The sequence below is a fragment of the Dryobates pubescens genome, chromosome 4 (assembly GCF_014839835.1).
Source record: "Dryobates pubescens isolate bDryPub1 chromosome 4, bDryPub1.pri, whole genome shotgun sequence".
In the NCBI taxonomy this organism is placed as follows: domain Eukaryota; kingdom Metazoa; phylum Chordata; class Aves; order Piciformes; family Picidae; genus Dryobates; species Dryobates pubescens.
In genome coordinates this window covers 24,673,444-24,961,801 of record NC_071615.1, presented here as the reverse complement: position 1 = coordinate 24,961,801, position 288,358 = coordinate 24,673,444, and the positions used below count along the sequence as shown (strand labels likewise).

The 288,358-nt window shown below is 43.5% G+C and overlaps 2 protein-coding genes across 2 annotated transcripts; both read right to left on the bottom strand.

Annotated features, from left to right (window-relative positions):
• Positions 1–52,358: 52,358 nt before the first annotated feature.
• TNS3 (tensin 3) lies at positions 52,359–164,329 on the bottom strand. Its single transcript, XM_054160963.1, has 28 exons — positions 164,294–164,329; positions 155,820–155,872; positions 154,883–155,054; positions 152,157–152,207; positions 151,026–151,148; positions 149,211–149,275; positions 147,033–147,116; positions 143,472–143,584; positions 142,329–142,389; positions 142,094–142,169; positions 139,998–140,127; positions 138,964–139,029; positions 136,226–136,330; positions 111,522–112,778; positions 99,481–99,659; positions 99,012–99,129; positions 98,835–98,918; positions 77,255–77,426; positions 73,266–73,909; positions 72,551–72,637; positions 67,749–67,880; positions 64,967–65,062; positions 62,948–63,025; positions 61,171–61,248; positions 56,470–56,638; positions 55,481–55,549; positions 55,305–55,331; positions 52,359–54,397 (listed from the first exon to the last, which is right to left on the bottom strand). The coding sequence occupies exons 3-28, from the start codon at positions 155,030–155,032 to the stop codon at positions 54,253–54,255; spliced, it is 4,359 nt and encodes a 1,452-aa protein (XP_054016938.1). The 5' UTR covers positions 155,033–155,054; positions 155,820–155,872; positions 164,294–164,329; the 3' UTR covers positions 52,359–54,252.
• Positions 155,225–277,070, bottom strand: LOC128897196 (tensin-1-like). The gene is made up of 6 exons (XM_054161274.1): positions 276,637–277,070; positions 207,000–207,111; positions 191,204–191,241; positions 172,789–172,827; positions 155,820–155,872; positions 155,225–155,363 (listed from the first exon to the last, which is right to left on the bottom strand). The coding sequence occupies exons 1-6, from the start codon at positions 276,730–276,732 to the stop codon at positions 155,225–155,227; spliced, it is 477 nt and encodes a 158-aa protein (XP_054017249.1). The 5' UTR covers positions 276,733–277,070.
• Positions 277,071–288,358: the final 11,288 nt, after the last annotated feature.

Genomic DNA, 288,358 nt, shown 5'->3' with positions numbered 1-288,358 from the left:
GGTCAGTCACTCCCTCTATGAAGAATTTCTTCCTAACATCCAGCCTAAACCTCCCCTGGTGCAGCTTGAGACTGTGTCCTCTTTTTCTGGTGCTGGTTGCCTGGGAGAAGAGACCAACCCCCACCTGGCTACAACCTCCCTTCAGGTAGTTGTAGAGAGCAATCAGGTCTCCCCTGAGCCTCCTCTTCTCCAGGGTAAGCAACCCCAACTCTCTCAGCCTCTCCTCACAGGGCTTGTGTCTGTTTTGCCTCACTGTGACCTCCAGACAAGCTACCTCAATTATTTCTGCTCGTGAGACTGAAATTAGAATGAAGTATGCAACACATTGCATGTAGAATTGCTGAACAACCCCAACTCTCAGCCTGTCCTCACTCCAGAGGGTTTCCAGCCCTTGGATCATTTCCATGGCCCCCCTCTCTGGACCTGCTCCAACAGGTCAATGAAGCACAAGCCAGAAAGTCTACTGTTTAGACCCCAAGGCTTGATGTGCAGGAAAGGTCATTAGGGAAAAAAAAAGAACCTTTCTTTTTACAGAAAAGAAAAAATAATAATAAATTCCACAGCAGCATTCTTTAGGGAGTCACCTTTCAGAATTCAGCTCCTGTGCGAGCACACCTGAAAAACACCAGAATCTACCATAATGCAAACATTGGCATCTAATATTTGGGGAAGAATTTTAGATGGTAAAATGCCTACAGGCTTGGTTGGAGTGAAAAAATAAACAAAATATTCTGAAGCAGAAGGGGAGTGTTTGAGCACTGACTTGTCCAGTTGAAGGGCTTTACTGTGGTTAGTCCTGCCTGGACACACATGGAGGGAGGTGCGCTAGAAGGACCAAATTTTCCCTGCTAAGGGGCTTTTGGTTAGTAATCTTTAATATTGTTTAGCAATATTCATTACATGGTGCAATATGTTTAATCTTAACAATTAAAATAGCACAGACATCAGAGCAGTCACAACATGGCTTCAGGTGGTCTCTGTCCTGTTTTATGATATAGGTCACCATGGTCTACCGGGCAAACCTCAGGCATGCCTCCTGCTACAAAAGGTAGTACTTGAAATGCTCTAAATATTTTAGGCTCAACATGAGGAGAAAGTTCTTCACAAAGAGAGTTGTTGGCCATTGGAATGTGCTGCCCAGGAAGGTGGTGGAGTCACCATCCCTGGAGGTGTTCAAAAAGGGATTGGATGTGGCACTTGAAGCCATGGTTTAGTAGTCATGAGGAGTTGGGTGACAGGTTGGACTTGATGATCTCTGAGATCTTTTCCAACCTTATTGATTCTATGATTCATGGTACCAGTGCAAAAGAAGCAGTCAGTCCTGCTCTTTCCGCTAACTTTTAATCTTGATCCAGACTACTACCTCTAGGACCATGACCCTGGAAGCTCTGGTTATTGCTCTAAGTGTCGTATTTACTCACAGCTTGTGTAGCAAATTTGGCTGGCTGTGCCATAGCAATATGGGAAGCACAGGGGACTCCTGACACCTAAGCAGGCTTCTAAATGTCAGATGTTTGAAGATTTGCTGGCAGTTTGTCAAACATAAATGTGTGTTGATAGAATTCAGCTGTTTGTGGGGAGTGTTAACAGTTATTTGCTTTATTTGTAAAGATTTTGAAGGGATGGTTGCTTCTGAAAGTGTAGGGGTTTTTTTCACATAGCTTAGTGAAAAATCTAAATATACCTTAGTATATGATTCTAAATCACCCAGAGGAGCACTGGATTAGCACAACACCTGGGATGTTAGAAAGTTCATTTCTTTACTCATCATGGTAAAGGAGAGGATGCTAGCATAATAGCCTGGCTCTTCTTATGGCTGATAAGTCATTAAAAACAGAATAAAATGCAATGAAGTTCTTTAAGAGAAATGAAGGAAGGGTATTTGGGGGGATTTAAGTTTAAATAAACTTCAGAAACTGCAGGCTACATCCAACTTCTTTTTTTGCCTTCTGAAGCTGGGAAGGGAAAATAGGAAAAACCATAGAAACAACATTCAACTTGAATCCACCAAGCACCCCACAAACCTCTGAAAACATTTGTGCAAAAATCTCCTATAAAATGTTGTACAGATCACATTTTTATGCATTTTCATCAGTTTGGCTGATTAGATGTCAAAACACAATGTAAAGCTATATTTTCAATCAAAGCAGGTAAGGGTGACCCAACAAAGCAGAAAAAGGCCAAAGAGACAAGGGATAGGTTTTCTCCACTTGAATTGAACAATTCAAGTCCAGGCTGATAAGCCTGCAGCTTTGTTTGCTCCAAAACTTCACAGTTGGGTGTATCTGTTGAGTCTGTAAATTGAAATGCTAAAGAAAACCACATACATGTTTGATTTCACAGTGAATACCAGATAGGAAAATTCTCAATGTCTAGAGAAATCACACATACAAAAGAAACAGAGAAAAATTATGAAGGGAATAAATATCAGTCTTTAATAAATGCAATTTCCTTAAGGATAGAGAACTGGTCACAGGATCACAGGATGTTAGGGGTTGGAAGGGGCCTTTAGAGATCAAGTCCCCCTGCCAGAACAGGACCACAGAATCTAGCACAGGTCACACAGGAACGCATCCAGATGGGTCTTGAAAATCTCCAGAGAAGGAGACTCCACAATCTCTCAGGGCAGCCTGCTCCAGTGCTCTACGACCCTCACAGTGAAGAAATTGCTCTTCATGTTGAGGTGGAACCTCCTGTGCTGGAGTTTATATCCATTACCCCTTGTCCTATCACAGGATGCAATGGAGAAGAGCCTGTCCCCTCCCTCTCAATATCCAGCCCTCAGATATTTATGAACATTTATTAAATGCCCTCTCAGTCATCTCTTCTCCAGACTGAAAAACCCCAAGGCTCTCAGCCTCTCCTCATAATGCAGTGCTCCAGTCCCTTCATCATTCTGGTAGCTCTCTGTTGGACTCTCTCAAGTAGATCCCTGTCCCTCTTGAACTGGGCAACCCAGAACTGGACACAATATTCCAGGTGAGGTCTCACCAGGGCAGAGTAGAAGGGGAGGAGAACCTCCCTCTGTCTGCTGGACACACTCCTCTTAATGCACCCCAGGTAAGTATTACTATGACAGAAATTCGATGTTGTTAGCACTGGTGTACTCTAAAGCCCAGCGATGTGGGAAATGAGGTATTGCTGCAGTTCATTGTATTTTATTTCTTCCTCTTTTTTTTTTTTAAATATATTAATATATTAAATATATGTATTTTTATATGAAGGGAAATAGAAGAATATACTGTGGTTTCTCTCATTACCTCTTGTGGCCCATTAAACAAAATGCTCTGAATTACATGGCCATGACAATTTCATACTTAAGAAAAGAGAGTGTGTTTTGGCTTTGGTAGATACAAGAATGTTTTCATGTCCAGAATAGAATGAACAGCAGCTCTTATTTGTCACTAAAATTTCCATAAGCTTATCTAGAAGGTTTTGAACGTGACACTCTCAACATTTCTGACACAAGGAAGGTACAGCATCAGTATTCAAGAGCTCAGCTTTATATTTCCTGGAATTCTTACAGTCCAGAACAGAACAGTTATGCAATGACTCTGTGTACTAGGAACTAGAGAGGAGATAAATATGGCACATTATTGTACACCTGGGACTATATTTCACAAAGCTGAAGGGCTGAGAAAACAGGCACTTCCAGATACTAACATGCTAAGCAAGTGATGTAGACAACATGCACACAGAAAGTAAATTGTGACAGGAACAACAATGATACTTCCAGAACACTTGGCAGGAGCCTGAATAAAACTCCTTCCTAATAACTCTGAATACTAGAGTCATCTTTCCATCACAGGGAACCTCTAAACCAGTGAATCAGACATGTAAAAGAAGCAACCTCTGAATTTTAACACTGTAAAAAAAAAGAATCTTTGGCCATGAATGTGGTGTTGATAAGAAATTGCAGCTGCAGTCATTTGTTTGTCCGTTTCAGTTTTAGAATAGATCAGAATAGAATACAAGAATAGATCCGAGAATTGATCCAATGCAAGAATAGATCAGAATACAGAATAGATCCAAACACTTCCAGAACTCTCAGGATATTCAGATGATAATGTGATTCTTTTTTTTTTTTTTCTTTTTCATTTAGGAGTGTAAAAAACAAATAATAAAAGCTGTACACTGGAGTTCAATAAAGTTACGTTCTGTTCCACACTACCTAAACCAAAGCTTTTGGTATTAAGCTCAGGGCTAAACTTTAGTAAACCATAGAGCTCCTTGCTTAGCTAAATCAGGATTTCAGTGAAGTAAGGGCAGATTTGTCAAAAATGCCTAAGGACACACAAATCCTATTAATTTTGGCACTTCAAAGTTGTGTGCTGAAATCCCTCGGGTGCTTGTGAAATCAGGGAATCACAGAATCACCAAGGTTGGAAGAGACCTCAAAGATCAAGTCCAACCCATCACCACAGACACCTCATGACTAAACCATGGCACCAAGTGCTACGTCCAATCCCCTCTTAAACACCTCCAGGGATGGTGACTCCACCACCTCCCTGGGCAGCACATCCCAGTGCCTAACAACTCTCTCTGTGAAGAACTTTCTCCTCACCTCGAGCCTAAACTATCCCTGGCACAGCTTGGGACTGTGTCCTCTTGTTCTGGTGCTGGTTGCCTGGGAGAAGAGATCAACCGCCTCCTGGCTACAACCGCCCTTCAGGTAGTTGTAGACAGCAATAAGGTCAAGCCACCAGACTCCTATTTCTTCTGTCCTCCCTTGCCATCAAAGCTAAAATTGATTTCTCCATCAAGGCTAAAATTATTTCCCATGCACTACAGATGGTGGGAAACCTTCTAACATATTTAACAAGATTTTTACCTCATGCCATCATTTTATTGAGGTTTCTTTAACATATTTGTAGATAAATCCATTTTAAAATATGACTTTTCCATTTTTGGTAGGCATTTGAATCACACAAAGGTAATTGTTCTGCAAGAAACAGTGCTGTGGGATGAGATATCTACTACCTATGAGAGCTGCCACCATAACTATAAGGACACTTGATGCAGAGTATCAGCAAGTTAAAAATCAAGTTAAAACCAGCCTCATTGCCCTTCTCTGGACACGTTCAAGTGTCTCAATGTCCTTCTTAATTTGAGGGGCCAAGAACTGGACACAGTACTCAAGGTGTTGCCTAACCAGTGCTGAGTTCAGGGGCAGAATCACAGTTCTTTATCTGAAGAGGCAATAGAGGGGCATAAGATATTAAAAAAAATAGTCACAGACTTCGTATGAAGCAGTGGGGAGTTCACATGATCTCTCTTAAATCTTTCTTTGAGATCAAATTATATGGGTCATCAGATCCATGAACCCCACACTTTCTCCCATACCACTAAAAAAACCCACAACAGCCAGAGCCTGGGGACAATTAAATTGGAGCTACCTTAAAGCTTTTGCTTGTCCTTTAACAGTAGTACAAATCTTGTTGAGTTCAGAGGTTCAGCACTTCCACCTCCACCTCCCTCCTTAATTTTAAAAAGTAGATTTTAAATTTTCCGTTTCAGCCAGAAAGGAATGTCTGAATACCACAAGAAAGGCTACACTTGTGGAAGTTTTCCAGTCAATTAAAGCTAGGAAGTACTGAAAAGCTCATGACAAATCTTGTCCTCGATAAATTACCCACCCAATTTCCATATAAAACAAGAAAGTCCTAATGAATCTGCTTTCATTTAGAATTAATAACTCTACCTGTCTAAAGGAATCTCCAGGCAACTTAAAGACAGAGCTTGAGGAGTTCAACTTGTATTCTCATTACCAGATAGTTAACAACTTTCCTTGTATTCCTGTTAGAAGATACTCTCACAAATAGATCCTTAGCTGCTTTTTTTTTTTTCATAGAAATATTTCAGAAGTTAGCATTCTGCCCTGTTCTCTACTACCACTTTTTCAAGGTCTTCAAAGTAACCTGCTATTTCATGGAATCATGAAGGTTGGGAAAGATCTTTAGGATCACTGAGCCCAGCTGTTAACCTAACACTGCCAAGTCCACTGCTGAACCCTCAGCACCACATCTGCCTCCTTTCTGAACACTTCCAGGAACAGAGTTTCCACCACTTCCCAGGGTTGCATCTCATAATGCTTAATCACCCTTTCAGAGAAGACATTTCCACTAATGTTAGAGACTGGATGGGGCGCTTGGTGCCATGGTTTAGTTGATTAGATAGTGTTGGATGATGTGTTGGACTCAAAGGTCTTTTCCAACCTGGTTAATTCTATTCTATTCTAATCTATTCTATTCTAAATATCCACTCTAAACCTGGTGCAACTTGAGGCCATTTCCTCTCATCCTATCACATATTCCATGGGAGAAGAGACCAACCCCATCTAGCTCAAACCTCCATTAAGGGAACTGTAGGGAGTGAGATGGTTTCCCTCAGCCTCCTCTTCTCCAGACTAAATAAACCCAGATCCCTCAGCTGCTTCTCAGAAGGCTTGTGCTCTAGACCCTTCACCAGCTTCATTGCCCTTCTCTGCACATGTCCAGCATTTCAATGTTCTTCTCAAAACTGAACACAGTATGCAAAGTGCAGCCACCAGAGTATAGAGGGACAATCACTTCCCTAGACCTGCTGGCCATGCTGTTTCTGATCCATCTGACTGTCACTTATTTTTTCCTTGGAATAAAGACATAAAAAAGCATAAGCACAGGATCAAAAAGGAACTCTATCCAAGGCCATGCAGCAGGAGGACAATGCAAACAAGCAGGAAACGGTCATTCACTACAGAGAAATAAAAGCAATGTGGTCAATGTACAGATAGCTTTTGTGGGAATTGTACTTTTATATCCTCATGGATTTTATATCTTTGGGTCCATCTACTGGCCTTGTGGCTTATTACAGCTTGAAACTGGAGGGGCTAATGGTGGATGATATGATGGTAATTAATGGACAGAATGGTTAATACTTTTTAGTCAGCTAGCATATGTTAGTGATTACAGATCAAGGTCCAACTATCATTTATGGACACCATTTGGGGATTTCCTGATGCAAACTCCAGTTCACACAGGTACTACATATATAAGAATTTTGGAAACCATTAGCTGCATGGAATGCACTGAATTAATTTTGTTGTAAACATCCTTGCAGTTATTGCTTAATGTCACTGGGATCTGCCAGTGGTACTGTGGCCCACAGGCTTTATATCCATAATTTACAAGCCCTATGAGGAGAGGCTGAGGGAGCTGGGGTTGCTTAGCCTGGAGAAGAGGAGGCTCAGAGGAGACCTTATTGCTGTCTACAACTACCTGAAGGGTTTATGTTTCTTATTATTTTAACTTGATTACAGTTATTCTACATATATAATAATGTGATTGAGAGTAGAAGTTGGTGAGCACCAGAGCAGGAGGGCACAGTCTCAAGCTGTGCCAGGGGAGGTTTAGGCTGGATGTTAGGAAGAAGTTCTTCACAGAAAGAGTGATTGACCATTGGAATGGGCTGCTCAGGGAGGTGGTGGAGTCACCATCACTGGAGGTGTTTAGGAAGAGACTGGATGGGGTGCTTGGTGCCATGGTTTAGTTGATTAGATGATGTTGGCTGACAGGTTGAACTTGATGATCTCAAAGGTCTTTTCCAACCTGGTTAGTTCTATTCTATTCTATTCTATTCTATTCTATTCTATTCTATTCTATTCTATTCTGTTCTATTCTGTTCTGTTCTGTTCTATTCTATTTTAAAATATATCTTAAACACATGAAGCATGATGCTTTTCAAGCCCATCACAATTTCTGAATGCTCCATAATTTTCTAACTAATCCCTCATAATAAACATAATGTGGCTGAAAAGCAACTCTGCTTCTCTATTGGCTGTCATACAATCCTCACCAGCACTCAGAAGTTGTACAGAGATACATCCAACATCAACTGAAAATCAGAACTTCTGTCCTACATGGAGATAAAGCAACACAGCTGTGGCCGTTTGACGCTGTGCCTTTAAGAAAGGGGCACACTGGCTAAATGTTTGTAAAATGTTTTGGTATTCTAAACGAATTTCATTGGCCAAGGATTGTGGGAGGTCAGATTGGACCCGGGGGAGCTGGGAACTTTCTCTCAGTCTTCCTTTCTTCGCTGTCCCTTTCGGCTGGATCTGCTTCTGGGCTTCTTGCCAAAAGATAAGAACTAACTCCCTGTGCATAGGCCTCCGCTTGCTGTACTAACTCCCCTTTCTTCTCGTCTTCTACCTCTTTGGGGGGGAAGGGAGGTAGGGGGGTGAAGAGGCCATAGGGGGAAGCCCCCTCTGTGGGGGGTCTGGTTTCTGGTTGAGTTTATTTGCTGTATATACTGTAAAATCCCTGTATTTGTTGTGTTACATATAATCTGTTTCCTTGTAAAATATACTCTCATTTCTCCGACCAGGTTTAGCCGTGGTCTCTTTCTCAGTGGGGGAGGGAAAGCAGAGCCTTTCCTTTCAAACCACCACACTCCTTTTTTTTATTGGCGCCCAACGTGGGGCTCGATAATTAAGTAATTAAGTTGATTTATTGCTTGTCTCAGCCGGAGAAACGAAATTAAGATGTTGTGGGTTTTTAAGCAGTTGCTGTTTTCCGTGTGTTCTATATTGGTCTACCAGTACTGCATTGGGTTGATGTTAGACCAGATAGGTAAATATTTAATGCGTAAAATCTATTTGTGGTTTATGCATAGGATCCAGCTGTTGTATAAACACTGTTTGGGTTTTTTTCGGCTCACTAATTACGGCAATAGAACGTCTTCCACTTTGCCAATCGAGATAAGGGAGTTTAACGCTTCAGGAGGTCAAAGAGTAACTTTAAGTGCTGGCTGGGATCTTAAGCTGATTTATTTGATGGGTGTAATCCTGCTGTTGCTGATAATTAATGTCTATCTGCTGTGGGCTCTGCATAGAGAGAAAAAGGTTTCTCGACCATGTTTTGTGATTAAGCAAAAATCTAGGAAGCGTAGGCGTTCCTCTAAATCTGCCCCAGAGTCCTTGAGTGACGAGGAAGGGGCTGCGTCAGTTAGAAAAATAGCAAAACCTATTGGCAAAGCTGCGTTAAATGCTCCACTCTATGACTTCGGCAAGCAGCCAGGGGCGGCTCCCATTCCCAAGATGGCGACCGGTAGTGAGGCAAGGTCATTTCCATCCGCCATGACAGGACCGGAAGGGGCCCCCACGGCGGCTGATTTAGATCAAGACCTGTCAGCTTCTATCAGGATGGCTGTAAATTCAAACACAGCTCCAGTTAAACAAATAGCAGTCTTAAAGACCAGAGGTGGAAAGGCCAAAGCTGATCCAGGAGCTAGTGGAGCTAATGGAGGAGAAGAGCAGGAGACTGATCCCGGTGAGGGAACCTCTACTAGACAGACTGATCCTGGTGAGGGAACCTCTGCTGGGAAAGGGCCTGCTGGAGATGAGGAGAAGATTTGTCTTAGAGATATAGCTGAGCTATTGAGATCATCACAGGATGGAGATGCAGCTAAGACAGCAGCTGGCAGTGGTGCTTTTCAGCTTAAAGAGGTCCTTAGGAGAGTGACAGCAGGATTATGGGGACAAAAGGTTCAGGAAGATGTGATAGATGGAGAGCAAGATGACATCACCGAATGCTCATCACCGAGGGAGGAGATTCGCAATGTCCGCAAAGATTACCTCAGAGCAGATAAGGAACCCATCCTATCTTGGCTTGCTAGGTGTTATGATACAGGTGCTCCAGCTCTAATAGTGGGAGACAAGTCAGCAGCTCAGCTAGGAACTCTCTCAAAGGATAATGGAATAGATAGACATCTAGCCAGGATTCTCGGTAAGGTTAATCTGTGGATACGCCTTTTAATGGCGGTTTCCCTGAGATACCCTTCCCAAGATGATCTTCCATGGAATCCTAAGCCCTGGACTACCATAGATGAGGGAATTAAGCATCTGAGAGAGTTTGCCATTAGAGAGATACTCTATGGTGACCATGATACTCTGAACCCTGATGACATTCCTGTGGCAACATCTGCTACAGAGCAAACCTGCTCTTGGCTACAACAAAAACCCCAAATGTTAGGTAAGCCACATTAGGTAAGCCTGAATTGACCCTGTTATTGCCTAAACTGTTCGAGAGTCAGCTTTTCTGAAATGGAAATGCCTACCTAAATGCACACACATGTATTTTAAATGAGCAAATATATGTAACAGTTACTGTGGTGGTGTTTCACAGTCATTTGGGAGTTGGACAAGATGACCATCAAGTGTCACTTCCAATCCAATGCATCCTATCATTTATTTTATGTGGCAAAGTTTTGGTAGAGGAAGGGGCTTCAGGGGTGAACTCTGCAAGAAGATGCCAGAAAGCTGCTCCCATGCTGGAAAGTGACAGGTCAGCCTGCTCCATGGGCCCAATGCTGGCCAAAGCTGAGTCAAGCAGAGGTGTTGGCAGGCCTTCTGTGACAACATACTTAAGAAAGAGTAGAAAAGCTGTGCAACAGTAGCTGGTGGAGAGAATGTATGAGATAACTCTGCAGACACCAAGGGGAGTGAAGAGGGAAAAGAAGGAGGTGCTCCAGGAGCCAGAGCAGAGATTCTCCTGAAGCCTGTGGTGTAGACCAGAGTGATGCAGTTTTTCTCCTGCAGCTAAAGAGGTCCATGGCAGAACAGATATCCACGCTACAGCCCATGGAGGATACCATGGCAGGGCAGGTGGAAAGGCCCTGAAAGAAGCTGATACCCATAGAGAGCCTAGGTTGGAGCAGAATCCTGGGAGGAAGGGAGAGAATTCTGTAGGAATAGGACTAGCCACATGTAAAGGACCATGCTAGAGAAACTCTTGAAGAACTGTGGAGCATGAGAAGGACCCACACTGGAGATGACCGTTAAGGACCCACACTGGAGATGACCATTAAGAACCCACACTAAAACAGAGGAAGTGGGAGCACCGAAGATAGCATGAACTGACCACAATACCCATTCCCCATCCAACTTCACTGCTTCCAGGGAGGAGGTAGTAGAGAAGTCAGGAGTGAAGCTGAGCTTAGGAAAAAGACATTTTAAATTTGTTCTTATTTCTCATTATTGGCAATAAATTAGTTTCCCCAAGTTGAGTTTGGTTTGCCTGTGATGGCAACTGTTAGGTGACCTTCCTGTCCTTTCCTCAAGCCATGAGCTCTTCATTGTACTTTCTCCCCTGTCCTATTGAGGAAGCAGAACGATAGAGCAGCTTGCTGAGCACCTGGCAGCTAGCCAAGGTCCACCCATCACACACAGCTTCCATCTTGGCCCAATAGACAGATTAAAAACCAAACATGAACCCAAATTATATGCTTTTTGCTGAATTTCTTCATGCTGGATCTCTCTGTGACCTGATTTTATGTCCAATGTCTATGTCTTCCACATCTCAGCCATAGCAGTGAATTAGTTAGACAAACTATTAGACAAATAGGAGCAAATCAGCATGTACTGAAAACCACGTGGCAGTGAAGCAGAAACAGCAAAGCATCAACTGAGAATGCCCACCTGGTGGGGAGGCAGGCCAAGAGCTCTTGCCACAGTGAGTTTGGCAGCAATGCCTGCAGAAGGGTTGCTAAGCTTCTGCATCAGGTATGTGACATTATGAAACTGCAATTTCTCATTGATGGACAGTACTTAATATATTGTGACACCAGTTCTGAAGTATAAAATTTGCCCCATAGAGAAGTGCATCATCACTCCAGAACTCAGGAATCAAAGAGGCATGAGTGTCACTGCACTAGCATTATCTTGTGCCAGGAGTAACTTGTGTCATAAAGTGAGTGGCAAAAGCTGCGTGCTGCCATTCCAAGTGCAGATGTGCAGTTACCAGAACTCACCCTTCAAAAGGAAATCAAAATACCTTCCCAGTTACCAGTTAGCACATTTAATGAAAAACATTTAAAATGAACTATTTATACATCATTTGAGACATTCCTAGCAGTCAAAACCATGTTATATAAAGCATAATGAAAGTTCTCTCTAAATATTTCAGGGCACACAAATTGAAAGCAACATTTTTGTCCTCCCCCATTTTCACCAATTAAAGTATATTATTATAAGAAGCCAGCCAAGTTCTTCAATCTTTTCCTTTTTTTAAGCTTAAAAACCTGAATATTTTATCCATATTTTTCTCCTCTAAGTTTTAGTCACCAAAAGAAAAAAAAGTATCCTAATGACTAATGAAAAAGTCATTCCCTACAGGAACACAAAGAGATGCTCTGTTTAAATGTAATACTACCTGTAGTAGAAAAGAGTATAATTTAGAAACCCTTTCTTACACCACTACTTGGTGATGCAGGAAATTGCTAGGAGGTGAGAAAAAGGTCTAGACAATTGTTTCAAACCTAGACTGATGATTTCTGTGCTTTTAAAAGGATCTTTCCAGTCTGTTTTCTATATTCCTAAGGCTGTGCTGTGGCAACAACTTTGTAAACATTTTCTGATATTGGAAAGTCAGATAAGACAACTTGAGCACAAGAAAGACATTGAGGTGCTGGAGAGGGTGCAAAGAAGAGCAACTGTGCTGGTGAAGGGTCTAGAGAATAAGTCTAAAAATAAGAGAATAAGAGTGGTTGAGGGAACTGGAACTGTTTAGTTTGAGGAAAAGGAGGCTGGAGGTGTTCAAGAGGGGACTGGACATGGCACTTGGTGCCATGGTTTAGTAGTCATGAGGCCTTGGGTGACAGGTTGGACTTGATCTTTGAGGTCTCTTCCAACCTTATTGATTCTATGATTCCATCACCATCTACTAAAACCTGACAGGACAATATAGAGAGAGAGGTGCTAGTCTCTTCTCACAGGTAATTAGTGGTAGAACAAAAGGTAATGGTCTCAAGCTGCACCAGGGTAGGTTTAGACTAGACATTAGGAAAAAAATTCTCAGTGAAAGTGTAGTCAAGCATTGGAACAGTCTGCCCAGGGAGGTGGTTGAGTCACCATCCCTGGATGTGTTTAAGAGTCATTTAGATATGGCACTTAACAATCTGGTTTAGTGCTGAACTTGGTGGAGTCGGGTTAACATTTGGACCTGATGATCTCAAGGGACTTTTCCTACCTGAATGATTCTGTGAAGTTCTAAATATTACAGCAGCTCCAGTTCAGAACATCTGCACAGGTCAATGAAGGAAACTCAAGCATTAAAGCTGGTGTAGTGGTTTAGTTGTGTCAGAGTTCATTTTCTTTCTAGCAGGTCCTATGGTGCTATGGTCTGGATTTATGACCAAAAGAGTGTCGATAACACCCATATTTTAGTTATTGCTGAGCAGTGCTTACGCAGTGTCAAGGACTGCTCCCTTTCTCACACAAGAGTTTGGGAGGGGACACAGCTTGGACAGCTGACCCCAACTGACCAAAGGAATATCCCAGCCCATACAGTGTCATGCTCAGCAATAAAAGCTGGAGGAAAGGAAGGGGGGATATTTGGAGCTGTGGAATCTGTCTTCCCAAGTAGCTGGTATGCTTGATGAAGCCCTGCTTTTCTAGCAGTATATAAATGCCTGCCTGTCAGTGGGAAGTACTAAGTCAGCTCATTTTCTTCTTCTCACACGTGCAACCTTTGTTTTACCTGTTGAGATGTCTTCATCTCAAGCCACTAGTCTCCCCACATTTACATTTCTGATTCTCTCCCCTACTCCACTGCAGGAGAGTAAATGAGCAGTTGTACAGGGCTTAAACTGCCTACCAGGGTTAAACCAGGACAGCTGGGCTACAAATTTGGTGCTCCTTAGCTAATATATGTTGTATTTCAGGCATGTATTGTAATAAGTATGTTATACACAGTCCTGAAACAATTTACAGGGTCTCTATTTTGGATGTTGTAGGACCATACTACTTTGCCTAAGTCTGAGTGTGCTTAATTAGATGAAATGATAACACAAAGATGCAGATTTGCTAGTGTTCCTAATACATTTTGATGTTTTTCTTATGCTTAACTCCCAGTGGGAGCTGTGAAGCTTTTGTAGATCTAGGCCTGAAGGATGATGAGTTGCCAATAATGGCAAAACAGGTTCAGCTGAGGTATGCTGAAGACGTATAAAAATCAGAGTATTTCTTTTACTGTATAATAGCAGAGACACATCTCCAGTCTTTAAGGCTATAAATGAGCTTTCACGGTCACTGTGTTCTTTAAAACAAAACTACACTGTCAATAGACCATTTCTCTTTGATACACAAACATCAGTAACTAACTACCAAGGAGAATAACTGTAAACTAAAAGACCATGGATAAACTCTTTCTCCCTTTCTGATATTCTGCAGGAATGCAAGTCCTATTTCCTAACAGATACCACAGATTTAGATATTCTCACAATAAATTATTCCCCTCCCAAACACACAGTACCCATGGTCTGAATAAATGAATCCCTTCTCAAATACATAGTACACATGGGCTGAGGGAAAGGTCCCTTGGCAGTGATGACATTCTGTGAGATTCCAACACAGCTTGCTCCTCTCTTTCTAACAAGTTTCTTATACTCCAAGGTTCTTCCAGCAACATGCCATTAATGCAACTTCAGTACTCACCTAGCCTTAGTACGTGTGAAATGTCCGAAGGCAGGCAAAATACAAACAGAGGTGAGTAAAGATAGAGCAGAAATTTTATTCTATGTATATCTTCTATAATTGCTGAGGAAACCTGTATACAATAACCTCTCCTTTTGCTCCCTTTCTGTTAGCAGATAGGTACCATGCTCCTACTCTGTAGGTCAGAATAAATGAGTCAGTCAAGATTTATCCTTTTCACCCCACCAGACACACTACTTTGAAATCCCACTATAGGCTTTCAACTGTACAGAAGTGTATCTGGTGTAGGTAGCATGATGTTGGCAGCAAGAGGGCTACAGGGGTGGCTTCTCTAGGAAGAGGCTAGGGGCTGCCCTAGGCTAGTCACTGCCAGTTCTGGGCAGACTCATCATAGACCAATGAAGTCTTCTGTGCTTCTTTAGCACATTTGTAAGTATGTGTATACGAAAAGAAACCCCCACAGAGAGAAAGAAAGAATAATAAACACACACACACAATGGACTGAGAAGCAGAGCAAACACTTCAAAGAAAGAGGAGAGGGAGAAGGAAGAGATGCTCCAGGCGCCAGACCATGGATTCCCTGCAGTTCATGGAGGACCTGCACCAGTTTGGATAGTCATTGCAATCCATGAACAACCCGATGCTGGAGCAGATGGGTACTCCTGAAGGTACTGCAGCCTGTGTAGTGTCCACACCAGCGCAGAGTCTCTTGAGAGGAGCTTCAGCCTGTAAGAGGACCCATGCTGGAGCAGAGGAAGCATGTGAGAGAAAGGGGCAGCAGAGAGGAGCTGTCATGTACTGACTGCAGCCACTCATTCCTCATGACCCCTGAATCATTTGTGGCTGGGGGGTCATGGGAGCTTAGAGAGAAGGAGTGAAGATGAGTCTAGGAAAAGGGAAAGGAAAGGTGCTGTTTTAATTTGTCTTTGTTTCCCACTACTAAAATAGGTGATTACCCTTCTAATTGCCAATCAATTAAATTAATTTTCCCCAGGACGAGCCTGTTTTGCCCACAACAGTGTCTGATAAGCAATCTCCCCATCTTTATCTCAAGCCATAATCTTTCTCATTCCTGCTTTTCTTCTTCTATTTCCCCCATTTGGGAGAGAGAGAGGATGAACAAGAAGCTGGGTGGGAGTTTGGCTATCAGCTGAGGCTGAACCACAGCATGAAGTCATAAACATGCTCAGCGTCATTATGATGTTTGCAAACCATTTTCTTCTGCTACTAGTAAGAAAGAGCAACACTGGGCTAATCTGTACAGCAAGTTTTCCCTCTTAGTCATCATTACAATCACACCTCTGAAAAAAAAATGGTTAACTAATATCACAACAAGAATGGTCTGCCTAGGCTGATCACAAGGCACTGGTGATGCTATGCAGATACAGCAGGCCACAACCTGAAACCTCCAAACCGTTAACTAAAACAGGAGGACGATTCTTTTCCTCCTCTCAGTTCATTAGCTTACAATCTAGTACATTCCCCACTGAGATCTGCAAGAGCTGTAAAATCCTTCTAGCCCAAGTATTTTGCAGTTCTAGTGTATTTTTGTTGTTGTTGTTTTTGTTATTTTGGAGTTTTTTCATGGCATCCCAGTTTTTGTCAGCATTAGCAAGTAATACATCACGGTAAGTGCAAGTGCTGAGAACTCCGTGTCCGCAACATGTATGGGGAGGGGTGTGGGGGGTGTGTCACTTTGGAATAGCTTTAGTCTGGCCATCTAAGATCTACTACCTATCAGTGGTCAGAGTGCACTAGGTGCACTTTTGGGGCACATTTTCTGATATGGATTTACAGGCTTGGGGGAGGAAGGGGGAAAGAGAAGTCGATCATACACTCAACGACTATTTCAGGATATGAACTAAAACATTTCAAGTGGTAGCAATTGGGAGATAAAGTGCATTCTTGATGCAGACTTGAACACTAATACAGATGCTATTTTAAGAAAGTAAAACAAAATTCCAAGGAGAAAAAGTAAACTACCTGCAGCAACATAGGAATGCTGTTCAACTTTAACTATGAAATACTTAACAATAACAAATCCTTTCATTTTTATTCCGTACCACACATGCTGCATCTTACTTGATGCTTAAAGTCACAAAGCCCAGTGTGTTCTGTAGCTTGGGTCCTGGCATGTCTGAGCTCCCCATTAAAATGAGTGACACAGTGCCTGGAAATATTTCTCTACAATAGAAAAATCAAGGAAATTCTTCAAATATCTTATCTAGTATTTAAATAATGGCTACATATTTGAATGGATACATAAGATTTGTCTTTGTGTTTCTTTCTGGATGGCTTACTCCTTCTGGAACCCGGCATTACTGATTTCAACAAATATTTTCCAACCACAGTCATTCCGGCAAAGGGGGGGGGGGAAAAAGAAACCCAAAAAATAGAGACCTGTATTATGCAGCAGGCTGAAATAATGAACATCCTGTACTCAAAGTGAAGGGGACACTTAGGAGCACAGCTGTTTCTTCTTTCATAAAAATGTAATACTTCATTGCTTACAGAAGATTAGCATGCCCATTATGCACCAAAATACGCTGTAGTGTCCACAACGTGCCTGTGTCAACAGATGTGCTGCACAAAAGCCTGCGGAGATAATTAGTCTATTTCCGAACGCATCTTACCTTGAGTTACTTGACAGGCCTGGGAACCATAGCTTTAAGCAAATTGTGAGCTACATTTGTGGAGTCTAAATACCAAATCGATTTATTTTTGGCTTTTGCAGCGTAGCCACTAAGTAAAATTTAGTATCTGTAAATGGCCTCTGTGTCCTAGTGAATGGACTCAAGTTAAGGAGGGGAGCTTTGCGATTGGCTCCTCTCCAGAGCATGAGGCTTCAGGCTACATTCCTGAGATTTGCTGTCCATGGACTCCTTTTTGCTATGATTAGGTAGTTCTCTGTTCAAACTCGTGGCAGCAAATCAATGTCCTTTTCATATTACTTGCTTTGCTTTCTTAACCTCTTAGGGCTCAAAACCCAGAGAGGCCATATTTTATTCCAGCTATATATCATGCTGGTAATTTCCCGTTGATTAACAAATATGCTCCTGATGTTTGCTAGTGGTCCTACCCAAATCCTTATATGCATTCCCCATTTCCTGCCTGGCAGAGATGGCAGTGTGATCTGTCCAAGGAGCAAACCAGACACGTGCTCCTGGGTCAGCTAACTTGGCAACAGTGAGACATAAAGACAAGAAGGTAAAAATAGCATCACATTGGGAAAACGCAAAGAAAAATGTTCTAACCACTCCTTTAGGAACTGGTGGGAGAAGAGAAAAGATGAAAGCTGAAGAACTATGATCTTTTCATTTTTCTCCTCTAGTCTTTAAGCAGAATATGAGGAGTCAGCTAAAAATTCTGTAAGAAGGTGGTGGTACCACATCCACATTTTGTTCTCTAAAACAACTCAGTGTATAACTGGACCATCTGAACAACAAGCTGCACTGCTGCTGGCAATGCAGCTTAGTACTTGGCTAGAGTCATAGAATCAATAACGTTGGAAAAGACCTCGAAGATCATCAAGACCAACCTGTCTCATGAAAATGATACAAGTGGCTCTTGACATAGAACAAATTACAGAGTTTTGCTAAAATATGGGTATGTGTGAAAATATAAAGGCTGGGGTAATCCAAGGAAGTTTAGATTGTTTATCCTTTGAGTTATTGTTTCTACTTTGCACCTAAAGTCCAGGTTTAAATAAGCTCATAGTAACTCAGCCTTCACACACTCTCTTGAGAAGGCTTTGCAACTATTTCTCTCTCATACAACCAAATTATCCAGGAGCAAGAAAAAAATATTGAGATGTGCATCGTGGAGAATGTAGCACAAACTTTTTCCAGTATTTAATAATGTGATTAGAAAATAAAATCAAATTTTAAAAAAAATAATCACAAGATTTCAAACACACAGAAATTGGAAGTAAATCAGAACACTATCAGGAATAGAGTGATCACATGAAGCGTTCACTCAGAACCTGCAAATTAACACTCATCTAGTGCCTTCCTGCAGCAGGCAAATGCTAAATAAGGAAACAAAATTCAAAATACAAAGACTGAAAGGTCTGCATTTGTAGCATCATCATGCACTAAGCCTCACAAAGGCAAAGGAAAGCAGTTTCCATCAGTTAAGTTACGTTACAGGTTGGACTTGATGATCCTTGGGGTCTCTTCCAACCTTAGTTACTGTGATACTGTGATACTGTGATATAGCAGTGGCTGGGAAGTTGCCTAGGATAGGATAGGATAGGATAGGATAGGATAGGATAGGATAGGATAGGATAGGATAGGATAGGATAGGATAGGATAGACCAGACCAGGTTGGAAGAGACCCTCATGATCATAGCGTCCAAACCATCATCTGATACCACCTAATCAACTAAACCAAGCACCCCATCAAGTCTACTCCTAAACACCTCCAATGATGGTGACTCCACCACTGCCCTGGGCAGCACATTCCAATGGGTAATCACTCTGTCTGTGTAGAATTTCTTCCTAACATCCAGTCTGAACCTCCTCTGGCACAGCTTGAGACTGTGTCCTCTTGTTCTGGTGCTGCTTGCCTGGGAAAAGAGACCAACCCCCACCTGTCTACAACCTCTCTTCAAGTAGTCGTAGAGAGCAAGAAGGTCTCCCTTGAGCCTCCTCTTCGCCAGGCTAAACAATGCTAGAATAGAATAGAATAGAATAGAATAGAATAGAATAGAATAGAATAGAATAGAATAGAATAGAATAGAATAGAATAGAATAGAATAGACCAGACCAGACCAGGTTGGAAAAGATCTTTGAGATCACCGAGTCCAACCTATTGTCCAACACCATCTAATCAACTAAACCATGGCACCAAGTGCCACATCCAGTCTCTTCCTAAACACCTCCAGGGATGGTGACTCCACCACCTCCCTGGGCAGCACATTCCAATGGCCAATCACTCTTTCTCTGAAGAACTTCTTCCTAACATCCAGCCTAAACCTCCCCTGGTGCATCTTGAGACTGTGTCCTCTTGTTCTGGTGCTGGCTGCCTGGGAGAAGAGACCAACCCCCAGCTGGCTACAACCTCCCTTCAGGTAGTTGTAGAGAGCAATAAAGTCCCCTCTGAGCCTCCTCTTCTCCAGGCTAAACAACCCCAACTCCCTCAGCCTCTTCTCACAGGGCTTGTGCTTGAGGCCTCTCCCCAGCCTTGTTGCCCTTCTCTGGACATATTCAAGAGTCTCAATGTCCTTCTTAAATTGAGGGCCCCAGAACTGGACACAGGACTCCAGGTGTGGGCTAACCAGTGCTGGGTACATGGGCAGAATGACCTCCCTGCTTCTGCTGGCCACACTATTCCTGATGCAGGCCAGGATGCCATTGGCCTTCTTGGCCACCTGGGCACACTGCTGGCTCATGCTCAGCTGGCTGTCAATCAGTACCCCCAGGTCCCTTTCTGTTTGACTGTTCTCCAGCCACTCCGACCCCAGCCTGTAGCACCACATGCTCCTACACTGTCAAAACTTCACCTCATTTTCTCCAGCACCACCTAAAAACGTTGGAGTTGGCTGAGGTAAAAGAAAGATGAGTTTTTCTACAGGACACCAAGCAGACAGTGGTTTTGTCTAGAAAACAAAGGAAGACTATACACAAAACATTTTAAAAGCTGCCATCAAGTGCAAATTCATCAAAGAAGCCTTGCTTGAACCATCTCAGTATAGCCTAGTGGCTGTGAATTACCTTCATGCCAGCTCCAGAGTAAAAATGTCTCTTCTTCTAGTGAGGTTCTCCTCCTGCCCTGGTGAGACCACATCTAGAATAACGTGTCCAGGTTTGGGCTCCCCAGTTCAAGACAGAGTCCAATGGAAAGCAACAAGGATGACAGGGGGACTTGAATATCTCTCCTATGAAGAAACACTGAGAGAACTGAGGATGTATAGTGTTCAGAAGGGAAGGCTGAGAGGGGATCTTATCAATGTCTATAAATATCTGAGAGGTGGGTATCAGCATGAAGCTGATGGTCTCTTTTTGGTGGTGCCCAGTTGAGGCTCTCCCTCAACAAGAGGGAGAAACTTCTTTACAGTGAGGGTGATGGAACATTAGAATAGGCTGACTTGAGAGGTTGTGGAATCTCCTTCTCTGGAGACTTTCAAAACTCAGCTGGATGCATTCCTGTGTGGCCTGCCCTAGGTGACCCTGCTTTGGCAGGGGGCTTGGACTGGATGATCTCCAGAGGTCCCTCCCAACCCCTGATGTTCTGCAATTCTGTGAGATACTACAGTGCTCTCCATTGTTTTTCTCCAGATTGAACTAGGTTCAAACTGGAAACTGCTTCTTGAGACGTTTCCTTCCTTTCAGAGATCAATAATCTATGGTATGGTAATTTGTACCTTCTTTTACATGGAGGGATTTAAGTGACAAGGCAGGTGATGGCTTCTGAAAGCTTTGTCTTCAACTTGGCTCAGGATGGACGCTTGGAAAATCCTTGTACGATTCTTATGGAGGGGTGACACCTGCTGGACACACACAAAAAACGGGCTGTCAAAAAAAAAAAGCTGAACTCAAAACCAGTGCCCCGGAGCAGAACACAGTACTTCAGGTGTGGTCTCCCCAGAGTAAACTAAAGGATCACACTTCTTGATGCAGCCCTGGATGTAAAAAAGAACAGAAATATTTTCTTTGCATTCATCTCTTTTTTTCAGGACATTGTAAATATCATGTTGCCCAGGCTAGGATTCTCATATTTTCTTTTATCCTGTCCTGATTTAAGCAAAAGACATAGTACAAAGAGCATCATGCATTATCATTTACACCTGCCTAGATTGCTGCTTTGGGTTTACCATTGCATACCACTTCTGTGACTGTAACAGCTCAAATAGAAAAATCTTTAATAGAACTATTCTCCAAATGCAATTGAGCAAGAAGATCTGACCCACAATAACCTCTCTTTCCAATGCATTTATGCTAGTGGCTAATGACAGTAGATTCATGGAGTAAGACACCAAGAAGGCCAATGGCATCCTGGCCTGCATCAGGAATAGTGTGGCCAGCAGGAGCAGGGAGGTCATTCTCCCCCTGTACTCAGCACTGCTTAGGCCACACCTTGTGTACTGTGCCCAGTTCTGGGCCACTCCGTTTAGGAAAGAGGCTGTGTTTCTGGAATGTGTCCAGAGAAGGGCAACAAAGCTGGGGAGGAGTCTGGAGCACAAGCCATGTGAGGAGAGGCTGAGGGAGCTGGGCTTGCTTAGCCTGAAGAAGAGGAGGCTCGGGGCAGACCTTATTGCTGTCTGCAACTACCTGAAGGGAGGTTGCAGCAGGCAGGGGTTGGTCTCTTCTCCCAGGCAAGCAGCACCAGAACAAGAGGACACAGACTCAAGCTGTGCCAGGGGAGGTTTAGGCTGGATGTTAGGAAGAAGTTCTTCACAGAAAGAGTGATTGGCCATTGGAATGGGCTGCCCAGGGAGGTGGTGGAGTCACCCTCACTGGAGGTGTTTAGGAAGAGACTGGATGGGGTGCTTGGTGCCATGGTTAGTTGATTAGATAGTGTTGGGTGATAGGTTGGACTCGATGATTTCAAAGATCTTTTCCGACCTGGTTAATTCTATTCCATTCTATTCTATTCTATTCCATTCCATTCCGGGCCCCTCCAGCAGTATCACCCTGTAAAAGTCCAAGAGACAATATGTTTGGATACTTTCAGCCAAACTAATTCCTTCAGGTATTAAGAATTATTAAGGCTGGAAGGAATCTGTGAACTTTAGCAGGGAACAATCTCTAACACTTAATGAATGTTCTAGATGGAAGAGATTCTGATACCCTGTAAAAAAAGAATAGCTCACCTCTCCATTACTAGACTTGCTACCAAAATAAAGCCTCATCTACCCTGATATGCAGAGGTACTTTGTCGCCTGAAAGTAGATACAAAGAAACAAAAGTAACAAAGCAAAGAATTGCATTTTTTAAATAGGTAAAAATTATTCTGACTGCATGAAGAATAAAGTTTTGATCTGGAGTCCCTGGTCATGAGGAATCTTGTGGGTTTTAACTACCTGAAAGGAAGTTGTAACAAGGTGGGTGTTGATGTTGTCGCCCTAGGTAAAGGACAAGAAGAAATGGCCTCAAGTTTCAGCAGGGGAAATTTAGGTTGGATAATGGAACTTCTTGGCTGAAAGGGCTCTCAAAGACTGGATCAGGCTGCCCAGGCAGGTGGTTGAATCGCTTTTCCTGGACGTGTTTCAAAGAGGTAGATATGTGATGCTGAGGGACATGGTTTATCACTAGACTTGATAGTTTGATATTGATTGGACTCAAGGATCTTACAAGGAGATGTTTAGAATAGAATAGAATAGAATAGAATAGAATAGAATAGAATAGAATAGAATAGAATAGAATAGAATAGAAGTAGAATAGAATTAACCAGGTTGGAAAAGACCTTCAATATCATCAAGTCCAACCTATCACCCAACACTATCTAATAAACTAAACCATGGCACCAAGCACCCCATCCAGTCTCTTCCTAAACGCCTCTGGTGGTGGTGACTCCACCACCACCCTGGGCAGCACATTCCAATGGCCAGTCACTCTTTCTGTGAAGAACTTCTTCCTAACATCCAGCCTAAACTTCCCCTGGTGTATCTTGAGACTGTGTCCTCTCATTCTGGTGCTGGTTTCCTGGAAGAAGAGACCAACCCCCATCTGGCTATCAACCACCCTTCAGGTAGCTGTAGATAGCAATACCCCCCTCCCAAAAAAACCAAACCCTTATCTTCTCACTTTTGTCTCCCATAAACCCTTTCAAATAGAAATATACTTATGAAGAAATGGAGAAAATCTAATCTGTATCAAACCTTTTGGTCTCAAATACTCTAGCATTCTAAACCATGTCACTAGAATGGATCCATGCCTTTAGTTATTCATTCTTGCTCATCTATGTCCTTCCTAACTCTAGTTGCATTGGAATTAAAGCAAGAATATAATACCAAACATTCTCCCCAAAATCTTGTTTCCATACAGTTTACATTATGTGTAGTCAGCTGTAGAGTCAATGTGGCATACAAGGTATTTGAAGGTTCATAGAAAGCACGTCAGACTTTCAGGGGGATCGGGAGTTAATAAGCCCTAAATAGGCATTTAAAAAAACAGTTGTTAATAATCAAGATCTTCTGAAGTTCACTCACTACAAGGAATTTGATTCAGAATATCCTAAGATCTATTTTTAAGACTAAGTCCTATTTGTTTCTCCCAGCTGTACACTTTCAGACCTTTAATTAGCCTTGTTAAATTAGTGATTGTTTATTTTGCTTGCAGCTATTTACTAAAATTAAACTTTATGCATGTATTTGAAACAAAGCCCTTCATAACATTAGTTCTAAGCCAAACAGATAAACAAAACAGTTGTCTGGTGGTTTTTTTTCCTGGGGAAAATGTAACTAAACTGCTGAATTTACTGCCTTTGGATCTTGTGAGTCATAGGCATTTAGAGATGTGTCCTGGTTTGAGTTAGAACAGAAACATAATACTTTTCCTGCACTGAGATCCTGCTGTGAGAGATGGAGATCTGCAGCCATGAATGCAACGAAATTAACAGCAGATTTGCACACACAGTGGCTGCTGCTAGCAGTGGCAACACTGATGGGGAGAGTCAGCACCAAGGGTTGGGTGCAGACCAAGGGCACTGCTATATCTTGTGTGCTACCTTAGGCTGAAGGAAAGGAAAGGCTGCGGCTGAAGGAAGGAGGGGACAGGACGGGTGACCCTAAACTGATCAACAAGGGATTCCATCCCATGGACACCGCATTTTGTATCCGTTTTGCAGTGGAATTAATTCATGGTAAGAAACCCCATGGTAAAGATTCTGCCACAATAACATTACCTATAGAAGAAAATCTCATTATTGGGAAAACAAACTGGTGGGTTGAAATTCCCCCCAGCATAAAATTGCCAGACCAGCTCAATTGAAAGCACATTTACAAAGCTATATTTACAAGCACATTACAATCTAGAAATATGGAATGCAATGAATATGTACAAAAGACACAATATTTACATATATTTACATTTTATAAACAACACAAGAACCCTCCTGGACAAACCCAGGGGTTACCAAAACCTTCCCCCTCTTCCTTCCCTCCTTTCCCCCCCGTAGACAGGACAAGGGAAAGAGAAGAGCAGAGCTTGTTAGTATAGCCACAACACATAACACAGTCAAGGTCAGTGTAATGGGTTGGGGCAGACCCCCTCCCCACCACGTGCAGAAATAACGACTCAGACAAACTGATTGCAAAAGTAGTGGACAGTTTAAATAGAGAACAGTGAGTGTGCACAAAAGGAAACATGGTGACAAGAAAGAAACCAAAGTAAACCCAGAAAGACTCCAAACCCCACCTGAGGGTGCATCCAAAACCCCCAGGGCTCCTTCTTCCCCCTCCCTCTGCTGGGCTAGTCTCAGCTGGCCAGGCCTGAGACTGCCCATCCCCCTGTGGCCTTGGGCCCAATCAGGCCCATGGCCGGGAGATCTCTCCCCCAGTTACCAAGTCTCGGAGAGGGAAGGAAAGAGGAAGTGCCAGACCCCACCGCAAAATTTATAGTGGTGCAAGGGATTATGGTAGAAATACCTAATTTCCTGAGTCCACCCACTGGGATGGACTTCTGGACACAGGAAACACCCCTGTAGCAGAGGGCACCCAGCCCAAACTACGACAGTCAGCAAGCTAGCAGAAGCAACAGTTAGTAGCTGCCAGAGTGAAGAAAGCAAGAAGAGAGAGAGTTAGTGTACACAACTAACTTTATGTTATTAGTCAGACCAATGGGATTAGTTAGACACTATCATTATTTTCCTTTTGCATCCAATGGTAACTTATTTGCATTCTACTACTTTCCTACTCAATCTGTGGAAAATTTTCCTAGGCACAGCCTAAAATTACCACAATGACAATCAAACAAACTAAAAAACCCTAACCAACAAGCAAACCACTTGGAGGTAATACATTAATTTCCTGCCTGATTATTAATCGTAAGAATTACCTGCAACTAAACATTAGCAAAAGACAGCTCAGTGCCTCCCCTGCTCTTAGCTGCTAAGGCACAATGCACACTTCTCAAAATCTACACAAGAGTAAACAGGTAATAGGGCTGTTCATTCTGCCTACTAGCTAGGAAGAAGAGGCCAGACAGCTAAGCAGCAAAAAATGTAATTCCTGGGCAGCTGACTGGTCTCCAGTCAAAGGTTCAGACCAACGCCCCTGTGCTGCAGGCAATACTAAACTGAGTGACTATGACTCCAACACCTCCCTGTGCAGCCTGTTCTAATGCCACACTTGCAGGGAAGGCATTTTTCCTAATATTCAACCTAAACCTCCCTTCATGCAACTTAAGCTGAGTTCCTCTTGTTCTATCACTCAATACTAGGAAAATCAGACCAACACCCTCCTGGCTCCAACCTCCTTCCAGCCTTTCAGGGAGTTGTAGAGAGCAATGAGGTCTCCCTTCAGCCTCCTCTTCGCCAAATGAAACAACTCCAGTTCCCTTGGCTGCTCTTTACCAGACCTGTTCTCCAGACCCTGCAACAGCTTTGTTGCCCTTCTCTGGACACACTCCAGCACCTCACTGTCCTTCCTGAAGTGATCTTGAGATAAGAGCATGTGCCAATGTCATAAAGAAAATGTGAAAATCCATTTTTTTTGATGAAAGTCTGCTAGTGGCTCTGTTTAAGTAAACTTGTTGAGGAGAGCAGGAGAAATCCATAGAGGCACAGAGACTTCATGGCCTTTTCATTGGCCCAGACAGTGGCCCATGGCCTGTGTAGGAATGATGGGTGAATTTCCATCTTTTTTCTGTATGAGTAAAGCTGTACTGTCTATCTGCCTCATCATTTGCAGTTCTACTGATTGACATTGTTTCCTTGAAGGAAGCCCAAAGCAAAATGCACGGAACAGAGCCAGTCTAATAACCAGGAAGAAGAGTTAATTATTATATTCTGAGATTAATCACAGAATGTTAGGGGTTGTGAAGGATCTTGAAAGATCATCTAGTCCAACCCCCTTGCCAGAGCAGGATCACTCAGAGTAGGTCACACAGGAACATGTTCAGGCAGGTTTTGAATGTCTCCAGAGAAGGAGATTCCACAACCTCTCTGGGCAGCCTATTCCAGTGTTTTGCCACCCCCACAGTGAAAAAGTTTTCCTTATGTTCATGTGGAACCTCCCATGCTCCAGCTTGCACTCATTGCCCCTTGTCCTGTCACCGGACATCACTGAGAAGAGCCTGGCTCTGTCGTCCTGACACTTGCCCTTCACATATTTAAAAACATTAATGAGGTCACCTCTCAGCCTCCTCTTCTCCAGGCCAAAGAGACACAGCTGCCTCAGCCTTCATCATAAGGCAGATGTTCCACTCCCTTCATCAGCTTTGTGGCTCTGCACCTGACTGTTCCAAGCAAAGGTGTTGCGCAGATGGGAGAACACAGAACCAGAATGAAGAAAATACCTGTGGTATAAATGGACACAAAATAATCCAATTGGACACAAAATAATCCAATTACATGGAAATGTAAATTACTTCTGGACAGGGAGAATTAAACAGTTGGAACTGGGAAGAAGAAACCTGGAAAGGGTAGTGACAGAAGGGGGGGAAAAAGCTAGAACTGAATTATGTGAAGAGCATTTCCTGAGCCTGTAGTCAAAAGTAACAAATGGAATGTCCTAGGCGCCACGCAGAGTACAGACACACCAGTCCCAGCCTCAGGAGGTTTGCAGTTGCCTTGTCAGGCAGGCAGATGGGCTTAAACAAAGAAACATGAGCTAGCTGGGAAAACAAGGCAACAATAAAACAAGAGTCTAGCTTAGAAGCAGCTATGCCTGTATGGGATGTGTTGGTAGTAGAGATGTGACTCACCAGCAATAAAACAAACTGTCTGCTTTTGTGATACCTATTCCACTTCAGGTCACAGGCAAGGCAGCAGAGAGTTGCACTGTACAGCTCAGCTGCAGAAATAATCTGCTGAACAATTGGAAAGGAAGAAATAAAACTCAACAGCTAAAATGCTTTAATTTCCTAGCATTTGGTAAGGAAACAATAAGCATCCCCTCAGTTGAGACTTTTATATCAATCATAGAATCAATAAGGTTGGAAAAGACCTCAAAGATCATCAAGTCCAACCTATCACCCTACTAAACCATGGCTTCACAAGGCACTTCATACACTTAAATGTGATTCATTTTTCACTGGCCCTCAATTTAAGAAGGACATTGAGACTCTTGAACATGACCAGAGAAGGGCAACAAGGCTGGAGAGAGGCCTCAAGCACAAGCCCTGTGAGAAGAGGCTGAGGGAGTTGGGGTTGTTTAGCCTGGAGAAGAGGAGGCTCAGAGGGGACTTTATTGCTCTCTACAACTACCTGAAGGGAGGTTGTAGCCAGCTGGGGGTTGGTCTCTTCTCCCAGGCAGCCAGCACCAGAACAAGAGGACACAGTCTCAAGCTGCTCCAGGGGAGGTTTAGGCTCGAGGTGAGGAGAAAGTTCTTCACAGAGAGAGTCATTAGCCACTGGAATGTGCTGCCCAGGGAGGTGGTGGAGTCACCATCCCTGGAGGTCTTCAAGAGGGGATTGGACGTGGCACTTGGTGCCATGGTTTAGTCATGAGGTCTGTGGTCACAGGTTGGACTTGATGATCTTTGAGGTCTCTTCCAACCTTGGTGATTCTGTGAAAATACATTGTTCACTGTATCATCTAATAAGTTTTCTTTGTGCTTTCCAAAACAGTACAAACTTATTCACAGTTACTTCTTATCACTCAGAATGATTTGGTCATGACTTCACCAGTGCTTCTTGGCACTTGCTGTTTTAATCACTCTAAACAAAGTCATCAGGGTTCTAGCCCAGAGAACATTAGCCTTTATGTGTGCAGCTACTGACCCTTCAGTGTGAGGTCATCTCAGGCTCATGTATCAAATAAAAGCCACTGTTGGCCTAGTCTCACCCTTACTTTTGCAACAAGAGATCACTGACTTCTGACTCATTTATCAGCTGCTGAAGATTTGTTTGTTTGTTTTTCCTTTTATTGTACCAAATGTTTCTTAGATGTCTGCAAGCTTTGTTTTCATTTTGTTTCTTTTTTTCCCCTGTAAAAGTGTTTTCCTGCAGAGCTTTCTGAAGCACTCATCATCTCTTCTTTCTCAGATCTTTGTGTTTTGGGACACAAAATTCAAGTAGTGACCTATCTACTGACAGATGCAAGATATCACATTATTTGTAGCAGAGGGGAAAAATGTGCCCAGAACCACAGATTTCTAAGAAATTCAGTGGCTTATTCCAGGAATAATATTCCTGATGTACACCGTTCTGAAGCCATGACCGCTGGGTGCTCTATTTGTTCACATATGCTCACAGCATGGGCAGCAGTTCCACAAGTTATACATTACTAGATTCAGCCAGTTTGCATACTTACTAAGTTGTATTTTATGGCTTGCATTGAGCATAACTACATCTTGAAGAGCCACTGTTCCACGTTTCTTTCATACCTGAAGTCAGGTGGGGGGACAGTTCTCTCACTGTGACATCCCGTTGTGCCAATCAGTACTCACTAACAAAAGCTGAAGGTATTTCACCAAGCTTCTACAAGAGAAAAAGAATGGTAGTTCAGTGATAACAGCAGCAACAACAAAAAAGGCAGAAGTAGATTAAAACAATCAGATACTTACATGTTTAGTGTTACAAAAACAGTGGGTGAAAGCCAGTTCATTAACTCATGAGTCCACAGTATCACCATGCAAGATACACTTGCCTGATAGATTAATTCAGACTGAGCCCAGTCCTAGAGATGAGGAAAGCTGACTTCTATTCATGACTTCAGTGACTTCTATTCCTCCCAACTGCACCCTATAGACTGGGAACACCTGTACAATGTACCTGTGCTTTCTGAAGTGCTAAATAATATACTACCAACTCTCTCTATCTTAGGATGATCCCCAGAATGAATCATTTTAAACCAGCGGTGTTTGCCTACTGTATCTGGTAACAAAGTCACTGTAATAATGCACTGATCTTATTTTCTTGATGTTCTTTTAAAATAAACAAAATTGGATTATTTCTTACATCCACAGTCAGGGAAAAGAAACCCAAAGAAAGCACTGTTTTGCACAGGAAGTTTACAGCAGAGTTTAAAGCTTAAGCATGGCTTTCTGCCAAGCCACTGTTCTGAGTCTGAAACTCATAGGCATCCTTTCAACTTCCCATTTATAGTGAAAATTATAGCCTATTTACATACTTAACATTTATAACAAATGAACTTGATCCTAGCCACAATTCTCTCTCCTATTCTGCTGTGACCACACAAACAGGGACAAAATGTTTCTGTTTGATTAAACCACATCGAGGAACACTCGAGCATAAGTGACTGTGCTTCCTGACTTGCTCCAGTGGACTCTGTCTGTGCATAAAGGTGAAACCACATCTGGTCTAATTTGCTTTGCCATTTAAACCCCTCGTCTCACCTCCTCTGAAGGAGCAACTCTAAAAAGGCTGATCTGATTCTTCTCCTGTCCCACCCATTTATTTGCACATAGATGATTCGTGCAGTAAACTGTTCTTTAAACACTAATTTAAAACAGCAGCAGCCAGTTCCATTCACCTACCTGAAGTGTAAGTAGGGAAAAAAAGTGTGGCTTAGTATTTACTGAAGAAAATACAACCAAAAAAAGACAAGTGATCCAAGGCTGGAATTTACCCAGCTAGAGCAAGGCACTTCAGCAGTCACACTATGTCTGTACCAGTCTGCCACCAAGAACAGAGAACAGTAAGACCACATGGGAGTTAAAACTATGCATCACCATATGGTCGATTGGGAGTATCTGACTCTGACAAATACCTGAAGATTTCTATTTGTTTGCACATTCAGAACATCCCCACAAATTAAATCAAACATAACCCACATCTTGAGGAAATAGAATCATAGAATGGTAGGGGTTGGAAGAGACCTCCGTATGTTATCGAGTCCAAGCCCCCTGCCAAAGCAGGGTCACTTAGGGCAGTTCATACAAGGAACATGTACAGGTGAGTTTCTAGAGAAGGGGACTCCACAACCTTTCTGGGCAGCCTGCTCCAGGGCTCCATCACCCTCACAGTAAAGAAGTTTTTCCTTATGTTGAAGTGGAACTTTCTGTGTTCCCATTTGTGTCTGTTGTCCCTCATCATATGACACCACTGAAAAAAAGACTGGTCCCTTCGTCTTGACACCCACCCTTGGGATATTAATAAACAATAATATCTCCTCTTCTCCGCTGTCACTTTCCTCTTTGAAACTGGGAGCTTACCCTCTGCACCGTAGGAATGCATTTGAAAGGAAAAGGTGGACCATGAGAAAGCTTTCTGATAACAGGGATAAAAAATCCCTCATTTGCAAATTGCCTTTCCCCTGTAATCAAATTCCACATGAAGGCTGTCATTGGAATAACATGACAGCCAATATCTCACACGAGAGAACTCTTTGTAGGAGTTTTGCCTGGACTCAAAACTCCAGTGTCTCTCATCTACTGCCATCGCTTTGATTAGCTGTTTCTTTTCATCTCAGCTTCTGATGCTATCAAAGTCATGACAGCAGGTAGTAAGAAAGGTAGGGGGGCTTATGAGGAGGGGGTTGTCTGCTTGGTTTCATTTAAAATATTCTTTGTTGTCGTCAAAATATTTTTATCAGGGTAACTTGTGAGGGAATTGTCTGCAGAAAAACCACTGCTGCTCTCCGAAGTGTCTCAAACTGCTGAATGCCAGAAAGTGGGGGTGGAATGGGAGGAGTTCAGCTGGCAAAAATATGTGCCACGGAAAAAAATACTTTCAGTAAAACTCTAAGCTTTTTTAATTTCCCTTCTTCTTTCTTTTCTTTTCTTTTCTTTTCCTTTTCTTTTCTTTTCCTTTTCTTTTTTTCCAGTTTAGTTCACTTTTTCTTTCATGGAAACATAGCCAGTGCTGGTTTTCATCCCCTGGCCCCTTTGTAATGTCCTGAAGAACTCTCTTCTATGTGCTGAACTACACTTTCTGGCAAAGTGAAGAAGTTGGTCTCTCGAATGTATATCCCCAGTTGAGATTATTTGTATTATAATAAAAGACTTGGGATGTTTTCAGCCCACATTGGCTCACGTCCAATGCATGTAACAGGAGGAGAAGTGTGGAGGACAGAGTTCTGCACACACATTCAAAGGGCAAGAAGTTTGCTTACACTGAAACACTACAAAGTAACATTGAGAACTAATTCGGGGGTCATTAGCTGCTTGGCTGTAGTGCTGTATGTGGATACTCACAGGCCTTTTGCAGACTTCAGGCAGTGCATTAAAAAGAACTGGCTAGATCTGTTGCTGATGGCCGCTACCTGTCAGGCCCCTGCCTGTTTTCAAACCCTGAGAACAGAAAAAAAACACGTCAGGAAATTCAACCAGCAGCTGAGAGCTTAACTTGATATGCTGGCCTCCCCCAGTTCAGGACCTAGGCTGTGACAGGGTTGGGTGTCTGTGACTTTGGAGCAGCAAAATGTGGCAGAAGAAAGGAAGTGAGGGAGGTCATGAACAATAGCAACTTCAAGGGAATTGCTAACATGCTCTTAATTCATACTCTGTCTTTCTGAAGTAACTTCCCAGAAATTAAAGTCCAGATTCCACCTATGAAAGAACTGAGTTTGCTTTGTGCTTCAGCTACTCAGCCAATAAAGAGGGATAATATTATAGTAATTTACTGGGAAACTCAGGATAATTCCAGCAATGTTTGGGAAAACCATACTAAGTGATGAAGAATCAGTGAATAAACCTGGAAGAGACCTCAAGAGATCATGGAGCTCAACTTAAGTGGCGAGACAGATAATCTTAGTGTAAAGTTAATCAATTACCTCATTTCAAAAGCATACATCTGTGATCCTGAGCAGACAATGTGGCAGATAGCTTTCTTCTAAATGCTTCTAAAAGCTTCTCAAAACTCAGCTGTGTGTATTGGCTTCTAGTTTCAAACTTACTTTCCTCAGCTGACAAAAAGTGTAGTGCAACACCAGCTACTCTGACAAGTGGGAAACTCTTCTAGTAACATCATAGACAGCATTAGGAAAATCATAGAATCAACAAGGTTGAAAAAGACCTCAAAGATCATCAAGTCCAACCTGTCACCCAACACTTCATGACTACTAAACCATGGCACCAAGTGCCACATCCAATCCCCTCTTGAACACCTCCAGGGATGGTGACTCCATCACCTCCCTGGGCAGCACATTCCAATGGCCAACAACTCTCTCTGTGAAGAACTTTCTCCTCACCTCAAGCCTAAATTTCCCCTGGTGCAGCTTGAGACTGTGTCCTCTTGTTCTGGTGCTGCTTGCCTGGGAGAAGAGACCAAGCCCCTCCTGGCTACAACCACCCTTCAGGTAGTTGTAGACAGCAATAAGGTCTCCCCTGAGCCTCCTCATCTCCAGGCTAAACAATCCCAGCTCCCTCAGCCTCTCCTCACAGGACTTGTGTTCAAGGCTGTCGTAGTTTGGGCTGGGTGCCCTCTGCTACAGGGGTGTTTCCTGTGTCCAGAAGTCCATCCCAGTGGGTGGACTCAGGAAATTAGGTATTTCTACCATAATCCCTTGCACCACTATAAATTTTGCGGTGGGGTCTGGCACTTCCTCTTTCCTTCCCTCTCCGAGACTTGGTAACTGGGGGAGAGATCTCCCGGCCATGGGCCTGATTGGGCCCAAGGCCACAGGGGGATGGGCAGTCTCAGGCCTGGCCAGCTGAGACTAGCCCAGCAGAGGGAGGGGGAAGAAGGAGCCCTGGGGGTTTTGGATGCACCCTCAGGTGGGGTTTGGAGTCTTTCTGGGTTTACTTTGGTTTCTTTCTTGTCACCATGTTTCCTTTTGTGCACACTCACTGTTCTCTATTTAAACTGTCCACTACTTTTGCAATCAGTTTGTCTGAGTCGTTATTTCTGCCTGTGGTGGGGAGGGGGTCTGCCCCAACCCATTACAAAGGCCTTTCTCCAGCCTCATTGCCCTTCTCTGGACACGTTCAAGAGTCTCAATGTCCTTCTTAAATTGAGGGGCGCAGAACTGGACACAGGACTCAAGGTGTGGCCTAACCAGTGCTGAGTACAGGGGCACAATGACTTCCCTGCTCCTGCTGGCCACACTATTCTTGATGCAGGTCAGGATGCCATTGGCCTTCTTGGCCACCTGGGCACACTTCTGGCTTGTGTTCAGCCAGCTGTCAATCAGCACCCCTAGGTCCCTTTCTGCCTGGCTGCTCTCCAGCCACTCCAACCCCAGCCTGTAGCACTTTGTGTGGTTGCTGTGGGCAAAGTGCAGCACCTGGCACTTGAATTTGCTGCATGTCATCATGTTGGGCTCCAGGAGATTAAAAAAAGAAAGAAAGAAAAGAACACTTTCCTCTCAGATGCTGCATGTATGGACTTCTGAAAAGTAAAATGTGGTTTTCTTAATGAAAAGGTGGGGAGGAAAGGAAAGAACAATGAAATGAAAGAAAATTGCATTAGAGGGAGTTAATTCCTTGCTTGGAGAGACCAATGAATCCTTCCTTGAAACATAACTTCAATGCAGCTTACTCTGCACCATTGTGGGTTTTTTTTCCTAGGCAAAGAAGCTGCATATAAAAAAAAAAAAAAAATAGGCTGTTCTTTTTTGGTAGAAAGTGATAATTTTTTAGATACATATATTTTATATACCTTTATATAAAATCACATACAACTTTCTAAAAAAGCCCAATCATTCCCTTTTCCATTATACCACAAAAAAAAATAACAAATAACCTACAGCAAACCTTCAACATAAATTATGAGCCAGCCCAGTTGTCTAGGTCTCACAGCCTATTATGCTGTCCACAGTTTTGCTCATTTGTTTACTGCTTTGCACTGCCCAGCTCCTTTAAATCCACTCTCACATACTGTTGGACAATGCTTTTGCTGAGTGCAAAGCCTGGATAACAGGTTCCAAATCCACACCTAAAATTTGTTGGCACCACAAGGCAGACCCACGGGGATATTTGTAACTGTAATTTTTTCAGTGGCATCAGAGTGGGGAAAAGAAGGACAATTGAGTTTTTGATGGTCAGAGCTCACTGAAATAACATTTAAAGATGCATTTTGAAATCTGTGCACCACCGAAGCAGTTTCAGGCCTGTCTAATTCAAATTCAGTTTCCCAGAACTGTTTAGGTTAGAAAAGACCTTTGAGATCATCGAGTCCCAGGCTGAAGGAGGACTCAAGGAGTTTGCATACCAAAGGACTGCTTTGTTTGTATTGTTTGTCGGTATGCACAAGATACACAAAGCTTCACATAAAATTTGCAGGTTTGACTATCAACCAGCTGATGAACCTTAACTGGGAACATCCACACTATCCAAACTCTGTGTTCTGCCAAATATACATTTGAATTATACAAAGCATCAATATGCAAACCAGCTGAAACCTCTGAAGAGAGTTCAAAGTACTCCCAAGGACCCCTATTGCCTCCCATCAGTCTCAGAACCCTGCTGGTTAGAAACATTAAATGCTTGGATTCTTTCTAATGTTTTGTTTTAAAGATTTTTATCTGTTTGACTCACTGACAGTACCTAGTTGGTGGTGTCATCCTCAGCCACAAGGGCCTTAGGCTGAAGAAGAAATGCATGTCTTTTAACAGCTGTCTTGGGGTTTTTACAGATTTTTGTGTCTAGGCCTGAAGTTTCAAGTCAGCTCTTTGCACAACTTGAAAACTTCGTCTAGTCAGTCGCTTTTGTTAAACTTCCTTGCTGTTTTCTGTCCTTCACATAACACAGAAGTGTCCCTTTTCACCTCTGCTATGTTTTGCTGAATGCCAGAGGTCATGAATTCAAATACTTGCATTGTTTGGTTCTTGGAAGAAGACAAAAAATGTCGTCTTCTAAGCCACTCATTCAAATTCAGAATCTTAGAATCACAGAATCTTTGCTGTTGGAAAAGGTCTCCAAGATCATGGAGTCCAACCACTATCTAATTCCACCTAAAGCACATCCCTCAAGCACCACATCTCTGTGTCCTTGAAACAGCTCCAGGGATGGGGATTCCACCACCTCCCTGAGAAGCCTATTAGAGTCTTTGAGAACCCTTCCAGTGAAGAAGATTCTTCTCATCTCCAACCTAAGCCTCCCCCGGTGCAACCTGAGGCCATTTCCTCTCCTCCTATCACTTGCTCCTAGGGAGAAGAGACCAGTCCCCACCTCCCTTTCAGGGAGTTATAGAGAGGCAGAAGGCCTCCCCTCAGCCTCCTTTTCTCCAGGCTAAACACCCCCACATCCCTCAGCTGCTCCTCACAAGGCCTGCTCTCCAGACATTTGCTTTATTTCCTGTCTACTCCCCCTTTTAAAGGTTATTTAATTGTTTATTATTAACTCTAGGTCTACAATTTCCTCTTGAATGCATGTATTTGGACAGCATGCCAGAGGAAAAGTATGGATAGTATTTCCTTAGTACAGATAGTAACAGTATGGACAGTAACTCGTAAGCTGTCTTAGCTGACATCAGAAGTTGACATGCCTTACCAAGAGCACTTTGCACTTCATAATCAATCAATTGTAAGCTGGTTTTCTTCTGTTAGTAAGTATTATCCCTAGTATATTGCTATAGTTCATACTTCATCACTAAGTAGCCACACATGCAACTAATTTTTCACAACAGTTTTCTTCCTTGGAAGAACCTCACTTTTGAAAGACCTTATTTTCAGTACCTCAAGTCTAGCCAGAAACATGAATTTGTGAATGGAATGGAATGGAATTAACCAGGTTGGAAAAGACCTTTGAGATCATCAAGTCCAACCTATCACCCAACACTATCTAATCAACTAAACCATGGCACCAAGTGCCCCATCCAGTCTCTTCCTAAACACCTCCAGTGATGGTGACTCCACCGCCTCCCTGGGCAGCACATTCCAATGGCCGGTTACTCTTTCTGTGAAGAGCTGAGCCTTGAAATCCCTCAACAAATACCATGCCCTGACTATCAATCCAAGCTGCCTGAGAAGGTGAGGTAGAGAGAAGCTGGGGGGTGTTCAGTGTCAGTTTCAGCTGACAGCCCTGTATATCCAGACAATCACAAACTAGCAAAAGACAAGTAAAAGAAAGAGCACATCAAACCAAACCCCATTCATGAATAGCATAAAGAAGGATAAGGGAAAACTCCACTGCCAGAGATCAGCATCTGAGAGGGTATAATCCACCCAGGCATGGCCTTGCCTACAGTCATAAAAATCAGGGGATGAAAGCCCTAAAATTTGGATTTTGGGAGTCACCTCTCCAATGCTACACCTTGACAGTTTGAAAGTCCTTCCCCTTTGATCAGGACATGGGACAGGGACACTTTCTTAGGATTAAGAGCCCTTCCCTGGAGGGGCAAGAGAATATTTAGCATGCTGGGAGTTTGTAACCCCAGGTGATTAACTAGCACAACATAGAATGTTTAGCACACTTTTTAGGTTGCCATACTATAGTCTTGATTTTAAGTTGCTGTCAAGCATTCTGCCATTGGATCTGTGAAAACCTCAGATAGAGGCATGTCAGATTGGTGAGTGAAGTTCAGATTCATCATTTGCTTGAGCCTTGCAGTTAAATCTGTGAGTGAAGCTCAAATCAACCGATTCCTTGAACCCTGCAGTCTAGTTCTGACATAAACAGCAAGAGGAAACAGAGGCAAAGCCTTGGAAAAACTTCACCTTGTACTTGGCCTGCTTGGGGCTGAGCTGGTACTGGCAGAGTATTTCCTTGAGGCTGTGCACAAACTTATTTCCTGCTCTGGGACATCAGAAGGAGGAGTCTAATTCCCATAATTTTTCATATGTCTTTTTAATGAATTACAGCTGGCTATGCTCAAAATACATGCATCTTTAAATATTTGCATGTCACCTCAGCAGCTGTAAGTCAATCTGTAATTCACAAAATGCCTTCTATTGACATTTTTCATTGTTGTGTCCAAAACACAGGACCAGTTGATGGTTTTTTTTTCACAACATGCACGCTTATTTCTCTACAAGCTAACTTAAAATATTAACAGTGTCTGGGAGTAATAAGCCTGAATCTAAGGTTTGTTTGTAAACAATCAGATGGAAAACAGCTCATTTCCCTTTCCAGTATATTCTCTACTGCCACTACAATGTGCTAAACCTTTTGGAGTGTTTATTTACAACACAACCAGAAACTATTTGTATTCAAATACTTAACAAGGAATGTGGCAAAACTTATACTAATGTTACCTCAGGGGGGAAAGAATTACTTGTGGTCTTGACCTTGAGAAGTATCAGGAAGTTTGTTAAAATCTGCTGAGCTCTCAGGAGAGCTAGAGCCTGTCTCAGCTCTCTCCTGTGGGGTTCTGCCAGCACCAGTCACAAGGTTCCACTCTGTACACACAGGGCAAGGGTTATCAGTGAAGTACACTACAATTATTTTTGTCAAGTTCTCCTTCCTAGAAGCAGGAGTATGAAATAAGGTTCAAGATAGAATCAGAGAATCATTTTGGCTGGAGAAGACCTTTAAGGTCATAGAATCATCTGGGCTGGAAGGGATCTGTAAAGATCATCTAGTCCAAACCCCCTGCAGTGAGTACGGACATCCTCAACTAGATGAGGTTGCCCATCAGAGCCCCATCAACCCTCACCTTGAATATCTCCAGGGATAGGGCCTCAACCACCTCTCTGGGCAACCTGTTCCAGTGCTTAACCATCCTAATTGTAAATAACTTTTCCCTAAAATCCAGCCTTAATCTACTCTTCTGTAATTTGAAACCATTGCCCCTCGTTCTATCACTGCAGACCTTCATACACAGTCCCTCTCCAGCCTTCCTGCAGGCCCCCTCCAAATCTCCCCAGAGCCTTCTCTTCTCCAGGCTGATCACTAGTTACATGCTATGAAAAGGCAACATCAGTTAGCAACACTACTCTACCAATTATTTTAAGAGCAATACAGAACAAAACTTAATCTTCAAGCTCAAATCTTAAAGATCCTGGGGAAGGGCACCATTGGAAGAATGCATTCAGCATCACCAAATGTTCTGGAGCAAATCTGCATATCAGCACCTCTTCAGTGGACCTCAGCCAGTTTAGATTCAGATGAGTATTTGACCCAGTTAAGAGTTTGATTAATACCACAGGCAGTGCTCTTGCCAAAGCACACTTGCACAGGACTATCACCTTTCTAGCACAACAGCATTTCTGTGGAAAAGGGAGCACACAACTAAGCTAATTTTAAGAAGTTAGAAGGCGTTATACCTTCTGTTTACAAGTAACTAGCAAGATCAACTCTGTTACTTAAAACCAAGAAACATTTGTCAACAATTATAATTGCCACAGACAACACTGACCCAGTTCAAACTGAAAGATGAAAACTCACAACTGCATTCTACTCACTCTTGCATAACTGAAAAAACTTCTCACAGAAACATTAGAAGTTTGTCCAAGTCCTCTAGATGCTTCACTTGATCACAGAGTTCTTTCCCCTCTGTACAAAGTCATGTTCAAGTAAGAAGGGAAAAAGAGGAAGAGGGGAAGGGAGGAAGTGGGGTATCTTTTCTGCAATGTTTTATAAAAGAAAATAATTCCTTTTCAAAACATCTTCTTGAATGACAACAAAATCTCCCTATTCAATCACAGAATTGTTTCAGTTGGAAAAGACCTTTAAGATCATTGAGTCCAAACATCAATCTAAGACCACAGGATCACAGGATGTTAGGGGTTGGAAGGGGCCTCTGGAGATCATCAAGTCCAACTCCCCCTGCTAGAGCAGGACCATAGAATCTAGTGCAAGTCATACAGGAACACATCCAGATGGGTCTTGAAAGTCTCCTGAGAAGGGGACTCCACAGCCTCTCTGGGGAGTGGTAAAGCAACATCAGCCAGTTTTGTCAACACTCTTGGGTGTATCTCGTCAGTCCCCATGGACTTGTGTATATTCAATTTGTGTAACTGATCCCTAGTCCAGTCTTCACTGACCAGTGGAGAGTTTTCCCTCCTCCAGGCTTTTGCTCCTCCATCCAGGGTCTGGAAGTCATAAGGGAAACTTAGGAGCAAAGACTTAAGCAAAGACGGCATTCAGCAACTCTGCCTTCTCTGCACCCTCAGTTCTCCAGGCTGCCACCTCACTCAGTAGTGAGGCCACACCTTCCCTTTTCCTACTGATATATTTGAAGAAGCCCTTCCTGTGCTCTTTTATGTCCTTTGCCAGTTTTAGTTCCAAGAGAGCTTTGGCCTTCCTTGTTACCTTCCCACATTCCCTGGCAACTACTCTGTAGTTCTCCCAAGTGCCAAGTCCCTTCGTCCATGAACTGTAAGTTTCTTTCCTCCATGAGATTTCCTTCAGAAGCTCCTTGCTCTTCTATGCAGGTCTCCTGGCATGTCTACCTGATTTTTTGCTCAAGGGAACACACCTATCTTGAGCTTGGAGGAAAGGGCTTTTAAAAACTGGCCAACTTGCTTGGGCTCCTTTATCCTTCACAGTCTTAGCCCATGGGTTTCCTGCAAGTAGATCTTTGAAAAGTACAAAGTTAGCCCTTCTTGGTTTGGTGGTCTGTAGCAGACACTCACAACACTTTCACACACACCCCTTGTTATGCCTCTTAATTCTTACCCACAAGCTTTCCACTTGTTCTACCTCCCCTTCTGGATAGAACTCCTGGCCTGTATCAGGAAGAGTGTGGCCAGCAGGAGCAGGGAGGTCATTCTGCCCCTATACTCAGCACTGGTTAGGCCACACCTTGAGTACTGTGTCCAGTTCTGGGCCCCTCAGTTTAGGAAAGATGTTGAGTTGCTAGAACATGTCCAGAGAAGGGCAACAAAGCTGGGGAGGGGTTTGGAGCACAAGCCCTATGACGAGAGGCTGAGGGAGCTGGGGCTGCTTAGCCTGGAGAAGAGGAGGCTCAGGGGAGACCTTATTGCTGTCTACAACTACCTGAAGGGAGGTTGCAGCCAGGTGGGGGTTGGTCTCTTCTCCCAGGCAAGCAGCACCAGAACAAGAGGACACAGTCTGAAGCTGCACCAGGGGAGGTTTAGGCTGGATGTTAGGAAGAAGTTCTTCACAGAAAGAGTGATTGGCCATTGGAATGTGCTGCCCAGGGAGCTGGTGGAGTCACCACCACTGGAGGTGTTTAGGAAGAGACTGGATGGGGTGCTTGGTGCCATGGTTTAGTTGAGTAGATAGTGTTGGGTGATAGGTTGGACTTGATCTTGAAGGTCTTTTCCAACCTGGTTAATTCTATTCTATTCAACACATTTCAGTTGCTCTCACACACGGAGAGCAACACCACCACGACTGCCATTAAACCGCGTCCCACACTGCCACGTCTGCACATTTCACAGAAACACAGAATGTTAGGGGCTGGGAGGGACCCAGGTGAGGAAGAAAAGTGTCTATGCTAGCCATAAGCAAATTTTCACATTTGTGAACTCCATACTTACTAGAATGCAGTTCATGATATCAAAATATTTGCTGTGACCCATGTTGATGACAACTACAAACATTAACAGAGAGTAATCCAACCTAAAAAGCCTTTGAGCCTTCTCAATGCTATCAGTATCTAGAGGATGGGGGTCAAGAGGATAGGACTGGGCTCTTTTTAGTGCTACCCAGGGACAGGACAAGGGGCAATGGACACAAACTGGAATGCTGGAGGCTCCATCTGAACAGTAGGAAAAAAATACATGCTGTGAGAGTGGAAGAGCCCTGGAACAGTCTGCCCAGAGAGGTTATGGAGTCTCCTTGTCTGGAAAGATTCCAAACTCACATGATCATTGTGATCCTGAGTAACTTGCTGTGGGTGCCGCTGCTTTAGCATGGGGTCTGGACTGGATGACCTCCATAGGCCCCTTTCAACACCTAGCAGTCTGTAATTCTGTGAGCAAACGCCAGCTTTGGGAACACAAATCTCTGCAATATTCAGATTTTGCTGCCAACATTGTAAACTCACAGGAATGGTAACTGAAAACAGAAAGAACTTGTATCCAAGCACATTCAGAGCTCCCAGATGGAAGTGTAAGAAGAGACAGCTCTAATACATCAGAGTTCAAAGAGGGGGTTACAAAAACCTGCTTGCACAACTGGGAGGAGGCATTTCAGTTTCACCATTTCAGCATCAGTGTAAGACCTAAGGAGGCCTTCTATTTCTTCCCCCTCATAATCACATCTTATCATTTCTGGATGTTCTCACAGCAAAGAGATAAAGGGGAAAAAAATAACCAAACAAAGACGACCCTAAACAAATCACGCCACAAATCCCATACAGGGACAAATAACAAATGTTTGGCTAGGGAACAGTACTTAACAGCAGATTTCACTTCATTTCATCTAAGACTTAGGATTCTTTAGCTTCAATCTTCCAACCAGTGTTGGGAAAAAAATTGTGTTGTTACAGTTTTAACTACACAGGGAACATGCCACTTCATAATTGGCCTCTGAGTGCATAACAGAATACAATTTTTTTCCAGACAGGAAATTTCAGAATGACACTGTGCTCAAATGTTTCTAGGAATTAACTGACAAGGGGTTATTTATTGAACAACTGTAAAACTCATTCTGAAATGAACTACAGCCATGTCTTCAAGGAAACAAACCTCTGTATGGCAAGGGTGTGCTGGCAAAGAATCAGATGCAGTCCAGGGCGGAGGTTAGTGATACGGCAGGTGTGGGTTGGAAGGGACCTCTGGAGATCATCCAGTCCAACCCCTTGCAGGAACAGGGTCACCCACAGCAGGTTGTCCAGGCTCAAAATGTCCAGGTGGATTTTGAATCTCTCCAGAGAAGGAGACTCCACTTCTCTGGAAAGCTTTCTCCAGGGCTCCAGCACCTTTTCAAGAAAGTTTTTCCTTGTGTTTAGATGGAATTTAACGGGTTTTGGTTTGTGCCTGTTGCCCTTGACCTACCACTTGGCATCACTGAAGAGTCTGGCCCCGTCCTCTTGACCTCCATCCTTAAGACACTGATAAGATCTCCTCTCAGTCTGGTCTTCTCCAGGCCAAACAGCCTCAGGTCTTTCAGACTCATCTCTTCACCTTCATTCTCTCTGTAGCCCAATTCTCTGAGTCTTTCCTTCAATCCCCTAATCATCTTTCTAGCCCTTTGCTGTACCCTCTGAAACAGTTCCCTGTCCCTCTTGAACTGGGGAGCCCAAAACTGTAACCAGGACTCCAGATGTGGCTCCACTAGTGCAGAGTAGAAGGGCAGGAGAACCTCCCTCCACCTGCTGGTCACACTCTTCTTGATGTACCCCAGACATGCACTGACTTTCTTGCCCACAAAAGCACACTGCTGGCTCATGTGGAACTTGTCCACCATCACTTCCAGGTCCCTCTCCTAAGAGCAGCTTTCCAGTTGGTAGCGTCTTACCTGTACTGCTGCAGGGAGTTATTCCTCCCCAGGCGCAGGACCCCACACTTGAGCCTTTCTCTAATTCCTCATATTCCCCTCTGGGAACTTATGGGTTGGACTTTGAGCAGCTAAAAGGATGTGCAGTGAGCCAGCAGAAAGGCCACAGCAAGGGCACAGAGGTACAACTCCCCTGAGCTCTTTGTGCCCCACTCCAATAGGTTTCTAGGCCACATTCAGAGCACGACTCTTCATTGCTCACATCCACCAAAACCACCTCCATCATTTCATGCATAGTAGAAACTGAGTGGTACCATAAATTAAAACACCACAGCTACAACTTCAGAATGCAATAAAGCTGAATGAATTACACTGGTCAAAAGGGCCATCTCCACCAAGGACACTGGCAGACACAACAAGCCTCATTTTCTGTGGAACAACACGTGTGCACATCTCTGTGTAATACTCTGTGCAACCTTAACTAGCTGAACTGCATCCAGAAAACTCCAGTTGTCAAGGGTCAGGGCTGGGCCAGCCATTAAGGAAGTGCCAGATGTTCTCTGTGACCCCCTCTGCTTCCCAAAAGGAAGAGGAGGGGAATAAGGGAGAGACGCTGATGGGCTGGGAAAGAAACTAAACCAGCTATAGTGAAAATGATAATAATAAAATGAAATAGCTACAAATAGAAACAAACCAATATTGACCCCAACCCCTGATGACAATTAGTCACTGTCCCCTACTGGTGCTGTGGGCAGGCACTGGGGAAGTCCCAGACTGGACTCAGCAGCAGATGAAAACCAAGTTCAGCATCTGGAATCTCAAACTGAATTCAGGAACTCATGGATTGAGATTGAAGGCAGAGGGGACAGAGTCCTCCTTGGACACCAGCCACTGAAGAAGAGAACTTGACCCTGGTGATCACTCAGCTTGATCTTGAAGATGATGTTCATGGGATGGAATCCCTTGGTGGTCAGTTTAAGGCCACTTGTCTACTCCTGTCCTCCCAGCAGCTTCAGCCTTTCCCTTCCTGCAGCCCAAGGTGCCACACAAGGCGTAGTAGTGCCCTGGGTCTGCAGCCAACCCTGGTTGCCAATTCTCCTCACCAGCACGGTCACTGCTAGCAGCAGACACTGTGTCTGCAAACCTACCCTGAGCTGCAGAAAGTGCTGGCCCTGGGCAGAGACTGAGCTGGGACCTCAGAGCGCTGAGCAGAGTCAGCGCTGCTCTAGCTCACAGCAGGACACCAATTTAAGAGAGTAAGTTTCACATTCCCAAGCAGGTCTCAGGCGCTGTCCAATCATGCCATCTGCTGGGCAGAAAATTTCAGCTGTCATCCTGACAAAAACGAAATAAAACGAACAAAAACAACATAGGGAAAAAAAAATGTCAGCATTCATTTCGCAGCACGGCAGTATGCCTTGCAAAAATTGTCGCAAAAATAGTCCAACCTTGTGGTTATTATCGCGAATTCTCTCCCCATGTCAGCAAAGCCTCCTGAACCAGAAGCATAGCCAGCACACCCATATACCTTAAGAGGTTGTAGAAGAGCTGTATTTTGCTTTAAAGTCCAGCTGCTGGCGCCATGTCTTCACAAAAGCCTTCTCTGGTTTTATTTTTGCCAACAGACTTCATACTTAAAGAAATATTTAGCAGATGATTGTTTTCAAGTGTGAATGTGTGATCTTAAGGGGGGGAAAAATCACCAATAATTGTTCTAAGAAAATATTCCTTTTCTTTTGAAACATTTATAGACATAGTTATGCATAACACATCTTCTCATGGTATATATTCCTGTTTAGATCCAGTCTTTAACTCTACCAAGTCTGGTATGAAACCACGTCCCTCAGCACCCCCTCTCAGACTCTTTACAACACCTCCAGAGGTGGGGATTCAACTACTTCCCTGGGGAGTTTGTTCCAGTTTGAGAGCCCTTTCAGACTGGGTTTGGGAGGGGTGACGGGGTTGGGTCCTTTTTTTGTTGGTGAATTATGTTCTTGTCGTGAAACCATGCAGCTTGCCATGGGACAAGCTGATTGAGTAGCTTCGGGTCCAAGGTCACTCACAATCAGTAGGTGTTTGTGTTAAATGAGGATCCACCAAGCTGCTGCCAAAGAGCTGAAGGAAGGAGATTATGAAGATCAGATGGCCCTGTTTTGGCTGGAACTGAGGAAGCAGAGCTCAAGTAACAGAAACATCCAACTTAAAAGCAGCTTTTGAGGGCCAGGATGCCTCAATAAACTAATGAGGGAAATTAAGTACATACTAAACAGACACGACTGTGCTCCTCAACACTCCTCCCAAATCATGCTAAACATCACCTAGAAGGCAAAGACAGCCTGAGCTGGGGTATAAAACCCATTAAAGAGACACCTCAAGGTGCTGCCTCTGGTATCATGGAGTGTGTGTGCTGTTAGCCCTGGTACCAGGGTCAGCAGTAGGGGTGCAGAGTGGGCCAGGACCACCATCAGCTGCAGCAGCAGCTGAGATGAGGGGAGACAACAGAGACAAGGCCCCTCACTGGGCTGTGCTGCTTTTCCTCCACCCAAGACAGGGACAACTTTCTGGGTGAGAACTGCACCTTCAACACATGGCTGAACTTTTGCTACACTCCTGTTCTCTCCGAGCTACAGCAAAGGTTGTGTCTCTGACTGTGTCAGGTGTGACCCAGGATTTATCACCCTGGGAGCACCTTGCAGCCAGTGCTTTTATCACCAGCAAACCCCAACCTGTTGTGTCTGTCCTGTCGCTGTGAATAGTTAAGCCATTTGTTTGCTTTAACTTTCTGAGCTGTGTCACACCAAGTCCTTATTGATGCACTGAAAAGTGGAGACAAAAGTGAATTTTGCCAAATAGTTCCGGCAAGAGTCCTGGGCTCTGTGGCAGGCAGACACCAGGGCCTCACCCTCAGTGTGACAGCTAGGAAAAAGAAACCAGATGACTGGATAGTGACTCAGTAGCTGTGCCATTCCAACCACAGGAACTCCTGAAGTGTGCCACAACTCAATAACCAGCTGCATGCTCTGTTATAGGCTCTCCAGCAGATGGAAGTGAAGTTCATCTTTTGGATCATTGAAAAGAAATGGAAAGGTCCTCTGTGCCGTTCTGACACAAGTGGAGGGGAACAAAAGAGAGATGCTTCCCATCCTCGTGAGAAATGCTGTGAATGAAAAAATTTCACTTCAGTGAAAATGTGTATAAATATGAACTGTGAGGTCACCAAAACACTTCAAGTTCTAGTGGCAATCGTTAGAGGGACCAATAAGGAACTATTTAATCCTGAGAATGCAAAATGTAGTCATGGTCTGGTTCCTTATTTGCATGTTTCATGCACATATAGGAATACAATAGAATACCTCCTTTGTGAGAAAAGGCTGAGGGGGCTGGGTCTCCTCAGCTTGGAGAAGCCTGAGGGGTGACCTCATTGATGTTTCTAAATACATGAATGGTGAGTGTCAGGAGGATGGATGTAGGTTCATCTCAGTGATGTCCAATGATAGGACAAGGGGCAATTGGGTGCAAGCTGGGCCGTGGGAGGTTCCATGTAAACATAAGGAGATAGAAAGGCCCCGTGAAGAGACAGTGCTGTCTCCAAATGGGCATTTTTCTTCTGTACAGGAGGAAGTTGTCACTACCCATAACTCACCTTTGTTTCTTCTCCACACTGGACTGAATACAGGTTTTGTTGTGAGGTGTTCATCTGCTGACCTTGGCAAGACAACTTGTGCAGGTTTCTGTCTGTTCACATGAGGCACTTCATCCACCTTTCCCAAGCCCTCACACGTGTTCTGTAAGAGAATCCTAGAGGATAAAGAGGGGTTTCTTTCCCCACTTTGTGCTGTGACCTTCTTCCCCCACCTTCTGACGCCTTCTGTTGCTGCCTTCCTCTGGCATAAAGCAGGTCCAGAACTTGCTTCAATAAAGCTGGCACCAAGCTGACCTGCAGATAGCACAGGGAACAGAATGCAGCTCCACTGACTATCTCCTGCTCAGACTCAAATACTCCTCAGTCTGCCCACCCCCTCCTGCAGCTCAGCCACCAAGCAGAGCGGTTCAACTCAGTCACATCTCCCATTGCAAAGATTGCAATAATTTTCCTCCTTCGGGAATAGTCCTTCACACATCCCACCCAGAAACCCAGCTGGCCACATGCTTGGAAACAGGAGTGCTGTCCATGTGGTGGCATTGGTTCTGCCAGGTGCTAGAAGCTCAGGTGAAGCACCTGCTTCTGCTGGGGGGTCACCATGCTGCCTCCTGCCTGCTCATTCCCTGGGAAACAGCTTGTCTGGTGCTCGACAGCTGGGCTGAGTAGGCTCTGTCTAGCCTAGTCAACGGGCCAGGGGTTATTTGCTTGGGGAATACCCCCTGTTCAGGAAACCCCTGACATACCCACCTGTGTCCTGCCCCTGCTCACTGTTGTGAGGAGTCACCAATGGAGAGGCAGAAACACAGCAAAACAGCTCCCTCGGGCTGCTCAGCCATCCTCTGCTGCGGGCTGTGCCACTGGGAGCTGCACCACTGCACTACAGAACAAGAGGACACAGTCTGAAGCTGCACCAGGGGAGGTTTAGGCTGGATGTTAGGAAGAAATTCTTCACAGAAAAGAGTGATTTGCCATTGGAATGTGCTGCCCAGGGAGGTGGTGGAGTCACCACCACTGGAGGTGTTCAAAAAGAGCCTGGATGAGGCAGTTAGTGCCATGGCAGGAGCAGACAATAAAGCAAAAGAATCAGCACCTCCTCTACTGAGCTTTTTTGGTTGCAAGTGTTTGACAGCAGAGCATGCAGCCAGGGCATGCCCTGTGCAGGTGACCAGAAATCCCAGGGACTAATGGACACCCAGAGCCACCCCTCTGCAGGCTCCTCTGAAACATCTAACTCCGGGGCAGAGCTGACAGCAACATCATGCGGAAATTGAAGCCAAGTCCTCACTGCACAGTGCGGGCATCCTGTAAACAGCCCCATAAACAATGCTACTGACAGTCTTATCACAGGCCCCGTGGCGCTTTGCTTTGTGTTCCCAAAAGCATCTGGAGTTGGCTAACAACTGGAACCCCAGTTATCAGTTTGAAAAATAAGCACATTTCCAACCCCGAGCAACTCCTGAAGATCTACAGCCAAAAAACCAAACAACATAAAGCAGTTCTTGGGACATCCTCCTGATTTTTTGAGGCTTTGTAATTTTCCAGTTCAAGGTCAGCATTTTTTTTTGGTCAGTAATGCAATTCTTCTGTGTTTTCCTTGATGGCCTATTTAGACTTTCCACTGTATTTTTGAAAGTATTTTCCATTTCTTTTCCTATATTACTGCTATTGTGTCAACCTAAATGTAAGGCAAATTAAGTCTTAAGTTACCAAGATTTTTACTAGAGTAGAAATAGGAAGCAACAGTGATGGTACTGGAGAAAAAACCCCAACAACCACAAAGCAAGCAAACAAACAAACAGGTTACCTCCCCATATTCTCCCACAGCTCCCCACTTCCCATGTCTGTTTCTCTGTATATGGATAGCAGCCAAGTTTCTGTAGTGGTTTGAGGGCACAAAGCCTCATAAGCTCTCACACTTCACAAAATCACAGAATGGAGAAGTTTGGAAGTGACCTCTGGAGGTCATCCACTCCAACCTACCTGCTAAAACAGGGTTACCTGAAGCAGGTTGCCTAGGCAACCCAGGCAGGTTTTGAAAATCTCCAGAGACTTCACAACCTCTCTGGGCAGCCTCACAGGAAAGAATTTGTTCATCTTGGGTGGAAACTCCTGGGTTCCACTTTGTGCCCGCTGCCCCCTGTCCGGTTCCATCCTCTTGCTACTGCCCCTTTAGCTATTGATGAGCATTGAGATGATCTCTTCTGTCTTCTCTAGGCTAAACAGACCAAGACCTCTCAGCCTCTTCTCCTCTGAGAGATGATGCCCTCAGCTGGACTCTGTCTTCAAAGGAAGACTGAAGTCCTGGTTTGACATCCCTTCCAGGGACATGCAATGCAAATCCCTTTGCAGTTACTCATCAAGATCTTTGCATTCCCCAGCAGCTCCCATTTGCCCTCTTGGCAGCCTGGCAGACTTGTTAAGTCTCCTGCACACCTCCTGTTTCTGGCCTCATGATCCTGAGAACTTCTTTAGCTGTTTGCCCAGTTTTCTCTGTGCACACTGCCTGACGCAGTTCATACCTACTGTAACCCCCGTGCTAGGTACCAGCAGCAGAAGAGGAGGGGGTTATTCTGCCTATGTGGTGGGCCACGGTTTCCTGTTCCAAGTGTTTTCTGATACAAATAGTTTTTAAAAATCACAAGGCAGCAGCTGGTGCCTCTTCAAATGAGTCTGGTTGTTCACTTCAGGGTCCCCCCAAAGAAATGACTTAACTGACAGAGTAAAAAAGAACAAGCCTCTGTACTCTCTCAAAGATAAAAACATACAGGCTGAGTACTGACTTGTTCAGGTCTGCCAAAGGAAGACTGAGGGACACAAGAGGGGTCAGATCTCTTGCTATAAATACCTCTGGAAGAAAACAGTTATTCATGCTAAGGGACAATGCTGGCATAAGCACAACTGCATATAAACCAGCTGTGAATACACTTAGGATGAAGACTGAAGGCAGGTTTTCATCTACAGGAGCAAAGAACTCCCTGAGCAGCCTCCAAATAAGAGCAAATAGTAGCACATGTGCAAGAATGGCATCCAAATTTCAGACCAAGAGTCTAAGAGGGCACTGGACTCTGACACTGAAGATCTATTTGACTGCTACACCCTTGTCATCTATTCCACACTATTGCTCATTCCAATAAAAGATTAATACTTCTAGTGAGTAACTCTTGCATGTCACACCCATGCTTAAGCCTCAGGATGGCCTGTGGTGCTGAATTCCAGCCAAGCACACTGAATGCAAGCTTCCTGCCTCTAGAAAAGGCATGATCATGCCATGCCAGAGTTTATCAGTCCCAGACATCATCTCAATTAAGCATGCACAAGTCAACTTTCTCTGGGTGGCTGACACACAGATTTTTGTACTCAGAGAGCTATTTCAACCAGGGGTTAGGTTTCTCACCCCCAGCATTCTCCTCTTGAATTTTTTCTAATGTAGTCCCTGCGGAGGCACAGTTCAGCGGGTACAGACATCTCAGGAAGTGGCATCTATGTATTCTTTCTTTTTACACTGAAATAGCCAGTGCAGGCTGTGACAGTTTCAGGGTATACCTCTAAGTTAGCTGTAGAGTTCAAGCAGAAGAGTGGGGAAGTATAAACAATTCACAAGTGGGTGTAAAAAGGAAAACGAAAGATTCTTCTAAACGAATTTCACTGGCCAGATGTGTGAAGGGGACACTTAGCAGTCTCATTTCCCACATTCATTCCTTTCCTTTCTCTTGGGCTGCTGAGTCTCCTTCACTGGAGAAGGATCCTGTCTGCTAACCTTGAGATAAGAACACTAACAATGCTTTGAGCTAACAGCACTCCTAACTTCTCTTTCCTTCTAATTAAACATAGAAAGGGCGGGGGGCAGGGGGAAAGCAGGGGAGAGCTGGAGCAGTTTCCCCACTCCTTTTGGGATCCCATTGGGGGTTCAGGGTGGTTTCTGTGCTGTTTTCTGATTGTAAGTACCTGCATAATATTGTAAATACTGTATATCTCTACATATTCATTGCACACCACTGTAGAGTGCAGTTATTGCTTGTAAATATAGCTTCCATTTACTTTCCAACCCAGCAAGCTGAGCTTTTGTTAATGTGGCGGTAAATTCCCAAACCATTACATTACACAGGCAAAAGGCAACCACAAATGAACCAGGAAACTCCTGTGATTTAACTGGGCCTGACCCTTTAACACTGACCCCTGTGAAGTCAACCCCTTGAATCATAGAATCAATAAGGTTGGAAAAGACCTCAAAGATCATCAAGTCCAACCTGTCACCCAGCACCTCATGACTACTAAACCATGGCACCAAGTGCCACGTCCAATCCCCTCTTGAACACCACCAGGGACGGCGAGTCCACCACTTCCCTGGGCAGCACATTCCAATGGCCAATTCCTCTTTCTGTGAAGAACTGTCTCCTCACCTCAAGCCTAAACTTCCCCTGGCACAGCTGGTTGCTTACCAACATACCTGCACAGAGCTGGTTTGGATGCCATAATCATTTCCTTTTCCTCTTACATGCCAAGGAAAAGAGATGAAAGTGAGCCCCTGCTTCAGCCCCTGAGCTATTCTTACCTCACCAAGGTGGTTTTGCTCGCTGCATGGTGGTCTTCTCTCTGAACAGACTGCCCTGCAACACCGCACTGTGACATTTGACATTCATAATTTTATTATAATCTGAATTAGAGGCCGTGTCTGAAGAGCAGAGGCAATGACTATACAAGGGATTTATAGAACATTCATTTACATAACGGAGATCTTTTGAAGCTTCTTTACACAGTTTCAAGAAAAAGGGGGGGGGGGAAAAAAGAACAACCCAAAATAAATCTTCACTAGTAGGTAAATCCAAGAAGGAAACATTGAATTTTTAATTATACTGCTGGATACAGGGAAACCATTTAATTAACAACATGGCTTTTAGCATTTTTGTGGGTTAACACTGTACGATTATAGTAGTACATTTACTAAGCAGGTTAATAGGAGTCTGGCTAAATACATGTGTCATCTTGCTGCCCTCAGTTACAAAACTGCATATACACATCTACCAAAAACCTTGAAGGAAAGTGCTGTATTAACTATTTAGCCTCGTGTTTGCCATGGACATCAGTCTGGTGGGTGTCTTTCTACACGCTACAAAATGGTACATACTGAACTATTTTGCTTTGTGTGTTTCTTTTAATTCGTTAAAAAGCAAAAGCATGTGGCAATATAACATCCAAAAGGAATGCAGAATACAAAACCTCCCTTAGAAACAGGACAACCTCTTCCCACCCACCCCCCCCGGCTTACCAAGCAGACCTGAACTCCCAAGAAACGCTGGGAATGTCAGCATCCGATTCCTTATGCCCTGGACCTCAGCAGGCCTTGAGAAAGCACAAGGGATAAATGTAAGGCCCTGAATGGAAACGATAATACACGGGAAAAGACAAGACTATCTTCAGCCCAAAGGCCAACACTTGGTGTCTAACAAAGAGACACTAAAAATTTAAGTATCGTCTACACAAGTGAAAAAATATAGTAAAAAACCCTTCCTCATTTCAATGCTCACAACACATCAGATTTAAACCATCTAACTGAGATTTAAATCTAATTGAAATGCCAGCTGAAGCAATTCAATGGGCTCCAACTGGCTGACCAGATTAGGCAACTTCTAGATTAGGGAACTTCTCCTCTCATGTTTCCAAAGGATCAAAGCTCCTAGCAGGAAGAACTGCACTCTTTTTTTCAGATGGTATTTGAACACCCTTTAAGCAGTATACCTCTGTGTCAGAAGAACAGAATTATTTGGTACAAATCAGAGGCACTTGCCTTCATTGCTTCAACGGTAGCTAGCACACCTTGGATTGCTTCACCCTTCCACACACATTCAACGCCCACTGCCACTAACACACCACTTCCTCATCCAAATACATTAAACTTCAAATCTTTCTTCTCTCTCCTCTTCTCCCTGTCCCCATGTCCCCCCCCCACCCCCTTTTAAAAAGTATAAGGTTATTTATATAAAATTCAGTTACACAAATAATTCAGTAACACCTTGGCTATGGTCACTGAATAAGCTTTCTATGGTCCCAGTATGTTAGGAAATAGGAAAAGATCTGCTAACAAGTAATAGTTCATAATAGACAAATGTAGCTCAAGTTGATGAAACCTTAACATACAGCCCAGCTACAGTTTCCCATTCCATTTAACCATTATTTAGTAGAAGTGGATAAAAAGGATTGAATCCTCTAAGTGCGTACAGTTCGTAGTCAGTCCAGTGCCTCACTCAATGGCATGCTGAATTCAGCATGTCATTTTATTCCTCAGATTATTAACATCATATTGACAGACACAAATCAGAAAGAGCGAGGCAAAGAAAACTGTTCAGCCCTATGAAACTGAAACTGCTTTGTTACCATCAACTCCAGTATGGGGGTCTAGTACCGATTGGTTTGGAGCGAGTAGGAATTACACAGCAGACCTCAGCAGTTTGCTCTGCTTGGGAAGGTTTCCACTGTCACTTCTTCCTGCATCAGTGTCCTGTAATGCTAACTAGTACTTCGTTAGGTGTTAAAAACAACCATGTGTTCAGGAAGGTACAGAGATATGCACAACTGGGAGGGATGGAGAAATCATCCCATAAATGCCTGCAAGAACTGGGACAGAGTTAACAAAATCAATTCCATTCCCTTTTGGATTTCCTGACTCAAGGCATAATTAAAAAGACATTATGAATCAAAAATACAGATAAAAAAATCAATCAAAAAAAGAAATGCCTACAACTCCACTAAAAAAGGAGGTCAAAAGAATGCATAAATGTAATGGTGTTCTAGGTGGGGGGAACAAATGTTACTAGCAAGACAGTATGAGAGGCAGGAAATGGGAAACATCTTGTCACTGTAAGACAAAAGCCAAAATATGAGACTGCTGTGTGTAACAAGGCACAGGCTAGTCACACTTTTACTTATGCAAAATAGTGCTCAACCATGGTCTAGTTTGAGAATATCTGCAAGACATACCAAGATCTGAGAACTACTATAAATAATCTGACACAGGTAAAAATATATAAATTATAAAATTTTCTTCTTTGCTTTTCCCTCATTTTTTATCTTTCCATTATTAAAATACAGAATCTTAGTTCTCTGTATAAAACAAAAATGATACAAAACCCCCCAACTACAGGCTAGAGTTCCACACAACCTTTTTTTTTTTGTTCCACCACCTCTTCCTTATTTTTCACACTAAACCAGCCCAGCTTTCTAAACACTAAATACAGAGCAATGTCCCTGAAAATTCCACATTGCCACTTCTTTCTCACAAGAAGTCAACTTGCACAAACCTCCTCTTCACATACACCTCCCCCTTTCTCCATTCAGTTCCCAAAGAGAAGAGCAAATAGTCTTCCACAGACCATTATCTTCTTCAGAGCATGCTGGCAAGGCCTATAGCTACCATTGATGCAATTAAGGCAAGTGTCTTTGTGAAGGTTATACAAAACATTTTCTGCATAAAGAAAGTAGCACAGCCTAGTGAGTGCTTCTGCTCCAATAAATGATGAGAAATAGCATGTGAAAAGACATCAGAAACCCTTCAGGAGAAAAGTTTCCAATTTATGCTTCATTCAGGTGTGGGCTACATGGGTCTGGGTGGCACCCAGCTTCTTTTGTTTTGTCCTCTGATATAAAAATCAAAGAAATGCTTTGTTAAGTCAGAGGCATCTTCAAAGGAAAGGCTGAACTCTTGCAAACACAATGCAGATGACTGTCCTCTGCTTTCCTTCTTGGGAATGACAAGGTTCAGATGCTGCAGCTGAAAAGGCTTTCTCCCTCTCAAAGTGCTTCCTTTCAGTTACATCGCTGAAGAACGCTGAGACAAGGGTGGAAAGGTATCAGATCTTCTTCTGAGATCCAATCATGACCTTTGATACAAAGTTCACAATAGCGCTGGCGGGTTGCTCCGGATCATGCTCTGCAAATAGGTGGCACACGTTGTCTGTGGCACTGCCTTGCTTCCTGGCAACGAACCCAAACACTCTGCAAGGACAACAGCAGCACTGTGTCAGAGAACAGCCATTGCCTCATTTCAAACAGCAGAAAATACACAGCTGAAACCAAAAGCACAGACCAGACTTCAGCTGTGGGACTGCTAAACACAGTGGTCCAGATGCCCCAGCCAACTCGGGAGATCCCGAGTGGCTCAGCATGGACAGAACCTTCCTTCCGTTCTGTCTGTATCACATCCTATACTGCTTTCTTTCAGAGACATGCTGCTGACCCTGGGGACATATTCAACCTGACTGAAGAAAGGTTTTGGGGGCTACACATCTTAGTGAACAGAGTACTCAAAAAAGGACTTAAACCATCTATTTCTGTTTCTTTTAGAAAGCAGTGCCTGAGCTCTCTCTGGTTAGGCTTTTTCTTTTGGTGATGTGGGGACAATGACATCTGCCTTCAAAAGAAATCACTTTATAATGCACCAGTAATGACAGATTTGCATCACACACCTGTACCACCAGAGAGTATTTACACCCATGAGCCCTGTGGGAGATTTATAAAGTTATCAGTCTTCTAAGTGACACAAATGACACAAGCTATCAGTCTACATTACACAAGTAAGCTTGTGTCAGGGTTGCTGCATAAGTGGAACACAAAACTGAGTAGCAAATGGCTCAGTTTTCATTTCTGAAATGTCAGCCAAATCACTGATCTGCGGTCCAAATAAACCAGGCTAGCTCTGTCTCTGCATGTCATATAATTAGGCCCTGACTTGAAGAGGTGCAGATGAAGTAATTCAAGTCTAATTACAGTGAGCAGAGAGACTTTTGTCTCTGAACAGCTGCTTTTCCTTCCACACCTCTGACCAAGGTAATTTAGAACACTAGGAATTGGATGATACCCCTAAAACATTCAGTTAAAAGAAATGCAGACAGGTGCCACTTACTTTGCAGAGAGGCCATCTTTCATCCATCTTGTTGTCCATCAAGCAAGCAGTAAAAAAAACAAACAAAACCAAAACAAGGAATGAAGAAATAAAAATGAAATCTACGTTAGTTTTGTGTGTTTGCTTTAGAGCAACAATATAAACAACATATGAGAAACACTGCTCGTCTTCCTTACTTTCTATCCTGTGGATCCAAAGCACAGAAAATAACAGTGTTGACTGGGTAGTGTCGCCGAAAAAAGAGTCTGCAAAGGAAGAAATAAAACTAGTGTTAGGAATAGTTCAGATGCTTGAAGTTTTGAACAACAAACAGCCCTGAAATACAAATCACGTTTGCTCTAAATTTAATGACAACAATATATTTGTTTTGCTACCCCCAAGTGGTTTTTGAAAGCCACCTGAACTGATCCAACCAAGGAAATTCATACTTAGAAGGGTAATGTTGAGTTTTGGAAGTATGAAATGTAAGTTTTCTGAGAGCTGTCCCTTTAGATACACCAATGGGAAGCGCAGCTTTATGGAACTCATAAAGGATGTGATGCAGTTTAAAAATACAAGCACTCCTGAGCATTACAGCTGAAGGTTTTGCCCTTGATCTGCTATAAATGCTTGCAGATCCCATGGCAATTAGTCTGGCACTTCTAATTTTTTTAACCTATACTGAAATTCTGTTTTCCCTTTTTTGCTATTTTTGGTGATAGCCTTAATAGCCATTTGGTGCAAACTAATTAGAAACTAACTTTTTATCATAGTATTTCACAGGCTATTCAAAGCACTATTACAAATACTGGAGATAGTGTCTGCTTAGGCCAACTCCATTCAGTGATCTTGGTGAAAGACACCCTGAAGATTCATTACTGGACTTTCAAATGCTGCCAAAGCCATTTCCTTTCCCTTTTTTGTAAGGAAGGACACCTTTACAAAAGGTGTTGTGACAAAGTGATTTTACAGAGGTAGAAGCTGCATGTGGAAGTCATGCCCACAGCTCAGAACATTCATCCTCCAGTACTGCAGACAGCTGACACTGTCACCATCATTCTTCAGACAACCCTGTCACCCTCTGAGACAGAGGCTGCAGAATGTAACTGGAACAATCAAATCAAGAGTAGCCAACACTTGTTGGAGACAAAGTGGGATATTCCCTTCCCATCCCTCTCATGCTTACTTTCTTTGATTATCAGTCAGTGTGATTCCCTGTGCAGACACCTTGAAATGGACAACAGTTGAGATGGGAGAAGGGTCTTGCATCAGCGTCATGCTCAAAGCTTTCTGCACTGCCTGGTAGCCCGTGAGGGACTCCATCTCCACTGAATTCAGGTACCAAACATTACATGCTGTAATGAGAGAGGGCAAAGACTTTGAGAGGTCATTACCCAACAGCAAGACAAAAGCAATCTTCTCAGCAAAAACACACCAAAGGTACATTTGCCACCTTAGTAAAGCAAAGGGGGAAGAACAGCAGCAAACCACCAAACTTTCTACCTGTGCCTCACTTGGTCCCACTCATGCTTCGTAGTTTAAGACTATAGTTTTGGAGGTGCTAGGCCTTTGTTTTTAATACCTTTACATTGCAGCCAATGACTGTGTTTATCTGTTACCCCCAGATCCTGGCATTTAAATAAATACAAGCCAGCAGCCGAGAAGCCACTTGTAGGTATTACACCAGCAAAGGCATTCCTGAGGGGACAGAGTGGGGACAGCTTGCTTTTAAGTTCAATTACAGCAGCCAGTAAGAAAATACACATTTTGGAACCATGGGTTCATGTATTTTACACTTTCAAATGGTATTTAAAGAAAACCATTCACATGTTAGACAAGACAAGAATGTTTTCACCTGATAAAGAACTACTTACTGCAAAACTCACTTCTCATTAATTCCACAGTGGTTTCTACATTTAGCAGCTTTAGGGCAAACAAAACAACTTCCACACTCAGAAAAACTGCTGACTTACATATTTTTAGGTCTACTCTTTACCTCAGCACACACTTGCTTTTAAAAGTCCTAGTCATTAACAACTCACTGGTTTCTAAGGTAGTTAATTTTTATAACTGGTCTCAAAATCTGCAGTGAGCACTAAAGAAAGCAGTATTATACAGCAGTACTATAGAACTGTACAGCACTACATGGTAGCAGTGCCATATAACATTATGCAGTATAAATTACTATCATTAGATAGTACTACTAGAATTATTTGTAGAACCCTAGAATCATTTTGGTTGGAAAAGACCTTTAAGATCATTGAGTCCAACCAATGTCTTGTTCTACCAAGTCTGCTGACAACCCATGTTCCTCAGTACCACGTCTTTACCCCTCTGAAATACATCCAGAGATGGGGATTCAACCACCTCCCTGGGAAGCCTGTTCCAGTGTTTGAGAACCTTTTCAGTGAAGAAGTTACTTTTACTATCTAACCTAAACCTCCCATGGTGCAACTTGAGGCCATTTCCTCTTGTCCTATCCCTTGTTACCAGGAAGAAGTGGTAGAAGTCATTTTTAACGTACTTCTAAATTTGGTTTTCAAATGGAAAACCCTTCTTAGTTGCAATCTAGAGCACGAGAAACATCTGCAGCTAAACACTGGCACCAACAGACTTTATGTTTTGCTTTTAGGCTGGGAATGTGCTCTGTGAAGAAGGCTTAGTCCCTTGACTGTATTAGCGGGAACAGACAAGAAAACCTGGGCATTATTTGGCATAGAAAATGTTGCCATGAGGAAGGTTAATAAAGCAGAAAAAAGTCACTTCTTTGTGTAGTTTCTAGTCTTCAACTGTTACTCTCAAAGAAGGAGACGATTTCTGGTCAGCTTCTGAATTTAGATAAGGATTGTGAATGCTCATTAGGTTTTTCAGACAGCTATTATTAAGCAATCATTCTAGGAAAATTTTCTTTTTACTTGTGGAGCAGGAGGAGGGTGGAGTAGAGCAATGCAGGGAAGAAGTGCATCTGCTTTGACTAAACTGCAGGTGCTCACACAAGCTCAGACACTTGGAAAAGCAGCAATTTACGTTTTGGGTCTGCACCTCAGCATTGGAACCTCACAACTTGAATGTTGTTGTGACTGGGGAGGGACCTCTGAAACACAGAGAATCAGTGGGAAATGATGTATTAAGGCCAAAATCCCTCTAAGAATCTCTCTCAGCTTATTTATATATATTCAGCTTCCAAATCCTTCTTTAAAAACAACAAAACAGGGATAAAGCCAGTATTAAGTTCCACAAATGACCCACGAGGTGACAGCCTCCATAGGGAGTTACCTGACTCCTGCCCCAACTCAAGTAAACAGTACTGTTTTCTTTGAACAGCATTGCCTGAGTGAGGAGACACCAACACATGCTGCTTTTGCTGCGTTGTCAAGAGGGGAAGTTCTTTAAAAATAAAATCCATTCTGCTTGCTTTGTTCCCCATTGGCCACAACAAACACCACCAGTGCTGGCTGCCAGAGAGGCCAACATGTGCTCACTGCTGGCACAGCCTCGCAAAGGCTTGCAGTTGCCTCAGCCACACATTCCTGCCTGATGACAACACTCCAAGTGGTACTTCAGATTTTTAAGTCAAAGCAGATTGCTGCACAAGCAAGGAGCAACATTCTCTCCAGAGATGCTCAGCTTGGCAGCTGCCCTAAAATGGGTGACTGCAATGAGGCACAGTGCTCACAGAAAGGCACATCTAGCCACAACACTTCTGCTTGCGGCTCCAGTGGTGCCAAAAGAGAGTGGCAGATGTAGCATACTCTCCTGCTCCAACATGACTGATCAGGTAGACAAGTCATGAGAGAATTCACGGCAGCTTGAGGACCAAGAATCGTGGAAGGGCATGGACAAGATGCCCTGGATATGCGCACTGTACAGGGGAATTACACAGTGGCTGAGTTCTTACTAAGGCCAACTTTGAGACTGTGAAGTGTCACTCAGAACACCATGTCCAGGGTGCTAGGACACCACCACACATTTTCAGACTCGTTGGCTCAAGCTGCACACAAAGAAAGCAGATGACCAGCTATTGGAGAGCAATATAGATGGTATCGATGCACAGCATCACACTATTTGGAGGCAACCTTGCCAGGCTTCTTCTGTCACAGAAATACATTCATGCTAATATGTTCTTGGGGACAAAAGCTGCCCAGTAGAAGATGACCTGGGGGTGTTCATTGACAGCCAGATGAAGATGGATGTGTGCCCAGGTGGCCAAGAAGGCAAACAGGATCATGGCCTAGATCAGCAATAGTGTGGTCAGCACGACCAAGGAAGTGATCTTCCTCCTGGATCAGCACTGGTGAGGCCAAACCTTGAGTACTGGGTTCAGTTTCAGATCTATCACTCCAAGAAGGACATTGAGGTGCTGTAGTGTCTCCAGAGAAGGGCAACGAAGCTGTTGAAGGTTCTGGAGAACACACCTGGTGAGAAGCAGCTGAAGGACCTGGAGTTGTTTAGTCTGGAGAAAAGGCTGAGAAGAGATCCTGCTCTCCTGAAAGGAGGTTGGAAGCCAGGTGCATATTGGTCTGCTTTCCCTAGGAACAGTGGTGAGAAGTAGCCTCAAGTTGCACTAGGGAAGGTTTAGGTTGGATATGAGAAGAAATTTCATCCCTGAAAGGGTTCTCAAAGATCAGAACAGGCTCCCCAGGGAGGTGGTTGAATTGCCATGCTTGGAGGTGTTTCAAAGAGGCAGAGATGTGGTCCTAAGGGACACGGATTCACCCCAGACTTGGTAGAGTTAGGTACTGGTTTGACTTAGTCAGCTTAAAAGTCTTTCCAACCAAAATGATACTACAAGCATATGATTTTAAAACAATTTAACTTGCCACAATGAGTGCTACAGTATGCATGAGAATCCATTAAACAACCCAATGCAAAAGGCACTGGACCTTTCCTAACAACACATGCATCAAGTGAAGCACAGGGCAATGTTTTTAACTGTTTTTCAGACTGATGAGACAGAAAGCATTTGGCAGTGGTACTGTTGAACCCTATGCTGAGAATTTACCCCTACTGAACACTTTCCTTAGTTCCTGTTTGCCAACCTCAGGCATGGTTTATCAACCCCTGAAGCCACAGCTTGAAAATACTTTCTGTAAGTTCATCAGTTATGAAAGCAATGTCACAGGCAATGTCCACCTCCTACTCTCGTGGAAGACAATTGTAGAACTTAGGAGCTGGTTGCAGAAAACAGAAAGAACCTGGTACATACCCTCACACTGCAGCCTACGTGCACTTCTACACAGCACTCTGAATTGAAACCGCTGCCTTTCATAGAATCATAGAATCAATAATGTTGGAAAAGACCTCAAAGATCATCAAGTCCAACCTGTCACCCAGCACCTCATGACTACTAAACCATGGCACCAAGTGCCACGTCCAATCCCCTCATGAACACCACCAGGGACGGCGAGTCCACCACTTCCCTGGGCAGCACATTCCAATGGCCAATTCCTCTTTCTGTGAAGAACTTTCTCCTCACCTCAAGCCTGGCACAGTTTGAGACTGTGTCCTCTAGTTCTGGTGCTGGTTGCCTGGGAGAAGAGACCAACCCCCTCCTGGCTACAACCTCCCTTCAGGTGGTTGTAGACAGCAATAAGGTCTCCCCTGAGCCTCCTCTTCTCCAGGCTAAAACAATCCCAGCTCCCTCAGCCTCTCCTCATAGGGCTTGTGCTCGTGGCCTCTCCCCAGCTTCGTTGCCCTTCTCTGGACACATTTAAGTGTCTCAATGTCCTTCTCAAATTGAGGGGCCCAGAACTGGACACAGTACTCAAGGTGTGGCCTAACCAGTGCTGAGTACAGGGGCTTTCAACATCCTTCAGTCCAGCCTCTCCCGTCCTTTCAACATACAAAATCTGGCAAAAGTCAAATGCAAGGAAGAAGTTGAACAGACCTGCACCCTGTTTGAGAAGCTCCGCAGCTGAGTTTGCAGCAGTTTGTGGAGAGGTTTCTGCTATCTCCTCCAAGGGATCTGAAAACACAAAACACTGTCCATGACTGTCCATGTCTCATGTGGACCTGATTTGACAAATCAACACACACAGTCATGCATGAGTTTAGCATTTGTACTGGACAACTCTTTGCCAAAACCATGAAACAATCTTGTACCTGCAACTAGATTAATCAATGTGGGGTTTGTGTTGCATCGCAGTTTTTAGCCTCCAGTGCTGCTGCAGGAATGCTCAGCCTTTATTTCTTGACAGTAAAAGACATAGCTACATAGCTTATGCTGCAGGAACACACTGCATGTCACCTTAAAACAACACATGGAGCTGTGTTCCTTTCGTTACAACCTCAACATCTTTTAAACAGCACAATTCAATTATCTCATTTAATGCGTATCATTCACACTAACTTAGGCGCAAAATCTTTGTGTTTCTATGAAGAAATGAATGAACTGCATTTTGATTCCAAAGATGACAGAATAATCCTTCTTTCTTCATACCTGTGTAGAAAACAAACCTCTCAACTATTCAGACAGCAGTGTACTGATAGCAGCCAGCCTTCATCTCCTCTCTTAAAATTAGTGAGAATACTCTCCATTGTGTTGCTTCAGCTATATAAATGCATGTAAAACAGCTCATCTGCTGCATTTAATGTGATGTTTGCTGTCTTTGAATCATTCAAATGAAAGAGCAGTAATGTGATGAATATCACATGCTCATCTACACAAATGCCACAAACCTGCCATGTGCTGCACCCAGAATCATTAACCACAGAAGATCTTAAAATGCATGATTCATCAGATTCAAAAAGAAACCCAAAATAAAGTTTCATTGTGGTATGTTTATTGGGGTCAATGCAAATGTTTCAGATCTGCACCTCTGCCAGAACAGAAGGAGCTTTCCATTTTAGGTGAGGAGGATAAGGATAACAAGCCCACCAAGCACACTGGTTTGCCATATAAAGAGATCTCTGGTCACAAGCACCAGAACATCTTTTTGTGCTAAAATGGTTTCATTAATGTATTTACATAATTCAAATTGTATGTTTGAACACTGACATATGGCCTGTAACAGAAGTGTAAGGAGTTCAGTAGAAAACCACAGGCATGCTTAAGATTTCAAGAACACATCTGGTGTTAACTTCATTGTGGGAGAGTAAGAGACAACTGAATTGTGGGGCAGGAACAACTACATTTTGTTGTTTCCCTAGAGTGGTTTATGAAATCACCATAACCAAAATGAGAATTGCAGTCCCATCATGCAACACAGGCTATTTGACCTTTTACTTAAACAACACTGGGACCTGGGGAAGTTGCTATTTCCTTCCTGCCAGTGTCACTCTCAAAGCACCTTCTATTCTTTACCTATTTTGCCTTCCCTAAGGCGCTTTTGCCACTCAGACCTAAATGAGTGCTTACATCTAACCATACATGGGCATAATCTCATGTCTGAGAAATACAATTCTCTTTCTCCACATTAGATTACTGCACAGCTTTCCACAAGGCATCACTATTTATGAGTGGAACATCACAGTACTGGTCTGCTCACAACCACAGCTTGGGTAAGAGCCATCAGCAGTAGTGGAGAGCCACCTTGAATGAAAACACATTCCCTGTCAGTTCTTGCTTAGATCTCAACTTGTGACACTTTCACCAGCCTTCAGACACTGGCACTTTGAAGCAGCACTTGGTTGAGTGTATCTCTACTGTACTTTAACAAGCATACCTCTGTCTGGGATGAGAAGCTTGCAGGGCAATGCCAGTGGTGTGATGGAATGCTGGTACACCAGTGCTGTCAAACTACCTGTGGTCAGAAGAGTAAAAAGAGATGCACAGTTAACTTGGCAGACAAGAATAATGCTTATCAGGCATGCTGGCACTCAAGTATTTTAAAGACCAAGTGGCCTCCCCCCTGCCCTTTAAAAAACAAAAAAATCCTATTGGCACCTAAGCCAAGATGTTCTGTCAGCATTAGGGTATTTGTGTTTCCCAGCACTGTCCCAGTTGGAGGTATTCAAACTCACTAATCACAATCGTATGCTCCCTTTCCCTGCTCAAACTCTGAATGGCTTAGCTTTAAATGATGAAAGCACAGAAATGACAAACCCAGTATGGAGGTCAGTGAATTCCTTCAATGCTCTTAAATTCTGCTACAGTAAATGTAGGTAAATCTTACATGAGTACAGTAAGAGCAGAAGTGGTCAATGCCATGTGATAAAGTAGAGAAAGAGCAAGGAGCTCTGCCTCTTAGCTCTGCCTCTACGCAGCAGTGATGTATGTAGCACTTTCTATTCAATCTTCCTTTTCTATTCAGTCACTTTTGTGATTTGGGCTTGGCTTAATTACAGTAATAAAACATCAGTCATCCTGGGTGTCAGCAAGCCTGGCCATACTCTGAAGAGTGAGGACAGTGTAACCATCAGTCTGTACAGAAAAACATCCTTCAGTGCTGTTTACTAACAAATACAGAACACTGCAACCAGGCATTTGGAGAAAAATCAGTTAACAAAACACCACCTCACTGCTGCTCACAACCCACCCCATGAAATGCTCCAGGTGTGGGACTGAGTGGCTAGAAACCTGCCTGGTGGAAAAGGAGCTGGAAGTGCTGATTGACAGCAGCTGAAGATGAGCCACTGTGTGCCCAGGTGGTCAGGAAGGCCAACAGCATCCTGGCTTGGATCAGGAATAGTGTGGCCAGCAGAACTAGAAGAGGGACTGTCCCCTAGTGCTCAGTACCGGTGAGGCTGCATCTCAAATACTGAATTTAGTTTTGGGGCCCTCACTACAAAATGGACATTGAGGGACTGAAGCATGTCCACATAAGGGCAACAAAGCTGGTGAAGGCTCTGGAGAGGAGTGTCTGAGGTAAACAGGGTTCTTTAGTTTGGAGAAAGAGGCTGAGGAAGACCTTCTAGCTCTCTACAACTCCCTGAAAGGAGGTTGTAGTGAGGCAGGTGTTGGTCTCTTTTCCCAAGTAAATAGTTATAGGAGGAGAGAACGTGGCCTCAAGTTGCACCAAGAGAGTTCAGTGTGGATACTAGAAAAAATGTCTTTCCTGCAAGAGTGGTCAACCATTGGAACAGGCTGCCCAGGGTGATGGAGTCACTATTTCTGGAGGTGTTCAAGAAATATGTGGACATGGCACTTTGGGACAGGGTTTAATGGCCATAGTGATGTTAGGTTGACAGTTAGACTTAATGATCTTAGAGGCCTTTTCCAACTGAAACAATTCCATGATTCTAAGGAAGCTGGGGGGGGCAGTGTTTATAAGTGTATGTAGCAATAGGACAAGGGGCAACGCTTTTAAACTAGAGAAGGGCAGACTTAGATTGGACATTAGGAAGTTCTTTACTATGAGAGTGGTGGAACACTGGAACAGGCTGCCCAAGGAGGTGATTGAGGCCCCATTCCTGGAGACATCCATGGTGAGGTTTGGTAACTTCTAGAGGTCCTTTCCAACTCAGTGCACTGTGTGATTCAGTAGCAGTCATCCAGCTCAGCTGTCTGAGCAGCACTGGTAGTGGTAGGCAAGCTTGACCACTTCAAGCCTGGTCATGTGCATCTATGCTAGAATGCCCTGCACATATACTAAAGGTATATAAGCTATCATCTTAGAAAGTGTTACAGAAATCATCAGGACCTGAGCAAAACATTCATTTGCACACCATCCAAGTCTACAAAAGAGCCCTGGCAAAAGCAAACTGTTTCCATTTTCTGCCTCCCTGTGACTCACAGCACTTACCAAAATATGGTTCATTTGGGCATCCTTTCAAGCGTACCCCCTTGTGAGTGCATTCAATCAGAAAATGCCTTACAAGTTCATTTGACAAATCTCCAGCTGTGTTGGAAAAGAAAAAGAAAGCTCATGAAGAAAAGCCTTGAATAAACCAACAGGCTCACAGATTAGCAGGTCTTTATGAAGCAGTTTTCCACATTGTCACCAAATGTTTTAAATACAGCCTGCAAAGGATACATCAGACCTGCCCTGCTGCAAGGTTAAGAGCTGCAGCACCAAGGCCATTTTGCACAAAACCAAACAAGCAAAGAGCTGGCTTCAGACACAGAGAGGGAAGGGGGCTCTAATGCCAAGAGACTGGCATCCAAATATACACCGGGTGTCCAAAACGTCCAAGTGTGGTCCCAACCACAGACATGAAAAGTGATTTGAAAAATGAATTGTTAGAAATTCTGATGAACTTAAGAGAATCATAGAATCATTCAGCTTGGAAGGGACCCTTACGGGTCATCTAGCCCACCCCCCCTTACAGTCAGCAAGATTATCAACTAGTTATAATTTTTCTACAAATTAACAGCATTAAAAAGAAAGTTGTTTCAAATCAAAAATTCTAGCAAAACCTAGGAAAAAAAATATATATTTGGACAACTTGAAATCTGTACTAAAGTGAGAAGTGAAAACCTCACTTCAGTAAACTGCAGAGTTTTGGTCCAAAGGCATTCATGGGAAAATTCCCAGGCAAAACTTGCCTGTTAGAAAAACTTGTATCCAATGTGACAAGGCAGTAAAAGTGTGATAAAACACTTCAATTTCTAGTGACAGTTCTGCTGGCAGAACTCTGCCTCTCAGATTAAAGCAACAGAAGACTTAGCTACACAAAGGTCTCTCAATGCCACGTCTCACAGTGAACTTTAGACTAAAACTGCAAGCATTTTAAAACTTTAAGTCTTTGTTCCTGAAAGCAAACAATTACATGATACACTCAGGTTTTACTAGATTTTTAAAGACAGTTTTTATCTCTCAGGAATCTAGGACAAATTGAAGCTGTTATGTGGGATGTAATAAGGAAGAGGAGATTGCAAAGCCAAGAGGCACATGAAAATTCCCTTGAGACTTAGCATTCTTTTCAATCTATACACACACACATATGCACACATATAATTAAGACAACATCATTACTTCTTGAAAGACTGGTTCACAGTGTTCACAGTAATGCACACTTGCCTACAAACTGGTTCTCTCTCCAAGTAAATAAAGGGTTACTTCATAGCAGAGGGACAAAGCTACCCAACCATTCAAACCTGAACAAAGGAGCCACAAACACAAAGGCTCCCTTTGACTCAGCCACAGTTCAGGAAGCACCACATCCAGGGTTGACTTTCAAGCTAACACAGATGAACACATTAATCTGGATAGCAAAACTGCAAGCAAACACGGCAAAGATCACCTTTTCAAATAGCTTACTCTCTGCCATTTTGCTCTCATAACTATTAAAAATAAATTAGAAGTGTGTGAGGGATGGAGAAGCCTGGAACAAGAAACAGTGCAGGAGACTGAACAGATTGATGCCTTCTGGGATGAAACAGTGGAAACTAAAAAAGCGAAGTATCAGAGTGAGAAGAGGAAGAATGCTAAAGTATCATGGGAAATTGTCTCTTGCTACTACTTGCCTGTGGTACAACTAACAGACTGACTCCTAAAGGCTAGGAGAGTTTGAACTTTCATGTCTTCTGGATTTTGTTGGTCTGATTAAAAAAAAGAAAATGATTAACTAGAAACACTTATAGCCACTCTCCATTCACCCATTTGTTGCTGCTGTCATCACCCCAGTGGAGAACACCACCAACCTTGTTTTCACTGCAGCGGCGCTGTTGACCTTTCTTGGCAATAAGAAAAGGATTACATGGCAAAATTCTATTACAAATTGTGTCAAGGTACCAGATGAAGCAAATACAGAATTTGTACAGAGTTACTCTGATAGAGGTGGATCACTAACCTTGCCCCGGGGTAACAAGGAATCTTAAAATAAAACAAACCAACAGCCAGCCAGTCAACCAACCCTAGACAAAGCCACACTTCCAGAACTACAACATGGAGAATCACTTCTTTCCTGGGATCTCAGCTCCCTATCTCACCAAGCACCATGCACTAATGAGACATAATAAGCTTTGTCAAAGGAAAACAGCAGCAATGAAAGCCACCCAACTACCCTTGCAGCAGCAGCAGTACAAATCAAGCCAAGAACACAACAGGAACTGGCAGCTGAATTTCCATACACTGATTGATGCTTTCCCTATGTTTTTCTCATTTTACCTTTCACAGCTATGAGCCACAAGTTATACATGGAAGCACTGGAGCTGAGAGATTCTCCTTTAAAGAACACTTATTTTAAACAACTCTCATCTTTCCTTAGGGAACCTCCTCAGATTTATATCTAATGTAGAACTGTCTCAAACCCAAACCTCAGGGCCACAACTATTGAACTTTTCAGTTGAGCAAAAGCTGTACACAATGGTATATAGATCCAGTGTAGACTTTTGGTTGCTAGGGAGGACCCATTACTGAGATGACAATGTTTTTTCCTTTGGTTAGTAAGGTACAACACATGCACAGCCACAGTAAACATACATTTCTCTCTCAACAGACATCTTAACCAGTCTCCTTTAACACCTGAAGCCTGCAAACTAAGTTGCACTTACTATAAGAGGGGATATTCCTCCAGATTATTACCCAGTAACAAGGACTTCCCACTGTGTAAGGCTTGTGAATTACAGAAAGCATACAGTACCTTTCTTGTTTGACTGCAGCACAGAAGGAGGTGGTGTAGCAACTTTCATGGCCAGCCCATAGGCTCCCCGGAAGGAATGACTGTCTCTAACAATGAATGAGCCAGGCTCCTTGTCCTTGAGAACAGCAATGGCTGCAAAGGATTCCAAGAAGAGAGAGAAAAACAGCTACAGAACCATGTACACATCCAAGAAGTGCAGAACAGCAAATCTATCATTAACAGGAGACTACAAGAAAGAACAATCCTTTACTGCTTCCATCACTGTAAGACTGAATGCAATCAAGCATATTTGGGGCACCTAGAAACTCTCTCTGCTGTCCTGCCAGCTCTTCTATAAACACCACTGCCTGTCACAACAGGCCAGTAGTATCCTGGCCTGGATCAGGAACAGTGTGGCCAGCAGGAGCAGGGAAGTCATTCTGCCCTGTGCTCAGCACTGGTTAGGCCACACCTTCAGTACTGTGTCCAGTTCTGGGGCCCTCAGTTTAAGAAAGATGTTGAGATGCTGGAACGTGTCCAGAGAAGGGCAGCAAGGATGGGGAGAGGCCTCGAGCACAAGCCCTGTTAGAAGAGGCTGGGAGCTGGGGTTGCTTAGCCTGCAGAAGAGGAGGCTCAGGGCAGACCTTATTGCTGTCTACAACTACCTGAAGGGAGATTGTAGCCAGGTGGGGGTTGGCCTCTTCTCCCAGGCAACCAGCACCAGAACAAGAGGACACAGTCTCAAACTGCACCGGGGGAAGTTTAGGCTTGAGGTGAGGAGAAAGTTCTTCACAGAGAGAGTTGTTAGCCATTGGAATGTGCTGCCCAGGGAGGTGGTGGAGTCACCATCCCTGGAGGTGTTTAAAACCAGACTGGATGAGGCACTTAGTGCCATGGTTTAGTTGATTAGTTAGGGTTGGGTGACAGATTGGACTTGATGGTCTTGGATCTCTCTTCCAATCTGGTTGATTCTATGGATTGTGGGGATGTGAGCAGTAACATCTTGTGCAAATTTCACAGGTACTTATTTCAAGAGAAGCCTGAACATGGAGATCCCTACTGATTTTTAAACTCAGAAGAAAGTGCAGGTCCCACCAAGGTTCATACAACCATGTGATTCCTGCTTACATTTAATCAACTTGTTAGAAGCATGACAGAGAGCACAGCATAGCTCCAATTACCAGGCCAACTAGACAGCACTGGGTTTCTTTTCCTGTGCAGCTTCAATAGGCAGAGCAGATCCATTTCCATCTACCATCATGTTTCTGCCTCTTATTAGTTTTAAAGGAAGGGATGTAAATGAGTATTTGCTCTGGACTGTCGAAGGACTGAAGTATCTTACATCTGAACTCTGTGATACCTGCTGGGAGAGTGACATGAAGTCATAGAATCATAGAATCAATAAGGTTGGAAAAGACCTCAAAGATCATCAAGTCCAACCTGTCACCCAACATCTCATGACTACTAAACCATGGCTTCAAGTGCCACGTCCAATCCCTTTTTGAACACCTCCAGGGACAGTGACTCCACCACCTCCCTGGGCAGCACATTCCAATAGCTAACAACTCTCTCGGTGAAGAACTTTCTCCTCACCTCAAGCCTAAACTTCCCCTGCCACAGCTTGAGATTGTGTCCTCTTGTTCTGTTGGTGATTGCCTAGGAGAAGAGACCAACCCCCTCCTGGCTATAACCTCCCTTCAGGTAGTTGTAGAGAGCAATAAGGTCTCCCCTGAGCCTCCTCTTCTCCAGGCTAAACAACCCCAGCTCCCTCAGCCTCTCTTCACAGGGCTTGTGCTCAAGACCTCTCACCAGCCTCCTTGCCCTGGACACGTTCAAGTCCTCCTCACAAGAAACCATTTGCAGGGAAACTGCTCTTGCATGAAATCTAGTAGCTCAAAATCTTAAACTCACTTTGAAAAAAGACAAGAGGTTCATCTAATGGTTGACCTAACTTTGATCTTAATAAAACCATAGCATTTGGAGGTTTTTCTTCCCCCTAAACTCTTAGGAAATACTTGGGGTTTGTTTCCAGAATTCCTAAGTATCAGAAAGAAACACTGGGAAAAGCCCAAATTTGACCCTGAAGTCCTTCTCTCTTTATAGATAAAACATGGAAATTGTGAATATGGGGCATGATGCCATATTTTACAAGGCCTGGGCAATGACCACATCAGAATCACACACAAACACTTTTTCTTTCCCATGAAAAAAGAGTAGTAACAAAAAAATGAGGAGACTGAGGCATAATTTTCTCTTGAGTAATGCACATGTGTGTAAGTTCTGAAGTACTCATCTGTCAGATGGTGAAGAAAACAACTATTTTCACAATAACCTGTGATGTGTGGAAAGGAGGAGTGTGAATATATAAATCCCTGCAGGATATAAATTCAGCAGTACTAACATTTCTACATCCCCAAGGAAACAGTACTCATTTCTCACAGCAGCTGTCAGGAAGCACAGGAAAAAGGAACAAGCAATCCAGCTTGTAACAGCTGTACAGCTTTTTTAAAAGGAATGTTTTTTAGCAGGGTACTATGCTAAAAGGTTTGGAAGATTTTCTATTCATTAGTTCAAGCAGGTAGGTTTGAACTGCCTTTTATGATCTACCTCCCTTACTGGACTGGAACCAATCAGGAAATGTTCTTTTCACAGTTAAAGACTCAGTTTCCATTACGGGTGGAGAGAAGACAAGGGCAAGAGGACTGGAATGCAAAGAGCAGTAAAACATCATCCAAAGATGAATTAAGGATCTGTTTTCTATGCTCTTTATTCCCCTGGGCTCATATTTACCATTTGAGAAAAACCTCAAGCAGACAGACACAGTAATTTGTCATTTGCCAGTAGCTGAAGGCTATTTTGGCTTAGGAGGAACCAATCTGTCATTTTTCCTTTTTGACAAGCACATTTCAGGGATCCAAATGTGAAATCCTGCCATAACTCACTAATGCAATTCAGCACAGCTGGTAAGGACATGAGCGCCACGAGCTCAGCTGCACCTGCAAAGCACCCAGCATGTTGTATCGTTGCACGGACAAGAGGCAAGCTTGTGTGCAGATACTTCCACACAGGTACTAAAAGCTTTCTTCATCTCAATATGTCTCCATATCACAGTATCACTAAGGTTGGCTATCAATGCACTACACATGTTTGGTAGAGCACAAAGATGTTGCTCCATGGGAGTGTTATTTTCATAGAATCATAGAATCAATAAGGTTGGGCAAGACCTGAGAGATTATTAAGTCCAACCTATTACCTAACATCTCATGACTAACTAAACCATGACTTCAAGTGCCACATCCAATCCTTTTTTGAACACCTTCAGGGATAGTGACTCCACCACCTCCCTGAGCAGCACATTCCAATGGCCAACAACTCTTGCTGTGAAGAACTTTCTCCTCACCTCAAGCCTAAACTTCCCCTGGTGCAGCTTGAGACTTTGTCCTCTTGTTCTGGTGCTGGTTGCCTGGGAGAAGCGACCAACCCCCACCTGTGTACAACCGCCCTTCAGGTAGTTGTAGAGAGCAATAAGGTCTTCCCTGAGCCTCTTCTTCTCCAGGCTAAACAACCCCAGCTCCCTCAGCCTCTCCTCAAGACCTCTCCCCAGCCTCGTTGCCCTTCTCTGGACATGTTCAAGAGTCTCCACATCTTTCTTAAACTGAGGGCCCCAGAACTGGACAGAGGACTCAAGATGTGGCCTAACCAGTGCTGAGTACAGGGGCACAATGACTTCCCTGCTCCTGCTGGCCACACTATTTCCAATGCAGGCCAGGATGCCATCGACCTTCTTGGCCACCTGGGCACACTGCTGGCTAAAGTTCATTTACTGACACTCAAAGAATAATGTATATCACTTGCAGCTGACAATGAAATTTAGGCTACATGAGGATGCTTTTATGATGACTTCTAACTAATGGATCAATCTTTCTTTAGCATCTCCCAACCTATCATCTGTTCAGGGAAATGCACATGGCTGAGATCATGCCAGAGCAGCACAGTATCACAGTATCACCAAGGTTGGAAAAGACCTCAAAGAACGAGTCCAACCTGTCACCACAGACCTCATGACTAGACCATGGCACCAAGTGCCACATCCAATCCCCTCTTGAACACCTCCAGGGATGGTGACTCCACCACCTCCCTGGGCAGCACATTCCAATGACGAATGACTTTCTCCATGAAGAACTTTCTCCTCACCTCAAGCCTAAACCTCCCCTGGTGCAGCTTGAGACTGTGTGCTCTTGTTCTGGTGCTGGTTGCTAGAGAGCAGAGACCAACCCCTTCCTGGCTACAACCACCTTTCAGGCAGCTGTAGAGAGCAATGAGGTCACCCCTGAGCCTCCTCTTCTCCAGGCTAAACAATCCCAGCTCCCTCAGCCTCTCCTCATAGGGCTTGTGCTCAAGGCCTCTCACCAGCCTTGCTGCCCTTCTCTGGACACTTCCACTCAACATGTTTCTGAAAGCAGAGTTGTTGGTATTACATCACACACACACCTGCCATTCCAAAACCTGGAGCTACTCAGTGAGGTACACTGGCAGCAGCTACCACAGGCAGATTTAAACTACTTTGTAGTTAGTTCAGTTAGACTAATCATTTGTTTAATTAACTGAGTGTATTTTGAGGACCATTTGACTGCGCTCCACTGTCAAATTCAACCTCTGGTTAAAACAAATTAAGTAAGTTTGTCTGTGGTCCTTCTAGGTTTTATATTTCTTCTTGCACTCCTTTTAGCCATCAGGCACACATGAAAAAACACTCCTGGCAAATTCACCATCTAGGTTTGGTGCCAAAGGGGAATCCAGAATATACATCTGTGCTGACATACCTTGTTCTCTTGAAATATCTGGCTTATACCAGAACTTGGATGTGTCCTGGACAAATTTAACAGTCACATGTTTATCTGTTGTGTTTTCTGTAAAATAAAAGGGGAACAAGAAAAAAAAAAGCCAATAAATTCTATAAATAAAAAAAAAGTATTTTTTTACTGTTCTTTCCAATTCCTGATCACCTTCATTATTAAAAACCCTCACAATTAGAAAAAGACAATACAGAGAATCTCTGGACTGGTTTAGAACCAGCAAATGTTAACACTGTACACTAAGATTCCGAAAGCATTCTTCAAGTTTCACTTTACAAACCCCGTAAAATATTAAAGCCCCTTACATTCACAAAGCTGTATTAAATACAAAGCTTCTCAATGGGATCCAGGGAGTACAGTGTTCTTGGCATCAGCCTAGAAAGAGGCAGTGGGAAGCCAGCACTTATTAAAAGGAGTTGGACTCCACACCGCTCGCTTGTGGTTTGGCAGTTCAAAAGGTAGGCTGCTGCTGGATGACATCTAGGGAAGCAGAGATAGAATTCTGTTCTCTGAGTAACACATCCAAAGCCAAGGAACTGCTGCCACTTACTGCAAATATGCCAGTACTCTGGGCCATTTTTATTGCCACTGCCTTTCCTCCCCCCGCACTTTTATACCCGCCTAAATGCTTTCTATCAACATCTATGTATCAAAGGTCTTTTTCATTTGGTGCAGAGCCTACCTGGCACTGGGGAAATGCTTAACGTTTTTGAGAAATCTGGGAGGACATTTGGGAAGGGGATGCTGATTGTGCTTCCACTGTGGGGGCTGGAGAAGCCACTTGAAGAAGGTGATACAGAAGCAAAGGAACGGTCTCCTTCAGAGGACCGCTTTTTCTCTGGGAGAGGTGGCTGGGCATGCAGGTTCCCTCCATGATGCTGCTGAACCACACTGTTCTGGCTATTGTGTCCAGAGGCCACTGCAAGAAAGTTTTGTGTCAAAGAGCCATTGTCCTCGGCACTTGCCACTGGCGAGCTCATTGTTTTAGGACAGATGCCAGTACTGGCTATGAAAGTAGGTTGTTTCTCCTCTCGGGGGGAGCTACTGCTCCTGCTGCCCCCACTGTAGCTCAGGTAGGACCGGGCACTGCTGCTGACAGCAGGCTCTTGCTGTGGCTCTGCTGGTGAATTCTCCAGGCTGTTCAGGGTGACAACTTGCAGTTCTGGAGTTTGGAAACGAGTCAAGAGAGAGCCATCTTGCATGGTGTTTGAAAATTCAGAGGGCAGAAGGTAACCTCCTGGCTGCCTGCTGTTTCCCATTGAAAACTGTAGCGATGAGGAAGCTTTAGGGCTGCTTTCAAGCCAAGGAAGTTCTGGTGCAGAAGAGCTGTCAAAAAAAACACAATCCCAAATTGAACAGAAAAATAAAACAACAGTCACATCAGTCCCTTAAAAGGTCACCATACAAGTCATGCTGAATTGACCACTGCAAGCAGCAAACTGCCTCAGTGAGGACAAATCCTGAGAGTGCTCTGGGCTTGGTGATGCAGCTAGATCACCCACGCTGATCACTCACTTCTTTAGTGCAGGTCATTACTTTCTGCCTCATCTTACCTTCCAACTGGCCATGATGCCAGGACAGTTTCTGAGTTAGCACTATAAACCTGGCCATGAAATTAATCACAGCTAAACACTCCTTTACCCTGTTTGAGAGGGTTACTTATAATACAAACCTATTCGGTGAGGCTGTTCACAGCACTGCTTCACCCAGCAGTACTGCGGTGGTGAGCTGAAGTGCTACCTGGAAAGAGCAGGAGGATGAAAGGATTTCTTAAGCTGCAGCTGCCACCAAAGGCAGAGGTTAATGTAAGAAAGCTGCCACTGCCACAGCAGTTCTTACATGCAAAGCCTCTTATGTTCATGAAAAAAAAAAAGCCTGAAGTGGCAGTTATGCACCATCACACAATAAGTGAATGTCTATGATAAGAAGAACACAGTTGACAAGAACCAGCTCTTAGACCAGACCATTTGTATACATATAAAGATGCAGGCCCAGTGGTTAATTAATGTAGTGACAGAGTCTTTTTGTTGGATAGAATGAAGCATTTCAACAATAAACAGATTTTTCTACTGGGCAGTAATTCCATCTACTCGAGTAAAGAACAACAAATACCATTCTAAACAACACAAACTAAGCTTCTGATGGAACCAGCTGATAGAATTTTACCTTGTCACCTTGATTGTAAAAGTGAAATGTCCTTAGAGTGTAGCTGAAAACATTACAAGCAATAAAAATCAGAGAGAAGAAACTCATTTTGAGATGAAAAAAGAGCTGATGTAAGATATATTTTAAAAAAACACAGGGGGGGGGCAAGAGATTTTTACTTAAATGGCAACTGTGGAAACTGCTACCACTAGATTTGAACAGGTCCAAGTGGAAGTGCGATGGAGAAACCGAAGGGAAGCAAACAGAAGGTGGTATCGTTGCAACAGGAAAACAACCCACAGCTGCAGTGATCTTCTGAACATGGAAAACGGCAGGAAAGACATTTAGAAAGAAGGAACAGAGTTTTCTAGATGAAGTTTGAAGTAGGAATGTAAACTTGATAATGATGGCACAGCTGATAAGCTCTCAATTCATACGCACTCCTAATGAAATGTTACATTGCCTCCTCCTCAGGAAATGCTAACATACTTTGTTCAGGCTTATGATTCACATTCATGATCACAAGAAGAAAACATTCTTTCCCAGTCACTGATTGAAAAGGGAATCAATTAGGTGGGAAGATAAATAAAAGATAAATACCAGCATACTTGAAGTGCGCACAGAGAGTCTGACACACCAACAGTATTCCAAATACTTACTGTGAGAAAGGAGGCAATTATCCAAGAACAAGAATAGGATAATTAGCCACGAAGGAACGTTGCTGCATAGAGAAGGAATCCTAATCAGTTGCAGCGTAACACCTCATCTAAGAAGTAAATACAGGGCACAGCTATTGACTAGCACTTCATTGTCCTGCTCTTCTGAACCTTGTAACAGTAGGTTGGGTCTCCTCGTTTGTTTGATGTGTTTCCTGCTATTTCTCACTGAATTGTTTCAGTTGGAAAAGACCCCTTAAGGTCATCAAGTCCAACCATTCCCCACTCTACCAAGTCTGGTGATAAATCTCTGGCATTCTATGGTAGTAGGTCGAAAGAGGTTCTCCTCCCCTTCTACTCTGCCCTGGTGAGGCCACATCTGGAATACTGTGTCCAGTTCTGGGACCCTCAGTTCAAGAAGGACAGGGAATTGCTTGACAAGAGTCCAGCACAGAGCCACAAAGTTGGTAAGGGAGTGGAACATCTCCCTTACGAGGCAAGGCTGAGGGAGCTGGGACTCTTTAGCTTGGAGAGGAGAAGGCTGAGAGATGGCCTCATTAATGTTTATAAATATGTGAAAGGTGAGTTTTGGGAGGACAGAACCAACTCTTCTCCTGACAAGGGGCAATGGATGCAAGCTGGACCACAGAAGGTTCCATGTGAACATAAGGAAAAGCTTTTTCACTGCAGCAGGCTGCCCAGAGAGGTGTAGTCTCCCTCTCTGGAGACGTTCAAAACCAGCCTGGATGTGTTCCTGTGTTACCTAATCAAAGTGATCATATTCTGGCAGTTGGACTAGATGATCTTTCAAGGTTCCTTCCAACCCCTACCATTTTGTGATTCTGTGTGATTCTGCCTTTTTGAAACACCTCCAGGGATGGGGATTCAATCACCTCCTGGGGAGCATACTCCAGTGTTTTGAGAGCCCCGTTAGTCAAGAAGTTTCTTCTGAACTCCAACTTAAACATCCCCTGGGGCAGCCTGAGGTAATTTGTTCTATCACTTGTTACTAGGGTCTCTCCCCAGCCTCCTCTTCTCCAGGTCAAACAACCCCACTTCCTTCAGCTGCTCCTCACCACACCTGTTCTCCAGACCCTTCAACAGCTTCATTGGCCTTCTCTGGACACAGTGCAGCACCTCAGTATCTTTCTTCTAGTGAGAGGCCCAAAACTGAACCCAATGATCAAGGCGTGGCCTCACCAGTGCTGTAAGGTCCTTGGGACAGGGACTATTTTGTAAATTTATACTGTACAAGTTAACTGTTCAGGCTCTGGTGTAGAGCCCTACAAATACGAAATCATAGCATATCTCACTCTCCTGAGAGGTACTGAAGAAGCATGTAGATGTGATGCTTCAGGATATAGTTTAGAGGTCCTGGTAACTGGGTTACGGTTGGACTCAATAATCTTAAAGGTCTCTTCCAACCTTACTGATTCTATGATTAGCTCAAAAGCAGTCAGCTTTACTGACCAGAAATGGAGGTACTGCAGTGAAAAGAGTGCTCCCCACCTCTTGTATCCAACTTACTCCATGGGAAATTTCTTGAAGTGCTTTTCAGTATACCACTGGAGAAGCCAGTAAGGCACACACAGTAAAATATGAATGAGTTTGTGCTAGCAAAAGATAAAGTTACTGAACTATAAATTCCTATTTATTTTTGTATTCCTATTTCTCCACAAAGCTAACTGTGTCCCTGACAGCTGTGTATGTGGTAAATTCCATCTACTGGACAACATCATCGTTAAATGTCACAACCAAACCCAGAAGTCCTTAGATAAAGCTCTGCAATGAAGATTCAAGCAGTACATCTAGGCCATAAACTACAGTTAGAACAAAAACAACTAAATGACAAAGCTGAATCTTTTCCTACCTTTCTGCCCCTGGGACAGGGCTGTTACTTGAAACAGTACAGGAAGATGCAAAACAGCGCTGAAAGGAGGGATCTGTCTGCATGTTGGCCTTCAGCAAAGCAGGGTTAGTGCCCACAGTGCTGTCAGACGTCACCAGAGTGTGGCTAATGGCTTCTGTGTAACTTCGAGATTCTGCAGCAAAGGAAACAAAGTAAAAGGCACATTAGAAAAAAACAATCCCTCACATTTTTATGGACTTTGAACTGAAAGAAATGTTTATAAAACCATCTGGTGTTGTCTCAACAGGACTGTAAAAAAGAACTTTGTTTGTCTTGAGGAATAACATGTTGTTTCATGGTATTACGTTGATGGCTGGAAACATCCAACAGGACAAACAGCAGAGGTAATAAACATCACAGAATTGCACCACTCCTACTTTTGGGTCTGCTCTCCAGGGCACATTCTCTAGCCCAAAAGATGGGAACAGGCCCATCCCTTCCAAGTAATTTTGCATTCCACAGTGTTAGTCAGGTATGTCTACAAGTGTCCTGTGCAACTGCACACACAAGCATTGTGTGCTTCCACAATGAAGTGACAGAAAACTGAAGCACTCATTACGCCCACCCAGTCAGCCTGCTGCTGAATGGGGCAGGGACCTGATGGAAAGTGACAAGAGAAAACGCTGAGGTACTTAAAATCTTCCTTACCTCAGTCTTTACCAGTAAGAGAAGTGTTCAGGAATCTCAGGCCCCTGAGACCACAGTGAAAGAAACGAATCTTGGCAGAAGAGGACCAAGCAAAGAAACACTTAAACTGAATATATGTGAGCCCACTGGGGCCTGACAGATTGAACCCTCAAGAGCTGGGGGAGCTGTCTGGCAACACTGCAAGGCCACTCTTGGTAATTTTTAAAAGGTCATGATGACTGGAGGGTAAGCATCACTCCTATTTTCAAGAAGGGCATGAAGAATGATGCAGTGAACTGCAGGCTTGGGTAGCCTAACCTCAGTCTCTGGGGAGGTGACAGAGTAACTAACCCTGGAAATCATTTCCAATCACATGAAGGAAAAGCCTGTGATTGAGAGTTGTCAGTGTAGATTTACAACAAGGAAATCATATTATCCACTCTGATAACATTCTTCAGTGAACTGAGTAGCTCAGTTGCTACAAGAAATGGATGCTACTTATCTTGACTTCAGTAAGGCTTTTATCATGGCCTCCCACAGCATCCTCATAAATAAGCTGACAAAGCATGGGTTAGACAAGTGGACAGTGAGGTGGACTGAAAATTGACTGAATGACTGGGCCCAGAGGCTTGTACAAGCAAGCTGTAGCAAGTCCACTGGCAGGCAAGTCACTGGCATTATACCCCAGGGGTTGATACTAGGGCCAGCAAAGTCATTCCATCATCAAGAAGTTTGCAGACAACAGGAAAGTCTGAGGAGTGACTGGAAGTCAGCTCTGCAGGGAAAGTTCTGGTGGATGTCAAGCAAGCTGATCATGAGCCAGCAAGGCAACCTCACAGCAAAGGCAATCAGCAGTACTCTGCGCTGCACCAGAAAGAGTACTGCCAGCCGGTGAAAGGAGGTGATCCTTCCTCTCTGTTTAGTACTAGTGAGGTCACGTGTGGAGCTCTGTGCCCATTTTTGGGCTTCCCAGAACAAGAGAGACACAGACTTGCTCGAGCAAGTCCAGCAGAAGGCTACAAAGATGCCTGCAGCACTGCTTGGACTGGAGTATCTACCACAGGAACAGAGGCTGAGACAGCTGGGACTGCTCAGCCTGGTGAAAAGAAGGTTCAGGGGAATATTATCACTGTGTATAAAAACCTGATGACAGAGAATGCAGACGAGTGATCCAGTCTTCTCTCACATGAGGAGAAAAGGCCAGAGCTGGGCAGCACAGAGCAGCATGGGGTTCGGTTACCAATGCAGCTCCAAATTTCAGGTGTGACTTCGGTCACATCACAAAAAAATAACACAACAAAGCAACTGTAAGCTTTTCTTTTCTAACAGCTTGCAAATAGCATCAGACCAATTGGCTTACAAGTTGATTCAAGTCTGAATTAAGTCCAACTTAATTGTGATGGACATAAATACTATGGGATATACTTATGCATTTGGATGAGGAATCATGCAGATGCTCTTACTGGAGAGGTTTATACACTAACAGTTTAATCCCCTTCTTTACAGGTACAATTTAATAACCAGTGAAGCTTCAATGAGGATTGTATTTAATTATTCTAGTATCATCTAAAGCAACCCAACACCAATTTACATCAGCCCAGGTCCTACAGCACTGTTTTCTACTGCAGAAAAAGCCATGCACTATGACACTGCAAATGCCCGTGCACTTGAACAGCTTCATACCATACACCTGAATGGTCCCAGTGACCTCAGCCACTGCAGGACTGGAACCCATTAAGATGATCACAGACAAAACAATCTCTTAATTACTGTCTCTTGAGCAGACACGCTTCAGAAGATTGAGGGAGAAACAGAGAGAGGAAAGTTCTGGATCAGTTCCAGGCCTACAAGTTAAGATCATACTAACGCCTCTTTTCCATAAGGAAATCTTTCTAATGTGAAAAGCAGGAAGGTTCTCACTGTTTCCATGAGTGCTACTGAAACAAATTTATATAAAGCTTCTTTTCCTTTCAATTCATGGCAGTCTGGCTCTGCTATGACATGAATGAGGAGGGTACAAGGTACTTGAAAGAAATGCTTCAGATAAGGAAATCTGCCAATCAGTGTCCTGACTGAAAACTGCTGGAATTCTTCACATAGCATACATACTGTACAGAGCAAGTATTTAACTGGGTGAGGGAAACACTAGAAAACTGTGGCACTGTCTTTTAACCATATCCATTACTTCAGCTATACTCACACCTGCCAGAAAAAGCATCTTTAAGGAAATACTGCAGAAAAGTGTGTGGTGTGGGAGACTATGTACCTGTAATGTATCAGCTGTGTAACAGTCATTCTCACACTGGTGCAAACACAGCCAAGAAGCTGGCTGCATAAACCCACAGTCTGGGTCATACTCCTACTGAAATCAGTGGTGCTTGTTTACCCAAGTATTGACTGATTATTCAAGTATTATCAGGACTGATGACAAGCCTGAAGCAAGCATTTCAATACATAATAAAATATTACTTTGGCTTAACTATCATACAAGAAAAAGCTGATTAGTTGCAGGTGGGTTGCCTGACCTAATGTTGTACACCTAAAGACTACTAGTGCCTCTCCAGAAACACAAGATTCACCAGGCTAAAACCAGATGAATCTACTGTTGGAGGGAGTCCAAAAGAGGGCCACAAGGATGATCCAAGGGCTGGAGCACCTCTGCTATGAGGACAGGTTGAAGGAGCTGTGGTTGTTCATCCTGGAGAAGAGAAGACTCCAGGTGGACCTTAGAGCTGCCTTCCAATACCTGAAGGGATTCTACAGGAATACTGCACAGGGACTTTTCATGAGGGTGTCTAGCAACAGAACTAGGGAGAATGGTTTTAAGCTGTGGGAGATTTGGTTTAGACTGGACCTCAGGAAGAAGTTCTTCAGTATGAGGGTGGTGAGCCTCTGGAATAAGTTGCCCATTGTGGCTGTGGATGTCTCCTCCCTAGAGGTGTTTAAAGCCAGACTGGATGAAGCCTTGGGCAACCAAGTCTAGTTAAGAGGCATCCCTGCCCATGGCAGGGGCATTGGAGTAGATGATCTCTGAGGTCCCCTCCAACCTAAGTCATTCTAGGACTCTATGACACTGAAAGCAGCATCTGTAAAACAAAATAGCCTAAGCACAGCAGACATCTCTCGTCTCTGCACATGAATCTTCAGATGCTTCCCAATTATAATGCAGGTTGAGACTGACCCTGTTACCATACGAGAGAAGTTACTGTCCTCTCTGCAGGCAGAGGAATGATGATGACAACCTTCAGGCTTGTTTTCCTGCCTCTGTTCTCTAGCTGGGAGTCACTGGATGCCAGTTACCAAGAGCCTGGGGGTAGGAAGGGGAGTGGCACTCCTTCTGAAATAGTTTAAAATCTTCTGGCACTCTAATGTGACCTCACCTATGTGTACAAGAGTTCATCTAAAACATTTACACAACAAAGTCCTCTCCTGCTTCCCAACCATAAGGGCACTTGTACAGAGAAATGGACCAAGACTTGATTCTTCCCAGTTTCAGACCTTGGACTGTTGCCATTACCTTTGGAGTACCAAAGGCTGGGTGAGGAAAGGACTGCTGGTAAGCTCAGGGATGCAGCATTTATTTTCACTCCCCTTTTGCACAGGTGTAAAATACTAACCCAGAGCTGGAAAGCCACTGGCAGGAAAGCATGGAACCTGTAGAGAGAACACCAACTCTCTGCAACTGTTCCCTGGCTAGAAACAAGACTATCTGAAAGGCACTTCCCATGAAAGCAGATTTGTTTATATTTCAATCAAAACCAAGCTTGCTGAATATTTCAGCTATGTCCTCTCCATTGTCTGCAGCAGAGTCCACACATTAGGGGTGGCTGTTAACCCTTTAGCTCACAGAATCGTTAACTAAGGACAACCTCAGAGCTTCTACAGGATTTTTGTATATGCTTGCAGGCCACTACAAAAGCTACACCATTAAGAGAACACTGACAATGTGAAAATTTAGCTCTCCAGTTAAAGAAGAGACATGACAAAATCAGGATCATTCCTGTTCATGTCTCTTCATGCACCTGAGTCAGACTTGCATACCTACATTTACCATCCCTGATCAACTTTACAGGCAGAAGTGAGGTGAGGAAATGGACTCTGCATCATACACTGCTGAAAAGTGACACTGAGGGAGAAAACAAATGCTGTGGTGCCCACATGAAAGGCAGAAAAATATCCCACTTCCTCTTCTTCTCTCCCATTTGGCAGCAAAGAGCAATTACCTGCAGAAATTGCAAGCTTCTTTCAGTTGTAAGTGGGAACTCCTGAATGTGCCTGGAACACAGCCATGCAAAGATGGTATACTCAAGTTGTGTATTAATCCACTACATCTGTTAAAACAACAACAGCAAAAGAAGCCTGAAAAAAACCAAACCAATCAAAAAATCCCAGAGTGGCTTAACCCACTCCATAGTCCAGATAAAAGATACATAAAAGATTTTCTTTTCCTTATAGCACCTGAAGGGCAAAATCACCTCATATAGTTGGAGGTGATGGTCCAGCAGTGGCAGGGAAGTGAAAGGATCACAGAATGTTCAGGGTTGAAACTCTGGAGATCATTGAGTCCAACACCCCCTGCCAGAGCAGGGCCATATAACCATATAATCTAGTGCAGGTCACACAGGAACACATCCAGATGGGACAGAAAGTAACAGTCATTCCATCTGTGTTCTAAGAGCTTCTCCTCTGTTTCTGTCTTTGTAGTTCTTTTTGTGAGAATGTGATAGCTAACCTGCATTGCATGAGCTTGAAAACTTCAGTCAAGATCCTCAGTTACATCTTTGGAGAAAAATGAGGTCTAAGTTCCTGTTCCACACCCAAATCCCTCAGGTGACTACATCTTAACTAGCTCAGGCCAGTCTAAAAGCTGAACAGAAAAGCATATCACTCTAAAGCAAGCCAAAGTGACCAAGCCATTGACAACCCCACACAGCCAGCAGAAGGATAAGAAGCTCTGCAACACCTCTGAATTTCACAGTCTGTTTCTTGATCTGATGAAGCCTTGAAGCTTCTGACAGCTTCAGCAATGATGAGAGATCCAGCCTCACAAAAGACTTGCAGATGTGGCCGTGAAACACTCCTTGCACCCACACTCTCATTTGTGCCCAGGTACCAACCTTGGCTTCCCCCTCTCCCTGTTGGCAGCAACAGCTGATGGACCCACTCCTTCAGACAGATTTCCTGACAAACACATCCAGCATGGACAGAACTGAAGGCATTTAGGAATGTAATGGAAGGCTGGTACCTTCTCTATACAGGAAAAGTAATTTGTTTGTTGTTTGTTTTGGATGGTTGCATTCTCCTAGGACTTGTCCTACCAGAAAAGCATTCTCAAGAACTTCTTCCCTTGGAAACACCCCTTAAAAAAAGACCAAATTAAAAATCACTCAGTAGTCCCCAGCATTCACCAAAAACTCCACGGCTCTTTGCAGGTTGGCATTCAGCTGGCTCCAACTGCCATTTCCAGAGTACATCACTGCCAAAGTAAACTCCATCACGGAGCTGAGCTGTTCATCCCTCCCCACATCTAGGTCAGCTGTTTCTATGACAATAGTTTCTGCTGATGTAATTTTACTTTTTCCAGGAGCTCAAGAGCCAAAAGACAGTCATGTCCCTTTTCCAAAGTAAATTGTATTACTTGGTAAGCAAGTTACTCCACCGTTCACCTGACTGTCTTGCAGAAGAAGGTCTTGCTGGACCTTGTCCTCACCAACAAGGGTGGGGCTGGTGAGCAATGTGAAACTTAAGGGCAGCCCTGGCTGCAGTGACCATGAAATGAAAATTTAAGACCCCCAAGGCATCAAAATGAGTGCAAATCAAGCTCACTCCTCTGAACTTCAATAGAGCAGACTTCGTCCTCTTCAGGGATCTGCTTGGCAGAGCATCACAGGATAAACCCCTGGAGGTTAAGTGAGGCCCAAGACAGCTGGTCAATACTCAAAGACCGTCCCCTCCAAGCCCAAGAGCAGTGCATCTCAAGATGGAAGGCGGCAGACAAGAGTGCCAGGAGGCCAAGATGGATGAACAAGGTGCTCCTGGGCACAAAAGGCGAGTCTATAAGCAATGGAAGCAATACATACCTATGCATACATACAATTACATACCCATTGGCACTGTAAGGTACTTACGGTGTAATCATTTTCCTTTTCACTCCCTCTCCTGCTTTTCCAAAGGTTAAGGCTCCAAAATTAGTAAGAGAGACTGAGATAATGTCCAAACTTTCTTGCTTTCAGTCAGTCTGCGGACTGTTGGCTTTAATGCAACTTTGGCTTGTGATATCTCCTATCTTCTTCTTTCAACTTCACAGAAATACAGTGAACAGGCAGAACAAAACCCTGCAACTATACAGGCTGGGATCCAACTGGGAATTAGCTCTGCTGAAAAGGATCAGGAGCTGCACTGAGTATCAGGCTGAAAGAGTCTTTGCTTTGCCCTCCTCCCAAAAGGCATACTGAGCTACAGCAGAGGGAACACAGCCAGAAGATCAAAGAAAGCTGGTTATTACCCCTCCCTATTTAATGTTTGGAAAGATTCACCTGGAATACTAAACTAAGTTTCAGGGCACTCTTTCAGGAACATGAGAAACTGGAAGGAATCCAGTGGAAGGCTACCAAGATGACGCGGGGCCTTGTTCACATGACCCATAACAACAGGATGATGGAATGGAGATTGTTTAGACTGGAGAAGAAAAGCAACTAGATGGATAATCTAGAAACTACTAGAAGAGTGTCTCTTCTCTACCAGAAGAAACAACAGAGCAAAATTCTTCTCAGTAGTGACAGAAAAAAGTAAGTTGGGGAAATTCTCACAGGAATTGGATACCAAGAGGCATGGTTTAGGACAAGACTCAGTTGAGTTAGGTAATGGTTGGACTCAATGACCTTAAAGGGCTTTTCCAGCCAAAATTAAGCAATTCTATGAAAGTAAAAGGAGCTTGCAACAGTGCAATGCAATGCAAGAGTGGAAGAGGTTAACCAGGGTTGGGGTGGAACCTCCATTAGGAAGGGTTTCCCTGACTCAGACAAAGCATGATTCAATACTTGTGATGGTCCTGTTCTGAGTACCAGGTTGAACTATCAATCCCAAACACGATTTCTGTCTTTCTATGGTAACATTAATTTCATGTAGAAGAATGTAACACAATCATTTCCAAACTTTTTCAGTTGCATATTTCATCACTAAGAAATTTCCTAAGACATCCCAAGAAGGATCTTGGTGGTGTATGTGTTACATCTTTGGCTCATACAACAAACACAACCATGTGGTGGCTGACAACCTGGGAAATAAAGCAGCAAATCTGGAGAGGCAGTAAAGCATTTCTCAGAGACATTTATTTGGTGGAAGAAAAGAACACACTCAACAGTTAGAACCCAAACTGCTAGCAATTAAAGGTAAGCAACACTGCAGTACTGAATGCTTCTAACTTCATGCCATTATCTATTGCAAGTGTTTAGAAAGCATTCACCTTGCCTTATAACAGGCTTTAAATCGCCCCTGCTGCCCCTTGAAGAAATTCCCTTGTCACAGCAGCAACTCTCCCCAGCAAGCACTGGCTGAGCAAGGCTGGCACTTTGCCACCTCTGCTGGAGACTCTGGCCTGTTGGCAAGTTGTATGACAAGAGTGGGTGCACACTGTGACGTTCCCGTGTCCCAACGACTTCTAGCTACCATAACGGCCCACAGAGGCTCCTGCCAGTAACAAACACAGCCTCTGAAGCTGTGCCAGGGAGGCAGCTTATCTCCAGGCAGCTCTAGGATCAGGGAATGAATTGCATTTACTCTCTGCCCCTGGCTGCACAGGGTTAAATATCAAAAGGACGACTTAGCAGACCTCACTTCCCCCCATTCACAGGCCCTGCCCCGAAGATCTTACAGGCCTGCTTCTTTTCTACTGAGGAAATAGCCATTCCATTGACAGACCCTTACACCCTTTCACAGACACTTGGGAGCACACATTCATTCAAAAATACCAAAATGCATGGAACTCAAGAATTGGTGAACAACATTTGAAATAGCATGTCTTCAAAGCAGTTAAGATTCTTATCAAGCCTTTCTGAAGGACTTCCTTACCCTAATTTTATTTTTCCCCAAATAGTACTAGAAAAAAAGGAAAACCAAACAAAACCCCCACTTCCCCGGGGGACTAAAGCAATCAGTTGCACATGTCTTCTCATGTATTTTAAAAGACCTAGCAGATGCTCTGCTATTGACTTTAAGCATAGCTTTGCAGCCTTAGGAATGCAAATCAGCTGTGGAGGCATCTCCTCAAACCATCCGGGTCACAGGCAAACATGAAATGTGACATTTAGTAAAACATTCTCGAGGAGAGAGACGCAGTCAGTTCACAATGCATAAACAAGAGCACCACTATTCTGCTTTTAAGGACAGCAGACCATACAATGATGAACAAAACCAAACCAAATGAAACAGTCACAATATAATTATCATGCCTGCACTAAGTTTTCACAGCAAATCGGTCCAGTGACTTTATAGAGGCAGGCGATTCTATTCTTATCGCGGTTTACCTCATAATGGAATTTCAGATATTCACACTGCTGGATAGGACAGTTTTCATCAAACTGGAATAGTTTTAGAGGAGGAAAAAGCCACTGGAAATCAGAAGTGCACAAACTGGTACCTTCAAAACGAACAGCAATGCTTTTTCAGGCAGAATGCCCTGGGAGACCAAGTACTTTCCAAGAAAAGGGTAGTATGTCTGTCCTCTGCTCTTAAGTTCGTTAGCTATTAAAATTGCTTGAAATGTGCAGTGTGCAGGTCCAGGTTGCCTGTGCCCAACTAAAAAACCCAATTTGTGCCTGCAGACAGATCCACTCCAAAGTCAATACAAAGGTGGCAAGGGTGGGGATGGGGTGGGTGGCACAAATTGGAGCAAGCATTGAGAGAAGGAAGGGTATGAGCTCGGGGCTGACTTACTGGTGTTCCTGGAAAGCAAGCACCAAGACTCATCAGTGAAATTTTCCATTTCATGGTATAATCTTATTTACTATTCCTAAAACCAGGAAAGGGAAAAGGAGGAGTTTAAGCTTCCTCTTTTCCTGTCTTAGTCCAGTTCCCTGGAGCCAGCAAGAACCAGAGAGGTCCAGGCATGCAGTTTTTCCTGTCTGAGGAATACTTACCTAACAAGATTGGAATGGATGCAATCAAACTGATGTTCTGACCGCCTACTGAGTCTCACCTTGGTCCCATTCTTCTACCATCCAAAAAATTCCAAAATGTGACCCTCTTTTGACATGTTTACTCTTCCAGAGTCACTGCCCTCCAGAACAAACCAACAAGCCAACTCCCTGCAGCCTTAACACCAAAAGCAAGAGCCACCTCTTAGGCTTGAACAGCATACCTGAACTATTTTCATTTTAAAACCAGAAAAGGAACTGATTTTTCAGAAGCTGCTTTTAACAATCAGGAATTAAAACAGGCAAAACCAGACTCAGCTCAGGTTAATTTTAGTGTTGGTCAGTATCACATAAAGGACTGGCAAGTGGATGAGGTGTTTTCTTGGTCTGCCCCTTAAAAACTGTGATTCAGTAACTCTCTTTCTAGGGCTGCAGTCCTTAACACAAGCATCTGCTGCTACTGACTTAAGAGAAAAGTTGTTTGCATTAAGGCCCTAAGATTTAGGATGTTTAAAGCATTCTACTGCATCCCGTCCATCACATCATGCAGAGCTGGCTGCTCTGAGTCTGTATTTGGATGGAAATTTCAGATCTAGAGTAAGAAAGCAAGAATATTTCACGTGTACTGGCTGAATGAGCAGAATCACTCTGCGTGTGCTACTGCCACAGTACACTGCTTTTCTCATTAAGCAAGAGAATAGGAAAACTAGGAGATACTCCTTTTTCAGGAAAGGCTTCTATTTACAAGGCCTGTTTATTTTTCGTGCTTTTGCAAGGAAACTGAATGCTGCTCTAACTCCTCGGTGTGGGGGGGAGGAAGAGTCAGTGTGGACAAAGCTTTTGCACAAAGTCAGCAATTACAGATGTTCCAGGAACAGAGTTACAGAGAAAGAAAGAGCACCCACCAAAACAAGACACAAAAAAACAGAAAACCCCAACAACAACAACAAAATCAAACAAACAAAATAACCCACCACCATACACAAAAAACTTTAAGTCTTCCTCAGCAGAAAAACCCACCTCACAAAGCTCATGAACGTCTGATCCCTTAGCAATCCAGAAAAAGCTCATACTGACAGAATTCCTGGTCTGCAAAGTTTTTTCAGTGTCCCTGCAGACTCCAGACGTTGCTACACAAAGCCTAATTCTTCCCTTGCTGCTTCTCAAGAGTTTGCGACCGACCCCGGCGCACCCGTATACTCTTCAAGCCCCGCGGGCCGTCCTGCCCGCCCGGCTGCGGCCAGCTCCGACACCTCGTCGCCACGGCGGCTGGGCGTACGCCCGCTGTGTGTGCGGGCTCTGCCCGCCCGGCTGCCGCCTGCGCCGCTCCGGGCAGCCGCGCCACAGGACCCAGCGGATCGCTTCGGGGAAGGCGGCCAGTGAGACACAAATGAGTTCTCAGAAAATGAGTTCTCAGGCCGAGGGGAACACACATGCACACAAAAAGGAGAGTGAGAGCAGGGAGCCAAGCACGTACCTGTGGAAGCCATCACGACAGAGCTCCTTCACGGAGCGCCGCCCGAGCAGAGCCTCCGTCCCGTTCCGCCGAGCCCGTCGCACCGCATGCTGCCCGCAGTCAGGGCAGCCCGGCCGCTGGGCCCGCTGGCACTCCGGGCAGGGGCTTCACAAAAGCCATTTCCCAGCTCTGACACCATCCGCTCTGCTCTGCGCCTCACAGATTCACAGCCAAGAGACTCCCGCTGCCTGCCGATGAAGAAGCCCGGGCTGCCGTTCTCGGTGCAGCCGCAGCCCGCTCCAGCCAGGCAGGAAACCATTCCCCGAGCGCTCCTCACCCAGCCCGCCAGTTCCGCGCACCCCTCTCTGTTGACTCCACCTCAGGCGGAGCGCATTCCCGCCCCAGTCCCGGCCCCACCGCCCCCCGCAGCGCCGCGCACGGCGCATCCTCCGCTCGACTCCGCACAGCACCAGGAAGCACAGCGGTGACCAGCAGCTCATTGCCCTTCTCAGCCTCCCCGCACACCATCCGCAGCGGGCTTTGCTCGCCCCGGGGCTTTGATTTTTTGTTGCCAAGCTGTTTTTATTGGTTTGGGGCTGTTTGGATTTTAAATCAGCTGCCCAGTTCCCCCAGCACCTCAGCAGAGCTCACAGGTTTGTTTCTCTCAGCCGCAGAGAACCAACAGATGGGTGCTTCTTCATGTGGTCCACGGCCCAGCTGCCCTGCAATACCAAACTGGCACAGCACTCTCTGATAAATTTAGCAGCCAGAGTTCTGAACAAAGCCTGACTCATTTCCCAGGGCTCCATCACAAACCACCGTGTCCGACCCTCCGGGGCTGCATCACCATCTCCCCATCATTGTTCAGAACAGGTTCCATTGACGGGGCAGGAAGAGCAGTGGGAATGCTGCAGCACCACAACAGGCAGCACATTTCCTCCTCAGATTGTTCCTCAGTGTCCCAGGGCACCGGATTTTCTGAATGGATGGCTCTAGGAAACTACTTGATATGTACAGTAACAAATGTGACCATTTAAAGCTTTCCTGTGGTGAATTACTCAATTGCTTTCCAATTTCTAACTGCAAATCCTTTTGATAGCTTTAAAATACACAAATCAGCTTAATGATAGAGGTCAGTACTGGTAAACTAATTAGAATTTTGTTTTCTTCCACAGACCAAAAGAAAAGTGAGGGGAAAAAAACCATCTTTATAAGAATATTCACTCTCACACTCTCACGCTGTTAAATAATTACACAACGGCTGCACCCAGGAGACACAAACATAGGAAGGCTAGAGTTGTGTATGCACCATACAGGTAAAAAAATGAGGGACAATCCCTGCCATGGGGGCAGAACAGGTTCTTCATGCATCAGTCCAGAACCACCATCAGTTATTTCAATTCATGTATTATACAGCTACACCTTATCTGTGTTCTCAATGCTTCCCAGCAGAGACAAATGCAGTCAGACTCTTCAAAATTCTATAAACAAGAATTATTACAGAAAATTGCTCCCCCCCCCGAAAGCATTCCTGGATTTGCTTGAAAAGCTCCATAATCACAGGAAACTTTTGGCTATCCCTGATTTCCACATCTTGGAACCTTTGTCTGTTTAGCTATTTACACTTGTTCAATCAGAAGTTAACAAGGATAGCAACATTTAACCCAGAAGGTAACAGTGGTCTGAGATACCACACGAAAGCTGGGTTAAGTAAGAAAACTATTCATTTCCAAAGTAATATGCAAATGTAATGCAGGTAGAAAACTAAGTGATCAAAATCATTACTACAATTGATTTTATCAAACTCACCCCTGATTTAAGAGGTATTTTCACGTGGAGCTTTCTAACAGATTCAGACTTGGTTATACTTAAGGGCTGTTCATCAAGGAAACCTCTTCAGTGTAATCACTCTTTAACAAATAAAAGATGAAGACACAAAAAACTCATCTTTTGTTTGTCTTTCTGTCACAAGCACAAAGTTTCCACCAATAGAGATGAGTTCCAGGGAAGAAAAAATAAATCTGAAACTCTAAACCAGGAGATACAAAGGGCCAGACTGAAATGCTATTGTATACAAAAGCAGAGAAGCAAGAGTTAGGAAGGGAAGGGGGGTGTTGGATGGCTCAATTGAGGAACTGGCTGGGTTTAAATGAGTGCAATGCCATCCCAAAAAGGAGAAAGAAGGTCTTTTAACTGGCCAGGGGAATTGGTTTCATGGCTGTGGCAGGCATACCACAGAGACAAGGATCAGGTCCTCCATCATCTGCCAGGTATTTACTCAACAGAGCAAGGCCTCTGTACAGCTCTCCTAGGTAAAATGCACGAGTTTTCCAGTTTCATCAGAACCACCGCACTGCAAGATCTATCCAAAGTAGTAGGGAGCAGCAAAGTTACTCCAGACTAAGCAGGATTTGCATACCCCCTGGAGACCACAGTCTAGTAGAAAAGGATGAATCAGACTCTTAAAAGACAAATTTCAAAAGTGTGAGAGGAAACTGCTTAAATAGGTAGATGCTTTACCCCTTGCCTTGATGAGAGTTAAAATCACTCCACAAGTCAGAGATGGAGTAAGTCTTTTTAAAATACTGTACAGGAAGACAGACACAGCCAAGAGCCTGGAAACTCAGACTGATCACATGCATATCAAGGGGAAGGGAATATTATTGTCTCTCCTGTGAGCTTTATTATCCTTACACAGGTACCTCAATCAATGAGCTCCTTTGCCCATGGATTCACCAGTACATAACTTTAAACCTGGAGAACTGGTTTACCACTTAACATGGCCATGAAGGTGGAAGAAATCAGCTCTTGGATCCAATAAGCACAAGCCAAACCAGCCCTACTGCCACAAGCTAAAGAAGAGTGGACAGCCATCCTGACAGAGCCGTTAAGGACTATATGGTCACACAGCTGTGTCATAAAACAAAGGTCTGTAGGTTGTTCCTTAATTCCTTAGGTTATAGAGCCAACCATGTTTTTTTCCAACATGGGATTGATCACAAATATACAGGAGAGCTTAGCCATTAGGGTCATAAATACTTTTCTTTTTCTTTTTGCTGTCTATCGGGGGGAATTTTCATAAAGGAAGTCTTCCAACTCTCCAACTCTGGAGCTCCTCCCCAGCTTTTGAAGAACTATGCTGTACTATTATTTCGCTGCTAAGTTGCTGCATGATTCAGTGTTTACCAATATGGTCAGACCTCTGCCAATGAAGAGTAAAAAACAGAAGGTTGTAGACAGCAATAAGGTCTCCTCTGAGCCTCCTCTTCTCCAGGCTAAACAATCCCAGCTCCCTCAGCCTCTCCTCACAGGGCTGTGCTCAAGGCCTTTCACCAGCCTCGTTGCTCTTCTCTGGACATGTTCAAGAGTCTCAGTGTCCTTCTTAAACTGAGGGACCCAGAACTGGACACGGTACTCAAGGTGTGGCCTAACCAGTGCTAAGTACAGGGGCACAATGACTTCCCTGCTCCTGCTGGCCACACTATTCTTGATGCAGGCCAGGATGCCATTTGCCTTCTTGGCCACCTGGGCACACTGCTGGCTCATGTTCAGCCAGCTGTCAATCAGCACCCCCAGGTCCCTTTCTGTTTGGCAGCTCTCCAGCCACTCCAGCCCCAGCCTGTAACTCTGCACGAGGTTGTTGTGGCCAAAGTGCAGCACCCAGCACTTGGATTTGTTGAATGCCATCATGTTGGACTCTGCCCATCTGTCCAGTCGGTCGAGGTCCCTCTGCAGAGCCCTTCTACCCTCTAAAACACATGGCTTTTTCCCCACAGAAAGCAAAACCCAGAAATCAAACCCTTTAAAACTTAGTGCTTCAGCAACCTCTCAAGTAATCCATTTTTCACTGATTCTTACAAAGCAAAAAAACACCAACCCCAAACATAGTCTCTCTCTTCCCCACCCCAGCAAACCCCTCCACCACCCACCAGCATATTATCAGGGTCTATTTCAAATTTAACTGGAGAGGCACAGCTGCTTTGAAACCTTGAATAAAAGTTACAACTCTGAAGGCTTGTGCAAACATTTTTTTTCTTGTGTAATAATTTGATTTGCAATTTACAACTTCAGATTTACTTTCTATTATATTGTCTGAGTTTTAGGAACTAGGAGCTCTCACTGATACCAGTGAAGACAACAAAAAGCTGCATTCAGCACCTTTGGAAACACTATCATCTTTTCAGCCCAGAGTGCATATTCCAAGTACAGAAAGGGAGACAGCACATCAATGGATGCTCACCCTATCATCTTCCTACAATTTGTTAATCAAGTATCTTACCCAAAAATCTCATTTTTACAGAGAAGAGGATACTGCAAAGGCTTAGTGCTGATCACCTAATAAACATAATCACTTTTTACAAAGAATTTCACAGAATCAGAGAACCATTAAGGTTGGAAAAGACTTCCAAGAACATTGAGTCTAAACTAACACTTCACAGTGTTAAACTAACACTGTCAAGTCCACCACTGAACCATGTCCCTAAGCACTTCATCTACATGTTTTTTGACCACTTTCAGGGACTGCCTCCCTGGGAAGCCTGTTCCAATGCCTGACCACTCTTTCAGCGAAGAAACATTTCCTAATATCCAATCTAAACCTCCCCTGGTGCAAACTGAGGCCATTTCCTCTCATTCTCTCACCTATTACCTGTGAGAAGAGACCAAGACCCTCCTTGCTACAACCTCTTTTCAGGGAGCTGTAGAAAGAGGTAAGTTCTCCCCTTGTCTTCATTTTCTCCAAGCTGAACAACTGCTGCTCCTCACCAGACCTGTTTTCCAGACCCTTCACCAGCTCCACTGTCCTTCTCTGGACTTCCTCCAGCACCTCAATGTCCTTCTTGTAGTAAGGGCTCCAAAACTGAACCCAGTATTTAAGGTGTGACCTCACCAGTGTTGATTCCAGGGGGACAATCTCTGATAGAGGCCAGGCTGCTGTTGGCCTTGCTGTAGTGAGGTGGGGGTCAGTCACAGAAGGTGAAGCACACAGCCTAAACCAGAAAGCCTTTCCAAATCAGTTGTGTGTTTCATTCACCAACACAACTTTAACAGGGCAGGGTACAGCAGTCCCTAGTTTTGTATATTCAGGTATGTATATTTGTATTCTCTGAATCAATAACATGTTAATTTTTTTAATGAGCAGCTAAAATATATACAGCATTTGCAAAGTTTTCTGTAGAAACACGTATCATGGCTATAAACAAAACCAGTCCACATTTAGCTAACTAAATGGATTGACCCCTAAATAATTCCATTCTTATCTCTAAGCCAAAGAATAAAGCTTTGGTAAGTTAATCAGTGTGCCCTGGGAGAGTACCTCTCATGAAAATTTTAGCCAAACTGAATTGGGGGCAGGGGGAAAGGTCAGTAGACACTTAAAACTGTAAGTATTTTGGGTAATATCACTCACTAAGAGCAGTCATAGACCACAAACTAGTTTCTGTTTCAGTTTGGTTCTCTTATAATGTAACTTCACCATTCAGACTGACATGAATGAAGTCAAATCATTAATCTAGCCAGCTCACAGGAGGCAACATTACTGCCTTTGTTGCTTATTTGGATTACCAGGCTGAAATCACTGACAGCAAGCACAGCTTCTTTCTCCCCAGGCCAGGAAAGAGACAAGAATTCCATGTCTGTATTTTAAGGATATATTAAGACCTGTATTACCATCAGAGGTGCAAAGGCAAGAAGGTCTGTGACAATAAAGTCTTGAAAATACACCAGGTCATCTCCAAACTGCATGCAATAAGAAGTTTGTATAAAGATTAGTTTTGCCGAGCTGATCATGTCACACAGTAATCCAGGGAGGAAAAAGTGTGACACAGACCAGAGGACACGACAGCAACTTCAGTGTTTACAATGGTGAAGAAGTGGCCTCTGAACATTTATGACTGTGCTTTGCAGCACCCCAGGTGCCTCTTTCTGGAAGACCAAATTAAGTTTGCATTAGCAGAATCCAAAGAGGAGAACCAAGCCCTTTCCTATTTGCTCCTGAAGTCTGGGAAGGCTTTATATGCAGTAGGAAATGGTGCAATTTATCATAACTAAGAAGCATTAACTGTTTCATTTATCAAAATACTGTGGAGAGAACTCTCTCCTGAGAGATTTATGAAACACTCCTCACTCTACTGCGTGACGTACCAGAGTCAGCCCATGTTAGTCAGCGGGGGGAATTTAGGATTACAGTGTCTCTGTCAGATGAAAACAGAACCTGCATGAGAAAAAACCATGGAAATACAGCTGTGTCTGGTCTTGAAGATTTCCATGACAGCATGAGCTGGCGATTTGTAGGAAAGATGTATTCTGTGCATAACAGGAGCTTTGAGTACAGCGCCTAGACAAAATTCCATGGTGGTTCTGAAAAGACAAAGCCTTATGCATGCTTCAGGGTTCTGAGATTCCTTGTACCAGCAGCAGTGCCATCCTTCCACTATATGCACTGCTTGAACTATGCAGCTTTACTTGGGTTGTTCAGAAGAGATGGAAAAACATGACATCATGTCTTCTCTTTTTCAGTACATGGATAAAATATAGCAGACAATCTCCCCTTGTTTTACAGATCCCTGCCTTCTGCTGCACCATAGTGCCTGTTTTCATCTGCAAAGCTCTGCCTGTGCTTTGGCCAGGGCTGAAGAAGGGGTACCTCCTCTTCTCCATTGGAAGGGATGGAGCAGCAGGGGGGGCTAGCCAGAGTTCAGTCCTCTGGCAGAGAGCTTGATATGGTTTTGTTACTTCTATGTACAAAGAGACTTCAATTAGCTGTATGTGGCCTGAGACAAGAAAGCCTTTATAAGCTTCAAAATGGCCTACAAATAGTGCTTCTGTTCCTTCCCTGATGCGTGGGACTCTCCTGCGGGACATAAACTGGCTATTGTGTTACTCAGACAGCTGTATCTGGGCTCTATCTGGAGCCTGCCTTTTCATGGGCCATTTACAAAACTAGCTAATTTACAGACTGCTCAAGTTTGTCTTAAGAAACAAGGTGTCTTTCAAATCAGAATGAATTCCCTGGGTGCAGTATTGCTTGCAAGCTATTCAAAGTGAGAAAAAGTGCAATGAAATCACGGCAGCAAGCAATCACTGGAGCAGCAGCACTGACACAAAAGGACTGCATGCCTGACCACAGGCAGAGGGAGCTGAAACTTGCTCTTGTCTGAGAAAGAGCAGGGCTCTAAAAAGGAACCCTGCTCTTCTCAGCTGGTGCAGGCAGGGCATTTTAAACAAATGTGTGGGGAGAAAGAACAGGTAGAACATCACTAAGGAAAGAGAAAGATACAGAACACCACTGGCCTGACTTTCCCTAACAAAGTGGTTTCACCTAGATAGAAAATAGGGCTAAGGCAGCAAGGTTTTGTCAGGCTTCAGTGAAGACAGTGCCCTTCACTTCAGCGAACAGTTTCAGAATCAGCATTCAATATAAAAAGTGCACAGTTTACAACAAGAACAATGTATCAAAGAAGAGATAACTTTATCATTATGTTTGCATAAAGACTGGATGTCACTGCAACTCTTGACTACAGAATACACAAAACCATATACCATTCTTCTGAAATGCACACTTCTGTACATTTCTAACCTCACAGTAGTTCTCCTTTGATATGAGAACTGCTAACTCCACTCATGCTGACTTTCTGCAAGTGAGGAGGAAATAAGACAGTAATAAATACAGATAATTGGTAGCTAGAAGTTATAGCGTCCTCACTGCTAACTTGGAATGCAGAGAAGCAGCAAAGCTGACATGCAGAAGAAACCAATTCTGAATTCAAGGGTGATCTAAACTGAGAGAAAAGACACAGTATCTTAATAGCAGAAATTAAGATGCAATAGTCCCGAGGCCTCAAGCTCTTGAAAATCCCTGAAGAAGTCAGCATGTTTCCCAAACTCTAACAGAATTTAAAGCATGAAAACATTTAAAAGAGCAAAGCTGCAAAGTAATAAAAACTGGGAGGTGTCAGAATTCTTGCAAAGTGCAATGAATGCTGTTAGAGTCATCTTTGTCACGTGTGCATTAGAGCAGTCGCAAGCACAGGAATGGCTACTTCTGTTCCTTTCAGCTTCTTGGCCTCATTCAACACATAGAACAGTTGCTCTGGCCATGAATTAGGGACTGGTGGCAAAAGTAATGAGAAGACATCTGCGCTTCATGTCAAAAGCAGAAGACATAGAAGCAAGTAAAAAAGGTAATCAGATACTGTCAATACAGACAATACATAAAGTAGAATAATGAAGAGACAAGAGAGAAAAGGAAAAACTAAAGTAGGATTCTAATATTGCCTCTGGCAGTATTAGTTTATTTCCTCTTTTGGAAATGTCACCCAACTAACATTTCTTAGAGGTGCTCACTAATGGTGTAGTGCATGTTCTTTAGCTGAGCCACCTCATACACCTTTAATTTCAGTGCCGAAGTATGTTATGTTTGCAGACAAAAGCAAAATTACCAGGGAACTGAGCAATTAACCTGTAGCATTCAGTATACCTTGCACACCATTTTTAAAGAGGTATTCAAAGGAACAATTACTTCCTCTGCCCTACTGTAGAGTAATTATTTTCAGTGCCCCGTTAACTGAGCTCAAAACCAAACATTTGAGAGATAACAGCATTTGGAATTATGTAGGAGAACAACCAACAAAATAAGAGGAATACACTGAAAGCCTCAAGATTTTCCAGGGCAAGTCCTAACTTAGCAACAGTGATAGAAACCATTTAACACCAAAGTGTTCAGTAGATTAACTCAACAAAGCAACCTGCAATTTATTTGCTGAAGTTGCTCACTGATTGTTTAAGAGCTGAGAGAATACAGGACAAAGACAAAGCAAGTGAACCATAAAGAGATGTCTTGGACTAGGTAGCAGACTGCTTTATTGCTGAAGGTAATTGTGTTTTCTATTGAAGTTATTTGCTTTTTGTAACTATTAAATGAGGCACATTAAACAAGTTTTGTTTTCCAAAGACAACACTGTAACCATTACTGCATCAAAATCCACCACCAAATGTACCGAAAGCTCTACTATCAAGATCCTAAGCAATAAAACTACTGATACATGTGAATTACCCACCTGAGGATATTCTAATGCATAACGTGGTATTTATCCAGGTTTTAAATCGATAACATTGGCTTCCTTCCACATGCAGCACTTCCTGATGTGTTCACAGGAAACAATTCTGGTTTTTTAAATTTACTGCTTTTAAAATAATGACATGGAGAAAGGATGACAGCTGACAATAGCCTTGCTGCTGGTTTTTTGCAGCAAGGAGTCAAGGTCTCCAAGAGAAATCCTTTACCAATGAAATTCTTCTCTGAATCACACTAAATCGTTCACCATGTAATCATCTATTACCAACTACTTTTCCACGCAGAGGAGACCTTATTGCTGTCTACAACTACCTGAAGGGAAGTTGTAGGCAGGTGGGGGCTGGTCTCTTCTTCCAGACAACCACCACCAGAACACACAATCTCAAGCTGCGCCAGGGGAGGTTTAGGCTGGTTGTTGGGAAGAAGTTCTTCACAGAAAGAGTGGTTGGGCATTGGAATGTGCTGCCCAGGGAGGTGGTGGAGTCTCCATCACTGGAGGCGTTTAAGAAGAGGATGAGGCACTTGGTTTAGTTGAGTAGATAGTGTTGGGTGATAGGTTGGACTCAATGATCTCAAAGGTCTTTTCCAACCTGGTTAATTCTATTCTACTCTGAAACTGCATCATGGCAAAAACAAAACAAAACAAAACAAAAAAACCCCAACAACACCACAACAAACAAACAAACAAAAAAACCCACTCCAGAACGTTCATGGTTTTGATTAAGGATCTCCTTGACTTGACCAGAGCTACTGCCAAGCTTTACTGTCAGCTTCACTTTCCCAGAAAGATGGCAACATGGGTATCACCCCTCTTCCCTCAGATGGAGACTAGAAGTCACAAGGAACTCAGGTCTCCCTACAGCACTATTTTGGTGTTATCAAGTATCAGCAGAGAGACTGTGGAACATCGAAGTCAGACAAACAAGAGTGAGACAGCCTCAAACACTGAACTGCATTTCCTTTTATTGCCATAACACAACTGCCTAGTTGCTCCACACTGATTTTGGACAGTGACCATGAACACAGCACTCCGTCAGCAATTAACAGGATTAAATACTTCTCAGATAATTTGTCATTGTTTACTACTATTTGGAATGACTAAACCAGTACCACTACATTCTACTCCTCCAACTTATACACGTATAAATTAACCAGACACCTGTCCTGTCTACAAAAGAGTAGGTACCGTTGTGTTAGTTGCCTTCACAGACAATTCTGTTTCAGATTCTGTAAGAGATAGGGGTATCTTACCAGGACTGGTTCTGTACAGCTCAGATGGGCTGCTGACCTTTTGGCTGGAGGGAATCCGCTGATGGTACAGTGGAGGCGTTTTCACTAGGAGAGAACAAAAAGTAAACTTCCTCTTCAGTAACAGCTAAAATGTGGATAATGCTGTTGAAATAAATAAATAGACAAGCATTTCCTTACCATAGGATGTCTCTGGTGACAGAGGGAAAGCTGGTGTGGATAGGACAGTTTCATTTCCACTTTTTGATGGAGAGAAGACTCCTCCATCTATTTCATCTTGGTAACGTGCAACAGCCATCTAGGAAGGGCACAAAACCCAAAACAACAGTGTGAAACTTCCCACTTAAGCCTACAACAGAGTGGGACATTTTTCATCAGATCAGAGAATGTTTCATATAATCTGATCCACTATTGCAGCAGAGAGATTCTGGACCACTGAAAACATGCAGACACACAGAGAGGACAAGAGCAGGACATCCATAAACACTGAATTGCATCTCTGAGATAACTACAGTCATTAGTGTTTCTTACTGCCACAATGCAACTGCCCAATTGCTTCATGGGGACCTTGGCTACTGAAGATGAACTTGCTCCTCCCTGTTGGCCATTGCTTCAAGAAATATGTCATGACAAATTCTTCATCCTTTACCTCCTTGGTCTTCCCCACAGGAACTGGTGATCCTGGATTTACAGCCTGGTCTGCAGCAGGAGACTTCATCCATCCAAGCCTGTTATACAATGGCTGCCCAGGGACATCATTGTCATACTGCCCAACACTTAACTTTCTGATCCTCCCCTCTGCAGCACCATCATCTTGCATACTTGGTGCTAAAAATAAAAAGGTACATTGATTAATAAGCTTTCCCCCCCGCCGCCACTTAGAGCTGTTAAAGCAAACTTCACAGTTCCACCTTCAGTGATTCCATTCAAGAATGCTCATTAAATAACTGATTTCACAGCTGTTTTACAAAACCACACACAGAGGGAAACAACAAAACAAACCAACCAACCCATAAAAAAAAAATCAAGACAAAATCCCAACCAAACAACAAACAAAACAAAGAAACAAACAAACAAAAAACACAAACCAACAAACCCCAACCAAAACCAAACCAAACCAAACCAGAAAAAGGCAGTTGGAGTTAACCTTGCTGACATAAGAGAAGATACTTGAACATGTCCAGAGAATGGCAATGAAGCTAGTTAGAGGTCTTGAGCACAAGCCCTGTGAGGAGAGGCTGAGGGAGCTGGGGGTGTTTAGCCTGGAGAGGAGGAGGCTCAGGGGAGACTTCATAGCTCTCTACAACTACCTGAAAGGAGGTTGTAGACTGGTGGGGGTTGGTCTCTTCTCCCAGGCAACCAGTGGCAGAACAAGAGGACACAGTCTCAAGCTGCACCAGGGGATATTTAGGCTGGAGGTGAGGAGAAAGTTCTTCACAGAAAGAGTGATTGGCCATTGGAATATGCTGCCCAAGGAAGTGGTGGAGTTTACATCCCTGGAGGTGTTCAAAAAAGGTTTGGATGTGGCACTTGTAGCCATGGTTTAGTTGTCATGAGGTGTTAGGTATTAGGTAATAGGTTGGGCTCGATGATTTCTGAGGTCTTTCCCAACCTGGTTGATTCTATATTTGCAGTACAGCTGGCTGCAGAGTGAAGCAGCATGTTTCTGCTGATGCTCGGTTTTGAAGAGGTGACTACCAGCAGAGCTCGCCAGCAGGGGCCGCTGCGAGCAGCTAAACAGGAAACCTCCATCCCTAACACATAGCAGCTCTCAGCTGCTTTCCAGGACTGCATTTCACACACACTCGCTCCACCCTCCCGCAAAAAAAAAACCCCAAAAAGCCTCTTCTTAGCTAACGCAGACCCTGGCCCTTATCAGCCCAGCTCACTGCGCATCTTTTGTGACACACATGGCATCACACTTCATCACAAACATCAGGCATTAGCTACAGACAGGAGCTGTAACCTTTTGGATTCTGAGGAGTGGAGCACAAGAGTAAACCTGAGCCAGCAGAATGATACAGGATATTCAAGGGCATAAAGCAATATTTGCTTCCAAAGTCACTATTAAGAGCATCATTAGGCACAGCTTTATGATTAGCAGGGGGTTAGATTCAGACATGCACTCCCACCACAGACTATTCCTGCAGTAATTGTTTCTTCCAACCTTTCCTTCTAAGAGCAAGCTGACAATAAGGATCTCACAGCAGTACAGGACAGTCAAAAAAATAACAGTATATACTGCAATTTTGCAGATACTCCTCTGAGAGCTGCAATGGTCTGTATAAGCAAAAAGATCTTTGAGAATGAGTTATTTCTCTTCAAAGGGCCAAGGATTTATAAAAGAGCTTATTTTCATCATTTGGTGTCATTTAAACTCTTAATAGAATTTCCAGCTCTAAGTATGTGTTGATTAAGCACAGCCCCTACACACTCTGATAATCACAGAATTGTCAGGGTTGGAAGGGACCTCAAGGATCATCTAGTTACAACCATGGGCACGGACACCTCACACTACATCAGGCTGCTCAGAGCCACGTCCAGCCCAGCCTTAAAAACCTCCAGGGATGAGGCTTCTACCATCTCCCTCAGCAACCAGTTCCAGTGTCTCACCAGCCTCATGCTGAAGAACTTCCCTCCTAACATCTGATCTGAATCTACCCATTTCCAGTTCTGCTCCATTCCCCCTAGTCCTATCACTACTTGACATCCTAAAAAGTCCCTCACCAGCTTCCTTGGAGGCCCCCTTCAGATACTGGAAGGCTACAATAAGGTCTCCTCAGAGCCTTCCATAATAGCCACAATCAAGGCATATAGGATATGTGCTTATATTCAGGTCCAGAGAAGGGCAAAAAGCTGGTGAAGGGTATGGAGATCAATATAAATACACCCAACACATCTTGGAAAAGCTACAACTGAGCATCTGGTTTTGTGGCACAACTCTGAAGACTAAAATACTTTTTAAACACCTCATCACACCTACTCTCCAGACCCTTCACCAGATTCATTGCACCTCTCTGAACCCACTCCAGCACCTCAATGACCTTCTTGCAGTGAGAGCCCCAAAACTGAACCCAGGACTCAAGGCGTGGCCTCACTGGTGCCAGGTCCAGGAGGACAGTCACTTTCCTGGTCCTGTTGGTCACACTGCTGCTGATCCAGGCCAGATGCATTCATACACTCATGTCATTAGCATTCACAAATTTGTGAAACTCAAGGTTCCTGCACTGTCAGTATAGTTCCCAGAAAGCTGCAAACAGGTACCTCAGGGAAAGGGCATTTTCCTGAAACAGACTGGAAGTACTTCACATATCAAATTCCCAGCAAGTGTTGGACAACAGAGGGGAATAGTTGCAATAAAGCTTAGAGCAAATAACTTGAAAATTAAGTAAAGAAGTCAGCAAAAAAATTACTTAGCTATTAGTTCTGCAAATTAGTTTTGCAGAGTTGCCTCACAGCAAAACAGATGTTTAGAGTTACTAATTTAAAAGGCACTTTTTCCAGTGCAAAGTGTCAGGAGCCAAGACTTCCTAGAAGTCACATCATTCATTTTTGCTCTTGTAGTTGAGCTTAAAGTTTTGGCAGAGCTTCATAAATATCCCAGGAGCACACATTTATTTCTCTGAAACCATTCTGCATGCTTTCATTTCTCTCTTTTCCCTGGTGATCCACAGAACTAATTTTATTTTCCCCAAAGAACAAATAATAACATTCCAACAGATCAACATCAGAACAGCATCAGGCATTTATCTTGTCAGAGGATTCTCACCATGATAATGCTACAGCTGACAGAAGCAAGGCCAGTCATTAAAGGTTAATCTTTGTTTAGTTGCTTTGGTTTCTTTAGCTGCTTGGCTTTCCTGGAGTATTATTAGAACTATTAGAAAGAAAACAACACTAAGCTAAAAAACCATGCCTGCAGTGGCACATCAATAACCGTGCTCTCTCTGCTGTATCAGCATTTGTCCCAGCTCAACTTCAAAACCTATTAACTCTTTGTGTGCTGTACATGTTTGTATTTCCTAAGTGCATGAGGCACTACGTGCAGATGACACTGTGCTTTGTCTGCAAATCAGGCTGAGGTAATTGTGCATTATGTTATCTCTTTTATATTAAACTCCTTTGATCTCAACTCTTTCCAACCTGGTCCATTCCATTCCATTCCATTCTGCTCCATTCTTTATCTCAGCCCAGAGGGTTTGGGGTTTTTTTTGCTGTGTATTACTTCTCCCTCACTTCTGTGCTGGGGGTGAACAAGCAGCACGTTAACTTGTTACAGGCATCTAGTTGCTCACTTCTCTGTAAGGGGCTTCAAATTGCATTATGACTGTGCATCAAGAGGTAAAATCACCTTTAAAGATCTGAATGTTTCATTAGGCTACTCAGCTGCCCTTCTACTCCTCTGCATTGTTTCTCTTAGAGAATGTTTCTGCTTTTGAAACACAAGCAGTGTGTAACGGGGCAGGGAAATGCACATAAACCCTATAAATAAACTTCAAGGGAGGAAAAGAATATGATAAATTGAATCACAGGAGGATAAAAATGCTTTTGAGTCTCTAGATTCATGTTACCTTGGTTAGCACTAAAGTAAAGTAAACTGCTTTACTAAAGTAAAGCAGTTATTTATCCCTTGAATTACCTGCAGTCTCCATAATGTACTGCATCATTACCAAAATAAGACTAATTTGTTCTCCTTTGCCATTAAAGATTCAGAATAGACTGGAGTAGCTGAACTGGAAGTGACCTACAACAATCACCAAGTCCATCTGCCTGACCACTTCAGGGCTGACCAAAAACCAAGGCCTGCTATTAAGGGCATTCTCCAAATGCCTCTTCAATGCTGACAGCCATGGGGCATCAACCACCTCTCCAGGAAGCCTCTTCCAGCATTAGACCACCCTCTCAGTAACGCAGCATTTATTTACATCAAGTTCCAACCTCCCCTGACAGACACAGCTTAGAGACATTCCCATGTGTCCTGGCACTGGGTACCAGAGAGAAAAGATCAGTACCTCCCTCTCCACGTGCAATCTTCAGGAAACTGAAGAGTGAAGTGAGCATGGTCAGTCAGCCTCTTTCTCTCCCAGCACAACAAAGCCAGCAGTCCTCACCTGCTCCCCACAGGACATTCCTTCCAGACCTCTCACCAGCTTTGTTGCCTTCCTCTGCAACTATTCAAGGACCTTCACATCCTTTTTAGAAGGTGGGGCCCAGAACCACACACAATACTCAAGGTGAGGCTGCACCAACACTAAATACAACAGGAAAATTATCTCATAAAGCCGTTTTGTTTGACAATTCAGCAATAGAATAGCATAGCATAGCATAGCATAGCATAGCATGGCATGGCATGGCATGGCATGGCATGGCATGGCATGGCATGGCATGGCATGGCATGGCATGGCATGGCATGGCATGGCATGGCATAGAATAGAATAGAATAGAATAGAATAGAATAGAATAGAATAGAATAGAATAGACCAGACCAGGTTGGAAAAGACCTTCAAGATCATCGAGTCCAACCTATCATACACCACCATCTAATCAACTAAACCATGGCACCAAGTGCCCCATCCAGTCTCTTCTTGGACACCTCTAGTGATGGTCAGTCCACCACCTCCCTGAGCAGCACATTCCAATGGCCAATCACTCTGTGAAGAACTTTCTCCTCACCTCCAGCCTTAACCTCCCCTGGCACAGCTTGAGACTCTGTCCTCTTGTTCTGGTGCTAGCTGCCTGGGAGAAGAGCCCAACCCCCACCTGACTAAAACCTCCCTTCAGGTCGTTGGAGACAGCCATAAGGTCTCTCCTGGGCCTCCTCTTCTGCAGGCTAAGCAACCCCAGCTCCCTCAGCCTCTCCTCATAAGGCTTGTGATCCAAACCCTTCCCCAGCTTCGTTGCCCTTCTCTGGACACATTCCAGCAACTCAACATCTTTCCTAAACTGAGGGGCCAACTGCAGAGAAGTTTAGACAGTTCTGGATGATATCAAGTCACCAAAATTTAGCTTCAAATTGGAGCCATTAATTGCAGTATCTTACATCAAATGTAAGATCAAATAGATTCTCACTTAGAGCATCTCTTGAAAATCAGCAAAGATCTACATCTGCTTCAGTGCCTAATGAAAAAGTGTTCCATTTTTAGCTTTTATTTGTAGTTCTGTAGCTAAATGGCTGATCAAAGCTTCTTTATAGACAACCTGTTCAAAATCAAAAGCTTTGAACCCAATACGATTAACTGAAATTTCACATCGGCGTTAACAAGCTTGAACATTCTATCACACTGAAAATCTGGAAAGTACAAATTGAGGCCATCAAAAGGGGGGAGGGGGGGAAAGATTATTCAGTTTTTGGAAGATAGTAATCTTAAAAGTTCTGTGCTTAACCTAGCCAACAGGTTGCAAACATAGGGAGTTGCTACAGCACTGAAATACAAATGTCAGAACTTGTAAAACAAAATTGAACCACTTCGATCATCAAGACTTGAGTAACAGTGAAGATCATCTTCTCTGGAGAGAGCATAAGCAAAGTTAACTATTAGTTCACAGAGCTTCTCATTTAGTACAATCAGCACTAGAACAAGAGAACCTGGTCTCAAGCTGCACCAGGGAAGGTTTAGGCTGGATGGTAGGAAGAAGTTCTTCACAGAAAGAGTGATTGGCCATTGGAATGTGCTGCCCAGGGAGGTGGTGGAGTCACCATCCCTGGAGGTATTTAAAAGAGGCATGGATGTCATGTTGAGGGACATGGCTTAGCAGTAGAGGTGGGATTGTGAGCTCTAAGCAAGCAGTTGGACATGATGATCTTAAAGGTCTCTTCCATCCTTGATCGTAGAAGCATAGATAACAGATATACTTCAAGCAAGCTTCTCATCACAGTGTCAACCTGTGTGAAAAGTTACTATGACCTAAAAGAGACTCGACCAGTTCAACCCACAGATTGATATAACTCAGGGTTCTCTTGAGAAAGATGAAGACTCCCACAAGTATGTTTTTTCAGTGCCCCTTTTACAGACCTCAGCAGAGTCAGGAAGGCTGAAATAAGGCACTGGGGAGAATTACGTCAGCATTGCAGACATTCCAGATGCCACTGCCTATGCCGCAGTCGAAAGAGACCTGTGTAACTCTGACTACCCATTACTGTGAGCCATGGGGATTCAATCCAACAGGAGGCTTAACAATTCATCAAGGGGGAAAAAAAGTCTCTATGTCAGCTTCTAACAGAGGAGCCTTCAGGGGCTGACCCACGTACTAAAAAGTGTTACCACAACACTATCCAAATCCAAAGTGATTTTTTTTCCCTTCTGGTACCATTTATCTGCTACAAAGTTTAAGTTTTCTGCAGAAGGTATTTATTTAACAGTCAAGCCTTCAAGGCAGTCTTATGCTTAAATCAAAGCAACTCTATTTTAAGAATGTACCAACCTTTTCCTGTGTGATACCAACTACAATAGGGTTTGTAGTGTATTGTTAGTGAATGCAAATAAGGCAGATGAGGTTTTAGACAAGCTTTGTTCTCCTATCATTTTACAACTTATTTCAGATGTTCTGGGTTTGCTCTCCCACAGAATATCAGAGAGTGAACAGAAACATCTGGAAGAGTTCAATGCTTTTAAAAATTATTATTTAATGAACTATGCAAAAAGGGCTTCTTCCTCTCTCCTTTGTCTGCAGATACACTATGGCATGATTTATGATACTGTAACTTGGACCATCTTCAAAGATATATTTTCAATGGAGGAAAGATCTCTGAAGATGTTCCAGAAATTTCTAATCAGATGTTTAGCCACCTTATTTTTTTTTTTTCATTTAGCATAGAGGGGGGGTTTGCAGGAAGGGAAGATGGCTGTGTTTAACGCTCTATTCTGCAATGAGCTGACCAGCTACACTGCCTCCAAATGGCTGTGTGAACCCCACCAAATTAGGTGACCCGAAGACATTTTAAGATGATATTTTCAAACAAAATAACTAGTGCATGAAGAAGACTTAGAATTAGCTGAGAGCAACATTATCATTTCAACCTTATGGAAAATAAAGGCATCTCTTCCTCATACTCGCTGATTTGGATAGACATAGAATAGAAACATAGAATCATTGTGTTTGGAAAAGACCTTTAGGATCATCAAGTCCAACCATTATCTAACTATACCAAGGCTGGTGCTCAACCATGTCCCTCAGCACCACATCTCTGCCTTTTTGAAACACTTCCAGGGGTGGGGATTCAACCACTTCCTTGGGCAGCTTGTTCCAGTGTCTGAGAGTCCTTGCAGTGAAAAAGTTTCTTCTAATGTTCAACCTAAACCTTCCCTGATGCAACTTGAGGCCATTTCCTCTTGTCCTGTCACTAGAGAGAAGACATGCATTGCTTGGTCACATCAATGGGCACAGGCAAATGCTGACTGCATTTGTTTTGCCTTGGTTTGATCACATATTTCTTCAACCACTTCTAACATTTTTCTGAAGATGCTATCATTTTTTTCTGAAGATGTTATAACTGTAACATCTTAAGAATGAACAGTTGGGGGATGGGGACGAGACATGGGTGATGGTAATGGTAGGTTTTACTGACAAATGTATCACCTCTATGTAACTCAAATCATGTAAAAGCAAAAAAACATAGACAATTTTAATTTGCAGTGCACTGATTCACCTCTGATCCTGTGATGAGAGGCATGGCACTGATGGAGAAAACAGGTCATCAGCTCTACATGCTTCATAAAGACACAAAAAGAAGCTGCTTCCACAGAGTCTACCTGCTTCTTCCTATTCTCAAAAACACTGAGCACTTAACCCAAGACATCATTTCAGAAAGAACACAGAACCCTGCTACATGATCAGTCAGTACTTTGTGCCATGTTAACCTATGTTAAGGGTACATAGACTGGTTTGGGTTGGAAGGAACCTTAAGAGAACATCTAGTTCCAACCCCGCTGCCATTGGCAAGGACATCTTTCACTAAGACCAGGTTGCTCAAAGCCCCATCCAGCCTGGCCTTCAACACACTTCCAGGCTTGGAGCCTGCACAGCTTCTCTAGGCAAGCAGTTCCAGTACCTCATCACCCTAATGGGAAAGAATTTCTTCCTAATGTCTAATCTAAATCTAGCTTCTTCCAGCCTGAAGCCATTACCCCTTGTCCTGTCACTGCATGCCTTTGTAAAAATGCCTTTTTTATACACGCGTATACAAAAAGCAAGGAAGAGTCAGGCAAAGAGATGTAGCTGCCTATCTAGCAATCAGTGCAGCAACATGCAAGCCAAGAGAGGTATGAATGCACCGCAATGTCCATCCCAGCTGACACACATGTTTCTTAAAGCTCATTCTTCCAGCTTTGCAGGGCAGTGGAAACACACACATGCCTTCTTAAGGCAGACATTTCCTGCACACTCATGCAGGAAACGGATAACCCCACCATGCCTTCATAATTCAGTCCTCAAGTGAGGCACACACACAGTGCATCATTTCAGTCCCATTCATCTCCAGTACTGTTTGCTCCAGCTCACTGCATCATACATCCATTCAGCTTCACTCAGCCATTCAGCCCTGATCTGCAAGCTCCCTCCATCACAAGCCAATTCATCCTTTTGACACACTTATTAGGTCAAGGGCTGTGCAGGGTACAGAGCTATCCCTAAAACTTGAATGTATAAGACCAATCATTACTCATCAGCAGACAACTGCTGCTTTGGTTATGGTTATCCTTTATTCATGGCTATTTCCTCATCTTCCTGGCAACCAGCATTTCTTTGTGCTATCAGTTACACCTCCTGTGCCACAGTAGTTTCACCAGTTAATTAATTCCCTTGGAGAATCTCCAGCTTATCCCAATTTTGTGAGTCAGCTCCAAGGCAAGGTAAACTACATCCAGCAGGCCTGTGCTCTGTTACCACAAACTGACAATGAATAACAACATATTCATATTATTTTAAGGGATTATTTGGCTTCTATTATAATGTTTTCTGTCTAGCACAGCACATATTTACAGCCTTTCACTGCAGGTAAGCCGAGTACTTCAGCTTTGCTGCATGCGTGTGCATGTGCAGGGGGACAGAGTCAGACTAAACAGATGCTTCAGCTGTGCGTTGTGGAAGGAAAGCAATACTCAAGTCTGAGAAGGAAGTTTCCATGGCATGAATGTTAAGTTGTTCCCACACAAGCAGAAACAGACTTTTGACTTTAATCAAGCATCACCAGTTACATTTTTATTTGATTTTTTCCCCCCTTAAAACCATTTAAACTTTGCCATGTATCCCAGTGAGTCCCAAGGATATTTCTTGCTGTTTATGATTCCTTGCACAGAAGCACTCATTCTCAGTAGGAGTATGGAGAAAACAGACTTTTTCAGGACTTTTTCAGGACTTTCTCACAACACTGACACTCCAGAGGATTTGACAGACCTGCATACCCTAAGGCCACTTTCTTTACCACTCCTCACATAGATATTGCGTGCATACAGTATGTGAAGACAAGGGAACTGTCTAGCACTTTCAAAAACTAAGGGAAGAGAATATTTCCTTGTCTTTCAATCTTTAGGCTTGCTGTTCCTTTTCCCAACCACAGCCAAAATAGACTAATTTTGCTGTTTCAGTTTATCTGCCTATTTTCTCATACAGCTGAGGCTTATCATAGAATCAATAAGGTTGGAAAAGACCTCAAGGACCAAGTCCAACCTGTCACCCAAGACCTCATGACTACTAAACCATGGCACCAAGTGCCATGTCCAATCCCCTCTTGAACACCTCCAGGGATGGTGACCCAACCACCTCCCTGGGCAGCCCATTCCAATGGCTAACAACTCTTAAGGAATGATAGGAGATTCTCCAAAGAGTAGGTGATTTTTCCAGTATTCAGTTATCTGCCTGGCAGAATATTGTGCTATTTGGACTAAACATATGGATTTACTCTTTGGAAGTGCAACAGAGTATTAGAGAACATCTGTGTTTTATGCTCAGAACTACGACCATCACCTGTATTCACCTGAGACATGAAATTATACTGCTGCTTCCATCTGACCATACCAATTCACAATTTCTCCTTGCAGCTGGAACACTCCCTTTATATCAGATGATGTACCAAGAGAAAGACATTCTAGGTCTTATTCATTCATAACATTCATCCAGCCAAACTTCCCTCTTGATTAGCTTCCCTCTTCCTACCAACAATTCTGTATACAGCAGCAGGGCAAGTCCAGAGATGTAAATAAAAAAAAAATCCTACAGTGTTTGGAAAAAATCTGTATGTGCTCCTAACCTCCTAGTCTTAAGCAGACTGCCACATACAGGTTGTTTCACCTTTGGAACCATGGGCACTTTTGAAATCAAGCTCTTACTAGTACATACTGAGGTATACTTGAAAAAGGCAGAACATTTTAGCACTTCATATAAAAGCAAGCTTTAAAATTTACTATTACTGTACTAAGCCCATCCAAAAGAATATTTCTTTGAAAAAAAAAATCTCTTGTACAATTAAAAGCTATTCTTACTTTGGTATTGCATGCTGAAGCACATGCAGAAAATGACAGGTGAATCCTGACATCTGCAACCTTGGCTTTGGAGCTAACACCCTAAAATACTGAATTTACCATTCCAATAGCTCTGCTTCAGCATTAATCACAATTTCCTAATGGTGTTTAGTGACACAAAGGAACGACTGCTCCTCACAGTGTAGTTCCCACAGATCAAGTCCTTATCACAGCATAAGCCTGCTCTATCTGTTTCAAAAGTTACTAAAATGGTCATTCTGCTTGCCCCCACCTCCAGCTGTGTCTTCACCACTCTTTCACGTGGCGTTTGGTCCACACTGCAAGTTTAACTCTTTGATCTGACAGAGAACTAACCCAGAAGAAAACCTTCAAACCACTAAACTAACAAACTAATCCAACAAAGTTCACCACTGCAGAGTTTTCAGTTCTGATGCAGAGTTGAATAGGGCAATGCATGTTCAAGGATCATGGAGGCAGCATAAGGTCACCTCTCTTGGGAACAGACTGCCACGTTCTGATTGCATCAGACACGATGAAACTGCACTGATCATCACAATGAATATACTCAAAGGGCTCAAAGGGCAGGCAAAGGACTCAATACACATCTAAAATTGTTGCTTATCACTCAAGAGCATGGCATGTGATCATTACACAACAGGAACATCTCGAGACACTACCTACATTAACCACATTCAGAAGTAATTAAACTTCAGAGCACTCAAAGGCACTCAGTTGCTAAAGGCCCTGACTCAATTATCTAAATCCTCACTATTCCTACTCTGTTCCTGCCTCTTGTGCCAGAAGATGCTATCCCCTGAAGCAGCAGCTGTTGGAAATGATGATGCTGTAGCTTGCACCCCCCAGAAATGTAAACTAGTAACATCTCTCCACACCCCACCAAATTAGCATCCAGAGGAAACACCCCCATTCAGTTTTGCTGCTTTAATGAAGTTAACTATGAATTCCCTACAAGGACCACCACAAACAGCTGAGAATAGCCTATATAGCCTTATACTAGGAGTATGTTAAGAGACTACTGAGGCTAGAGGATGCTAACCAACCTAACAGCACTGGCAACATAAAATCCTGAAAAACAGAGGGTAAAATGAAGGGAAGCTGAGCACAGTTGAATTTCACTAGGAGGGGTGGAAGGAGTCACTGGAAGCAACTGCCCCAGGGATGGAAACATAGGTGAAGGTATTACACAGCTTACCGTGCTGGGAGGGATTTCTGTTTGTGACCTCTAATCTTTCATGGAAGCCAGGACTTCTGCCAAGCCCTTCCACATCAACATCAAGGCTGGTGAAGCCATTTACTTGGTTTCTGTCCCTGGTGACACTGTTAATGCGGGTTGGGATAGGTTCAAATGTAGGGTCTAACTCCAAGATCAGCCTGTTCAGTTGTTCAATGGACTGATCAATATCCAAAGTTGGAGAAGCTGGCGAGTCTCCTGTGTTCTGTTCCAGATCCAGGCCATTTGTGTCCCTCTGAGGCATTGGCCTTGACTTAAAGCTCTCAGCACTGACATGTTCTGCAGTTTCAGAACCTGGCACGCTTCCTAGACCCCTCTGCACAGCATCTCTGCTGCTGGAGCCACGCGTTGGGGTGTTTGGGACTCGGGACGGGCTCTGGGCACTGCCTGAGTTCTCCACAGTGCTATGAATGCCAACCCTAACCTCATTCTCTGGGGCAAAACCATACTGGTGAGCAGTGACCATCTGCTGCTGGCGTACCCAGGTCTGTGTAGAGTAGTTACTTGGGCCATAGTCTTGAGGCTGAGGGGGGACAGAAGGATTCCGTTGCAATTGCTGAGTTGACTTTGTCTCAGTGCTTCCAAAAGATCTCTCATAGAGGGGATCCACACCAATTCCCAGATCTGGGGCAAAAGCATTGTGATGCTCTTCCCCAATGTTACTTCCAAAGCCATCTGAAAGAAGCGAATTCTGACTGCTCTTGTGGCAGCTAAAGTTCCCTAGGTGGGCAGAGTGCTGTCCTTCTGAGGAAGACAAAGTCCCGATGCTGTCCACGCTGTGAAGGTCGTGATTAGGCATTTCATCATCCAGAATATCAGTCTCCCTGTCCTTCAGCTTGCTGTCTCCATTCACATGAACTTGAGCTGGTACCACATGGCGAATCCCACTGTACTTCCCTCGAGCATCAGTCATATCCTTGGTGGTGTTGACAGAATCCTCCAGACCAAAGCCACTGAGTAGCTGGTCCAGTTCTGCCTTCTCTTGTGGGCTCAGACCTCTTTTGACTCCCGGCACAAGGCGCTCTTCAGTCTTGTCTGTCCTGATGGAAGCTGTTGAGTGTCCTGAATCACTGCTGACTGACAGGGTATGATCACTATGATCAGGACTACCAGTCACAGGAACACCCTGTGCGACACCAGGGATGCTGCTGTCTGAAGAGCTCTTCTTTCTCACCTTTGCGTACAAGCTGCCATCAATGGGACCTTGGGTATGCAGCACTGTGAAGATAAGTAACAGGAAAGGGGAGAGAAAAGGAGAAAGCATTACATAAGGACTTTGGTGTCATATCACGATAGAAATACTGCTAATATTGCTAGTATTGTTTCTGCCAAACTAAACTGGCCCTGCTTATGCAGCATCACCCAATGCCATTATCCTTGGTCCACACATTTTGATTCATACCAGTTTTCTTGGTGGAAATAGAACAAGCTATTCATAGCTCTAGATTAAATACAGTTCTCTCTTTTCATGCCATTTTAAATGCATGTCTGTGGCTCCATAAACTCTTAATGCCAGTCTGATGAATTATACTCTTACAGTGGTAGAAATCTGAGAGGCAGCAATCATGCATTCCATGAACAGCAGGAACCTTCCAGCAACACTTGTATACCTTGCATGTATATCATGCAATTGCCAGTTCACCCATTTCTACTCAATGATTTAACTACACTACAAAGAATCATTTACTCCTTCTCCGGGTGGTGCAAGAAAAAAAAAAGGCTTTCAATCACAGCTGCAGTCCTTGGAATGTGTATATATACACATATGTAAGGTGTCTTCACAAAGGCAGACTGAGGAAATTGTAAGACTATGAAATTTCTGTGCAGGTGTGGAAGCCCCAGTATGCACTTCATGTTTCAATTTGAATAAACAAGGCCACAATCCCTTAAAAATCAGTATCTAACTCCTTCCTCACCAATGATATACCCAGTGTGCCCAGGTGGCCAAGAAGGCCAATGGCATCCTGGCCTGCATCAGGAATAGTGTGGCCAGCAGGAGCAGGGAAGTCATTCTGCCCCTGTACTCAGCACTGGTTAGGCCACACCTTCAGTACTGTGTCCAGTTCTGGGCCCCTCAGTTTAGGAAAGATGTTGAGTTGCTGGAATGTGTCCAGAGAAGGGCAACAAAGCTGGGGAGGGGTTTGGAGCACAAGCCCTATGAGGAGAGGCTGAGGGAGCTGGGCTTGCTCAGCCTGGAGAGGAGACCTTATTGCCAATTGTAGCCAGGTGGGGGTTGGTCTCTTCTCCCAGACAAACTGTGTCAGAATGAGAGGACAGAGTCTCAAGCTGCACCAAGGGAGGTTTAGGCTGGATGCTAGGAAGAAGTTCTTCACAGAAAGAGTGATTGGCCATTGGAATGTGCTACCCAGGGAGGTGGTGGAGTCACCATCACTGGAAGTGTTTAAAAAGAGACCGGACGAGGCACTTGGTGCCATGGCTTAGTGGTTTAGTTGATTAGATGGTGTTGGGTGGTAGGTTGGACTTGATGATCTCAGAGGTCTTTTCCAACCTGGTTAATTCTGTATTTTGATGGAAATAACCTGTCTTTATTTCTGATCTCTGAGGTATTTTCTCAACCCAAGTTTGTGAACAATAATTCATAACAAACAAATATAGGCTTAAACATGGGTTTAGAATATTTCTAGCCAATGCAATGATGTTGCAGGAAAATACATCTACTACTTTTACTAAGGCTATGTGCTGAGACCATCAAATTGCCACTTCCACTAGCAAGAGCACAACTTAGCATGCTTCACTGACATCAGCTATTCATGGAACAGTTGGGTGAGCCAAGTTTCAACTTCTTACAGAAGTGGAGGCCTTCACTGAAGTGATTAGATTGCTTTTGAGCCCAGAAGTGAATAGAATAGAATAGACCAGGTTGGAAAAGACCTGAGATCATTGAATCCAACCGATCAAGTGATCCTAGCATCCATGAACTCTGTTGCTTCTCACTTTCTCAAGGTACACATCCTTGATTTTTGAAATCTGATATATTGATTTTCTATCATGCTGCAGCCATCAGCCCATCTTCATTCTTTCTTTTCAAGGATCAACCAAAAAGATATTGTGAACCATACAGCAGAAAGTCAAGAGAATCACAAGGTAAAGACCAAAATCTCAGAATTGCCTCCTATGTATGCATCTCTGCATGTTTTACCATACATCTAGGATTTCAGATAGTATATTTTACTGCTAACAGGAATCAAGATATGCACTCACCAATAAATAATACAAAATACATAGAAACTGGCTAATTAAAGTAGTTTATAAAACTACCTTTTTGCTTCCTCAAAAGACCCCACACAAACTTGAACAGATTTTTATATAAAATCGGGAAGTAAGGGGAAAAAAAATCCATTTGAGTTAAAAATATTACTCTGAGAATCATCTCCTCCACATTACTTCAGTACTACCAACACTGGCAGTGGATAAAACCACAGAACGCTGAATACAGGGATTTCCCTTTGGACTATTTTAAAAGCTCAATAGTTTATTTGAATTCAGCTTATTTAATCCAGACTGCTTTTTCCTACCTCTGCCTGTCAGGGATTTTTAAAGCTCTCCTTGACATTATATACCATGGAGAAGAAACAAAACCGTGGGAGGCACATTCATCTGATCGTTTATTGGACTTGTTTGTCCAACTCCCACTCACATTACACAGGTTAGACCAACCTGCACTAGACTACAGCTACAGTGCTACAAATTAACACAATTAATTCTGTTTCTTAGCAAAAGGGTTGGGAGTAAATGCTTCTACTATCTGTCAAGCCAAGAAAGTACAGCAAGTGGTTCAACTTTCAAAGGATGTAATGCTCATCTATGAAAACATTTATATGAAGCAGAAGTTTCTGAATAACTTCCTACCTATCATTTGAGAAATGTTTGCTAATCAGAAGATCAGACCATTACAGTTTAGGAACAGGCAGATTTTTGTCAAAGGTGATCAAGAGCTTAGTCTACACCTGTGGCAGTTCCAGAACCAAAAGAGCCGTGGATTGCCCTGTGCGTTTCAACACCACCACAGGTTTGCAAAATATACTTCAAATGGCATTATGATCATGAAGCTTCTAATCTAGGAAGCTTTAATAGGGAAGTATCATCTTAGAAAAAGCATTATTGAGAAACTGTACCCACGATGGCAATGAATTCATCCGTTTATAGTGGCAAGAAAAGTGGTCTGGTTGGAAAAAGCCTCCATTACGGGACACACTGCCAAGTTTCCATCCGTTCAAACACACACTGGAGGTTAAATGATAGGTTCCATAGAGTTTTAGCTCATCATGAAAGGACAGCTTTTTACTTTTTTAAGGACTAGGTACTATTACTCTTCTGATTTTAAAATCAGCATGTGCAAAAAGACCAAAATACCCCTTTGTTTAGAACAGGCCGGGGGGAAAAAAGGCAGCAATTCCCCTTGCTGTAGAACCTCTCGATGGGCAAATTGCTAGAAGCTTGCTGGAAGTTTATGATGTGCAAACTGCCCTGGTGGAAAGAGCTGCTAGGCAGGAGGTTGAATGTCTGTGCACAGGTATTTAAGAACAAGACTTATGGACAAATATTGCATCTAAGGAAAATACAGCCAACTGACAGTTTCTCAACCTCTTTCATGCTGCAATTTCTCCTAAGCTCTCACTACTGCTAGGACAATGAAGCACAGTTTGTACTTCATGTGGAATTATTTAATGCAGTTACCACAATGAACTGCAAAAATGTAAAAACCAAAACACTGTGCTTAACTATCAGGTGATTTTTAGTTCCTTTGTGCTTAATTTTGAGATTAAAAACTAAAAGTGAAAAGAATATAAAGCAGCTTTGTTTTGGACAGTTGTATATCCTGGCACAAAATAAGACTTGAAGAGGTTACAGGTCTGAACTGGAACAAAGTTAAGTAAATACAGGTCTAGCACAGTTGAACTATTAAGAAATCGTCGTAGACTTTTCTGTTGCCCCAAACCAGGCACAGTGCTGTAAATCCTTCCAACATGCTAGGCAGCCATAAATACCTCACACCAGATGAAACATTCCAGCAGGCAGATTTGGTTCACCACATAAAGATGTTAAGCACAAAATCTGACAAATTCTCAAGTACAGGAAGCAATGGAAAAACCTTTGTGCATTTTGCAGTAGTGAGGCTGCACCTTGAGGACTGGGATCAGTTTTGGGGCCCTCATGACAAGAAAGACATTGAGGCGCTGGAGCAACAAAGCTTGTGAAAGGTCTGGAGAACAGGTCTGGTGAGGAGCAGCTGAGGGAGCTGGGGAGAAAAGGAGGCTGAGGAGAGATCTCCTGGTTCTCCACAACTCCCTGAAAAGAAGTTGGAGCGAGGTGGGGGTTGGTCTCTTCTCCCAGTTAAACAGCAGTGAGAGGAAACAGCCTCAACTTGAACCAGGGGAGCTTTAGATTGGACACTAGAAGAAACCATTTCACCAAAAGGTGTTCTCCAAGCAAAATGGTTCCACGATTCTATGATTTCCCTCTATCCACCTTCCCCGTACCATCACTCACTGCCATCCAAGCACAGAGACAGGAGTATCGACATGAACACAGACAAACTGCCAGTGGACTACTAACCCCAGGGTCTTGCAGAACCATGTTTTGTAAGATTCAGAGAGAACTCTGCCCAGTACTTCTTCCAGTAATACAAAATTATCACATTTACTCTGCACATTGCCTGGAATGCTGAGCAACCACAAACAGCCTGGGGGTTTCCCAACCGTGAACCACGCAGTTTCTCTTCTGAAGAACAGATTCCAGTTCAGCTTGCCAGAGCATCTCTACTTAAAATCAGGGCATTTCATTTTGAAAAATAAAAAGATAAAACAAAATACAAACAAGAAAACTAGAGTTACTGCAGTGGAATGGGGTCAGGGTGGCTGGAGAGCAGTCAAATGGAAAGGGATCAGGGGGGTACTGACTGACAGCTGGATGAACATGACCCAGCAGTGTGCCCAGGTGGCCAAGAAGGCCAATGGCATCCTGGCCTGCATCAAGAATAGTGTGGCCAGCAGGAGCAGGGAAGTCATTCTGCCCCTGTACTCAGCACTGGTTAGGCCACACCTTCAGTGCTGTGTCCAGCTCTGGGCCCCTCAGCTTAAGAAGGACATAGAGACTCTTGAACATGTTCAGAGAAGGGCAACAAGGCTGGGGAGAGGCCGCGAGCACAAGCCCTGTGAGAAGAGGCTGAGGGAGCTGGGATTGTTTAGCCTGGAGAAGAGGAGGCTCAGGGGAGACCTTATTGCTCTCTACAACTACCTGAAGGGAGGTTGCAGCCAGGTGGGGGTTGCTCTCTTCTCCCAGGCAACCAGCACCAGAACAAGAGGACACAGTCTCAAGCTGCACCAGGGGAAGTTTTGGCTTGAGGTGAGGAGAAAGTTCTTCACAGAGAGAGCTGTTAGCCATTGGAATGTGCTGTCCAGGGAGGTGGTGGAGTCACCATCCTTGGAGGTGTTCAAGAGGGGATTAGACGTGGCACTTGGTGCCATGGTTTACTTAGTCATGAGGGCTTGGGTGATAGGTTGGACTTGATGATCTTTGAGGTCTCATCCAACCTTATTGATTCCATGATTCTACTTCAAGCATGATATAAATCTCAAGAATTGGCCATCTCCTCTCTTCACTCTTCCACTTGAAACAAGAAACAGATTATTATTTTTTTCAGGAAGCTGAGTTTTTTTAAAACCCCATCTGTATAGTACCTCTACAAATAGAGAAAATCTGCAACAATTGCTCCTCAATGCATTTTTAATGGTGTTAAAGAGTTGGCAGCATTGAATGTAAACATGAAATCAGCTTTCAGCATAGGTTGGATTTTTGGTTGTTTGTGATCTTTGTCTGCTCATTACTGAAGCATGCAAAACTGGAGCTCCCAGGTCCTTCTTTCCATCTGACTCTGGATTGGACACAACTTTGCAACACTCAGGAGTTCAACGGGATTTTGGGTTCGGTGCTCTCTTTTCAAATTCTGAACAATTAATATTTCTTAAGAGACTCTTGCTTTTCATACTGCATTTATATGTCAGTAAAAGACTTCGACTTAAAACTACTCAGAATTCTGAGATGTCTATTAAGTAAACTTAAAGCATATTTTTCTGATAAATGTTTTTTTTTTTTTTATTCCTCACAGAAAGAGTGATCAGGTATTGGAATGTGCTGTCCAGGGAGTCACCAACAACCCTGGATGTGTTTAAAGGTGGTTTGGATGTGGTGCCTGGGGATATGGTTTAGGGTGAACCTTGCAGAGTAGAGTTATCTGGTGGACTTGGTGATCTCGAGGGTCTTTTCCAACCTGAATGATTCTGTGTGATTCTTTGTGTGAAGTTTAATGGCTATCTTCGAACTCTCAAAAGATCCCATTGTTGGCTAACATATTTCATTGATTACTACTCAAGCCCCAGTTTTAATCTGAGCTAGTGAACACTTAAGAAGAAGTTGTTAAAAGTTTCATATTTCTCTGAATAGCTAACATTAACTGGTGTCAAGGAAGGGTGTAGGAATGTTTTAGGCAAGTAAATCAGATGAAAGGAAGAAAAATTTTGCTAGAGGAATTTCTCCCTCCCCTATGCTGTCATGTAAATGAATGAAAATGTCTGTTTTGCAAGCAGTGTTTCAAAAACACTTAAAAGTATGGATCTCTACTACACTGAAGAATGGCATCTGTATCTTGTTAAAAGTCTGACTGATATAGGAATACTACTGGGAATAACAAGAGTGTTTCTGGGACTTCTTATAGGGTTTGGCTCAGAATGGCCTAACAAAACATTTGGTTGGAAGAGAGGCAGCAAACTTGAAAAGACTGCAAGCTTCATGGCCCAGAGAGGAGAGCTTTCACAGATGTGCATTCATGCATCTGTATATGGAAACATCTCGTTCTTACAGGGAAACTCAGCAAATCTCATCTGCAGTTTCAGCAGCAGTAACTGTAATTTCCTTCTCTATGGTCCCTGTTAAAAATAGAATCTCTGAAATCTGAGAATCTCCTAAGCTGACTAGAAGCACTTTGTATAAAGCAACTGACGACTGTGAGCTGTCTGGGCTTCCTAGTTACTGTGCCTGCCAATGCACCACACAGCCCTGTCAAAAACAAGCACCATGGCAGAAGGGAGGAAGTCTGCATGCCAGCGTCAGTGTGAAATAGTTTGGCACCAGAATCTTGGCAACTAGGTTTTGTGCCATTCAGTGCCTCGCCCTTCACCTCAAGGTATGTGGAATGCCAATGGGTTAAAAAGCCTGAACAAATGTGGACATGAGTACTGTCTTACTCAGCACCAGCCTAACTGTGTTCATAACCAAGACAACAAGCCAAGGTATACCACTTATTAAGAACTTGTTCAAAATGAAGCTAACATCTTGAATATTTTATACACCCTGTGGCTGATAAATATAGATTAGATGTAAATACAGATAAATTTGAATATAGATAATCTAAATTGGAAGGATGTGTCTATAGATAAGAGGAGAACCAATTCAACTAAATGAGACCTGAGTGAACCATTTAAAGCGAGCACCTGGCTAAGCAGAAAAGGCATTTGAGTTGCACAAGAAAAACATAATCAGTAAAGTGCAGGATCTAGATGTCCTGCTTAAGTATCCATATCTGAAAGTGTGCTCCACTGCCAAGTTTCAAAAATCCCTAAGGCAATTTCTTAAAGCAGTGGCTTCCCACTGCTCACAAGTTGGATGATCGGCCCAACAGACACTGCTTTTGATACCTGTGCTAGAACCTGAGGAGTCATATTATATCATCTGTCAACAAGTGAAATGACAAACAAACATTTGAGACTTCTGGTTGTGAACATGAAGATTAATACAGTATTTTTAAGACTCCACAAGGAAACACCTGCAATGGTGGGACAAAACAATTTACTTGCTCTAGTAGGCAGCTGTCTTTTTAGAAACATCAAGCAGTCACAAAAAAAAAAAAAATTATCATTCTGTCCTATAAACAGATGAGAAAGAACAAGACTCACAGCTAAACAAAAATCCAGCTGCTCCGGAGGAGTGTGGATAGTTGAACTTACAGCTCCTGATTATGAGCATGCAGTGGATATTGCACATAAGACACTGAAATCCTTTTCAAATCTGCACAGTTACAGGAAAACAATAGAATAGAATAGAATAGAATAGAACAGAACAGAACAGAACAGGTTGGAAGAGACTTTCAAGATCATCGTATCCATCTATCATCCAACACCATCTAATCAACTAAACCATGCAACCAAGCACCCCATCCAGTCTCCTCCTAAACACCTCCAATGATGGTGACTCCACCACCTCCCTGGGCAGCCCATTCCAATGGCCAATCCCTCTCTCTGTGTAGAATTTCCTCCAAACATCCAGTCTGAACCTCTCCTGGTGCAGCTTGAGACTGTGTCCTCTTCTTGTGGTGCTGGTTGCCTGGGAGAAGAGACCAGCCCCCACCTGGCTACAACCTCCCTTCAGGTAGTTGTAGAGAGCAATAAGGTCTCCCCTGAGCCTCCTCTTCTCCAGGCTAAGCAGCCCCAGCTCCCTCAGCCTCTCCTCATAGGGCTTGTGCTCCAAACCCCTCACCAACTTTGTTGCCCTTCTCTGGACACGTTCCAGCAAGCCAACATCCTTCCTGAACTGAGAGGGTTACTTAGATCACTTTTGAGTCCTCTATTCAGTTATGGCACTTACATGTAGTTACCCAGTAACAATGGGGGGGGAAAAAAAGTTCTGGTGTCTAATGCTGAACAGAATTAGAAACTTGTTTCACCTCGAAAGAATACTATTTTTCTTTCCTAACTTAAATTAAATTAACTTAAATGCTGTGTGAGACCTAAAAAAAAAAAAGTAAATCTTAATTTTATTTTTAAATAGAGCATTTCTGCCAGGGGGGAAATTAAAATACATGGTATCACACACTGTTGACAGAGTAAGCATTTAGAGAGTGTATGTATAGCTCAGTGGTTTTAATCAAATGCTACACAGTGGGCAGCCTAAGATACATTTCTGAACCAGAGTAACCCAGGGAATACTTATTCAGGATTTCTTTTAAATGGAAACAACCCCCACAAATCTATCTCAAGGGTTCAATACTATCATAGCAGAGAACATATAAATAGTCCAAAGAAAGATAAAGTTTAGATTGACATTTATGTGTGTACATCCATATAAAATGCATACATGTACACTTTAATATAAGCTCTCTATATAAACTATATACATAAAACTGATTTTTGTATGGTTTACTTGTTCAGAAAACCAGGACAAATTAACTACTGAAACACTATAAACCTTCAAAATACAAAGTTTTGAAGTTGTTCTTCTCACCTTACCAAACAGCTTCATTTGATATCCGACTTTCTTCCAAATCCTATTTGGGATACCTCTGCACTAGAACTTTCAGGCTTCACTTTACTCTTGATCTTCATCTACGTTTTCTCCCAAAATGCAATAATCAATTTAACTGCAAAAGTGAAGCCATGCATATAGGCAGGGGACATTTTTGACTGAAGAAAGTGAAAAAAGATGCTAGCAATGCCAAATTGTCTTCTATGCCCCTTGCTAAGCCACGGTGCTGCAGAGGCTTTATGCATTCAATACCTCATCTCAGTGCACAACTCAACCCTCACGCTCATTTTTTCCGAGGAAGTAACACATCTGAAATGCAGAAGCTGTCAAAAAACAAGGGAAGTTCACAACGGTGGACACTTAAGTAATGCTGGAATTTAGTTAACCAAACCAAAGGGGCCCACTTTCTTTCAGCCTCAGCTCTCTTCCCAGGAGCTGTTCCAACTCCCTCAACTGTCCAGGCTGCAGGCTGACAGAATTCCCACACTGAGTCTGAATTACACACATGGCAGTGTCAGGGACTCTGCTATAGCCGAAAGCCTCAGCGTGTATTTTCACTCCCATACCTAATACACAAAGAGCAGCTTATATAAAAATTAGGAGCCGAAATACCAACACATACTGAATCCAGTGGCTTCCTTCCAAGCCTGTGTTTCCTGGCACTTTCCTTGAAATCTAAATACCCAAAGGCAGCCTTGTGAGTTAAAAAGAGGTTTTCAGTCTTTCAGTCCTTTAACTTGTCCCCACAGCTACCCCCTGTCCATTCACCACTTGTGCAAACACCTCTGAATGCCAGGCAGCTAGGTAAATACACCCATACGGACAGACACACACCACAACTCCAGCCAGAGCTGTTCTGACCCGTTCCACCTGAACAAAAAGAGGGCTGCAAAGACACAAACCTTTGCACACTGTATCCTTGTTCATGTTGCAGCTGGAAACATTACAGGAGAGCTGGATTAGGTTTTTTTTCGACCTCATAAATAAATAGTTCTACCTTCAGGCAAACCTGGACAAGTCCAGAGCTGCATTCCTTCAAAGTTAAATCTTTTTATGTGTGCTTGTCTTTTCCTTTTTCCTTACCCAACAAACACAGGTCCTCATCCCTTGCAAACTCTTTCCTATAAAATCCATAAAGAAACAGACGTGGTTTGCACTTCCAGCTCTTGAACCACAACAAAGCTGCTTACCTCTTTACTAGGCACGATCAGGAACCTCCTGCAATAGACAACCATTGGCTCATTTAAATCACCTAATACTCTCCAAGCAAAACCCCGCACGGAGGAACGTCACAGACAGGGCAAACACCCCCACTTTAAGAGGCAAGAAATGTCCCTGCTCCTGCTGTTTGAGCCACAGCTACTCCTCCTGCTGCTGGAGATAAATGGTGTTGCAAAAGAAGCATGAGACTGGTATCAGCCCGGAAAAGCAAATGAAAATGTAAACAGGAGGGAGGAGCCTGAGGGGACAATCAGGTTCAGTGAAATCTGAACTCCTGAAGCCAAGGAGGGGTGGAAATGTGTTGGCTGAAAAGGGAATTCAGTCTACAAGCTATTTCCTTAGCGTCTTTCTTCCCTCAGGACGTTTCAATACCCAAACAAAGGGAAGTGACTTTCAGCTCCCAGATTGCTGGCTTTTGATGTCTTTTTCCTAAAACAAACAGCCTTGTTCCTCCACACTGAACAATCAGGTCAGAAATTCTTATCCACGATTTCAAGAACTGGAGTTCTCAGGCAAGAAAAGTTTTCTGGGCATCCTGCAGCAGTAACACTTAATTTTCTGAAGCAGCTGCTGCTCTCAAGCTCCCAAACCACATTAGGATCTGACTCCTTCTCTGTCTCTGGATAGACTCAGCTCAGTCTAAGGTAAGTCAGCCTCCTATAATAACAGCTGTATCTCACCACATGGCAGCTCGCAAACTTTTGCTCCAAGCATGATTACAAACACACGTGTGCATCACCACCAGCCAGCCATGCCCATAGACAACATCCATTTTCTACTTCAGGGACTGTCAGCACTTTAACGGCTTCTCTGATGAACAAAGGATAAAAGTGGCTCTTACAGCCATAAAACACCATCACAGAATTGCTTCAGGTGGAAGAGACTCCTAAGATCATCGAGTCCAACCATCAACCTAACACCACCATGGCTATTAAAACACATCCCAAAGTGCCGTGTCCACATGGTTCTTGAATACCTCCAGAGATGGTGAATTCACCAGAGTGATGTAGAGGGGGAGAATCACCTTTCTCAACCTGCTGGTCACACCTCTCTTGATGCAACCCAGGATCCAGTTGGCTTTCTGGGCTGCAAGTGAACACTGGCAGCTCATATTGAGTTTCTCATCCACCAGCACCCCCAAGCCTTTTTCTTCAGGGCTGCTCTCAAGCCAGTCACAGCCCAGCCTATATCAGTGCCTGGGATTGCCCTGACCTAGATGCAGGACCTTGCACTTGGTCTTGTTGAAAATCTTAAGGTCCTTAAACCTTGAATCATTTGAGAGGCGAAGCAGAGGGCAACCAGGACCCTACAGAATTTGTATGCTGTGCAATTGCTAATCTGTATTTCCCAGCCATTCAAAAGGATCAAAAGTACATTTGTACTTTAATGATTTTGTAAGTGCTCTGGAGTAAGAAAAAACTGCTTCACAGAGCACAGCTTCTAGATCAAAGCCTGGCTGCTGTCCAGCCAGCACAGAGCACAGGCAGAGCCAGCCAGCTCAGAGTCACCCTTAGAATACTACTGTAACATATTGTCACACCTCTGCCCACCTGGGATCAAAAGAAAATCACATTTGTGCTGTGATCCAGAGTACAAAGAATAAACTGGTCCCTTTATTTCTGCAGCTCAACACAGAGAAGCTAATATCTGTCATGTCATATTGACTTTACTTCTGCACGCTTCTCAGTGATGTGAACACAGACTCAGGAGTAGCTTGTGCATGGATAACCCAGCAAAAGAATAACAAAATGATAGAGAAAAAAACAGAGAACATGAAGAACCTGAAGACACAAAGTAGCCTGTATCACTTCAGGGACAGCTCAGTGCCCAGGGCTACCTCAAGAACTGATGGATTAAGGCTTTTCCAACCTAAATAATTCTGTAATTATGCCACAGTATTTTTGCCTTTGTCTGAGAAGAAAGAGAGATGTGCCCTTTCATGATCATATGCTGACAGACTCCAGGAACAGAGAGAACAGCACAGCAGACCTCTAGCAATGCACCTTTTGCTTTCACAGTTGGAGAGATGTGCACAGTAAGAAGCAGGCCTGTGTTCTGACAAAAAAGGCTTTCCTCTGCTTATTGGAAGTTCCTTCCTTCTGCTGAGCCTGGAAGGAGTTTGAACTAGCTGCTCTTCCTCAGCATTCAGCTGTTGGCCATGTCTGAAAGCAAAATCTAGAGGAGGTATCAATAAGCAGACAGCCTTGAAGTCTGCCCCATCTCTGAATTTCCCCTTACTGCTTAGTAGCCTGTCCCAAGGCTCTCCAACAGTTATGCAAATCTTTGCAAAGTTCTTAAGCCTTGAACAGAAGGTATTGCAGATAAACATTTAACACTCAACTAGTGAAACTGCTGCAGCACAAATAGAGATTTCCAGACCAGCTTTCTGGGATCAGTCCATGAGTGACAACTGCAATGTCTTTAGCAAAGCTTCACTTGCAACTACCAGGTACCATTGGAAAAAATCAGCAAAACACTACAGCTGACTGCACTAAAGGATGCTACCGTTACCAGTACAGCTAAAATTCTGCTAGTATCCCATGGTTTGGAGAAATTAATTTAACCACATTTTACCACCAGAAGTGCCTATGGTTTATAGTAGTAGAAGGACACTTACCACTGTACAGGTTGAAACAGGTAGCTCTTAAAAATGAGACATTGAAATCAAAAGCTACAGTGCTACAGGCTGGGGTCAGAGTGGCTGGAGAGTGGCCAGGCAGAAAGGGACGTGGGAGTACTGGTTGATAGTAGGCTGAACATGAGGCAGTAGTGTGCCCAGGCAGCCAAGAAGGCCAATGGCATCCTGGCCTGTATCAGGAATAGTGTGGCCAGCAGGAGCAGGGAAGTCATTCTGCCCCTGTACACTGCACTGGTTAGGCCACACCTTGAGTTCTGTGTCCAGTTCTGGGCCCCTCAGTTTAAGAAAGGACAGCCCTATGAGGAGAGGCTGAGGGAGCTGGGCTTCCTTAGCCATACAGAAGAGGAGTTTCAGGGGAGACCTTATTGCTCTCTACAACTACCTGAAGGGAGGTTGCAGCCAGGTGGGGGTTGGTCTCTTCTCCCAGGCAACCAGCACCAGAACAAGAGGACACAGTCTCAAGCTGTGCCAGGGGAGGTTTAGGCCTGATGGAAGGAAGAAATTCTTCACAGAGAGAGTCATTCGCCATTGGAATGGGCTGCCCAGGGAGGTGGTGGAGTCACCATCACTGGAGGTGTTTAGGAAGAGACTGGATGGGGCACTTGGTGATATGGTTTAGTTGATTAGATAGTGTTGGATGATAGGTTGGACTCAATGATCTCAAGGTGTTTTCCAACCTGGTTAATTCTATTCTATTCTATTATATATGAAGTGATTGTGCAAGTACTAACACCAATTCAGGAACACATGCTAGGGCAAAAAGTCCTTCTCTATATACCTTTCTATTGCAAATTCAGTCAACCATGGTTTAGAGAATTACAGTTCTCTTTAAAGAACTACTATTTGCAGAAGATGCCTGCTGCAAAAATCTTTTAAAGAGTTCTCAGTTCTTCAGTACCTGCTGTATGTACTCAAGGGCAGAAACTAACACCTCTGTGTCATGAACCAGCATGCCAGATTCCAACAAAATGGTCAGTTCCAGGGCAACTCCAACAGCAATGCATGTCCAGTTTGCTGGAAGAGCCCTCCTTCAAAACCCACCACTAGTTATAGAATAAAAGCACTTTCATAACTAAACAAAACATTCTGCACAAGCTGTAAGCAGAAAGTCATCAGGCCTTTCTAATTAGCAGAACATGCTTGCCAATGAGAAGGGTGAACACCACACCACATCACACCACAAAATCATTAGCTTCCTTCTGAAGGGAGTGGTGTAGTGGCTAGCTAAAACCCTGAAGCTAGATGAGGAGAGAAGGTCACTGAAAGGTAATCTAGCCAATAAAGGCAAGGTGCATGATATTAAAGGACTAGTAAAATGTGCACTAATTACAGAAATTTATCAGAAAAGGATTGCTATGGCTTCATGGTGGCCTAAAAACACAAGAAGCTCCAACTACTTTCATGCTGAAGTCTGGATCTTGTAAATCTTGTAATTTGGGGGTTATAATGAAGGCCAAGTTCACTCATGCACATGAATGAACACATTTAAGAGACAGCATGACCTCTTATGTCATGGACAAATGGCACCATGACTGATAATGCCCTCCACTTACATTTTCATTGGTTGCTGGACTAAACACTTTAAAAACAAGATGTACAACTGCATGCTTGCTTGGGTGCAGGCACAGATACGTACTGATACACAGAGAATGTGGGAAGGAGAAGGCAGAATGCTAGTCACAGTCACACGTGTTAGCTTCCTCCAAGTTTGTACTGCCTGAATCCTCCTGTGAAGAGAAGGGTCTTTTGCAGAGCCATACTATCCTGGTGTGAGTTGGACCAGCACTAATTCCGCTCAGTGTTGTGAGTTGCCACCTCAGTCTATGCTCAGGGCCAGCACTTTCTGCAGCTCCAGGCAGGTTTGCACAGACAGTGGCTGCTGATCGAAGTGACAACATCACAGGGAGAGTCAGCACTAAGGTTTGGGGTGCAGAGCAAGGGCACTGATACATCTTGTGTGCTACCTTGGGCTGCAAGAAGGAAAAGGCTGCAGCTGCAGGAAGGAGGGGACAGGACAGGTGACCCTAAACTGTCCAACAAGGGATTCCTTCCCATGGACAGCATCTTCAGGATAAAGTTGAGGGATCACCAAAGTCAAACCTCTTCTCTAATGGCCGGCATCTGGGGAGGACTCTGCTCTGCCTTCAATCCCAATCTCTGTGTTCCTGAATCCAGTGACAGAATCCAGCTCCTGAATGCAGTGACAGAATCCAGCTCCTGAATCTAGTTCCCATCCACCTCTGAGTTCAGCTGGGACTTCTGCCACAGCATCAATGGTGATGGAAACTAATTGCCAGTATTGGCTTTGTATCTATTTGTATATCTGTCACTTTACTGTTATTATTTTCATTAGTTTAATTTCTTTCCCAACCCATCAGTCTCTCCCTCCCTTATTCCCTTTCTCTTCCCTTTGGAAAGGCAGAGACGTTCACAGAGAGCCTCTGTCAGTTGTCTATTGGCCAGCCCAGCCCTGACGCTTAACACTGATAACAACAGAACTGTAAAAGCTATCTGAATGTACTGTAAACTACCATAAACATCTATTAAACCACTCACATTTGCCTTTGTGTCTAAAAGCATAATGCAAGCCTGACAAAGGGGTGGTGACTAATTCCTTGATATAACAACAGCACCTATTACTGAGACAGGACAGGAAACAACTGGAGGACATGAAAATGCTTTTATTCAAAAGCAAACAATTTGCCTTGCTATTATCTGCAGTGGTCTTGAAAGTACTCGATGTGCAACCTGGGCTTCCAACAAATCTGTGCACTGTTAAAGACACTGATGCTGGGGAGGTACGGAGGCAAGCGTACCCAAATAACCTTCAGAGGATGAAAGGCAAAGAAGCTACCGGAGAATACATAAGTAGGAGCTGACAAAGAATTGAAGGCAATGGAATTAAAGAGAAAGGGAAGCACAGACAAGCAGAGACAGGAGGCTAAAGGAAAAAGCAGGGGCTTTGGTAAATGTCTCAGGAGTTCTGTTTCTAATCTGTTTTTTGCTTCAGCTATAAAACTTGGGATATTTATCTTTGGTATAACCACCCCTCTCTGGCACTTAGTACTTTGGGGGAGGTTTCAGGTTTTATCTGAGAGAAATGTAAACTCAGCACAACTGACAAATGGTTTGTAGCAAAAGCAGTGTGCCAGTGCAACAAGTAAAATGCACATAATTCCTCCCTGCAGACACTGCTTTATCCATGCACGCGCCTGGGTAAAAGGAAAAAAGAATGCTTTTCAGTAGAACATGACAGGCTAAGTTCTGGAGCTCTGCTTAGCACTTAAGTAAACACCCCAGTCTTTCAAAAAGTTGTTCAAGTATTTCTTAAGAGATATTCTTTAAAAGCAAGCCAAAAAAAGTCCCTTTGAATATCTTTTCAAAGTCTGGCCCCCAACTGCACTTAGCTGTTGGCTCCTAACTGACCTATCCAAAATATGCTAATACTTGATTTTTTTTGGTTAACAAAAAAACCCAACCAACCAACCAAAAAAAAAAAACCAAAACCCAACAAAAACACAAACTAACACACCCAAGCAAAAATAAAAATAATTAAAAAAAGAAAGTAAAGAGATGACAGCCCAGCACAGTCTTGAAATGCTTGCTTGAACTTGTATTTAGTCCCTAACATATTGAGCTATCAAATGTTTAAGTCCCAGTACTGTCACAATCAATGCTGTATTAAAGGAGAGAGAATTGCCTATTACTGCACAAATAGTAACAAAACCTTGTGCTCCTGTGTTTGTGCTCAATGTTACTGGCATGCAGAAGAAACCATTTTATGTTAATTTCTCTCCAACTCATTGTCAGCATCACGACTAAGAAGTCTAATGTGATTTAAACTCTACGTACGAAAGCAAGAACATACAAACCTTCAAGAAACGGAAGACCTAAGTTCCACCAGAGAAAAATCAACAACAGGTAGACACTCACAGGCATTTCAGGTACTCTTTCCAGCTGGCAGCATCTTATTGGGTACATTTTTCTATTTTCTACAGATATTTGTATTTCCACTGTCAAATCAAAAGAGGGGAAAATGTTGCAGGACACCTTTTCATCACTCCTTTCAAACAAATCTCTCTTTGTCTCAAAGAACACTGCATCCAGCTGGTGACTAAAAGCTGCAATTACCATTCATTCACTACCAATTTATCCTTCAGCTTCACTCACCAGAAATGGCATCGAACCTGCTGTTTTCTTTGGTAGGCATGTGCATTCCAGTTAAGGCACCAAAGCCAAGCCTTTTTGCCTCAGCCCTTGAGTTTTGCAATACTGAAGAGGCCCTCTGGGAAAACAAGTGTTTAACTACATGAGAGGGCACCTCCCTGTTGAATAGCTATTTACTTTGGGCTGAAGAGGAGAAAAAAAATTTCACTAAAAGTCAAACATCCCATCTAATCACATGGTATGGGTGCATACCAGAATGTTGGTTACTGCCTACCTGGAGACACTTCTCAGATGCTTTCCTTTATGCAAAGAAATAGAGCAGAAGCAAACCAGTTTATTTTTGACTAATTAGTGTTGATTACAGTTTTAGAAGTCTGGAAATTTCTAAGGCAACACTCCTGAGATACAGGAATTTGGGTTCATTCAGCCCTACCCTATTTAGCTTGCATCAAAAACATCCTCATTTCCAAAGCTGTTTTTGCCTCTATTTATCAAACATTGTTAAGCAAGCAAACTCACTTTGCTAGGAAACTGCTAGGTTCTGCTGAGAAAGAGACTTCAAGTTCCTGCCTTGCAAAGCCTTGCTGAAAGACCTTCTCTGGTCGTTTTGAGTGATCTCTAACTTGTTCATGTTCTTTTCTTTTCACAGCGTAGAGCTGGCAGGCAAAAGAGTGCAGAGGGATGCAGTGGTTGTTCAAGTAAGTGAAACGTCTTGAAAATGGAACACAGGACAAGAAACACTCCTGTTGCCAGTCCATTCAACTGAGTCAAACTAAAACAAATCCAACTTTGGCCAACTCTAATCTTTGATGCTTACCAGTTTTCTTTATTAAAACAAAACAATCGTGTGCCTTGACGAAGGACTGCACAGACAAATCCCAGTCACACACAGTCACAGTCTTTGTCTTTAGACTTTATTCTAAAGGGAAAGAACAAATCTAATCTTAGGATGCTATGAAGACACTTAGAATAAACCTGAGATAAAGTAGCCACAGACAGTGCAAAAGGGATAGAGCAGCAGCCATCCTTCCTTCCAGTTATTTACCTTCTCTGTCAAAGCAAGTTCCTGCTCTTTTCAAATACGTTTAACTTTTAAAGTAGTATCTGATTTTATTTCCAGAATACTGCAGACATTAGCTTTATACCAGGATCTGTAAGTGGGTTCTACACAAACTAATGTTTCCTATTCAAAAGGAGACTTCTGTTTTCAGCAGGAGGGAAGTGTTTGTTTTAACAATAGTACTTCTTGCAACAACAGTATCTCTTGCAGCAATATGTGCTATGCCAAGAAATAATCCTGAAATGGATCATTGAGAAATAAAAAACAAACCTCAGCATGTCAAATCTTTTCCACTTAACTCCTTCCTCTGGTCAGGAGGGAGATTTTTTTGAAACTAGTTGTCATTAGGTATTTGAGAGAGTAATATTAGTAAGTGTAAATCACATGGAAAGTTTTCCAGAGAGTGGGAAGTGAGAAAGGATTATTTGCTTCTTTCACATTTTCTTCCCACAGAAAATAATTCATCCTCATGAATGCCATAGTTACAGGCAATAATTGTTTTAACTGGGTTTTAATAGTAACAATAACTACTAAACCCACATTAGTTTACTCCATCACTTCACTTCCAACCACTCCTAAAATATTACCATAAGCCGTCCCAGTCCCCAAATTACTCCTGAGGGGACTTGTATGACCTTAGCAATCAAAAGGAAGAGAGACAGTGAAGTGGAGCTGAAAGTATGTGGGCTGCAACATACGAGCTACAAAAAGTGAAACAGGATTATCAAGAGGAACTGGGACACATTTCATCCTTTGATGCAAGAGAAGATACGACTCATTTATGGCCAGAGGTGATGCACATCTCTATGGTCAACTTTCTGTACAGCACCAAATGAGCAATCTTTTGTAAAGTCACACACCTATCTATAGCTACAAATGGTTTAGTAGTCATGAGGTCTTGGGTGACAGGTTGGACTTGATGATCTTTGAGGTCTTTTCCAACCTTATTGATTCTATGATTCACATTTATCTGTATCATCTGTATCTGTTACACCTGGAGCTGTGTAAAGTGACACTGTCCAGCATGACATCCTGGTTGCCAAGTGGGAAAAGCATGGTCTGGAGGAGTGGACAACTTGCTGGGTAAAAAATTGGCTGGACAGTTCCACTTGAAGTGCAGCAGCTCAATGTCCCAGTGGAGACCAGTGAGGAGTAGTGTCCCTCAGGAGTGGGTACTGGGACCAATGCTGTTTAACACCTTGTCAGCAACATGGACAGTGGGATTGAGACATCCTCAGCAAGTTTGTGGGTGACACCAAGCTGTGTAGTCTGGTTTGGATGCTGGAAGGAAGAGATGTCACCCAGAGGGATGTGGACAGGCTGGGGAGTTGGGCCCAAGCCAAGCTCCTGAAATTCAACAAGACCAAGTTCAAGGTCCTGAACCTGGGTCAGGGCAATCCCAAGCACACATCCATTCTGGGTGAAGAGGGGCTCAAGACCAGTCCTAGGAGAAAGACTAGGGGGTGTCAGTTGATGAAAAGCAATGTGCACTGGCAGCCCAGAAGGTCAACCATATACTGGGCTGCATAAAAAAAAGTGTGACCAGCAGGAGGAGGAAGGTGATTCCACCCCTCTGCTCTGCTCCTATGAGACTCCACCTGCAGTACTGCGTCCAGTTCTGGGGCCATCAGAACAAGAAGGACATGGAACTGTTGGAGGAGGCCAAGCAGATAATCAGAGGGCTGGAGCACCTCCCCTACAGGAACAAGCTGAGAGGGTTGGGGCTGTTTGGCCTGGAGAAAAGAAGGCTTCAAGGATACCTTAGAGCAGCCTTGCAGTAACTGAAGGGGGCCTGCAGGAAAGCTAGAGAGGGGCTTTTTACAAGGGCTTGTAGTGATAGGATGAAGGGGAACAGCTTTAAGCTTGAGGAGGGGAGATTTACACTGGATATTAGGAAGAAGTTCTTGACAGTGAGGTTGGTGAAACACTGGAACAGGTTGCCCAGGGAAGCTGCAGATGCCCCCTCCATGGAGGTGTTCAAGGCCATGTTGGCTGAGGCCTTGAGCTACCTGGTCTAGTGGAAAGTGTCCCTGCCCATGGCAGGGGGGTTGGAACTACACAATTTTTCAACCCTTCCAACCCAAACCATCTAAGAATATATAAGTGATGCCCTAAGGCAGAAAAAAACCAACCTAAGATAGCATTCAGCAGGATGAAAGTCTTTTCTGTTCCTTCCTGCCCACAAAACACACATCAGACCTGAGGAATATCATGACTCTAGAAGCACAAGAAAACCAATGGCAACTATTTCAGACTTCTAGAAGCCTGTAGAAAGAGCTTATGACTCCTGTGGTTCCAAATCCTATATTCAACTGTATACTTTTAAGTCAGTGTAACAGAAGTCTCTGTGCTAATGCACTGCTTGAGGAGGAGGAAATTTAAGAGAAACCAAGAATTAGAAACTTAATAAAATCTATAAATAAAGTCTATTATGGAGGACCATTACTGCAGTACATAAGAGACACCACCCAAGAGATCCAAAGAGGAACAATACTTGCTTGAAGAAACTCAAATCTCTTGCTTTCCAGTTGTCAAACTTCCTGAACTGTTAAGAGTAAAGCACAAGGAACTGAATCCAGGGAGCAGACTGTCCAAAGCCTGATTATATCCAACACAATGTACACAACCTTCTTACCATCAAAGGGTTCAAGATAATTTAAAAGGCAACTGCCTCTGTCTGCAGTGCTGTACCATGCCAACAATCCAAGATACTTTGGGTACATTTTTCTTTTATCATGTCCTTTCATCTTTTGTTCTTTTGGTAATAGGGCCAAATAGGTGTAGGATTTCAAAAGAGACATACTACTTTCTTGTTCCCTTCTAACTTTCCATTTTAGAACACTGGCATGGAAATAGCCATTGTGCACAAGTATACCTAAAAAGCAAATCCTGTTCACCTCACAAAGCTCTGCTGTAGCCTTCCTGGCCACCTTGATCTGGAATTTCATCAGCACACACATTTTAAATTAACAAAAAAGGTGCATTAGTGTAATACAGGCATCACATGTCACACTAACAGCTCATGTTATTCCTATTGAAATTCCTGTGGGAAAACAGGTACATGAAACAACAGTGATCAGTTCCTGCATAAGGCTAGGAGTTTAACTTAACATGGAGTAGCTTCAAAGCAGGAACTCTGTATCAGACTTCCCTCTGTCTCAGACATGTCACCACTGCTATGCAGACTTTCACAGGCACCATCTTCTAACTTTATCTTTTCTGAGGTACAGAAAAGAGTCTCTGCTTTCAGGATTTAGCCAAAAGCTTCTACGGTTTTTGACTCTGCTCACTTTCTGGTAGTCTCCCACCTGTGTTGAAAACTTGGACTCAATACATCTTTTACAAAATACAAAAGCAGGATATTGAACCACTATAGCAAACTATAAAAGACGGTTCTCCTGGTGTTTATAAATCCTACGTAAAAAAAGACCTAAGCAAACAACTAAGCTTACCTTTGTGTTGAGTACAGATCTCATCCTTAGGAGAAAAACTTAGCTGTCCTTTAGCCCCTCTTGATCTTTTGCCCAGCCTATGCAGAGACAAAAGCTCTGCCTGCAATTCAGTTGTTGAACATCACAGAGTAACACTCTGCCTCCTGAACATTTGCTTAAAAAAAGAGTATCTGGATACATCTCACATCCTTATGGGATATTCTCTAGCTTCAACAGTAGTGATTTCTCTGCAGATGCACAATAAACATCTTGATACCTAAGGCAACACATCACACTTGTGTCTTATAGCTGGTAATTAAAAATGCACCAAGAACACAAACTACACCTATGCGCTTATTAAGTGGCACAAATGACTTCTAAACAATAGGGAAACAAGCTAATTGTACTTGTGAATGTGATCAAGCCTTCCACAAGACAGGAGCGGCACACGGTTCTCTGTCTTCCAGCCATGTGCTGCCTACACATTTACCTCTGCTTTCAATTGCCTCTACCTACAAGGCAATGTGGGAGGATGGAAAAGTTAATCTGACCAATCTAAGCAATTGAACAATATCTGACATCAATGCATTGCTTGCTGAGGGCTAAGTATATACAAAGAAGGTGGGAAAGGATTGCAGCGGCAGGGAAGGAAGCAAATTATATGGAAACATCCTAAGCAGAAATCATCTTCAGCCAAGATTCAGGCTGAATCATCACATTCTTTCTGATGTTATGCCTTCTAAAAGACACTGAACAGTCTTATCCAACTATAAAACCTTTGATGCTCTACCTGCCCCATGTGACAGTGCCCAATAACTACTCCACTTTTCTGCAGATTGAAGTCTCCTGTGGATTAGGAAATACTTCTTTACAAGTACAATGCAGTGGAACAAAGTCAAGCTCCCAGTACACCTCTGCCTTTAAGTCTCACTACTGCTGTCATTAGATGGTCAGTGCTGAATTCACATTATAGAAATCAATGGAAACTGAGCCTTAAGAGCAGCTAATTCACTCTCACAGCTCCACCTCCCTTTCATGTCATACAGGAGAGTTGTAAAAATTAAAAAAGGACTTTGGCATCCACTCAGTATCTTCTCTCATGTTTTCACTTGCCACAGTGTCAAGCCTGCATGTGTACTGAGGTGGGCAGGCAACAGATGGGACATTCTGAGTCCTTACAGGAAAACTATATCCATTAAATGCACAACATTCACCTAAGCAAAGCATCAGGAAAGCATTTATGCTGGAGTCAGAATCTGAAAGCAGTGACTAGAAGCTTTCATATTCTGCACGTATCAGCAGATTACAGAACAAAGTCTAAAGAAATAAAGGGGCAGTTTGGAAACAGGTAAACTCATCAGGGGAAATATGCAGACCCTCTGCTGTTTGGTTTTCCTCACACCTCCTGCAACACTCCAGATAACAGAAGTACTGAAGACTACAGACTCCCACATAATTTTGTTGTTCTTAGTATTCTGTAACAGGATTTCAAATAAAAGCTTTAGAATGAAAAAAGCCAAACCAAACCAACCCACAAAAACAAACAAACAAACCCCCAACAACAACAAAAAACCCACACCCACACTTCAAGCAAATTTACAAACAAAAAAGTAACTTCTATCCGCCAGTTGTGTCTTTGCCCAAGTCAGTGCATTAACAAAAATCTCTCTTAAACAACTACTCCAGCTTTCTATCCCTCAGAGGCACTAAAGCTAAACAGGCAAGTGCAGACAGCTACTGAGCATATGGGTGAAGCAGCATTAGGAGGCAAATGAGCTATCCTGGAGCTCTGGCAAAGCTGTGAAAGGTCTCAAGTGACCAAACAACTCACCTTCCCCATCGGGGCTCATGTTTTCATAGGAATCCCAGCGTATCAGTGGGTCTGAGGTATTGTAATCCACTATCACTCCATGGTTATTCTGAAGGTGTTCACATCCTAAAGAACAAACATCTCTTTGAGACCCAAAATTGTCACAGCCCCATCTGTAATGAGATACACACACCCATGTATGTGGCCTTCTGACAGAAGTTCACTCCCCAAACTGCAATATCATATTCTGAAATGTAAGCAGCGACAACAGGGGGAAAGGGGATAGATAAATGAGCTTAAAAAACCCTAAGCTTGAGCATCTCCCCCATGAAGAGTGACTGAGACCTGGGGCTGTTTAGTCTTGCAAAGAGAAGACTGAGAGGGGATCTCATCAGTGTCTACAAGTATCTGAGGGGTTGGTGTTAAGCAGAGGGGGCCAAGCTCTTCTCAGTGGTGCACAGTAGTAAGACAAGGAACAATGGATACAAACTTGAACATAGAAGGTTTCATCTCAACATGAGGAGAAACTTCTTTACAGTGAGGGTGACAGAGCTCTGGAACAGGCTGCCCAGGGGGGTTGTGGAGTCTCCTCTGGAGACTTTCAAAACCCACCTGGATGCATTCCTGTGCAGACTACCCCTAGGTGATCCTGCATTTGGCAGGGGGGTTGGACTCTATGATCTCTGGAGGTCACTTCCACCCTCTGACATTCTGTGATTACTGAATGTACAAGCAGAGAATTTTATCTTCTTGATTATGCTGTATCTCTAACAACTTGGATCAGCCCCTGAAGACAACTAACACCAATGATGCACCCATACTGAAGGCAAGGCACAATAAAACAAAGAGCTTTCCAGGATTACACCACAAGCACAAAGAGATGGCACTAAAGGAGTGATAAGGCTCTTACAGATTATCTTCTGATACCAGAACAACATAGTAATAATGATGAACAGGAAAACTTGAAATAGCCACTCTGTGTCTCTCCCAGTTCCTGGAAGCTGCCAAATGTGGCTTCACTGGGTTAAGAACTGGCTGGATGGCAGGACTCAGAGTGGTGGTGAATGGAGTTAATTCCAGTTAGTGGCTGGTCACAGGTGGTATTCCCCAGGGCCCATCACTGGGGACAAGTCTCTTTAACATCTTTATCATTGATATGGATGATGGGATCAGACTTGATGTGGCTCTAGGCAGCCTCACTTAATAGGACATGTCACTGCTGACTGCAGGAGGGTTTGAACAAGATGACCTTTGAAAGTCCCTTCCAACCCAATGCAATCTGTGAATCAAGTGCACCCTCAGTGAGTTTGCAGGTGACATTGACCTTGGAGGGCATGTTGACCTGTTTGAGGATAGGAAGGCTCTGCAGAGCCAAGTGCTGGGTTCTGCACTTGGGTCATAATAACCCCACGAACGCTCCAGGCCTGGGGCAGAGTGGCTGGAAACTGCCCAACAGAGAAAGACCTGGGGGTGTTGATTGGTAACTGGCTGAACATGAGCCAGCATGGCCAAGACGACCAACAGCATCCTGGCCTGTATCAGCAAGTGTGATGAGCAGGACCACAGAAGCAATTGTTCTTAAGACACATCAGAATTCCAGAGGCATACAGGATCACAGAATCATGGAATGGTTTGGGTTGGAAAGGACCCTACAGATCATCTAGTTCCAACCCCCCTGCCATGGGCAGGGACACCTTCCACTAGACCAGATTGCTCAAGGCCTCAGACAACCTGCCCTTGAACACCTCCAGGAAGGGGACATCTACAACTTCCCTGGGCAACCTGTGCCAGTGTTTCACCACCCTCACAGTCAAGAATTTCTTCCTAATATCCAGTGTAAATCTCCCCTCCTCAAGCTTAAAGCTGTTTCCCCTCATCCTATCACTAGAAGCCCTTGTAAAAATCCACTCTCCAGCTTTCCTGTAGGCCCTCTTCAGTTACTGCAAGGTTGCTTTAAGCTATCATTTGGAGCCTTCTTTTCTCCAGGCTGAACAGCCCCAACTCTCTCAGCTTGTCCTCATAGTGGAGATGCTCCAGCCCTCTGATCATCTTTGTGGCCTCTTCTGGATCTACTCCAGCAGTTCCATGTCCCTCTTGTTCTGATGGCCCCCAGAACTGGATGCAGTACTGCAGATACTCAGGAGAGCAGAGAAGAGGGGGAAAATCACCTCCCTCCTCCTTCTGGTCACACTTCTTTTGATGCAGTCCAGGACACGTTTGGCTTCTGGGCTGCAAGTGCACATCGCTGGCTCATGTTGAATTTTTCATCAACTGACACCTCCAAGTACTTCTCCTTGGGCCTGTTCTTAAGGGATATACTCTCCAAGCCAGCTTCAGAGCAGAAGCATTTCCAACTAAACCAGAGCTGTGCATCTCTGTGGTAAACTGAAAACCAGCCAAACTGATTATGCAAACATAATCAGTCATGACGATATCCAAAAAAGGTGATGTGCTAGGCCACTTCTGTCACTCAGGGTGGGCCAAGCTGCCTACGCTATGCATGTTCTACACAGATAGAAAGATGTTTTATACTAGTCATCAGCAACTGTCCCAATACAGTTTTAAAACACAACTTGGTCACTACTATGCTGAGGTCAATGTAGAGTCTGCATTACATTTTTTTTATTTAATCCAGTAATTGTATTACATATTTCAACAGTAGAGTTCAATTTCAGATCTTCTGCAGGAGAAGCAGAACAAATAAACATTTTATTGTGGTTATTTTTAAACTAAGCATACTTCTTTTTCTGTACACTCACCTTGAATTTTCTCTGGAGTTCCTGAAAACACTAATTCCACTCTGCCATAATCAGGGAAACGGTCATCTGAGAAGAAAGGACAGAATTTCAGCAAGCTGTCTTCCAGGAAAGCAGTTTCAAGGCACTCAGAAATGAGGATTCTCTACAGCTACTGACACATACCCTCACCACTCTCACTTATAGCTTTGCAAATGGTTTCTACAAGAGCCACATTATTTGTCCCACACGTTCTCCAGAAAAGATCACAGAAGTGTCAGGTGGAGTTTTGTTTACATCCAAGAACAGTCAAAAGCAGAACAGATGTACAGCTCTCAAACCTCTCTCTAGACAGACATGACCGATTTTGGCTTTTTAAAGGAAAACACACCCAGAAGCAAAATCAAATTTACTACAAAACTACAATACTTGAGCACAAAACTTTTGTGCGGCCATAAGTGCAGAAAAATCTATTTGATTGTGGTTTGTTAGTAACTAGTCAGGTGAGAGAGTTACAATCCTGCATATAAACACAGCAAAATAAAACTGAGGGAAGAATTTGGAAAATACAAAGACTAGCTACACACATTTTCAAATATGCCTAAAAACTGTACCTCCAGTTTTGGATGTTCTGAACTATGTAGGAAGATCTCCATACTTTAGCAGACTAGGTCACAAACATAGTATCAGGCTCTGTGACTGTTTTTGTCAGCCACGAAAGGGATCAGCTTAGCTCATCTTATTTCCCGTAATGGTGACTAACAGTCACCACTGTAAACAAATGTCTGTGAGAGGAAGTGATAAGGACTGTGGAGCAGTATCTGAATTATTTTGACAAGTTAACTCACTTGAAGGGCTCTTCTTCTCATTAGGGGTTCACCTGTGTCACATGCAATGAGCTAGCTTACACAAAGCAGTCTCCCTTTCCCAAAAAACAGAGATGGGTGGAAAAAAAATCCAAAAACCCTTTTGAAAACAGGTCCTGAAGATGATCATCACATGCACAGGCACACACACGTACCCCCACACACATCCAACCAGCCACAGAAGGCAAGTACCTTTGTTGGCATTGTCCAAGTCCTCTTTGCCAAACACCAGGCCATTTCCTTGAATAGCTCCAGTGTGAAACTGAAGGCGAAAAACCACATCACGAGTAGCTGAGTGGTACTTTTTGTGGTAACACTTCAGCTGGAAAGGGGGAAACACATCAGGAAGTCATTTCTTACAACACTGAAGAGCTGCATGTCCATGCATTAATTAAGTAGAGCGGTGCCATTTACTGCAGACACCTCTGATGATGTAACACATAGGGTATGTGTTACTCAACCCTTCAAAATTATCCAGGCCTGAGGCAAGATAGATCTTGATGTGTCCAAACAGTAATTTCCATTTTCATCACCATCAGTCACCAATCACTATCACAACATCTGTCAGTACCATGTTGGAACACTGACTAATATCCATCCTTCATGGTACCAAATGAAGGTAAAGCTGAATCCTAGCACACCCTTTTCAACAAGACTGGAGAATAAGCAGGGTTTTTAGAAGCAAGCCTGCAAGTTGATTACATCTATTTTATTACTTTCTTAAAACCTACTCTAGTGCTGACAGGATCTCATTTTACATTACTGTGGGAGGTTGGTAGTAGTTTTGACACCTCAGCTAGAACAACACAGAACTCTGAAAAATAACACCAAGGATGAATTCCAGCAGATGAAAGGGAACACAATACACCTACTCTCTAATATCACCTTCCCTTAGACTAGACCTGAGGATATTTTACTTACTAAGTCTTCAAGTCAACTGTAATGCAAAGCCACTCAGCATTCTTACAGACATACACACAAATGCTGGCAATCTCAGTCGCAGCACTGAAATTGTTATATCACCCTGATGATACCAGCACCTCAAAGTCTTTCTTGTATTGAGGGGCCCAGAACTCAAGGTGTGGCCTCACCAGTGCTGAATCCAGAGGGACAGTCACTCTTGTGGTCCTGCCGGTCACACTGCTCCTGACACAGGCCAGGATGCTGTTGGCCTTCTTGGCTAGCATTTAAAATGACAGTGCTGCCACACAGCCAGAGTTTTGCTTTGCACACAGGGATTATATGCACTACATTAGTGTGTATAAAGTGCCTTCCAAATCCTGCATGTGCTTGTATAATAAGAAAGCTTTTCTCTGGTATCACACACTTTTTATGTCCCAAAATGATTTAGAATCAGTTATTTTCATTATAGCATATACTTTCAGGATTGTGCACATTGTGTGCAACATTACTGCCACTAAGGCTATTTTAATGCTGAGTTACAAACGTGCCATAAAACAATTTTTAATAAAGAAACTGGCAACAAAAGCTGCTTACTGTACTTAGTGATGCTATGAAATGGAAATGTTGAGAACAATTGTTTCAGCTCCCGAGTTTTATAAGAATTTATAAGAACTTACAAGAATTTATATGAAGTCATTCTGCCCCTGTACTCAGCACTGGTTAGGCCACACCTTGAGTCCTGTGTCCAGTTTTGGGTCCCTCAGTTTAGGAAAGATGTTGACTTGCTGGAACATGTCCAGAGAAAGGCAACAAAGCTGGGGAGGGGTTTGGAGCACAAGCCCTATGAGGAGAGGCTGAGGGAGCTGGGCTTGCTTAGCCTGAAGAAGAGGAGGCTCAGGGGAGACCTTATTGCTGTTTACAACTACCTGAAAGGAGGTTGCAGCCAGGTGGGGGTTGGTCTCTTCTTCCAAGCAACCAGCACCAGAACAAGAGGACACAGTCTCAAGCTGTGCCAGGGGAGGTTTAGGAAATTCTTCACAGAGAGAGTGATTTGCCATTGGAATGGGCTGCCCAGGGAGGTGGTGGAGTCACCACCACTGAAGGTGTTTAAGAAGAGACTGGATGGGGCACTTGGTGCCATGGTTTAGTTGATTAGATAGTGTTGGGTGATAGCTTGGACTCGATGATCTCAAAGGTCTTTTCCAACCTGGTTTATTCTATTCTAATTTCAATCCCTACAGAACTCAAGGTTTAGGACCAAATTAATTTGTGCTACATTTGCAATCATTTGCTCAACTTCTTTTTTTAGCAAGGACACAAAACTGGTCAGAGACTGTCCACTAAATGGCATGGGAGTAGAATTTGATTCCGTACCATTAACTTACCATAATATCTCCCTTCAGAAGCTGGGCAGGGTCTATAGCAATGCAGATCCGGCTTTTATTCTCTGATCCTACGCTACTTTAACAGGAGAGAAAAGAAAAATGAAATTTACAATTTAAAGAAAAACACAAAGAAAACAATAATTTAAGAAAAAAAAAAAGAAAGAAGCTATGAAATTCTGCAACTTTCAGACTTAAAACCTGGATTCATACATAAAGGAAAATGCTTATGACTTACTATATTCCAGATGTATAAACTGGTTGCATAGCCTGGTATAACTTCAGAAAAGGCTGACAAGCTGAAAAGAAGTCAACAGAAAAGACTCTTCTGTAATTATTTTTCTTTATCTGAGTGTTACAACTAGGTAGTTTCATGGACATCCAGACTGAGAAGTGGTACACAAGTGATACAACACTGACTGTCAACATAGCCTTCAAAGCAAAAGTGGCTTATGCAGGAAAAGTATTTGAATATATTTCATGAAAAAACCCCACACTTTTTCCTGATCTTAAAGGTTTCTGGTAAGGAAAGAGAGAGGGAATACTTTGCTCCTTATTAAATGTCTATGTGCCTGCCTTCCCATGTTTTCTGCAAGGAACCAGAATTAGTAAGGGAAGAAAGAGTGGACAAAAAATACCAAACCACACAAAAATCCACAAAAACCCAAACCACACACATGCACAAACCCAAAAAGTGGTTTCACAATGAAAGAAAATGTTTGATCTGCAGTTTTGTTTCAAAACTAGTAAGTCCCTTAGTGTTTTTACTGTAAGAAACCATACCCTTGGTCTTTATTGAAATAGTTACTTGGGAAATAAAACCAGGGTGAATAGCAATGACAATGAAGCATTGCAGATTCATGCTGATGACACTTCAAAAGACAGGTGTTCTATAACTGCCATATAATAAAATAAGAGTTATACTGCTTTACTATGAGCTAGCACAGTATCTTGGTTTAACATTTTGTTTTTTAAAGCCACCTAAAAATTGCAACACATCCAAATGACTTTTCTAGAGAAAATCCAATCTCAAAACAGGAAAGAGATTCCATTTATGATTATAATTATGTTTATGTCTATTTCCTGAAGAAGGAAATTACTGGGTAACCTGACCAGGTTCTCCACTCTTTTGCAATGACTGAGATCACAACCAGCCAGAAATTAGGTAGACATTAATAATATCAACTCTTTATTTAACAAAGGACAAGAATTTTATTTCACCTGCTGTAATTCTCACTCTTAACACACTTCTCTTCTTTCTTACTGGGAACATTTGGACCAGCATCAATTCTATGGTGAGATTCTTGCAGCTTTCTAGAAAGCTCCAAAATGAAACAAGATTTTGAGCCTACACATGGATAGGAGAAGGTAGGTAATTTACCTCTTCCAGCATCAAAGCTAGGGATGCCATGAAGGATAACATAGTGCAGGAAAATAGGAGTTGCATTCATTTTCACAGATCCAGAGAGAAGGCCACTTAAGAACTGCACGTATCTAAAACCACAAAAGTTTTCTGAATTAAATAAAAGCAGTGATGCAACTATATCAGAGAAATACATTCTGTACATATTAATATTCCTAGGCAATGGGTAGTGGATAGGATTGTCACAACTCCAGGAAAAATGCTCCTCACAAAATAACATTAATATAATAATAATAATAATAAACCAACCAGGTTGGAAGAAACCTTCAAGATCATCATGTCCAATCCCTCAACCAATCCAACCCACCTAAACAACTAAGCCACGGCACCAAGCACCCCATCAAGTCTCCTCCTGAACACCTCCAATGATGGTGACTCCACCACCTCCCTGGGCAGCACATTCCAATGGGCAATCACTCTCTCTGTATAGAACTTCTTCCTAACATCCAACCTAAACCTCCCCTGGCACAGCCTGAGACTGTGTCCTCCTGTTCTGGTACTGGCTGCATGGGAGAGGAGACCAACATCTGCCTGTCTACAACTTCCCTTCAGGTAGTTGTAGAGAGTAATAAGGTCACCCCTGAGTCTCCTCCTCTCCAGGCTAAGCATCCCCAGCTCCCTCAGCCTCTCCTTGTAGGGCTTGTGCTCCAAACCCCTCACCAACTTTGTTGCCCTTCTCTGGACTCGTTCCAGCAAGTCAACATCCTTCCTAAACTGAGGGGCCCAGAACTGGACACAGTACTTGAGGTGCAGCCTAACCAGTGCAGTGTACAGGGGCAGAATGACCTCCCTGCTCCTGCTGGCCACACTGCTCTTGATGCAGGCCAGGATGTCATTGGCCCTCTTGGCTGCCTGGGCACACTGCAGGCTCATGTTCAGCCTACCATCACCCAGTACCCCCAGGTCCCTTTCCACCTGACTGCTCTCCAGCCACTCTGACCCCAGCCTGTAGCTCTGCATGGGGTTGTTGTGGCCAATGTGCAGAACCCAGCACTTGGATGTGTTAAATCTCATGCCGTTGGACTCTGCCCATCTGTCCAGCCTATTGAGGTCCCTCTGCAGAGCCTCTCTACCCTCCAGAAGATCAACTCCTGCCCCCAGCTTGGTGTTGTCAGCAAATTTATTGATGATGGACTCAATGCCCTCATCCAGATCATCAATAAAGATGTTAAAGAGCACAGGGCCCAGCACTGATCCTTGGGGCACACCGCTAGTGACTGGCCGCCAGCTGGATGTGGCACCATTCACCATCACTCTCTGGGCTCAGCCTTCCAGCCAGTTCCTAACCCAATGCAGTGTGCTCCCATCCTTTTAACCTACCACTTTAGCAAATCAATGGCTGTTACATTGCTAATGTGTACCTCTTCATTTCAGTTATTTACATCACTACCCAAAATAAGAAAGGTAGTAGCAGACACAGAAAAGTCAGTTGGTTTGGTAAATATTTCTAGTTGCAGCTCAAGGTCTTGGTTGGTTTTCACAGCACCATGACATTGGTCCCACTCCATATACAGAGAAGTGCACTTCATTACCAGAACAAGAAGTGCCCTTGTTAGAAATCTCAGCATTAAGACCAGTGCAGGCAAATAACATCTTTGTAATGACAACTGATACCACTCAGTGGAAAACTACCATAGCAACATGCAAATTGTTGTAGTTCTGGTACCTAATACCTGATTTGGTCACAAGCTCACAAATGAGTACACTCAAGTGAACATCAGTGCAGTGTGTGCTAAACAAATTCCTCCTAGCTCCTTAAATAACCACAGAAAACTACTCTCCTTGAGTTTTTCCAACCAGCTTTGAGCCCCTTTTTCTTACATTGTCCATTAAAAAAACTTCCTTTAACTTCACTCTCAAGCATGTCCAGCAAAAAGAAACTCGTCTCTTTTCCCCCCACTTTAAGAACAGATTTCATTGACTGATCCCTTACTCCATTCTCCTGGTAACACCACAACTAAAGATATCCTGGCCAACGACAACAGCTTTACTACCCCAGAACAGGGTAGTAAAACCTGTGGTGGTTTTAAAGCACATTTCAGTTTATGGACAGCTAGCAAAGCTCACTTTATTTTGAAACACTAAGACAAGACAGCTTGGCTTTTTGGATTCCTCCTTCAGTCTTTCTGAAAATATTTGGCACATCAAAAGCACAAATATACGAACTGCACACATATGTGACACAAAAAACATGCAGTAAAATGTTCTGTCAGTGACCTCTCAGTCTCAAAATTTTCTCTTTACCACTATCACATTTTAATCATTCCCAAATCTGACTGAATTTTGGAACCCCTTTCTCAAAGCAATGCATTTAAGATACTTATAGAGGCAGCTGGCTTATTTTTGAGAAGCGTGTTCAAAGACTTACCCTTAAGGTTTATAAGCAATTCTTAAATACAAGGGGTGTATAACTGCAGTTTTTTATTCAGGCAAACCTTCAGCAACTTATCTGAGAAAAATATCCATTTTGAGTATTCCCAGAAGGGGTTCAGCATAGATGTGGTCTGGAGTCACTTTTGCTTGCCACTGTTAGAGCATCCAAGCAGCAGTGGGAAAAGGTTAAGTGGTATTTTCAGGACTGATGCACTTAATGCATACAATTTTATTGCTTTTTTTTTGGACCAAACTTAGTGGAGCAGAAGTTTCAAAATCAAAGAATGGGTGTATTTTCAAATGTGATCATTCTTATGTTCACCTAAATTTTACCTGTTTATGTATCAACTGGATTTTAACATGGACACCATCAGTTAATTATCCAAGAATGGTGTCAAGAGAAAAAAGCACATTAGGAAAGAGACTCAGGCCACTAACTGATCAAAATGGGATCAAAAGAGGATTGCAACATTACCAACAAATATTACAGTTGGGCTTCCTTTGTCTGCAGAAGGATTAGCAGCCACTGCTAGGTCAGGCAAAGGCAGGAAAAGACAGGTTCCAGAGGGGAACCATTCTGACAAAGGGTCAGAACCTCCTCTGTTCTCATGGGGAGTGACACTCCCAAGTACCTGTGCGCACGTGTGTCTGGAAGATGGGAAGGACAGCCCAAGTTAAGTACTGGTGAGCAAAGACACTAATTCCATCAGGCAAGACTGTCTCTGAGACTCCCCCTTCCAATCCCCCAGAAGAATCAAGCACGTGTCCTTGAAGAGGGTAGGAAACCTAGGTACCACCATTTACACCAGTTTCATCTCTAGCTTTAGAGCTTGCACACACATCATGTAAGTTAGTTTATTATTATCTTATAGCAATCAAGAAATAAATTGTGTCATATCACTTTGGTAACAATGCAGTAAGAACACACATAGGTACAAAGGTTTTTATCCGTTGGGTTACATGCAAGAAGTGAAGGAGAGATACAATCAGTCAAGGAATATTAATATAAGATGAAATGCTGAGAGTTCAGAAATCACTGCAGGGTTGTAGAAAAAGTCTTCACATGGCAAGGGAGGGAGTAAGGGATGGGGGCAGAAGATAACAAGAGCATTTCTTAGTGCTATGAATTAGAAACAAATTAAATACCTTCTTTGGGATGGCTGCATTAAAGCTGAAACTTTATCATCAAAGAATTTCTTCATAGCAAATCTGTCTAGAGCCTGATCAGCACTGTCAAAACAGAGACACAGATACCTTGTTATTCCAGTTTGGGGTTATCTTGGAAATTCAGCAGGGTACTGCTTCAAATATGCCAAAATATTTGGAGGGAGAAAGAAGAAAAGGAAGCAAAAGAGAGAAGCAGCACCTAAGTAGTAGCTCTGGCACTAATATGTCAGAAAAGAATGACTTTTCCACTAACACCTCCTCATTCCACACCTTAAGGCAGTTTCCTTCTTGAGGCAATTAACTGGATGGCAGATTTCCAACATGTGTTAAAGTCGTAATACAACAAACTTTAGTGAAGCCAAGCATCTCAGCCTGCAAAAGGAGGATACTTGCCATAATTTCCTGAGAGTGCCACTGGGGAGTTCTCTCTGCAAAATATAAATTGATTCTCTTTCTAAAATAGCAGCAGCAACATTATGGAGATAAAAACCTCTTCCTAGCTCTGACTACAGCACAGGACACCAGATGCAAAGGATGTCAGACTAGAGGATCATTTAAATGGTTAAATAATTAATTCACTCTTTGGTCCTGTGCTTTGAGCTACCAAGGGAGAGAACATCTGAAATAAAAGTGTCGATCTTTGAACAAGAAGTGCTTTGCATCAGACAAACACAAACTCTTCAAACACAGAATTAAGGGGAAACATGGTGAGACATTTTTCTTCCATTCCCTATCCAGAATGGCTCTGATGTAGGTCTTCTGTATCTCTGTAGCGAAAGGCAAGAGGGTACAGAAAAAAGAAACAGGAATGCCAGAAATCAGCAAGGCGGCTGTTTAGCACATGTGCCCAGTAACATACTAAGCCAAGTCTCTTTTATCTATACCAGATGAAACCAATGTGTCTTGTAACAGATGTAGCTGACCATGCTAATTGTCAGCAGGACACACAAAGAGCAGAATTTTCGAAACAGTTAGACTCTGGAATCTCAAATTTTCAATTCCACATCTAGTTCAACCTAAATGAGCGCTGAGGAAAAACACTGTGCAAGCTATCTACACATATGTCAGGCTAAAAATGGAAGTCATATCCTTTCCAGAAAGAAAGAAGTTATCACTTGTCTTCACAGGAGGGTGGATCAGGCTTAAAGCCATGTCTTTTCCTCATGGACATCCAAGACTGCATAGTGTATGCTTAGAGTATCCTTGACCCAAGAACTCTCTTTGTCACCCAACCAACATCACCACCCTGAATTTAGGCAACTCACTCATAACTGGGCAAAGACTGCTCATGCATGTTTTGTTCAGACAGAGTTTCCATTAAGAGCTCTGTTTGCCCTTGTTATATCTCTTGGCATCTGAGAAACTCAGATATTTATAAAATAAATGAGGTTGGAGCCAGGTGGCTGTTGGTCTCTTCACACAGGTAACAAGCAACGGGATGGGAGGAAATGGCCTCAAGTTACACCAGGGGAGGTTTAGGCTGGATATTGGGGAAAATTCTTTACTGAAAGGGTGATGAAGCATAGGAAGAGGCTGCCCAGGAAAGTGGTGGAATCACCATCCCCAGAAGTGCTCCAAAAAATGTGTACTTGTGGTGTTGAGGGACATAGTTTAGTGGTGGACTTGGCAGCATTGGGTTGGTCTCAGTGATCTTAGGGATCTTTTCCAACCTCCAGAATTCAATGATTCAATACAAACAAAAGGGGCTTGTATCATAAGGCTTGTTTACTAAGCATGTATTTTTTGGCATGTCCATGCAGACAATTAAGAGCTTTATTTAGTGTGAACAGCCTCAAAGTCTTCCAAGTATCATTTGTGATGCAGCAGCAAGCACATGCAACAGCAGCACCTGCAGTAACTTCTGCTTCTGTGTGTTTGCTATGTACCATTTTGAAGAGTCTTGGTAACAGCAGGGGAACCACAAATCCTAGCTGGGAAACTTCCCCAGCCTCATTCTTACACAGAAACCTTAGGGCATCACACAGGCCACAAGAAAGCAGACTGTTTTCAGACATGCTCCTAGACTCTTCGAGAAGAAAACCTGGCACCTCTTAACTGACAAACAGTAAGCTGCCACACAGTACTGCAATTAAAAGGCATCTTTTCCTGATGCTTTCTTAATTATAAACACCATAACATGCATTATGCACAACTTACCTTGCAGAAACATTGGTGAAGTGCATGTATGATGATATGACCACCCCTATCCTTCCTTTGCCTCCCTGTATGAGGAAAAAGGGAATGATCACTTATTTATTACTTTATTGGGTGTTATTTTAAAGACCCACACTAAACAAAATTTAATGAGAGGGGAATCAGAGAACCCTTTTGCTCATGTATCTCTCATATTGTTGGGAAGATGACAATGCTGGGAAGCAGATTGTATCTCCATACTAGCTGGGTAACAAGTGGAATAAAAGCACTAAGTAGGATTTCTATGTACATGCTGGTCAGGTCTTACTGACTGAGAGATAAATTATTTTTTAAAATCTTGACCAGTGGTAGAAACAAAGTATCAACCATTCTAATTTTATATTACTTTTTCCAGAGGTTCATCCAAGACAGGTCGAGACAGCTTTGCTATTTCTGGGCTGGAATGCAATAAAACGCCTATTTGTGGAAAGCATATGTGTTTCCAGAAGGTTTGGGCATTTTTACCTCCCCCTTGCCTAAGATTAATAACAACTACTACTACTACTGATTTTTCTATGGATAACTTAAAAAAAGGTTCAAAAAACTTATGAAATAATGAACTTGACATAAGTTCAGTACAGTTTTTTCAAGCAGTCACTTTCAGACACTTCCAAACAGCTTCAGTCCTTCGGCTGATACAAGTAGCTGTACCTAGCTATGTTTGGGGGGGTTAAATTTTAAAGTCATTACCAAAAGGCATTAATTAACAATATGCCTTATCAATTTGTGTGTAAAATATCTAGGAATACTTTGCCCCCTTTCTTTTGTCCCAGGCTACTCTCCTGACCGCAGCCCTGCAACTAGTAAGAATTCTATAGTGTTTTACACACTCATGGCATTCTGCCCACAAGGAATTAGAATCATAGAACGGTTAGGGTTGGAAGGGACCTCAAGGATCATCTAGTTACAAGCCCCTGCCATGAGCAGGGACACCTCACACTAGATCAGGTTGCTCAGAGCCACATCCAGCCTGGCCTTAAAAACCTCCAGGGATGAGGCCTCTACCACCTCCCTGGGCAACCTGTGCCAGTGTCTCACCACCCTCATGGTGAAGAGCTTCTTCCTAACATCCAATCTGAATCTACCCATTTCTATTTTTTTTCCCCATTTGCCCTAGTCCTATCTTACTGGACACCCTAAATTCAGGACTAGGGACTAAGCAACCAGACTTGAAGAGCAGTTTTGGTCCCATTATCATCCACACTCTGTTTAGACCAACATCTGCCAGTGATAAAGAGACAGATTTGCCTTGAGCATCACCAGCACATCTACCAACTCAGTTCCAAATTAATTTCATCTCTACTTAAGGCTTCTCTTTATTTCTCATCATTGTGAACCAGCAAGAAGAAGAAGGAACATAGCACAGTGGTGACTGCTGTTAAGGCACTGCAGCAATGCTGGCAGTTAGACTGTCACATATCTGTGATATGTTGCCTATCCTTAACCTGCCACAAACTCCATGAATGTCACAAATGTGAGGAGCTTCTACAGAGTTTGCTATTGAGCTGAAGTAGCACTGGCTTTTGAAGGGAGCAAACTAACATCACTGCATGCTATACCCAGAACCTTAGTTACCATGCAAAATGGTATGTACTGAGCATGCATGGTCAGTGGAATGAAGCTGCCTTAAATGAGCTGAAGGTTTGGCACATGGTTTTCAACACTCGAAACAGACCAAAGTTCATTTCTTTTTTATTTTTTAAACTGAGTAAGAATAGAGGACTGGTTTGGAAAATGAGCACAAACAGATATGTGATGTGGACACACAAGGTCACTCACTCTGCAATGGATCACCACCACATGTTGAGGATCACTGTTCAGCCATGACTCCATAGCCTTGCAGATGGTGCACACCTTATCGAGAGGCGGAGCATGGAGATCAGGCCACCCCACATCCACGATCTGCAATTGAAGAAGAAACAGTCACAAGAAGCCACCTTGACCCTAATACTATACCTCAAAATCTGCCTTCAAACAACAGTGACAGTGAAGTGTCCACATTTTTTTCCAACCCCGGAGAACATCATTTGAGTGCCACAATGGAACTAAAACACACTTACAAATCTCTAAAAGAGAAGGAGGATATTTGTTTGCATTTTTGTAATATGCTAGCACTTTCATAAAAACAAACAAAAATCTCCCCCCCATAACCCACCAACCACCCACAAGTGACAACATTTCTGAAGATCCTGATTTCTTAAAGAAGTTTTTCCTTATGTTTACATGGAACCTCCTATGTTCCAATATGTGTCCATTGCCCCTTGTCCTGTCACTGGACACCACTGAGAAAAGTTTGAGTCCATCTTCCTGAAACTCAATCTTTAGCTATTGATCAGCATTAATGAGAGTCCCTCCTCAGTCTTCTCTTCTCCAGGCTTAACAGTCCCAGCTCTCTCAGCCTTTCCTCATAAGGTAAATGTTCCAGTCCCCTGATCAGACTCTGTCCAGTAGTTCCCTGTCTCTCTAGAACTGGAGAGCCCAGAGCTGGACCTACTACTCCAGATGAGGTCCCACCAGGGCAGAGTAGAGGGGCAGGACAACCTCCCTCAACCTGCTGGCCATGCTCTTCTTCATGCACCACTGGCCTTCAGCCTGTATAGTATATAACCCCTAGTATCCTGTGACTGCACAAAGAAAGGACACCAGGAGTAAAATTTCTGTCACTCAACATGTATTTTTAGTAGTCCCAATAGGTTTCAGATGCTGTCTGCAAAGTCTTACAGGCATGACTGCAAAGTACAGGCCAGGAGAACTTGGGAAAAAAACAGAAAAGGATACATGTGAAGGCTGTTTACCATCTTCCAAGCTGTCCTACTCTTTATATCAAGCTCACACAGTTCCAGAGTTTATCAGGTCATTTAAGCCATATTTAACACTCAAAAGATATAAGTGACAGAGGGCAACCAATACCTTTGGGTTGAGCTTGGTGAGGTCATATCTCTTTTCAGAGAGATTCAACACCTGTTCAGAAAGAAATAAAAAAATATCAACCATTACAACTTCATCACTTCTGGAGTCAATAGCTGCATTTGAAACATGTTATAACTGTAACTGAGCAGGAAGGAAACCAGAAGCGTCTTATACTAATGATGCACAAAAGTTTCTGCAATTTTCCAGCACTTCCAGTATTTGCAATGCCATTTAGTGGAGAATTAGAATTCTTAAAATCAGTGTTAAAGCTCTGTTAAGAGATCAGTTACATCAAGTTTTCCACAGAGAAACAAGAAGTGCAATTTGGTGAGGACTTTCTCCATTTGTCTTTATTGTTGTATTGGTATGCAAGAGCAATTTAACATTCTTGTGTGTCAGGATATGACCCTGTTCATGATGGGTATTTGTCACTGCTGGATCAAATGCCAAACTCAGACACTGTTGTACCCCAGACCATGTCAAGCTACAGAGATTAAACCAAGATACTCCAGGAGTCTTATCAGCAAGAAATAGAGACCAGAATGTACATTTCAGGTAAAATGACAAAACAAGAGGTCACAGAATTCTCTGAAGAGAAGCCTATGCTACAAATAGATGACAGTGGAAGATAAACTGCATCCTTTCTAGCCCCTTTTTGGCATATGCTAGTTCTGCTCATATTTGGGGAAAAGAAAAAGGAGCATTAGGCTTTAATACTATAAAACGTACATCATTTTGCCCTAAATTTTAGGATGTCAGCTGGAGAATAAAAATGAAGTAAGATAAACAAGTGTGAAAAAAGAAATCCTTCCTCCTTTCAAACAGCAGAGAGGAAACATTCCTCCCATCCCCTCCCATACAACTGAATCCTAAAGTGGGAAATAACTGTGTACTATTAAGACAATACTAATTCGCTCACTCTGCTGAATGTTCATCATTGCCACAGAAGGAAAATAAGTTTCATCCGGTGAAGAGACCTTTATGAAGTTATCAAAGCATAATTGATTTGTTATGCTCCTTAATCAGATGACCAGAAATACACCATCTCATGCCCAAGAAGAGAAACAAATAGCATGCAGGTGGCAATTTTGGACATGACTGAGGAACTATTCACCGGCCTACAGTCCATTCCATTAAGGAGAAGAGACAGGGAGAACAGGCAGACAAAACCCTTCTACCAGGTGGGACCAAACCTGCTTGCAGAAAAGAGTCATAGCCTTGTGTCAAGTAGGACACAGAATTCTTAGAGAATCAGAATCAGAATAGAATACAATTAACCAGGCTGGAAAAGACCTTCAAGATCATCAAGTCCAACCTATCACCCAACACCATCTAATCAACTAAACCATGGCACCAAGCACCCCATCCAGTCTCTTCCTAAACACCTCCAGTGATGGTGACTCCACCACCTCCCTGGGCAGCACATTCCAATGGCCAATCACTCTTTCTGTGAAGAATTTCTTCCCAACATCCAGCCTAAACCTCCCCTGGCAGAGCTTGAGACTGTGTCCTCTTGTTCTGCTGCTGGTTGCCTGGGAGAATAGACCAACCCCCACCTGGCTGCAATCTGCCTTCAGGTAGTTGTAGACAGCAATAAGGTCTCTCCTGAGCCTCCTCTTCTCCAGGCCAAGCACCCCCAGCTCCCTCAGCCTCTCCTCATAGGTCTTGTGCTCCAAACCCTTCCCCAGCTTTGTTGTCCTTCTCTGGACACGTTCCAGCAACTCAACATCTTTCCTAAACTGAGGGACCCAGAACTGGAGACAGGACTCAAGGTCCCTTTCTTCCTGGCTGCTCTCCAGCCACTCTGACCCCAGCCTGTAGCACTGCATAAGGTTGTTATGGCCAGTGTCAGAACCCAGCACTTAGATGCGTTAAATCTCATGCCATTAGATTCTGCCCATCTGTCCAGCCTGTCAAGGTCCCTCTGCAGAGATCTCCTACCCTTTAACAGATCAACACCTGCCCCCAGCTTGGTGTCATCTGCAAATTTACTGATGATGGACTCAATCCCCTTGTCCAGATCATCAATAAAGATATTGAACAGGATGGGGCCCAGCACTGATCCCTGGGGCGACACCAGTAGTGACTACATGCCATAGGGTTTAGATGCACTAGCCAGAAAACAGCACAGGAGATGAACAGTTTGGGTCATCATCCAGGAAACATTCTGCACACAGACCTCATTACAGATTTGCTTACAATTTATTTTCCTGTAGAAAACTAAACAGCAGGCAAAAACACTTGTAAATCAAATTAATGAGAAAGAACTGGGCAGAACACACAGGCAGCAAGCCTACTTTGATACACTGTTTCACAATACATAGTAGAGACAGCCAGGACAGGATGGGGAGAGACCATCAGACCATCAGCTGAGGACCCAGATGAAGCTGGCTTCTAGAAAAAGAGAAGGCACCCCACAGTACAGGGTGTGCATCTTTGAAAAACATGCTTTGCAGAATGGAAATGGTTAGTGCAATTATTCTACAGCATTTGATTCTGTGCCATCACAACAGAGACTGAAGTGTCAGCAGCAGAAAAGTGCTTCTAGTATCTATCCTGGACCAATAGCTTCAAACACCACTGAAAATATTACTCTTGCTTGCAAAGCTTAAAGGTGGACCAAAGAGGCTTTAGATGAGTGACTTTTGGTTTATAGTGATACATGTGGACCTACAAGTGGTCTTCCTGCAGGACAGAAGGCGGTATCTCCAAAAGACTGAACCTACCAAGTAATTATCTCCATGTTTGGATTTGAGCATTCGGGTTACATCTTGCAGATTGTGGAGGTAAGTTTCCTCAGAACAGCTGGCAGGGAAGGAGACAGCGATGATCCGCTCTGTGATGTAGGTGAGGTCAAGCTCATAGCCTTCCTCCATAATGTGATCAAAGTCTGCACTTCTGTGAAGAGATGAGATGTGGTGGTTCAGAGTAAAGGAGCCACGAACAAACACAGCATATTAACATGAAGAAACTGCAACTTGGACTCATACAGTCAAGTATCTCAGGTTTCCAATATTTGCATTACAATTACAACTTATTAAATGCCTGCAGAGCTCAAATTATTCAGTTCAGTCCACAAAAGGAGTCAGCCAAACATCAGAGTTCTTCACATCAAAACCATAGTGAAAAAATAACCCCTGCAACCGATAATGCAGAAAAGCAGCAAAAGTAATCCAAGCAACTTCGACAAATACTGGTGCAACAAATCTGGGAGTTAAACAGAGAGAAAAAATAGGTATTTATGTCTGTACAAATCTCCCTTTCTGTAGAATTCTCCAAGTGCTTTACAAATTGGAAGATTCATCTATAAAGCTGCAGATAGACACCATCTTGAAACCAGCTCCAAGTAATACTGAAGTGACTCCAAAACCATTCCCCAAACTGTGGCAGACAGCAATGTAATGGAATTCCACTCACTGGTTAGTCTAGAGCTACTCTTCACTTCTTTTCCAGCTTGAGAGCACAACCAGGGACCTGACTTTGTCCCTAGATGATCAGAAGCAAGCTCAGCACAAATGCCCAGATCCTTCTGGGCAGACAGGGACTGCAAAAATAGTCCTAGCAAAGGACTGAACTTGCATACATCATTACCACAAATAACAGCCCTTGATCCACCTACAGCATTATGCACACTACTACACAACATGGGAAAGGAATACTTGCCGTGATCCTTTGTCACAACTGAAAGAGGAATTCTTCGAAGTACTGCTGGAATTCTGGAACAAAGAAAACAGAGCAGTCAATCTGGAACCTTTCTTACTTCTGCTGATGTCAATGCTCCTGCTTTTTTCCCCCTCATTTATCATATCCATAGTGGGGGAGAGGGGGAGACAAACCAAGAAAAAACCACAATAGGACAGAGATTATTGTCTTATGTCAAGACTGCAAACACTGTGGGTATGTCCAGGTTATGTCCAACTCTTTATACAGACTTATTATTACATATTGCAACTCAAAACCACCAGATAAGGACTGGTTGGGGTTTGTACTCTTCTTAGTAACTATATTAAGATTAGAGAAAACATTCAGTGGACATGTGAGAAGGTGGAGCTTGAGTTGCTCTACAAACCCGCAAAAGTTAGTTTCTCTCAAGCAATTCTCCTATGACAATACAGCAAAATGTATGCAGTTTATTCCAGCATCACGCGTCCTTGGCGAGTCTGAATGGAAGCCTGAGCTGCAATGGTTTTGCTTTATGAGAATTCAGAGGGTCTTTTTCCCAGCTCCATTTGCTTAGTAACTACACATTAAAAAGTGTCAAATGACACACCTTGAGACAGCCAGAACAATCCTCTCTATCAATACAGACTGGGGGAGGAGGTGATAGAAAGCAGCCCCGTGGAAAAGGACTTGGAGGTGATAATGGATGAGAAGCTGGACATGAGCAGGCAGTGTGAGCTTGCAGCACAGAAGGCCAATCACATCCTAGGCTCCATCAAAAGATGTGTTGCCAGCAGATCCAGAGAGGTGATTCTGCAACTTTGCTCTGGTGAGACCTCACCTGGAGTACTGTGTACAGGTCTGGAGCCCTCAATATAGGAATGACATGGACCTGATGGAAAGCATCCAGAGGAGGGCCACAAGAATGATCAGGAGTTTGGACCACCTCTGCTACAAGGACAGGCTGAGGGAACTAGGGTTGTTCAGCCTGGAGAAGAGGAAGCTCCAGGGAGACCTGATAGCAGCCTTCCAGTACCTGAAGGGGGCCTACAGGAAAGATGGAAAGAGTCTGTTTACAAAGGCCTGCAGGGACAGAACAAGGGGCAATGTCTTCAAACTAGAGAAGGGCAGATTCAGATTGGATATCAGGAAGAAGTTCTTCACTCTGAGGGTGGTGGAATAGGTTGCTCAGGGAAATGGTTGTGGCATCATCCCTGGAGATATTCAAGGTGAGGCTCAACAAGGCCCTGGGCAGCCTGATCTAGTTGGGGATGTCCCTGCTGACTGCAGGGAGGTCAGACTGGATGACCTTTGGAGGTCCCTTCTGTCCTGGATCATTCTATGATTCTATCCCAAACAATAACACACAGAAGTTACCACTATGGAAAGACAAGCAAAGAGCCAACCAAAGGGTCAAACTTAGTTGCTGTTGTTGCCTTAAAAGCCAGCAGGGGGAAGCAATAGCTTCTCAAAAGCCAGCTGTACTCTCCAGCCACAGAACGACACTAATCAGCAAATTCACTGCATCCAGGGCATGGATTTCTTTTCCAGTTGCCTTGGGTTGAGTTGAATCTACTCCAGATGTTCACTAGCATGCTGCTGTCATGGCAGCTTCAAAATGAAAGCGCTGGCTGGAGCGAAGTATCGTGGGGACTAAGTTCAGATTGGAACATGAGAGGTTTCCTGTTCTGGTTGCTGCTCTCAGTTCTCAGGTTTGTGGGGGTTTCTTTTCCGTTCAGCTGGCTGTGGGTCAGGGGATAGGGGGTGGTCACTGGCTTCTGCTGCTGCTTCTGCATTTTGCTGGACTATTCTGAAAGCAGGCTAAGGTAATTGTCCATTGGATCATGTCCAGTAAAACTCTTTATCTCAACTCTTTATTGCAACACAGAGTTTTAGGGAGATTTTGTGTTACTTTCCCTCCCATTCTGTGTGGGGAGGGAGGGGAGCTTGTGAGAGCAGGCTGTGTTAATCCAGGACACCAATGAAAACTCAAGCCACATGCCACTTTCCTTTGACATCCTACTTAACGCTTCCATCCTCTTTACCATCTTCAGCTCCTAGTCTAGAGCATGCTGCAGAGCTTGCTGTGCCAAACTTTCTCAAAACTGCAGTCCTCAAATGCAACCATCCTAGAGTCCAGAGAGCCCAAGCATGATACAGAAGCTAGGAACCAAGCCCATGTTTAATTCTAGATGCTAGAAGGTTAGTTTCTCAGCACATATTGCTACCAACAGAAGTGTAGGAAGTGGGCAAGATAGCAAATAAAGCACAGCTTTTGAGATCAGTCCTGTTTATTCACCTTCCCCTGCCACCAAAGAGGGTGAACCTGCTTATGGATTACCTGGCTTGCCTCAAATAGCAAGCTTCTGCTGTCCCAGACAGCAGGCTGCATCTCATACTTTTGCAATCTCTTTTCCAGTCTCTCCACAGCCCCACTTCACGGTAGATTACAGGACATCTCATGCAGACATCTTGTGCACTAGTCCAGAAGCAGGAGTAAGAACCTCCCTGCTGAGCCCACATTCCCTTGTCTATGAAGAAGGGCTGCTTCTCAAGGCAAGAAATGGGGGCAATCAAGAAAAACAAAGAATCAAGCCTTTATAGAAAAATTAATCTGTAAATAAACTGTCTCTCAGCAAGCTGATCATCTTCAGCCTTTTCAATAAAAATTAAAAAGGGAGCATGGGTTACAGCTAGTAGGCTTATACACTTCATAGGCTAAAACCCTTTGTAGTAAAGCTTCAGACACGAGGAAGATCACCGCAGGGACAGAGGGTGAGAGGAAATCAGTTCTCCCCCAGAGAGACTCATTCCCATTTGTCAGTACACTGATTTACTATCTTTTATATGACAGCTCTGAGGAAAAAAAAAAAAAAAAGAAAGAAAGAAAAAAAATCCAGTGTATAAACAGCCAGTTTCCAATGCCAAATTCAAACTAGACATGTAGGCCACACATGAGCTTAGAAATACCAGGTGGGACAACTACTTTTCCCTTTTGAGACTAGAATCAAAGACAGGCTAAGTAAGTCAAATGAAAAATCATTCAGTAGCCTTTCCCAAGGCCCCATTCCTGGCATTGAACTATAATCTGCTCAGAAGCAATCTCAGTGGAACGTAAGAGCTACTGGTCTCAAGGCCTGCACTGTTTTAAAGCAGCTGAGACAGCTGCACATCGACTCTGTGGTCCTCAGAGGAACAGCACTATGGAAAACTCATAGATCCAGGATGTGACAGGCATTCACACAGCTCATCTATTTTTCTCCTCCTTGACCAGGAGTGTTGACAAGTATAAAAATCAATGAGTAGAAACTACAGCTATCTGAGGTGTGACTCAATGAGTTATCTGTGATGTAAGAGTATCAGGACACGTTTTGAAAGAATGACATTTGTGCCAGCTTTTAACATTGATACATTGGTACACTGGAATGGGCTGCCCAGGGAGATGGTGGAGTCACCATCACTGGAGGCGTTTAGGAAGAGACTGGATGGGGTGCTTGGTGCCATGGTTTAGTTGATTAGACAGTGTTGGATGATAGGTTGGACTCCATGATCTCAAAGGTCTTTTCCAACCTGGTTTATTCTATTCTATTCTGGCATCAGAAAACTTGATTGGCTAAGCTGTCATAAAATTACATACATTTTACTCAGCTTTTAATTAGCTCACAAAATGTTCTTCCACATGCCTGTTCTCTATCCACCAACCACAAACAAGAATGTGGATGGAGCGACCGATCAGCAGAAAACCTGAATGCATCTTAACCAAGTCTGTGATGGTATTTTCATCCCCACAGGCAACATCCAGGAATCAGAACAAATTCTCTCACCTATTCTAAGGCACAATGTAACAGTTCTATACGCTCCTGGGTACTGCAGAAACAACAGGACAATGAACTACACTGATCCTTGGACTGCTTCTCCATGAGCATTCCTATTGACACAGTAGTTGCTTTTCAAAGCTACAGGGAAACATATGTTTGGATGTCTTGGATGAGAACCAAAATTTACATAATCTTTTGGCCTCTGGCATTAGAATGATTCCAAATGTGAAAAACAAAGATTCATGCCTGGTGAATACAAATATCTCTATGTTACTGTCTCTCTATTCCTGCAATAAATATTTAAATGGTTTTTTTAATTTACTTTTTTTTTTTTGAGTTGACTCTCTGCAAAAGAGATTTATCACTCTTTCTGCTGCAAAAAGCTGTATGTTTGGCTGTACATTTTATTTCTGTTCTGTATACTGTGTTCTGTGAAAGCAACAATCTGTTCCCCTGTGTAATGTAACAGCAGGACTCCAGACAGATGTGCCCCTTGCAAGCAGCAGCACCTCCAGAAGTTGTAAATTCCTAGCTTGCTGTCTCACTGCAAAATACCACTCTGGCTAAACTGCTGGCAAAGCTGCTCCCACAACTCTTCCCCATAACACTTCAGCCAGGATAAGCTCTCCTAAGCAACTGTAGGGCTTGTAATCCAGTTCATCTTTATCAAGTTTGTAGGACACTTAGATATGGAGTTCCATCTACCAATCTGCCAGAGCAACAAAGAACTAACCAGGGCAGGATGATCACCTTCCAACTCATTCACATTCAGAAAAGCAGCTCTGCTCAGAGTCTAAAAGATCCTGGTACAGCCAGGTCTTCTATCCATCTTTTTCTCTTGAAAAAAAAAAAAAAAAAGAAATTCATAACAGAGAAGGCATATCACACAAACATTTTGCTACTAATGGCTCTTTTTAGGAGAGAACACTGAATGGAGGTAAAATGCATATCCAAGTGAGAATGAGGCAAAGTTGTTGTTTTACCTCACACACAATTTTAGGCATATCCATATTCACATCTGTAAAAGCATAACATTTGTGAAGCCTTAGTTCTACAGTGTCTCAAGACCAGAAGTGCACAGGGAGCTTTGTGAGGCTAGCACCTGGCCCTAACCAGTGTAGTGTAACACTGCCTCTGGCACACACACAGCAGGAACACACCTGCCTGGGTGAGTTAGGGTCATGTCACAGAATCACAGAACATCAGGGGCTGGAAGGGACCTCAAAAGACCATCCAGTCCAACCCCCTGCCAGAGCAGAATCACCTACAGTAGGTCACATAGAAACACATCCAGGGGAGTTTTGAATGTCTGAAGAGAAGGAGACTCCACCTTTCTGGGCAGCCTGTACCAGTGTTCTGTCACCCTTATAGTGAAGAAGTTTTTCCTTATGTTCACATGGAATCTCCTATGCTCCAGCTTGCACCTACTGCCCCCTGTCCTATCATTGAACGTCACTGAGAAAAGCCTGGCTCCATCCTCCTGATACTCATCCCTAGAATAGAATAGAATAGAATAGAATAGACCGGACCGGGTTGGAAGAGACCTTCAAGATCATCACATCCAACCCATCAACCAATCCAACGCACTTAAACAACTAACACATGGCACCAAGCACCCCATCAAGTCTCCTCCTGAAAACCACCAATGATGGCGACTCCACCACCTCCCCAGGAAGCCCATTCCAATGGGCAATCACTCTCTCTGTATAGAACTTCTTCCTCACATCCAACCTAAACCTCCCTTGGCGCAGCCTGAGACTGTGTCCTCTTGTTCTGATACTGGCTGCCTGGGAGAAGAGACCAACATCCATCTGTCTAAACAAGACGTCTTGTTATAAACAAGAGAGCTTTTCTTTCCTGCACCAGGTGCCATAGAACAAGATGCAAAGGATAATGGAGGGAGAAGAAATCTTGCAGCCCAAGAAGAGTCAGGCAGGTTCCAACCAAAAGGAGAACAAGTGTGGCACAAGTTTAGAAGGAAGAGAATGCAAGAATGCAGAAGACAAGGAATGCACCCCCAGTTAGCACTACGCAGGCAGGATGTGCTGCAGTCATGGGGCACACAACCAGAGCTGCTGAATCCTCAGACAGTGGCAGCACCCAGCCCCACTGTCTGCAGACAGCACATTCTTAGGGACCCCTTGAGTTTGCAGCTTTACACCTCCTCCCCTTTCCAAATGGGAAATGCAATGTTCCTACCACTGCATTTCAGTTGGGAACTTCATTCTGTCTGCCCTGCCCTTCATCCATGCCTCTACTTCTGGGATATACTGGTCCATGGAGAGTAACAACAGAAAATTGCAGATGCCAGACTAATGGTCAAATAATAACCAATGCAAAACAGGACAAAAGGCACAGCTGAAATAGCAGGGCTCAACATTCCTGACATTAAGGCTGCCTTCAAAATGGCTGTGTGTGAGCTACTACATCTACAGGGGGGGAAAAACAAACCCAGAACATAGGACCTTGGCTTGTGTCATAAGCAAGCAATACAAACAGAAAGCCCTCTGAAGTATTCACATGCAACATAATGAAGCTAAAAATGTTCTGCAATTATTTTCCTCACAATGTATCTCATTATTTTGCTTCATATTTGTAACACAAGAAGCAGCAGCTGTCAAAACCAATCATTCACATGCAGAGAACTGTGAAGATTGCTCTGTTCTGATTTTTTTGTTAGTTTGTCATTACGGAAGAGTGAAGGGAGGAACAATCTCATCACCAGACATCTTAGAGGGCTTCAACATCAAATATATTCCAGCAACTTAGATATAATTACAGTTTTACAGTGTGGATAGTAGCATGGATACAACCAGAGAGGCAGCCTCATTTGCACAAAAATATTTATTGCCACCCCAACTAAACAAACTGTACTACCGACACAAATGCAACCCCTGTGAAGGTCCCCTCCCTATATGAGTAGTCAGTGATCAGAGAGAGCACACAGAGTGGCACCAGCAAAAGGCTGCAGCATCATAGAATCAATAAGGTTGGAAGAGACCTCAAAGATCATCAAGTCCAACCTGTCACCACAGACCTCATGACTAGTAAACCATGGCACCAAGTGCTACATCCAATCCCCTCTTGAACATCTCCAGGGATGGTGACTCCACCACCTCCCTGGGCAGCACATTCCAATGGGTAACAACTCTCTCAGTGAAGAACTTTCTCCTCACCTTAAGCCTAAACCTCCCCTGGCACAGCTTGAGACTGTGTCCTCTTGTTCTGGTGCTGGTTGCCTTGGAGAAGAAACCAACCCCCACCTGTCTACAACCTCCTTTCAACTATTTATAGACAGCAGTAAGGTCTCCCCTGAGCCTCCTCTTCTCCAGGCTAAACAATCCCAGCTCCCTCAGCCTCTCCTGGTACAGCTTGTGCTCGAGCCACAGCGATATAAAAAAAAACCACAAATACAGTGTGGGCTAAGACTAATGATGTGAAATAGATGCTCATTCACAGAATCAGAGAACTGTCTGGGTTGGAAAAGACACATTCTCTAACTCTACTAAGGCTGATGCTAAACCACTTCCCTCAGCACCATGTATCAGCCTCTTTGAAACACGCCCAGGGATGGGGCTCCAACCACCTCGCTGAGGAGCCTGTTCCTGTCTTTGAGAACCCTTTCAGTGAAGAAGGTTCTACTAATATCCAACCTAAACCCCACTAGTGCATCCTGAGGTCAGTTTCCCTTATCCTATCGCTTGTTACTAGGGAAGGTGACTGACTCTCACCTTGCTACAACCTCCTTTCAGGGAGTTGTATTTATTGCAGTAGAGCTCCTCTTGAACTGAACACTGAATTATTAAATACCACATGCATCTTGCAAATCCTTCCCTTTGGCTCTTTTAAAACATCAACTTTTCAGCAATGAATCAGAATCAAACACGTGCATTGCAGTTGTCTGCTAACAGATAATTAACTAGAAGCCTCTCCCATGTTTTATTTAGAAAGCAAAGAAACTTGGCATCTCTGGTAAAGGGCAACTGCAAAGGACATCAAGAAGTCTTTTCTTCTTTGTTTATCTAACTTATTTCACAGAAATTGTCCTAGAAATGTACTCCTAAGTGCTATCAGCATGGAGATGTGCAATATATTTGCAAAAACTTCTGCATCACTCAGAAGATTGGTTTCTATTGCACTTTAGTAGATGTATTTATTACTACTTGTACCAGTAGTACTACAGCAGCAATGATAATAAAGTGCTGGGAAAGAGTATTTCATTTGTTTTGGGAACAACATGGTGCAGCATCTGGAGCAAATAAAGGCTAAAAGATCAATTGCACATTGACCACAATACAAGAATTTATATTCTTCCTGCTGAAAAAAAAATAAGTATTAAAAATAACAAGATTCTCTTCAGTTTCTTAACTGCCCTGAATACAGTTGATGGAGATTTTAATCTTTCTCTTTATTTCTCCTCTGCTTAATTTATAAGTAAGGGACAAAGAGTTAATTTCATTATTCCTGGCTAGATACAGGGCAAGTGGGGAACCAACATAAATTATCCTAATTAAGGGCTAATTTCACACAGTACAGAAACTGAACTGTGTGCTTCAAAAAAGGCTAGCAACAAACTCTTTGTGAAGATGGAATAAACAAAGAGGAAAACAAATCAGACCAACAAAAGGAAGAATAAACACAGAAAATGGCATTACTTACAGTTCTGGTTACATGGTTTTTAATGGTCTCAGAGTTGTTAGCCTGTAAAAGAAGAATTAACAGAACTGACTTTACTTTTCCAGGTAGTTTAACTATACTCTAAGAAATCCCCTCCTAAAAAGTTGTACACAGAGAGAGTGATTGCCCATTGGAATGGGCTGCCCGAGGAGGTGGTGGGGTCACCATCACTGGAGGTGTTCAGGAGGAGACTTGATAGGGTGCTTAGTTGCATGGTTTAGTTGATTAGGTGGTGTTGGATGATAGGTTGGACGCAATGATCTTGAAGGTCTCTTCCAACCTGGTCTTTTCTACTCTATAGTATGCACATAACAAATAAATCATTCAGAAGTACACATGTTCAGCAGCATTAATAACAAAGCTATCTTTCAAACAGGGACAGAAAACAAACTGATTTTATGTCATCATCCTGTGTATTCAGGTCTTGTAAGCCAGCACTTGGTGACTGTTCCAAGTTAAAATATATATGGAGATGGGTGCTGCTAACCATGCATTCCCTACGGCATTTTTCCCCAATCTCTCTCTTTTTTTCTTTTTTCTTCATGGAAAAAGACACTCGTGTGGGTATAAAGTGAACTTGCTAGGATTTTCTGTAAACTCTACGTAAAAATCTCTGTTCAAGTCTAAGTTCTACCTGTAGAGGTTTCAAATAAACATTTTAAAATAAATGAGGCGACCCATAACCACAAAAATTTAACCTGAATGACCCAAAGCACAGCCTTCTATCAGTAAATGCTTTTTTATCAATGACTACAATCAGTGTGAAATCAAGGTCAAGTAATAGGGAAGTACAGTGCTAACACTGAGGGAAAAAAGCCCTCAAGGTTTGCAATAGAATAGAATAGACCAGGCCAGGTTGGAAAAGACCTTTGAGATCATCAAGTCCAACCTATCATCCAACACTATCTAATCAACTAAACTATGGCACCAAGCACCCCATCCAGTCTCTTCTGAAACACCTCCTGTGATGGTGACTCCACCACCTCCCTGGGCAGCCCATTCCAATGGTCAATCACTCTTTTTATGAAGAGCTTCCTCCTAACATTCAGCCTTAACCTCCTCTTGTGCAGCTTGAGACTGTGTCCTCTTGTTCTGGTGCTGGTTGCCTGGGAGAAGAGACCAACTCCCACCTGGCTACAACCTCCCTTCAGGTAGTTGTAGACAGCAATAAGGTCTCCCCTGAGCCTCCTCTAAAGACTCCTCTAAAGACAAGACAATTTAATGACTAATGATTTTAGTATTTGTAATTCTAATGGGAGAATAGCAGTAACTTCACCATGAGAAAAGACTCAAAATGACAAAACTAAGCAACACTAAACTAAGGCAGTGTGCTCCTTTAAGCAAACCAAACATCCCTGCACCAAACATCCCTGCTCCCCAGTTCACAAGTTTGCAGAGAGCCCACTATGAATAGATGTTCAACTGCATACAAATGTTGCTTCAGAAGACAACTTAAAAGTTTGTGCAAAATTTAGCAAGGCTTTGTTCAGAAGACATTAAGGCTCAATTGTCACAGGATCCATCGCTGCTGTAGCAGCAGCACCAGCACTGCAGCAAACACCCCTCTGGTCATTGCCCTGAGGAATGCAAAATCATTTCTCAATCTAGAAAATCTTGCATGCAAATTCTACACAGAACAGGAATCACTGAAATGATTTGTGGTTAGAAAGCTCCCCAACAAAGACCTTGGGCTGCTGATCCACAGCCAGCTGAAGACGAGTCAGGGTGTGCTGGCATGGCCAAGGCGGCCAACAGCATCTTGGCGTGGATCAACAACAGTGTGGCCAGCAGGAGTACAGAAGTGATCATGTCCCAGTACTCAGCACTGGTTGAGGCCAGACCTTAATTACCAGGTTCAGCACCTGGCTCCAACATCCTCTCAGGGAGCTGCAGCAATCAATGAGGTCTCCCCTCAGCCTCCTCTTCTCCAGGCTGAACAACCCCAGTTCCCTCAGCTGCTCCTCACCAGACCTGTTCTCCAAATCCTTCACCAGCTTCATTGCCCTTTCTGGAGCCACTGCAGCCCTTCAATGTCCTTCTTGTGGTCAGGGCCCCAGAACGGGACCTAGTCCTCACAGTCTGGCCTTACCAGTGATGAGTCCAGGAGGACAATCACTTCCCTGCTCCCACTAGCCACACTATTGCTCATCCAGGCCAGGGTGCTGGTGGCTTTCTTGGCCACCCAGGCACATGCTGGCTCATATTCAGTCTGCTGTCAACCAGCACCCTCAGGTCCTTTTTCTCCAGGCAATTTCCAGCCACTCTACCCCAAGTCTGAAGTGTTCGTGGGGTTGTTATGATCCAAGTGCAGTACCTGGCACATGGCCTTGTTGAACCTCATACAATTAACCTCGTCCTAGCCAGGTCTTTTTGAAGAGCCTTCCTACCCTCAAGCACATCAAGACTGCCACCCAATTTAGCATCAGCTGCAGATTTGCTGAGGGTGCACTTAATTGCCTCATCCAGATCATTGATAAAGATATTAAAGATAACTGGGCCCAGCACTGAGCCCTGGGGAACACTAGTTGCAACTGGCCACCAACCAGATTTATCTCCATTCACCACCACTCTTTGGCCCCATCTAGACAGTTATTACCCCAGTCAAGCATCCACCCATCCAAAGCATGAGCACCTACTTTCTTCAGGAGGATGCTGTGAGAGACAGTGTCTAGGTTGATGAAGCTGGTGAAATGGAAAGGATGAAAAGCTATATCTCAAAATTCAGTAAAGAAAAACTGAACAGCACAAAAGAGGTAGCTTTAAGAATGAAGAAAACTGTGTTCTTCATCAGTTCAGGAAAGTTGTATGAGCCAGAAGCAGAGAAACACAAAGGTTTCTCCAAAGGCCACAGATTTGTTCTTATGGATACATGGACACTATGCTTCTGGATATTGGCAAAGCAGGAACTGAACAAGCAGATACAAAACTGCCTTGGATATTCCCACCTTTTGCAAACAACTCTGAGCCTAGCACATCCCTGTCTCGCTGTGCTTCCCTACAGGCATACACACGACAAGCAGCTCCAGCCTGCAGCCCTCCCTGGTACAACTGCTTTGGCAAGACTGAGGAGAGATCATAGCATGGTATGTGTCTCATAAATTCTGTGAGCAAAGTTTGGAGATAGCAAAGAGGAAAAAAGGAAGTCTCTGTAAACAACAGAGAGAGCTATTTTCCTGGCTTTCCAAAAGGTTTCCATGCTTGAAAGAAAAAGAAAAACCCAGAAACAAAGTAGCCATAAGCCACAGAAATTTCTTACAAATCAAACCTACTTCATGTAATTTTCCAGCAAAGCTTTTAGCTGATTTAAGCTGGAAACCAAAATCATAGCTGGCAGAGCAAAATCGCTGCTAATTCTGCTTAGTCACTGTCCCTATTCTCCAGGGTATTTGAAGGTCATACCTGATTAACTCAAGTTAACAATCTCACATCTTCTAGTATTGGGGCCCCACTTTAAATTGGAGAATGAAGACCTTCATCTACATGTGAAGGCCCTCCCAGTGGCACAAACAGTAACTTGGCCTTAGATTTCACCAAAAACCCTCTGTCAGGCTCCCATTCAAACGAGATGGCCTCTGCTGCAGGGGAACAGCAGCCTGCCTCTCATGTTCTTCTGAGAAGATGCATTTCACAAGCAAATGAACACAGAAGGAGAAAAATACATGCTGTCATATCTCCTGATCTTTCTCATCTGGGGAGGATTGCATTCACCAGGCCCCATGGAAGAACTAAACAAGAGGGTTTTAAACTAAAAAAGAGACTCATTTTCTTTTGGACACTGTTCAGAGTACTAAGTTTTCTTCCAATTTTCCATTCTCTTCCTCTCCTTCCCTACATATACTAGGGGGGGGGTTGTTTTTCTTTGTATCAAAATACATTTTGACAGAAATTCACTTTTAGTTTTAGAAAACACTAACACATGAAGGTATGTGTCAACAGCCACAGACTGCAAGTTAAAATGAGATATGCAGTTAGGATGAGGCCTTTGTGATTCCACTACTCACTTCTTCAGCAATTTTCCCAAGGTATTTTCCCATTCCTTTATAAAAAGCCAGACACCAAACTAACACACTGCTGTAGTTTGGGCTGAGTGCCCTCTGCTACGGGGGTGTTTCCTGTGTCCAGAAGTCCAGCCCAGTGGGTGGACACAGGAAATTAGGTATTTCTACCATAATCCCTTGCACCACTATAAATTTTACGGCGGGGTCTAGCACTGCCTCTTCCCTTCCTCTCCGACACCCAGTAACTGGGAGAGAGATTTCCCGGCCATGGACCTTGCTAGGCTCAAGGCCACAGGGGGATGGGCAGTCTCAGATCTGGCCAGCTGAGACTAGCCTAGTAGTGGGGCAGGGAAGGAGGAGCCCTGGGGGTTTTGAGTGCACCCTCAGGTGGGGTTGTGATCTTTCTGGGTCTATTTTGGTCTCTTTCACCTCACTATGTTTCTTTTATGTATACACTCACTGTTCTCTGTTTAAACCTTCCACCACTTCTGCAATGTTTGTCTGAGTCATTATTTCTGCGCGTGGTGGGGAGGGGGTTTGCCCTAACCCATTACACACACACAAAAAACCCCACCACCACCCCTCTTTTCTCCCACAGTTAACTGTATTCTGTCCCCCTCCTCCTCTGAGATAGATCACAGCACAGTTGACTCACTGTTCTAAATCAGGTTTTTGGTTTGTTAGGAGGAGCCTGCATGTGAAAGTCTGACTTTTTCTCTTCTTCAAAAGCAGAAAAGAAGCTTGCACACTTAAGGAAAAGAGAGTTAAGCAAAATCTAAAAAAAGCAGAACCACTGCCACCTCTCCCCAGCCTCTTTCAAAACTATTAAGCATCCACCCAAGACTTAGCACAACAGCTAAACAAACTCCGTGTGAAGAAATGTAGCAATGAAACACGAGTAGTGAATAAGCGTCTATATAATCTTTCCAATTGTAACAGCTGGTTATGAAATGCAGTGCTTAAATGGCTGCAGTACAGGTATGCAGAATGCTTTGGTAACCACTTGGGAGGAAAAACAAGTATTTTGGTGGGTTTTTTTAAGAGAAGGGAAAAAAAATAAGGTTATAAAGGTTAAATCAGAATTTTTCCTGGTAAAGATCACTACTTAACCATGCCTTAAAACTGACAAGTCATGCAGTGATAAGGACCACTCAATCAATCAAGTAATGCTCAGGGGTTCAGGCCTTCATGCCACATTTCATTACCACAAGACATTTGGCAGGATATGTGAATGGCCTCTGAGGAATTAAGCTTTCATTTCCTTCATTCTTTTCAAAGATACACTATCATGAGGGAAGGGGGGTGGAGAGAAATCAGTGGAGACAAACTTACTGCCTTCTTGAAACATCTTAAACTGTCCTAGAATACTTGCCAGGAACTAAAAATTACCTCAAAAATAATATCCTTATATTTGCCTTCCTTTCATCTTTATCTTTTTTTAAAGTAACAAATGAAATCAAAAGTATTTGGAACTTCAAGGTGTGGCCTAAACTGTCTTACTTTTTTGCAGCACTAGAGAAAAAGATGCAAGAAAAACAAGTGTACTTGTTAACAATTATTTCTTTTAATTAAAAATATTGATTTAAAAAAAATAAATCAACTGAATAATTGTCAGTCCTTCAAAATAAGATCCAACAGCTGCAGAAAAGGCAGTTCCAAAAGGCATGTCACCTTTGATTGTTATCACATTTTAGGAGTATTGTCATATAGGCTGAGTCAGCTCATGTATTTTGGGGTCTTAAAAAAAAAAAAAAAACACACAAAAAACCTAACCACCCAAAAAAAAACCCCACCACCCAACTACCAACCAACCAGTGACCATGCATTTTTTAAACTCTTCTTTTTCCTGTTTAAAAGTCTTTAGGTCATGCTACATATTTGTGCAATGAAAATCCACTGCAACACACAACTCACTGCCTCTCCAGCAACTAAAATGAAGCGCACCAGAATAGGTCATCTTTGCTAAACATTTGATGTGAATTAAGAGAGCTGGACTAAGGTCAACCCCTCTCTCCAGTAAAGAGGAATGTGCTTGACAACATAAAACAAGTAGTTTTAGAACACTTCACAGCAGCTGGTTTATATTTTATCACCTGAAACTCCTAACAGCTGCATTGGGTTGATATATGGAGGCTTCAAGATGCGTGGCTCATAAGAAGTGGGAAGAAAGGACCTCTCTGGAAACAGACATCCAGGCTGAAAATAATCCATAAACCTCACATTCCGAAGAAAAAGAGCATCTGTGAGTTTTATCAGGCTTCAACAGCCTTCCAACAAATATGCCTCTGGGAGTTTAACTGCAGCTCTCGCTATAAGGCACATTAAGGAGAGCAAAACAGGCAGCCATTACATTGGCTAAATATCTGAAATGTCTGGAGCACTGATTTAGAGCAGGGGTGTGCATTGTTTATTGATTGAGAATTAAGAGTTTGGAATTCCTTGGCTGGAACAAATGAGGATAAATCCAGGATTCAGCAGCAAACTGAGATGCAAAAAGGTTTTGGTTAGTTTGAATAGAGTACTGCCCTCCCTGGTATTCAAAGATCTCAAATACTTATCCTTGACCTTCTCAGTATTTTACACTCAAAATAGTTGTAAAAAGAAACAGCTTACAGCTAGTATTGTCATAGATTTTCCTACTTCAGAACAACAGAGCTCTTCAATAACATATAAAATTTATTTGTGCATAGAGCAGCCTCCTAATCTAAACATGTCACCACAAATTCAGGATGGGTGTAGAACTGATAGAGGCCTGAGGAGAAGGACTTGGGGCGCTGAGTGATGAGAAGCTCAACGTGAGCCAACAAAGTGCTCTCACAGCCTAGAGCCAGCTGTGTGGGCAGCAGGTTGTGGGAGGGGATTCTGCCCCTCTGCTCCACTCTTCTGAGACCTCACCTGAAGTACTGACCAAGAAGGACATGGCATTGTTAGAGCAGGTCTAGAGGAGGACACAGATGATCAGAGGGCTGCAGCACCTCCCCTCTGGTGACAGGCTGAGAAGAGTTCAGATAGTCTGAGTTCAGCTTGGAGAAGAGAAGGCTCATGGGAGACCACAGAGCAGCCTTACAGGATTTGAAGAAGGCTACACGAGAGATGGGGAGGGACTTCTTCCAAAGGTATGGAGTGACAGCACAAGGGGTAATGGCTTCAAACTGGAAGAAGATGGATTTAGATTAGACATGAGGAAGACATTCTTCTCCATGAGGGTAGTGAGGCACTGGAACAGGTTGCCCAGAGAAGTCATGAAGGCTCCAAGCCTGAGAAGTTTTGAAATCCAAGTTGGATGGGACGTTGGGCAACCTGGTCTAGTAAGAGGTGTTCCTGCCCATGGCAGGGGATTGGAACTAGATGATCTTTAAGGTCCCTTCCAACCCAAACCTTTCTATGATTTAACATCTAAAGCAAACCACATTGGTCAATCTCACTCTCAGCAACAGCATGCTATGTAGTGGAAATTTTTCACTCCAAGAGATTTGAATAGAATTTCACTCTGTCTTCTGCCTAGAACCAGTAAAGGTTCTGTCCATGGACTGAACACACCTTTGGCTACATACATGCTAATAAACTGAAATAGGTTTGGCCACTTCTGCCATCCAGCCTGTTCACCAATCAGCAGAGGTTGCAGTCACTTGGGCCCAGATCGGCAGCATCACCCCACGTTCACAGTTCATACAAACCATGTTTAACCAGAATTATTAATGGTAATGATTGAGAACATATCTCACAGGTTATTGTATGCTTATAGCTGTTGCTGAATCACAAACTTTCCATGTCACAATCAATGTTGAGGTTATGTGCACAACACAAAAGAAATAGCAACCAGGGTTGCCAGCGAGCTGCAGACGTCAAAGGGGGTTGTTTTCTGTGTATAATGTTAGCAGTAATGCCACACAGGATCCCCAGACTCTGATGTGGGCTTAATTTAAAAAAATTACTGGGTCAGAATTAGGAAAGACCTCCCAGGAGTTGATATTCACATTCCTCAGAACACCACGAATCACTGGTTTAGATTTCCAGCCTTTCTGTTAACTTCCTCTCTCCTACCATAAACAAAAACTAACAGGCCCAGCCGCGGTATCTGCCACTTGTGCTTCCAAATTGACATGAGGAATTGCTATGTTGAAACAATTAATGTGTCTCTGGTTTTTATTTCAAGCACAGAGACAAAAGCAGATAATGCAGTATGGACAGCTACAGATGGTTGCTGCATTGCAAGTAGGTCATCCAGCCCAGTTTAAGTAGAATCCTTAAGAGCAGAAAACCTTTCACCTAGTTAATCCTTAGCCTTGCAAAACACTCAATAAAACAACCAGCAGGACACAGTTAACAAGCTTCAGGAACAGACTCCTGATCTGCCAAGCCCTCAGAGGGGAAAGGTGATGGCACAATACTGAAGTAACAAGAGATTACAGGAGGCTGCAGCAACAACCTAACCTAGAACTTATTAAAACCTGACAGATGGCAAAAAAACCCACTTACCAGCTCGTAGTTGTTTGGCAAAAAGCAGGGTGTCACCACCTGGAATAAAAAATAATAGCAAAATAAGAAAAAAATCAAACACCTTCCAGTGGAGATAGCCCAATCCCATTGATTGAGTTCCCTCAAATCCAGACAGAATCAGAAGGGCACCAAGCAAACCAGGTATGAATCGTAAGTGTCCACAGCTGCCTTATTTCCTCTGTGATGTTAGCATTAGCTCAGTGCTAACTCAGTGCCCTGCTCACTGAGGCTACAGTCATCAGTGGCACAGGCTGAAGAGCAATGCTGCCCCTCTGTCACATATGCAGGGTAACACACAGAATCACAGAATTGCCAGGGTTGGAAGGGACCTCAAGGATCATCTAGTTCCATCCTCCCTGCCATGGGCAGGGACACCTCACACTACATCAGGTTGCTCAGAGCCACATCCAGCCTGGTCTTAAACACCTCCATGGATGAGGCTTCCACCACCTCCCTGGGCAACCTGTTCCAGTGTCTCCTCACCTTCATAGGGAAGAACTGCTTCCTAACATCCAATCTGAATCTACCCATTTCTATTTTTTTTTTCCAACCCCCCTAGTCCTGTCGCTCCCTGACACACTAAAAAATCCCTCCCCAGATTTTCTGTAGCCCCCTTCAGATACTGGAAGGCCACAAGAAGGTCTCCATGACTCAAGATGTTTGGGAAGAGACTGGACAGAGTGCTTGGTGCCATGGTTTAGTTGATTAGATGGTGTTGGATGATAGGTTGGACTCGATCTCAAAGGTCTTTTCCAACCAGGTTGATTCTATTCTATTCCTTGGAGCCTTCTCTTCTCCAAACTGAATAGCCCCTCAGTCTGTCCTCATAGCAGAGCAGCTCCAGCCCTCTGCTCATCCTCATGGCCCTTCTCTGGACACGTTCCAGCACCTCCAGATCCTTCCTGTAATAGAGGCTCCAGAACTGGACACAGTACTCCAGGTGGGGTCTCACCAGAGTGGAGTAAAGGGGAAGAATCACTTCCCTTGACTTGCTGACTATGCTTCTCTTGATGCATCACAGTATCACTAAGGTTGGAAGAGACCTCAAAGATCATCGAGTCCAACACGGAGGGCCTCCTCTGCCACTTCATCTTTTGCAGCATTCCTCTAAGATCACCTCATTTCTAGTTAATAAAGTACTCCTCTCCTTTTCAAGTAATCTATAACTTCAGCAGTTCCCAATTCCTTATCCTTGTTCTGGATGTTTTTTATGGAATGTGGCCCGAGTCAGGCCAGCAGAAGAGGTCTTTTGTGGACTCATACAATTTCAGAGACTTGGCTTCTTCCTACAGAAAACATATTCTGTACATATCACATCAAAAATAACAAAAAAAAAACCCTCAACAATTATGTTTGGATATTTAAAACCCAAAACACAAAGAAAGCCAGGAAAAGCATGACTAAGCCAGATGATGTGATGATCTATTAAAAAGCAACTGTTAGCATCTTTCTACTGTCCCATACAGCAAGCACCCTCAGACCTCACACAGCCAAAAGACTACAGGTCATCAACTCAGGTCACTCAGATGATCTTCAGTAATACTCCCCCTGCATGCTCCCTTTAACAAGCAATTTGAGGTTAACACCAGTGAAAAATGTTTCATTTAACATGGTCACTTTCACTGCTATGGCACCCCAGGACAGACTGGGCCCTGGGCCAGCTAAGCCAAGCCAGAAGCTGTGGTAGTGCCTGGATTAGAAAGGTGGAAATTTCATTCAGAACTGTTGTGGCAAGCTGTCCTACCAGCTCTCAAGTCACTGTACAGAGAGTGGGTTACTGAGCAGGGTCATAGGATCATAGTATGTTAGGGGTTGGAAAGGAGCTCTGGAGATGAAGTCCAACCCCCCTGCCAAAGCAAGACCATAGAATGTAGCACAGGTCACACAGGAACCCATCCAGGTGAGGCTTGAAAGTCTCCAGAGGAGACTCCACAACCTCTCTGGGAAGCCTGTTCCAGGACTCTGTGACCCTCACAGAGAAGTAGTTCCTCCTCATGTTGAGGTAGAACCTCCTGTACTGTAGTTTATATCCATTACGCCTTGTCCTATTGGAAGGTGCAATGGAGAAGAGCCTGATGTATCATGTCTGATCTTCAGAATTGTAGAAAGATGCAGTTCATGCAAGGACAAAAGGAAAGATCAGTCCTGCAGCCAGCATAGACAAAAAGAGCCAGAACTGACAACAGGGTGACCCACTCCAGTCATAGGAACATCTTTTAACCACTAGCATAGAAGGGATGGCATGCATCTCCATAATTGTGAAAAAGATCTGATTCTCAATGTTTCTGAAATCACAAAGTACTTCTAAAAAGACAAAAGAGTGGGGCAAGTAGCACATTGATTTTTCAAGCTCCTAGCTTCCTCATGATCTCTACAATATCCCTAAAGAAAACAGGATAGGTATGAATCCTTGAGGTTTGTCTGCTACACCTTTGCTGCACCCTTAGTGGGCTTGCAACTCCAAAGTCACAGTAAGCCTCATTTCTGCAGCTCATTTCAAGACTGCCACTCATGACTCACCAATCTAACCAACCACCCACATTAAACACATGGAATATATTAACTAAGCTGTCATGGTAGCATTGCCATTGCTGAAAGCAAAGACAACATCTGCCTCTGTGACCTCTTGCCTGACACACCATGCAAAACCTCAAACACCACAACCACCAATTCTCTTTCCAATCCAAGGTGGTAAACCATCAGGTAGAATGGTCCATAGCATAAGGAACTGAAACCACACGCACCACAAGCAGCAAACTTGCACCAGCACCACAAGCAGCAAACACTGCATCTATGGAAAAAAGACTGTCCTTAGTTGTCCTGACCATACAGTTACCTAACACTCATTAAAAGCACCAAAAATCAGGTTCTAGTAAGACCCAAGTTTACAACACAGAAAACCTGAAATGGCAATGATTATTTTTCTCTTACTTTCTGTACTAGAAAGAAAGGAAGGAATTAATAGAAATCCCAAAAGAGTTTGCAGGCTGGCTCAGTAGCAAAGCAGAAAAGCAGAGATGAACTGATATTACATACTTACATAATTAATAATGGGAACCACTGTGAAATAACATTTTCATCATTGGAACACACAAATATCATCTCTGCTCTTCCCTTTCCCTCCCCTGTTAATAACCCTTGAAGAATCCACCATCTCCTTTCCCCCTGGCTAAGCAAAACTCTACTCTGCTGTAACCTCCTGAACAATTACAGCTGACTCATGCCCTACCATAAAGAAAAATTCCCTTTATTCTGACACACTGGGGACATCCACTGGAAAAGAACTTCCACAGATAATGACAGGTCTTTTTTGGTAGAACTGTGACATCTTATTCAGGCAACTCACACAGACTTACACTGTAAGAAGATGAGAGCTAATATTACAGGTAACTCTTGATTTTTACTTCTGTGAGCTTTACTATGCCCACAGCAGTTACAGACAGCAACCTGACATTACAGACAGACTCAGCGTTGTCCTGGTTGTGTGTCTTTTGCACTCTCCTTTTACAAAGGCAAGCACCCATGTCAGATGGTCCTGCCAAAGAGCCACCAAAGAGCCTTTCTGGTGTACCCAGCAATCCCCATGCCCCTGGATGCTGACACTTACCACCATGTTGAACTGTCACTGAACTGCTGAGCACTCAAAATCCATCACACAGCCCAATGCCTTAGATGCACTGCTACTGTTTTGAAGCTACAAAACGCAACACAAGATACCGAAGCACCCAGAGTGTCCTGACTTTTCTTCCCCTCGGACTCCACACACACAAACAGCACATTTCTTCACAGATAGAGCAAAATAGCCAAGATTTCTGTGTATCCCAGTTCCAGATCTCATGATCAGTTGCAGCAAATTCTTCCACTGTTAATACAGACACAGATTAAAAGCAAAAGAGCTGACGTGTTCACAGATAACACAGACTATCACGAGGTCTAGACAACCTACCAGGAGGTTATGTGAATGGCTCCAATTTTCTTCCTGGTTTGCAAAGGTCTGAAAAATCACGTACTGAAAAAACAGCATTCAGAGAAAAAGTATACAGCTGGAAAGCAAGATTGCAGAACCTCAATCCAGTACCAATACAGAGGTAGAAAATGGAGTGTAAATGTCTCACTAATTGATTGAAAAAGCTACACACACTGTGTACCAACTGCACAAAACACTGCTGGATGTCCCAGCTGAATCTACAGCTGAACTTAAAGAAGATCTCTGCCATCATCTGGTGTGTCAGCTTTCAAGAAATACACTAGATAGGCATGAGTGTAGTATTTTGTAATTCCACACAAGCAAGGTGCTTTTAGCTCTCGCACTTCTGCACACTCAGGCATTAACAAGCAGTGCCGGGAGGTGGAAATATCTCGCTTGACTGTCAGCAGCGGTTACCCCGGCACATACACGCATGCAGCAGTCAGCTCACAACTATGCCAACACCTGAAAGACAAACTACCTGCATACACAGCTAACATGGAACCACAAAAGAGGCAGTACTTCCTGAATCCAGCCTTACATTGACAAAGTCCTGCATTGATGGGGAAAAAAAGAAGATTTAAAATAATTACTTTGATGAAGAATTCTAACTCCAATGGACCTGCAGGTAATTTTCCTTCATACAACTCTAGCATCAGCTATACCAGTTAATGAGTAACCAAGAAATAGGAGATCAATGTTAACTCAAACAAGAAAAAATGTCAACAAATGGCAGGCTACCTGGCAGTAAGGAAATGAAATCTGTCCCCACTTGCTGTAGCAGAGACACAAGAGTGCTCCCGACAGTTGCACTGCAAGTCCTTTGCTAGGCTATCCTCTATTTACATTTCAACGCCTTTTTTTTTTCACCCCCAGGTGAACCTTTAATTTTTATCTTCATGCTTTTCATTTCCTTCATGCAAGAAGTAGACTATCTTTCAGAGGAAGAACCCTCTCCACAGAATGAGCCAGTTATTACGAAAGGTGCATTGCAAAGTCCAAATCTCAAACCTTTATTGCACAGCTTCTGCAAAAGCAATTGAGCCGTTGGGCTCTAATGAATCACTTTCTTTTGTTTTTGGAGACGCTGAAAACAGCAGCCTTAAAGGAACATTTACCAAACACAGCAGAAACTGAACAAGCACTCTGCAGTCACCACAACACTTTAATAAACAAACAAACATAAAAAAAGGATCACAATCAGCACTGAGATTGGCTGCAGCTATACACACTTCACTCTCACTTCAGAGTAAGAAATTGTTTTGCCCTGTGTGAAAAAAACCTCTCTTACTTGATTACTATGGAGCAACTTTGAAGTTTTGAAGAAGCAAACAAAAAAAACCTTGCATTTTAAATTGCAAAGACAACTACAGCTGAAAATCTGTTAATGGGCTTGGCTCCTGGTTATCAATGGAATGCAAAACTTTATTCATACATAGTGCTATCATACAGCAAGCAGAAGCCAAGCACCATCAGAAAACCTTCCTAACACCATTACAGTTTTTCTCTCATGTAGTTTTCTGATAAAGCTGCTGAAGGGAAAGATAGAATGAACACAGCCAGGAGCTCTCTGAATTCAAACTCAACAGTTGTATTTTACCATCTGTCATGGACTGAATTGAACCTCATGCTATTACTCACACCATGCTGCACTCACGCCAGCTTGAAAAATGAAAGTGCCAACTGAAACAAAGTATGATGGGGCTTGAAGTTCAGACGGCAGCATGGGAGGCTTCCTGTTCCAGTTGCTGCTTCTGGGTTCCGGCTTCTTGGGTGCTGGCTCTTTTCTGCAGGCATGGTGGCAGAAAGAGTGGGAATCAGGCAGCTGCTGGGTTTGGCTTTCTGTTGTATGCTTTTTGGGTTTTTTCCCCCCATATGTCACTGCACTACTTCTGCAAATAGGCCAAGCTAAGGTAATCATGCATTGTATTATTAGATTAATTAGATTATTAGCTAAGGTAATTATGCATTGTGCTTATGATATGTTATATTTAAACTTTTATCTCCTTATCTCAGCCCTGAGTTGTGTATGTTACTCTTCCCCTCACTTTTGTGTTGGGGGAGCAGGCAGGTTAGGCCTTGCACTAAGCCATTACGCCATCAGTTTATTAACCTCTCAGGTGCAGTATTTTTATTTGCTGAAATAATACTACTGGTGTAAAGAGGATGAGTTGAAGCTTGAGAAACTCTCAATGAGAGACTTTTACTCAACTTTGCATGAGCTCTCTGCACTGTGGTTTAGTTGCCCAGCTCAGCTGTAAAAGGAGTGATAGCTAGTGTCCCTCCTGAGTCATAGAATCACAGAATAAGGTTGGAAAATACCTCAAAAATCATCAAGTCCAACCAGTCACCACAGACCTCATGACTACTAAACTATGGCACCAAGTGCCACATCCAGTCCTTTTTTGAACACCTTCAGGGACAGTGACTCCACCACCTCCCTGAGCAGCACATTCCAATGGCTAACAACTCCCTCTGTAAAGAACTTTCTCCTCACCTCAAGCCTAAACTTCCCCTGGCACAGCTTGAGACTGTGTCCTCTTGTTCTGGTGCTGGTTGCCTGGGAGAAGAGACCAACCCCCACCGGGCTACAACCTCCCTTCAGGTAGCTGTAGACAGCAGTAAGGTCTCCCCTGAGCCTCCTCTTCTCCAGGCTAAACAATCCCAGCTCCCTCAGCCTCTCCTCGTAGGGCTTGTGCTTGAGGCCTTAACCCAGCCTCACTGCCCTTCTCTGGACATGTTCAAGTGTCTCAGTGTCCTTGTGAAGTAGATAGAAATTATGCCAAATGAGAGCAAAAACATAGCATCTTTGCTCAAAATATTTTGTTTTGCTGCTTCTTTAAAGAACAGTTTAAAAAATAATCCTAATTTTGGCAATGGCATACATCTTTGGGACTTGACTTTTGCTTTCTTTGTTTCAGACCTCTCCCAGCCTAATTAGTTACACATTCCTCAGGGAACTATGTTAGCCTTTCAGAATTCCAAGCCTATTTATTTTGGTATAATCCCCATGAGAAAACATGCTTCATTTGCAAAGTCAAACAAATTCTGCAACATTACCAGACTGGGAGGGCCCTAGAAGCAACAGGGATACAGTTCCAGGCACACTATCTCCCAAAGAGTGAACTAACAACATGGATTGGATCTTCTTGAGTGGCAACAAACTGTGCACTGAACCTGTTGGACCTCAGAATGTTGGATCTCTCAGACAGATGTTAGGGTGATTCCTCAAGGTTTCAGTCTGCTTCCAAAGTCTGAGCAACAGTGGTAAGAGATACAGGTATTATGGTTCCAGTGGTCATAAATGCCACCACACATCAAATGGTAGCAGAAATTTTAGGAGGTATAGACAGAAGCTTCAAAAAGCTGAAGAGGTCACTGCTCAGCCCACAGCTTCCAGTATGCCTCTAATTTCTGGGACAGTTAGATGATCATCAGATGAAAGCATTAAAGAAAATATGAAAGCAATATTTAAAAGAATAAACTTCAGGGGGAGTGAGGGGTGATTCTTTTTGTAATACCTATTACAGAGAAGAGGAAAATATGGTAGAGGAAGGGAGCTCCAGAAGACAGCAAAGCCAGTCTTTTCTACTTGACATCACAGGAAGCAGGGCAGAAGTCACACATCTAATTTGTTGAAGTAATGAGTTTGGGGTTTTTTTCTTTGCTTTTTGATTTCCCTAGGGCTGACAAACACCCATTTGCAGGATGACCCTCTGCATTTCTCTGAGCCCAGCTTAATGTAGGAATGCATTCAACCCCAAGAATGACAGATACCTCTTTGAATCAGGCAAGCCAAAGGAGGCCAATGTAGTCCAAAGGGTTGAGAACCAAGGAGGAACCTTCCCCCTTCTCAACAAAATGCATTCTCATATTGTAAAGAAAGTGTCCCTCTGTAGGGACCCATTCTTGAGACTGGGAGCACTTTATTGGAGGTCAACATGAAGGCACTGGAAAGGCCAAAATTTTCTTACAGCATCTCTAAATTTCTTATATCACAACCCTGGCTTTCATATCCCTTCTAACAATTTTAACAGATTTCTCTCCTCTCAAAATATATTAAAACAAAGTCTTAAATGTGTACATTCCAAATAAATCTTTAATTTTCCACCTCTTCAGAAAAGAGGTAAGGCAACAAAAGGGTATAGACTTAAACACACATCATCTGCTTTCTCCTAAGCAGACGGTTTTCACCAAGGCTGAATTTGCTTTATGATGCTCTAACTGTGGGAAGTATTTTAAATGCTTGCTTCAGCAAGACAGAACAAGACACAGGAAGCAGCCTTTTAGAAACAATTACTAGCAGAATACTAAGAAATGCTGTACTATCACACATGAGTAGTAAAAGCAAATTTTAACAATGCTGAAGACATTTCATTTTGCTGGTACAAAATGGTCAAGACCTCTAGGATGGAGCTCAGAACCTTCAAGAACAGTACTCACTCTCATTCTATGTTTCCACAAGATTGTGGTTACTCATGATGTTGTCTATAGCTCAGTTTCCATTCTTCCATCAAGTCAGTAAGGCAACTCCTTGCAATCTAAGGCTGGGGTGGCTCCCAATGATTCCAAAAAGGGAATTTATAGAATTAGAATCACAGACTGGTCTGGGATACAAGGAACCTTTAGGGGTCATCTAGTCCAACCCCCCTGCAGCGCACAGGGACATCTTCAACTAGAGCAGGTTGCTCAGAACCCCAAACAACCTGACCTGGAGTGGTTCCCAGGAGCTTCCACTACTTATTTGGGCAACCCAGGCCAGTGTTCTAGCACTCTCACTGCAAAGTTTCTGTTATTTCTAGGGCAAATCTCTCTCTTTTCATTTCAAACCACCACCCCTTGTCCTGTCACAACAGGCCCTTCTAAGGTCTGTCCCACACTTTCTTATAGGCTCCCTTAAAGTACTTTAAGGACACAGTAAGGTCTCTTTTCTCCAGGCTGAGAAACCTCAGTACTCAGCCAGTTCCTGAGATTATGCACTCCCTATCAAAACTCACAACAAAAGCAAGCTAGTGTGACAGCAATGGTGCAAAATGCTACATACAGCACTGGGACATGAGCCCTGGTACCAAATTACAGCCACTGCGGATATTCAGAGTACCCTTCCAGATGTTGTTGTTGCCTCTAACTGTACCCATGGATGCAAAGGGGATGCCTCTTGCATAAAAGCTAAGGCCACCATGTGCAGTAAACAACTTTTTATAACAGTAACTCAGAAAGGAGCGGCAGAGTCTCCTAAGCTCCTTGGCTCCCACTCCCAGGAGATGAATGTGGTATAAGCTATGTAAGATGACCTAAGGGAACATTCCAAGCAGCAGCAATGTAAAAAGCATCATTCCTGGGCACTCTGATCCCACTTTAAAATCCTAACTAATGCCTTTATACCTCTCTGAGGCCACCAAAAGTTACATATGTGAGGAGCAAACAAACAAACAAAAAACCCCCAACTCTCCTAAAACACTGCAAGATTTTCCAGTGAAAAGTTCATATCTGTCATGAAAATAAAGAAAAGTAGCCATTGTGTTTCCTCCCCTCACTGATATCATCTCATCCTCTTTTCCCAATGTCAACAGCTAGATTTATTTTTAAAAGAAAATCAGCACAGCAACAAATAAATCTTGAAGTTGTACATGTACCAGCTGGGTCTTGCACAACAGAGCCAGCTATCTGAAGCAGTAAGTCTGCATGAGAGTTTTTATCTAAAAACACTAACATACTTTAAAATACTTTTTCATTTGTGGAAAGCCTTGAGTAAATTATCTGCCAGATACACAACACTTCAGCACAGTACCTCTGCTTCTTAAACAACACAAGATTCATGCCCATAAAAAGCAATTTTAAGTCCTCCACAGACTTAATCATAGAATTGCTTGGGTTGGAAAACACCTTTAAGATCATTGAGTACAATCATTCTCTAACTCTACCAAGTCTGGTGCAAACACCACGACCCTCAGCACCACGTATCTGCCTCCTTGAAACACCTCTAGGGTGTTCAAAAGGCTCCCTGGGGAGCCTGTTCCAGTATTTGAGAACACTTTCAGAGAAAAATGTTATTCTTATGTCCAACATAAACCTGAGCTGGTGCAACTTGAGGCCATTTTCCCTCACCCTATCACTTGTTCCTAGACACCTTCCAGACTCAAACCTTCTTTCAGGTACTTGTAGAGAGTGAGAATGTCTCCCCTCAGTCTCATTTTCTCCAGTTTCCTCAGCTGCTCCTCACAAGACCTGATCTCCAGACCCTTCACCAGCTTCAAAATCACTATGTTGGAAAAAACATTCAAGATCATCAAGTCCAACCACTATCTAATTCTGCCAGGGTCATTACTACACCATATCCTTGAGCACCGTACCTAGATGCCATCCTGTTCCAAGTCTTTGAGAACCCTTTTGGTACAGAAGTTTTTCCTAAGGTCTAACCTAAAACCTCTCTGGTGCAACTTGAGGCCATCTTGTCTTGTCCTATCAGTTGTGACTTGTGAGAAGAGACCAAAACCCACCTCTCTACCACCTTTCAGGTAGTCATAGAGAGTGAGAAGGTGTCCCATCAGCCTCCTCTTCTCTAGACTAAATAACTCTAGTTCCCTCAGCTGCTCCTCACCAGACCTGCTCTCCAGACACTTCAACAGCTTTGCTGCCTTTCTCTGGACCCACTCCAGCATCTCAACATCTTTCTTGTAGTCTGGGCCCCAAAAATGAACCCAGCTTTCAAGGTGTGGCCTTACCAGTGCTCAGTACAAGGGCACGATCACTTTCCCTGGTCCTGCTGGCCACACTATTCCTGATACAGACTAGGATGCTGGTGGCCTTCTTGGCCACCTGAGCACACTGCTGGCTCATGTTCAGCCAGCTGTCAACCAACTTTCTCTGCTGGGCAGTTTCCAGCCACTCTGCCCCAAGCCTGGAGCACTCATGGGGTTGCTGTGATCCAAGTGCAGGACCTGGCATGTAGCCTATTTGAACCTCATCCCATTGGTCTTGGCCCAGTAATCCAGCCTGGCCAGGTCCCTCTGCAGAGCCTTCCTACCCTTCAGCAGACCAACATACCCACTCAGCTTAGTTTTATCTGCTTATAGTTCTGGTTGAATCTTAAGTTTTATTACTTACAGCAATATTGTATTTAACAAAGAGTAAAGTACACCCAGGCAACCAGAACAAGAGGACACCATCTCAAGCTGCACCAGGGGAAGTTAAGGCTTGAGATGAGGAGAAAGCTCTTCACAGAAAGAGTTGTTGGCCATTGGAATGGGCTGCCCAGGGAGCTGGTGGAGACACCATCCCTGGAAGTGTTCAAAAAGGAATTGGAAGTGGCACTTGAAGCCATGGCTTAGTTAGTCATAAGGTGTTGGGTGACAGGTTAGACTTGATCTCTGAGGTCTTTTCCAACCTGGATGATTCTATGATTCTAAGTACCTTGCAGACAGTAGGATCTACAAAGTACAGCTTCTGGGTACCATTGAGAAAACTCCAGAGAACTCTTTGAGCTGCAAATGTTAGTTACACAACTCGTACTGCAATCCTTTGGACTGCTACTGCAAATATTTTTAGTGAAGCCCAATGCCAGGCAGCACTCAAAGGGCTGCATGTGTGCTCATATAACATGAAAAACACTGCCTAGGACAAACCAAAAAAATCCTTGCAGTCTTCAGCTTTACTGAATGTGTTCACATTTATGAATTCCCACAAACAAGTGCCAACCACAGAGGTTTGCTCACAGCGTTGTGTCCTGGAAACCACATGACACAACTTGTCGTTTCAGTGCCCGATTCCTTCTGTCCAGTGTCTGAGATAGGTAAGGAGAACTCATACCAAAACCAAAAAAGAACCAGAAAAACCCAAACAAACTTCAAACTGTTTAAACTCTTGCTACCAAAGGAACAGAATAGAATAAACCAGGTTGGAAGAGACCTTCAAGATCATCGAGTCCAACCTATCATCCAGCACTACCTAATCAACTAAACCATGGCACCAAGTGCCCCATCCAGTCTCATCTTAAACACCTCCCGTGACGGTGACTCCACCACCTCCCTGGGCAGCCCATTCCAATGGCAAATCACTCTTCCTATGAAGAATTTCTTCCCAACATACAGCCTGAACTTCCCCCGGTGCAGCTTGAGACTGTGTCCTCTTGTTCTGATGCTGGTTGCCTGGGAGAAGAGACCAACTCCCTCCTGGCTACAACCTCCCTTCAGGCAGTTGTAGACAGCAATAAGGTTCCCTCTGAATCTCCTCCTCTCCAGGCTAAGCAAGCCCAGCTCCCTCAGCCTCTCCTCGGAGGGCTTGTACTCCAAACCCCTCCCCAGCTTTGTTGCCCTTCTCTGGACACATTCCAGTGAGTCAACATCTTTCCTAAACTGAGGGGCCCAGAACTGGACACAGGACTCAAGGTGTGGCCTAACCAGTGCTGTGTACAGGGGCAGAATGACCTCCCTGCTCTTGTTGGCCACACTGTTCCTGATACAGGCCAGGATGCCATTGGCTGCCTTGGCCACCTGGGCACACTGCAGGCTCATCTTCTTTCAAACCTTTCTTAAAAAAAAAAAAAAAAAAAGTCAAAGAAAGCCAAGTGTACAGCTTTGAGATTTAGACTGAAACTAAACTCCTGATACAGGAGGCATAACAGTGAAAAGAGAAGCAGAGAGGAGAATCTGTAAAGAGAACAAACAGTAAAATATTTGGGCTGGGAGGGTGGGTGTCTTTTGATGTGGGTTTTTTTTTTGTTTTTCATTTGGACATTATTTAGACAATTAGTAGGAAAATATGAAGCTAACCCATAACCATAAATTGGTTATTAAATGATTAACAAGTCTGCATTGTCCACGACTCAGTTCTGAACAGTCAATTGATCTGTGTATTTTTCTGTAATGGTGTTCATATTTTCTAGACCATTAAAAGGACTAAGAAGAAAAAGATTATGGGATCACAAGGGGCTATGGCAGTGGGGAGCCTTCTTTCAACCCTCTTCAATCAGCAACAGCTTAAACAGTTTAAAGCAAAAGGCAGAGCAAGGTCAAGCAGAGAATTACATTTTCTCAGATACAAATGCTCAGGGAAAAAAAAAGAGTTAGAAAAACATGGCCTTTGAGAAGAATAAGATGAAGTGTCACAACTGAGTTTATACCTTTTACAATTAAAGCAATTTTGGTGGCTTTATAACTGCTGAAATATTTATAAATCTGTTACTTCTCTTAAAAAACAAAACAAAAAAAAACCTAAAATAAATAAAAACAACCAAACAACCTACAGTAATTGAAAGGAATAAACTGCTTGACCTACCAGCCTTCAAGTGGCACCCTGCAGCTCAGGAAACTAGCCTAAACAACAATTTTAGTCCATCAGCACAAAATTCCAAAGGTGTGATTGAATCTACACTCAGACATCTGAGATAGCTTCTTGAAAGGTGAAGGAGGAATTGTGCTGATTTAACCCATGTAAAAAGACATGAATTTAGTAGAACTGCAAAAAGCCAGAGAGCCATCAGTTTCTTTAACATTTCAGAATAGCAAAGAATCAAACTATATTATATAAAGAAAGTGCCTCATCCAGTCTTTTCTTGAAGCTCTTCAGGGACAGCAACTCCACCACCTGCCTGGGCAGCACATTCCAATGGCAAATCACACTCTCGGTGAAGAACTTCTTCCTAACATCCAGCCTGAACCTCCCCTGGCACAGCTTGAGACTCTGTCCTCTTGTTCTGGTGCTGGTTGCCTGGGTGAAGAGACCAACCCCCTCCTCGCTACAACCTCCCTTCAGGTAGCTGTAGACAGCAATAAGGTCTTCCCTGAGCCTCCTCTTCTCCAGGCTAAACAATCCCAGCTCTTTCAGCCTCTCCTCATAAGGCTTGTGCTCAAGACCTCTCACTAGCTTTGTTGCCCTTCTCTGGACACATTCAAGTGTCTCAATGTCCTTCTTAAATTGAGGGGCCCAGACATGGACATACTCAAGGTGTGGCCTGACCAGTGCTGAGTGCAGGGGAAGAATAACCTCCCTTGTCCTGCTGGCCACACTATTCCTGATACAGGCCAGGATGCCATTGGCTCAAAAGGTCAAAAGGTTCCCCCTCCCACTTTCTGTCTTCCCACAGGACATGAGAGAGAAACTGGTGTTCAACTCTCAGACTTAAGAGTGAAGTTTGGCTGGAGTCATGACATAGAATCATAGAATGATAGGGGTTGGAAAGGACCTCCAGAGATCATCTAGCCTAACCTCCCTGCCAAAGCAGGATCACTTAAGACAGACCACCTGGGAATGCATTCAGGTGGGTTTTGAAAGTCTTCATTTCATTTGTACCCACAAGAATCATAACGCCTTTCAGTGTCCCAGCTCTATACCACATACATAACTAGTAGAGCAAAAGATGGAAAAATAGTATTCCAAACCAGAGAGCTAAGTGAAAGCCTCATGCTGGGACAAACAAGCATTCTGACATCATATATGGAGAGACATGTCCAGAGACAAAGCTACAAAATACAGGGGACTAAAGTTCCCAGAGCAAAATCCAGAGCAAAGCCCTGGAGCATTACACATGTAGCCTCAGAAACCTCAAGAAATACTAATTAGATGTGTCCTTCTGAACACACAGTCATTGGTTTTGCAGCAGTCTTAGAATCATCTCAACATTTCCAAGTTAAACACATAGAGACTGAGGCCATGCAAGACAGTAATTACCTAAATGACCTGGAATTTGTACAGCCAACCAAAATTATTTCAGAAGTCATTCCTATGATGTTTTTCAGAGTGGAAACAAAAATGCTGCTTTTTTAGAGAGTTTTAAAATAGAGGAACAGCAATCACTTTCCTCTAGAGTGGTACTCTATTCCCACCGCTTTAAAGAAAAAAAGGACAGATGGCACAAGCGAAACAAACCAGTAAACTGAGACAGTCTTGAATGCCGGTATAACATCACAATCAAAGTTGGTTCAGTTGCCCCACAGAGAAAGACCTGGGGGTGCTGCCTGACAGCTGGCTGGACATGAGCCAGCAATGTGCTCAGGCAGACGAGAAGTGTTGTGGAATGGATCAGCAAGATTGCGACCAGCAGGACCAGGGAAGCCACTGTCTACCTGGACTCAGCACTGGTGAGGCCATACCTTGTGAGCTGGGTTCAGTTTTGGGGACCACTACAAGAAGGGCATTGAGTTGTTGGAGCAGGCCCAGAGAAGGGCAACAAAGCTGGTGGAGGGTGTGGAGAGCAGGTCTTGTGAGGAGCAGCTGAGGGAAGTGGGGTTTAATCTGGAGAAGAGGAAGCTGAGGGGAGACCTTCTGGCTCTCTCTGACTCCCTGAAAGGAGTTTGTAGCAAGGTGGGGGTTGGTCTCTTCTTCCACATATCAAGCAATGAGACCAGAGAAATTGCCTGAAATTGCACAGGGGAGGTTTAGGTTGGAAATTAGAAGAAAAATCTTCACTGAAAGGGTTCTCAAGGACTAGAACAGGCTGCCTAGGGTGGTGGTTGAATCCCCATTCCTGGAGGCATTTGAAAGAGGCAGGGATATGGTGCTGAGGGGCATGGGTTAGCACCAGACTTGGCAGAATTACATACTGGTCTTTTCCAACCAAAATGATTTTACAACTGTGATTCTAAGACTGCTGCAAAACCAAATATATTACAATAGCTTAATCTACACAATGTCAATGTTTATGAGGGCTTCCTGTGACCAGAAGAGACATCACTACAGTCCAGCAAGTACAAACCCTGATACTGTAGAAGCAGAGCAACGTTTTCTATCAACATGCAGAAAAGTTTGGTTCATTTGGTCTCCTTAATGAATATGCACATACATCAGCAGGGTAGCATCCCACTTTGGGTATGTACAGCCAGAATACCAGGAAAGTCACATGATGAATACAAAGACCCCTGACACTGCACTGGCAGGGCTGCAGCAGTTCCACAAATAGGTCACAAGAGTTGACACAGGGTATGAAAGTTAAGGGACATCTTCAGAGCAGTCTGATCAACCAGCCCCTTCATGGGACAGCCCGCATGGAGCTCTGCCTCCCAGGACACAATTAAATTGCTTCAGTTCAGAGTAACCTCATTGCTTTTTATCTTAACAAACTTGCCTGGAAGACTTGTCCACATATTCATGGCTCTCTGCATGAAATACTGCTTCCTGCCATCTGTTCTGAATTTGTGGATCCTTAATTTCCAGTAATTCATCCCTGTAGACATGCACCCTCCCTGCCCTTTGGGGCTGAACTGCAAACAGTAACCTGACAGAGATGGATGTATCTCTTAAGGTTTCATATCCAAACATCCACTATGTTCACTTTTCTTTTGTTTGTTTTTCTTTCCACAGACAATTCCAAGACAGTGCTTGGGCTTCTAGCTTTTTTTTTCTTTTTTTCTGTTGGTTTTTTTTTTTTTTTTATATTCTTTTACAACCCATCCAATTTTTACCATTCAAACTATCCAGGGGATTTATGCTACATAAAATGTTACTATCTTTCTGCAGTTGCCATAATTGGTGTAAGCTAGTATCAGCTTCTTTTCAGTTTTGAACTTCATATTGTCTTCCAGTTGTACCCTAAGTTTTGAAATACTCCTAGAAAGCTTGCCTTCAAGTGTTATTTTGCTCTCCCTGCTATATCAGGGTCGGCTGGAAAAACCCTCCCAGCACCAACTCAGGGTTCATCCTACAAGGCAGCCACTGACATCCTGAACAATTCCAAAACATTTTTCTTCCTGCATTTGTGGATTCTAGTCAAACTCAGAGTCTGCTTTATTTTCAGGTCTGCAAAACACTTGATTTTCAGGGAACATAAGGAATTTTTGGCTGCCATTTGCAAGCATAACAGTGGTGCCTGTCTTGGTAAACTCTTGAAAACCTGCATTGCAGTGTTGCCAGTGTAAGGCCTGAGTTGCTGGGTTTACCTGAACACATTTACGACACCACCTTTGTGCGCTGTTGTGAGGCCTTACTGTCAGACTTGCACAGACTCTGCCCACACCCTCTTTCCCCCCACCCTAGCTATTCATCAGCACTGAGAAGATCCCATCTCAGTCTTTTTTTCTCCAGGCTAAACAGCCCCAGGTATCTCAGCCTTTCCTTGTCACAGAGATACTCCAGACCCCTCAGCATCTTCATAGCCTCCTCTGGACTCTCTCCAGTACTGAACACATACAGCTATTTAAAAATCTCCTTTCACGAAAAAGCTACATTCAGCCTTTACTCAGCACACCACACAAGAAGGTGGTTTTCAAAGGCACCAGTTGCATGTGCACTCAAAGCGGGACACGCTCAGCCAACTGACACTTCCATTTACTAAAATTTCCCCAATTGGCATAACAAATTTCCAAGTCCTTCACTAAGTAGAAGTTCTTCTCTTCAATTTAGTTACATTTCTTGTAAGCACTGAAGCAAACAAATCCTTGCACGAGGCCAAACATCAAGTCAGCAACACGAGTAGTAGGATTAGAAGCTCTGTGCTGGAGTCAGTGTTCAGACGCCAAAGAAATGCTGTCTTCATCTATTGCAAGTACTAAACAAAAAAGTGCTAAATGAAAGCCAAAAATATATCCCATGAGGGTGGTTCTGGGAAAATAAAGACTTCCAAGACTGCTAGATTTAGGCTGCAACACTCTGTAAATGTCTTTGATTACACAAATCAAGGGATGGGGACTTTTTAAGTCCTCTGAGGCCATGGAAGTATTGAGCACACCTTCTGTGAAAGGCATTCAGAGATTTAGAAACAAACAAAAATCCAGTCATGAAACTGAACTGAAAAGACACTGGAAAGAAATCAACAATATGCTTATGTTTTTCATAAGCCAATGCCCAAAGTTTGCCTTTAAAGCCCTGCTGTTGTTTATATATATACACACACACCACAAGGGTGGTAAGGCACTGAAACAGGTTGCCCAGAGAAGCTGTGGAGGCTCCAAGCCTGGAGTTGTTCAAAGCCAGGTTGGATTAGACCTTGAGCAACCTGGTCTAGAAGAAGGTGTCCCTGCCCATGGCAGAAGGTTTGGAACTAGCTTTAAGATCTATTCCAACCCAAACCATTTTAGGATAAACATACACACACACACAAGTGAGTGTATCTACATATAGGCATGTATATACATACACACACTTCATTCACTCAGATACTCTTTTTCTTGCCTGGCAGAAGTGAGTGGTTTGTATTTCAGCCATTTAACTTGCTGTTTCGAACATGTCCTCCTGTGGGAGGAATGAGAAACTCAACCACTGGTGCCTATGTTTTGACTGCACAGGGATCTGGTTTTTATTAATGGCCAGAACAATACCTCAGGCAAAAAAGAAAAAAACAATCCAACCCTCCCCAAAAGCCATTTTTTTTTCCCCATAGATAGGCATCTGATTTAATAATCATCTTATTCTTCATTAATTGATACAACTTTTGTAGTCTCAGCTTCCAATATAAGCAGTTCAACAGCAAGAAGGGAGGCAAATAGATGTGCTTACCTTTTCTTCACACTTCCTGTGGCAGGCATACTTGCAAACTGAAACAGAAGCAAAGAAAATACATCAATACATTCCTTTAGCTCAGATTTCCTTGAGATCTCTGGCCAAACTCAAATCTGCATGTGTAGAAGTATTTACATACATCAAAACAAACAAAAAACCCCACCCTAAAAATATTTCATTTTTACTCATTCCTGAAAGATTAGTTAATTACAGCACTGTTATTAGATTAGTGCATTCCATCAGCTTATAACTTAATGTCTGCTCAAACATCATGGGCTGATTATTTTGACATCTATCCTGACAGCTTCACATGCTGCAGAGTCACAGAATCAATAAGGTTGGAAAAGACCTCAAAGATCATCAAGTCCAACCTGTCACCCAACACCTCATGACTACTAAACCATGGCACCAAGTGACACGTCCAATCCCTTTTTGAACACCTCCAGGGATGGTGACTCCACCACCTCCCTGGGCAGCACATTCCAATAGCCTATCACTCTTTCTCTGAAGAACTTCTTCCTAACATCCAGCCTAAACCTCCCCTGGTGCAGCTTGAGACTGTGTCCTCTTGTTCTGCTGCTGGTTGCCTGGAAGAAGAGACCAACCCCCACCTGGCTACAACCTCCCTTCAGGTAGTTGTAGAGAGCAATAAGATCTCCCCTGAGCCTCCTCTTCTCCAGGCTAAACAATCCCAGCTCCCTCAGCCTCTCCTCATAGGGCTTGTGCTCAAGGCCTCTCCCCAGCCTCATTGCCCTTCTCTGGACATGTTCAAGAGTCTCAATGTCCTTCTTAAATTAAGGGGCCCAGAGCTGGACACAGTACTCAAGGTGTGGCCTAACCAGTGCTGAGTACAGGGGGAGAATGACCTCCCTGCTCCTGCTGGCCACACTGTTCCTGATACAGGCCAGAATGCCACCTGGGCACACTGCTGGCTTGTGTTCAGCTGGCTGTTAATCAGTAGAAGTTTTGCTAAGTAACACAGACGGTAGGGTAATTAACTTGCTCCAAATACAACCTGTGAATCTTAGTCATACCAGCAGTTCCAGAGACCTTTTTCAAGAAAAGCAGGATGACTTCAAGCTGACAAGCAACCATGACTGCTCAAACTCTAGTTTCTGACTGTGAAATACAGTTTAGGCAGTGCTGCAAACATTACTTCCAAGAGGTAAGCACCTGGTTTCTACTGAACTGCTGCTGACTTAAGAGCAGGAATGGATTAATCATTCTGGCACGTTCAGATTCAGAAAATAGTGCTTAAAAAGTAGCAGCTGAGCAGTGATTTAACTATGATGCAACAGCATAATATCTAGCATAATAATTTCCCTTATTTCCTCTAAAATTTGCTTTATTTCCATTCAGACTATCCTTTGGGTTACTGTGAGCTAAAGTATATTTTAAACTCTGTAAAAATTTACTACTTCTGTCTCCCTGATCAGTAAGACACATAACGCCACAAAGGTTTAGCTGGGAGATTAACTAGGGCCTAACCTTAGACCACTGGAGCTAGAAGCTGTGTTCAATGCTTCTACAAAGAGAAAAATATTCTACAGCCTGACCCAATGGGAAAGATACAGCTACTGAGATGTGAAGTCAGCAAACATGTCCATGCCCATTTCAGATTCAAGTGCATCAACTCTGAATGAAAAACCCTCATGCTCCAGTCATTTTTTCAGGGCACATAAAATAGGGCTTGTTGAGCTATTTTTTTCTGCAGCCTGTAGGTGCTACCTTCACTTATTCACCCCAGGTACAAGTTAGGAACGAGTTGTTTGTCCATAGGATCTTCACAGGATCAAGATTCCTCATTCTACAGATTACTTAAGAGTTCACACAAATACATTGCTCTGCTAGCACTGATAATGACCACATATCACTTACAAGTGCTATCAACCTGACAGCAAATGGAAGATGGCTCTTAATCTATGTGACTTGGATGACAGTATGGAGGATACCTAAACTCATTAAGTGAAACTGCATAATTCATTCTAGCTGTATTTTAAACCAGCATTATTAGCTTTGACTTTGCAAAAGGCTAACAGATGCTCCAAAAATATGTGAGCTCACTGTTTCTTCTATAACCTACTTTGAGATGTCCTGCAAAATACTGAAAGAAAAAAAATCAACACAAACCCAAAAAGAATAGAAGAGTAAACCTGCTGTCCTGAAGCCCTGATTTTGCAGAGAGGATTCTAGCATAAACATTCCACCTGGCTATAATGGAAAAACTCCTGTGAGGGTGCTGGAGCCCTGGAGAGGGCTCCCCAGAGAAGTTGTGGAGTCTCCTTGTCTGGAGAGATTCCAAACCCCCCTGGACATTTTGCCAACCTGCTGTGGGCACCTCCGCTTTATCAGGAGGGTTAGACTGGATAATCTCCAGAGGTCCCTTCCAACCCCAACCAGGATGTGATTCTGTAACTGTGTGATCTTCTTTGCTGATGCTTAAGCCCAGACTTCCGGGGAGGAAGGCAGGGGGAGAAGATGAAATACAAAACAAAAATAAGATGTCATTCCATGACCATTTCCAAGATTTTGCTCATAGGTCATATAAAACCAAATCATTTATGTCAGCAGCAATACAAAAAAAATCTTTTATAAAGATGTAGGAAACAGTAAGTGCAGCCACTGAGATTTTCATAGACATTGAAAGGGGAAAAGTCACAATTTGCTGCTCTTGTGTAACACAACAGTGCTGCCTTTGCTGGAAAGAAACAACTGAAGCCAGATGTGAGCTTAGCCCCTACAGCAGTAAGACTAAGTCTTGCAGGAGCGTCCCATTCAAATTTGTAAGTAACACAGAAATTTGGCATATGAGCTCCTTACATAATAAAGAAGACATGAGAAGCAAAGCAGTACTACACTTATGAGAGTCAAAGGAAACAGACTAAAGCCTCAAGAGGTAATTAGCCAGATACACATCAGGCAAAGCTCTCTGACTGAAACAAAGCCTGTATTTTTTCAGGTATTTAAATTTATAGCACTCTGGGGATAGAGACCTGATTCATTCATACAGACAGCTTCACACTTTCTCAGCATCCAGAAGTACCCTATCCATATCAAAATCCAGCACTTTTGTAGATTAGACAGAGTTAAGTCATTACCTACTCTCCCTAATAAAGCTGATTATCATAATAAAACTGGAGAGCAGTAAGCACTCTGAAATAAGATCACTGACTGTCCAGATGCTGGCAGCTAACAAAGCACTCCCTTGTGCTCAGAAGCAGAAAGGACATTCTCTGCCTTCCCTCTTGGGTGAACATCAAACTGCTCACTGCATATGCTGATCGTAAAGACACCAGCTACATCCCAGCCACAGAAACAGATCCCCAGGCCTAACACAACCAAACACTTACACCCTTTCCTTGACAGGTCTGAATTTCACTAGGATACAAATGTCTACCCAGAACAACAAAACTTATACAACTGAGCCCAATTGGATGGCATTTACCAGGTGCTCAAGTGGTCAAAGAGGAATTTGAACACATCTCACCGACATACAACAAGCATCACACATTTTCATTCACTGGCAGGGTAATATTGTGTGTGTGTGTATGTATATATATAAAATATATATATATATAAAGACCTCTATGTGTGGGTGTTCAAACATTTAAACATTTATGAATGTATTTACATGCATGATCTACATACATGTGTATGTACACACAAGCACAAATGTATTCCAAAATGCACAACTCTTGTTTGTAGTAAACATAGAATCACCTACTAAAACCAGAATCACCTACTAAAACCAAGTGGAGAGAACAAAAAAATCCAAACAACAAAAAAAGATTAAAAAGATGACTGCTGTTAGTTGTTAATTCCAAAGCAACATTCTATACCGACTGGAAGAAAGTATACCTTGCATCACCACCCTGCAGCCAGTTATCCATCTCTAGATAACAACTGCTACTGGTGATTTTGTTGCTACAGTGGTAGAGCCACAGGAATCAAAGAATCATAGAATTGTTAGGGTTGGAAGGGACCTCAAGGATCATCTAGTTCTAACCTCCTGCTGTGGGCAGGGCCACCTCACACTAGATCAGGCTGGTCAGAGACACATCCAGCCTGGCCTTACAAACCTCCAGGGATGAGGCCTCTACCACCTCCTTGGGCAACCTGTTCCAGTGTCTCACCACCCTCATGGTGAATAACTTCTTGCTAACATCCAACCTGAATCTACCCATTTCTAGTTTTTTCCATTCCCCCTAGTCCTATCATTATCTGACACCCTAAAAAGTCCCTCAGCAACCTTCTTGTCACCCACTTAAGACACTGGAAGGCCACAATTAGGTCTTCTCAGAGCCTTCTCTTCTCCAGACTGAACAGCCCCAACTCCTTCAGTCTATTCTCATGGGAGAGGTGCTCCAGCCCTCTGATCATTCTCATGAACTCCAAGGGTGTTTTTAAAGTATACAGAGAGTAAAGTCAACATACTTTTAGATTCATTTGTCCCTTATATTTTCCTGTCACTATCTCCCACACCTTTCACCCCTTCTCCAGGAGGGGAAAGAAAATAAAACAAGTCAAATTTTAAAACACATACACACAGAAGCATGCAGGCACATACAGCAAGAGTGATGGAACAAGGACATGCTCCAGCAGCCATAAGTCTCCAGGTATGTAAGCACAGAAGATCTACTGCCTCTTCAGGCACAGGAATGGGACAAATCTCTGTGACCAACTCTCTGTGTGTCTCTCACAGTAGGCAGAGGACAGACTACTCATATGGTTGTTCCTGCTGTGCCTATGGGGTTTTTATCCTCTTCTTCTTTTTTTTTTTTGGGGGGGGGGTGTGTTGTTTTTCAAATTGAAGGACTTATAGGTACGGTGTCCCACCACCCCAGCATGCTCCTCAGCCCCAGGTAATTGGGAATATGGGAAGCCAGGGCAATCACCATTACTGCAGCGCTTCTTCCCCACCTGCACAACACACCTGGCAGTAGCAGCACTGCAGGGGCTGCAAGGGCTTGGCAGCTGTCAGGAGGCAGTGGGGCAGCCACTGGCACCCTGTCCTCCTGCGCAACCCTCCTGCAGCTCTCCTCCACCACTTGCCTCTCTGCCTGCCTGCCTGCCTCCTCCACTTCCCCCTAATGGAATGCAGGCACAGAAAGAAAGGTGAGCAGTCTCCCACCCAAGTCTCCCATGAGAGACCACTCCCAGCCAGGCACTTGAGGCTCCCTGGGTGCTGCAGAGCGCCCTCCCACCACATGATGTTCCAGGGCTTTACAAAGCTCACCGTGCATTGAGGAGGACCAGCACTATCTGCCAACCCATGTGAAGTTACCCACACATAGAGATGACCACATAGACCTTCCAGACACATCCTTTCACAAGGCAGTTCCTGCGGCTTTCTCCACTATAGCTGGTAACATGATGAACAGTGAACCACACCTTCACCAACACAAGCAAATTACCCACTTGCCCACCGAGAAAAATCAGTTTGCCTGATAGTCTCTCACTATTCATCTTGCCACAGCTAATGCTGCTACCTCACACACCTACCCTGCCTAGACGGCTACACCCCTCAGCCCAAGCATTTACAGCACTTGCAAAGTGCTGCCTCGATCATTAGACTGCCAGAGAGACTTCCTCCTGTTTCATTATGCCAGCTGTTTTTATCAAAATCCTTGACCAGTAGAGAGATGAACTTTCTGAGCATTTCTAAGGCCACAAAAGCAGTATTACACCACAGCCCTGCAACCTTTCTCAGCGCAACGAACATTCAACACACAAGTATGCAGCACAGTCACAGCACAGCAAGCATTAAGGAAAAATACATGCAACTTACAGTTAAAAGGTCTCAACAAGCAGCTTCTACGCAATGCTGGCATTCTTCAAAGCTTATAAGCCAAGCTAGCACTCAAGCTCTTCTCAGGACTACAGCCCAAGTGTGTTAGAACTTTAAAAACGTGGCTGAATCCGTCCGGAGAACTTAATCAATGTCACACTCAGCAAGGCTACTTCAGTTCTTCAACTGAACAGCTGAATGTCTGTATCCCACACATCAGCTCTCCTCAAATACCAGACTTTCCAAATTTGTGTTTAAGGATTCTGGCATCAGTTCCAAGAACAACTGTCCCAAGCTGGCTGGCAATGAAATGGGAGGCCAAACCATATTCAGTCAGTTTGCTGCACTTCAAAACAGTTCCTAAACAATAGCTCTGAGAATACATTTCTTTAAAAAGGGAAGAAACAAACAAAACAAACACCACCAAAAAAAACCCCAACCCACCCAAAACCAAAGACAACAAAAATTTCTTTGCACCAAATTGAAGATGTATTTACACAGGAAGTTAACACTGCTGCTGCCACAGTAGAGACAGAAGGATTTTTCAGACTTAAGCTCCAAAATGTCTATGAAACAGAAGTTGTACTTCTCACATTCATGCATGGATGATGTTCTCTACAACCCAGTAGCAATGTGCTTACAAAATAAGAGAGTACTGCTGTAAACTAAGCACAGAATGATTTCTGGTGTCTCAGGACAAAGGGCTGAAGTCTTTCTCTGTGTGGCAAGGGCTGCTCCCCCTCACCACATTCTGGCATTGATGGGACACAGGGTAGAGAAACGTATTCTATCCATCCCACACAAACATTCTGCCACTCCATCCATGCAGTTGCTAATGAGCTGTGAGTAGTTTCTAAGGACAGCCTCACACTTAACCACAGTTTTTATCATCTGATTCTCCATGGATGGTTCATATGTGTTTGTTTTTAAACTCTATGCATGGCAAGGGCACAAAAAATGGTAATTCAGAAATCCTCTTGGGGCAGAAACTTGCAGCTAAGTATAGGTAATTTGGTTTAATACCTTACTAATCCCTAAGAAAGATCCCTTACCACAAACACATCAACTATACAGCTCTTGATGGTAATTTCTAACTTCCTAGGAACAAATAATAAATGATGACTGAATCACAAACGTAGTTGCTGTGTAGAGGAAAACTAGGTTCAGTTCTGGAGCCTTCACTCCAAGGCCACTGAGGTACTGGAGCACATCCAGAAAAGGGCAACAAAGCTGTTGAAGGGTCTGGAGAACAGGCCTGGTGAGGAGTGGCTGAGGGAACTGGGATTTTTCAGTCTAGAGAAGAGGAAGCTGAGGGAAGACCTTCTCACTCTTTACAACTACTGAAAAGAAGGCTGTAGTGACAGGAGGGTCAGACTCCTCTTCATCAAGAGGAAATGCATCATGATGCATCCACAAAGTTTAGGTTGGATAGTAGAGAAAATTTCTTTCCTGCATGAGTGGTCAGACATTGAACAGGCTGCCTAGGAGTGGAGGCACCATTCCTGGAGGCATTCAAGAAGCATGTGAACACAGCACCTGGGCACATAGTTTAATGACCATGGTGGTATTAGGTCGATAGCTGCACTTGATGATCTTAGAGGGCTTTCCAACCAAAACAATGCTATGATCTAATGCTGTGATCCTATGAAAGATGCATTCTCCCCTTCAGCATCTCTGACTCCCCAAAACACATTCTATTAATGCTATTTTTTAACAAGAATAGAAAAGCCCTGGATAATCCACAACAAAATGTAACCTAAAGCAAGTCTATAAAAAGATTTGTGTAATGAAGACTTGAATAGGTTTTTTTTGGTTCCTAATTTGTCCTCTCTCTTAATAGCATGGAAAGATGCGTGCCACAGCAATGGTAAAATCCAGCCATTTTAGGAACCAGAGTGGCGATACCACTGCTGAGCAAGACCTCCCTCCTGCAGGAAATGTTTTGAACAGATTCCCAGGTCATTGGCACTGAAAAAAAAGACGTTTTCATTTCTTCAGAAACCAAGTCAAGACACTTGAACAAATGCAGAGCAATGCCACCATGGCAGGAGCTTCTCCAGAAAGACAGTCAGCACCAAAATCACTGCACTACTCTCTGGCCATTTGGATTCTGACAAGGGTTTAATAACACTGTGACCAAATTATTAAAACAACATTCTCACCAACACACATGCACTTTTCTGATGACCTCTTCCTACCACTTCTGCAACAATTCAGCTCAAGATAAAGATCTAAAATGAAATCAGCATGAGAAACAGGCACACAGAAAGCATAAACTGCATCGTAACAAGTGATAGGATGAAAGGAAATGGCCTCAAGATGCACCACGGGAGGTTTAGTTTGGACATTAGGAGAAACTTCTTCACTGAAAGGGTTTTCAGCCACTGGAACAAGATACCCAGAGAGTTGGCTGACACCTTGCCCCTGGAGGGGTTTCAAACACACAGAGACATGGTGCTGAGGGACATAGTTTAGCTACCAACTTTGGCAATGCAAGAGAATGGTTGGCCTCAATGATTGTAAAGATCTTTTCCAACCAAAACAACTCCATGATTCTGTGATTAAAAATAAGATAGCGGTTTTGCTGGGGTAAAGATATCTTTGCACGGGGGAAGAGTCCTATAGGTGGAATTAATGGGCTTTAGCTGCAAAAGTAAACACTTCTATTTTTAGGAAATTAACACAGTCACATGCCAAAGATGTCACAAGTCTAACAACCACACCACAGCAACAACATCTGCTGGTGCATTTCCTGTGCCTCAAACATCTTCTTACAATTTCCTTTGTTCTTTTGTTTGGGTTTTTTTTTCATATTCAGCCAACCATTGTCTCTCCATCTGAATATTGCTCCCAGCATTTCATGACATGTCTGCAGACATTGTTTTTGAAGAGGCAGGCTAGAAGACAGTTATGGGAAATTTGAGCAAAGCTTCAGCGTTCTTTACTTGGGGTGGCTATAGAGTAAAGAGTACTGTGAATGAGCTTTCCTGCAGATGAAATACTCCAACTGCTGTTGCTGACAACAGCAGTGGAAAAATCTTTATTAAGAAAACAGTATTTTGGCACTACTGCTTCAATCATGGGTCTGTTACTTTCCTTCACTCCCACCCTCTTCCTGCCTTGTAGGAAGAATCTTGACCAACAGGGTTTTTTTTTTTAGTTTCATTTGTGGGTTGGGCTTTTGTTTGTTTGGGTTTTTTTTCCCCCCTCTGTGGAATTTCTAGTTTATCATTTTAACTGCACCCTAAAAACTCCTGCATGCGTTTGTTTGTTAACTCTGAAAACTCCTGGGTTTATGTGGTTGGGTTGTGTTCCATTTGCCATAGATGTAACTACAAAAGCAGAACATGAAGCACTCCGAAAATGCTTATACATTTTTAGAAAGAGAGTACTCCAGCAGTAAATATTCTTGGTCTTTTTAAGCTACCACCTAGTGGTTTGAACTTTAAAATAAATGTTATAACCACAGAAGAAATTCTGCCACGACTGAGCCCATTCCTCATGAAGTAAACAAACAGGGAACTCAGGTTTTCACTACAGACAACTTCCTGAAGTATCATCTCGTATCTGTGATGCAGTCTGGCTGCTGTGAACATTCACTGTTCCACTAGAGGCTTTTTCCTAGTGTGTGTTTTATTTTTAGATTACTAGGAACTTACCTTTGTGATTTCTGCCAAAATTCCTTCCCCTCCCCCTATTCCCACTGAGGTAACAGCAAGCCATCAAAGGATGTCAATGTCACAGCTTTTCTCAGCTCCAGAGAGCGCTGTGTGCAGTCAGGATGCTTGTTTACCACTTGTGTAATGCTTACTAATTACAGTGGCTTCTTCTATATGTTTGCATGCTCCAGTAAGCCTTTATTCATCCTTCCCATTCAGGTCTTTGCTGTTGTTATGTACATAGCTTTCACATTTTGCTCTCTAAGCTCTGCACTGAAATATGAATGCCTAGCTTGTACAGCTGTGTTAATTAGAAGTTGTGAAAGTTGCTAGTTGCTGCGTGCACCGTTTGTCTGGAGAAAAGCAGCTGATCTTCCCAGGCTTCTGGTGTCACGGATGGGCTCCAGTCCATGCTTCTCCTTCCTACCTCCTCCTCCCTGGAACAGTACATTCTGTGTTGCTCATGTCCAGGTTAACATCCCACCCATTTCTGAGGGGCTCTTAAAAAGACTTCTCTGCTGCCACTAGATCCATTCACGTCATTTCCATCCTCCCAGATGCCTTTCACAAGCGAGGCTGACAGTCAGACGTTTTATAGCAAAAAGCCTGGGTCCCTACCTAAGACTAACTGTGCTTGAGAGTTCCATAATCCCTCTTCCGTGGAGCTCACAGCAGCTACAAGCTATTAATCTGCTCTAAGGACAACAACACACCATGCATCTTGGTCCTGCAGCCTGCATATCCTGGTTTGCATGTAGTTCTGTTTCTGTCCTCTAGTCATAACTGAAAAAGAAATTCTAGGTCTTATTTTCTCCCAAGTCCATTTATCTTATACATTTGGAGGTAACTGCCAGTGAATTGCTTAGGAAAATTATTTGCTTGTTCATTTTTTGCTGTTTCTTGATGTGCCCAAGCCCTACATACAGGAGATCTGTCATTACAAAATGTAAAAGTATTAACTTAAAACCATTTTAGAACATTCCCATTGAAGCCAACACCATTTGTGGGTCAGTGCTCATGGAAACACATAAGGGTACATGCAAACATCATGCACAGAGCAAGAGGAAGATGACAAAACCCCCTTTTAATTTGATGACAGCCTGTTCATGCTGTCAGAGATCTCCTACGTTATATTTACATAGTGATACAGCTTCCCCTATTGCCATAATTTCTGGCTAATTAACTCATGTCTATTGCCATAATTTCCCATAAGATTCTTATGTTCTGATTATGTTGAAATTACACTTTGTACAGTCCTTAAATATAATGTGCAAGATCAACAGCTGTATAGATCTCATAATACACTCAGGAACACAGGATCTTATTTCACAAGGATCACTCCATGGAAACTAGGGTGAAACAAACACTCCTACCCCCACAAATACATGCTACATGCTTCACCATTTAGCATCAACTGCAATGCCAGTGGCCCAAACAGGAGACAGATTCCTTTGGCATTTGACTTCCTGGTTTGTCTGGCTGAGCTGCAGCTACAGACACGCTTAGCACATCAATTATTACTGAATTTAGCACTTACTGACAGATAGAGTACATAAAAATAAGCACATGGCTGGGCCCAAATAGTGGTAGTCAGTGGAGCTAAATTCAGATGGCGGCCAGTCACTGGTGGTGTTCCTCAGGGCCAAGTATTTGGGCCAATTCTCTTTATCAGTCTGGATAAGGGGATTAAGTCCACCCTCATTAAGCCCAATGGTGACAAAAAGCAAGAGGGGAGTGTTGATCTGCTTGAGGTTGGGAAGGCTCTGCAGAGGAATCTGGACAGGCTAGATCAACTCAACCCATGATGCTTGCACACAATACCACAACAAGCATTTCTCTGCTCACATTAGAGCTAACAGTGCACGGCAATGTAATTTAACACCTCTTTGGTTCAGTTACACATGGTTCAAAGTATCAGGAAAAAAGCAGAATTCACACAATTATGATGACAAAAAGCTTTAGGGAAAATAAAAGTTCCAAGGAAAAATAATTCTACAAGCACTGCAACAGGGATTGCTCCAACTCTATTCATGGAATAATGAAATGGTTTGAAGGGACCTTAAAGATCATCTAGTTCCAAACCTCCTGCCATGGGCAGGGACACCTCCTACTAGATCAGGTTGCTCAAGGCCCCACCAAACCTGGCTGGGAATGTTTCTAAAGGTTGGAGTCTTCACAACAACTCTAGAAAACCTGTTCCAGTGCCTTTCCACTCTCATAGGGGAAAATTTTTATGTAAGTCAAAATTCTTCCACTTTGAAGCCATTACCCCCCCATCCTGTGCCTTCATGTCTTTGCAAAAAGTCCCTCTCCAGCTCTCCTGTAGGCCCTTTCAGGTGATGGAAAGCTGCTCTAAGCCCTCTCTTCTCCAGGCTAAACAGTCCCAAATCTCCCAGCCTGTCTTCATGAGAAAGTTGCTCAAGATCTCTGAACATCTTCAGCCCTTCTCTGGACCCTCTCCAACAGTTCTGTGTCCTTCTTGTGTTGGGGCTCCGTAGCTGGACACAGTATTCCAGGTAGGGTCTCACCACAGCAGAGTAAAAGGGCAGAATCCCCTTCCTCGACTTGCTGACCATGCTTACTCTCAAACCCAACCCAAGGATGGCTACATTAGGTTAACAAAAAGCTATTACTCAGTTCACTTAAACTACCACTAATTGCTTTAAGTTCAACGTTTGGTTCATGGAAAGCTTTGTATTACATATTGTATTAGCAACACCTAAACCTGTTAGCTTAATCATCAGCTGAAGGGGAAGGAAGCTTCATCAGAAATGTGTGAAGTGTTTCAATTCTTCACACTTGTTTCACCCATCAGCATTCATAGAGCTAGGCAATAACACCACATTGGTCTTTTATTAGAATCATTTGAATGTCTGGAGACCAGGAAGATTCAGAGCATCTAAAAAGCTCTATTCTACATTGCCATTTGATCACAACAGCACAAAGACAAAAGGTAATTTTAGAAAGGAAAATAAAGTTGGGGGGAAAAAAAGAAATGTCAAACTTTTTATAACTATTTTCTCTGTGTAAAATAGAAAAATAATAAAATAGAAATTGACATGGGAAATCCATAGAAATTAAATCATTATGACTGCTTGTTTACAAATAAAGTAAAATAATGACTATTCCATTTCTAGGTGTAAAATAGCTTAAGAAAAACAAAACAAAAACCCACAGACTCATTTTGGTTGGAAAAGACCTTTAAAATCATTGAGTCCAACCATCCTCTATCTCTGCCAGGTCTGGGGCTAAGCCATGTACCTCAGCACCATATCTGTCTCTTTTAAAGCATCAAAAAACTTTTGCAGCTGTGCAAAAGCCACTATGTAAATGTGCACAAATAGGGTATTTGCTTAGCCCTGACTTAAACTGAACTGCATTGCAGGGAAAACCAAACCACAGCTCAGAAGTATTGGAGTTTGAAGTAATGCTAAAGAAACACGTGGAGTCAGTGGGGCCCTCTGCTCGCTGCAGAAAGTGCAAGTACTGCGGAAATCAATCAATTCATAATGAGAAGCTACATCAAAGACACAGCCCAGCTCTAGACACGCTTACCAGGCAGAGAGGCAGCCAGGAGCTTCCCTTTCTTCACATCTGCCTTTCCACGTTGCCCATTTTTGTAGAGCTTGATAAAAATAACATCACATCAGTGAAGATGCTTCACCAAGCTGGCCTGAAGCACAGTTGGACAAAGTACACCTCTCAGCCAGTCACTCAGTCTCTCCTCAGAGGAAGCCTTCAGGCACAAAATTCAGACTTAGCCACTACCAAAGGAGACATTTGGTGAGGCAGAGCTAAACGACACACCCCCAAAACAACTGCCACATACTAATGAAAACTTATCTAGCCCAACACAACACCCAGTTATGGCCTTTTTTTTTTTTTTCCCCTTGCCACAAGTAGAAATGATTCATTGCTAGAACAAACAACCACAACGTGGTGGCCAATCTGGAGCCTTTCCCCTCCCCACCTACCTCTTGACACACAACTTTCCTTTAACTGATAAGATATTATATCCTGGAAGGAACCTGCAGCCTGCACAAAGAGCTATTATTTCTCAGGACAAAGTTAAAACCCAAGATTTTCTCATTAACACACAAAGGAACTTTATTTCTCTTTAACTAAAGGGCTTTTTACCCTCTTCCCCCCCAGTGCCAACTTGTTCACTGTCACACAGCAGCAGCAGGGAGAATTTACCAGAAGCAGCAGCACCAGGAGTTGGCTCTGAAAGAGCCGGTTTATTTTTCTCCATATTAACAGAGTTTCACAGTACTGGGGTACATTTCAAGTACTGCAACGCTGGCAAGGGAACAGACAACTTTTAGTTCTATCATTTCCAAACCTCTGCTTTATAAAGCTCCTGTTGTAAGTTAAAATACAAATGGGTTCTTATTCAGTGGAAACTACTCGGAGTCATCGCATCTCTCTGCACAACTCCAGCTCCCCCAATCCCACAGATAAGTATCAAGCAACTAACAACCAAAATGTACTAGAAGCGAAGAAGGATCGTAGGTCTGCCTGGTACTCACATCAACACAAGGGGCTGTGCGATACTATCAAGGGGCTCCTTCTGTAAACTGCACCCCAAAACCTAGAGAAACTTAGCCCACAGGCTTCGGTATGATTTACCACAGCCATGACTGTATTGGTTTGGAGAATGTGTTGGAGGGATCCCATTAGGAGTGCTGGTAAAATTTCAGTTCCTCGGGAGTTTTTGTTTTCCCTTGATGCCTTGAATATGTGTGAATTTTGCTTTCTCTCTGATAGTTTGAACCACAAATAAATGGTAGCCAAAGAGGTGTTACATTCCTGGCACATACTGTCAGGTCCTGTATTTGAACCAAAGCTGTTACACATTGAGGAACAAGGAAAACTTGCTCAGACTCATCCTAACCTCTGCCCTGGTTACAAGACTTGTGGTAAAGCTCTTGGCACCTTGGGCAGGTAAACACACTGACACAGCTTTTGCGAATTTGAGACTTCCAGCTGTGGGCTGTCAGAACTCAAATCCAGAGCAAATTGGAAATCATTTGTTCCTATTCCCACCCTTAAGGCCTTTTTCCCTCTGATGTACTACTCTCTGCAGTGCTTTCTAGACTGAATCTGGACATAGAGGGTGTTCCTTCACTAGGCAGGCTTCCTCCCAACAATAGTACTTCTGTTAAGCTGAAAACAACTAACTCCTAAGAATCTTGGAATTCCAGCTTCCAGAAAGACAGAGAGAGAAATAGGCTAAAGGAATATACAAGTAAACTAATGCTGCCAAGAGCTGCAATATGAACAAGTGAGGTGTTTATCATCTAGCTGTTCATCTGGAAAGCCTACATCTTAGTTCAGGAAATGTCCACCTTCCTTCCACAGTCAAACCTCTCACCTCTCTCCCAAACCCTCAGAGGGGCCTTTAAGGCATCTGAGGAATATGGGAGAGGAGGTGGAGAAAGAGATCCATCCTGGGAAGTAGTACAGACACCTCTAAGCGAAACCAATGGCTATGCTTCAGGTGAGGAAGTAACAACATTCTCTTAGATGAAGGAAAACCACACATATGGCGAGTCAAAAGACTGGTTTATTAACATGGAATAACCAGAAATTAACATCAACCAGGCTAAACCAGTACCAAGGATCCAGACCCCAGCGTGGTGCAATGCAGAAGCCCCAGACAACTTGAAGAAGGGGCCTGTTGAGCTTTCCCAAGATTTAATTTTGCCACAGGTATCCCAAGGAAAAGAGGCAGTATCATCAACTCTGCACAGCAAGGGAGAAGACTGAGGGAAAAGGCAGTAAGGAGCAGGCAGCAAAGCCAGCAGCAGCTGAGTCACTGCAGTCCACAGATCCAGGACGATGACCTCTTCATCACTTCGGTGACTGAACTGTAGGACTAAGGATTAGACTGAACATAACACAACTAGAAAAACAAAATAAATAGATGGCTGCTCTTGTGAGTTTTTACAACTCAATGAAGAGAAAAACACTCATGCCTCAGTGACTGAAGATCACACACTTCCTCATTTGGAGACTGAATTCCAGAGGTATGCAGCACCCACTGCGCACACACACATCTCTCACATGCTCCTCAGAGCCACCGCAGGCACTGCCTTATGCTGGAACCTGCCCAAAGAGCACAGTAGTAAAAGCACATTATCATGCAAGTCCAATTATCCAGTACCCTGCTCCCCGACAAAACCATGGAACGTTGTTGTAGAAACGAAGGAAATAAACTGAGGAAACATTTATAGCTAGTCCAGGGGGAATTCCAGAAACATGGGTCCTAGATACTTTAACTTTAGTGCAAAATTAGTTTCCTTTACACTGCAAGAAAGCAAGCAGCACATCATCCATTACTCACCTCTGCAGGAAATGCCTTGGCTATCAATTACTTGTTTGCAGATTCCACAAACTTTGTATTTCTTAAAAGACTTCGTTTTGAAGGTGTGAGACCTTGAAGCTGTTTCTTGAGGCTAGAAGCAAGAGGAATAACATTAGACTTCACCTCAGCTTTTCAGTCATACTTTAAATGTAATTTTAAATGTTCTGCCTGACTGACATTTACAAGGTGGACTCTTTTCCCTTTAACACAGTAGGAGATCTGACCCATCTGGAAGCAGATCCTTCCATTCCTAGAGGTGTTTACGGCCAGGCTGGACAGGGCCTTGAGCGGCCTGGGCTAGTGGAAGGTGTCCTTGCCCATGGCAAGGGGTTGGAACTAGATGATCTTTAAGGTCCCTTTCAACCCAAACCACTGTATGATTCTAAACAGAACAGTAGTTTATCAGTAGTATAATAGCAGTATGTCAAAGCTCTCTCTATTCCTCGCTCTTGCTCCATAATGTGAGCTTTGCACACTCAAGTGTAGGAGGCAACAGTATGTGAGGAACTTCTTCCATATCAGGACAGAGAAACTGCAGAACATTTTATATGGTATCGACAGAATTCCTTCTATAGCTTATGATTCGAGAGCAAATACAGAATCATCTCTATGCTACAAGCCAATAACCATTTGACCTAAGCTCTTAGGGACATAAAAACCTCTCACTGGTTCAGCTTAAACTGGCTTAAAATAATGTAAGTAATGCTCTATCACAGCAGCCTGTTAAACATTAACCCAGTAATGACATGTCTAACTGGGGACAGAACTGCAAAAGTCAGTACTGTATACATGATGGATATTACACGGCCCTGACAACTTATGAAGCATTTAGGTAACACAACAGCCTGTGACAGAGTCAGCATCACTTTTGGAAGGGTATTAACAGCCTTCACTTTCACTTGCAAGCTTTCTGGAACTATAACTCCCTGAAACACCTCCAACCACAGGGATTCAACCACCTCAAAGGGAAGGCTCTTCAAGTCCTTGAGAACCCTTCCACTTAAGAAGTTTCTTCTCACATCCAACCTAAACCTCCCCTGGCACAACTCTGGAGCCATTTCCTTTTGTCCAACCACTTATCACTAGGAAGAAGAGACTGATTGGACTTGATGATCTTAAAGTCTTTTCCAACCAACAAGATTCTATGATTATATGAACAGAAGTAAATTCCATCATGGGCTATCCAAGCAGTTCAATTAACCAGTTCATTCAACACTCACAGCCATTTCAACAAGAACTCTGCATTATCTACTGTGAAATCTAGAGGAGGGTGGACCAAGATTTCCTTGTTTTCACCTGGTATAGTCACTAAGGAAGACGCCAAGGAAAGAGGGGAAGAAAATAAAAACAAAACAATGATGGCAGGCAGCAAGCAATGCTGCTTTCATTTGGCTCAAGACTTGAAATCTAAACAGTATGTAGTTGTTTAGGAGCAAAAACTGGAAGAAAACAGTTCAGAAACACAAGTTGCGGGCTGAGTTTCTGCCCCAGGAAGAGGCTGTAACAATGCTGGGTCTGCTAGCATTATGAAACTCTTTTGTTTACCACACAAGGAAATATTTTTGGTCATGCTCTGCTCTCTGAGGCACACAGAAATCTAAGCAAGCTGAAAGTTCATCCCAGACTTGCATCAATATAACACAGCAGATCATATCAAGATGTACAAGAGCATCCTCAGCTGTGACGACTTTCTAATAGTCCTCACCACTGAGCATTTTCATTATGTAGCAACACGTTGATCATCACCAGATAAAAAAAAAAAGAGTAATAAAAAAAAAATTCACAGCAACTCCAAAGTATGTTTGTGACAAGTTTTTGAGAAAAGTTTACACAAAAAGAACCCCAACAACATTCCCCAGATTTCAATTCAGCCAATACAGGTTAAAGCACTCAAGATATCACTCCAGGTACCATTTAGCTTTTGGTAACACTGATACAACAGTTCCTTTTTGGCAGAAATTTACCAGTGGTTCACAGAATCACAGAATGAGGGGGGTTGGAAGGAACATCTGGAGATCATCTAGTCCAAATGACTCTGCTAAAGCACAGTCTTCCACAGCAGGCTGCCCAGGATCACAGTGTTCAGGTGGGTTTGAAATCTCTCCAAAGGAGACTCCACAACCTCTCTTGGCAGCCTGCTCCAGGGCTCTGCCACCTTCAGAGCGAAGAATTTCCTCCTCCTGTTCAGGTAGAACGTTCCGGGTTCCAGTTTGTGCCCACTGCTCCTCATCCTGTCACTGGGCACCACCCTTTAGCTCTTGTTGAGCATTGAGAAGATTCCCTCTCAGGCTGCTCTTCTCCAAGCTGAAAGTCACAGGTCTCTTAGCATTTCCTCACAGAGAAGCTGCAGACCTTTCAGCATCTCTGCAGTCTGTGTTGGGCTCTGCAGCAGTTCCCTCTCTCTGTTAAAGTGGGGAGCCCAAAACTAGCCCCAGTACTCCAGATGTGACCTCTCTAGGGCAGAGTAGAGGGGAAGAACAACCTCCCTGGACCTGCTGATCATACTTCTCTTAATGCACATTTCATTAAACCTATGGAGGAGACATTCCAAATGTTACTCCTAAATGTTGTACCCTATCATAACAGCTAATTTTGAGTGAAGAACAGAAACAAGCAGTATTTATTTCAGTTCTATGTTTTCAGCACAAATTGCAGTTGTGAGAATGGTTCATTCTTTAAAATAGGCACAGGGCTGAGACCTTTTATCAAGGAATCAAGCAAATACTGTATAATTAAATCTGCTTAAATAATCCTCAAGAAAACTGTGTAACTGTACTCACATATTACATGTTCATGTAAGAAAGAAAAAATGAAGAAAAACCCACAACAAACAATAAAACCACCTTAGCTTGTTATTTCTACAGAATCAGTTCCCTCCAAAGTCACACAGACAATGATTAATCTCTACATATGAGGAAATGCAAGTATCATCAAAAAGAACTAGAACTTTACAAATTAAATTGGGCACTCCACCCTATGTGGAGTCAAGGCAAAAAACTGTCAGCCTGCTCCTTCTCCACCTCCAAAGCCTGTGACAACCCATGTCAGATATTCCAGCTAAGAGACAATTATAAACACACACAGGATTGGATGTGGCACTTGGAGCCATGGTTTAGTTAGTCATGAGGTGTTGGGTGACAGGTTGGACTTGATGATCTCTGAGGTCTTTTCCAACCTTATTGATTCTATGATTCTTTTTTGAACACTTCTAGGGACGGTGACTCCACCACCTCCCTAGGCAGCACATTCCAATGGCCAATAACTCTTTCTGGGAAGAACTTTCTCCTCACCTTGACCCTAAAGCACCATCAGCTTTCCCCATGTCAGACTCTGCTCCTGCTGGCTTATTCATGGCTGGTAAACCCCTCTTAGCACAGCAGCAAAATGACATAAAGCAAAGATCTCTTTGTTCAGTTCCTGTCCATGCTCATGCAAATAGGATCCCTTTTCCTTACCCACTCTCCAAATGCTGACATTTCCTGGAATCTCTTTCTGCATTTTTCTATTCTCCAAAGTAGCTTTAAATCCACTAGCTGATAAAATGCTGCTGGCTATTATTTTCAATACCTGAAAGGAGGGGAGTCAGTGTATTAGTAGAGTGGGTATTTCATAACCTTTTAAGAGTTGGGGTAATGCCCACAGGGGATGTCCAAAACAAACTCAGCTAAGAAATGTCTAAAAGCCTTTTTCATGAAGATGCTGAGCTCCAGCCAAAAAAAAACACAACAAAACCAAAACCAAACACAACTAACTGCTGCATAAATATCTATGAAATAGATAGAGATTTCATCTATGAAACAGATATTATTAGTTTTGCAGAAATCTGTATTTCTTACAGAAATAGAATTCTGTAAAATTGCTCCAAATATAGCTCACATAGCTATGGAAAACCCAGCACAGCTAGCTTAGGGGAATGCCAGACACTCATCCCCTTTCAGCCCTTTCTGTTAAGGTTACTCATCTTTATTTCTGTCACCTCCCTACTTCCTCTTCTCCCACGTATTACACAAAGTCTACACAGCAGAAGTCATGGGATTTCTGCACAGTTACTCAGAGCTCCCATGAAGTTCCCTGCAACTACCATACATGCAGTAAATGTGGGAGCCAGGACTGTCCAGCATACAACAGTTGGTGTTATACATAACACTGAATAGCTCAGAGCTGTTCTCCTCCCTCCCCAGAGCAAACAGCATTTCTGAACATTCTTAATCCCAGATCAGTGTGCCACTGCTGAAGGTTTCATTTCCAGACAAATATTTAACAGTGCCTAGCATGCATGCAGGCCAAGTCATAGGACAATACTCATCCACCCCTTGTGACCACAAAGGTCTCCTGAAGTGGCCTAAGAGTGTAGTCAGGATGGACCCTGGCAAGATCACATGTGGAGTATTGTGTCCAGTTCTGGGCTCCCCAGTTTAAGAGGGACAGGGAACTACTGGAGAGTGTCCTACAGAGGCTACAGAGATAAGGGGACTGGAGCATCCCCCTGAGGAGATAAGTATGAGAGACCTAGGGCTGTTTAGTCTAAAGAAGAAAAGACTGAGAAGGGATCTTCTTGTTGTTTATAAATATCTGAAGGGGTAGGCGTCAAGATGAAGGTGCCAGTCTCTATTCAATGCTGTCCTGTGATAGCACAAGGGACAGCGGATACAGACAGGAACACAGGAAGTTCCATCTCAGCATGAGAAGAAACTTCTTTGTTCTTACAGTGCTGGAGCCCTGAAACAGGCTGCCCAGAGAGGTTGTGAAGTCTCCTCCTCTGGGGACATTCAAGACTCATCTGGATGCACCCCTGTGTGACCTGCCCTAGATGAGCCTGGTTGGAGGGTTGGACTCATTCTCTACAGGTCTCTTCCAATCTCTACCATTCTATGATTCTATACTACTGCCTAAAATTGGCTTTCAGAAACACAGGGCTGACCACAACTTTTTGGTAACTCTAAAAAGTGACCGTGTCAAAAGCCTCACACAAGGATGAGGTGAATATCAAGAAACAGCAAATTCCCTACAGCACCCATGTGAGAACAATGTCTTGGAAAGCATACTGTTGCTTCAGAAGTAGCACAGGGTTTTAGCCCAGTGACATAAACATGGGTGACACATCCAGTCCAAGCACATGCACAACTACCCCCAGCAAAGACATGAATACTGCAGAGCCTAAGCTACATGACAAGAATTATGAAATCAACATCAGTTAGAAAAGACCTTTAAGATCGCCGAGTCCAACCATTCTCTAACTCTACCCAGGCTGGGGCTAAACCATGTCCCTCAGCACATCTCTGCCTCCTTTCAACACCTCCAAGGATGGGGATTCAACCACCTCCCTGGGAAGCCTGTTCCAGTCTTTGAGAACCCTTTCAGTGAAAAGGTTTCCTCTAACATCCAACGTAAACCTTGCACAGAATACAAGACAGTGGGAAAACAAGTAAATAACTTTTTATGGCACACCAACTGAAATAAGGCATCTCTGGCTGTTTCACTTCCATTCAGAGATTATTTCTACGGTGATAAACACAGCATGTATATATATATACACACACAAACACATTCATATTACACATACAATAAAATGCACACAAACAGCTCGTTATACTACTACTGTTACCATTTATTATTACAAATAACATCAGAGGGATTGCAAAGGGAAACAAGTATTTGTTAAACACTACATTTATTCCCTGTTCATTCAAGGCATTTCACAAAAGGACAGACAAGCAGCCCGTGCTAGAGATGAGAGATTTGACTTTGGATCATGCAGCCTGAGCTGGCAATGCCCTTCCCAGTGGAGTCAGCTCCTGACCTGTGACTCAAGGGAGGGCACACAGAGATGTGGGTGAGGAAAAAAATAACTCATTAAGTAAAGTTCATGCTGAGAGGGGAAAAAATAAATATAAAAACAGACAACTCTATGAATTGGTAGTACAAAGTTGCTTTGCTGTATGAGCATGAGAATAGAATAGAATGAACCAGGTTGGAAAAGACCTTTGAGATCGTGGAGACCAACCTATCATCCAACACTATCCAATCAACTAAACCATGGCACCAAGCACCCCATCCAGTCTCTTCCTAAACACCTCCAGAGATGGTAACTCCACCACCTCCCTGGGCAGCACATTCCAATGGCCAATCACTCTTTCCATGAAGAATTTCTTCCCAACATCCAGCCTAAACTTCCCCTGGCACAGCTTGAGACTGTGTCCTGTTGTTCTGGTGCCAGTTGCCTGGGAGAAGAGACCAACTCCCTCCTGGCTACAACTTCCTTCAGGTAGTTGCAGACAGCAGTAAGGTCTCCCCTGAGCCTCCTCCTCTCCAGGCTAAGCAAGCCCAGCTCCCTCAGCCTCTCCTCATAGGGCTTGTGCTCCAAACCCCTCCCCAGCTTTGTTGTCCTTCTCTGGACACGTTCCAGCAAGTCAACATCTTTCCTAAACTGAGGGGCCCAGAACTGGACACAGGACTCAAGGTGTGGCCTAATCAGTGCTGAGTACAGGGGCACAATGACTTCCCTGCTCCTGCTGGCCACACTGTTCCTGATACAGGCCAGGATGCCATTGGCCTTCTTGGTCACCTGGACACACTGCTGGCTCATGTTCAGCCTACTACCAACCAGCACCCCCAGGTCCCTTTCTGCCTAGCCACTCTCCAGCCACCATGACCCCAGCCTGTAGCCAAGGAAGAACAGAAAATGCCATAAGTTTTAAATGAGGGGAAGAAAAAAGTACATTTTGTGCTGTAATTTTAAGCTGCAGAAGCACTTTTGATTTCTCACATAGAAGAAATCAGGGGTCAGGTTTTAGTAAGAAACTCCACCTTGGTACTATGGTTTCCAAGCCATACCCTTTTCAAAACAGAGCTAAAAAAGGAAGCACAAAATGGGACAGAGAAGCAGAAGCACAAATCCATAGTGCTACAGCGTTCTGGTACAGTTTGAAATTCTTGAGACAAACCAATACCAGCTTTCTTTGAAAGATGGTTTCTACAGGATGCAGAGGTACTACAAGAGAGTAAAATGCTTGGAAGAAGTGGGCACCTTTGACTTTAAACAGCATCCAGAGGAACTTTTTCACACTTGCCATTTTCCTAGACAGTTTCAAGTCCTTCCCTTTAGATCTGGCTGAAATTTCAGTCTAGAAAACAATAGGTCTAGGTCTGCTTAGAGGCAGGTGACACCTGCTGAGGAAAGCCAGCACCCAAGTGGGTCTGAATGCATGCCCATTACCAGCACTCCTTCCAGTAGGATACAAGCAGAGAAAATCCTTACTTCTCCATTCACTGATTCCCAGGAATCAGTTGCCTGTGGGGAGCAGTGGTTCAATCCCACTCCTCCCAGCGGGAACACAAAAAGGGCCTGTGGCCACTGCTCACTTGTAATGTAAAACAGCTACACCTCTCTCACTTTTCTATTTCATCACTTCTTTGCATTTCTGTATTTCTGTTTCAACATCTTCATTTCTCCATTGCATATGAATCTCTATTGGTGGAAAAGAAATTAGGAGACAGATGGAAAGTCCATTAAGAGAATCATTACTCCAGACACTGGCAAATTTGTCTTTCATCCTCGTCTCATTGGCAAAGTGACACTTTGTTCTGTGTGGGAAAATACTGTACAAAGGAAAGGCCTGAAAGCAGCAAAGGCCTGTCTGCATCATGAAAGCTCCCTGTCTGTCAATGGCTTTTTTCTTTTTTTTGTTAAATGAACTGGCCTTAACATCTCTAAGGCTACAGCACAGCTTTTATTACATGAAGGTTGGAACTCCCACAGACTCAGAGTTAGACGTCTGAAGACTAGAACTGCCATCTTTAAATAACAGGAAGAAAAAGGCTATTTCTGAATATACTTGGTTTATCCTCAGTTCACAAGGAAAAGAAATGTTGAAGAGTATCACAAAAGTAACAATTCTGAGACATCAAGTCTCTACTCTTGAAATGCTGACAACTAACCTCTATTTCTCTTTGAATTCTCTTCATCCAGAATCTCTACTCAAATCTCTTCCCACTACAAGTTCTTGCAGGTACACAAAGGCATCAAGCAGAGTACATGCTTCTGTGCACAGTTCCTCCCTCTCTCTTCATAGTCACTCATGAACCTGTGCACAAAGAACTGCAGCAGTGTACGCCTGACTCTCCTATGACACGATGCAGTCAGTTACAAGCCAAATACCAAAAAAGCTACCAAGGGCTATGGCTCCTAGTGAAGAGTTTCTGGTATGACAAAAAAGAACCAGATATTGAACAAAAACACTGAAGAAACCAAGGAAAGTTACCAAAACCTGGAAAACAAACAGAGAAAGGGAAACCTGAAGCAAAAGGTCAGACCTCGGCTAGAGGAAGGACAGACTGCAGCAGCTGTGTGCCAGAACACTGACCAGATCACTGAGAGGCAGAAGCCTCTATACAGGCTGATTTTGCTACTCAGCTTGAACTTTCTCTCGTACCCTCACAATCCTGCTTGAGGCAGGTGTGCTGCACTAACACACACTCCATTTAGGCAGGTACTCTGTTGTCTGCACTGCTACATTTCAGATTTATCTTTCCCACCCTCATCCTCCAGAGAAAGTCAGCAGCTGGGCAAGAAATGCAGGGAGGTGAACAGGCTGATATCTGCACACTTCATGCAGATGTGCATTTGCAGCTGCTACGCTAAGGAAGCACCCACATTGCAAGTGCATGTACCAGAGAAGTATCAGTCACAAGCCAGGATCTGCTTCCTGCAATATCACTGCTACATCTTCAAGCAGCAGCAAACAACATGCTTTCCAAGTCTGCAGGAAAATCTCATTAAAGCTGAGTCAGCAGGATGGAAAAACGGCAACCCCAGTTCAGTTTCCTCCTCTCCCCATACACAACCTTGTTTAACTGCTTTATTTCAATCCAGGCTACCAGTGTGGCTCTTGGGACCTACTGACATGGTTTTAGTGATTGCATGGAGTCTACCTGGCCATTGTGCTTTGAAAGGCAAGATCTACATTAACAGGGGAGTGAGCGCAGGACAGCATCCGCAGACACATCTTCACTCAACACCTATGCTCCACACCCCAAAGTACATACCTCAACATACTCCCCTAGGCCAGAAGCAATGGTATTCCAAAGACTCCTACTTCATCATGCAAACAGCTCCAGTCAAACCTGCAATTCCATACGGATTACCATCTGCACTAATGATGGCAACTCACACAGGAAACACCACTTAGTGAATGCCTGTATGGCTAAAATAACATCTTTATTGCTTCGTTTTGTAGTTACCTTACTTCAGATAGTTGAGATTGCTCCCATCAGTAACCTAAAACACTGTCTTTTATAGAACAACTCGAAGTAGACATGTCTTTTGCACTTCATTAAACCTGAGGATCCATAATTCCTGTTTTACACAATTTTGTATTCAGTAAGAAGTGAAACATTAGAATCTTTATTGCATACCTCTGTGTAGGACTTTCATAACATCAAGTTTTACTTTTTTGCCACTATTCTACTGCAGCTTTACATTCTTTTTCCACCAAGCTTAATCAAGTCCTTTCAGGAATCACAACCAAAATAAAATTATGCAGACTTCTACAACTTTTTTTTTGGGGGGGGGGGAGGGAGGGGGCACCCCACTAAGTGCCACTTCAAAACTCAGAAATGTTTACATCATGATTCTGCTCCAGGATATCATTTCCCTGCATTTGTCGGACAGCAGACAACTTGCAGCTTGCTATTTATTTTGCATTTTTCCTGGTGTCCCTGTGTGGGTTTGTTAGGCGAGTCTCTGGGAACACATGCTGATGAAAAACACCCTACTTGGCAGCATAGATTTTGCCTACCGTCTGTTTGTTTTCCTCTGATACTAGGAGATCAGTCGTGTTGCCCACTCTGAACACATCTCTCAGTGTTTATCGTGCGATAACAGCGTACAAAATCTCAAAGTCTCAATTTCCCTTATTGCTGCCAACCACAAATGATACTGTACAGAGTCCACACTTACCTAAACCCTAACCAGAAAAATCAGAGAGCAAAGACTAGTAGTAAGTAGGTTTGTATTTTAACTGAAGAACACGAACCACACACACAAAGAAAGAAACCAAACCAAATAAAATGAAAGCAAACAAGAAGCAACAGTGTCAACACTTCCAGGTGAAACATCCCACTCATGCTACACCAACAGTTTCATGATGCATGACTATTTCAAACACGCTGAGGAGATCCATTCCTCACTGCAGCAAAGAGCAGAATGAGGCTCCTCTTCTGATCATCGCACTGCTTCCGACTCTAACCATCCTTCCCACTCTGGTACCTGAAAGAGCACTATGGAAAACAGGCTGTCCAGGCTCTGCCAGACATGCTTAACAAAAGACGCAGTCACTCTGGGCCACACAGAAAAGAGAGCCCACTTGCCATGTCAGATTCCAGTTTTGCCTTTGAGAAAGGAACTCCCAGTAAATGTGTACATTGGTATGTTCAGTCCACACACTACCTGATGTTTAGCATGGAGCGCTGAGAAGAGAAATCCAGCAGCAAAGCATACCATGCTACAGTAAAAGAACACTTCTACAGCAAGCTAATGACCATAATTATGCCTGCTTCTGCTGAACCACAGATTTTTATACCTAACAAATTAAGCAACACTCACCTCCACCTCAGTACTTGAACCATTTTCAAAGTCACTTCAGTTGCAGCCTGGAGAGAGGAAAACAGCCTTCCCTGCCTGTCCCAGTGGTCTCCACCTTTCCAAGAAGCTACTCCCATTTAAACTCCAACCTCTGAGAGGAATGTGAGAAAACAGCCATCTTGACAAATGCCATCAATACTGGTCACTGACTAGTGCAGACTGCTACTAACTGGGAGCCTTTTGTGCTCCTGCCCAGTCAGGAAAACATTTCCTTTTCTTTCCTACTAGCCTGAGGCTTGGAACCTCTCCTGTGCCTTGTGAATGAACCAGGATAATGTGAAATGGCTTACGCACAGGGATCACATTCAGCTACAAGCTCTGAAGGTCTTGTGGAAAGAGAAATCAAATGCAACACACACTTATAAAGTTATTATACAGTGCTGGTCTGTAGCTGATTAACTTGCTCAGTCACCCAAGGACAAACAGTTAAAGTATTACCTTGAGAAAAACAATTACATAAAACAACTGTTCCTTACACTGCTCTGCTCCTTCCTGGTAGCTCAGAAGAATTCTTCACTTTGCATCTCCAAAAAACAATCCCAGGCACTCCCCTGGCACTAAAATCCAGATCTCTTAACACAGCAAGTAGCAAAAAACTCACTAAAGTGTATGTTGAATTTAGTTTCATGATGCTTTTTCAATGTCTGAAGAACATTGAAGGAAGAATTTCTTCCTTCTAACGACCAGGGAAATTCACAAATTCTTACTCTTCTCATCAAATACTCTCCACTCTCTGTATCCCTGCACCAGGGATCTTCTATTTCCATTCTCTCCTCTATTGCACCAAGAGTGTTTTCATAGTAACACAGTAGAAAAGTACTCTATTCTCTCCCCATCACTTCAGAGCAATGACAGTTTCTTTTAAAGCATTCAGAATTTTTCCTGTCTTGTCTTTTAGATTTATTTTCTTGCATTTTAGAGGACTTAATTGACTGTCACAACAGTTGCTGCTTTCTCTGTCCCACAGAAAAGCAGCAAACACTCCTTAGAACAGGTAATAAAGCAAATTTCTAGATCACAGCATTTATAAAAGTAACGGTCCCACGGCACACCTCCCAAAACTTGAAGTACTTTCATGGAAACGTACAACCAAACACAAGGGAGGCTAGAAAACACTCATTTCAAAGGCTCATCCTGGTTCTGACATCCAATTTTACTGTGTCCAGTTCTGGGCCCCTCAATTTAAGAAGGACATTGAGACTCTTGAACATGTCCAGAGAAGGGTAATGAGGCTGGGGAGAGGCCTTGAGCACAAGCCCTATGAGGAGAGACTGAGGGAGCTGGGGTTGTTTAGCCTGGAGATGAGGAGGCTCAGAGGAGACCTTATTGCTGTCTACAACTACCTGAAGGGAGATTGTAGCCAGGTGGGGTTGGTCTCTTCTCCCAGGCAACCAGCACCAGAACAAGAGGACACAGTCTCAAGCTGCACCAGGGGAGGTTTAGGCTGGATGTTAGGAAGAAGTTCTTCACAGAAAGAGTGACTGGCCATTGGAATAGGCTGCCCAGGGAGGTGGTGGAGTCACCATCCCTGAAGGTGTTCAAGAGGAGACTGGATGTGGCACTTGAAGCCATGGTTTAGTAGTCATGAGGCGTTGGGTGACAGATTGGACTTGATGATCTTTGAGGTCTTTTCCAACCTTGCTGATACTATGGGTCTATGAATTGTTCCGGTACGTTCCTCACTCTTATCGAGCACATCCCGTAGTGTGTCAATATTGCTAAGGAAATCCAATAAAACTTCTGAATTACCTTCACTGCCCAGCCATGTTTGTTTGCAGATCTGTTGACAAGGCAGTTCTGTAGGCTGGTATTTTTATAAATGCTGTGAAAACATAAGTATTGGTTTTGCAAGAATTGAAGCGTGTCTTTGAATGTCTATTAATGCAGAAGAAAAAACCTTTCAAAAGAAAGCTATCAAGCGTCAGTCTAGCCAGAAGTATTACTCAGCAGGTACTCATCACTCAACAGATTTCACTCAAACTGCCAGGACACTCAGCAGTTTGATTCTTTCAGGATGTTTGAGCTGGCAAAGCAGACTTCCTTGTAAGCAGCACGTCATCTGACAGAACCAAGGGACCTAGAGTGATTAGCAATAAAAGAGCACTGGGCAAACAGAACCTGCCGGCATACAAATCTTCAACACTCAACCCCATGTTCGCTTTTTCGTATTATGGAATCACAAAATGCTAGGGGTTGGAAGGGACCTCAAGAAATTGAGTCCAACCCCACCTGCTAAGTAGGACAGGTCACACAGGAACATGTCCAGGTGGGTTTGAAGATTTCTAGAGAAAGAGACTGCACAGCATCTCTGGGCAGCCTGCTCCAGGGCTCCATCATCCTCACAGTAAGTTTTTTCTCTGGTTGAGATGGAATTTCCTGTGAGTGAGTTTACATCCATCACCCCTTGTCCTGTCACTGGGAATCACTGAAAAGAGACTGGTTCCATCTTCCTGGCAGCCACCATTACTTGTAAACACTTATGTGGTCCCCTCTCAGCGTTCTATTCTCCAGACTCATCAGCCCCAGGTGTCTCAGTTTTTGCTCGTAAAAGAGATGCTCCAGGCCCTTAACCAACCTCATAGTTCTCTCTTGAACTCACTCAAGCAGATCCCTGTCCCTTGTGAACCGGGGAGCCTAGAACTATACACAGTATACCAGATGTGGTCTAATTAGGGTTGAGGAGAGGGGGAGGAGACCCTCCCTTGTATTATGTGACTTTCTTCAGATTGTGCAGCTCAAGACAGAAAAACCTGTAGAACTTCCAGTCTTTGTTTTTCAGCCTGACACTACCAGTGTAGCCCTTTCCCTCTCCTTCACAGCAAATGTACCATGTCCAGGCCAGAACCCATTCTCCACAAACTCAAAACCTTAGCAACCAAACTACAGCCAGAATACACACTGTTCTCCTGAGGGTGTACACAAGACAAAGGCAACAAGAGAGAGAAGAATTGCCTCTTGCTAGCATTCTTTCAGCAAAAATTTATAATCCCTTAATTTTGCCATTCAAACAAACCTGATGCCTCCAGCCATAAAAAGCCTAGTGCCTGTATGCTTGTTCTATTTGTTAATTATCATTACACACAAGGCTTTAAGGCAATAAAACTGTTTATAGGCTGCAACACTCAGCAGCAGAGAAACCACAAGGAATTCACAGATGTGAATACCTTTTTCCAAGTTAAAAGCAAAGCTTCAGAAACATCAGCACATAAAATAGGTCAAATTGCTGAGAAATAAACACACCTCAGTTTGTCCAGCACCTAGCTCTCCAGACAAACTGTTGTCAGCCTGGTTTAAACAAAGGGTTGCTTTAATTAGTGAAATATTACTAACTGACAGGGCAAATTCCAAAAATACTTCACTACAATTAGAAACCTTTTTCCTCCCATTAAAACTACTTTAAAATAGCATTTAACCCCTACACGGCCACACGGGTGTGCTCTAAGTATAGCTAGCTCTCTTCTTAAGTAAACACTAAAAATGTTGCCTGAAGCATCCGAAAAAGATTCACAGTATCATTGCTCAAGGATCGAAGCAACATTTAATTGCAGTAGTGTTTGATAGCTTTAAAAATTCTGTCCAGCTCTGGAGCCCCAAACACAGGAAGAACATGGAATTGTTAGAGCAGGTCCAGAGGAGGCCAAGAAGACGATCAGAGGGCTGGAGCGCCTCACCTGCTAGGACAGGCTGCCGGAGTTTGGGCTGTTCAGCCTGGAGAATGCTTTAGGAAGACCGTACAGCAGCCTTCTAGTACCTGAAGGGGACTACAGAAAAGCTGTAGGAGGACTTTTAACAACGGCATAGAGGGGTGATGGCTTGAAACTGAAAGTAGCTGGATTTGGATTAGACATTAGGAAGAAATTCCTCCCCCATGAGGGTGTTGAGACACTGGAACAGATTGCCCAGGGGCATTGTGGAGACTTCAAGCCTAGAAGTGTTCAATCAAACACAGGTTGGATGGGGCCTTGAGCAATTCGGTCAAGCAGGAGATATCCTTGCCCATGGCAGTGGGGTTTAGAGCTAGATAATCTTTGAGGTCCCTTCCAACCCCAACTGTTCTACCAATCTACTAGGACTGAAGTTCTTCCAGTCTAGCTCTGTATTAACAGAGGCAGGGGATACACAAAGGAAAGCAAAATGCCAAACAAGTAATCAAATCAGTTTTCAATTCAGGTTAAGTTAATTTCCCAGCTTTTTTTACTACAAAAGCTGAAGCTGTCACTATCCTCTATCTGTAATTACTTTTCCACCTTTTAACTCTCTTGAAACTATTCAGATACTCTTTCACCACCCTGAGCAAGCTAACAGGCCACAGCTCACCCTGTACCTGCAAGACTCATGCAGTCCCCCATACAGGCACCAGCATATGGGGTTTTATGCATGACAGCAACATCAAGTGTTGAAATCAAAATTTACTCCAGAGAGAACAGGTAGCAAGACATCAATACCAGTGCAGATCTTTGTAGACAAAGAAAGATCATTTTGCAAGCAAATAAAGGGTGGAGTTCAGTGTTTTTTAGCTTAGAACAAGTGATAAAATCCTTTAAAGTTAAGCCAAACCCTGAGATTTTAGCAACCTGAATTACCATACTCTATACACTCAAGCACAAAACCCCCTGATCTTTTCCATGCAAAACATGCACATTGACACAAGATATTAATTGTGTAATACCTGTACAACATACAGATGCCCTTTTTGTTCTTACTGCTTGCATGTGCTGCATGTACAGACAAGATGCCTAAATGAAATGTCTTGTCATAATGACGTTCTGCAGACAATTTAAGATCTATTACTCTGCCTCTCTGGAGGAAGGTTGTATTTAACTGCCTCTCCATGGCCACAGGAGAGGCGAAAAGGAGGGGACTGCTTCAAGACTTCTTGGGTTATGTGAGGCACTCCCCAAACACAACGCTCCCTCAAGATCAGATTAAGACCCAATTTGTGCAACACACTGTTCCAGAGACCCCAAAGCCAGGCAAGAAAGGAGATCCTACAAGGTCACCTAAGTGTAAATTTCTAGCAGAATCAGACTATCTGGAATCTAGGCTTACATTTACAGTTTTCCAGCAATGGCATTATTTGGAGCAGCCACAATGTTCAAGCATTACCACCAACATGAGCTTGTGTAGCTTATAAACTACAGCAGTGCTTGCTTACATCATGACCTATGCCAGGACTTCCTCTTCACTGTTGACTGACCCACCTAAATCTAGAGGCAAGTACTTCCAGAAACAATACGTGACCTTCCTCCAAGGACCTCCAAAGATACTCACATAGTTAGTTGCGATATCTATCACAGTTCTCAAATTCCTCATTTTTCCAGCCATTACTGAATTCATTTTCTTTCAGTCACTCGACATACTTTAGTCATCAGCTTCTTTTGTTCAAGAGGTATTTGCTAATAAAGCCATTCAATTATTAGAAGCCACTTAATCTTCCTGTAAAATTGGTGGCATTTGTTGCATTTTTAGCTTTTCTAAACACTACCACATCACCTACAAAGGCCAAAGGCAAGACCTCTCACATGAAAAACCCTCATGCTTTGCTTGGTTTATCCAAATTTCACCTCAAATACACACACAAAGAGGACACAGTCTCAAGCTGTGACGGGGAGGTTTAGGCGGGATGTTAGGAAGAAGTTCTTGTGATTGGCCAGTGGAATGGGCTGCCCAGGGAGGTGGTGGAGTCACCATCACTGGAGGTGTTCAGGAAGAGACTGGATGGGGTGCTTGGTGCCATGGTTTAGTTGATTAGATAGCGTTGGATGGTAGGTTGGACTCGATGGTCTCAAAGGTCTTTTTCAGCCTGGTTAATTCAATTTTATTCTAGCTCCTACAAGCAGAGACCCAGCCACCAGTGGGTGACAAACAGTCACCTTGAGTTGAGGGGGATTAACTCACCCCCGAAGTTTCTTTTTCAAAGGCCTCTGTGAGGTGGGTCAGAAGAGTCCTTGCACTCCTCCCTTTAGGACCCCCAAGTAGCCACAGTGAGCCACCAACTACAAAAGCAGAAAGATAAGAGAATTTCAAAACTGAAGGCAGACTGCAATTATGTATCCTGGAACACAGCCAGATTCCTTGGTTAGTCACAATAGGGCAGGGGGGTTGGACTAGATCTTTTGAGGTCCATTCGAGCCTCTGAAATTCTGTTATTTATGGACAAAATTCTATGACACCTTAAAAATAATCAAAGGGAGAACTACAATGCTCAACCCAAAGCAAGCCCCTAAATCTTGCGCAAGTAACATAGGGGAACAAGCCACTAAATAAACATTCAAAGCTTATGCCAAGACTCTGGCTGTTCCGTGCTGCTATTTTCTACCATAAAGAAGAAAAAACTCTTCAGTTATGGCATGATACAATCTCAGTCAGACAAAAAGTTCCAAATGACACATGTGCACACACAAAGCTTTCCAAAGCATCTTCCAGGATGGGGAAAGAGGCAGGAGATCAAATAGCTAACCTGCAGAATAAGAAAGAAGGCAGAACAAACAAGAAAATCCTGGTACTTTGGGGAAATCTTGAGTATAAAAGTGTAACTTGAGATGAGGCAGAGCAATGTGAGTGCAAAAAAAAACCCCAACAAGTTTAATGATTTTTAAGAAGTTTGGTTGAGAAACAGAAGATAATATTTGAGATCCTCCTCTACTTTCAGGTCACATATATAACCATTCCATTTCAGATGCCTAAAGTTGAAATAAACAAAAAAATGCTGAGGACATTAATGAAAGCATTCAGCTATTGCAGGTTATCAATGAAGGAAACTTTCCTAAGCTCACTGAGGTTTCTATACAGTATCCATGTCTTACAGGCAATCACACTGTTACACATTGAGACACACCAGAGGCCGATAGCATGATTAAGAAACGTTCCTTTCTTCACCCTGCATGGTGTTCTGGATGCAAACAAATGGATTAGTGGCCATTTCTTCAAGAATCGTAGCTTAAATAAGAGCTGTAGTCTTGCTTCCCATCTGTATTTTTCTTGCATTCCCACTATCTAGTCTGGAACTCCAGCTCAGCAGACAGAGAAATGTCTTCCTGCAGGCAAGAATGAACAATCCCTCCCCAATTACAGAGCCATGTGTGGGCTATGAGCAATTTTCCAAACATAAAAGGAAGGAGGGAATTTGCTATCCATATATTAACAAGCTAAAACAAGCCAACCTGCAGATGGAAAGGATCAAAGTGTCTGTTTGAGTCACCTCAAAATTAATCCCCTCCAGGAATGTTCACCACCACCACCCCAACCTCCCCACCCCTCCCCCAAACACACACACACACTCTACATCCCTCCAGTCCCTCCCAGAGCAAAAAGTCAAGCTCAAAGAATGCATCAAGCTCTTTTAGATCAATATGATACTCCCAGAATACACACACCCTCCTTTTTTTCTTTGAAGGATTATGGTCTTCTCCCTTCCCCCTCTATCCCCAGACATGCACATGCAGATAGCCAAGAGATGATTTTATCCCAATTGTCTATCAAACACAATACTATGCCTCATCAAAAAGATTCACCACAGGTTCAGGTTGGAAATGGCACATGCACCACACATATAACTGTCCCTTCCAAATGCTGCCACAAGAGAAGTAATATTTACCATCCATTCCCCGAAGCAAATTTGCTTTATAAACAGCAAAATATGAATGTGAGAAGCCAAAGATATAAGGAAAAGTAAATACATGACTTAGGACAGGTTCTTCTAGTAATTCCTGGGTAGTATTCACATTTCAGCTGCCACTGCTCAACTGTACTTTATACCACACATCAGTGAGATGTCAGGAAGGCATCTGTGACATCAAACTCTCTCAGAATCACAAAATGGTGTGGATTAGAAAGGATCAAAGAGATCACCTAGTTCCAAACCCCTGCCATGGGCAGGGACACCTACTACTACACCAGGTTACTCAAGGCCCCATCCAATCTGGCTTTGAATGCTTCCAGGCTTGGAGCCTCCACAATTCTCTGGGCAACCTGTTCCAGTGTATCACAGGAGTGGAGCAGAGGGACAGAATCCCCTCCCTCAACCTGCTGTCAGCACTACTTCTGGTGCAGGACACAATTGCCTTTCTGGGCTGAGAGTGCACACTGTCAGTTTATGTTGATCTCGTCATCATGCAGCACCCTTAAGTCCTCCTCAGGACTGCTCTCTATCCATTCTCTGCCCAGACCACATGTGTGCTTGGGACTGCCCTGACCTAGGTGCAGGACCTTGCTTGTATGTGGCTTTGTTGAACTTCATGAGGCTGGTATGGTAGGCAAGCTGAAAACTAAAAAGATTCTTGTTCTGCTGAACTACAGGGCAAAAAGCTACATTCTTCCTCCAAAGAACCAAAAGCAGCTCAGTTTTAGCATAAAGGGCCCAGTCACATTCCTACAAAAGCATCAAAGCCTCATTTTTCACAAAAAGTGCTAGAAATGGGAAACCTAGCAGTTGTTGGGGCTGGTGAGACCTAGCAGTTGTTGGGGCTGGTGAGACCTAAAGGAGTAACATTAACATAGTAGATTCTCACCAAACCAGTACACTGGTCAGACATGCCAGTGGGAACTGACAAACACATCTGCCTTGCTATCACTCTCACAACATCCCTCAGCTTAACCATACTGCAAAGTGCCTCATTTGGGAAGCTGCCATGTGTACTACAGAGTGATGTGGCTTCCTGACAAGCAACACTTGGGAATTTGCTTCCCAAGTGTGAGCTGGCAATGTTCAAGATGCCTTCAGTTCAAGAAGGACAGGGAACTGCTTGAAAGAGTCCAGTACAGAGCCACAAAGATGATGAATGGAATGGAACATCTCCCTTATCAGGAAAGGATGAGGGACCTGGGGCTCTTCAGCCTGGAGGAATCTGAGGGGTGACCTCATTCATGTTTATAAATATGTAAAGGAGCTTGGCTCTTTTCAGTGATGCCCAATGACAGGACAAGGGGCAATGGGTGCAAGCTGGAGCACAGGAGGTTCCATGTGAAAATAAGGAAAAACTCTGTAACTGTGAGGGTGGCAAAACAGGCTGCCCACAGAGGTTGTGGAGTCACCTTCTCTGGAGGCATTCAAAACTCCTCTGGATGCATTCTTATGTGACCTACTCTAGGTGAAGGAGCTACTCAGAGGAGCGCTTTCTAAAGTTCTATCACATTTTTAGAAGCACTGATGTGTATATGAACAACAGAATTGACAGAAGAAAAGGTCACCATGTTCTTGAGAGCTGTCAAAAATAGTTAATGACTCAAGGAAAACCTTGATTTGCTCTGCACACAATGCTGTGTTTCCCCCACCACTTCAAACAGGACAAAGGGAAAGATTTTACCTGCTTTATCACTCCCACTCCATATTCAAACTTGTTCCCCCCTTCTCAGCTCTACTGGTCTTCAAGGCACCTGTTCTTTAGGGAAAATTGACAAATAACTGTAACAGCACCTACATTGCTAAGTCAAAGCAAGTAAACTGAACAAACCTAAAACATTAATAGAGGCAAAGCTCTCTCTGCAAGCAAACTACAACAGAAGCATCCATTTCCTTGAAAGATCTGAAGGAGGAAGAAACTGTTCCAGAATGCTCAGGAACAACATTCATGATATTTGGAATGGAACCTGAAAGCAGAGAAATACAGTGCAAAGCTCACAAGTGCCATCAGGGGAGAGAAACTACATCTTCTCACTGACATGGGCCTGATGCTCAAGAATGACAAGGCCTCCCAGCTCTCAGCCTTTCCTGAACTCCAAGCCTGAAAAGAACCAGGAAGGCTTTATGTCCATTAAGAGCTAACAGAGATGGGCAAGCAGGTACTGCCCAGCCTCCAGAAGCAGCATGCTTCACTGGGCCTCTGAGCAGGCAGAGTCCTCCCTTCCTCTTCTCCCACAGCGGCAACGTCCAGAGCCCTGCTCTAAGCACAGGACACACAATTCCCCCTAGTTAAGCAGCAACAGGCACCACTGTACAGACAATGCCCAAGAACCTGAAGCTGCTATGCAAGAGGTAGGCATGATGATCCCCTCCAAAAACCCAGAAAATGCATCCCAGTGAGGCTAAGCATCTAACTCTCACTGTGCATCACTGTACACTGCAAGCTACATTCCTGACAACATCAGCACGAGCCAGCGACATGCAGAAAGTGCAACAGTAAAGTCTGTTTTGCTTGAATTTCAGTCCTGTGCTCCAAGCATTAGTCACCACATTCTTTAGAAATAAAAGGTTTAAAAGGGAGAAAAGCCACTACTCACATTTCATACCAGCTCAGTCTACATTTTCCACTAAGCAGAACAATTATGTTTTCATAGGATCTCACACCTGCAGGGAACACAGCTTCACTTACAAGCACATGGGTAAGGCACTCCCTAGCTCAACTGAGTGTTTCTATGAAGCATGAATTCATTAAGCTGAGGATGACACAGTGCTTTCCCCTTCTCAAGCCACTCAAACACAACTCTGAAAGACGCTTCTGATTATTTCTTAGTTCCTTCTGGCAACACACTTCTTTAGCCACATGACCAATGACTGTTTTGATACTATCATTTTAAACCAAAGCCTGTGAATCAACATTTCAGTCCCAATTTTCCCCAGAAGCACGGCTATGTATGTGGAGATTCCAGATGTCACAGCTGAATACAGCTTCTCTTTCCCAATTAGCTCCCACACTTTCTTCCTTGGAGGGATACCACACTATCTCCTGCAGGCCATAGTCAAAGCTAGGGTGCATCATGACCTAGCCTCCAGCTTTCAGGGAAGTTCATCTTGTTGACACACTTATGCCTTTGATGCACAAGAACAGCCATTATCTCTTGAGGACAGAATGAACATCTGCATTTCAAAATAAAACAGAGGCTTAAACAGCATTTGAACACACAAGAAGTAGACAAAGGGTTTCAATTACATGGGAATAAAAAGGCAAAACTGCCTATTTTTTTTAATTACCCTTTTTCTCAAAGTACCTGTGCAGAGCAGAGAAAGCAGGTACTTAACAGAACAACACTGATTTTGGCACGCTGCCCTAGTGCTTGCTGAGGGATGGAGTTCTAGCTGGCTTCAGGCATTAACTCCTCCAGAGGTTAGGTTCTTTAGAGAGAAAAACTCCAAATCCCACAATACACTTCAGCGACTCTAATGACAAAACCATTGCACCTCAGGAAAGCAACTGGTTGGACAAAAGCCCAGCACTTAGCCAGAGAACAAAATAAAAATAAAACCCACACAGGAAGCATATCCCATGAAGCAACAGAGAAGTAAAAGCAAAATATTAGACTGAATTAAACCTGGAATTCTAGACAGAACTAAACCTGTTTCTTCCCTGGTCCATCATTAAGCATCTTGAAAGGCACATGTTAAGATTCATCTATACAAAATGACTTAGGATTCAAGCCTACACTTACACATGCTTTGGTACAGCAGACAGACAAAGGAATGGCAGGATAGCTCCAAAATATTTACAGTAACCACAGTATCACCAAGGTTGGAACAGACTTGAAAGATCATAAAGTCCAACCTGTCACCACAGACCTCATAACTAAACCATGGCACCAAGTGCCACGTCCAGTCCCCTCTTGAACACCTCCAGGGACGGCGACTCCACCACCTCCCTGGGCAGCACATTCCAATGGCTAACAACTCTCTCTGTGAAGAACTTTCTCCTCACCTCCAGCCTAAACTTCCCCTGGCACAGCCTGAGACTGTGTCCTCTTGTTCTGGTGCTGGTTGCCTGGGTGAAGAGACCAACCCCCACCTGGTTACAACCACCCTTCAGGTAGTTGCAGAGAGCAATGAGGTCTCCCCTGAGCCTCCTCTTCTCCAGGCTAAACAACCCCAGCTCCCTCAGTCTCTCCTCAGAGGGCTTGTGCTCAAGGCCTCTCCCCAGCCTCGTTGCCCTTCTCTGGACATGTTCAAGGTCTCAATGTCCTTCTTAAATTGAGGGGCCCAGAACTGGACACAGTACACAGCACTCAAGGTGTGGCCTAACCAGTGCTGAGTACAGGGGCACAGTGACCTCCCTGCTCCTGCTGGCCAAAGCAGAGATGGATTTTTAGAAGCAGACTAATAACAATCTCAGTACTTTGCTCTAATCTACTAGTCTAAAAATTTACTACTTAAAATCCAGTTTACTACTAAAAACACACATCCTCCTCAGGAGTTTGATCTTACATACCCTATCCTGTTGAAACTGACACTGGAAATGCAGATTTCAGAAGGCCCAGCAATAGGTCATAAACTGTATTTGATTTTTCATCTTCCAGGTAAATTGCCTCTCAAGAGCAATAGCCCTGAAGGCTGAGAGCTGCCAATAGCTGCAGGAATAAGTGAATGCAAAAAAAAAGAGAAGATAGCACACCTCAGGAAAGGCTTATTTTTAATTAGGGAGATAACTTGTGTTCATAAGGAAGTGTTTTCAAAGGTCTTTTAAACACAAATTAAATTGATTACATACTAAAAATCAACCACCATTAATCTTAGTCAGGGTACAGGCTCTCACTTCACAACCACAGCAACAGGCTGTGTGTTTAGGAACTAGATTCAGGTAACTCCTTCATCAAACCCAACAGGAACTGTTTGTTACTGAAACCCAGGCAGATGAAGTTTAAACTTCTTTAAAAAGGCAAATTAGCCATACCCTGGCAAAAGAACAATGTCAACAACCCATAAAAAATTACATTTGGATTGCAAACACTATAGAAAGCCTCAGATACACCAGGTAAACAAACCCCAGCATTTGTGCTCAGGAAATTACATGTTCCCAGACGTACATGCACACAAGAGCCACAAAGAGAGTCTTTGCTCTCATAGTTACTGTTTGCAGGCCACTGACTGCAAGGAAAATATCCTGTAACAAGCCACCATCGCCTATTAATCACCACATCGAGACAAACCAAAAGCTTAGGTGCACACCAGTTGTGTTTCCACGACTAATTACTTTACAATTTGGGGAAAACTCATAAACAGCTGCTGAACACAGATCGTATCTTCCTCTGGGCTAGTGGCTGGAGCAGCAGAAAACAAGGATGCCCACAGTACAGAGCTGACTGCTGCGAGAGCTAGGTGTACCAAAACACTTCACTTCCAGAAGAAACCTCTTTGAGAGAGTAATCCATTAACTTGTGGGTGGGATCAAACAGCCTGGAATGCTTGAGCTATGCCTGGCCAGAGCACATCTCGAGTCTCTCCAGATACAGCAATTCTGCTTCATGCTTAAGCATGGAAGCAGGAAGGGGAGGGTCCACACACACAGGATGGAGAGGGAAAACCACAGGACCTTTAAGCCAGCATGCTCTCCCACAACGTGGGAGGCTCAGGTTCAAGCTCATGCTCTCCCCCCAAACATGAGGCTACAGTATCTGTCTCTCCCTTGCTCTGAATTATTTGCTACCATGATCCGGTCTCAGATCCCCAAGCTAATTTCTCCCCCTCCCTCAATTCCCCCCTACCTTTAGCATCCCCTAAGCCACTTTCAACTGCAGCCACCTGCTAAAACAGAAAGAGAGATCTGAGGGCAGAAAACCACCTCAAAATGCATTAATTGTGATGAATATGGGTGATTAGGCCACAAAAATGTCCTAATTTGGCAATGAAGAAGCCCTGCAAAAGCCTGTTTTGTCTGAGGTGTTTTCATGCTGAAAGACAGGAGGTGGTTTTTTACTGGTGCAAAGAAGCACTGCTAGAGAAAATATTTCTACAGACTCTTGTATCCCACAAGACAACACTGTGCAAACAGCCCTAGATTATATACTAGTGACTTCTTTTTTCACCTCACCTTCTCAAATGAATTTTAGTAGTACTAGCTACAGAAAAGGACAAGCATAGAAAGACTTCTGAAAGAAGGAAGCCAATCCATTTTACTTTAATCAAAAAGACAGGTGCAAACAGACTTCTCCTATTGATGGGCTGGAATGTCAGAAAAATGGTAGGAAAGGGACAAGAAGGCAAGATGGTACATCTTAAATTTAGTATTATGTTTTTCAACACAGATTGAACTACAGATTTGCTGGCATTGCTGTTTACCAGAGTAAAGTTATCTCCTTCAAGAAAAGTCAAATCACAAACAGCATTTGAATTGAAAGTAAAAACATACACCTGCAGGTTCAAGTCATTATCACTCCACTTTTAAAGTGGGATGAAGAAAATATCACCTCAACTCCAGATTTTTTGTCCACTTCTGTGGTTAAGGCTTAAAAGATACCACCATCACCTTTGTCTTTCGGTAAATCAACACAAGACATACCTTAAGCAAAAAAGGCTAAGCTCTAGAAGTGCCTCCTGAATATATAAACTTAATAGGGAATGGTGGTGTTTGGACAGCAGTCTCTCTCATTCCCTACAATCACAAATAAATACATTCCTAACTGGAATAACATCCTCCTTCTGCCATCCACAAAGTTATCTATGTAGCTTACAGAACTACCAAAACATAACAGCATCCTCCCTTCCTCTGTCTCCAAGGCTGCTTCATTTCCTCAGATCTTTTCCAGGGGAGGTGCACTAGAAGAAGGCTGCCTCGATGCACCTGTCCATTAGATTACTGCAAATCAAATTGCTGCCTTATGCCTCAAGCAATTCATTATCTCAATTCTGTTATCACACAGGTCTGTGCCCGCAGGGTAATTAGACAGCAGCATGGGCAGGGGGAAGAACAAAAAAGGAAAAGACAAAAGACAGGTGAACACCTAGTCCCTGTGAAGCAAGGCAGTGTTAATTTCCTATCACTAGCAGATCACTACAACAGAGCCTGCAGGCTATGGAAATTCTGCTTTAATGCATCAAGCACACAACAGCTATGTCCCCTTCCTGAACTGCAGAAGCCCTCAATGCGCAGGTCCGGTTATATTCTTAAACTATGCCTAAAAAACATTGGCAACTTTAAAAGCACAGCAACACGGTGCATCAAGTGGGGGGAAAAAGGGGAGGGGGCACTTACCATTATCACTGCAGATTTGCCCACACTGCTCTAACAATAGCTGAAAGGTCACTCTCAGCAGTGATGATGTTTATTCTGCCATTCCAAGTGCTGCGCTAAAGGACTGACGTTAAAAGCCAACATGAATACAGTGAAGCACACTCCTGCCAGAGTGCCAGGAGTGCTGCTAGGAGCAGGACAGCAGACTGTTCCATCCCCGGGGTGGAAAGATATCATCTGCCAGGCTGCTGCTCTCAACCTCAGTTTTGACCCATCATCACATGGTAAGCCTCACTTTGGGGACATTTGCCTGCTGAAACTTTAACAGCTTTGACATTTCCAGGATGATTGTTTCCCCCACACTGTCCTCTTCCCCTCCCTAACTTGCTGCAGAACACCTGAAAATACTTAAGTGTAAATCCCTGTTACAGACCTGCTTTGGATAAAACAGCCTTTTAGAGAGGCTGTATAGCCACCTGACTTGCTCCTCACCTTCCAGCCACAGAGGTAATAAGGCCAAAAGAAACAAAGAAAACAAATTCCACCCACCCCCACAAAAAAAGCCTTAACCAAACTCCTTACATGGTCCCTGTCCGCCCCCCACCCCATCACATAACTCTTTCCTCATGGATGGAGAGCCTCCATAAAGGAATTTTCCAAGAGAAGATTATTCAGCTCAGGTATCTAGCTGATACATAGACTCTGGCTGGGATTCATTAACTTCTGCTTATTCTCAGTCCTGCATTTGAGTCCTCTGCATGGCAGGCACAGGAGCTGAGGCTGACTTGACCTGCAAAGGTTCTTTTCTATGCTTCACTTCCTTGTTGCTGGTCAGTACGAGCCTTTCAATCCCCCACAGTACTAAAAAAGTCTAACATTTCTGCATGATAAACAATAGGATTTGCTCCACAGGGCTATTTCACTCCAGCAATTAATTTTAATTCTTAAGCCACGAGGAAGTGGAGTTGTTTAGTCTGGGGGGAAAAAAAGGATGCTGAGGGAAGAAACCTCATTGCACTCTACAACTCCCTGTAAAGGAGGCAGCAACCAGATCTGGGGGTTGGTGTCTTCTCCCAGGGAAGAAGCAGTAGGATATGAGAAAATGGTCTCAAGGTGCAGCAGGGGAGATTTATGTTGGACATTAGAAGAAATTTCTTCTCTGAAAGGGCTCTCAAACACTGGAACAGGCACCCCAAAAGGGGGCTGAATCCACATCCCTGGAGGTGTTTAAAAGCCACACAGATGTGGTGCTGAGGGACATGGTTTAGCACCAGCCTTGGTAGAGTTAGACAATGGTTGGACTCAACGATTGTGAAGGTCTTTTCCAAACAACATTTCTATGATTCTATGACAATTAACACCTGGATAAACACTTCCACTGTGGTCTTCACAACTTTACTCAAGGAGACTCAATGTCAGAATTAGCAATGAGGCCACACATTCCTTATTTTAGGCCGCACTTGAAGGACAAAAGCATGGCAAAGCTGTGCTTAGGGCAATGCACAGCATTCTTCACAAGAACACACTGACAAACAGTAATGTGCAAGGTATTTCACTACTACATTTTCTCCACCTAAAAAAATGAAGTTGTACATTTCTGACAAGTTTTGTGAAGCTGATGGATAAGGCACATTCAGCAGACTTTTGTATGTTAGGAACTGGACATTCTCAAGAGGTACTCAGAAGGATCATGAGACTCTTTCAGCAAGCCAGTAAGTTAATATGAATTTTCAACAGTCAGCTGGAAAAACACCACTAGAAATTCTCACTAGGAAGAAAACAGAACTAAACCCTAAAATTAAATGCTTAACTGACCATTACACTTCTTGCAGTATATTTAGTAACTCTGAGATTAATTTCTTTGTATTGTAAATGTCTGACCACATTGGGGTTTACTTCATTACACCTGCTTTGCAATTTTAGAACTGCTCGCTATTTTGGTTACCAGCCCTGGTTTTGTTTTTGTGAAAGAGTATGTTTAGGAGACACAAAAGTAATAATATTTTACTCCAGTCTCACCATTCTGTCCAAAATACCACTTCATTCTCCACCCTTTTGGTCACTTCCAGACAAGGAAAGTCAGGCACAAAATGAGATTAAGAAAGTCTCCATCAGCTTTGTTACACACAAAAGAAGTTGCTTGTACTCTTCCCATCTTCTGCACTATTATTTCACTATTTCAGTGACACCACATCACTGCCAGCTATAGGGCTGATGGTCAAAGAGAGATGAGCCTGAGAAATGGACTCACATGGCACTCTGCAAGCAGCACAGCTAGAGAAAAAAACCTACAATGATGACCTTTTTCTCTGTCCTAGCTACAAATATTTCCTGCATGACCAAGAAATAAGACCAGGCCAAGGAAGGTAATGCCAACTGTAACAGCATCCCAAAATATCATGGTTGTTCAGTAAGGCAAATGATGAACTGCAGAAAGGTACTTGGGATTAAGTCAGAAACTGCAGCAAACACAGATCAAACCACTTGTGGTCGCTGCCTTCTCTAAATAATTACCTTCTGCAACACAAACATCTATGCTGAAACTGATTGCTTTAACTTTCAGAAAACTTGGCAATGCAACACTGATTCCTGAGCACCTGTACTTCCAACGACTTTAATGACTAATTAAGCCATCCAGTAGACATTAGCTGTTAAAAGTAATCAATTTAATTACAACAGCAACAAAAAAATCCTTTTGGCTATATAGAATGAAAGCCCCACTACTTCAAATACTTCAGAGGTTCTACTTCACAGCTTCAAAGTCCTGAAGTATCTCATTAGCTTCAGCAAAAGCCCCACTTAGCCTTCTCAACAATAAACCTGACTAACTAGCTGCAGCCGTTTTCAAAATTAGCCAGCTTAAGACATCTGTGATCAGTCATGGTGTTGAGCAATATCCAGAAGTTTCCTATCAAACACAACATAAAAGAGACCCAGAGCCTGGCTCATACAGCTACAGCCCTTGTGGCTCTTGCCACCACTTTGTTTCATGCCCAGTAAAATGTGAACACTGCTATTACAGACGTAATGGCCACCACAGGGCACTCCTCGATACACACAAAAAAGCATTTCTAATTACGCAAAATGCGGCAATTAGCACCTAATCCTCGGCCTAGAAACCGGACACTGAGTTGAGGCACAACTCCTTACCGCTCAGGAGACCATCTCGACTCGGAGAATGCCGGAGCCTGAGCTGTCCGGGCTGCGCTCCTGATCAGCACCGATGCCAAAAGCTGCTTAGGACCTGGGCATTTGGCAGAAGACACACAAAGGTCCTGGACCTCGATCTTCCGTAACGAACGTTTATCTAAGAAAAGCACCAGTAAACAACTAGAGATGTTAACCCTGCCATAAGACAGCTAACACTTTTAGCCAGTGATAGCAAGCCACTGCCCACAGTTAGCAGCTGGGCATCGGGGACGATCTGAGGGGGCACAGAAGACAACGCTGCTCATCACAGCCATGCTACAGCGGTGCCGAGCAACCTCGGCAGGGGCTGGCAGCGGAGCCCGGGTTGCTGCGCGCTGCCCCGGGCACCCCAGCCCGGCGAAGGCGCGAGTTTCAGTAACTTTGCAGCAGAGAAACTTGCTTTGCCGCTACGATGCCCGGCACAGAGAGTCCCAGCCCGAACACAGAGATGTGAGAGACGCTTCCCAGTGCCCCGGCCGGACCCTGCCTGCGGACGGCGCCGGCTGCCGGCCCACCGACACCATCCCGCCCTCCCCGCCAGGCGCTCCGCCACCTTTGCCCTCCTCATCACACGAGCCCTTGAGCGCTCCTCCGGAGGACGGCGTCCCGGTCCCTCCCGCCAGTACCGCACCGCCGGCGGAGGGCAGGCAGGCCCCGCCGCCAGGAACAGCCGCCCGTCCACACCGAGCGCGGCCCGCCCTGCGCCCGGTGGCGTCTGGCCCTACAGCTGCCCCCGCCGCAGAGGCACCGGGGCCCACCGAGGATCCCTCTCCTGGCCTCCGACCCGCCGGGAACAAAGCCCCTCGCCGCCGCCACGGCCGGGCGCCCTCCCGCTCCCGACGGCTCCCCGAATTTACCTCGCTTTCCCCGGCTGCACGGCGGGGCCGGGCTGAGCTGAGCGGCTGCAGAGCGGGAGCAGAGCTCCCCCTCCCCCAGCACCGCACACACTTGTTGTTACTTCCTACGGTCCCTCCAGCGCCTCGATCAAGGCTGAGAAGGAGGCGGGGAAGAGGCGCGGAGCACGGCTCCCGGCGTGAGGAGTGGGGGAGGAAGCGGGGCAGCCCCTCAGCGTTCTCCTTGCGCCAGCCACACCGCCCCCGTCTCTGCCCTGCTACCTGGGGCGGTCCCCCCGCGGCCCCGGGACAGGCCTGGCTCCCCACCCCTGCCCAGAGGGCCCGTCTCTCGGGGGAGACCTCCGCCACTCGCAGGGGCCGGGATTCGCAGCCTGTGCTGCGGAGGCTTGGAGTTTAAGCTCAAGGCTGAAGCCGCAGCCTCTGGGACATGCACCCACCTCCTCCCCCCCCTCCCCCCCGCCCCGAGGCCGGCCGTGGGTGCTGGCAGGGAGCGCAACACCCCGATGCCGCAGGACCGGGCAGAGCCCGCCGGGTGCTGAGGTGCCTACGCTCCTCAGCACGGCATCCGAATTGCCGGCATGATCCCCAAAAGCACAGCTCAGCCGCTGCCTGAGGCCACAGATTCTCAGTGTGTGCGTGCCTCTGCAAGCGCAGTTCTCCGATGCGCTGACAATGATCTATTTGCACACCGAGAACTGCCACTCCCTTGAGGCAGCTCCGCATCTGGAGTTCCTGTGGTTTCCACTGTCTTCTGTACCTACTGGATATTAGTAAAAATTTATTTACTGAAAGACCCTGGAACAGGCTGGCCAGGGAGGTGGTGGAGTCATCATCCCTGGATGTGTTCAAGAAGCATGTAGATGTGGCACTTTGGGATGTAGCTTTGGGGTCATGGTAGTCGGATTACAGTTAGACTAGATGATCGTAATTGTCTTTTCCAACCTTAATGATTCTACGATTTTGCTGTTGCATGCAGAGCAGGGGCACTTGCATGGTATAAAAAACAAGGAAAGAGCAGGGAGGAAAGCCAGGCACTGCTGCTCTTTTGCTCAGTGCTGCAGAAAGCAGAGGTGCAAGAAATGCAAGTTCATCTCCTTCCAATGGTGAAGAATATCCTCCTCAAACTCGCCCTGAAACTCCGCTGAAGCAGGCATAAATGGAGGTGCATTCCTTGCATTTTTTACAAAAAACAAATCAAAACCAAAAAATGTACTGAAGCAAAGTGGAGTTTAATGAATACAATTGAGATACCTAACCCAGGTGACACTGTCAGCTGACAGCAGAGACCTAGAGGTGGAGGTGTATCACTAGAGACAATGCATCTCAACATTTCTCTTATGACTGGAACCCCATGTAAAGGTGTCCATAGCCTCTTTGCAGCTCGATTCTGAAACAAGCTCATGGAAGCAAATCCTAAAATACCTTCCTTTGTTACTCCTAGATGCAAGATTTACAGCCAGCCCCTTCTAGCATGAGACATTTTCCCCTGGCTGACTTAGGCAGTACAGTGATTAGTATTTGCAAATCCTATGCATTGAGGAGGAAGGACCCCCAAGAGACAGAGATCTCTATAGACCCCAGAGATGAACTTCAAAATGCAGCCTAAGCCTGTTCTTTGCAATGCTTCATATTACAAGAATAGGCTAACAGGTGACTATATGGAAGGCAGCAACATTCAAACACTAATAGGTATCTTACTGAGAGATAGCAACATAATGAACACTGAGCAAACCAAAGACAAACTGGGTCCCGGGCATGCTTAGTGTCTTGGACAAGACTATATTGTATTGCTAGGAAAGCTCCATATTTAGAGGCCAAACATAATCAAAATCCTTTATGTGTCATCGTATCTTAAACTTCTCTCCCTTTGCTGCCAAGCAGAGAAAGAGCACATGTGTTACAAACCTTGAAGACATGTGCATCTCACTGTTCTCTCAGACACAGTTTCTCTCAAACTTAGTGCTGGATGCCATCTGCATGACCCCACTGTATGGCTCGTACTTAAATAATACCTAATGTGTCCCTAAATCAAGCCAAAAGGTTCTGGGAATGGGACCAAGCTCTTAATCAGCAATGCACAGATGCACACAATCAGCACCTTCAAAGCCTCACCTTTGCTGGTTTTCTTAAACATGATCATCTGAAAGTTTCATCAACAAAATAAACAAACAAAAAAAGAATTACAGCCAGCTTCCAGCTTTCAAATGAAAGTTTCAAAACTTGAGGCTCAAGGAAAGAAGGCACAAATAAGTGTATTTAATAAAATTTAAACTATCACAGCAGACTGCTGGCTAAGCTGTCAGCTCGTGGCTTGGACAGCAGCACTCTGTGCTGGGTTAGGAACTGGCTGGAGGGCCAAGCCCAGAGAGTGGTGGTGAATGGTGCCACATCCAGCTGTTGGCCAGTCACCAGTGGCATCCCCCAGGGATCAGTGCTGGGCCCCATCCTGTTTAATATCTTCATTGATGATCTGGATGAGGGGATTGAGACAGACATCAGCAAATTTGCAGATGACACCAAGTTGGGAGCAGATTGGGACACCAAGTTGGGAGCAAGCTGGGGTAGAAGGGCTCTGCAGAGGGACCTCGACCGACTGGACAGATGGGCAGAGTCCAATGGGATGGCATTCAACAAGTCCAAGTGCCGGGTGCTGCACTTTGGCCACAGCAACCCCATGCAGAGCTACAGGCTGGGGTCAGAGTGGCTGGAGAGCTCCCAAACAGAGAAGGACCTGGGAGCGCTGATTGACAGCTGCCTAAACATGAGCCAGCAGTGTGCCCAGGTGGCCAAGAAGGCCAACAGCATCCTGGCCTGCATTAGGAATAGTGTGGCCAGCAGGAGCAGCGAAGTCATTGTGCCCCTGTGCTCTGCATTGGTTCAGCCACACCTTGAGTACTGTGTCCAGTTCTGGGCCCCTGAGTTTAAGAGGGACATTGAGACACTTGAACGTGTCCAGAGAAGGTCAATGAGGCTGGGGAGAGGCCTTGAGCACAAGCCCTATGAGGAGAGGCTGAGGGAGCTGGGATTGTTTAGCCTGGAGAAGAGGAGGCTCAGGGGAGACCTGAAAGGTGGTTGTAGCCAGGAAGGGGTTGGTCTCTTCTCTCAAGCAACCAGCAGCAGAACAAGGGGACAGTCTCAAGCTGTGCCAGGGGAAGTTTAGGCTTGAGGTGAGGAGAAAGTTCTTCACAGAGAGAGTCATTCGTCATTGGAATGTGCTGCCCAGGGAGGTGGTGGAGTCACAGTCCCTGGGGGTGTTCAAGAGGGGATTGGATGTGGCACTTGGTGCCATGGTCTAGTCATGAGATCTGTGGTGACAGGTTGGACTCGATGATCTTTGAGGTCTCTTCCAACCTTGGTGATACTGTGATATTGTGTGACTTAGCAGTCTGCCACATGATTCTGAAATGCTTGCACCTGGCAGTACTTCATGTGTGTGCAGATAGCAGCTCACAGATGCATCTTTTTACACAGAAATAACACTTGCCAAAGGGAAAAAAAAGTGTTCATTTTTTTGCAGTACACCATGAAGACTCCACACCAGGAAGTTCAGTAGATAGGGTTACTGCCACGGCCTTAGCTTGGAGTCACTGTGTTCTCCACATTTACTGCAAGTGGCTTTGACAGACAATACCTTCTAATATGTTTACATCCCTAATCATCACTTCTATATTCTGAATTCTTCTGCTCCTTGCTTTTCCTAGGAGTGAGGAAGAACAGCAAAGGAGAAAGAAAATCTATGTCTGTGTCTTAAAGAGCTCTAAATTTCCAACCTGCTCTATTCTATTCTATTCTATTCTATTCTATTCTATTCTATTCTACATGTATTTGAACCTGCCTAGAGGGGTAGTCAATGAACAAGTTAAACATTCATCTCACACACACACTTGCTGCAATAAAGAATCTGCCATGCAAAGGGAATTTGTAAGGCAACCTGCCAATCAAAAATAGGCTTGCTTTCTACTTTAATGACACCACAAACACTTAAAAACTCCAAAGAATGGAGTTAAATGAGTGATGCTAGGGACTCATACCTTCTACACACTATGAGTCACTTGCCCCTGATTGTGCATGGCACTTTATTCTTGCTTGTTTCTGCAGAAGCACCCAAATTTGAGTAATGTGTCAGGACAATAAAGTTTTTTAATCAGAATAAAGAGCAGCTGCTCATTCAATCAGCACTGAGCTGACACTAACCGTCCACACTAGGCAGCAATCATAGAATCAGTAAGGTTGGAATAGACCTCAAAGATCATCAAGTCCAACCTGTCTCCCAAGACATCATGACTACTAAACCATGGCACCAAGTGCCATGTCCAATCCCCTCTTGAACACCTCCAGGGATGGTGATTCCACCTACTCCCTGGGCAGCACATTCCAATGGCTAACGACTCTCTCTGTGAAGAAATCAGGGGACAGAAAAATGGTTTTCAGTTCTATCTACCTGTTGCTATTTTGTTTAAGTAACACAGATCCAAACCAAAACAGTATACTTTCCTGTGCATATAATATATATAGTGATGGCATATGCTGTATTTATGACCAGCCATAAGACGTACAGGTACACATCACCTTTGTATCAAGACGACTTGGCAAATACCAAGTTTTCCTTGAGCAAGGCTCCTAAAACTTGGTACATGCTTTCAAAGCAGGCCACTTCATACCAAATTGTAATCAGAGAGCACAAAAGAATAGTTACTTTGGAACTACTTAAAGCTAGGTAACATAGCAGTAGCGTAACAATTTACAGTGTTGCATAAATGTCTCCCCAGCAGCTCCGTATGAACAACCATTAAATCCCAGTCTGTACTACAGGCTCACTGGTCCTCATGCAATACACTCTGCTGGACTGCCAGTTTACCTTTCATTGCTAAGGCCTCTCCCCAAGAAAACAAAACAGGGAAGCAAGGGTTTACCTTTCTGCTAGAGTAATTTCTAATGGAAGAATTTGTAAAATAAGTACTTTATAGAAGAAAACCAAAGCTGCACATTTGTGAAGCATTCCATATTTTATTTCATGCACTGGTGGAGTTCAGGGTCCTGAGGGATATGGGACAGCCAAGGAGTGTAGTCAGTTTTAGGAAAACAAACTTCCAACTCTTCAAGGAGTTAGTCACTAGAACCCCCTGGGAAACAGTCCCCAGGGACAGGGAGCAGAAAAGAGCTGTCAGATCTTCAAGGATACTTTCCATACAGCACAGAAGCTCTCAATCAGCAGGTGAAAGAAGGAAGAGGCAAGGAAGAGAACAGGCCAGCATGGCTGATTTGGGACCTGCTGGTGAAAATAAAGAGCAAGAGGGAACTGCACAGGCATTGGAAGCAGGGACAGGTAACCTGTGAGGAGCATAGGAACACAGCCTGATTGTGGAGGGATGGGGTCAGGAATGCTGAGGCACAGCTGGAGCTGAACCTGGGAAGGGACGCAAAGATTAACAAGAAGGGTTCTACAGGTGCATCACCCAGCAAAGGGAGGTTATAGAAAGCATGTCCCCTCTGAGGAGTGAGAATGGAGAGCTGATGTCAACGGATGGGGAGAAGGCTGAGGTACTCTCAATAAATTTTTTGCCCCAGTCTTCACTGGCAACCTTGCTCCTCACCCCTCCCAAGTCAATGGACCACTGGGTGAGGACCAGTGGGGTAAAGTTCCTCCCACTGTAAGACAAGATCAGGTTCAGGACCACCTGAGGAACCTCAACATACATGAACCTATGGGACCTGATGAGATGGATCCCAGAGTCCTGAAGGAATTGGCTGATGTAGTCACAAAGACCCTTTCCATGATATTTGATAAGTCCTGGAAGTCAGGTGGGGAAGGGAAATGCAGTGCCTATTTATAAAAAGGGTGGAAAGAGGACCCTAGGAACTAGCAACCTGTCAGCCTCACCTCTGTGCCCAGAAAGATCCTCCTAGAAACTATGCTAAAGCATATGAAGGACAGGAAGGTGATTTGAGACAGCCAGCATGGATTCATCACCAAGGGCAAGTCCTGCCTCACCAACCTAGTGGTGTAACTACATCAGTGGACAAGGTAAGACCAACAGATGTCATCCATCTGGACTTTTGTAAAGCCTCTGACACACCCCTCCACTCTCTAAACTGGAGAGATACAGGACTGTCCCATGGATAAGGAATTGGTTGGATGATTGCATGCAAAGGGTAGTGGTCAACAGTTCAATATCCAGATGGAGATGGGTGACAAGTAGTGTCCCTCAGGGGACCAGTGCTGTTCAATATCTTCATCAGTGGTACAAACAGTGAGATTGAGTGCACCCTCAGCAAGTTTGCAGGTCATACCAAGCCAACTGTTGCAGCTGACATGACTAAGGGACAGGAGGGACCTAGAGGGACCTAGACAGGCTGAAGAAGTGGGATCAGGTGAGCCTCAGTACCAATACAGACTGGGGGATGATGAGATTGAGAACAGTCCTGTATAAAAAGAGTACTGGTGGATGAGAAGCTGGACATGAGCCAACAATGTGCACTTGCAGCCCAGAAGGCCACTTGTATCCTGGGCTGCATCAAAAGCAGTGTGGCCAGCAGGTCAAGAGAGGTGATTCTGCCTCTCTGCTCTGATCTGGTGAGACCTTACCTGGAGTACTGTGTCCAGCTCTGGGGCCCCCAGCATAAACAGGGCATGGAATGGATCTAGAGGAAGAGCCTGGAAAGGAGAGAGCTCCAGGGAGACCTTATAGCAACAATTCAGTCTCTGAAGAGGCATGTATAGCTATGATGAGGGGCAATGGTTTGAAACTGGAGTAGGGTAGATAGAGGTTGGACATTAGAAGAAAGTTATTTACAATGAGGCTGTAGAAATAATGGAACAGGTTGCCCAGAGAGGTGGTGGAGGCCCCATTCCTGGAGACATTCAAGGCCAAACTTGATGGGGCCCTGTGCAACCCAATCTAGTTAAAGATGTCCCTGCTCATGGCAGGGGTGTTGGACAAGATGTCCTTTGAGGGTCTTTTCCAACCCAATGCATTCTGTGATTCAAAAACTGTCCAGAAAAAGAGAATATTCCATTGGCCCTGAGCTTCTTAAATCTGATGATCAAAACAATCAGCTCTCAGAAGAAAGTAGCTTGTGGATTACTCTGCTAAACCAAAACCAAACTGTAATTGGCACCTCAGAGTACTGCCAAGAGATGCATTAGTCTCCCACATAAGCAGTTTACCAAGTTCTCTTTCAGGAGCACTTTTCTATGTATCTGCAAGTCAGGCAATTCCCAGAACCTACTGCTCTGTTTTGGAGAGTACTGCTAGGAAATTGTGTTATTCAGATGATAACCAAAGGCATTGAGAAACAGTTTCAAACTTAGCCTGATCATTACATTATTTCCATAAGCAGTCAGTGGAAAATAAATAAATAAATAAAACAAAACAGTACAAAACAACAGTGCTTGCATTGCTATTTGCAACAAGAAAAGCAGCCTTCTCTAGTAACCAGGGTTTATTCTTTTAGAATAGAATAGAATTAACCAGGTTGCAAAAGACCTTTGAGATCATTCAGTCCAACCTATCACCCAACACCATCTAATCAATTAAACCATGGCACCAAGCACCCCATCCAGTCTCTTCCTAAACACCTCCAGTGACGGTGACTCCACCACCTCCCTGGGCAGCCCATTCCAGTGGCCAATCACTCTTTCTGTGAAGAACTTCTTCCTAACATCCAGCCTAAACCTCCCCTGGCAGAGCTTGAGACTGTGTCCTCTTGTTCTGGTGCTGGTTGCCTGGGAGAAGAGACCAACCCCCACCTGGCTACAACCTCCCTTCAGGTAGTTGTAGACAGCAATAAGGTCTCCTCTGAGCCTCCTCTTCTCCAGGCTAAGCAAGTCCAGCTCCCTCAGCCTCTCCTCACAGGGCTTGTGCTCCAAACCCCTCACCAGTTTTGTTGCCCTTTTCTTTCATTTTCAATATAACAAACATTTATAGCTGCAGTGCTGTACAAATATTATCATCTCCTTCATGTTCTGTTTACAGAACCTCCCTTGCATCTGTCAGTTTTGGGCACTAAGCCAAAATTTCACATATTTTTAAGCTGCCACACCAAGTGACCACATTTAGCCCAATGTTCTATGGTCTAGGAGTCAAAACATGTGACCTGTTTTCCATAATCAACTTACTGGTACGGAACGTGCTATCTGTGGTGGTCAGAAAGTTCACATTAAATCTACTGACTGGTCAGACACACCAGTGATTGTGTTACAGGCGTGGCAATGAAACATCAGATCACATTCACCTTCTGAAACATTCAACTGGTACAAAACCAACAGCAAAGTACAAAATCTCCCCAAGCAGTAGGAATCACTTCAGTCCATACTTAGAGTGCACTGCATAAAATTCTGTTGTTAATCTGATGCTCATTTGGTACTCTGATTCTGTAGGGAGAATTGTTAAGGACAAGGAGCTTGCCCAGTCATTTACCACACTTTCTCCCTGTCCTAATTTAACCCATTTTCCCATCAACCGGTGTGGTTTTGCAGGTTAGCAGCTTGCAAGGCAGAGAGGTAAGGGCATGTCTGCATTGCCCTCTACAGGCATGCCGAAAATAAACAATGGGATTATGCAGATCCAAAGTAGGCTCATTTACAGCATGACACCAACAGCACTGTATGTGCAATTATAGTGCCCTGTGACGTAGCAAAAAATGCCTGGTATTTAGCATTATCCCATAAACATTTTGCTATTCTCCCATTTCTTAGAACTGCCCCTTTTTGCTTCTTTCTTGAAAGGACAAAAAAGCATTAAGAAGAAACTAGTGAGAAGCACTGCGATTGGCAAGTCTAAGAGTGAAACTCTGAAGGCTGCAGAAAAGCCTCTCCAGTGCACTGTATGACTGATGCTTTGTATAACATATACTACCACTACTGTGGTCTAGAGAACACCCCAGAAGATGTTTTCACACGAGTCTGGTGGTACTGAGTGAAGGAAGTCAAGTGTTGCTTGATACTAAGAAAAATGGTAGGAAAAAGACCTAAATGAAAAGCAGAACAGTTGCTGCTTTTCATTCTTCTCAGAACTCAGTCAATTCCTCTCACAGGACTCGGACACAAGTTCCACACACAGGGATCAGTTGCGCAATTCTTCAACTCTTGTCATGGGAGGCAGCGATGGATCAAACGCCATGCATCACGCACGGAGTGCAACGTGACTGGAAATCTACTGCAGAGAACACAAAAATTGCTGCAACTGCCTACACAAAGTTCAACAAAACAGAGAACCACGAGCACGGTGTTGTAACACTCTTTATCAAACCTTGGTGCGTTGTTCCTTGTGTACTCGAAGCGCTGGCAACTGCACAGGAGCTTCAAAATGATAAATTCCTCCTCCTTCCCCTCCCTTCTTCACACTGTGAAACAGGGCCCACCTCAGAACAACATATAGAGGACCTTTTAGTTTTGAGATAACAGCTCTGAGATGGAATCTGCCATACATGTTGTGTGCCTATACGCAATATTACTATGTGTATACACTAATTAATTACTGGTGAAGATGGGCTGATTTCCTTAAACCAAATAAGAAAATAGGCTTTCTCCAAGCCTGAGCAGAGCATCCTGCCTCCCAGGCAGAATCATAGAATCATAGAATCAATAAGGTTGGAAAAGACCTCAAGGATCATCAAGTCCAACCTGTCACCCAAGACCTCATGACTACTAAACCATGGCTCCAAGTGTCTTGAACGCCTCCAGCGATGGTGACTCAACCACCTCCCTGGGCAGCTAACAACTCTTTCTGTGAAGGAACAACTCTCTCTGTGAAGAAAAGGTATAGTCCCATAGAAAAGAAGGTATAGTCCCATAGTATCAGTGCAGCCACAGAACACCTTGTAGATGAAAAGCCACAAGTTTGCATGTCCACTTAGACCCTTCACGGTTAGCCACCACTGTCTTCTAGAATGCAGAGACAGAAAATTGAGTTTTGAAGCACTAACTTGAAACTAAGATCCTTTAGGTAAGGGTAGGCAGAGCCACATTCTCTAAACATCATGAACATTAAATCTATTTAACCATGGATTTCCTTACAATTATCCTTTCTTAGAATATGCTATGTCTCTGTAATGCATGACACCAATGGCTGTGTCTCGAGGAGCCTCAGTCTTTTTCCAGTGACACCAGTATCACAGTATCACTAAGGTTGGAAGAGACCGAGGATCATGGCCTGGCTCCTTTTTACAGCCCTACATGCCATCTCCAGTTGTCAGCTGTACAAAAGCATTAAGTATTTGAGTGGCTCATCTATCATTCACTTAGATTATAGGGCTGGTAGTTACTCTCCTCAGGGAATACGATGTCTTCTTTCTAATTCACAATGACATGATTCAAAGAAGAGGTCCTGGAGAGTGGAACCTAACCTGTAAATGTACTTTATGAAAGGGAGATAAGGCCAATTTTTTTATAAAATACCTTCCTGTGAACTAATAGATGTCTGCCTCCAGGGTTCAGGCACCAAACCCTATTTCAAACTCCTGTATCCTTTCCACTCCACACTGCACAGTTTATAAATCCAAACAGTCCTTTCCTCACCACTTTGAATCCTATGGGGAGAGAGGAAGACGCCGATTTCAAGTCTGATGTGGGCTTATGTTGTTCAATGACTTCAGGAGAGTTGCACTAACGTAGCCGTAGTCACAATGAAGGAGGAAAGTATCTCCAATTAAGCTCTAACAGAATAGACTAGAAGAACAGCTTTAGTCTGTGTTAACAAGAGATACCCAGGACTTCCATTCAACTCTGCAAGACAAACCAAGACTGTGGGAGCTGAATGAGAAGGAGGCAGGGTTTTAGCATAGCAGCAATTAAAAAGCTACTTGTGCAATACCAAATCACAGCATAGTACCAGCCAAGAAAAATCTAGGATAGAAAACAAAAACTTCTGTCATCTATCATAGGGATGGACAGTGTTTGAACAATTTTGCTACACCTCTGGTATTCATATTGTCTGGTTCTACAAAAGGAGGACAAAAACCCCACCTTCTTACAGTTCAGCATTCCCAGCAGAAGTTTCTGAAAACCTGCTGTCTGCCTACCAGTTAGGTTATGCCTCTCTAAGACAAGTAGGGACAAAGATGTCATTTACAACAAGTGGCAGGAAGCACCGGCAGGAGCTCTTTCTAGGTCCATTCAGGCACCTTGGAAAGCTTGTCACTTTCTGAGCAGAGCTTGGGAACCACTAATTGGTGCTACCCCACACTTCCAGCCCACTTATGTTTACACAGCTTCCCAGTGCAGACTTAGTTTGCATTGTCCTAACAGGTTTCTTCTCCCACTACAGCTACCTCACCTATTCAGACAACGAGGCACACAGAGAGAATGGCTTTTCTGCCAGGAGGCCTCCACCTCCACTGAGGCTTTGTGCTCCACCCCTTCAGAAAAAAAAAGGATTTTCCCTAAAACAACTCCCAGTTGAAATAGCTGCTCCAGTCCAACTTTACAACTTTGCAAGGTAGAGCAAGATAGAATTCTTCATTCATAATAACCTTCATTTTAATTCCTTTTCTTTGCCATCTGCTTATCAGCCTGGAGAGTTTCACATTTCCAGGCTTTTATCCAGAACCAGGAACTTTCCTCCTAATAATGAAAACGGAGATGAGCGCCTTATTTAGTTACCTTCAGAACATGGACTTCACAAAACCATACAGCTATGGCAAGCCTCGGGATTAAATGAACAGCACAACTAAGCACATCCACTTTCTCCATGCTACGGGCAGAAGAAGATGTTACCTAGAACCACAGAAAATTTCTGTGCCCAAGGAATATCTTGGTGTTTGTCAACGTCAGCAACACACACAGAACAGCTGATGTATGCCACATTTACAGGCTGCTGGGGCTTCCTGAACTTATATTACCCCAAAAGCAGCCTCACTAAGCTAGATGCAGTTGCTCTTCTCTCTCTCCAGTATGGAAAACAGAACTAAGCCTAAAATAAGGGATGCTGTCTCACACAAATTTCTTGTGCAATAAGGGAATTTCTTTTCAAGCTCCATTAAGCTTAGGGTTGGTTTGGGTCATTTCTGTGTCTACTGCAGTGTACAGTGGTAGCTTAACTGTATGACTCAGATTTTTGTGACTGCTCTTCCTGAGGTTTTTCCCCTTCTAACGCTCACCGCTGTGATTCTTATTGCATTTAATAGGGGAGAGAGAGGCCAGAAAAGGAAACCTAGCAGGCTTTTAAGGTTCTGTTTTAAACAGCCTCCATAAAAAGATATAAAACTCAACTTAAAACACAACAAAGGCTGTGTTTTGAGATCACAGTGTTGTGTCCATAACTTCACAAAACATCTGAAACCAAGTTATCAGGCCACCACGCTGCATACTAGGAGTAAGTTACAAGATGAGCAGGAAACAAGTCCAACATACGTTGGTTAGCACCTTAACAAACTTCAGGAGGACATTTCAGTCACATTCAGATAGCTTATCTGCATGAACATAACTGAGAAAGCATAATTCTTTGGCTCACCATAAGAGAGCCTCTTACTACTGACTCAACAACAAGGCAACTGTTGACCTTTAACAAATTTTTCCTTTCTCTGCCTGGGGATAAATTGTGGGTACATATTTATACACACACATTTATAATCCTTGTACCATTTAACCAGATTACACAAAAAAATGTTCCCCAAAGGAAACAAGATAAAAACACAACGTCTATTGTTTGCAAATGTGGCCACAGAAACCTCAAGTGTGCACACCATGCAGCCTTAACTCTGCGCCCTGAGGAGTTCTCCTAACTACTGCTTTGTAATTTACAGCTATAGGAGTGGAGGAGAGATCTCATGTTCAACATTTGGTAATGATATACTTGAAACTAAGGTAAAGAAAGGAAGGCTGCTTTCTTTTCCTTCATGTAGATCCCAGGGAGAGGTTTAATCAGCAGTGCAAATGCAACTACTCCATTACTGTTCTGCCCAGGTACTTCCAACAGCAGAGGTTACTGACTAGGGAGGTTCCTTCTATCAGCAGAGACTCAGTCCATTCAATCTCATTTGACCATTTTGATGACACTTCAGCATTTTGATGAAATAGCTGAAATGCCAGAAATGCTACATAAGCACCATTTAAATTAGAGTTTTCAAGAATCACTCAAACCAGACACGTGTTCGGTAGGAGCTGTATTAAGGTCACAGCTTATTTTGCACAGATCACAGAACAGTACTGATCAGACAGCAGCTAATCCCCTGCTGCACTAGGAGCGAAGAGGGGGAAAGGTTTATCATGATTTGAGACAGCATTTAAATCCATGTCTTTATTCTTGCATCCAAAGCATCCTGCCATTTTTCAGTGAGTTGTAAAAGTGCTGTCCAGTGACATGGACTGACTTTACAGCTACATACAACAATTTTTCCCAGAATAATATTAACCCATGCCCAGGTCTCCTCAGCCCTATCCTTGTCAGTCACTGCCTTCTCTGTACAAAGAGGAACTTCTCTATGTATTACTTTTGGAACTAAAATATTTGCCAAAATTTTGGAGAAAGGAGTTCTTGTCCCCTTTTGAGAACATCCTTGAAAGACACAAAAATCAAACAAACAAATAAAAAGATAAGAATATCAATTCCTTACTCTATTCACACCAATAGCTTTCTCACTGAGGAAAATTGGAGAGATAATAAAATAAAGGAATACCAAATAGTAATTACAACTCCATACTTGCAATATGAATTTGGCCACTGACATCTGGAATACACAGCGAGCCCAGCTAGCTGTATCTCAGTTGATGACATGAGAAACCATCAGCAATATAGAGTGACTGTAATGTGAAGGACATAATCAACAGTGCATTGTGTCAGAGTGTTCACTGTCTTAGTACAGGGGAAATGCAGGAAACTGTGGCTGACGCTTGAGCAAAGACTCCCCTTGAAAAGATTAACTGCAGTGACTCTGGCCCTTTTCTTCTAGTAAGGCCATTCAGATGTTTAACCAAAGCAACCTAATTCCCAAGGCTGCAGCATTTTGATGCCACAGGGTTCAGCTGTTCTCTCGAGCTTGCCTTCAAGAGCTTTCTTCCCACTAAGGGATAGATGGGCCGGATCTACTTGCCTCAAAGGTGAATCTTTTACTGTCTGTAATAACCAGCTAGACCAATTCAAATCAGAGTAGAATTACTTAGTGAGATAAAAATTCTAGCAACACTTGCTTGTAGACTAGATATCCTTTATCAAAAATGTTTAACAGTAATAATGGTTTAAGTATCATTAAAGAGGAAGTAAATGTACTCAATTTATATATACTCCTGTTAAAAATCATAGAATGATAGAATTGTTTGGGTTGGAAGGGACCTCAAGGATCATCTAGTTCCAACCCCCCTGCCATGAGCAAGGACACCTCACACTAGATCAGGTTGCTCAGAGCCACATCCAATCTGGCCTTAAAAAACTCCAGGGATGGGGCTTCTACCACCTCCCTGGGCAACCTGTTCCACCTCACCACTCTCACAGTGAAGAACTTCTTCCTAACATCCTATCTGAATCTACCCATTTCTAGTTTTGTTCCATTCCCTCTAGTCCTACCACTACCTGACACCCTAAAAAGTCCCTCACCAGCTTTCTTGTAGGCCCTCTTAAGATACTTGAATGCCACAATAAGGTCTTCTCAGAGCCTTCTCTTCTCCAGACTGAACAGCCCCAACTCCCTCAGTCTGTCCTCACAGGAGAGGTGCTCTTCTCTGCACACACTCCGGCTCATACGGATCCTTCCTGTAATAGGGGCTCCAGTACCTCTCAGTGGCATCAGAGCTGCCTGAGGTTTTTAAGCATGCCTATAATAGAATATCCTCATGGAATTCTGCCAGATTTTTCTGACTCAGCTTTGGTCAGTGTTCATTTATTCCCAGAAGCCTTCTAGTTTACTATAAAACATGATTTCTTAATGCTTGTGACAAGCTGAAAGTTCACAGCAAGCTGTAGTATGAGAGGTAGTGGACCTTAAACACCTAAGGGCAAGAAGGCACCCAACTGTTTTGTGCAGTGCATTTGTCCTTTTTTCTTTTACTTTTAACTTGGTTCCATAACTGTTACTCATGAGTACAAAAATCACCTTGCTTTAGATTGCTGTCTTTGGTGTCTTCACTAGCAGTTTTTAAACTCAGCAACTTCAGGCTTGGACAGTTCCTTCAGGAGGATACAAACTATATTAATCCCTCCACCAAAAGAATACCAGCATGGGAGCACATCCTTGCCCATCAAAGAGGTCACTCAGGAGACTGACCTCAAGACAATGAAGCACAGGAAAACAGATTTAATTAACTTTGCTGCTTATAAACATCTTTTATTTAAAATGCACTTATTACTTCTCTTTCTTCCTTTCACAAACCAAAGGGCATTCATTTAATTGCCTCTCCACAGCCCAAGCCACAGTAACGAAACAGCTTCAGCATCTAGAGAGTGATACAGAAACAGTGTTTGCCAGAGCTAAATTTGAACTTAACATAGTCCTTCAATAATAAGAGGGACACACACATCAACAGAACAGTTCTGGCTTTCACAAACCTGCCAAAAATCTGGCCTCTGCCTGCCCTCTCCCTCCCAGCCAGTTGCTTCATACTGGAGCAAGACACCCTTAATCATCCCATGCCAAGTCAACAAGGGCTTCTTCCCCCTCATTCCTTCTCCTTCCAGACGCACAACAGTAAATTGGGAAATAAAGGTAGATTATCTTTAAGACAGCTCATTTCTATGACTGTACTCTGCACTCATGGAAATTCTCTCATTCTATATTTTATGTTCTAAGCAGAAGGTAGCATTGAACAGCAGCCTTTGAAGGAAATCTTCACTACCTGGGTCTGTTGACTAAGACTCACATTGTTACAAGCATACATGAGGGAAGAGAAGCTTTGCTGTCTCTCGTTCATCTTCTCTGATTACAAAAATACTATTGACATTTGAAACAAGATTCTCTCCCATCCCTAACATTTTGTTGTTTCTCCTCTTCTAGTGCCAAGGGAATCAAGGACCAGTCAAACTCGTGGAGAGCTACAAAATGAACCACAGCAGAGCTGTACAAAATCCAGCACATAAAGACTGACTTGTTTAGGATCAAGTGGTCCTATGGTAGCCCAAGGGAGAGGATGGAAGGGGCCCTGAGATTAATGGTGGTACAGAACAGCTCCTTCAGACTGCAGAACAGAGGCTTGGAAAATATCACATTCTGTACAAGCGGGTCAGCTTGGCAGCTGATACAGCTCATTTTACAGAGGTAGCTTGCTTTGAAGTTCAACAGCAGCAAGAAAGCAGGCTGGAAGTAATACTAAGGCAGGCAGGTAACACTGAGTATCCCTGTGCTTGCAGGCCATGCAGAGGCATTTCCTCTCTCTCAGCAGCACTGCAGTACAGCTTGATGTGGCTCAGGGTCAGACAAAAATCTAAATCAAGCTCTTTGGCAACTGGCATCTGACCCAGGGCGACCTCTCTCCCCAGTGAAGCCAGCTTTCAGCACACACTTGGTATAACTAAAAGCAAGGTACATTACAAGAGCTATAATGGCCATAAATGTTTCTTGTTTCTGGAAATGTTTATAACATTTCTGTTCAGGCTGCAGGCTGATAGATTCCAGACATTCTCTTTTAAGCACTTCCATTTTCAGCAGAGAAATCATCAAATTAAATGCAGAGACGCTTGTCAGGTTACAAACTTATTTAGTATAGCTACAGGTCACAGAGGCCTAAAGGCAAGATATTTGCATTTGTTCTTGGTGGTGAGTTTGGGGTTTGGATTTGCTTTCATTTGCATCCTTGCATATCCTTGCATACTGTGATACTGTGATACTTTGCATGGGCATCCTTAGAATCACTCTTTTCTAATTGCCATCACTGTTTTCTTAAATGTAGTGGTTCCTGTAGGAACCGCTGTAGGGGGTTTATTCTTTTATTTTGGTTACAATAACTAAAGCAATCCAGAGTCAGCCTGACAAATAAGGATCTAAAGGAATGTAAAAGCACATCCAAGGAAGAAGGAGGCAGTGACGGCTGATTAGGGAGTGTAAAGGGTAGAGCAATAGGGAATGGAGATCTAGTCACAAGCTGTTCAAGGTAACCATGATGAAACCATGTAACCACTGGAACACAACTAAAAAGAGAGCTGGCTTAATTAGTGCTGGAATGAGGAGGAGCTAGCTTTTTCATGGTTAAAAAAAACCACACAAACAAACACAGCATGCTTCCTCCTGATCTTCACAGTATTTCCCAGCAATGAGGCCATGCCTGGGAATTGCCTGTGGAGCAAGAGGATTGCAGTGGCACCACCTGCCCTGGCTTGCTGCCCAGGGAGGGGGGCTGCTGCCTGAGCTTCTCAGAGCCTCCCCTCTTTCCACTTCTGCTACAACAGCAGATGATACACTAAACCTGCAAAACCCATCTGCTCTACTCTAAGCACATACCTTGGTCAGAGTTGATAGTAACTAATAGTTAATAACAACTAATTAACATTCTATGATTCTATGGTTTTTTTTCTCCCTCCAGAATCAAGTCAGAGCACTGGCACCTCACAGATGGTCATACAACAAGGTGATGCTGTTCTGATCATCAATAAACACCACCAGAGCTTCAGTCAGTGTAAGGGTGTGTTGTAGTTTGAGCTGGGTGCCCCCCTGGTGCATTCACTTCCTGTGTCCAGAAGTCCAGCCCAGAGGGATGGACACAGGAAATTGTGTATTTCCTACCATAATTCTTTGCACCACTATAAGATCCAGTGCGGAGTCTGGCACTTCCTCTTTCCTTCCCTCTCCGAGACTTGGTAACTGGGGGAGAGATCTCCCGGCCATGGGCCTGATTAGGCCCAAGGCCACAGGGGGATGGGCAGTCTCAGGCCTGGCCAGCTGAGACTAGCCCAGCAGAGGGAGGGGGAAGAAGGAGCCCTGGGGGTTTTGCATGCACCCTCAGGTGGGGATGGGATCTTTCTTTGTCACTGCGCTTTGGGTTTTCTGTAACATTCACCGCTTTCTATTTAAACTTTCATCACTTTTGCAATCCGTTTGTCTGAGTCGTTATTTCTGCCTGTGGTGGGGAGGGGACCTGCCCCAACCCATTACATTTTTGGCGCACCAACGTGGGGCCAACTGCAGCTCGGATTGCAAAAGATGGAGAGTTTAAATTTAGTTCTGGGCGTCGGTCTGGGTTTGGAAAGTTGGGGCTCAGGTTTTGTGTTACCGGGGCGACTGTGTGAACTCCTGTGGACTGCAGAAGGATAGCTGGTGCGTAGCTGATGGCATGGAAGCCCCTCCTGTTGCTTGGGAACAGCGAGGGGTGGTTCTTTCTGTGACTTTCTGCCCAGGGTAGCTTAAAAATGCTCGAGTAGCCTAAGAAGGCGAGACCTGCCTTCTCCTCGTTCTCTGCGGAGCGGCAGGGAGCGGAGGAGGGGCAGCGGCAAGCAGAGCGTGGTCGGCCCGCGGCCGCTGCGGGGAGCGGACACCCGCGGCGAGCGGGCAAGCGACTGCTGGAGGTGACTCGGACTCTGCATCGCGGCGACAGAGACGGCGGGGGCCGGGCCGGGCCGTGTTCAGGCGGCGGCGGCGGCACCGCCCGAGCCGGGCTGCGTTCAGGCGGCGGCGGCAGCTGTAAATCTTTCCCTGGTGTTTTCGGACGTGTTCCGAAAATGGCGCCGAGCACCTGGCTCCGCCTCCCTGCTTCTTCAGTGGGCTGTGGCGCAGCTCCTCCCTCTTCCGGGGGTGGAGGTTGTGCAGCCGGATGCTGTCCTGCCTCGGTACGCGAGCGCCCAGCCGGGGGGTGCGGAGTGCCTCTGACATGCATCCGTGTAGCTTTGGTCCGCGTGAAAGCGGTTGGCTGCGGCACCCTGGATGGATTGAAAAAGGCAGTCGTGGAGCCGGATTGTTCCGACTGGCCTGCCCCAGGGGTGGAGAATTTGCCGCTGAATAGGAGAGTAAAGGCTTGGCTGAGAAGTTGTGAGGTATTTCCAGGTGACCAGGATGTCCCAAGGAGTCCACAAGGAATTCACACTGCAGGAGAAGGACTGCGTCGCTGGGAGGTTCCATCACATGAGGAAGAACAACTGGAATGGACTGATGCTTGAGCCTGAATGAGAGACTGTTTGAGTGGACGCCCAGATGAAGATATGGACTCTGCCGGACATGTCATCAGAAGTTTTCTGGTCTGATGATGTGTTTGGGTGCAAGGATTATGGTATGAAATACAGGGGTGGCATGTTGTAGTTTGAGCTGGGTGCCCCCCTGGTGCATTCACTTCCTGTGTCCAGAAGTCCAGCCCAGAGGGATGGACACAGGAAATTGTGTATTTCCTACCATAATTCTTTGCACCACTATAAGATCCAGTGCGGAGTCTGGCACTTCCTCTTTCCTTCCCTCTCCGAGACTTGGTAACTGGGGGAGAGATCTCCCGGCCATGGGCCTGATTAGGCCCAAGGCCACAGGGGGATGGGCAGTCTCAGGCCTGGCCAGCTGAGACTAGCCCAGCAGAGGGAGGGGGAAGAAGGAGCCCTGGGGGTTTTGCATGCACCCTCAGGTGGGGATGGGATCTTTCTTTGTCACTGCGCTTTGGGTTTTCTGTAACATTCACCGCTTTCTATTTAAACTTTCATCACTTTTGCAATCCGTTTGTCTGAGTCGTTATTTCTGCCTGTGGTGGGGAGGGGACCTGCCCCAACCCATTACAGGGTGCTGGCTGCGCAGGATCAAGGCTATGAGAGTGTGCTGCAGGAGTGTCCAGAGAAATGGTTACACAAAGCTTCAGCATGGGGGATCCAGCACATGTGCACGCATTTCACTTTTTACAGACTCTGTAATAAAACTCACCAAGAACAGGCCTGGCATCATACAGGAAACATAGCAAAGGCTTTTGGCTCATTTGTGACAGGATGTCTGCTGGGCTGCACTGTGCTAATTTCATTTGTGCCATTCAGTCTTCAAAGATGTAGAGAGGAATATGAAACATTTCATGCCAAGGCCATCCATTTCAGTAAGTATTTGTCTTTCCTATGCAAAATTTTATTTGCCTATTTAATAATTTGATTTCCCATGGAAATATTCTATATCCTCTACTTTTTTGGTGTTTTAATCTTTCACAAACACAGAGTAACCACATTGCTGTTTTGTCTCAGCAGAGCCAAGGCAAACACTGCCATACACTTGTGGCTTACCAAGTAAGAAGGTACAGAGTTAATTTACCCTAAACCCTGTGGTGGTTCTATGTGTCCAAGAATACTTGCAGCATTTTAGAAAAATTATTCCTATCCAAGACATTTTTTTGGTGGGTCCCTAGACCAAGACTTGGTCAAGAAGCAAAACAGAAAAGTTCCTAACACTTTACTTTGAAACAACAGGGACTGAGGATCACCTGTACTTGTAGACACATCTAAATGTGTCAGAAGCACACGTGTGTGTGAAAAATTCTTCATTTCTCCCTTCAAAACCAGTTAGCAATGCTTTTTCCATAAGCATCCCAGATTGACACAACTGAATTCAAAGCAATACTTTCCCCTTCTCAACTGGAGGAGAATCCCCCAGCTCTCAGCACTGCAAGATAAGTAAGCAGAAGTCAGATGACAAAGCAGCATATAAAAATCACATTGAGTAACAGTAACTAAGGTTTACATGCTCAGTCATGGGAATTGAAGTTTTAGGAGGTCTTAATTGCAAGTGTGGAGACTGGGACAGCTTATGAACCTAAGTTTCTTATATAATCACAGTTTTATTGGGTTGAATAACTCATCTTCGTGGATACTTAAGAAGCCTAGATTCTTAATGACCTAGATGTATAACTTCTGGATAAACAGTAATGTAAGCCGGTACATACATACATATGACAGAAATTTATGCAGCTTGTGGTAAGTTTTCTCTTCTTTTGGCTCTCTCTCCCCATCTTTGCCTCATGCCATCTCTTATTTCCATAAGTTATTTTTGTGTTTCACTTCTCCTCCACTTTCTTTGCATTCATATCCAACTTCTGGTCTTTTCTGCTCAAGATCTCCTTTGTTCTCTCCCTTCCTTTTTGAATCTCCACAAACAAATCATTCACTCCCTGCTTCCTGCTTCAGAGTCCCCTCTTACTCTACCCTACCCTCTCTCTCTTTATTCCTGTCTCCCTGTTGCCAGAGGTTTAAGGTCAAGAGATCAAGCAGCAGCTTTGTTACACAGATGAGGTAGGAAGAAAGCAGAGGGAACAGAGGGATCTGTTAAAGATCAATTTCTCCTTCTGTTGAGAGCCAAAAAGATACTCAGGCCTTAGCCTGCTTGTACAGCCACCAATCAGTCACTTAATCAGTAAAATCTCTTGTTTGACAAATCTGCAATCTTTCACCAAATCTAATAGAGGGGCAATTAAAGCAGGCGTGTGGGTTTGGATGTGTTACATTTTTTCTCTAATTCCTGATGCCAGGAGACCCTGAGTAAACATAAACTGTCTGCTCCTCTGCCCCTTTCAGATGTAGAAACCTTGTTTACATAAATCTGGCATGGCTGGGTGGACCAGCAAGCAAAACTCTGCCTCTCAGGAGGGCACCAGATATCAGCTTGCAGGCAGATCTGGAAGTCAGGAATAAGATACTCTTCCTGTAGTAACTCACAGAGTACAGTTACAACAGCTGAAAAGGAAGGAAATTATTTTAATTATTTTTTTTTTCACTAAATATTTAAGTCTGCTGGAGCTGGATGCAATTTTACAGGGGAAAAAAAAAAAAGAAGTTCTAATAAAAATGAGTTAGAGATGGAACAAGATTTATTTATTTCTTCTGATTTACGAATATACTGTAGCCTGGGGTCTTTTTTATTATGATTTTTTTCCTCAAAACAAACTAAATTCTTATAACAGAAACAGCCAACTTTTGTGTAAATGGCCACAATTTCAGTGAAACTTTTCTCAGGATCTCCAGAATCAGTTTCAGAGGGATATCTTCTAACTTCACATAGTAACTTATTTGCGTGTCACAACGAGCAATCCCATAGCATAGCAAAGAGCATGTGCATTGCAGCAGGGAGAGAAAGGCTGGGCAGGAGGAAAGCAGCAGCAATGGGACTCATTTTCCTTTAGTTTTCTCCAACAAAACAGTCACAGCCAGGTACTTGATATAATTAAAGCACACAGAAGGCTTTCATATTTGTTTCCATGGCTATTTCCCTTCACCTACCACTGCCATCAGGTTTGGTCAGAGCAGACTACATCTCATTGAAATGCTTCAGTGGCTCTGCATCAGTGTAACTCTGATGTTGTCTTTTCTTTTGGTAATTAGCCTTAATTATGATAGATTAGTCATGAGCTGAAGTTTTGGAAAATGTACTGTGGAATGCTTCCTAGAATTCATTTGCCTTCATCCAATTCTCCATGAGTCAGTCTCTCTCAGACCTCATTTGCTCTGAAGCTTTCTAGTACAATTAGATGGATGGCTACGGAGCTGGGTCTCAAGCCACCACACTTCTTGCTATGTCTCTCTGGAATTTTGAGGCAGGAAAGGAAGCAAACAAATAAAAAAATAGGATTTCTGCATCATGTGGTGAGAGGCCATAAGCATACCTAACAGGCAAGTACACCTTGTAATTCCAAATGTGACCATGTTTGGTTGTGGAGCTTCCCTCTCTGTCCTAGTGCTGGACCCATGCTGGTCACAACTGCATCTCCAGTTTCATACAGAGTGTCCTCAAACACGTATCTTCTTTCCAGCACTGGAAAACTGTCACTACCAACAAATAGATCCCACATTGCAAATAGATCCCACAGCTAGGCAGGGATATCCAGATCAGTAACAGTGGCAACAATCATAAGGGCAATAACCCATTATAGAGAAGCCTTTCCTAAAGAAAGGTCTGGGGTTGATGTTCTGGTGCTAGGAACCCAAGCAGAAATTTGCTCCTTTAAAGGAGTCAGGATTTCCCCCTTAATCTTTGTGACTGTCTTCTAGATAGTTTTGGCAGAGGTTAAAAGGTGTGTTTCTGTGAAAACTGTCTTTGCACCTTTATAAACACCTGTCTTTTCAGATGGTCACAGCACTTCCACGCGTGTGCAAAGTACGCTAAGGCAGGAAAGGCCAGGGGGCAAAATCTAGAGCACTTCTTTGCCAGCACTGATTATCTACATCCCAAATTCTGCAGCACAGAAGTTTTCTCTTAAGTGTGTCAGAAAGCAAGACATTATGTTGCCTTTTGTTCTTTCTGCAACTGACAGCACCGTATGGTCTCAACAGGCTGAACTCTTCCTGGCCATCACTGTGGCTGAACCCAGCTAGCCTCGCAGCCTCTGTACTGAATGAAAATACGTCCCTGGGAACTTACTTCTGGGTGCACTCTGCCAGAAATGTTTGCAACCTATGATTTCTGCTACATCCTGAGAGTTATATGTATCTGATGCTGTAATTATCAATTCCTCCGCTTGCACTGTAATCTGAGGTCTCAGATGTCCTCCATTTGGCTCAGAAGAAGCCTCTCTCTACAGTGAGGTTTCCATTTTTCCCACACCCTGCCCAGGATCCAACTGTGAGAACTCGGCAGTATTCCACCACTCACAATGGTATGTCCCACTTAAACGTTTTCATATGCGATTTAAAAGCAAAACAAAGCAGGTTACAATCCCCTATGTGGATTTGTACCTTGTCCCAATGGCATTTGCTTCTCTTGGGTAGGTTTTTGCAGGACATCCTTTCAGTCAATAAAAAGACATCAGTCAATGGAAGTCAAGACATACTAGCCCTCCTTTCCTAAGTTATTTGATTTTTGTACCCATTAAGAACTTATCTTCAATAGAAGCAAGATGAGGTAAATGGACACTATGTGGCCTGCTGAGCACCCTGCAGCTCCTACATTCTATTAGATCAATATTTGGTCTACAAGAAAGAGCACACATGAAAAATAGCTTACACAAAGCAGGCAAAAGTCATGTGGAGGGCAAAAATGCACAGCCTCTTGAAAGTACTATTTATGCATTCAATATTTTTTAGCATGATTTTTCTGTGTGTTTTCTTTTTAAAATGTAGCTTAGAGTAAAATCACAGCCCTTTGAATAAGAAAACAGTATTAATATTTGGATCAAGTGAGATTTAACTATAAAGTCCTCTGAATTCCAGAATCCAATTATCCCTTCAGCTAAAAGGAAGAATAAGGAGTGCAGTTGGGGTGAGAAATCACCTGTACAATAAGATTTCTAAACTGTACTTTACATAGCATAGCATAGCATAGCATAGAATAGACCAGGTTGGAAGAGACCTTCAAGATCACCGCGTCCAACCATCATCCAACACTATCCAATCAACTAAACCATGGCACCAAGCACCCTATCAAGTCTCTTCCTAAACACCTCCAGTGATGGTGACTCTACCACCTCCCCAGGCAGCACATTCCAATGGCCAATCACTCTTTATATGAAGAATTTCTTCCTAACATCCAGCCTGAACCTCCCCTGGTGCAGCTTGAGACTGTGACCTCTTGTTCTGGTGCTGGTTGCCTGGGAGAAGAGACCAGCCCCCACTTGGCTACAACCTCCCTTCAGGTAGTTGTAGAGAGCAATAAGATCTCCCCTGAGCCTCCTCTTCTCTAGGCTAAGCAACCCCAGCTCCCTCAGCCTCTCTTCATAGAGCTTGTGTTCCAAACCCCTCACCAACTTTGTTGCCCTTCTCTGGACACATTCCAGCAAGTCATAATCTTTCCTTAACTGAGGGGCCCAGAACTGGACACAGTACTCAAGCTGTGGCCTAAACAGTGCAGTGTACAGGGGCAGAATGACATATGGAGGGCAATCAGATTTCTTAGCACCTAGCAGAGTATGATCCACAGCTCAATGTCCAGCTTGCAAGTGTTTCAAAAATCTGCAAGTGTATTCAGAAGAATGCTTTTCATGCATGCTGGTTTTCAGAGTTTAAGGCCATAATATGAAAGTAATTAGGAGTGTAAGTCTTCCAGTGATGCCAGTAATATTTTTCAGCTTTCTATTTTTAGAATTCCCTGGCAAGGTTTCCTCTCTAATCCCAGCTCCCAGGTTCTGCATAATGGCCTGAACTGCCAGGATTTTAAAGAACGCCTTGTGGCTAATTTTTTTCTGACTTGTTACAGGAAGGGCAAAATGTGCTTCTTCCCTGACTGTTAGCCAAAAACAGAGCTTCAAAGAATTTTCAAGAATCCAGCAGGCAGCAGTCCATTCACCTGTGTTAAATCCCTTACTCAAGTCAGGGTCCCAGCTTCATACCACAAACTCCCAACCCAAATCTTTCTTCCCGGCCCTTTACCTTTAAAAAGTTACAGTTACAATGGATCAAAGCATTGAAGACAGCACTGAATTACAACTGCAGTAGTATTAAGGAGAACTCTTGATATTTATTTATTTATTCCTTACCTCTTTCTCTTTGTTTTTTGCAACCAAGTATCATAGATGTATTTCACGATGATGATTTCTATATTATGTGCAAACAACAGTGGGAATATAAATATTTATGAGGAAATCATTGCATCCACAGTGTATTTCATGAAAGCTACCACTTTAAAGTATTTTGTGCACAGTCTTGTGGCAAGGTTAATAATTCTCTAACCTGTTTTCTCATCCTCACCATGCTGAAACCAGCTCAGCTTTGCTAAGTTTTTGAATGACATTCAAATGCTGTAACACTGACAACTTCAACAGAGCTGCAAAACCCAAAAAGAAGCAGGGCATTGCTAGAATCTCAGTCAGAGATTAAGGCTCAGCTTCCATCCTTCTAGAAAAACCTTTGCATCTCAAGATGGGGACTGTCCACAATGAAACCGAACACTTGGTTCTGGTCAATTAATTCTGTACTATTCTATACTTAGCAACAACAGCATTTCAAGATGGATTGCAAGGATGCAGTAAGATGAATAAGAAAAACATCTTTTTGCTTTCAAAACAGATTCCTCCATTTCCCCTCCTTTTATGGATGTTCAGTGCATTGATTGTTTCCAGCTGATACATGAAAAACTTGCTCCATTTTCTGTGGCAAAACAAGCAAAGTGTCATGGTCTGGGGACACAGGGCCATCACTCTTTTTGAGGGTTCTGTCAGTGTTCCTTTTGTCTAGACCCTCACATCTTTGAAGTCTTCATGACATGTGTAAATGCATTCCAAATAGGAATTCTTTCCAAATGAGAGCTGAGGAAAGAAAAACCATACTCTTCTGACATGGTTCCACAGTGACAGCTTTTGCTAAATCCTAAAAACTGCAATTTCTTTCTGTCTGAGCCAACACAGTCTCTTCTTTTTCTAAGTGGGGATGTACTTGATGCAACTGAAACTACCCAGAAGTGAATAAGAAATAAGTTAGGACGGACTCAGGGAAAAGTTATGGGTCAAATGTCTCATAAGCAGTTAACAGAAGATATGCCTCTATGTCAGTGTAACTGCAAACCTCAGCTTCCTCATACTTAGGACTTCAGGGCAGCAGATCAGTCACCAGACTTCCCTCTGAGTGACTTCACCCTTCCTTGAGTTAGAACTGCCACTGGTGCCATGGCACTGGAAGAGATGAATGAAGTGCTTACACTCACAGTCAATAATGGTTGGACTCAATGACCTTCAAGGTCTTTTTCAACTGAATCAGTTCCAAGATTATTTTCATACGAATACAGCACTTACAGTGCCCATCAGAAGGGTCACAGACAAAGTAGCTCTTTCCCCTGCTCAAGCACAAAGGTAAGGAAAATCTCTTCCAAATACCTAAAGACAGGCTAAAACCACAAGCCTATGTTTAGGTACCCACCAAAATTAGGGCTGTGTGAAATCCAGGTCAAAAATCCCCAGGTTGAACTCATCCATCTTCTACATCATCTTTCTTTCTCTCTGGCATACACACACACACACATCGAGATACTGGTGACACTGTGCCTACACTCAAATGAAGCTCTTGGAGCACTGCATTGAAGAACACAACATGATCAGCCTGTCTCTGAAGCACCACACTGAACACATAACACTGAAAACCCATGAACTGACATTGCAATAAATCTACAGGCTCTCCAGAGAGCCTTTGTAAATTGCATGGGGAGCCTTCAAGGACAAAGACCCAAATGGTTTTAATTTCCCTCTAAGTGATAGCCATAGTTACTACCAGATTTGGCAGGAAGCAGGCATTCCGTGCCCGTTGGGCTTATATGGACATGAAAAAGAGTTTATGTTTGACATTTGCTTTAAAAACATAATGAAAACCTTTTGCTCTTTCAAGTCTCGAACTTGCATTAGTTTCTGGGAGTCTATTACTTTAAAAAAGCATTTGTTGGCTCTGATTGCTTGGATGACTGACAAGAAAGCATTAGGAGAAGGCTCTTTGTTAGTGTTCTGTAGCAGATGACAAAGAACAGGGAGCAACAGAATGAAGATGCTGAACAGAACATTCACTCTCTGTCCCCCTTGAAACTGTTTCTGACACCAAAGAAGTGTCTCATGATGTCAAAATCTGATTAATCTCTGGCAGCTCTCAATCAATAACACAAAAGAAAGAATACACAGCAGTTCCAGATATTCCCTCCACAGGTTGTCTCCCTGAATGTCACATGCAGCCGTCTGCCTGGTGGCCCAGTGGCACAGACAGTATGGCAAGCACTGGTAACAGTGGAGAGCCAGAAGCAACAGCCCATGTTCCATCAGCTACGCTCCACATTCCCAGCAGACATGGAATGGAGGGCTAATGTCTCCACAGTATCAGGTACATTTGGGGTAGGTCAGAGCTGAGAAGGTTTGTGGATGACATTCTCAGGGCAGAAGGTATGAAAGGGCCAAGGACAGCTAGGTGCAAGGACAGGAAGCAGCAGTTTAATAGAACTCTTTGAAGTCCCACAGCCAAAATGTAGTCAACCTGGTCCCTCCATCCTGAATTCTACATGGGAACCAAAAAGATGTATCCTTTGTATCACAGCTCCTGAAAGAAGGCTGACTTCACACTGTGTAAGGCAGCATATAAAAGGCATCATTCAACTGTTCAAAATCAGGTCTAAGAAAAAGAACTGGGGTATGCCCCAGATCCACTATGATCATAACTGTAATGGTTTAGCACAAGAGCTAAACTCCCTGCTCCCCCAACACAAAAGTGAGGGGAAAAGCAACGCATAAAACTCAGGGTTGAGATAAAGAGGTAAGAGTTTAATATAATATGAAATATCATAATGACAATGCATAATTGCCTTAGATAATAATCTAATAATACAATGCACGATTAGCTTAGCTTGGGCTATTTGCAGAAGTGCAGTGAAATACAGGGGGGAAATGAGCATAAAATTGAAACCCCAAACCAGCAGCTACCTGACTCCCACCCACTCTGCCACCACGCTTGCAGAAAAGAGCCAACTCCCAAGCACCCAGAATCCCGAAGCAGCAACTGGAACAGGAAGCCTCCCATGCTGCAATCTGAACTTCAAGCCCCATCATACTTTGCTCCAGTTGGCACTTTTGGTTTTTTGAAGCTGGCATGTACTTTTTTATTTTTTCCAAGCTGTCATGACTGGCATGGTATGAGTAACAGCAGCAGGTTCAGCTCAATCCATGACAAAAACTTAGCACTTTATGTTCCATTACTTAAAACTAATACACCACCAGTTTACCCATATGGTCACATACATTCTGGAATTCACAAGTAACTGGTAACGTAACCTCTTCATATCCACAGCCAGGAAGCAAAGATGCACCTAGGATTATCACTGTAACTTAAGTGTCCAAGAAGTGACAGAGGAGGCCTACCTTTGGTGACTTCAAAGGGGATCTGGGACATAAGTAACTTTTCTTAAAGCCCACAGGGTCCAAAAGGGTTTTAGAAAACAGTAATTATCTTGTCAGCTCTCCTTACATTACCAGCTGGCTGAGTTGGAAGCCAGAAAACACTGGGATGAAAGAGGGGTTGGCCCTTCCCCAGAGAGGGAGTAACTTCCATGACCTGCTGGACCAGGGCCAGTGGGAAGATCTACAAACTAAGTACAGCAGCATGACAAATCTGAGGATTAACAGCAGCATTGTCAGGGAGCAAGGCATGCTCAAAGCTGGTTATCACATGGGATTCGGGAATGAACTCTGTTTTCGAAAGCCAGTTCAGAAATACCAGGCTGAATCACCTCCTAACCATCACGAGTTGAAACAATCACCCTTGCCGTTGCAAGCTCTTCAGGTTTGGTAAGAGTCCTTACAAGAAAACCTACTGGATGGTTGGTAATGAGCAAAAATCTCAAAGACTTTGAGATAAACTTAGCTAAAAAGACTTCTTCCTTTAGTTTTATGTATGTATTATAAAATGAAACAGGCCAGGTATGAAGGATAGTGCCTACTCACTTCATTCATTTTTTTTCTCCCTAGAAGTGGCACAGCTCTGATGAACAATAGTGGCAGTTGACTCTCTAAAACGCTTCACATCTGTGTTATTTGTGATTGCTGGGTTAGGAACTGGCTGGAGGGCCAAGCCCAGGGAGTGGTGGTGCCACATCCAGCTGGCAGCCAGTCACTAATGGTGTCCCCCAGGGATCAGTGCTGGGCCCTATGCTTTTTAATATCTTTATTGATGATCTGGATGAGGGTATTGAGTCCATCATCAGTAAGTTTGCAGATGAAACCAAGTTGGGAGCAGGTATTGATCTGTTAGAGGGTAGAAGAGCTCTGCAGAGGGACCTTGACAGTCTGGACAGATGGGCAGAGTCCAATAGCATGAGATTTAACATATCTAAGTGCCAGGTTCTACACATTGGCCACAACAACCCCATGCAGTGCTACAGGCTGTAGGGCTGAGTGGCTGGAGAGCAGCCAGGCAGAAAGGGACCTGGGGGTACTGGTTGATAGTAGGCTGAACATGAGCCAGCAGTGTGCCCAGTTGGCCAAGAAGCCCATTGGCATCGTGGCCTGTATCAGGAACAGTATGGCCAGCAGGAGCAGGGAAGTCATTCTGCCCCTGTACACTGCACTGGTTAGGCCACACCTTGAGTCACCATCACTGGAGATGTTTAGGAAGAGACTGGATGGTGCGCTTGGTGCCATGGTTTAGTTGATTAAATGGTGTTGGATGATACACTGGACTTGATGATCTCAAAGGTCTTTTCCAACCTGGTTAATTCTATTCTATTCTATTCTATTCTATTCTATTCTATTCTATTCCATTCCATTCCATTCCATTCTGTTCTGTTCTGTTCTGTTCTGTTCTACTCATGCTCTTGACTCAAAAGGGAAGATCCACACAGCAGTAATATTTGGTTTTAATTTCAAACATCTTACAAGAGTAACACAAATAGGCAAGAATCCATTATTGTAGAAAGCAGTATTGACTGACAGTTAAAGCACAGAAAAACTAAAGTAAGATCTGTTACAGGCTGTGCTACTAAGTGGTTTTGGTTGTCTTTTCATCCTTCCATTTATTTCATTATGGCCAAGATGAAAAAGTGCTGTGTTGTTAACAGATGCAAAATCTACATAACTAGAATAAAATGATAAATTAAAATTTCCTATTCTTCTTTCAAGTGACATCCAAGGCTGTCATTTGCCTCATTTGAAACAGAAGCTCCAGGACATTACACACAAGATGGTTTTTTGTACATACTATTAATTTTGAAAGTATTACCAATGATCATCTGAACAGGTGTCAAAAAGAAGTTCTAATTAATTGTTTCAGACATAAAGCACAACAGTGTACATGTACATTTCTGGTGACTCTCACATTTACTCTTGCTGTCCTTTGATGGTGGTAAAATTTACACTATGCCTTCTAGGTCAAGCTTCCACCTGGTCTTACAACTGGTAGGTCACTGAACAAGAAAACAAGATTTCATAAACACATTCCATAGTAATTCTCCAAGAAAAAGGAGCACCAGTTAGGCAGAATAATAATTTCTGACTCAGAAATTGGTGAAATACTAGGGCAGAGGAAGTACAGAAGACTAGAAAACAAAAGCAAGAAATCCTGGACTACTTTAATGCTTTTTGTCCGAGGACAAAACCATTATTCAGGTCCTAAATGGGTAAGCTACCAAACAGTATGTTGCAGTGCCTTCAGCTGTCCTAGAGTTAAACTCCTCTTCCCATCATCTTGTAAGAAGCTACAGAGGGCAGAAACTAAGACAGCAATCCATGCACTGAGTAACACCCATCAAACACTCAATACTGGGCACATGCTTTCTTTTTACACTCTCGCTGTGTTTTCTTCAGCCAGCATAGCAAAATCCTGTCTAGCTGGAAAATCTAATCCTACTTACTTTGTCTCTGTCTGTACTTTAAACAGAGCAGGCTGGAAAGAGAAAAGAAACAAAAAGTTAGAGGACTGCTGTCTTCTCATCTGCTTTTAAGAGAAGGCCACTTAATGTTTGGAGCTTTTCCCAGAAGTGATCAATTACAGAAAGTGGCAGGTCACATAAAATGAATTCACAACACAAAGTAGCTGCCGCATCCAGCTGTTCTAACTCAGTCTTGTCATGTACTATATTCCATAGCCTCTCTCCTAATGGTCAAACTTAGATAGTGGGAATTCACATAAATGAAGCAAGAGTACAGCATATGAGCTTACTGGGCTCCTTGCAAGCTGCTAACTGGCTTCTAATGTAAATCTCCTTTTCCTCTCTCAGCCCCTCCCACAAATGTCTCCCCAGCCCAGCTCACTCATAGGAAGGTTAACATGAAGAATATTGTTAACTACAACCCATGCTAAAGATGAAAATGCTCCCTGAAATCTAAGTTTAATTTTCTGGAGGGTATTTATATATTAACTGCCACAGCACTATATCCTGTATCAACTGTTTCCTGGGTAAGAGGTATCTCCACTTGCCTGGGGTTTTCAAGCAGTCATCATCTCATTGTATGAGACTGGATCAGGATTCTCATGCTTTATTTATCTGTTTACCAGTAATGATGTAAAAGATCCACTAACAGCTGTGTTCAGCACTGAAAGTCTTGTTGCTGCAAGAGCAGTAAGACTCCAATTCAACAGCTGCAGATATGTAAAACAGAACCTGTATTATACATAAACAACTAAGCACGTTAAAGTACTATCAGAAATATCAGGGTTAAACAAGTGAAAATAAGCCCCAGCATACATCACAAGTACAGTTTCAAACACAAGCATCAAGTGATCTGTGTACTCACATTAGAGGGAAAAGGTGGGCAGTGGGCAAGAAAGCTGCTTATGTAAGGGTATCTGAGAGGATGCAACAAAACAAAAGGAAATACCAAGCAGCCATCTCTTCAGAGGAAAATATAAGAGGGCATTGCAACAACTGTTGTTACGTTGGGGAGGAAGGGCGAATTCATTACGAGCAGCACCATATGTGGGTCACCAGGGGATCAAACATTCTTAAACTTTAATTCAGTAAAATATCTTAGGTCATCTTTAAAATTAATTTTCAGTATCTGGAGATGTTGAGATCACATGAACCTGTATTTCATTGCCTAGGAATAGGCTTAAGAAATTGCTTTTTGTTCAAGTGTTTTGTTGAATGAAGAAACCTGCTGCTAGAGCCAAGTACACACTCAACTCATGATGATGCCTCAACCTCTTATATGAGTAGAGACAGCCTGGAGGAGAAAGGGAGATAGAATCATAGAATCAATAAGTTTGGAAAAGACCTCAAAGATCATCAAATCCAACCTGTCACCCAACACCTCATGACTACTAAACCATGGCACCAAGTGCCACGTCCAATCCCCTCTTGAGTTCCTCCAGGGATGGTGACTCCACCACCTCCCTGGGCAGCCCATTCCAACTGCTAACAACTCTCTCTGAGAAGAACTTTCTCCTCACCTCGAGCCTAAACTTCCCCTGGCACAGCTTGAGACTGTTAGGTGCTGCTAACATTTTACTTGTTCATGTGAGAGGCTGGGAGTCCTCAGGTACCAGTGCTACCCAAGCATTTATAAAAATCAGCAGGAGCTCTCTCTGCTGTTGGATGGCCATGGGATCTGCATCAGCCCCGAGATCAGGAAGAAGGACCAGCTGGAATGAAGGAGAAATAGGAAAAGGAGCATGACTCTTATTCCACATATCATAAAAGAACTCACATGTTTTGAGTAACAATGATGATAATTTAATCATTGGTTTGGATGACTGAACAATGCATATCAGTGACGGAATTGTGATCAGAACCATCTGTGCAAAGAAACAGCTTCACGGAATGGTGAGGTGACTGAAACAGTATTTAACCTCCTTGGTTTTAACCAGCCAGATTTGAAGCAGATTGTACTTACAGTCAGCATATCCATTTCTCCCTCTCTGTTCTCTGAGATGTTTATTCTATCAGTTTTCTGGATAACCAAAGGATTGCCCTATGTCCCTCCCTTCCCTATTTAGATTTAAAATAGAAAAATCAGAACCTACAATTAATTTTCTTTTACAGTAACACAATTTTATTTTCATAGTCTGTAGGAATAAACAATTCTGAAATTAAAAAGCAACAGCAATAGTCAAAGTAATTGGCAAAGTCTAAAAAGATTGTTTTCTTAGGAACTTTCATGGGAAATTTCTTCCTCTTAAGGCATGGCACCTGAGCCATTTGAGGAACTTTCTCTTTCCTACTATTCTCTTAATATCTTTCTGGAAAGAAAAAGTGTTTTAAATCCTTCCTTGCTTATCAGTTTCCTCAAGAAATTATTAAGTTTCAAAGCTGCATTTATTTTTCTTTAAAGAAAAAAATATCTTTACTTCCCTCTTGCTAAAGCCACTATGAAACTGGATTAAAATGACTGAAAACCATCCAGCCCATTTCCCTACAGAACATATCTCAGCTGTCAGACAGAAGTCAGGATACTGAAGTGAAATATCTTAAGGGGGCTACAAGAAAGCCAGTGAGGGACTTTCAGGATGTCAGGTAGTGACAGGACTAGGGGGAATGGGAAAAAAAATAGAAATGGGTAGATTCAGATTGGATGATAGGAAGAAGTTCTTCACCATGAAGGTGGTGAGGCACTGGAACAGGTTGCCCAGGGAGGTGGTAGAAGTCCCATCCCTGGAGGTTTGTAAGGCCAGGCTGGATGTGGCTCTGAGCAACCTGATCTGGTGTGAGGTGTCCCTGCCCATGGCGGGGGGGTGGAACTAGATGATCTTTGAGGTCTCTTCCAACCCTAACAATTCTATGATTCTAAGACAGAATTCTTTTCAGAAATAGCCATTATGTTTCAATGTACTTCACCAGCCTGAGACTCTTTGGGATCTAATTGATACAGCAGCTAATATTGCTTGAGGTTTTTGCTCATTAAAAATACAACACACAACTTGCATTTAAGGAACCAGACATTTTGCTGAAGACCTTGAAATGAACTCCAGTTGCATACCACTATGCGGTCTCCATTAGGCTAGCTTCTGCTTTCCCCAAGATTCTAATGTACTAAGTAATGTCAGTACACATAATGATGTCCCACTCAGCGCTGTTCAGCCCATACCTGGAGCACTGCACACAGTTTTGGTCCCCACTGTACAAAACAGATGCAGACAGGCTGGAAAGTGTCCATGAGAATGATCAGAGGCCAGTTGGACACTGGAATAATCTCCCAGAAGAAGGCTCCATAATGGACAGTGTAAAGACTCACTTGACAGGATGCTGGGCCATCTCATTTCAACTGGACTACTACATAATAAAGTTAGACCAGCTGATCTTGGGGGACCCTTCCAACGTGGCATTCTGTGATTCTGTGAAATAACCTGGCTGGTTAAATAATCCTAATGAAGGGGGAATAGGATACATAGCCCAAGGGATTTCCCAGCTACATATGATAAAAAAACATGATGCCACTTTTCTCCAGAATCTGTTTATCAGATGAAAGAACACATTTATTGACCAAAGTGTCATCAGCCCACAGGGATTCATCAGCTTCTCAAATAGGTTTTCACTACCAATGCCCCCACTGGCTGCACTCATCAGCTGGCCTACAGAGGACCTAGCAGTGGCAAAAAAAAATTTTAAAAAATAAAAATTAAAAGCTTTCTCATAAGAATTCTAGTTGCTTTATTCTGACTTTCCAGTCACATATGACAATATAAGAAAATGATGCTGAAAACTTCTGAGCTTGTGGGCATTTTGGCTCAGTGCTGCTATTTGCTTAGTACTCAACCCAAAACCCCTTTTAAATCTTTCTTCCTGGAAGAATTAATTTTCTTCCTATTCTTTCCATCTGTATAAATACATCGTCAAAGCCAAAGGCAAAATATTCACACAGAGAGCTTATGGATTTTGTAATGCTGGTGACTGAGCTCTGATGTAGAATAGCACCCCCACATCTGCAGGCTTTCACTCAGAGATACAAAGATATAATATGGATGTCTACTGTATAGAGAAGACAGTAGAATAGAATAGAATAGAATAGAATAGGATAGAATAGAATAGGATAGGATAGAATAGAATAGAATAGAATAGAATAGAATAGAATAGAATAGAATAGAATAGAATAGAATAGAATTAACCAGGTTGAAAGAGACCTTTGAGATCATCAAATCCAACCTATCATCCAACACTATCTAATCAACTAAACCATGGCACCAAGTGCCCCATCAAGTCTCCTCCTAAACACCTCCAGTGATGGTGACTCCACCACCTCCCTGGGCAGCACATTCCAATAGGCAATCACTATTTCTGTGAAAAACTTCTTCCTAACATCCAGCCTAAACCTCCCCTGGTGCAGCTTGAGACTGTGTCCTCTTGTTCTGGTGCTGGTTGCCTGGGAGAAGAGACCAACCCCCACCTGGCTACAACCTCCCTTCAGGTAGTTGTAGAGAGCAGTAAGGTCTCCCCTGAGCCTCCTCTTCTCCAGGCTAAGCAACCCCAGCTCCCTCAGCCTCTCTTCATAGGGCTTGTGCTCCAAACCCCTCCCCAGCTTTGCTGCCCTTCTCTGGACACCTTCCAGCAACTCAACATGTTTCCTAAACTGAGGGGCCCAGAACTGGACACAGTACTCAAGGTGTGGCCTAACCAGTGCTGAGATTTGCTCCTTCAAGAAGTTTGACCTCACTAAGTATCATTCCAGGAGCCTGACTTCTCTTACAGTATTATAGACAAAGGGAAAGGAATTTAAAGATGTGGTAAAAAATAAGTATTGAAATAGTAAGCTTTCAGGTTTCTTTAGGATATGATCAGGAAGGATTCCCTGCAGAAACTGCACCAGGGCTGGGGCTTGCATTCAGTCTTGATTCCAGTCAAGACTGAACAGGGAATTCAACAGTCACTGTCACAGCAGCCCCACAGAAAGCTGACAAACCACCCCTGGACAAGGCCTACAAAAAAACCAAACAAGTAAACAAAAAACCCAACAAACAAAAAACCCACCACCACCAACAGCAAAAGTGCAAACCTGTAACATTAGTATCAATTTCAAGTAAGCTTAATTCCATCGATTCCAAGAGGAAAATAATTGTCTAGTATAATCGTGCTAGGAAAGTCTACCCCTCCTCTTGAAAATACAAAGCAAGCAAGCCCCCTCACTCTGTATAACACCTCCCTAGACTCAAATTTATGCTCTTTCCCCTCACCTTTGTGTTAAGACCTTTTTGCATACTCTGAGGCAGTGTCTAATATTGTGATTATTCATAGTAGAAATTCAGATGGCCTATTGCATAATTATCTCTCTTCCTGCTGAAGGAGAAAGATCAATAGAAACCCAGCAATATAGAAAGCTCATATTTTAAGGTGTTGCTTGTTACCTCCTTTTTCATGTTCCAGATGTAAAAAGAACTCGCTGATGTTAATACATCCTGCCCACATGTTTGCTGCTCCATAACAGCAGCATAAAATTGGAGCCTATGCCAGCGTCGTAAACTGCTCCAGCATTTGAACTTTCTACAATCAGTATTTTGAGAATTACTGGCCCAGCTTCCCCTATCACTCAAACTAACTTTAAATTGATGAAATGCAATTGGTTTCAGAGAAGAAATTCTTTATCCCGATACAGAATAAGAGAGGAATGCAGACCATCCATTTCATGGAACTTGGTATGAAATTGGTGAAGCTCTGCTTTGCCTCAGAAGTCCCTCTGCATCCCTACAAGCCAGTCCTAAGTAAACGAGTTACTGGATTTCTTTCTCTTGTTGCTTGCTGCTACCTTCTCCCTGTCTGCTAACCAATACTAACATTAATTAGCTGGAGAGTCCTCTGAGTAGCAAATCAGCAGCCCCAGGCAGCCACAAAGGAGTAACCAAATTGTGCTAGGGCAAAACTGTCATTGTGAACAGGTACCACACCAGTTTCTGAGAAATAGGGTCACCCATCCCTAACTAAGTCTTAATAATAAAAGCATGAGCATGAAAAGGAGAACAAGGCATGGAGTTTTCTCCCAAAGTAATATAGTGTGGAACAAGCTCTTAATGTGTTTCAAGACAAATAAGGAGAGACTTCAGAGCCTTTGGACAACTGTTTAAGGGATCAAGAACACAAGTAGTGAAGTGACCTCCTCTATCCCTTCAGCTGCAGGGAGTGATGAGGGAATAAACAAGAACAGACAGAAGATTAATGCTGAACCTGGTGTCATGATCTGGATGAGGGGATCAAGTGTGCACTCAGTAATTTTGCAGATGTTGGGAGGGAGTGTTGATCTGCTTGAGAGTAGAAAGGCTCTACAGAGGGACCTGGACAAGCTGAATTGATGAGCTCAGGCCAGTTGTATGAAATTCAACAAGGCCAATTGTATGAGATTCTACAAAGCCAAGTGCTGAGTCCTGCACCTGGATCACAACCACCCCATGCACACAGGAAGAGCTGCTGTAAAGCTGCCCGGCACAGAACAACCTGGGAGTGTGGGTTAACAGCTGGATGAATGTGAGCCAGCAGTGTGCTCAGATGGCCAAGAAGATCAACAGCATCCTGGCCTGGATCAGCAATAGTGTGGTCAGCCTGACCAGGGAAGTGACTGTCCTGCTGGACCTGATCAGCACTGGTGAGGCCAGAACTTGAGTGCTGAGTTCAGTTTTGGAGCCCTCACTACAAAAAGGACATTGAGGTGGTGGAGCTGGTCCAGAAAAGGGCAACAAAGCTGGTGAAGGGTTTGGAGAACAGGTCTGGTGAGGAACAGCTGAGGGAACTGGGATTGTTCAGTCTGGAGAAAACAAGGCTAGGGGGAGACCTCATTGCTCTTTACAACTCCAGAAAGGAGGTTGGAGCAAGGCAGGGGGTTGGTCTCTTCTCCCTAGTATCAGGTGACAGAACAAGAGGATATGGCCTGAATTTGTGCCAGAGGAGGTTTAGGTTGGTTATTAGGAAAAATGCCTTTCCTGTAAGAGTGGTCAGGCATTGATAACAGGCTGCCCAGGGAGGTGGTAAAGTCACCGTCCCTGAAGTTGTTAAAAAGAGGCAGAGATGTGGTGCTGGTGGACATGGTTTAGCACCAGACTTGGTAGGGTTAGATAATGGTTGGACTTGATCATCTCTAACGAGTTCAGCCAAAACAATTCTATGATTCTAAGAACACCCAGTAGAACTGTGGTCCTGGTGTCCAATGAATCCCTGCACAATGACCAATTAGTAGGAGCACGCTCCATTAAGATTCTAAAATTGGACTCAAGACACTGGAGAGAAGAGGTACTCAAAAATTGATAGTATCAATCCCTGGGGAAGAAACAAACAAAAAAAAAAAAAGAGTAAAGTTTATTACAGTAATTTCTCTTTCCATTGTAACATTATGATTTTCAGGTTTAATATTGTGCCTAAGGTCATAGGCTAATGCCTCTTTGGCAAGAGATCACTGGAGATCATTGTATATGCTTTCAAATGGAATAAAGCTCCTTCTTCTTATTCTGAGAGAAAGCAAGAAAAAAATTAGCCCTTTAAATGAGTCACTTGTCTACAACTGAATGCTGGCCATCTTACATCACAGAAGAAGGCAATTCTGGCAGGAAAACACACACTCAGATATTTCCTTGGCAGCTTTTTATAATAAAATTGTTATTTGAAGCTGCCTGGTTTGAAATGTTAGACACAAGCGTGATGGAGATAGTTTCACAGATAGAGTGCACACGAGACGGTCAAACGGATCTTGAAACCAGTCAAAATTACTTAATGCATACATCCAGCATTTACTACTTGTGAGGTATATTATTCATTAATTTCTGGGAAAAGTAATCCTAAAAGGTTTCAGCAGAAATGGTATGTTTTCAGAAGGGATTTGAAATGAAAGAGAATGCTCACTTCGGCATGCACGAGGGGAGGGAGACTGCTGTAGCGTGCCGAACCCCCATCAGGACAGACATTTAAACATATGCTTAAAATTAGTTCAAATCTGTTGAGCTTTTCGAGGTAACCCAGAAGGAAGTGCCTAAAACTTCAAAGGTCCAGAGGTTTGCTTTGCAAACCAGAAATGGAGATGCTTGAATGAGCCCTTGGAATGTGCTGCACGGCGCTGAGCTCTGAGCTAGCACTCCACAGAGCTTTCTGCTGGTTCCTATTCACAGCTGTGATGAGAAGCTACGATTTTGGCAGTTCTTCTGGTTTTATCTACAGTCGGAAAGTCAAAGAGAAGCTAGCACTGAGATGAAATAGAGTTAAAACCAAATTACCTAAAGCTGATCAAACTCACACCACGAAAGCTGCTATGAATACATCAGGGTTATCAACCCATTCCCATTTTTGGACATTTATTTTCCATGACTGCCTCCCAAAAGCCATTTAGATGATTTAGGTGTGTGTTCAAATGTAGAGATGTGGTGCCGAGTGACATGGTTTAGCCTTAGTAGAGTTAAATACTGGTTGGACTCGATCATCTCAAAGTTTTTTTCTAACCCAAACGATTCTATGGTTCTGTGATTCTAAAAAGGCATATTCACATCCTGGCAGCCACGGCCGGGCTCACCAGGCAGCAGGACGGGCTCAGTGCCTCTGCTCAGCCGCCGCCGCTGTCGCGTACGTGGCCCGAAGCCGAGATGGGCTGCGCCGGGCTCAGCCTGGGCGCCGGGAAGCCTCCGGACAGGAGTCGAGGCGGGCTCGGTGTACCTGCTCCTCCGTTCTCCTCACCGCTGCAGAGGCAAGCGGACCCTGCCGAACCGAGCCCCGCTGAACCCCGACTTGCCCCGCCAACCTCCCACCGGCGCCCCGCGGCCCGGGCCCGGCACAGCGATGCTCCCGGCGCCCGGCGCAGCCGTCCCTCGCCCCGCGGCCCGCCCCTGGAGCCCGGCGGGGGTGTCCGCGGCCCCGGCAATGCCGAAACCCGCGCTGCAGCCCCCTCGGCGTGGAGAGCACGTCCCGCGTACCTGAACCATCGTCTCGGCCTCCTCTTGCGCAGAGCGGCGGCAGGACGGGGGACGCAGCTCCCTCCTGCGACACGCAAGGCTGGCCCGGCCGCCCATGGGACACCCCGGGCCGCTCCTCGCCTCCGATGCGGCCGGGAACTCTGCCCTCCGCCCGCCCCTCACCCGCCGCCCGCAGCCATGGGCCCCTCGCCCCTGCGCGGCCGCTGCTGAGCTTCCACAAGCAGTCTGAGCAACCCCGGGCTGCCAGCCACTCTCCGAGCTCCTCTCTTCTGCTTCCCCTTTTGTTACCGGACTCCCGAACTGACCACACCGTGCCCCCTCCGGGGCCGGGACAACAAATCAGAGAGCCGGTGCCGAAAGCTCTGTCTGAAGCTGGGGAAGCTTCGCCTTCCCTGTCCTGGTGGGAGGGTTTTTGGATCAACGAGCGGTATGGATACAGTAACAACGAAACTAGGAACCGGCCAAACAGTCCGCCTCGGAGGGTGCGCAGCTGTGTGCGGGAGAAAAGCGCTTTCCAACAGTCTGTCGCCAAAGCAAGTTTATCATACCCAAATAACTTGAGAGAGAAAAATGAGTGTTTCAAGTTGACACTAAGAGTTACTTTGAAAACAGTGTCAGAATGGGAGAACCTGCAGGAATTTCCTGCTGCTTTGTGTAATCTGCCTGCCTGGGTACAATAATGAATTCCCTCCAGTTTATAACAAGAACTTCTCTGCCCGCAAAAGTGTGCACACGGCTGGGGGCAGGCAGGGCCACCGGCTGATGCACCGTGAGTCCAAAGACAGGGATTCTTCTTCTCTCTTGGGCAGAGACATTTTCTATTCCCTACAGCAGACATTTTCACGAGTGTGCTGTGATTTTGAATGTTTTGATTCTTAGGAAAGATATAACAGCTTTACCCACAGCACCGAGAATCCGTGGCTTCCACCAGGTCCTAATGCAATAAGACTGGGTAACTCTTGCTACTGTAATTAAGGGATTGTGTGCAAAAACATTCAGCTGTCTTTGGTTTTCCAGGTTTCCAAAGCTTCCCTGAATCAAGCACTCTGAGAAGTTCAAGTCCTGCTGTAAAAGATGTCAGTTAACTGAACAGCAGATAACATTCACTACCTGTTTCCAAACATTTACATTTCAGTGTTGTAGCAAAGGCATCTCAAAACAGATTTGCCAGAAATGGATCAGTCAGCTTTGGTTTTCCTCAAGGAATGGAGAAGATGAGAAACAATTTCTGAACATTTGTGTTGTGATAACATCTGGCATGTTACAGAATAGAATCGTAGAATCTTTAAGGTTGGAAAAGACCTCCAGGATCTTCAATTCCAACTATCAACCCAAGACCACCACGTTCAACACTAAACCATGTCCCTCAGGACCACATCTCTTCAGTTTTTGAACACCTCCAGGAACAGTGATTCCACCATTTCCCTGGGCAATCTCTTCTAATGCCTGACCACTCTTTGAGTGAGGAGTTTTTTACTCATGTCTGATCTAAACCTCTCCTGGTGCAGTTTAAGGTCATTTCCTCTTGTTCTGTCACTTGTTATTTGGGAAAAGAGAATAAACCCCACCTTGTTCCACCCTCCTTTCAGGGAGTTGTAGAGAGCAAGAAGGTCTGCCTTCAGCTGCCTTCTCTCTGAACAACCCCAGTTCCTTCAACCACTCCTCGCAAGATCTGCATTCTAGACCCTTCATGAGCTTTGTTGCCCTTCTTTGGATGTGTTTGTGATTTAGGTCAAAACAGTATATTTTTTTATACAGCTAAAAAGGAAAATTAATTTGATGCATTTTGACACTAGTATTATTTATTTGTGCCCTCTGGATGTCCTAATGGAGTACTTGGTCCCCATCATGCCAGGCACTTGACTTACAAGTGACTTATTTCATTTTACTTCATAAAATGAGCTGATCTTTCACATGAAGGAGTTCATGGAGTAGTCTACATCAGGTTGTTTCTGAGCTGTTGAGTTATTCTTGCTGCATAAATATTCCTGTCTTTCTCCCTCCTGTCTCCATTGTCCAAACCCTGTGTTCAAAGAGTCTGAATGCACAAATGGGTTAGTTCTGCAGGGTGAGGAACAGATGAAGGGAGAAAAGATCACTATGCAGGAAGAGCTATTCTTAGATTACTTGAAGGTCTGATACTGTCATGTGAGCATTTCCTCGAGAAGTCACAAATCCTAACTAATGAACTGTCTTTGAAATATCCCAAACTAACTGGAGCCAGACTATGGGAAATGAAACAGCAGAAATGCGGATGCGTCAATCCATTTCAAAGGACTTTTCACTGTTCCACCTTACTGGAATGACGACTTCTATTCCTTTAGTGTTTTGATTCTTCTTTTAATTACTGTCAACCTTTAAATAAATGGGGTGTGTGAAAGGGTTTGCAATGCTTAACAAATCAAGCCAGTGTTTTGTATGGCTTTGCTGCTTATTCCAGCATTTGAAACAAAACAAAAATAACAGTATTTGTTTTCTGAAAACCAAAGCAGATCCAAGAGGTAGAAGGTGGCAGAGTCATGCTGTTGTAGATAATGAACTGATTTTTCTTGATTTGTGCTATCACTTCCCTTTGTGTATAGATTCTTCAAATGCAGCTAGGTAGCTAACATTACCAAAGAGATCACAGAACTTCATTGCAACTTTCTTCAACAGATTGAACCAAGAGCCTTTTGGGGCTCAAAATGCCAGGTCCTCCTCTGGATTAGTCCTTGGCTATGGCATGAGCATCTGGTTTTATTTATAAGAGGGACAGGCAAGCATTAATTATCTGTCATTAGTTAAGTAAATAGGAATAGAAGACAGAGTTTCCTTAACTATTCAGTCCTCCTTCTACCTCCTCCACTATTGTTAGCAGTTAGAAAAGATGGGTCTCAGCCTTGTCACTAGCAAAACCATATGGAGGTTATGGAGGACCAAGGAGTGGTGGGGGGGGAAGTAACTAAAAAATGCAGAGATGTGCAGGAATTTGAAATTAATTATGGCTAAGACATCGATCACATCTTAGAGAATAATGACCAGAGCCTGAGGCAAAGCAGTGTTAGCATCAAGTCAGCCATTAACTCTCCAGGAAATGCACCAGTCTGAAGTCATTAATGAAATTACAGCCAGTTATTGGGTGGGAGAGAGATTAGTCAGGCAAGACGAATATTTTCCTTGTGATGCCATTATTTTTACTGATCAGCACAAAAATTATATCCATTTCATGACCCTGCTTCTGTGCTGGAACTCCAACATAGGAAAAATGGTTTGAACAGAAGTGATCTGAAATTCTTTCAAAAGCTCAGAGAATTTTTAGCATTGTTGGAGTGGGAATAGGAGCAGCTCCGAAATTTTGCACATATTGTCAGGGTTGTGCAATTCTCAGCCTTCTGTTCTTCACATACTCAGCTTCCCTCTGTACTGGACAGCTTTGATATTCCAGTGTACAACTGCCAAAAGACTCCCATTAGTCTTAGCAGTATGTATTAACAGGCTGTTTCTTATTATTCAGACTATCTGGGCATTACAAAAATATGTTTTTAGAAGAAAAATGGCAGCCAGCTCATTCTGCTTGGGCTGACAAAAAAAAAAACCCAAACCAAAACAAAAGAAGTATTAATAGGATAGAGTGGTCTATGCCAATTTTAAACTGAGCTGAATCAACAGTATTTTGTGACAGCAATAACACTTTGCATTTAATACATATTGCTTTAAATGGCACAGACAAAGGGCCAAGCAAAAATAAGAAGGAATGTAACACTTCACATTTTTCACAGTCTGCACAAACAGTACTGCTTTTCAGTAAGGACTTTAGAAGTAGCATCCAGTTCTAAAGACTGAAGAAACTGACTACACTCTCAGCTATGCAGAGCAGGATCTATACCTTCTGACACTGGTAGAATGATGTGCTGGTGTCAGTCACAAGCAGTAAAAGAGCAGTATTGATGTCAATATTTTCTCCAAAATGCAGTTTTCTCCCGTGGAGGAATGTGACCATGTAGAGTTGAAGGAAAAGTAGGTTTATCAAGTTTACTATTTCCAGGGTGAATTCCACTCAGGAGAATAATCATTAAATATTAACTTATAATGGAATCACAGAGTGGTAGACCTCTGGAGGTAATCTGGTTCAACCTCCTTGATTAATCAGGTCATCTTAGCACCAGTTGCTCAAGGACCACATCTAGACAGCTTTTGAGTATCTGCAAGAACAGAGGGGCTACAACCTCCCTGGGCCACTTGTCAATCACCCTAACAGTAAAACATTTCCTGATGTTTAGAGGAAACCTTCTGTGATGCAGTTTTCTTCCTTTACCTCTTGTCCTGCCATTGGGCACCACAAAAAAAGATCCTGGCTTCAAGTTCTTTACACCCTCCCTTCAGAAATTAAATAGAGACTGATGAAATTCCCCTCCACGCCTTTTCTTCTCCAGGATGAACAGTTCAAGCTCTCTCAAACTTTCCTCAACAGAGAGATGCTCTTTGCCCTTTGTGGCACTTCACTCTCTCCAGTATGTCCATGTCTCTCTTGTATTGGGGTGCCCAGAAATGGACACAGTGCTCCAGTCATAGCCTCACCAGTGCCAAGCACAGAGGAAGGATCACCTCTCTCAGCCTGATGCATACCAAGATACCAGTAGCCTTCTTTGCCACAAGGATACATCACTGGTTGCTGTCCAACGTGGTCTCAACACCAGCCCTTGCCCGGTGCAGGGTGTTGCACATCTCCTTCCTGGACTTCCTGAGGTTTCTATCAGCCCATTTCTCAAGCTGGGTGTCAGCAGGCCACTCTGGCCTGTCAGCTACCCCCCTCACTTTGTATCCTTGGAAAACTCATGGAGGGCATGCTCTGCTCCATCATGCAGATCATCAGTGGGGCTGCACCCAGTATGCAGGTCCCTTTCCTTTTCTCCCCAGGACACACTGCTAGTGCTGGCCTCCAACTAGACTTTGTGCCATCATCACCACCCTCAGGGTGCAGCTCCCCAGCAGCATCCACCGCACTGTCTGCTTAGCCAGCCTCTGCAGCAACAGCTTTCAGGAGCTACGAAGTTCTGACAGGAAACACCAGCAGAGGCATTACTGAAGGCCTGGCAGACACAAGCCACTGCTCTCCCCTCATGTACCAGGCATTAAGTTACTTCTCACAGAAGTTCACGTCAGCCAAGCATGGCTTCCCCTTGGTGAAGCCGTGCTGACTACTCCCAAGTAGTTTCTTTTCCTTTTGCCCAGAAATGGGTTCCAGGATGAGCTGCTCAATGATCTTTTCAGGGATCAAGGTGAGGCTGACCTGTCTCCTCCTTCCTGCCTGTCTTGAGGATAGGAGTCACACTTTCTTTCAGTTACCATGATCAAGCAAAGATTTTTGAAGAATAGCCTTGCAACAACAACTGCCAGCTCCCTCAGCACTCAGGTGTGCTTTCTGTCAGGGCACATGGATTTATCTCAACAAAAGTTATTATACATTAAACTGGTTCACTCTGGTACCAGCAACATACCGATAGCAATAATGAGCTCTGCCATGGTGGCGCTGACACTCTAGCTATCCTAGTCAGGTTCCAGAGCTGAATGCAGCATGAGTGTGAGAGAGATGGAATAAAATAAGTCTGAATCTCATCTTCATACACATATGGGGAAACTGTACATTACAGCCAGAAATGGAAAGTTCCCCACAACAAGTAAAGCCTCTTTACAGTGTCAAAATTCTTCTAATTCCTCTCTTCCTCTAATAAGTAACAGTATTACTGAGATACTTCTAAAAACTGTTCTGAGCTTTGTTTGGAAATTAAACTTGTGTGAATGTAATTCCCATCAAGAACTAAGAACTGATTCTCCATGATCCACTTATCCAAGACCCGTAACTGCCCTGGGTCGCAACGTGAGACCAGCATATGCAAAACTAATTCCTGTGGATTGTTTTGGAGAAAGAACTGTACAAACTTCACATGCAAAAAGAAATACTCTGGCCATTACCTTATGTCTATCTGCTACCTCCATTGACCTCTCATTTCAATACCCCAAAAAATAAAACCTAACCAAAATAATTTTATCCCCGAAGGGGACAGTGTTAAAGAGATTCAGAAGAGACGGCATTTATCGTGCCCTGCTATTCAGCTACCAGGAACACCACCTTTCCTGCAATCCCATCTGATTATGAGGGAAATGCTACTCTTTTACCTGAAGCCAAAAATGTGGGAGGTCGAGAAAGGACAGACAGATGTGGCAGATTTAACAACTTTACTATGTCTGGGAAGCACAATGAAAAGACATGTGTTTTATAATCCCCATATATGTGTCTGGAAAGGTTAGAAAGAAAAGGGGGCTATGCTAAACCACTTAAAATGCTCCCCATATAGTTATGTCCTAAACTCTCCCACCCCAAATAATGCCTCACCCTAAAAGTAAATATGCTAAGAGTATTGCCTTTTGTCAAAAGCCGCTTTACAGTGGGACTCACAGAGCAGACAGAGAAAGACAAACCTCTGTGTAAATGCAGGTCTGAATGCTAATTGTTCAGGTTTTGTGTTTGTTCTTAACTCACATTAACTATTCATGAAAAGTAAGAACACAGACTTAAAGCTTACTTTGTTATAACAATGGAAACATTAGTCAAAAGCTCTGGTGAAAAGAAAGGAAAGTTTAAAAAGCCCAAACATGTTACATAACTGTGCTGGGTTTCCAAGGAAAACAGAGCCATGCAACAGATAGTTAATGGCTGCAGAATTCCAGGTTGGTTTTTTTTATAATACCCTCCGGGGCAAATTTCATATTTGCCAGACAGACCCTTCCCCCTCCCAGCCTTGCTTGCTAAAAACCAGCAGTGAAATACCAGGAAATGGTCCTTAGCTGCCGTAATGCTTTTCATTTGCCTGGTGTCTGAGCTTTTGAACCATTCCCCAGCCTCTCTGATCCAGTCTTGTGGTGCTTTTGGCATTCCAGGAGCAGGCAAGTGATTTGAGCTTGCTCTCTGCCAGGCTTTTGTTACTTACAGCCACACTAGGCTCTGCAGGTTGCCTCCAGGAAAAACAAAAAACAAACAACAAAAAACCCAAACAAACAAATAAAAAAGACCACCAAAAACCACCACCACCCAAACAACCAGAGACAACAAACCAAAGCTCTGCAGAACTGGGGACAGTTTATACAAGTTGCTCCCTTTAAATATCTAAAAACCTTTTCCCTTGCAAGTCTGACACCCCACTCCTAAACATATCAACAAAGCCACTGTTTCTCCTATGTGTATGATCAAAAACCTCTCTTTCCAAATGTATTTGCTTGCTCACACCAAAGGCAAAAATCATGAAAGCTGTTTGATATGTTTATCTTGTTATTTTTCAAGACAAAATCGATACTCGCAGGTTTGTAGCTTTGATGGTCTCCCTTGGGTTGTTGAACAGGTGGTAAGATATGCAGGTCCAGGGCAGCACTGCTAATTATGACTTACAAATACATGAGAATAAATACACAAGAGGAGGAAAGAGAGGAAAGTAAGATTTCAAAATGAAACAAAAGTAGTTTTTAACGAACAAAGTCTATGAATTATTCTGCAGGACCCCAACCGCAAGTGCTTGCATGTATGGGTAATGCTGCTCTTGAAGTAGCTTCCAGTATGAGTGTGCTGGTAATTTGATTTGTGCTTATATTCATGTGTCTCTTTTGCAAAGCTGTCAAGTTGACTTCTTAATGGTGGCAGCAGAAAGGCACGAACAATGGGGTCTGATTAACTGTGAAGGCTGGAATCTTAACCTTTGAAAGTCACTGTTCCTTTTTTTTCAGTCACCCTGAAGTACAGCAGCAAGTTTGTCTGTATTACTCTTTATTGCCACCAATCCCCACTCGCAAGTGACAGAGAAAAAGGCCAGGAGAGCCCTTACCCTCTTCACACTTTGCCATCTTCAAGTGAACCCTAGTTGATGCCAAGCCTTGCCTCAGAAAGATGAAGGAAAGAGAGCCTGATCCATGTCAGACCAAGGGGTGCACTCATCATCTCTGTCAGCTGGTTCTTGAGTCACAGAACACTCTACCCATGCAAACTAGCTGGTTTTCATGTGAATTAATGTTTGCCTGCTCAAGAGATAAAACTTCTGCCCCCTTCAGTTTTGCCCTTGTCTTTTCCCATCTTTGTAGTTTTGCGTCTAAGTCACTGACTCATGCAAACCAATGTGGTTGTATTGTCTGTTCCTATAATCCATATGTTCCTGAACTCTCCCAGATCTTTTGCCTGCCAAATGCAAGGTCAAAAAAATGTTCATTGAAGACACAAATCCTCAAAATCGTTTGACATAAGGGCATCAAGAGAGACTACATCAGTCTTGGTTAAAGATAGATGCACTGAGCTGGAAGCAGTCCATGGATTTTAGATGCTTCAATAAATTCCTAGTGCAGCTGATACATTATAGAACAAGTTTTGCAGAAAATGGGGCTGTGGTTCAAACCCATACAAACAAACCCCTCACCCCCATGCCCACATAATCCTACTACTGCAAAAGTCTCCAAATTGATCTGACTCTGCAACTGCAGCCTGGGGCATTTACTCACTACTGCTAGAGCAGCAATGACAACATTTTCTTGGTTACTCTAATCTTAACTATTGCAGTTTCTGAGACACTGTTAAGAGGCAAAATGGTTTGGGCTTTTGGCACATGTTTAAAGTCTAGGAATCAGGCTATGTGAAGAATGAGTTTTCTAACTCATGCAGGCTAGCCATAGTTTCTACATTTGCCTGAATTAACAAAGAAATAAAAAACCAACAAACAATCCTACCACAGACAAAAATCTCAAGAAAAACCCCAAAATCAACCTACTTTTATATATATATATATATATATATATATGTATGTATGTATACACCTTCAGGATTAATCTCAAAGTGTGGGGCCTTTTTCAGCAGAAAGAAACTCTGGTTTGATCCCCAATGGTGAAGTTAATGAAATGGAAATAATAAGTGAAATAAAAAGTTAAATTCCTGAACTAAGGTGTCTGAAGTCAGAACTCCATTTTCCAAATCAAAATTCCAAAGAAAATTGCCTACATTTATTAAGCATTTAATTTTAAATGTAACCATCTGTCCTTACACAGCAGGACTTTGTCCAAGTTTTTACCTTCTAGCTTTGTACAGAATATTCTATTGTCTTAAAATTTTAAGGATACTAAGACTGACTAAAAATCATTGATTATAGGGAAAGTAAGTTTTTGCAGCTGGACTATATCTAGATCTGAAACAAGCAAACAAAAAAAAATTAAGATTTTCAAAGATTTGAAGATATTTTTCCCCAGCTAGTAAGGACAAGGAGAGGAATTTTGTTGAATGCCACCACAATCCAAGAAGAAACAGTTTTCTCCAAGTGTCCCTACAAATTCCTTAATGCAGTTAATTTCAGTCAGGCAAGCTTCACATTAGGGGGTCACATCCTGCATCCCTTGTTCACCCAAAAGCTCATTGTAGTTTCCCTGCAATGCTGAATGACCAGATTCTCAGAATGTTTAGATATCTGGTTGAGTGCAAATAGTAAGCAACATATGGAAGTGAGTTTGTATTTCTTTGTTCAGTTGTCATCAAAGATAGATTGGGGTCAACCACCTAAGACTTATGTTCATTCCAGTGGTTAATAGCGACTATGTTTTTCCTTCATGCCTGTATTTAAACAAAGTGAAAAGAATTAAAGAGGGTAATAAAGCTACTAAGTCTGTAGAAAGTAGCTTTGCTGCATCTCTTCCTACAGTATCTTCTGAAAATGTGTTTGGAAACTAATAAAACAATTACAGTAAATGGAAGGATTCATTGCAAAAGATGATAAAAAAGTAATTAAGTATAGTTTCCTTTTCAATAGTTGGCCAGTTGGGGTTTATTAGTGGCCATAAGTTGACACTTGTAAAACTTTTACTTGCTAAGATGTCTAATTTTAATCATCCCAAATTCTGTACTGATCCTGATGAGTCTTGATATTTTGTGAAGCTGGCATAACACTGCAGAATCTTTCACATAGTAAATGCACTTGGGTTTAATCTATCAGCATTTCCACAACACTCTGAAAACTCCAAAAGAAAAAGAAAAAAGACTCTGTAAAAACACAAGTTATTCTTGCAAATCCATTGAGATGCATCCTTATAGATCTGAAAGTAGTTTTTAAGTCCGTATGACCCTAGTGAGGTGGAGAGGGGATGAGGGAAAGCAGGTTCAAAGGGTTTCTTTTTTTGATAGTTTCTTATTAAGACCTCAGTCCTCCTGTCATTAGTGTGTGTAAACACCAGTGCATGTATTTATGAAGTAAGGCTTCTGTAAACACACCAAAGAGAACAGGATGCCAGCTAGCATGCTGTTCAATGGTGTAAAGAGGAATCTAGTTCACTGGCTGAAAAAACATTGCTTTTGCTGCTTTCCCTGTGTGCAGTTTACAGTTTGGGCGGGATATTTAAACACATACACAGCAGCTGACAGAGAAGGGAGGATAGTGCACTTTGAATGTCCCTGGTGGACAACAACAAAGAATAAACAGTTTCAAGCAGCAGCAACATAAAGTGATGTCAGTCATTAACACAAATTTACCACTGATAAGAATACCCTGGACTGGAGTATATTGTCAGGGAAAGGGAGGCTACTGGAAGTCTTTAGAAACACATCAGATCAATATCTGCCAGAAACAGGACCCAGGTATTCCTGCTTGGAGGCAGAGGCTGAACTGTGGCAGAGGAGCTCCATCTTTGCCGCATTATCTCCTATGGCAGGTCACACAAAATGCTCCTTCAGGGGGTACTAGAAAGATGTAATATAATGAGTATTCCCTTCCCACAAAACTACCCTTGTCTTTGTAAGGATAGCATAATTCAGTTATCCCGCTTCAAGTCTGGACATAAAAGGACAGTTTTGTCCTCCATAAAATATAATCATGTGCCATACATTTAGACTATGAACATTGGTTAAGTCATCATAGAATAGACTTGGACATCATTCAATATGTAAAGGTTGTTTATGGTGTAAACAAAAACACGCTGAGCATTCTACTTAACCCCCACCCCAGGCCACCTACGAAAAAGTAGATGGTGAATGTCCCATAGACAGGTTGTACTCCTACCAGAGCATGCCAACACCTGGATTTTTCCCCACAGGAAATGTAATATATCGCTGATGATTTTTTTTAACCTCAGTACCTGTGCTACCAGCTGCTCTAAACAGCCTTTAATATTCAGTATGCTCTTCTCTCTTGGTGGCTTTAGAATTAGAAAAGCAATTTTTGGCACACCAGTCCAGAGGGTATGTAAATACAGCAGGACTGAGTAATACAATAGTCATTTGAGGGCCACTATGGAAAGGAGGAGAGAACACTCTTGGGGAAGGATGGTTGGTAACCAGACCAAAGGGTGCATGAAAAGAATAACCCAAAGGAAGAGAGTATAACCTGTGTGATTTTCATTTTCTTTCCTTTCCACTTTGATTTTTAGGTATGTGTAGTGTCTGCTGGAGAAGTGAGAGAGGACATCTGCCCGCCTGTGGAAAGCCACCGCTATAGCTGTGCAATAATAAAGTTTTTCTTGGAGCCCAGATGAAAGCAATTTTGACTGTTGCCTGCACCGTAAATACACATAATAATAAACCCTCTCCTGCTTTGTCTTAAGTTAAAATCATTTCAATGCAAAAGCCAAAAAGCAGACAGAAGAGACTTACAAAAACCCCAGCTATCTGCCAACACTCAAGATACACCTACACAAGACGTGAGACCTTCTGGTTTACAAAAATGACTACATC

Coding starts and splice junctions, on each gene's coding strand:
- TNS3 (XM_054160963.1), bottom strand. CDS start 155,032: ATGGAGGAAGGCTATGAGCTTGACCTCACCTACATCACAGAGCGGATC. Junction 142,390..143,471: donor TAGCTTTGATGCTGGAAGAG/GTAAATTACCTA, acceptor ACTTCTTTTCAG/CTTGTCAGCCTTTTCTGAAG. Junction 98,919..99,011: donor GTCACCAGAGACATCCTATG/GTAAGGAAATGC, acceptor GTTCTCTCCTAG/TGAAAACGCCTCCACTGTAC.
- LOC128897196 (XM_054161274.1), bottom strand. CDS start 276,732: ATGGGCGGCCGGGCCAGCCTTGCGTGTCGCAGGAGGGAGCTGCGTCCC. Junction 155,873..172,788: donor TGCCAAACAACTACGAGCTG/GTAAGTGGGTTT, acceptor TCTTTGTTCCAG/AATTCCAGCAGTACTTCGAA. Junction 155,364..155,819: donor AGTTGTGACAAAGGATCACG/GCAAGTATTCCT, acceptor TTTAACTCCCAG/ATTTGTTGCACCAGTATTTG.